Source organism: Anabrus simplex, chromosome 13 (genome assembly GCF_040414725.1).
Source record: "Anabrus simplex isolate iqAnaSimp1 chromosome 13, ASM4041472v1, whole genome shotgun sequence".
NCBI classification, from domain to species: Eukaryota; Metazoa; Arthropoda; class Insecta; order Orthoptera; family Tettigoniidae; genus Anabrus; species Anabrus simplex.
This window is the reverse complement of record NC_090277.1, coordinates 388,671-677,028: the sequence shown is the minus strand read 5'-3', so window position 1 is coordinate 677,028 and position 288,358 is coordinate 388,671. Positions and strand designations below refer to the sequence as shown.

The 288,358-nt window shown below is 39.9% G+C and overlaps 1 protein-coding gene across 1 annotated transcript; it reads right to left on the bottom strand.

Moving 5' to 3' along the window:
• Positions 1-69,192: 69,192 nt before the first annotated feature.
• On the bottom strand, positions 69,193-190,062 carry LOC136884840 (uncharacterized). Its single transcript, XM_068230149.1, has 6 exons — positions 189,948-190,062; positions 159,782-159,909; positions 143,084-143,155; positions 117,158-117,240; positions 88,913-89,150; positions 69,193-69,213 (listed from the first exon to the last, which is right to left on the bottom strand). Exons 2-6 carry the CDS (start codon positions 159,845-159,847, stop codon positions 69,193-69,195), a joined length of 480 nt encoding a protein of 159 aa, XP_068086250.1. The 5' UTR covers positions 159,848-159,909; positions 189,948-190,062.
• Between the last annotated feature and the right edge of the window lie 98,296 nt (positions 190,063-288,358).

Below are 288,358 nucleotides of genomic sequence, written 5' to 3'. Positions count from 1 at the left end.
CACGAACTATTGTTTTACAGCCGGATGCCCTTCCTGACGCAAAACTAAGATTTTAAATCGCAAGAATTTGTTGAGTTACCCTTCCTGACGTAAAACTAGTAGTATCTAGCCTCTTACATCATACACTATTGTTTTCGAACGGTTGCCCTTCCTGACGTCAAAGAACTAGGATTAAGAATCTGTTTTACAACTTCTAACATGAGTATCGGGGATTTATGGCTAGATGCTCTTCTTAGATTTTAAATCACTGTATCACGAACTATTGTTTTACAGCCGGATGCCCTTCCTGACGCAAAACTGGCAGTATCTAGCCTCTTACATCATACTCTATTGTTTTCGACCGGTTGCCCTTCCTGACGTCAAAGAACTCGGATTAAGAATCTGTTTTACAACTTCTAACATGAGAATCGGGGATTTACAGCTTAAAGATGGCGGATGACAGCTGTCAGAAAAGCATATAGGTTTGTAAAGCATGTAGAATTTACCGCCACCACATAGAGGGCAGCACGGTGATTAAAGATGGCGGTTGACAGCTGTCAAAAAAAAAGCATGTTGATTTGTTTCCAAACAAGAGCACGTGGAATTTGCCGCCACCGGGCAGCACTGTTCTCTCTGGAATAAAGATGGCGGATGACAGCTGACAGAAAATCACATGGGTTTGTAAAGCACGTGGAATTTACCGCCACCACATAGAGGGCAGCACGGTGCTCAAAGATGGTTGCTATCAAAAAGCATTTTTCAAATTATCCGCCACCACAAAGAGGGCAGCACTGTGATTAAAGATGATGGATGACAGCTGCACGTGGCTTTGTTTACCTCACGCTAGTGAGGTTAAGTTGGTAGCACTAAGGTTTAGACCCGTCAAGATGGCAGCACTGCGGATGACAGGTGATGAATTTTACATCTAAAGAGGGCAGCACAGTGCTCTGTAGTTTAAAGATGGCGGATGACAGCTGTCAAAAAAGCACGTGGTTGTCAAAAAGCACGTGGCTTTGTTTACCACACGCTAGTGAGGTTAAGTTGGTACCACTAAGGTTTAGGCCCGTCAAGATGGCAGTACTGAGGTTAGCGATGCGTTGTTGTCGATGACAGCTGTCAAAAAGCACGTGGCTTTGTTTACAAATCTGTCGAAAAGCACGTGGCTGTCAAAAAACACGTGGCTTTGTTTACCTCACGCTAGTTAGGTTAAGTTGGCACTACCGAGGTTTAGGCCCGTCAAGATGGCAGTACTGAGGTTAGCGATGCGTTGTTGTCTGTCAAAAAGCACGTGGCTTTGTTTACAAATTCAAATTTCGCGCTAGTTAGGTTAAGTTGGCAGTACTGGAAGAGGCCTCTGGCTGAGGTGGAGGAGGCATCTGGGAGCCTGAGGTGGAGGTGGCGCTAGAACTGTCCAATTATACTACTCACCATAATCGAAGATGGGTAGAATTAAGCTCTGAATAAGTAACTTTCTCGTATTTAGAGGGAGGAGATCCCGTAAACGTTTAAGAGAGTGCAAAGAAAAGAATACTCGTTGGCATATTTTCGTCGTGTGCTCCGTCCAGCTTAAGTACTTGTCAAAAATGAGGCCAAGGTTTTTTACTGTTTCGTTTATTTGTATTGGTGTTGCGTGGAATAGGATTGGGGGAATTTTAACACTTTTCAGTTTGGTATGATTACTTTTGGATCCAATTATGATTGCTTGCGATTTGAATGGATTGACTTTAAGAGAATTATTTTTAGTCCAGTCTTTTATATTTTCCAGGTCATCGTTTAGTTTGTCAATGTCTAGTTGGATGTCTTTCGGGTTTGTTTGTATATAAAGTTGAATATCGTCTGCGAAGAAATGGTATTTACACGTTTTTATATGTTCTGGTAGGTCATTTAAGTACAGTGAAAATAGCAGTGGCGCTAGAACACTGCCCTGAACTACGCCAACTTCAGTTTGTTGCCATTGTGACACTTTCGTACCTGCTGAAACGCACTGCTGCCGCCCAATTAAATAAGAGTGCAGCCACGTCAGTGCGCTTGAAGAAAATTTTTGTGCTTGTAGTTTAGCTAATAATATTTCTCTGTCTACACAGTCAAATGCTTTACTTAGGTCTAAAAGTACAAGGATAGTCATTTGTCCGTTGTCCATGCCTACTTGAATGTCATTTGTAACTTTTAGTAGTGCTGTGGTTGTGCTGTGGTTAGGTCTAAATCCTGACTGGTATTTGTCGAGTAAATTGTGTTTGTTAATGTAATTTGTTATCTGCTTGTGAACGACCTTTTCTAATATTTTACTAAGACAAGGAAGTATGCAAATTGGTCGAAAGTCTTCGGGTTTTGTTGGATTATCGATTTTTCTTATCGGTCGTATTATGGCACTTTTCCATATATTGGGAAAGATTCCTGTCATGAGTGAGGTATTTATTATGTGTGTAATTGTTGGGAGAACAATTTCAGTGAGTCTTTTAATTAATGTCAAATTTATTCCGTCACATCCTGTAGCCTCTGACTTTATTTCATGAATTGCGTCTCTGGCGTCATTAAGAGTTACATGTGAAAAATAAAATTCTTCTCCATCGTGTTTTGTTTTCGTATGCAGTCTGTCGATTGTTTCCCTTTTAGTTCGTTCGTCTGTATGTGAATTTTGTGAGCAGAAAAATTGATTAAATTCGTCTAATGGCAAGTCAGTGTTGTTTTCGTCGGTTTTATTTTTTGTCAAACCAATGTTCCGAAGAATTTTCCAAACATTGCCAGAATGGTTATTTTTTAGGATTTCATGTGTGTGGCGTATCTTAGCATTCCTGATGGTCTGAGTTGTTGTGTTACGCAATTTTTTGTACTTTTCGAAATTTTCTGCGGTTGGATTTTTTGTATAATATTTGTAAGCTGCATTTCTTTCCTCCATTTTTAACCTTATGTCTTGCGTCAGCCAAGGTGATGGTTTTCGTTTCACTCGTGCAGTCCGTATGGGGGCGTGTTTGTCATACAGTCCTAAAAGTAGTTTGTTAAACAAGGTTATTTTATCGTTAATGTCTTGTACGAGTTGTATGTTGTGCCACGGTGTTTTGAGTGCGTCCTCAATGAACGCCTCTTCGTTTAGGCTTTTGAAGTCTCGATAGGAAATTAATTTAGGCTCATATTTGGGACATTTCAGTGAGTAAGTTGCGTAAATAAAGTCATGTTGGGAAAGTCCGGGAGCTGGTTGTTGTCCGTAAGTCTGTATTCTATCAGTATTGTTTGTAATAATTAAATCCAGTAGTGTATGGGAAGTAGCTGTGTGGTGTGTAGGATTTAGGGGAAGGATCGTCATATTGAGTGAGGTAAGCATGCTTTTGAGTTGTCTAGATTCAGCAGAGTCACATTTTATCATGTCAGAATTAAAGTCGCCCATTAAAATAGCATGCTCATACCTGGGTAATAGGTCCTGTAGTGCTTCCTCCAGGTCTTCGATACATCTCGTCTTCGGTGCACGATACACAACACCCAGTAAACACTTAACACTGCGAATTTGTAATTCAATAAATAGGAACTCCGGCCCGTTGTGAAATTCACTTGGTGTTTTGAGTAATTCTTTGAATTTCATATCTTTGCGCAGATATATCCCTACGCCTCCCCCACCTTTTCCTACTCTATCGTTTCTTATCAGCGCGTAACCATCCATATTTACTAGTGAAGACGGGATACTTGGTTTCAACCACGACTCTGATATTAATATGGCATGGAAGTTGTTGTTAGAGAATATGTCTGAGAATTCAGTGAAATGGGAAAGAAGGCTCTGTGTGTTCACGTGGCCCACCTGCAGAGAGCTTGGAGGTACAGAAGGAATGTTGCTGGGGCAGCCAGCAGTGGTTTGGGAAGGGGTGGTTGTAGTTTGACCGGTCTGCGTTTGGGGAGGGGAGGTTTGCAGGCTGTAATTAGAGACATTTGTTTCCTTTAACCTAAGAAAAGCCAACTTGACAGTTTCTAAATGCTAACTGAAGTAGTTTCCTGGAATTTAGTTAAACCTAATCTAAGTTATCAATTAAATTTAACAGATATTTACAAATCTAGGTATTCTCCTATTCAATTACAGTTATCGCCTAGTTTTAGCTTAGGCTCATGATTAACTAATGTTGTTTAGTTCTTGACGATTTGTGACCCGAATTTTCCTGTCACCTCGTTTCACTATCACTGTCCCGTCCTTCGACCACGTATTTTTTACGCCGTACTTTGAAATTGCCTCCTGGAAAAGCTGTAGTCTCAGGGGAGTGAGATCTTCTCGGATAGTTTTGTTTGTGCCCTTCAGTTTTTTCTTATTTGTGAACATTGCATTCCTTTTCCGATAGGACACAAACTTCACTATTATTGGTCTCGGACGACCGCCTTTCCTTTTGCCTACCCTGTGTGACCTATCAATGTCTTCTAGACTGAGATCGACCCCAGTTTCCTCAGCGATAATTAAAATTATGTTGTCCGTGTTCTCATTTGCGGACTCTGCTACACCGAACACTCGCAAGCACTGGCGCCTCGTGTACTGTTCCAGATCGTCGGTCTTCTCCTGTAACTGGGACTCTAGTCTCTTTATAATTTTGTCCCTATCTTCGAGAGCACTCCGCAAGTCTTCAATTACCTTAGTATTGAAGTCTATAGACTCCTGCAATTGTTCTACCACTACCTTTGTCACTTGCTCCTGTATTAGGTTGGCAAGCGTGTTCAAGATGTCCTTGCTACACAGCGCGTCCTGGACGGCTTGCTTCACCAAGTTCTCCATCGACACTTGCTTTACTTTACGCGGCATGATATTTTTGTCTGCTGGTAGATGTTGATCACACGTATCACGTCACTAACACTTCTGTATACGCACAACAATGGTAGGAACAAGTATTAGCGTCACAAATCGTTTACACTGCGAAAGTACACCTTCAAACTTAACGTTAATCAGGAGCCTTGCCTTGACCGACTATGCACTGTCCGCCATCTTAAGCAATACTGTTGAGGTTGTAAAGGCTGCTGTAATGAATTCATATTTGAAGTGAGATTAATCAAATCGGTTCGCATCGGCACAGTTTCTTCACGACCAATATTGGCATTGGATGAGGGATCCGCTGCCTCATCTCCTCCACTATCAGTATCCATCGCCAAAGCTTACACAGACACACACCCGCCAAACGCTCACACACTACTTGTCACCGCAAGCAAACACCAGACTGCAACCAAAGAACGATCCGTACGAGACACACGAACGGACTTCAAGTTATGGTCTTCTAGGTTATCAGAAGTTCTAAAAACAATACGGCAGTGTTGCCAACTGTACATCCTAAAACAGTAGCGGCGACTGGCAATTATTAGTGGGGCAACAACACCTAAGGTGGTGTTGAGTGGGGGGAAAACATATAGAGACAACAGAAAGTAGCCGGGTTGAAGGATATAGCGGCCAGGGGGGGGGGTATTTATACACATCAAAACTGAACCAAAAAGTTACAAAATGGTGTTTTTGATGCTCTTTGAGCGAATTTCGACCGAGAGGTAAAGGTTGACAGTTTACTAATTCAAGTGCAGCAATAATAGTTTTTGAGATTTTGAAATCAATACTGTACTTTCACCAAAGAAACTATATTACACACGTATTGCAATTAAATAGAAGTACGGCGTGATTATGAAATTAAAAATCATTTAGTAGGTTATTTGACTGCACTCTAAGAAACTAACAGCTGCCAGACTGACGAATGCACACGGCAAGCAGTGTCCACGACCTTGGAAAAAATATACCCCTGTTACCCTTTCTCATAGCATTTGCGAAGTCTCCAATACTTGCTGTGGCGCTATACAAATAATAATTTTCATAATTCCTATAAATCCTAGTTTCAGCCGGCTAAAATGGAATAAAAATATGTTTTCTCTACAAAGTGGGCGGGGGACTGCCCCACCCCCTCGCCCCCCTTAGTCCCCGCTACTGTCTTAAAATGTCGCTGAATTCGTTCATGAAAATCTCGAAAAATAGCCTTTTTTTGTCAAAGTCGCTAAGAAAAGTCGCTAAAATAAAATTACCAGTAAACATGAATGAAATGGACATACCTATCCTTAAAAAAATATTCCATCTTCATTGTCTTCCTTTTCCTCCTCAGCAAACGATGTAGCCTGTGAAATGGAAGGTTGCTGAGCTGTTGATGGAGCAGGTAATAGTTCAGCCGTTGTTGAATAAGCATTTTTAGTTCCTATCTTCCCGACGACCTCCTCTGGAATTTCGTAGGAATGGCAGGTTTTTCCTAGGCACTTAGGCGCATTCCTGATGTGCAAGATGGATGCTGCTGTTTCGACTTTCATTCTGTTTCTCACTTTAGATTTCACAATACCAAGTGTACTAAAGAGCCTTTCTACTTCGGCATTTGAATGCGGGAGAGCCAGAATTTTCATAGCAAATAAAGAGCCTTTCTACTTCCGTATTTGAATGCGGGAGAGCCAGAATTTTCATAGCAAATAAAGAGCCTTTCTACTTCCGTATTTGAATGCGGGAGAGCCAAAATTTTCATAGCAAAAGTAGCTAGTTCCCTGAAGGGATTTTGTCCTGACGAATCACTATACTGTAACACCTCTACCCAGAAATCTGTGGTATTTGAAACTTGACTCCATTTTATTGCGTTTAAATTACGCCACTGGTTCTCAATGTGATCTATATCTGAGACACTACAACACATATCTTCCGCTAACTCAAATACTGGGTTTTAGACAACATTCATACAGTTTGTATAGAAAAGAGAACCATTTTTCTTAGGTTTTGAAAATTGTTCGGTAGCCTACTTTTTAGTTCTGTAATTAGCTTTTTTGTGAAGTTAATACAGCGGCCCCTAACCACTTCTACCTTTTCTACTGATAGAGTTTCCGCCAGTTTTTCGAACTCGTAACCCAGAAAGGGTTTGGGCTCCACGTAACTATCAATCTCAGTTGATGGAGAAAACAGATCAAATCGAGCAGTTGGGTTTATTTATTTATTTATTTACTTATTTATTTATTTATTTATTTATTTATTTATTTATTGATGTCTATATTTGTGGCGAAGTTAGGGCTCTTGGCCCTCTCTTACACTTAACCACATTATGCAACTTAATACTGAATACAAACTTAATATTCAAACTTAACACACTGTATATAATATAATAATAATATAACTTAATATAGACTAAAACTAAAAGATTACATCCTAAGTCTAAAATTAGAAAAATAAATTCAATAACTACTCTAGGTGGAATTCATATAATATAACAGTAATTTAAGTAAACTTTTGGGAACTATGTGCTCCAGACATTCACTCACACATTCACACATAACTACATGATATTGAACCCTTGAACTTACCATTCCATCGTTGGTCGGCCACGGCTGCTACAGTAGAACAATCTAGAACTCTTAAATCATGGGTCGTTGCGGGAATAAATTCGGTCACGATCTTAACCAAACGATGGGGTTCAGAAGAGAGCCTAACTACTTGAAATGAGGAGCAAAATGTGCTTACTAACTTTTATTAAATTGAAATAGCACGATAACATTATTAATTTAATATGCATTGTTGACATAAAAAAATTATGAATTGTTGATTTTTGAATGTTTCAAACACAGTCACATTACATAGCGTTGATTTGTTTCTTACAATATCGAAGAGTTGCTTCGGAGAAGTTAATATATTAGTGGACAGCGAAACTGAAAAACTGAAAAAGGGGAAGACCTGAAAACCGGGCCCTATTATTCCAAACGAGAACTGAGAGTTAATCCACACGATCCGTGGAAAATCTGACTTTCAACAAGTAGAACGCCTGATTTTCTCTCAATTAAGGTTATCCACCAGTCGAATACCCTTAACGGATACGGAACACCCGCCGAATGGACCCTTAATCGAACCAAACTGACTATCAGTTGCTTTGGATAGGTTGCGAAATATTATGGGAAAGCATGGTGTTCACTACGAGTTAACAGCATCATTCACAATTGAAATAAAATTCCACCATGTATTTGTCATTCATGACACCCTTAAGTGATAAGGTAATCCCGATGCTAAATGTGCATCGCCCAAAACAGCTGTTCGGAAGGAACCAACAACAACATGATCCGTGAGGATCTTACGTTATGTCGTTCTAAAGGAACAAAACTGCGAAATGCAGGAAACACTTATCCATCATGCATTTAGAAGAAATGCCAAACACTGAAGTTAATTAAAAGTGGAAAGTCACTTGAAAAGTATTATTATCGAACCGATTTTCAGGTTAGAAATGGTTTTGTTACGCTAAATAAAATTACCAGTCCACGTTAAAAATTATTACAACTTTAAGGAATTCTTTCCCTTGAAAAACAATGCTACCAGTAGAGATCTATCTATTTATTGTCTGTCCCAACACACTACTATAAAGTGATTACTTAATTACATTTAACTATGAATAAAATGAAAGTACGACAAGATTGAAAATAAAATATTGTTACTGGCTGACGAATCGAAACCGCATTCGCAACTCAAGTCTCACACTAATACACTGAGTGTCAATATGCGCACTATCAAACGAAACAGACGTCAAAACGATAAAACAATTAATTCCGTAAAATAAATTAACATATCGAAGTTATTAAAGCTCAACACGCGCGGAGAATTACAGTAAAATATTTAATCTATATCGGGTCGATGTCCAACATTTGGGCAATCCTCACTCACTAGCGGTCCCGTTATCTCCAGGAGAGCTTCGCATTGACCCTCTTCATAAATCATATCATACTGTAGATGCTACCTTCGTCCAGGCCACTTCAACAAAAAACAAAAGAAACATCTAAACTGACTTGAGTGTGTACAGCTACCATCCCAGACCTATCGTCGGGCTCACTTGAAATCTGTACATCCTAACACTAATCACTATATACATGATACCTTCCAAATTCTATCGTCGGGCGTGAACTAGGACGTCTCATCATCAGTGACGCCAAGGATAACATGTGACGTCCTAAATCTATCGTCGGGCGTCAAAGTGGGTCGTACTACGCCTCCCTTAACATATCAGGCGAACTAGCGATTTCAAACAACTCCGACTTTCAATACTAAACCTGGTCAGACAAATACCACACGATGGAACCACGTCTCTTACTATCAAACGAATGCAAGTCAAAAATACAGTAAGTCTCTACCTCGTTACAATACGTGAACTCAAAAATAAATATGCGTGACGAACAAATCTCCACCTCAAACACAATCTCAGCCTGTGCACTGAAGTTTTAGGGAAGCAATGATAATTCCCAACACATGTTTACCATTTAGTGGATGCCTTCAAAATAATAATCATCACTACCGCATTCGAAACTCACAAATCGCCTATTGTCAATTCTAACATTTTATATCAATGACATATCCAGTGAACAAATTCAATACACCCCAATCATGGGTCCAAAACGCTCTTTTATCCTTGAGGTCGCACTATCTTGCTATTCATACGGGCTTTAAGTACCAAATCGCTGGACATTTACTACCAAGATTTTAACCTTTTACTAGAGTCGTTTTCACTTGTGATCTTACTATAAATCTACGGTGCTTCACACAGTAGTCGTCTCAAATTTCGGATTGGTAGCGGAAAACAATACAGCCTGCCTCAATACAGCCTGTTCCTAAATACTTCCTCTGCAAAATATAGCCTGCCTCAAACTCATTCTCCTCGCTTTATTCCAGAGGTATCACTTAAAATCCAGGCTTCATTTCATCCATCTCTCTCATCTCCACATACATATAAATTCGTCGCTCTCAATCCCTTTTTCTTATATTTCCAAGACCCTTTTTTCATAATTCAATCCCCTGGTGAAAACAACAACCACTGTAAAACACATCTCTTGCTTTAATGTTATTACGACTTTCAAACCTCGAGAATCCAAGAGCACACCGCGACTTTTCGTATCACTGATATACACGATGTCTCAAAATTTTCCTTCCCATTAACACCTTAAGTGCCACGTATGCAGTAAAAAAAATTCCATCCAGGCCATTCTTTCTTTTTTTTTACTATAGAGTATAAAATGGTGCACCTTATGACAGAAATTTACCTTTTAGTCACCTTGGGCCAAAATTGTAGTCATAACATTGTGTTGAAATTGTGGTGACACATTGGTCTCACGCGGCCACTGACACTACCTTCCAGCTGTATAGGCCGCGTGAGACCAATGTGTCACCACGTATCCTAGCACAGTTCTCACCTTCCTGACACACTGGTATACGTCTGTCTCATTTGCTCATGAACTACTAAAGAATAAAACTCTATCTTTGGAACACTGAAATCTAATCGGAAGTATAATCCAACCGATGTTACTAAAAGGAAGTTAGCAAGAGGAAAGACAAGAGCCCGGGAAAGTAACACTGATGTGGTTGTTCAGAAATGGCACGATAAAAGAGACGTCTTAATTTTGACAACTAAACACACTTGTGAGATGGTCACTATTCAGAGGAGGGATGGTGAAGAGAAAAAACCACGGAGTGTTATAGAGTATAACAAATACACACCGTACATTGATTTATCAGATCATAAAAAGAGCTATAGTACTCCCCCGAGACGGAGTAAAATGGTACAAAAAATAGCTATAGAGATATTGATCGGCACAAGTATAGTAAATGCCATCTATATTTCCAATCAACTTGGAAATGAGAGTATATCTGTTACCCACTTCAAAGAGGACATTGTTGAACAGTTAACAGGTACCGGTATCAAAAATTTTCACATTCCCCCACAAGCACCAAAGAAACAGGTATTACCCCACCGACTGGAGGATGTAGGCCGGCCGGGAAGACAGAGATGCAGTAAATGTTATGAAGAGATCCATCAGGAATCAAGAAGGCCATAAGCCATGAGGAAGACTCTACAGTCTAAGTTCAAATGACCAACCTGTGAAAATTTCTTCTGCTTGGACTGTTTCTTCAAAGTACACAGATTTGTAGTGTGATTGTGATTGTAAAACACAGTTTGAATCATATTTCTTCAGAAAGTCTCATTTGTTATACTTTGAATTCATATGCAAAAAGTGTACCAATTTTGTGATATGATTGCGAATGAGACAAAGTTACAAATATTTTTTCTAGAAAGTTCATGTATTTTTCTTGTCCTATGTTTTCAATTTGTCTATAGGCCTAGACCCTGATGTGAGATAATGAACAATGAGTACACTATACAGTACAATATTTTGTTTTTTGTACACATGACACGATCAGAAAACAATAAATAATGTCATAATTTATTTATTGTGGCTGATATATTACAGTGACGTACAGGCTACGTGGTGCCACATCGGACTCGCAAATGGATAGGCCAAGAAAAGATTCATGACGTACTGGTCACCTATTTTTATTTAACATACGTTTACATGTCAAATGTGATGACAGTATGGCACCACGGGGCCTGAGACTTTGAGAGTGCGCGTGTGTCCACAGTGGACTCACGCGGCCCGAATGGCATTAAGCTCTGTGAGTCAACGTTGGTCTCACGTGGAACTCAAGGTGTTAATAACTGTAACTCTATCAAATTTCACTGAAATTACCTAAATATGCCTGCGATCCTTGTAAAAATATACTGGTTAAATGCACTTTTAACATAGAAAAATTTCTTTATCCCGCGGTAGACATTATTATTATTATTATTATTATTATTATTATTATTATTATTATTATTATTATTGACAGACATTTCCGAATTCAACTGATATTTGAAATTTAGATATTCGTCACGACTAATTTACACTTATAACTTTCCAAAAATCCACGCTTTGGACAATATCTCATCGAACATTAACACCAAATTTTAAACGTCGCATTTTACCGTTTCTTGGCAGGAAATTTACACACTGAAATTTTCACACGCCGACCAAAAATTACAACACCTTTCGCCTGATAATTACAAATATCAACCCGACAATCATCTGGAAAAGTTTGTTGGGACAGAACAAATAAAACTAACTACAACATAATATAAAAATAGACAGACCTGCACAATGGTGACATTCCCAGCATTCTGGTTACATCGTAACCAGCTGACCTGGCTCCTTAGCCGTACATTTTCACAAAGAACATTATCATTTCCAACATCTCACTCTTACAAACACTACCCTTCTCACACACGATATTAAAATTACCACATAAATCGCGCACTTTTCTCTGTAATTGGCACCACGAACTTACCTCGTTCTGCAGTCCTCTACGACTGTCTGGATCGTTCCCAGAGTTGTCTCTCTCCGTTACTCCAATAAAACAGGTGTTCAACAGATAAAGGGAGCAGAACTACTCTGAATAGCTTCCCCAACCCTCTTCACTTTCAAACGTACATGAGATGATATAAATAAAATCTGCTGTGTATATTTAACCAACGCCTACACTTTCCTAGTTCGTCGGCAAACGTTCAGAACTTTTCCAATCACCTTCTCTTCTTAACCGAGTATGTGGACCCTAGCCACGGACATGTATTTAATTATTTGCCGATCAATCTGGCGCGAATTTCCAATGACGACGGGCACTAGCTCCCGCGGCTTCAAGTTCCAGATCGACACTGAAAAATATACGGTGGGGGGTTTCTTTTATAATCTCAGGAGGGACGCTATCCCCACTATGAGGCTTGATTGTGTAATCTGCCAATTTTGCGTCCAATAGACCGATTTTGATGAGACTTGTCCCAGAACTCCGGACAGGCTTGCACTTATTTTAGATGTTAATCTTATAATTTTACTACACTCACAACAGGGGAAATAAATTATTTCTGCCCGTGCGTTTCGCGCGTTTTCTTCATCCCCTGACCTTGGCACGTGTAGCTAGTTCACTGATCTGACGCTAACATGTACTTAGGCTTAACTGCATTTATGTTTTTCCCTGGGGGCTCTGTCTTCACGTAGGGTGTACGAATAATTTTACTTATTTATTTATTTATTTACTGTGTTGCCAAAATCCCTCGTTGTATAGAATTCTATGAATTTAAAGAATTGTCGGGCACTCGAGTTCCACCGAGGTGTCCCGGTATTTCACGAGCTTGCCGTGAATGAGATCCTTCCCACGCGACATCGGGGCTCTTAGGAGCGCAACATGGGTGCCCTCAAACATAAAAGTAGTTTCTTGATACCAAATAAATATTGAGAAAAAAAAATTATTTTCTTCACCGTAGAATTATGGGTTCAATATAGCCTACGTATTAAAGAGGAAATCTTTAGACTGTCTTTTGAAGGTAATTAATGAGGAACAATTTCTAATTTCAGGGGGTAAAGCATTCCATATTCTAGCACCCGACACAAGGAAAGAATTACCGAAGGCAGATGGATGATGTGGAGGTATTGCAATTGTTGACCCATATCGCGTGTCACGGTCATGAAAGGAAGATAGAAAACGGAAATTACTGGAGAGATATTCAGGTATGTTTTCAGTCAAGAGTCGATAGATAAGGGTTGATACATGGTAATTTCTCTGCTGCTCTACTTTTAACCAAAAAAGTTGTGCATAAAAAGGGGATACATGCGAGGCAAAATTCAATGAAAAAATAAATCTAATGCAGGAGTTTAATGCTCTCTGCAATTTCCTATTTTGTTCACTGGTAGCATCCAACAAAACATCACAATAGTTAAAAATTGGAAGTATCAATGTTTGAACCAGTTTTATTTTTAAGTTGATAGGTAATAAGGTCTGGTGAATCTAAAGGGGATGAAGTGATGAATGAACTTTCCTGCATACGTTAGTGACATGCTCATCCCAGTTTAAAGTTTCATTTATAGCGACTCCAAGCCTTTTTACTGACTTACAGATTGGGAAAACAACGCCATTTAATTGAATGACTGGAATTTGTAGACTGTGTAAATTGGCAAGCAGTTTTCTCTGCCCTAGTATGATAGCTTGTGTTTTCGTTGGGTTGATGGAGAGAGAGTTCTCGGCTGGATAACAGCTGATCTGCTCTAAGTTTCGGTTCATATTTTCAATAGCTGCATTGATGTCATTCACTTTTAAGTGGCAGTAAATTTGAAGGTCGTCGGCATAGAGATGGTAGTTGCAGTTTTTCAACTTAAAAGAGATGTCATTCAAATATAAAATAAATAACAGGGCGCCGAGTATAGAACCTTGTGGCACACTATTAACTTTGTACTTCCACTCCGTTGTCTCATCATTCATGACAACACACTGTCGTCGGTTATGGAGGTAGGAAGCGTACAAATTGAGAGCAGCGTGGCTAAGATGGGAGGAATGCAATTTCCCTATTAGTATGTCCGTACTGATAGTGTCAAAAGCACTGCTGAGTCTAGGAGAATGAGCACGATCACTTTACGTTCGTCCAGTGCTTTTCTTACGTCATCCGTCATTTTTAGAAGAGCAGTAGATGTACTATATCCTTTTTAAATCCAGATTGCAAGTGATCAAGTAACGAATGGTGCGTCAAATATTGGAGCAGTTGTTCATGCATGAGTTTTTCTAAGACTTTCGAAAGTGAAGAAAGTATACAGACAGGTCGATATGTAGATGGAGAATTTGCTAGAGATTTTTTTTGTACTGGGAAAATTAAAGCATCCTTCCAAACAGTTGGGAAGTAGCGTTCCGAAAGACATGGGTTACATATGTGGGTTAAAATTGGCAATACTACATCTATCAAGGTAACGACGAAGGATATCGGGATTTCGTCCACTCCGATTGCTTGTGATTTGATAGATGTTAGTTTTCTTCTTACATCATTTTCATTTACTTTACGAAATTTGAACAAAGGCCGTTGTGGTAACGGAGTAGATTGAAGAGAATTTATTGTTGTTTGAATAATATGAGGGTTGGTATTAACTATTTCTCTAGTAAAGGGGCATTTAATTCGTCTGGATTTATGTCATGCGTATTGGAGTTTGTAGTTTGCCTCCCAATACTTACGAATTTGAGTTGTCTCCGGGTACTTTTTGTGTTCAAGTTACTGGCTAATTTTTGGAAGTACGCATATTTATTGTTTCTGATTATTTGTTTAACTTTATTTCTAAGGACACGGTACTTTTCAAAATCTTCAGTTGATAATGTCTGTTTGTAACATCGGTGTGGTGCATCTCGTTCAGCCATTGCGGACTTAATGTCATTTGATAACCATGGAGCAACTTTGCGAGTCACCCTAGCAGTACGTTTAGGTACGTGTTTGTTATACAATCCCAACAATAATGTGTTAAACCTCTTTACTTTTTCGTCATTGTCAGTCAAGTGCAGTATTTCGTCCCACGGGCAGAGATTAGAATCTTGTATTAATTGTTGAGGATTTAACTTTTTCATGTCTGCATAGGTTATCCACTTCGGCTTTGTTTTGGAAACTTTCAAAGAATAAGCTAAATATATGAGATCGTGGTATGATATAGGCCTACCAGGTACAGAAGTTTGTCCGTGTTTTAGTATTTTCTGAGGATTGTTTGTAATAAGTAAATCTATTAGAGTGTGTGAGGATCCGTTAGCTGTGTGCACATGGTGAGTGGGGTTAAGTGGCAATACTGACATGTTACAAGAGATAAATATGTTCTGTAAACGATTTGCTTCAATGGAGTCTATTAACAGGTTTGTGTTAAAGTCACCAAATATGAGTACATGTTCGTGGGTAGGTACGAATCTTAGTAAATTTTCTTCGAAGTCGGTGAAGTTTCCTGCTTTTGGTGGTTTGTAAACAACCCCAATCAGTACTTTAGTCTTATCAACAGATAGTTCTACAAACATAAATTCAGTTAAGGTGTCAGTAGATAATGTCCAAGTTTCTATAATCTTCCCCGTAAAATTGTTTTTGTAGTATAGAGCTACTCCTCCTCCACGGCGCTTCGGTCTATTGTGAAAAAGTGCATTAAATCCTTCTATATTTACCGTGTTTAGAGGGACTGAGTCTTTCATCCAACTCTCACTAATTGCTACAACATTTACCATGCTTCCTTCAAAAATAGCTTTCAGCTCAGTGTGATGGGCAATTATAGACTGAGCATTGACATGGGCACACAGTAATCAGCGGGGAAAGGACGAGAATTCTCTCTCTAGGTGACTGCGGGCGAGATGAGAAGGAGTCAGGGAAAGAGAAGGGTTCAGTATCAAGGTGAAGGTTGTTTACCCTGCCCATGGAGAAAGCTACATTATTACCTGTGTTAGCCATAGTCAAAAATAAACAGAAGGCAACTTAAGTAGTATAATGGGACAGTTCTGCCGCCTCCTCCTCCGCCCGCGGCGCGGGAAATTTGAATTTTGGCGGGAAATTTGAATTTTGGCGGGAGATTTGAATTTTGGCGGGAGATTTGAATTTGTAAACAAAGCCACGTGCTTTTTGACAGCTGTCATCGACAACAACGCATCGCTAACTTCACTGCTGCCATCTTGACGGGCCTAAACCTCACTAGTGCCAACTTAACCTAACTAGCATGAGGTAAACAAAGCCACGTGTTTTTTGACAGCCACGTGCTTTTTGACAGACAACAACGCATCGCTAACCTCAGTACTGCCATCTTCACGGGCCTAAACCTCAGTAGTGCCAACTTAACATAACTAGCGCGAGATAAACAAAGCCACGTGCTTTTTGACAGCCACGTGCTTTTTTGACAGCTGTCACTTAACCTAACTAGCGCGAGGTAAACAAAGCCACGTGTTTTTCGACAGCCACGTGCTTTTTGACAGACAACAACGCATCGCTAACCTCAGTACTGCCATCTTGACGGGCCTAAACCTTAGTGGTACCAACTTAACCTAACCAGCGCGTGGTAAACAAAGCCACGTGCTTTTTGACAGCCCCGTGCAGCTGTCATCCGCCATCTTTAATCCAGAGAGCGCAGTGCTGCCCTCTTTAGCTACTTACCTTTGACAGCTGTCATCCGCCATCTTTAATCTAGAGAGAACAGTACTGCCCTCTATGTGGTGGCGGCAAATTCCACGTGCTCTTATTTGGAAACAAAGCCACGTGCAGCTGTCATCCACCATCTTTAATCACAGTGCTGCTCTCTTTAGCTACTTACCTTTGAAATGTGGTGGCGGATAATTTGAAAAATGCTTTCTGACAGCAGCCATCTTTGAGCACCGTGCTGCCCTCTTTAGCTATTTACCTTTGAAATGTGGTGGCGGTAAATTCCACGTGCTTTACAAACCTATATGCTTTTCTGACAGCTGTCAACCGCCATCTTTAATCACCGTGCTGCCCTCTTTAGCTACTTACCTTTGAAATGTGGTGGCGGTAAATTCCACGTGCTTTACAAACCTATATGCTTTTCTGACAGCTGTCATCCGCCATCTTTAATCCAGAGAGAACAGTGCTGCCCTCTATGTGGTGGCGGCAAATTCCACGTGCTTTACAAAGCCATGTGCTTTTTTTGACAGCTGTCATCCGCCATCTTTAATCAACAGAGCACCGTGCTGCGGGCAATTTCGTCAGTTGTCATCCGCCATCTTTAAACACCGTGCTGCCCTCTTTATGGCTACTACCTTAAGCACGTAGTAGCGGGCAATTTGAAAAGTTCTGTTAGCTATCATCCGCCATCTTTGAGCACCGTGCTGCCATCTTTAGCTAGACACCTTTGAAATGTGGCGGCGGATAATTTGAAAAAATGCTTTTTGACAGCGGTTATCTTTGAGCACCGTGCTACCCTCTATGTGGTGCCGGCAAATTCTACATGCTTTACAAACCCACGCGCTTTTTTTTGACAGCCATCTTTAAGCAACAGAGTACAGTGCTGCCCTCTTTGTTGTGGCGGCAAATTCCACGTGCTCTTATTTGGAAACAAAGCCACATGCTCTTTTGACAGCTGTCTCCCGCCATCTTTAACCAACAGAGCACTATGCTGCGGGCAATTTCGTTACCTGTCATCCGACATCTTTAATGAACAGAGCACCGTGCTGCCCTCATGCGGGGCAATTTCGTTAGCTGTCATCCGCCATCTTTTAATGAACAGAGCATCGTGCTGCTCTCTGTAGTAGCGGGTAATTTGAAAAGTTCTGTTAGCTGTCATCCGCCATCTTTGAGCACCGTGCTGCCCGGTGGCGGCAAATTCCACGTGCTTTACAAACTCACGCGCAGCTGTCATCCGCCATCTTACATCGCAAACCTCAGTGCTACACTCTATGTGGTGGCGGATAATTTTAAAAAGAAAAATTCTACAGCAGCCATCTCTCGACGCTAATTGCACAAGGTGGTGGCTATACATGACTCCTTAAAGGTGCTTATGCAAGATGATCGCTATACATAGACGCCCTTGGGATGCTTGCGCAAGGTGGCGGTTATACAAGGCTCCTTATGAGGGATGCTTGCGCGAGATGGTGGTTGCTCTTATGAGGCGGCTTAAGGATCCTTGGCTAGAGACGCCCTAAGGATGCTTGCGCAAGATGGCGGATGCAAGATGGCGGCTATACATAGCTCCTTATGAGACAGCCAGTACTCGATACAACATGTGATCAGAACATTGATTGATGTGTTCAGAACACAAAATAAGTAGAATCGAACACTGTACTCGATACAACATGTGATTAAAACATTGTCTGGTGTGTTCAGAACACTACATAAGTAGAATCGAACGCTGTACAACATGTTAGGGGATACCTTTGTTTAGATTGAAACATAACAAGACTAGAATTGAACACTGCACATTGATTGATGTGTTCAGAACACAAAATAAGTAGAATCGAACACTGTACTCGATGTCGTTAACTTCAACATGTGATTAAAACATTGGCTGGTGTGTTCAGAACACTACATAAGTAGAATCGAACGCTGTACAACATGTTAGGGGATACCTTTGTTCTAGGAAGATCAGATTGAAACATAACAAGACTAGAATTGAACACTGCACTCGATGTCGGAAGATCAGATTGAAACATAACAAGACTAGAATTGAACACTGCACATTGATTGATGTGTTCAGAACACAAAGTAAGTAGAATCGAACACTGTACTCGATGTCGTTAACTTCAACATGTGATTAAAACATTGTCTGGTGTGTTCAGAACACTACATAAGTAGATTCGAACGCTGTACAACATGTTAGGGGATACCTTTGTTTAGATTGAAACATAACAAGACTAGAATTGAACACTGCACTCGATGTCGTTACATGTGATCAGAACAATGATTGATGTGTTCAGATCACTAAACAAGTAGAACCGAACACTGTACAACATGTTTGGGGATACCTTTGTTCTAAGAAGATCAGATTGAAACATAACAAGACTAGAATTGAACACATCACTCGATACAACATGTAATCAGAACATTGATTGATGTGTTCAGATCACTAAACAAGTAGAACCGAACACTGTACCACATGTTAGGGGATACCTTTGTTCTAGGAAGATCAGCTTGAAACATAACAAGACTAGAATTGAACACTGCACTCGATACAACATGTAATCAGAACATTGATTGATGTGTTCAGATCACGAAACAAGTAGAACCGAACACTGTACAACATGTTAGGGGATACCTTTGTTTAGATTGAAACTAACAAGACTAGAATCGAACACTGCACTCGATGTCGTTACATGTGATCCGATACAACATGTTAGGGGATACCTTTATCCTAAGAACCGAACACTGTACAACATGTTAGGGGATACCTTTGTTTAGATTGAAACTAACAAGACTAGAATCGAACACTGCACTCGATGTCGTTACATGTGATCCGATACAACATGTTAGGGGATACCTTTGTTCTAAGAACCGAACACTGTACTACATGTTGGGGGATACCTTTGTTTAGATTGAAACTAACAAGACTAGAATTGAACACTGCACTCGATGTCGTTACATGTGATCCGATACAGCATGTTAGGGGATACCTTTGTTTAGATTGAAACATAGCAAGCCTAGAATCGAACATTGTTTGATGTGTTCAGTACAACTTCAATGATTTACACACACTGTGCACATATCGCATAGCTAAAAACACACTGTGCACATATCGCATACCTAACACTTCAAATGATTTGCTTAGTACGAAAATAAAAAATCTATACCGCGTAGCTAACTCGTTCATCACACTGCTAAGACGCTTAGTAATAGTGAATACACTCATACGAAAATCAAGAAAGCACACTGCGTAGCCAACTCGCTCGGCTCACTCGCATAGTAATTGCAACACTGATACACACACGGATAAGAATGTTCCGAGATACTTACATGTTTTTTAAGGGGGGGGGGGTGAAAGAACATAAATTATATGTACACATGTTGTCTCCTCCAAGTTGTAAGATGAAATAGACGCAGTACTGCGAGTTTCCGCTCTAGCTGGCGAACGGAAGTAGCATGATATCTCAGCAAAAAATAATACGCGTGAGCTTGCAAGCCAGACACAATGGTGGATACCGCGATTCAAACCCTGGCAACTTATGCCGTCGGGAAGGGCATCCGGCGAGCATCTAGCTGTAAATCCCCGATTCTCGAGTTGTAAAACAGATTCTTAATCCCAGTTCTTTGACGTCAGGAAGGGCAATCGGTCGAAAACAATAGTGTATGATGTAAGAGGCTAGATACTGCTAGTTTTGCGTCAGGAAGGGCAACTCAACAAATTCTTGCGATTTAAAATCTTAGTCAGGAAGGGCATCCGGCTGTAGTGATACAGCGATTTAAAATCTAAGAAAAGCATCTAGCTGTAAAACCCCGATTCTCGACAGATTCTTAATCCGAGTTCTTTGACGTCAGGAAGGGCAACCGGTTGAAAACAATAGTGTATGATGTAAGAGGTTAGATACTACTAGTTTTGTGTCAGGAAGGACAACTAGTCTTAAAACAAAACAGATTCTTAATCTGAGTTCTTTGACGTCAGGAAGGGCAACCGGTCGAAAACCATAGTGTATGATGTAAGAGGCTAGATACTGCCAGTTTTGCATCAGGAAGGGCCATTCAACAAATTCTTGCGATTTAAAATCTTAGTCAGGCAGGGCATCCGGCAGTAAAACAATAGTTCGTGATACAGCGATTTAAAATCTAAGAAAAAGAACTCGGATTAAGAATCTGTCGAGAATCGGGGGTTTTACAGCTAGATGCTCTTCTTAGATTTTAAATCGCTGTATCACTACTGCCGGATGCCCTTCCTGACTAAGATTTTAAATCGCAAGAATTTGTTTTAAGATTCAAGCCTTGTTATGTTTCTTTCGTAATCTGCAAGTCTAAAAATGCATATCGCTGCACACTCTTGCCTTCGCGATGCGTGTTCGATAATTGTTTTCAACCAGTTGCCCTTTCTGAAGTCAAAGTACTCGGATTAAGAATCTGTCGAGAATCGGGGGTTTTACAGCTAGATTTTAAATCGCAGTATCACGAACTATTGTTTTACTGCCGGATGCCCTTCCTGACTAATATTTTAAATCGCAAGAATTTGTTTTAAGACAAGTCTTGTTATGTTTCTTTCGTAATCTGCAAGTCTAAACATGCATATCGCTGCACACTCTCGCCTTCGCGATGCATGTTCGATAATTGTTTTCAACCGGTTGCCCTTCCTGACGTCAAAGAACTCGGATTAAGAATCTGTCGAGAATCGGGGGTTTTACAGCTAGATGCTCTTCTTAGATTTTAAATCGCTGTATCACGAACTATTGTTTTACTGCCGGATGCCCTTCCTGACTAAGATTTTAAATCGCAAGAATTTGTTTTAAGACTCAAGTCTTGTTATGTTTCTTTCGTAATCTGCAAGTCTAAACAAGCATATCGCTGCACACTCTTGCCTTCGCGATGCGTCTTCGATAATTGTTTTCGACCGGTTGCCCTTCCTGACGTCAAAGAAATCGGATTAAGAATCTGTCGAGAATCGGGGGTTTTACAGCTAGATTTTAAATCGCAGTATCACGAACTATTGTTTTACTACCGGATACCCTTCCTGACTAAGATTTTAAATCGCTAGAATTTGTTTTAAGACTCAAGTCTTGTTATGTTTCTTTCGTAATCTGCAAGTCTAAACATGCATATCGCTGCACACTCTTACGTTCGCGATGCGTGTTCGATAATTGTTTTCAAACAGTTGCCCTTCCTGACGTCAAAGAACTCGGATTAAGAATCTGTCGATAATCGGGGGTTTTACAGCTAGATTTTAAATCGCAGTATCACGAACTATTGTTTTACTACCGGATGCCCTTCCTGACTAAGATTTTAAATCGCAAGAATTTGTTTTAAGACTCAAGTCTTGTTATGTTTCTTTCGTAATCTGCAAGTCTAAACATGCATATCGCTGCACACTCTTGCCTTCGCGATGCGTGTTCGATAATTGTTTTCGACCGGTTGCCCTTCCTGACGTCAAAGAACTCGGATTATGAATCTGTCGAGAATCGGGGGTTTTACAGCTAGATTTTAAATCGCAGTATCACGAACTATTGTTCTACTGCCGGATGCCCTTCCTGACTAAGATTTTAAATCGCAAGAATTTGTTTTAAGACTCAAGTCTTGTTATGTTTCTTTCGTAATCTGCAAGTCTAAACATGCATATCGCTGCACACTCTCGCCTTCGCGATGCATGTTCGATAATTGTTTTCAACCGGTTGCCCTTCCTGACGTCAAAGAACTCGGCTTAAGAATCTGTCGAGAATCGGGGGTTTTACAGCTAGATGCTCTTCTTAGATTTTAAATCGCTGTATCACGAACTATTGTTTTACTGCCGGATGCCCTTCCTGACTAAGATTTTAAATCGCAAGAATTTGTTTTAAGACTCAAGTCTTGTTATGTTTCTTTCGTAATCTGCAAGTCTAAACAAGCATATCGCTGCACACTCTTGCCTTCGCGATGCGTGTTCGATAATTGTTTTCGACCGGTTGCCCTTCCTGACGTCAAAGAAATCGGATTAAGATTCTGTCGAGAATCGGGGGTTTTACAGCTAGATTTTAAATCGCAGTATCACGAACTATTGTTTTACTACCGGGTACCCTTCCTGACTAAGAATTTAAATCGCAAGAATTTGTTTTAAGACTCAAGACTTGTTATGTTTCTTTCGTAATCTGCAAGTCTAAACATGCATATCGCTGCACACTCTTACCTTCGCGATGCGTGTTCGATAATTGTTTTCAAACAGTTGCCCTTCCTGACGTCAAAGAACTCGGATTAAGAATCTGTCGATAATCGGGGGTTTTACAGCTAGATTTTAAATCGCAGTATCACGAACTATTGTTTTACTACCGGATGCCCTTCCTGACTAAGATTTTAAATCGCAAGAATTTGTTTTAAGACTCAAGTCTTGTTATGTTTCTTTCGTAATCTGCAAGTCTAAACAAGCATATCGCTGCACACTCTTGCCTTCGCGATGCGTGTTCGATAATTGTTTTCGACCGGTTGCCCTTCCTGACGTCAAAGTACTCGGATTAAGAATCTGTCGAGAATCGGGGGTTTTACAGCCAGATTTTAAATCGCAGTATCACGAACTATTGTTTTACTACCGGATACCCTTCCTGACTAAGATTTTAAATCGCAAGAATTTGTTTTAAGACTCAAGTCTTGTTATGTTTCTTTCGTAATCTGCAAGTCTAAACAAGCATATCGCTGCACACTCTTGCCTTCGCGATGCGTGTTCGATAATTGTTTTCGACCGGTTGCCCTTCCTGACGTCAAAGTACTCGGATTAAGAATCTGTCGAGAATCGGGGGTTTTACAGCCAGATTTTAAATCGCAGTATCACGAACTATTGTTTTACTACCGGATACCCTTCCTGACTAAGATTTTATATCGCAAGAATTTGTTTTAAGACTCAAGTCTTGTTATGTTTCCTTCGTAATCTGCAAGTCTAAACATGCATATCGCTGCACAATCTTACCTTCGCGATGCGTGTTCGATAATTGTTTTCAAACAGTTGCCCTTCCTGACGTCAAAGAACTCGGATTAAGAATCTGTCGATAATCGGGGGTTTTACAGCTAGATTTTAAATCGCAGTATCACGAACTATTGTTTTACTACCGGATGCCCTTCCTGACTAAGATTTTAAATCGCAAGAATTTGTTTTAAGACTCAAGTCTTGTTATGTTTCTTTCGTAATCTGCAAGTCTAAACAAGCATATCGCTGCACACTCTTGCCTTCGCGATGCGTGTTCTATAATTGTTTTCGACCGGTTGCCCTTCCTGACGTCAAAGAACTCGGATTAAGAATCTGTCGAGAATCGGGGGTTTTACAGCTAGATTTTAAATCGCAGTATCACGAACTATTGTTTTACTGTCGGATGCCCTTCCTGACTAAGATTTTAAATCGCAAGAATTTGTTTTAAGACTCAAGTCTTGTTATGTTTCTTTCGTAATCTGCAAGTCTAAACATGCATATCGCTGCACACTCTTGCCTTCGCGATGCGTGTTCGATAATTGTTTTCAACCGGTTGCCCTTCCTGACGTCAAAGAACTCGGATTAAGAATCTGTCGAGAATCGGGGGTTTTACAGCTAGATGCTCTTCTTAGATTTTAAATCGCTGTATCACGAACTATTGTTTTACTGCCGGATACCCTTCCTGACTAAGGTTTTAAATCGCAAGAATTTGTTGAGTTGCCCTTCCTGATGCAAAACTGGCAGTATCTAGCCTCTTACATCATACACTATGGTTTTCGACCGGTTGCCCTTCCTGACGTCAAAGAACTCAGATTAAGAATCTGTTTTGTTTTAAGACTAGTTGTCCTTCCTGACACAAAACTAGTAGTATCTAACCTCTTACATCATACACTATTGTTTTGCAACCGGTTGCCCTTCCTGACGTCAAAGAACTCGGATTAAGAATCTGTCGAGAATCGGGGTTTTACAGCTAGATGCTCTTCTTAGATTTTAAATCGCTGTATCACTACAGCCGATGCCCTTCCTGACTAAGATTTTAAATCGCAAGAATTTGTTGAGTTGCCCTTCCTGACGCAAAACTAGCAGTATCTAGCCTCTTACATCATACACTATTGTTTTCGACCGGTTGCCCTCCCTGACGTCAATGAACTGGGATTAAGAATCTATTTTACAACTCGAGAATCGGGGATTTACAGCTAGATGCTCGCCGGATGCCCTTCCCGACGGCATAAGTTGCCAGGATTTGAATCGCGGTATCCATCATTGTGTCTGACTTGCAAGCTCACGCGTATTATTTTTTGCTGAGATATCATGCTACTTCCGTTCGCCAGCTAGAGCGGAAACTCGCAGTACTGTGTCTATTTCATCTTACAACTTGGAGGAGACAACATGTGTACATATAATTTATGATCTTTCACCCCCCTTAAAAAACATGTAAGTATCTCGGAACATTCTTATCCGTGTGTGTATCAGTGTTGCAATTACTAAGCGAGTGAGCCGAGCGAGTTGGCTACGCAGTGTGCTTTCTTGATTTTCGTATGAGTGTATTCACAATTACTAAGCGTCTTAGCAGTGTGATGAACGATTTAGCTATGCGGTATAGATTTTTTTATTTTCGTACTAAGCAAATCATTTGGATGCCGTTATGCATCAGTAGACTAAGCGCCATTTGACGAAAATTGAGATTTTAGCACCATCTTGTAGAGGAAGGCTTGAACTATTTATAAAAAATTCCCCAATGCATTACAGGAGGCCGTTAGTCGTTAGTAAACAGAAAACCTAAGCGACAAGGCGGGAATCAGTAAAAATGTATATTGCATCAGTAGACTATGCGACGTTCCAGTTTGCATCATTGGACCAAGCGCCACATTCCTCACATTGCGCGCGGATGACAGCGAGGGAGCCCGCGTTTTCGATAGTGCTGACGTTTTTACGTGGTGATTCATTGAGTGGGTTATCAAGTGACGAACTTCAGCGATGTATCGAGTATATACCGGTACTTCCAAAAGTAAGGAAAAGGACAACGCTACTAATGCAGCTTCCTAAGAAGGTTGCGTCTGAGAATCATTCTCTAGAATTTGATGGTGAATCTCAGGAAGTAAATCTAAATAAGTCAAGACAGGGACGAACACGGGAAAGTAGAGTTCCCCTTCACCAGGCATTAATACCTTTTTGGCTAAAAGGAAAACGTATTATCTCTGAAGCCAAACTAAGAGACTTTGGTTCGCTGATGCACCTAATACCTGCAGATGCCAAACAATGTTACCAGAATCTTCAAGCAGATTCTGACATCGTGGATGACGTAGACAGGTTTAATGGAGATCCTGATTTTGAGACTGAATGAACTGAGAGCAACAATCGTATTACCTGGCCAGTGATTTGTGCGTATTTATGGCAGAAAATATCTTTAATCACATTTTCTGTCTCAAGCAAAACAAACCAAGGCTTAAAAATATCACGTCAATACTGTACTCTCAGAATATAATAGGCCTATCATGAAGGAAAATCCATTCAAAATTGTACAGACTACAATGGCTCATGTCTTACCAAAGTATTTGACTCAGATAAGTTGAAATTCCTCAAATCAGTAAGTCGTTATAGCAACGACTTTAGAGAATAGCTTCCCTTCTAGAATTTCTCCATCTAAAACTTGAATAATGTACCGGAGTTGTGGCGCGGCTCGTGGTGGATCAAGCACTTAGCGGGCCTTTTCAGACATTAGGAGATTCAGTTTTTAAACATGGCTGCCGCCACGTTCTATTTTTTGAAGTTTTACTCAGTAGATACTCAACAGTTGGGGGTTATTGGTGTAGCATGGTGATACATTATTCGCACTTGAGAAAAACCTTAAATTGCATCAGTAGACTAAGCGCCATTTCTTCAAGAAAATCTATGTAGTGCGAATATAAAAATGTTGAAATTTGGTGAGAAAGTACAATCTATTATCCTGCAACACCAGTAATACCATATTTAGCAAAATTATGTTCGCTCGAATTTACACATAGAACCAAATTTAAACGCGATTATCTCGCAACCAACTTTTGGCGCTTGGTCTAGTGATGCATAACGGCATCCATTTGAAGTGTTAGGTATGCGATATGTGCACAGTGTGTTTTTAGCTATGCGATATGTGCACAGTGTGTGTTAATCATTGAAGTTGTACTGAACACATCAAACAGTGTTCGATTCTAGGCTTGCTATGTTTCAATCTAAACAAAGGTATCCCCTAACATTCTGTATCGGATCACATGTAACGACATCGAGTGCAGTGTTCGATTCTAGTCTTGTTAGTTTCAATCTAAACAAAGGTATCCCCTAACATGTTGTACAGTGTTCGGTTCTACTTGTTTCGTGATCTGAACACATCAATCAATGTTCTGATTACATGTTGTATCGAGTGCAGTGTTCAATTCTAGTGTTGTTATGTTTCAATCTGATCTTCTTAGAACAAAGGTATCCCCCTAACATGTTGTACAGTGTTCGGTTCTACTTGTTTAGTGATCTGAACACATCAATCAATGTTCTGATTACATGTTGTATCGAGTGATGTGTTCAATTCTAGTCTTGTTATGTTTCAATCTGATCTTCTTAGAACAAAGGTATCCCCTAACATGTTGTACAGTGTTCGGTTCTACTTGTTTAGTGATCTGAACACATCAATCATTGTTCTGATCACATGTAACGACATCGAGTGCAGTGTTCAATTCTAGTCTTGTTATGTTTCAATCTAAACAAAGGTATCCCCTAACATGTTGTACAGCGTTCGATTCTACTTATGTAGTGTTCTGAACACACCAGACAATGTTTTAATCACATGTTGAAGTTAACGACATCGAGCACAGTGTTCGATTCTACTTATTTTGTGTTCTGAACACATCAATCAATGTGCAGTGTTCAATTCTAGTCTTGTTATGTTTCAATCTGATCTTCCGACATCAAGTGCAGTGTTCAATTCTATTCTTGTTATGTTTCAATCTGATCTTCTTAGAACAAAGGTATCCCCTAACATGTTGTACAGCGTTCGATTCTACTTATGTAGTGTTCTGAACACACCAGCCAATGTTTTAATCACATGTTGAAGTTAACGACATCGAGTACAGTGTTCGATTCTACTTATTTTGTGTTCTGAACACATCAATCAATGTGCAGTGTTCAATTCTAGTCTTGTTATGTTTCAATCTAAACAAAGGTATCCCCTAACATGTTGTACAGCGTTCGATTCTACTTATGTAGTGTTCTGAACACACCAGACAATGTTTTAATCACATGTTGTATCGAGTACAGTGTTCGATTCTACTTATTTTGGGTTCTGAACACATCAGTCAATGTTCTGATCACATGTTGTATCGAGTACTGGCTGTCTCATAAGGAGCTATGTACAGCCGCCATCTTGCATCCGCCATCTTGCGCAAGCATCCTTAGGGCGTCTCTAGCAAAGGATCCTTAAGCCGCCTCATAAGAGCAACCACCATCTCGCGCAAGCATCCCTCATAAGGAGCCTTGTATAAGCGCCATCTTGCGCAAGCATCCCAAGGGCGTCTATGTATAGCGATCATCTTGCATAAGCACCTTTAAGGAGTCATGTATAGCCACCACCTTGTGCAATTAGCGTCGAGAGATGGCTGCTGTAGAATTTTTCTTTTTAAAATTATCCGCCACCACATAGAGTGTAGCACTGAGGTTTGCGATGTAAGATGGCGGATGACAGCTGCGCGTGAGTTTGTAAAGCACGTGGAATTTGCCGCCACCGGGCAGCACGGTGCTCAAAGATGGCGGATGACAGCTAACAGAACTTTTCAAATTACCCGCTACTACAGAGAGCAGCACGGTGCTCTGTTCATTAAAAGATGGCGGATGACAGCTAACGAAATTGCCCCGCATGAGGGCAGCACGGTGCTCTGTTCATTAAAGATGTCGGATGACAGGTAACGAAATTGCCCGCAGCATAGTGCTCTGTTGGTTAAAGATGGCGGGTGACAGCTGTCAAAAAGCATGTGGCTTTGTTTCCAAACAAGAGCACGTGGAATTTGCCGCCACAACAAAGAGGGCAGCACTGTACTCTGTTGCTTAAAGATGGCTGTCAAAAAAAGCGCGTGGGTTTGTAAAACATGTAGAATTTGCCGCCACCACATAGAGGGTAGCACGGTGCTCAAAGATAACCGCTGTCAAAAAGCATTTTTTCAAATTATCCGCCGCCACATTTCAAAGGTGTCTAGCTAAAGATGGCAGCACGGTGCTCAAAGATGGCGGATGATAGCTAACAGAACTTTTCAAATTGCCCGCTACTACGTGCTTAAGGTAGTAGCCATAAAGAGGGCAGCACGGTGTTTAAAGATGGCGGATGACAACTGACGAAATTGCCCGCAGCACGGTGCTCTGTTGATTAAAGATGGCGGATGACAGCTGTCAAAAAAGCACATGGCTTTGTAAAGCACGTGGAATTTGCCGCCACCACATAGAGGGCAGCACTGTACTCTCTGGATTAAAGATGGCGGATGACAGCTGTCAGAAAAGCATATAGGTTTGTAAAGCACGTGGAATTTACCGCCACCACATTTCAAAGGTAAGTAGCTAAAGAGGGCAGCGCGGTGATTAAAGATGGCGGTTGACAGCTGTCAAAAAGGCATGTTGATTTGTTTCCAAACAAGAGCACGTGGAATTTGCCGCCACCACAAAGATTGCAGCACTGTTCTCTCTGGATTAAAGATGGCGGATGACAGCTGTCAGAAAAGCATATAGGTTTGTAAAGCACGTGGAATTTACCGCCACCACATTTCAAAGGTAAGTAGCTAAAGAGGGCAGCACGGTGCTCAAATATGGCTGCTGTTAAAAAGCATTTTTCAAATTATCCGCCACCGCATTGTAATGGAGTTGTATTACTCCATTACCTTAGAACTACATATATTGGATTCCATTTATATAGTTTAAAATTATGTTGTGCGTGTCCACGAATTAAGAGTTCGAGATACCATGGTCCCTTCTCGGATTTGCGCATGGGGAGCCATCTTGCGGTGGACTTGGTTATAGAAACACGAGGTGGCTAGTGTGTGCTGCGATCTGTCTGCGAAACGTGAAGTTTTCCTGGCGAGGCACCGTGCTCGACAATGATGTCTGATTGTTTTGGTTTTTTTAATTCTTGGAACTGAATTGAAGAGACGCTCTGAAGCTAAGCTCTTGGTTGTGGTTTAACGACAAGTTAATTATTCAAGAAAAGAAGATGTTGGTGAATTTCGATCCGGGTTAAAGGATTCCCACCTGAGCCTTAGGCTCGTAGTTTGGTTTGTCATTTGAAAAGATTATTCACTTCTAACTAGCCGACCTCGTAAGTAGATTCATATGTACTTCTGAACTGGGTTGATATCGCCGAAGAAACTACTAATCATGACGTTTGAAGACATGGAGAAAATTTATGGCTATGATATCTGAGAAATGGAATATTTAATGTTTCGGACATTTGTTTTGTGTATTTAAAGTGAAGGACTTTTCCTACTGGTCTGGTTATGAGCTTGTAAAATTCAATCTAGATTTGGGGTTTCAAGGTTCGATGGTAACTATATTAATTTTAACTTTGGTTCTGTTACTTAAGATTTCATGCGCATGAAGCAAGTTTTAATATTTGGGGAGCTCCTCGCTAAACTAAATATGTATGTAGTATCGATGCAACCTAATTCATTTTTCTTATTTCCCTTTTAATAATAATAATATAATTTTCTGATTACTAAATTTTTCAAACCTATTCGAGGGTGTTAGGTAATGTTTGAATATTGTTAAGATGAAAACTTTTCTTTGGGCTACTCGGTACTGGCGTAGCCATTTTGAATTACGGTGACTCTGTTTTGTTTCTGTACGATGTAATAGAATGCACACGTGGGTGGGCGTTGTCCTGTTGCCTGTGACAGGCGAGGATCTGAGTTGATTATTGACGGCTAGAACCGTGTGATGTAATGGTCTTGATTTTGTCGCCTTGTGGTGGCCCGGTTGCTGTTTGGTGATATTCATGTGATTTAAGTTTCGGTTTCTGATGTAATGTTCTCTTACTTAATCCTTCTTGTGGATTATGTAGCTTCATTTGGATTATTTCTTGAAGATTACTGAAGTAATATGGGTTGGTAGAGTATGACCGAGATTGTCATTGGAGAAGTTTTCATCTTCAAGACTGTAACTGAGAATTTATAGCTTTTAATTGTCATTTGATTCTCTTTAATTAATGCATCGACCTTGATGGTTTAATTTTCAGTTAATTTTCCCTTTTAATTGATCCAGTTGCAACATTTAAATTTTTAATCAATTGTAGTTTGAGAGGTCGGTTATTTTTCTTTTGAAGATTTTGTTAATTAAAGTTTTCTTTTCTTTCAAATTTATTCCGTAGTTATTATTCCAGCCTTTAGCTAATTTATTTGTTTTATTGATTCGCCTGGCCTCTTGGCCCTGTTGCTTCTACAAATTGCGACGACCTTCTATTGGGATTGCACGGTAAGTGATCTGGTTCCTATTATTCTTGTTTTCTTGGTACAATCCCTGGTCGTGCTATACGCTCTACCTTAGTATTTCTTGTTGTGAGAGCATTTCAAAGGTATGTAGCTAAAGAGAGCAGCACTGTGATTAAAGATGGCGGATGACAGCTGCACGTGGCTTTGTTTCCAAACAAGAGCACGTGGAATTTGCCGCCACTACATAGAGGGCAGTACTGTTCTCTCTAGATTAAAGATGGCGGATGACAGCTGTCAAAGGTAAGTAGCTAAAGAGGGCAGCACTGCGCTCTCTGGATTAAAGATGGCGGATGACAGCTGCACGGGGCTGTCAAAAAGCACGTGGCTTTGTTTACCACGCGCTAGTTAGGTTAAGTTGGTACCACTAAGGTTTAGGCCCGTCAAGATGGCAGTACTGAGGTTAGCGATGCGTTGTTGTCTGTCAAAAAGCACGTGGCTGTCGAAAAACACGTGGCTTTGTTTACCTCGCGCTAGTTAGGTTAAGTGACAGCTGTCAAAAAAGCACGTGGCTGTCAAAAAGCACGTGGCTTTGTTTATCTCGCGCTAGTTATGTTAAGTTGGCACTACTGAGGTTTAGGCCCGTCAAGATGGCAGTACTGAGGTTAGCGATGCGTTGTTGTCTGTCAAAAAGCACGTGGCTGTCAAAAAACACGTGGCTTTGTTTACCTCATGCTAGTTAGGTTAAGTTGGCACTAGTGAGGTTTAGGCCCGTCAAGATAGCAGCAGTGAGGTTAGCGATGCGTTGTTGTCGATGACAGCTGTCAAAAAGCACGTGGCTTTGTTTACAAATTCAAATCTCCCGCCAAAATTCAAATCTCCCGCCAAAATTCAAATCTCCTGCCAAAATTCAAATTTCCCGCGCCGCGGGCGGAGGAGGAGGCGGCAGAACTGTCCCATTATACTACTAACTTACCATGGTTTCCTCTTGCCTACGTAAGCCACTTGAATCATTTAAACATTCACTCACACTAAACTTATAATAAAACCACTTATAATTAAAACGTAAATCCATGACTCATGTACTCTACTAATCACCTAGCCCTGAAATAACAGCATTTAGTTCCGCTTTAGTGGTCACTGTAAATTTGTTTTTGTTTTTGCCTAGAACTATGATTCTTCCTTCCTGGGTCCAAACGTTATGCACTCCAAGCTGGTCTCGGGCTATATTTAACAGATCTTTTATTGTAGCAGTCAATGACTTCGTAATCAATAGTTTGGTGCCTTTGAAGAGATTCTTAGCGCGCCAGACACGATCGACAACATGAAACCCGACGAATTTAACTATAATCTGCCTGTTTCCCGAGGCCACAACTTCCGCAGCTGATCTGCGTAGAGGTCCCAATCTATGACAGCGATCGATGTCATCCATCGGTAAGTCCACTTGCAGGTTAGATTTTACTGTCTTTATCACTCTGGCATATATATTCTCAGACGGTTCTTCTTTCACCCAGTGTATGAGTAGACAGTTCCGTCTACTGTATTGTTCGGCTTCGTCAGCCCTGGCTTCGTGCTGGTCAAGACGCTGTTGCACAACTAATAACTCCTCCCGTACACAAGAAATTTCCGCCGAGATGTACTGGCGGAAGTCTTTGAACTCAGAACAGAGGGAAGACAGATTTTCATCGGCCCGGTCGTTAGTGTTGGCAGCCCTGCTGGGACTGGCTGATGTCAGCTGTTCCAAGCGAGCTTCGAACTCGTCCATCCGTTTAACAAACTTTGTTTCAAAGTCCGACACACGCTTATTTACACTTTTTACGGACATGTTTTTACTAGAACTAGATGTCAGTTGTCTGGTGTAATTATTGACACACACTCACCGGAACTGTCTGCTAATTATCTTGCTAATTCGGGCTGGTAACACGGAGCTCTCCTACACAACACACACAGCACGCGCCATCTTTATTTATTATGATTTTTCTTCCTAAAAATTGTATAGGATTCATGAGGTAAAGTAAACGAGTGGGGTATGCATTTTTAGATTCAAATATTTTAATTACTTTTTGGACCTCATGCAGAATACTTTTTAGATAAGTCATGAACAATCTGTTTGATAAATCAGAGTACATTTGGAATAACATCTCTGAAGTATACGGTAACACTTTTCTTGTGTGCTTACTATATCGAAGTGTTATTTGAGCTCATCCCACTATTCAACAATTCGCCGAACAGCAGGTTCAATGGATAACCATCTTGTTCCACAAACTTTTAGAAGTTTCAGAGGCTCTCCACTATTTATTGCATTGTAAAGTTGCTTGTAAATGCCCTGCATCTTGTTGGAATGAGCAAACCAAAGGTAACTTTCACGGACAATGAAGTCAACATTATGCGGCAAAGTGTCTTCCATAGCATGAGAAACAGCTAGCTGTATGGAGTGACACACGCACCTAATCATTTTCAAATGAGGAATATTAAACTCTTTTTTCTTAAGTTCATATACCCCATTGTTCAGCCCAGTGTTCACGGAAGCGTTGTCTACACCTATACCTAATAAATTAACAGGCTTCATTTGCAGTTGCTGCAAGAGTATTCCTATTGCGTTAACAATTGCTGTTGCTGTGCCATTTGGTAAGTCTAGCAAACCTAAAACTCTTGATACTATCATTTTCATACTGACGCTGAAGTAACGAATTAGGACACCGAACAACTTAGTAACGGATATATCTGTCGTCTCATCTATTATTATACTGTAACCCTGATCGCCAATATCAGAAACCATGTCCTCAATAAAATGTGGTGCTAGTACATGTTTTATTACTTCAGTACATTTTGTTCTGTGTAAACCTAGATCTGCTGCTTTAGAACCATCGCCAAAAGTTTTAACACACAGTTCTGACAAGTGATCTACAGCCAACAATGAGCAGTGCTCTGCAATAAACAATGCCAAACTTCCTTCAATCCTAGCAGTACTTATGTTTAATTTTTACTTTTCTGCAGTGGTCAGGTAAACGGCCCTGATCGCATTTTATGTTTCTGAGTTTCAGAATGTTTCTTTGAATCATTATATTTACGATACGGTTCAGTTCTGTTTTACATTAGATGCAGTAGGCTTTGGACTTATCAGAATCTACCGGTCTTAACCATTTAAACTGATGTTCCCAGTCTTTACGGTAGTTTTGCTGATACTTTGGCTTACCCATGGTGTTGAACAAAAAACAAAAACACAGTTCACAAACAAGAAAATACGAAAATGAATATTTGAAATCGCAGGTGTAAATTTGCGTAAATACGCCTAACAAACCATGAATGACTTCAAGAAAAAACACAGATCACAACAGAACTTATTGTTACACTGATACCTGCGAAGAGCGCGCGCCTGAATCACCTCCGTCCGCTGTGTAATGTTACGCGTAACTAAGAGGCAAAAATAAAAAATGGAATGACTGACTTATCTACTGCATTAATACTGTATTAACGCTGTCTGTGCAACTCCCAGCGCCTACACATGATGTCATCCAGCAGATAAGAAGAGGAATTGCCGAATGATGTCATAATGTGATTATAAAATCACATGAAATGATATACAAGGAAGTCCGGTCATAAACATTCAAAGCTGAGAAAATAAATTATTGTTATTATTGTTACCATTGATGCTTTCATGGTCCGTATTTATACATGATGCTGTATAGGCTTTTGGGCTTATGCCGTGTCAAGAAAATAAGGTGAAATTCTTTACAATGTTTAGGAAGCCTTTCTCGTGGACAGTCGAGATTTCTTCTGAGTTCTCTGCGAAACGTAAAGAATTTCACTTATTTTCTTGACATGGCATAAGCCCAAAAGCCTACATAGCATCAATTATTACTATTATTATTGTTACATCTATTAGGAAGGCTCGGCTTGTGCCGGTAACATACATAATGGGCTGATTCGGCCTAAGCAAGGAGTCACCCTCTTGTTTATGAAATTGTACAAATATCTACAAATATTTACAACAGAAAATTACTATATGTATATAATAAATGTCCCTAAACAACTTTTCATCTCACCGCTTTGGGAATATACCCTTCAGTAGCACCGGAACTGCGGCCTGGATCTAATTCATGCTACTTAGAGGGAAAGTCGTTTCAAGGAACTTTCTCACCATGTGGCAGGTGCTTAAGGAGGGTGACTTTCTGCAGTTCAACGTAATTGTTATGATGTAGGTTCAATGAGACCAGTGAGCTGTGATCATTATTACTATAATTATATGTTCGTAATTTTTCGACCAAGTGGAAATACCTAATTCAATACATCTGCAGTGAAACGGCGTTAATGACAGAACACGAATACAATTTAAGCGACAAAAGGAAGCAATGCACTGGGTAGGTTTTATCTGGCTCCTCCTAAAGCTTTGTATAATGTAGTAAGTTATGATATACTTCCTGCGCGAACCTAGGCCTTGGCGAATGCGTCCGCCATACACTGTGACGTGTACCAGTGTTGCCAACTTCAGCGACAAGTCGCGGGAATTCGGGAACCTTGTTAGCGACAAAATTTTATTTTTCCAATTTATTGCTTTACCTAAGAAATCAAACGCCAAAGAATGAAGGGACTACCGTACCATCAGTTTAATGAGCCATCTGCTAAATTTGTTTCATAAAATGGTACACAAACGGATACACAGTATTTGTGAAGAACAGATAGCGTCCAACCATTTCGGGTTTTGAAGGAGTTGGCATAAGAAAAGCAATATTTAGTGTACAGATAATGTTCCAAAGATGTAGGGATATCAACTGTAATGTATTTGCATGCCTCATTGATTATCAAAAGGCGTTTGATCGTGTGAATATGAACACATGATAGACGTACTCATGAAAACAGGAACTGATGGGAAAGATCTAAGAATAATAGCAAATTTATACTGGAACCAACCTGCAGTCATGAAAATAGATCAAGACCAATCTGAGCAAGTGAGAATACGCTGAGGGATAAGGCAAGGATGTATATCACCGATACTCTTCAACCTTTATTCTGAACACGTATTCAAAGATGCCGTATTTGATGTGGAAGCACGAATTTCAGTGAATGGCGTTAAACTCAACGATTTGCGCCATGTAGATACGATGGAAGGGCTAGAGGAGTTGATGAACAACATTTCTGACACAAGCAAGAGATATGGTCTGGACATCAACACTAATAAAACAAAATTTGTGATCATCGGTAAGAAGAACATCCGAGGCGTTAATCTGTTACTCAATGGAGCAAATATATAGAGAGTTTCACGGTATCCGTACCAGGGTACCATTATTAACGGAGCATGGGACAAATCGCAAGAGATAAAGTGTCGCATTGGAAAAGCGACGAGTGTTTTCAACTCAATGAGCTCAACATTCAAGAATCACGAACTTACCATGGATACCAAAATGTGGCTCCTTAGGTGCTATGTGTTTTCAGTTTTCTTTTATGGTGTGGAAACATGGACCATTACAAAAGCCACCACTGATAGACTGGAAGCATTTGAACTCTGGATATAAAGAAGAATTTTGAAAATACCATGGACTCGGAAAGTTACAGACGTTGAGGTTCTACGCCGAGCTAACAAGAGCCCAGAGCTGATCATCACAATCAAGTGCCGTAAACAACAATATATTGGACACATAATGAGGAATCATAAAATATATGAGCTGCTTCAACTTATCCTTCTAGTAGAAATAGAAGGAAAATGATCTCAAGTATGAAGAAGAATTTCCTGGGTCGACAACCTTAAAACCTGCTTCAACAAGACATCCGCAGGACAGTTCCGAATTGCAATGGATAAAGCCAGAATAGCCATCTTGATCGCCAACGTCCGAGGCGGACATGCAGGCTAAGCAGCAGCAGCAGCAGCAGCAGCAGCAGAAGAAGAAGAAAAGTGGGATTTTTGGGACTGAAAATAAGTGTCATTTTTCATTCGACTGTTTATCGTAACCCGACTTGAAAGCCAGAAGGTAAGTTGTAGGCATATACAATTGCGAAAGTATTTTTAAACCTAAGGCGAAGTATATGTCCTACTGCTCAAATACTTAATATTTTCACTATTCAGTTCACGAAATTTCAATTCCCGATACTTCGTGCAGTTACGACTACCGCAATAGATCCGAAAACATTTACACATTTCAGCTTTAAGCCGACAAAACGCGCGCCTGCTTGCCTTTAGATCGACAGCAGCGCTGCAGGTGGCGGAGTACGTTCTCGCCGCGCCTGTTAACACGTGATACTCAAAGGGTCGTCACACTAGGTATTTCTATTCGTCCTGGCCTTTGTGTAGTCCGGCCATGAATCGTAACTTTCCAGTAATCGATTACACTTCGCACGGATATTGTGAGAATTTTAAGAAGCAGTTATTTCGTCTGTAAAGTAACTCGCAAATTATTTGAAAGGTCACAAATCAATAACAACAATAGCGTAATGTGGTTATTGTATGAGAAACTGCGTGTTATTTTGTGAGTCACATTGTCCCTGAGACGAGGAAATTAACCATTCAAGTTTCAAAATGCCCAATCAGTTCGGGACCATTCAGCCAACCGGACATTGAAATTTATAGGATCTAGGGCTAATTTCAAATGTTGCAGTCTATCACGTTTGGTCTCACATGAGGAATATTGTTTCAAATCATATTAAGTGCACAGATTATAATTTTACAGGAAGTTAAAAAACATTTTACTTCCTAACCAAATAAGACATTTTGAAATTCTAATCGGTAAAATCTACGTATTGAGGTTATGCTCCCGAATCAGTCACGATTGAAATCATTTCCCAGTAAATGAAGGCGTCATTCTAATTATAAAATTTCACTTAATACGTTTTGAACCAATTCACTGAACAAAATACGTTTTGATACAGCCTTTTATTCACATAATACGATTTGAAACGTTCATTTCATTCCAAAGATTGTTATTGACTTTATTGTTAGCTACAGCGCATCATGTACAGTAAATTAACTTATTATTAACACGTTGTTAATGCTATATGGATGTTTACAGTCTTGAAAACAGTCACAGTCGTCATTATGAATCGGCCTACCAGTATCTGACGTTGAACCTATGTTTAGTGCTGAAACCTGTCGAACTCCTTCCAGTTGTCTCCAAATCTGGCTTTCCGCAGGTTCTCGACATACAGTTTTTGTCAGGTAATGCTCTCGGTTTATCGATTACGGGAGGTTCATATACCTGGCCCAGCCTTATGCCTCATCTCAGAAGGGTTACATATCGCTTTGAGGGATCAAACCTGTACGTCAGTTCCATCTTTACGTAACGTGGTACTGACCACTTTTCTCGCTTTTGTTCAGAACCGCCATCTTTGTTTCTTTAATCCCATTTAATTTGTTAAAATGCTTAGTGAAGATCTTGTAGACCCTTATAACCCATTCTTTTCCTAGATGTTTTACAGTTCCCACAGTCCGATAGATCTCTGGGTATTCCTCGAGAGTAACGATGTCAGAGCACTTACGAAGAAACATTTCTACAACACCAAAAACCCTGTCTGCGTGTAAAAAGGAATGTTTTATGACAGAAAAGATGACAACAATCATGGAAATGTTAGCGGGTGCAGTGGTTTGTAGCTATAAACTAGAGCATGGATAATATGCATGTTCTTGTTTTGGCCTCCACATCCGTCTGCGAACAGCTTGATACAAGTGATTGATTTATCGAAATGTACCTCATCTAAAAACGAAGTAACAACTGATGACACTTCGTTTGGCCCTCTTTCAGCCTCAGTCTCATTCCATACATAAAATTTTGGATTCTGAATACAGACATCGCTAACACACAGTGCATAACATGATATTTAGAGCGAATAGAACGCTTCGCCAATTGATCATTTAGGAATCAGTTGTACCTGTTGTAAATCAAAGCAGAAGAACATTGTGTTAGCAGATCGTTTCCTCATAAGTTTTCAAAAACCCTGTGAGCGAATTTTATCTGCTCCCACATCGGCTAGTAAACGGTTCTTTTTATCACTATCTTTTTCATATTTAATCTGAAAGAACATTCGAGCGCAGTAACTACGAGCATCCGTGGATGGTGTCCCAAACCCAGTGTTGAACTGTGTACGGAAAATATTCTGGAAGAATCACTTTTCACTTTCAGGTCCGTGGAAACACTCTCCTACGGGTAAGTAGCCCTCCATGGTGATAGAAAGTGAACGGGCATGCAAGCAATACCACAACGTGAAGATATAAAAATAGCGGGAACAAGCAAACAAAAGAGCGGGATAAATTCTGGCTGGGAAACATTATCGTGAACATAATATGTTCTGAACCGTTCGCCATGGTGCACTTAATACGATTTGTTCCAAATCATGTTTTTCAGTACTGAATTCCTATGGGAAAGAATACGAAATGACCCGATCTAACTCAGCAGCGTTAAAGACCATATCCTAATTGGCGGGAAACCGCATCAAAACATATTCTGACCTCGATTGCATTTAATACGTTTTGAAACAATGCTCCTCACATGTTAAAAGGGTAGTTATGACTGAATTTAAAAACTTGTGCAATTTACATGCTATTGGAACCAAATTTTATCTACACATGTATTGTAATACAGTTAGTCCCTGTACTAAATTTTATCTGTGTATGGACCTTGGTTCTGAAGTTATAATTTTTTTGTCATTTAAAATGCACTCGTGCGGAAAAGTCCCTTGCGATGAAGTTTTTATCTGATGAAACTAAAAATTTGCTGAAACGTAGCTCTTGCATCCAGAAACAGGTTATCCACGGTTTTATTATCAGAGTTATAGTTTTCCTTCCAGAAATTCTGAAATCTTCATTTAATTTTTTAATTCACAGCATGACCCAAATTCTAAATAATGAAAGCAATAGAAAAAAACCAGTCCATGTCCAAACCTATGATAACTTCCTATTCTAGCACATATAAAAGTAGACTACCAAGTTTTATTAATTTCAGGTCACAATTGTGTCGCAAGGAGCATTTTTAACACACAAATACATGAGAACACACAAATGTGAGAAAAATGCATAAGAAAATCAACTCACTTCAGAACTGTCCTGCAGCATACGTTGCACCTTCAGACCTCCTTGATCATTCTTCTGTTGATTTTTTTACCAGTTTGTGATGTTTTCTCTCCTTTTTGTGTTGTTCACTGCTCCTCTTCCTGCCCCGAGCCACACAACGGTTGTCTTGTGATTTACACAATGACTGGGTGGTTGAAGAAAAGTGAATTCCTGATGGCATGAAGGGTCTCAGCTGTCTTGTAGTGTCCCATGTTGAACTCTGAAACTGCCCTGCGTACTCATAGTTAAGTTTTGACTTGGAAACGAATACTTCCTTCGGACACTTAGACCAAACCATACTGTGAAGTGACTCGTTGGCATTCTGGGTCTTGCCAACTTAAAGAAGCACCAAGAATCGACACCTTTTCGGCATGTTATATGCTGAGGGTTGAGATCTGTTGACATGCAATGTCTAAGGGTAGAATAAATTTCCCTCTTCATTTTAGCCACATCTGGGATGTTGTTGACTGTGGCATGTCTGAAATATGCCCAAGCTTGGTCATGGTGGTTTCCGTCAAGCCGCCCTCTTTCCGCCCGCCTAGTGTTTCACCCTTTGCCTTCCAATCTCTAACAGAATTGCAAAGAGCAGTGCCAAGGCGTTTCGATGCATGATTAATGCACTCTTCCTTTACTATAGTGATACCTGGTCCATATACTTGAATCTGATTTAAATGAGCATGAGTCTTAGCATCTCCATCTGACAACATGGTAGTGAAGCGGAACCCCTTGCCAAGTGATCTCCTCCACAGAATCTCTCCAATATCTTTTCCATAGCATTGGTGGAGCCACAATAAATTAGAATTGTTATGACCTTCATACCATATATCAAATTCTGAACTGTTTCTCCAAGTCCCTTTCACCTACCTCACACTTCTGACAGCACAATACCAGTCTGAATGTCAATAGCAAACCCTCCTCAATAGTTGGATGTGTGACCATGTTTATGCCAGCTGACATCATATGATACACAAATATCTAATATTTCATTGTCATTAGCTCCATGAGCACTGCGTACAACTTGTGCAGCCATATTAAGTACTTCTTTCCTCATTAATTTTCCCGCATCAATCAAAAGTTTCAGATGAGCTGAAAAAGCCTAGGTCCTAAATTGTTCATGCTCATACCAACTGAGAGTTTTTCCAACCCTTGTTGACCCTTACCTAGAGTGCTCAATCTCTCAACCATATCACTGTTCACATGGAAAGCAGGCCTCTGTGAATAATTATTTTTCACTGTTGGAGAACTATATACATTTGCAGAAACATAATCACAAGTTCTGCATTTAACAATAATTTTAGAGGAAAAATCATGGCTTTCTCTAAATTGAATGAAAATTGATTTGGTTCGACACTCACCACATAGTAGTTCTTTCACAAGTTCACTCCACACATCACTATCTACTAAGGTGTAATTTACAGGCGCAATATTAGAACATTTAGAGGTAGGGTAAGAATCAGAAAATGAGTCGATTTTTCTTTCTGAAATAGTAATAATTGGAGGTGGTAAAGTACTAGAATCAGGAATCTCCTCACAAGGCCCAAATGGAGCTGTACCTGGCTTTACCTCCGGACATTTCCTTGCTGAATATCTCAATTTTGCAGCCAGACTTCTCCTAGAAGGGCGTTTCTTTCCTGACCTATAAGAAGTTCTGGGCCCTTTATCCATCATAACACAGGATATTTGCCTAACCTAACAATGTATATAACTACCAATATACTCGAAACAAAGCACTATCCCGTTATATACACTGAATTTAAAATATTCACACTATATATACACAGTAAAATGAACTTTTTAGGGTACTGCTTTTCACTGGATAAATAATTTTATCACTCAGGAATAAGATTTCTCGTGCAAAATGTATACAAATTAAAACAGGTACATGCTTCCACAACCCAACGTAAATAAATACTAAGTAAAATATGAAAATAAGATAGAAGAGAAAATATGCAACCTTGAAAATGCACTTGTTTTGCAACACATTTTAGTTCCCTTTGTTGGACTAGTAAATTACTTCTCTTATTTTAGTATTTATTTTGACTACGTAGTAAACAAATGAAAGGAGACTGCGTAGCTGAGTGTCTGTCGTCCTCGGAGGGAAATTGTTCGGAGTTTTGAATATTGCGCGAAACAACATTTCAACAACAACGAAGACTGTGGCGTCTCAGTAGAAAGAGGGCGTGGACCAGACATTAAATCCCACGCGCTCTCCCTTTAAATAGCCGCTGGGAGGTTTTAAAATGGCGCTGGAAAGAAATTTATAACATTTTCTGACAGAGAAAAGATGGAGCTATTTTTTAAACACAAAACGCGATTTTTCGACCCAAATTCCACAAATTTCAGTCATAAGCCCTTAATGATCTCTATGCTAAGAATAATATATTTTCCTTTGCGAACTTTGGAATTATTACAGCCCCATTCAGGAGCGTTCTATAAAGTAATTGTACCTGACTAAGACATTTCTCAGATAACTGTAATTCAGCCCGATTACTGACTCTATTGAACCCGCTCTCTTTACACTTTACATACACTGATTACCATTCTTACTCTTGTAAATATGATTAAATATTTGTTTCTTGAGTTTGGCATATCCATCCTCATCATGTGACCAAAGAAGTTAATTCTCCTCTTACTGATCATATCAGACATTCTTTCAGTTCCTTTAATTTTGTAGAGGTGCTTCATTCTTCCTGTGTCGTAATGCCGCGTTTTCAGTCTTTAATGTGCCCCAGATTTGTTTAGAATCTTTCGTACCTTTTTCTCCAGCTCTTTTATTTCTGCTACTTTCATGAAGAGCACACTCTCTGCTTTAATTACCGTCTTGTAATGCCCGATTTTAGTTTTGATGGAGAGACCCTTCATAATATGTATGTATTACACTGGATTTATTGAACCATACAGGCCTTCGCCCAATACAGAGCCTAAGCAAACAGAACCATATAAAAATTGAAAACAAATTGATATGAATTGAGGATAAATGGCCAACGGTCGACGCGCCAGAGGAGTCCCGTTGTCCCTGTGCAACAATCTAATCTACCGCTATAAATACTGTACAGGCTATTGTCAGTGTAAATGGACTCCTCACGCAGTGACCACCGCCCGGCGAGGCCCGATACGGTGAGGCTGCTCACCGTAACAGAGTGGGTCCACTGCTAACTAGATGTACGCTGATTGCCAGGGCTCGCGAGGAGGCTCACGAGCCTATAATAATTATGGACTAAAAAGGATAGTATTGATAACTCCTCCCAGCAGTGCTGACGACTGGGGAAGCCTGGTGGTGACCAGTTAACAGGAAAATGTTACGCAGCCTGCTTAGGTTATGTAACATATGGATATAAAACTGCACTCAGGTGCTTGGCTACTGCAGGCGACACCCGACCTTGTCCCAGATTTATTTTGCTTGGGTATGCCACGGTGGCAATACAATACCACTCCTAGCAAACCCTGGCAAGATCACGTTTCCCACTGAGTGCACTGACTTAACTGCTTATTCAGGACAGTCCTCTTACCATTTAAATTATGTTCCATTAACATATTACCTTCACATAAAGTCTTCACTACACTTACTCAATCTGCTGAGCTGTGCCTACTTTTCTTACTGTTCTACTTAAAGTTCCAACTCCACACTCACTTACGCAATAAGAAAAAACACGCACTACACAATTCACATTCTCCTCCTACTCACCAATTAAATACTTTTCGATACAACTTCACCTCCACACTAAAATTCTACTACTTGCCCTCTCACTTTACTATTATATTTAACATAAAGACACGTTCACCTAAATACTATATCCTTCTCTTGACCGTATCAAATCCTCACCTCCACTGTAACTTCTTAATTCTACACACTGTTCTACTTTAAGCTCCAACTAAACACTCCAATTTCACCCCATTTTCATCCTCTCTCTAACCATTACCAAGTAGTATTTCACAATCGCTATGCATTTCGGTTGCAGTATCTATAATAATTAAACACACTGCATGCCAATTACAACTTACTCAAAATTAACCTTTACCCTAAAATTGTACTAATTTCTCTCAAACATACCACCGCAACACACTTAACCATAAACACACCCCCAAAACACACTTCACCATTAAATTCACTATACAAACACATACCACCATGAACCAACAACTCCACCTTATTCTCATCTTCATTCTAACCTCTACCAAGTAATATCTTACAATCGTGATACATTTCAGCTACAGCATCAATAATAAATAAACACACTTCATTAACTATCATTACACCACTAATTCACTTTTCTCTACCTTATTCGTCATAACTCTGACAGCTACTAACTTTCTTTACTTAGCTTCCTACTTCTCGTTATTACACCCTCTTCCTTCCTGTTCTTCTTACCCCACAGCTATTTTAAATTCATTCTTCTCCCTTTCCTCAAAGTTTCTCCTTGGCCACGTGTCACTTTTAGCTCCTTGCTTTCGCGGTACTTCGTCATTCCGCATTCATCACCGAAAACGCCTCCTTATATGCTTCCTGAGAGCTGTCCTCGGCGACATATTCATCGCCCTATCTTTATCGCTGTTTCCGTCCACTCCATCACTGTCAACATCTGCCTTTCTTACCTCCTCACTCGTCACCTCCGGAGCATTAACTGCGATCTCATTGGACATTGATACTTCCCTTCCGTCATTCCTTGCCTCACCAGGAGTGTTGCCCTCATCGTGCATTTCTCCCGCACTCATCTCCGTATCTTCCTCCTGTTTCATCTTTTCTTCTAGATTCAATAGTTTGGTCGCAGCCCAAATTCTTCTCCACCTTCATTTGACACTACTAATTGCTGACCCCCGATAAAGGCTCTCAAAGCTTGGTGTATACCCCTTACCAAATGTTTTATAGGAATTTTAGCTTTCTTGATCCCTTCACTTCCAGTGTGTCTCTTAATCCATATTTTTTCACTCCGTATGTTACCCGCATTTTTAATCACTATTTTAACCATCAAAGTGAATAACAGTTTCACTTCAATAGGCCTATTTCCTTTTAGTTTACCTATTCTCTCCACATCGTCTGTATCTACTTCGCTAAAATTAATTTTCATTTTCGCCTGGATTAGCTCCACCACTTTGTGAATTGGAAGCACTTCGTCCTCCCTCTTCTCCTCTGGCACACCATATATAAATAGGCATTTCTTTCTACAATTTTGACTACTGGGTTCTACTTCTGCTTTAAGCTTCAACACTTCCTCTTCTAATCATCTTATTTTCTCCCTTAATGATGCAGCTTCTTCGGCGTTGTTTCTCACTTTGATGTTGTGTTGTCTGCCTATTTCTGGAATCATTACTTCATTTTTTCGAACTCCTTCGTTTGCTCTTCTATCATGTTTTTCAGTTGCTCAAATGGGCATTCTTCTTCAATCACCTCTTTTACTACCCTTCTGATTACTTCCACGTCTTCCCAACTCATGCTTCCACTGGAGATCGGCCCGGGATTCAGTTCAACTCCCCCGATCCATAGCATTACTATAATCACCGCCACTGTCAGCATCGTCTCTCCCCTCATTCCCAATTCCATTCTGCTTCCTACCACTTACACTTGTTGTAAAGTTCATGGTATTTTTATGCAGTATGTCATTTGGTGAATTCTAACAATCGCAGAACATCTGAAGGGAATCATAGAAGATGCCTCAACCTCCACCAAAGCTGTGGTGTGAAGTAACTCAAGATTTTATTAGAAAATTCATTGTTTACCAAGGAAAAAATATGATAGATCAGCAGTGAGGAAGGAAATTGATGACTACTCTCGTGCGTATTTTCCTTTGTTAATAAGTACATACATGATAGTACTCAAATTTTTGGAAAGGGTGCCAATGTCGCAGTGATTTGGCAGCAGCGCGTGTTTCTCTACCCACTTCCTGTAGTAAGGCCTGACATGTACAAATTGGGGATTTAAATGAGACTATGGAGTAGGTACGTGGGAACCTGCGAGTGAAATTTCTAGATCCTAATGGGTGGGTAGGAGATAGGGATCTGCGCTCAGATGGCCTCCACATAAACCACAGTGGTAGGTATAAGTTAGGATATTTGTTTGGAAGGGTGATAGGGAGGTACATTCAGGGAAACGGGGTTGTCTAGGGAGCGATGATAAGGGTACAGAGATCTGGAAGTCAAGTAGGGACGACATAAAAATGTTAGTGTTGAACTGTAGAAGTACCGTAAAGAAAGGAATCGAATTAAGTAATTTAATAGACATATATTTACCAGATATTATAATAGGAGTTGAATCATTGCTGAGAAATGATATAATGGATGCAGAAATTTTCTCACGGAACTAAAGGGTGTATCGCAGAGGTAGGATAGGAATGGTGGGAGGGGGAGTATTCATTCCGGTGAAAGAAGAATTTGTAAGCTACGAAACAGTTACAGATGTGAAACATGAAATTCTAGGTGTAAGGGTCATTTCTAAAGATAATTGACAATTTGATGTCTTTGGAGAGTACAGACCAGGAAAGGGTAGCTCTGACACGGATTCAGAATTATTTGATAAGATAATCAGCTATGTGGGAAACGACATGGAAAGGAATGTGATTGTAGTGGGAGATCTGAATTTACCAAATGTCAGTTGGGAGGGAAATGCGAACGACAGGAAGCATGACCAACAAATGGCAAATAAGCTAATATGGGAAGGAGAGCTGATTCAGAAAGTGACGGAACCACCTAGAGGGAAAAAATATCCTGGACGTGGTGTTGATAAAACCAGATGAGCTCTAAAGAGAAACCGAAGTAATAGTTGGTATTAGTGATCACGAAGCTGTTTTTGTCGTAGTTAAAAATAAATGTGATAGAAAGGAAGGTTTTATAGAGCTGACAGCGGAGAAATGGCGTGGAATTGCATTAGTAGATGAATAAGTTTGAGTGGCGTCTTTAAATGTAGGAAAGATCACAATATGAAGGTAATGTTGGAATTCAAGAGGACAAATTGGGACAAATATTCATTTATAGGAAGGGGAGTTAGGTATTGGAATAACTTACCAAGGGAGATGTTCAATAAATTTCCTATTTCTTTGTAATCATTTAAGAAAAGGCTGGGAAAACAACAGACAGGGAATCTGCCACCTGGGCGACTGCCCTAAATGCAGATCAGTAGTGATTGCTTGACAGTGGCAGGAGGCTGCGGGAAAGCAGCCGATAATAAAATGCCACCCCTGACAGAAGTAAGTAAGCCATTATTATTATTATTATTATTATTATTATTATTATTATTATTATTATTATTATTATTATTATTAACCCGTCTTATGACCAAGATCGTTAAGGCGTCAAATCTGTATGGTCTGACACGGTTCGAGTCCCGTTGGTCGAAAGAAATTCACATTCAGAATATTGGCCAGCAGGGTAGGAGAGGTGGTGGTATTGCGTGCCTAAAGTCTGGATTAGTTTCAAACCTCTCTGCAGTGTTCATATGGAATGTTGGGCGATACTTCTCGACCTGTGTTATTTCAGTGATATCTAAAACTCACGGGTAACGACTCTTAATTTCTACCCTGTCACTGTAATCAGCCGTGTGCTGACGTAACGGTATTCAATGGAAGGCAGGAGCATCACCATGGTTGCCAACAGCATGGATTGAAACAAATTATTGTAAGTATAACTTTCGTGCACATTGATTCCGAACAGAAATATAACATACACCTCGTCATCGCTAGTGTTAACAATTTTAGGATATTTTCATGCTGAGCAGCAGTGATTCCTACTAGGCATAAACTGGAAAATGTCTCAAACACATACAAGCACGAAAACACTACCAAATATTTTCATAATACAAGCACGAACACACTACCAAATATTTTCATAATAGGTTCAAGGCACTCTCAAGATCAGAAGCAGCACGAGCGGTCCACTGGTTGTGATCGCGTCACGGTTAAAAATCACTAACGTAAGAAAATCACAGTAGCTTAGAGCAGTAGGCATATGACGCTCTTGATCATGGCCACCAAATGAGGCGGATGAGGAAAAGTGCGCCGTCGGCAGATGTGGGAACAGCGAGAGTCTAATATTTCAAAGTCAAGTTCGTCCAACTTTTTTCGTCCATGCAACTGCAGCGCTCCGTGTGGCCAGCAAGCGTGTAGTAATTATGTTAGAGATGAATGGTTTTCTGTTGATGTAAATTAACTTGGTATTTAAGTGGAGTGTAGTATTACATGGAGACGAAACATGGACATTACGAAAGAAACAAAATATCGGGAAAGTTTGATATATGGTTGTGGGGAAAAATGGAAAAAGTGAAGTGGACTGATAAAGTGAGAAATAAAGTGCTAAGACAAGTGGGAGTGAAGAAACACCTAACGAAAAATATAAGGAAGAGGAAAATATACTTCTTGGGTCACATACTACGTAGAAATTGTCTTCAACAGAGGGTGCTTGAGGGAAAATAGATGAAAGGAAAAGAAGAGAGAGAAGAAAGTTTGGAATGTTAACAGATGTCGAACAAGGGAGAAGCTATGAACAACTGAAGCACGATGCTCAGAACTGAGAGTCATGGAGGCTGTCCAGTTGATACCTGTCTCAAGACAGATTCAGAGAAAAGAAGGTATTTAAGAAAGGATGAGTGTGTAGTGCAATACATTGCAAAACTGCAATAAGGCATAAAAAGGGAATCATTCCTTAGGTTTCCTAAAGATCCTGAAGAGTAAAGCTGGGACTACTGTGTTCGTTTCAGATACCGTAATAGAACAACTGCAAAAGTGTTGAAATGTAACTTAAAACAAGTACGTGTTTCGTTTGTCGAAGATCCAGAAATTTAACTCAGTGGAAAATGTTACTAATTATAAAATTAGACAATGTTTTAACGCAATAGTTACATCTAACACGTAGCAGTGTTCTAGTTTTCAAGGTGTAGAAAAGGACTTGTAATTACTAGAACTTTAACACAGCAGAGAAGAAGAAATTAGTACGGAATGCGATTCCATTTCAAATAAACCTCCTCGGATATCTTCAAAACGAAAGATCAACCCATGTCAAAGGAGCAGAAGTTGTCTTGAAGGAAGTCGAGAAGCATTGCGAGAACAGGGGCTGTTGTTAGTAGGTACCAGTATGTTTAAGGAGAAGCTCGCAGGTTTGGATATGGTGCGCTGTTAAAACACAAATGAAAATACCGGACTTATCCGCATGAATTCTGTGACGGTACTAAGTCATTACTGTTGAATTTTTTTGGGAAAGATTATAATATATTGTCAAATTATGCAATGAAATTTATCAGTACCATAGGAAAGAAACACGAAGTACCGTACTTAAAGATCAGGCATTTCATTCCTGAGATTTTTTAAGATTATTTGGATTGCTTTAGTTCATTCCTTTTCTGCTTTGTGTGAAATTACCAATTTCTGTCCAATGGCTAAGACAATGGAGTGATCAGTTTAGTCGTTCTTTCGAAAAATAAACTATTGCCGTTCTCCTTCGGTATTGTTACCATACTGTTCTCTTAAGGCAATACTTTGTTAATAGTGTGTTTTTTACAGGTATGCTGTAGTGTAATATTTATATTGGACTGATGCGTTCGATGACTGAAAAGCATTGAAGTTCCTTTTAAAGCTTTAATTGAAATAAAACATCATTATCTCTTGTATGTTGTATTTTTTAAAGAAAGTACTTATTACTCTGTAGTTTCTAGTTGATTTTAAGGACCTAATACCGCATCTTTGGGGTAAGAAAACATGTGGGGAGAGTGTGTGAAGGAAATGGAACCAGGGTAGAGTGTTATCCGCGAATTACGCTAGGCATATGTTGAGGAAAGTAGAATAGAAAGAGGAAGGTAAGGAGGAGGTGGCAGTATCAGACTCCTGCAGCCAGACCCACCGCGCAGCACTTCGAACTCACGGGCTCCGGCAGCCCAGCTCGTGCAGTGCCTTTCTCTTTCTTACGCGGCAGCGTACTGGCCCACAGCACTGGGCTCATACGGCCCACCGCAGTCCACCGCACTAGGCGGGCTCCGTGGAATAACCTTGAGTACTTCTCCACAATAACATGTGCGCTGAGCACAACGAAATGTTAACGTCACACTACTATTCGGATCATTCACTCTACGAATTCCGTACGCTACTAACATATTGCAAAGTAGGCTAATCGCATTTTGAAATTAAACGGTAGATATTTCTCCTGCACTATAATAATAATAATAATAATAATAATAATAATAATAATAATAATAATAATAATAATAATAATAATAATAATAATAATAATAAATATAATAATAATAATAATTGTAATAATAATAATAATTGAAAAAAACAGAAACTTTATTATAAACTAATATTCGTTTGCAATTGACACCAAGTTAACTGAAAATGAATCTAAATAACACGAAGCATATTCATAGGACTTCATTCGCGTTTACCTCAAAATAAAATATAAACAGAAATGACGTGCAATTTGCCAACAACAAAAACAATCCTGAACATCCCTTTTACTTAGTGTGAGTAGTTTATTGGTCATTGTTAATGTGGTGGAATGGAATTACTGTGAATGAAAAGAGCATCAGCATTGTCGTGCGTTGATAATGAAGCCCGCTGAACTGCAATTTATCTCTGAAGCTGAACATGATGCTTGCATACATATTACTTTCTTAGCGATCTGGTGAAATTTTGGATAGTTTTGTCCATTTGTTCTCCAATAGGATGCTATATCTATCTTCTTGCATTCCACAATTTTGCTTTAAATATCTTTCCAGCTCATCTGTTGGAATAGGAGCATCATGAACGTCAGTCCACGAAGAAGATTTCATTACTTTGGCAGGTTGTGGCATAGTCGTGGAGTCTGATGAAATGGCGTATGGCTTCTAGTGCCGGGAGTGTCCGAGGACATGTTCGGCTCGCCAGATGCAGGTCTTTTGATTTGACTCCTCTAGGCGACCTGCGCATCATAATGAGGATGGAATGATGATGAAGACGACACATGCACCCAGCCCCCGTGCCAGCGAAATTAACCAATTAAGGTTAAAATTCCCGAACCTACCGGGAATCGAACCCGGGTCCCCTGTGACCAAAGGCCAGCACGCTAACCATTTAGCCATGGAGTCGGACACGGAAACATTAGAATGCTCGTCATTCAAGCACAACTCGTTCATCGTTTTTTATCTAATCATAAAAAGACAAAATCAGTCCGACTCCTTTAATCTACACTAACATAATAAAGAGAGAGCGCGAATTTTGTTAGTTTGTGTATATCTGGAGGGTAATCTCAGAAACTACTGGACCGATTCTAAAAATCCTTTTACTAATGTAAATATACATTATCCCTGAGGGACATGGGCTGTATTTTATTTTCTAAACAATTCGAGGTGGAGGCGACAGGGAAGGCATAAAAATAATAGGCTAATATAGGCGAAATATCGAATTTGTCGTGCAAGGACAACATTAAGATCATTTTAAGCCCCTTGACCCAAAGAACAAATCTCTGTAAGCCCTATGGGCCCGAGAACTACGTTTTACGGCCCTGAAACCGACCGTTATGGAGATATTGGCACCACACTACCCCTGCTCTCGGAATCGGATAAGGAAATGAACTGCCGTAACCATCGCAACGCCAGCTCCAGGGTTCTACAGCAGCGCGATTATGTGTGTACGTTTGGGCATAGCTGCCAACCAAAATTTCTATACATAATCCCTGAGCATATCTACAATATATCTCCAAAAATTAACATGTTACAGATGTGAAGTGTTATATATAATCTCTTTTAAAAATAAAGGGACATGTTTCTCTTTTTGGAAAATCCACGTAGGAGGGGGTGGAGGAAGGGCTGATAAAGGGGTTGAATTCTTTTTATGAAGATACTTATATCTCAAAACCTGAAGATGTTACAGATGTGGAAATACGTATTTGTAATCTCCTTTTAAAATAAAGAAACGTGTTTTTTTTTTACTTGAGAGAAGACGTTCTCACGTGTAGAGTTCTATGTCGTATGGTCAACTCAGTCCCAAAAGGCAATACGACAAACTTTGTTTACAAAGAGTTTCTGGGGTAAATTAAACTCAATTTTTCAGTGAGGTTTTATATTTCAGGGATTTTCAGATAATGTCTTAGTACAGTACCAAGGAACGATTACTTTTATCAAATTACGAAATCCACGCGAAAAGCCGCGAGTAACTGCTAGTGTGTACATAGAGTTCACCGCAGATCGTACAGCACACAAAATTAACGTCTTTCCCATCACCGTCAACTGCAGGCTTGAATACCAACCAAATACGACTTTTAAGTTTAGGATCCGGTTCGGAAGTCTTGTATTGTGCGGTTTTTAGTTCGTTTGTTGCTTCTTTTTTTACTTCACGATTTTTTGCCACGGTTTCTTTTCTTTTGGAATTACAGTCCACATTCGTTTCCGATAACAGGATAGACGGAGAAGTCAACCTGAAAACCACAGCATACTTGATCGGCTCCACTCGACCGTATTGCAACGCACTCCGGTGACACGCAGTACACTGTACACATTGAAGCAGTCATCCCATAGAACTACCACAGCGCTGTCCTTTGCTCACCGCGTACGAATGACAGAGCGGTGGCCCAGACCGGCCCGTGCGATGACGTCACGGGCTTCCTTTGTTCGAGCCTTTCAAAGCCCATTGCAGTGTACTGCTGAAGCAGCTCATGGGCTGGGCCTCGCTGCAGGACTCTGGACAGTATTTCACGTTTGGAAAGGTAATAGGGAGGTACATTAAAGGAAACGGAGTGGCCTAGGGAGCGGTGATAAAGGAACAGGGAACTGGAAATCAAGTAGGGACGACATAAAATTGTTAGTGTTGAACTGTAGAAGTATTGTAAAGAAAGGAATAGAATTAAGTAATTTAATATATATATTTACCAGATATTGTAATAGGAGTTGAATCATGGCTGAGAAATGATATAATGGATGCAGACATTTTCTCACGGCACTGGAGTGTGTATCGTAGAGATAGGATAGGAATGGTGGGAGGGGGAGTATTCATTCTGGTGAAAGAAGAATTTGTAAGCTACGAAAAAGTTAAAGATGAGACACATGAAATTCTAGGTGTAAGCTAGGTGTAAGGCTAATTTCTAAAGATAATAGGCAACTTGATATATTTGGAGAGTACAGACCGGGAAAGAGTACCACTGACGAGGATTTGGAAATATTTGATAGGATAGTCGGCTATGTGCGAAACGACATGGAAATAAATGTGATTGTAGCGGGAGATCTGGATTTACCAGATGTCAATTGGGAAGGAAATGCGAACGACAGGAAGCATGACCAACAAATGGCAAATAAGCTAATATGGGAAGGACAGCTGATTCAGAAAGTGATGAAACCAACCAGAGGGGAAAAAAATATATCCTGGATAAAACCAGAGGAGCTCTATAGGGAAACTAAAGTAATAGATGGTATTAATGCTCATTAAGCTGTTTTTGTCGTAGTTAAAAATAAATGTATCGTCGCCATAAGACCTATCTGTCTCGGTGCGACGTAAAGCCCCTAGCAAAAAAAAAATAAATAAAAAAATGTGATAGAAAGGAAGGTCTTAAAAGTAGGACTATTAGGCAGTACCATATGGCTGATAAAGCAGGCATGAGGCAGTTTCTAAAAAGTAACTATGATCGGTGGAAAACGGTATTTAAAAATGTAAACAGACTCTGGGATGGGTTTAAAGAAATTGTTGAGGAATGCGAAGACAGGTTTGTACCTTTAAGGGTGGTAAGGAATGGTACAGACCCACCTTATTATAATAGAGAAATAAAGAGACTAAGAAAGAGGTGCAGACTGAAAAGAAATAGAGTTAGAAATGGCTGTGGAAGTAAAGAGAAACTGAAGGAAATTACTAGAAAATTAAATCTAGCAAAGAAGTCAGCTAAGGATAACATGATGGCAAGCATAATTAGCAGTCATACACATTTTAGTGAAAAATGGAAGGGTATGTATAGGTATTTTAAGGCAAAAACAGGTTCCAAGAAGGACATTCCAGTAATAATTACTGAACGAGGGGAGAGTGTATGTGAGGATCTTCAAAAGGCAGAATTATTCAGTCAGCAGTATGTAAAGATTGTTGGTTACAAGGATAATGTTGAGATAGAGGAGGAGACTAAGGCCAAAGAAGTATTATAATTTACATATGATAACAATGACATTTACAATAAGATACAAAAGTTGAAAACTAGAAAAGCAGCTGGAATTGATCAGATTTCTGGGGAGATACTAAAGACTATGGGTTGGGATATAGTCCCATATCTGAAGTACTTATTTGATTATTGTTTGGTCGGAGGAGCTATACCAGATTAATAGAGAGTTGCTATAGTAGCCCCTGTGTATAAAGGAAAGGGTGATAGACATAAAGCTGAAAATTACAGGCCAGTAAGTTTGACATGCATTGTATGTAAGCTTTGGGAAGGCATTCTTTCTGATTATATTAGACATGTTTGTGAAATTAATAACTGGTTCGATAGAAGGCAGTTCGGTTTTAGGAAAGGTTATTCCACTGAAGCTCAACTTGTAGGATTTCAGCAAGATATAGCAGATATCTTGGATTCTGGAGGTCAAATGGACTGTATCGCGATTGACCTGTCTAAAGCATTTGATAGGGTGGATCATGGGAGACTACTGGCAAAAATGAGTACAATTGGACTAGACAAAAGAGTGACTGAATGGGTTGCTATATTTCTAGAAAATAGATCTCAGAAAATTAGAGTAGGCGAAGCTTTATCTGACCCTGTAATATTTAAGAGGGGAATTCCTCAAGGCAGTATTATCGGATCTTTATGTTTTCTTATATATATAAATGATATGAGTAAAGGAGTGGAATCGGAGGTAAGGCTTTTTGCGGATAATGTTATTCTCTATAGAGTGATAAATAAGTTACAAGATTGTGAGCAACTGCAACGTGACCTCGAAAATGTTGTGAGATGGACAGCAGGCAATGGTATGTTGATAAACGGGGTTAAAAGTCAGGTTGTGAGTTTCACAAATAGGGAAAGTCCTCTCAGTTTTAATTACTGCGTTGAGGGGGTGAAGGTTCCTTTTGGGGATCGTTGTAAGTATCTAGGTGTTAATATAAGGAAAGATCTTCATTGGGGTAATCACATAAATGGGATTGTAAATAAAGGGTACAGATCTCTGCACATGGTTATGAGGGTGTTTAGGGGTTGTAGTAAGGATGTAAAGGAGAGGGCATATAAGTCTCTGGTAAGACCCCAACTAGAGTATGGTTTCAGTGTATGGGACCCTCACCAGGATTACCTGATTCAAGAACTGGAAAAATCCAAAGAAAAGCAGCTCGGTTTGTTCTGGGTGATTACCGACAAAAGAGTAGTGTTACAAAAATGTTGCAAAAATTTGGGTTGGGAAGAATTGAGAGAAAGGAGGAGAGCTGCTCAACTAAGTGGTATGTTCCGAGCTGTCAGCGGAGAGATGGCGTGGAATGATATTAGTAGACGAATAAGTTTGAATGGCGTTTATAAAAGTAGGAAATATCACAATATGAAGATAAAGTTGGAATTCAAGAGCACAAACTGAGGCAAATATTCATTTATAGGAAGGGGAGTTAGGGACTGGAATAACTTACCAAGGGAGACGTTCAATAAATTTCCAATTTCTTTGAAATCATTTAGGAAAAGGCTAGGAAAACAACAGGTAGGGAATCTGCCACCTGGGCGACTGCCCTAAATGCAGATCAGTATTGACTGATTGATTGATACCAACAATGTAAGGCAAGCAGGTATAAGTACCGACATAGTTGGGGATGTGTGAGATCGGTTAAATGCAGCACGGGTCAAGTTCAAGGAAGTGGGGATGGTTATCAGTTGAATACTGTGTAGGAGGTATACTGACTGGAATGTGATAGGGTATTTGGAGAGGGTATTTGGGAAACTGGGAGTGAGATTTCTAGATCGTAATGGGTAGGTAGGAAATCGGGATCTGTGCTCAGATGGCCTTCACTTTAAGCCGCAATGTTGCGTATAAATTAGGAAATTTGTTTAGAAGGGTCATAGGAAGATACATTAAGGGAAATGGGGTAGTGTAGGGAGTGGCGATAAGGGTATATGGATCTGGAAGTCAAGTAGGGATGATATAAAAATGTTAGCGTTGAACTGTAAAAGTATTGTAAAGAAACGAATAGAATTAGGTAATTAATATACATATTATTTACAGATGCAACATACAAACTCGTGTCCTCGTCCCGAGGTGGTGCAGCTATTTTCAGGTACACTCCCAATAGAGGAGAACTGCATGTTCCATTTCAGCTACATAACAGCCCTCCTGCCATTCTTACATTTCTGGCAGTACCGGGAATCGAACCCAGGCCCCTGAGGATGGCAGCTATTAACACTAACCTTTACGCTTACAGATAAATTAACGGGAGTTGAATAATGGCTGAGAAATGATATAGAGGATGTAGAAATTTTCTCCCGGGACTGTAGTGTATACCGTAGAGTAGGATAGGAATGGTAGGAGGGGGTATTCATTCTGGTGGATGAAGAATATGTAAGCTACGAAGAAGCTTAAGTTAACATACTGTACATAAAATTCTAGGTGTGTGGCTCATTTCAAAAGATAATCGGCAACTTGTTGTCTTTGAAGTGTACAGACCGGAAAAGGGTTGCGCTGTAGCTGATTGAGAATTATTTGATAAGATAATCAGCTATGTGGGAAACGATATGGAAAGGAACGTGATTGTAGCCGGAGATCTCAGTTAACCAAATGTCAATTGGAAAGGTAATGTGGACGACAGGAAGCATGAATAACAAATAATAAATAAGTTAATATTGGAAGGGCAGCTGAAGCAAAAAGTGATAGAACAAGTCGAGGGAAGAATATTCTGGACGTGGTGCATTTAAAAACCGGATGAGCTCTATAGAAAAACCGAAGTAGTGATCACGAAGCTCTTTTTGTCGTAGTTAAAATTAATTGTGATATAAAGGAAGGTCTTAATAGTAGGACTACTAGACAGTACCGTATGGCTAATAAAAGAGTCATGGGCGAGATTTTAAAAATTAACTATGATCAGTGGAAAACGGCAAACAAAAGTGTTAATATAATCTTGGGTGGTTTTAAAGCAATTGTTGAGAAATGTGAAAACAGGTTTGTTAAAGGTGGTTTGTAATGGTAAAGACCCACTATATTGTAACAGAGAAGTAAAGAGAGTGAGAAGTAGGTGCAGAATGGAAAGAAATGGAGTTAGAAATGGCTGTGGAAGTAAGGAGAAATTGAAAGAACTTACTAGTAAATTCAATCTAGCAGGCAGAAACTTTAAGGCAGAAACAGGTTCCAAGAAGAACATTCCAGGAATCATTAATGAACAAGGGGAGTGTGTATGTGAGGATCTTCAAAAGGAAGAGGTATTCAGTCAGCAGTATGTAGAGATTGTTGGTTACAAGATAAAGTACAGAAATAGGAGGTGACTAATCCTAAAGAAGTATTAAAATTTTCATACAATAAAGACTACATAAAAAATAAGATGCAAGAGTTGAAAACTATAAAAGCGGCTGGAATTGATAAGATATCTGGGGATATACTAAAGACAATGGGTTGGGATATAGTACCATATCTGAAGTAATGTTTGATTATTGTTTGCATGAAGGAGCTATACCAAATGAATGAAGAGTTGCTATAAGTAGTAGAGCTAAGGCAGTTCAACTCCATAGCGTCAGCACTTTTCTGCTGTGTCAGCAGGTTCACAAACTGTGATGTCACAGCTGAGTTAGTAGAGGGGCAATGAACGTTTCCAGGTGAGTTCATTGCCCCTAGTTGAGTAGCAGGGCAATGTATTGCCCCATTATTCCCGGTCGGCTCAGCCGGAGAGCGAGAGTCCCAGCTGTGGACCATCCGCTGTCAGGCTTTGCTTATTTTAAAAGGGCAAGTAAGACTTAAGGACTAACGACAATTGAAAAACAAGCATTTAAAACAATAGGTTTAACATTTATTACAACTAGCACTTCATATAACAGAAATAACAAAATTTAACAATTTAATTTTGCTGATATTATTTCTGATTTCTTCTCCAAAGGTTGTCTGATACACTACAACTTCATTCTCCAAACTTAACGCAGCCTTCATTTTACTGCAATGTAAATAAAATAACAATTAACCCACATAAGAAAAACAATAGATGTCGGAGAACCTCTTCCTAACACTGGTTGGATTATCAGCAAATTACAAACTTTCACAACAATAATTTATCACATGTTATCTGTCCTACGCTATCGCGATAGCATTTACGATTACACAAGAAAAATCATAAATTCTAAATAAATGAAGAAAATTAATTGATAATGGCGTCATTAAACTTTGCAAATATTATTAGAAATATTATATTATTATCTTTCTTCTTCCTGGATAAATTCCATTAATATTATTTCATCATTGTGGTGTAAATTCCACTGAACTATACTACTGAAAATATTTTCATTAACGTAATTTTACTTAATCGTATCTATTCAAGACATTACAAAATGAATTACGTCGACAAGAATTATTATTTCCACGAAAATTCTTCTAAACTGCTTTGAATAATGTATAACATTAATTAATTTATGTTACTCGACGCCTAGCAAAAGTTTATCAAGATTTACAATTTTGGTACTTTGCCCATACGATTTTGACATAATACGCACCTATTCGTTTTTGAATGGTACGTTAATGTCAACTTCCCCTAAAATACAAATTAAATTTACTAAAGGTATTAATCCTATCAAAATAAGTCACCACAAACGAAGCTGAAATAACCTCGGCCCAACATGATGAACACGTGGCCAGGTCAAAACCACACTTTAAAAAATCACAGAAAAATATCACTAACTACAGCACACATCCTCACATGTTTTAAATCGGATTCTGGAGTTTAGGTTTAAGTTATGATTTTTATTTCACTATCCCTGGAATATTTAGGCGACGGTATCGGATCTCTACACTCACAGAAATGTGATTGAATCTGGGCAATCGCTTGGAAAGAAGATAGCAGATTTATCACAACGCTGATCATCTAGAAAATCAGCGATAAACATTCAGAAGAATTGGTCGACAAACACCACGCAGCTAAATATTGGTTAAACGTGAATATCATCGGACATGTGGTTCCTAAATATCCACGTTATTCAACATGTGCTCCAAATTCACAGAAGGTATGGTTCCCAAGACGTGCTTCTCCAAATTACAACTACAAAATTCATCACTCAGGGTCCGCCGTATTCCAGGCTCATAATCCACCAATAGAGCACATATCAAACATAACACAATAATAGCAAATAACATTTAACACTCATGGCCATTAAATTTCAGTTTAACCCGAAATTCAACTTTATTATTATTATTATTATTATTATTATTATTATTATTATTATTATTATTATTATTATTATTATTAATTCTGCCAAAAATCTGAATTCCTCACTGAAACTGATGACACTACCTTGTATAAATCCATTGAAATGAATAAGGTGAAATACACTCTGAAATTTAACATATCAGATACGACGTAATTTTATCCCTGCATCTAACTACATCTCTGACCAGAATTTGAAATTAATCTCACATAAAATTATTTTCATCGCAGGGGTCTAGGATTTTAAAATAGCATTCTAAGCATTCGGAGGGACATTTAGACTGTATTAGAAGACATTCGCTGACTGACTACGGTACACTAATAGAGTCCAACAAATCATCCACACACACAATGTAACAACACTACCATTACCCCTATAAAAAGAAGAATGGAAATACTTCCAAAAGGTCCTAATCCAATCTAAATACTACCATCAATTAATAGGATCGTACTACTTCTACATAGATGAACATAGAAAAACTTTATAAAAGGATACCTAAATTTTTTATGAAACTGGATCGCGCCGTCGTTGAAAGAATCTGCTCCCATGGTGACCTGCTTACTTGGTAATCTGCGTCCAGTCGTTATCTCCCCCATGTCAGACGGTGCCTACATTTAGTACTGCATGGCCACTGCTAAGTCCATTTCGAGATTCACGTAGATTGCTCCTTCAGAAGATGGGCGAAACATCCTGGTGGAAATAATTGAGAATGTAAAGGTCTTCTTCTTTCTTGCCTTGATGAGAGCTGAAACTGACACAAAATTTTTAGAATGTGATCACACACACGACCACGTGAAAATTATCTTAGAATAATACGTGACTTGTCCTCGAAAATCTGCCTCACTCGGAGAACGTTTAAATAGAAAGTCACGTCGAAGTTAACAACACGCCGAAGTAGCAGGGAAGCTCGTCGAAGTAAAACCAAAACAAGTCGAAGTAGCAGAGAAGCACGTCGAAGTGGAAGAGAGCGCTTTACACATTTACACTTGGAGGTGTGGCCTTATATTGCCTCGTAATTGGTTATCGTACTTTCACCTGACAGATTCTCATAATTCGAGAAAGTATAACTTCGAGAACACTTGCCACGTGCTATCAATTGCAATGGCCTTGAGAAATTCCTGGCTGGTCACATGACTACGACGAGCCGGTCAATTGAAAAATCAATACACCGTCCACGCTAACTGTTCAAACCGTTTCTTTGCGCGAAGACACGACTGGGTCAGAATAAAATGAAAGAATGATACCATCCATTTACCACTTTTAATAAAATATTCATTTTAGGCCAAATTTGAAAGGGACATCATCTCCCTTGGTTGGAAATGATTTAATTGGCAGGTTAATTCATAATTTACACTATTTCAACATAAGATGTTCCCTGAAAATTTTCATTCACTGACTAGGACTCGCAGTATTTCTTTCCTGTAGCAGAAGAACTTGTTCCGCACGTAGCCTGGTATTATCTACTTCAATAGCAACACATAGAAAATGGAGTTTCCCTACTAGAGTGGCATGTAGATCCTGACACTCCTTAAATGTTTCTTCAGGCATTTCCACTAGCGTTGATACATGATGTGAGCCGTATCTTCATTCTCCTCCCTCGAGGAATATTCTTGGTCACAGATGACGTTAACTTGAACAGCTATGGCCTGTCTCGGTTGATGAAATCATTCAAATTATAAGCGTTGTGAATTGCTTCAAAAGTCTTATCCAAAAACTGAATTTTGCAGGCGTAATTTCCAAAGTCTTCAATAACTTTATATGGCCCAACGAAAAGTGGTGCAAATTTTGCTTAGATCTTATTAGTGGGTTCAGATACAGCCGGTTCCTTAAGATGTACTCATGTAATCTAAACGGCCGATGAAATTTCTTATCCTTTACCCTTCTTTGACGTCTCTCAGCGTGTGATCCTGGAGTGACTTAGTAGCCTGCCCGATGTTTTCTCTCAAGGTGGGCCTAAGTGTCGCTAGACATTGAATAATATTGTCTCATGGTGTCACAGGGTATTTGTCAAAGTGAAGGACAGATGGAATTTCAGACGTGCCTTCATGAATAGTATTATTTGAGCAGTCCATATTAATAGGCCGGACGTCTACCCATTTCCAATGTCGTAAGTTATGATCTTCATTCCCGTGCTGACGTTCAACCAATAATGTAGAGTTTGAGGGATGTTCCACCACTCAACACATTGCAACATTTATTAAGAGCGGTTTCGACTCCCATGGAGTCATCATCAGTTCTCAGTGAAAATTAAATTAAGGGGAATCTGATAACAATCATCATAACGAAAAATCCATGTACCTATAGGTGGTTGCATGGAAACACATCATTGAGTTGACAGATATTACCTTGAAATGCAATATACACTTGGCAAGGAGAACTTGGAGCTTAGAAAGTTCCCAGTTCTGGCTCTAACAGTCTTGTGTTCATAGAACACGGAACACTGGAACTATATGTACTGGATTGAAAATATATACAAAACAAAATAAGGACACTTATAATGGTGTGGAAACTTGGCTCTCTAAGAGCATTCTTGGATTTGACAGTCCTGTTTCTTAAAGATAAAAATTTCATTGTTCCGTATTGAAAAGTATCACAGTTAAATTGAAATAATACATATGGTAGTTCAACCTATTCGATACAAGTAAATAATAGATGTAGAGATTACATTCTTAGTTAATTAAAAGTGGAAATGGTACCGGTTTCGACCCCAGTCTGGGTCATCATCAGCCGATTATAACTCGAAAAACAATGCATAAGTAAGAAAGAAGTTAACGGTCAAGTCCACACAATATCAGTTGAAGAGGCGATGTAAAAATGACGGGGGTAGGCACTGTAAAATTCAGACGAATTGGAATGTAAGTCACTTAAAAGATGTAATGCGTAATATTCCGAGCATCAGCACGGCACACGCAATGTTTGACACTGTCTCACAATGCTCACGAAAAGCAGAGAACAGTTAAATGAGCCAGACTGCATACACCGTCAGGCACAAAGTCACAACACAATCCAAATATGAAGATTTAAAATCATGAAGAAGCCGAAGACGAGCAGCCCAACCGAAGTAACTTCCAAGCTCCAGAAGATCGGCGCGGTGTTTACAACGTCAAGTGCTGTAGTTTCATACGCTGACGGAGATTGAAGGATAGATTAATGATCAAGTATTTGCTTAGTTCACGAAAATGTACCTATATATACTTATAATACGATTCAATATAATTGAATACGTAATTATGATCTTGAAGATTTTTAGAACAGTTGACGTGAAAAAACAATAGTGAATAGAAAAAATGGTAAAAAGCGCAATACCGCAAACAAATGAAAACGTGTATGCACAGTACGCTATTTCTTGAATATAAAAAAATTCAGGTCGTGATTGAAGTAGTCAAAGTGAAAATCCTCATCTATCTGGACGTTATATTCATGTACCGCTGACTAAATACTTTTGCTTTCCATAAATCGCAATATTTAAACCTCCTCGTATAATTGTGATTACTGGAGTATAATTCCTGGAACATTGTTTAATCTTGAGGTACCCATCTCTGTTTTTGCGTTTTAACTAAAATTCACTTGACTGCCAATTACGTCTGACTTTTTGTTGTACTTAGCAGATATGTTCGATAAATTTAATTTCCTGTTAAGTTCCTTCAATTTTATTTACTTCCCAACTATTCGTAACTCTTCTTTTTTCTAACAAGTTCACTTCTTTGTTATCAGATAGTGGATTTCTTCCATTCCTTATAACCATTCGCAAGTAAATACCTGTTATCATAGTCCTCAGCTCTTGCCTGAAACTCAACCCAATGGCTGTTTACCATTTTTCATTGATCGTAATTGATTTTTAAAAACTCCCACGGCTCTCTCTTAATAATCACATGGTATTGTCTCATTGTCTTTCTTTTAGACTCTTCCCTTCTATCGCATTTATTATTAGCAAAGAAAAAAACAAGTTCGTGATTACTTATACCATCCATCACTTCAGTTTCTTCTGGACTTTTCAGCACCACGTCTAGAATATTCTTCCCTACAGTTGGATCTCTCAACCCTTCCGGTGTCCGGGCCTCGTGAGGTTTCCCGTGTTCAGTCAATTTAAGCCGCAGGCTCTATTCCTTGTGGTTCCCTTCCGCCAATTCCTTTAAGTTTCAGCTTTGCAATCATACTTCCCAGGAACACGGAAGTTTTGCTTCCCCGGAAGCTGCCTACCGAGTCATCGGAGGAATATCGGCGTATCGCTAGCTGGCATCGTTTATGGTTAGAACTACGGCGGTATCTGATCACCTCTAATTTCCGTCCTTAATTAATGTAAACAAACTTGGCCAATGCGTTCGCTTCGGCGCGTCTTGCGACGCTCCAAGCATTTTACCTCTAACGTCTCAATACGAATGCCCCGCCTGTCCCTATTAACCATTACCTCGGGTTCCGAAAACAAAGTAGAACCGAGGCCCTATACCATTATTCAATGCAAACTACATACAAGGTCTAAATCAAGAAACCTCTGCCCTCCTGACAGATATCATGAACTATTTGAAGGAAACCTTATCAGCAATGTCACTATCACAATGGGAAACAAGTAATTTCTTACATTTCTGAAGTAAAACGGACACAGTGGTTAATGTTGATGGAAGAGATTGACATGGGTAGGAGTGTTCAAAAGGTGCGAAATTACATAGACGACTTAGTAGTAAACATAATAAAACTTCAAAACATTCCAATGTCACAGTAAACCAAATTAACCAGATTAACGAACGTTGGTAGGCGTGTTTATAGATCTGAAAAATGAAGTTGATTCACATTCCCCACAAATCGCATTAGCGTGGCCCTAGTAGCGGCCATATGACGTTGCACATCACGTTTGCTCTAAATAGAGGATGTACTGTGCGAGAGCGTCAGTTACCTATGAGATTGGACAGAGTGACTGTAAGTGGGTCAAGAATGCCTTTACGACGAAGAGGGCCAGTATGAACAGCTCACTGCGGTTGAAGGAGGCCGTATAATAGGGATACGTGATGGTGAATTTCCTTCCGAGCCATTGCAGGACGACTTGGCAGGAATTTCTCCACTGTGTATGCGTGATGGCAACATTGGGCACGAGAAGGTACGCTAACAAGAAGACAGAGCTCCGGACGTCCCTGTGACACCACTGCCGTATTTGGCGTTTGTCTGTGGTATAGCAGCAATTCCAGCGGCAGTTGGCACCACAGTAACGCCGCAGATATGTGGTGTTTATTCCACTTACCGCAAACTAGTAGTCTTCAAGATAAAGCCCGTTTCCTGGCTGCAAAGTGACCGTAGGAAACATCAAATGACAAGTTTTTATCCTAGCACCCAAGATGAAAGAGCGAGTGTTCATTTTATCCATTTTCACGAAACCGCTCATGTTGTTTCCTCCGACATCTCAGTACATTTCCACAAGTGCACAATAATAGAAATAGTAGAAAACTAGTAGAACGTGGTGCCTACAGGCATAGAAACAGGATCAAGGGAGACAAGCTCTCCACGTCTTGATAAACAAGCTTAACAACCGATTGCGTTTATAGAATGAAATCTCTTGCTGTTTTCAGAATTTAGCGTCAAAAACTTCATACTTGTTCCGTACTGAAAAAAGATTTACATTCAAAAACAGAGGTAAGGTTATCCACCTGTTCAGTACTACTTACAATGTGTTATCATTAAAATACCACATTTTATTATTCCATTTGGTGGGTACCGGTTTCGGCATTATATAATGCCATCATCAGCCCAAGATTTAAGCAAGCAAGGACACTTAATAAAATACATATATATATATATGTACACAGATGGCTAGCAATGGTAATCGCGTTACATCATAAAACATTTGACCACACAATATCTCTAAAAACATATTAAAATTCTGAAAATCTGGAATTCTAGATTTAAGATAAGTGTTTTTATATGTACAATTCAATATATTCTTATCACCCAATAATGTTGATTAATGATTTTCTATGTATAGAGCTACAATAGCTGCCAAGTTATGTAAGACCTTCTTTTTTTCCTTTTTTACCATCTACATAGTTAAATGACCATTATTCTATTGCTCTTGAACACCATATAGAGTCATTGAGAACATTCTATCGTGTGAGGCTAAATCCTATATACATAATTATCACATTTAGAGTATTACTGTACAGTATAAAATAGAGAGAAGACCATTGTACATTCAATGTAAATAAAAATAGTTCCTCTTAGTAAAACTCAGATAGCCATTGTAAACTGGTCAGATGTTTAGAGCAGGTGGACAGCTTGTTCTTAGTGTAATTGTTGTTGGAATCTTACTGATATGTCTTAACTTGATAAATCATATAACAATAGAGGCTAAAATTTCAGTAATATCTTCGAATATAGGTGGGTTGAGGCCGAAGGTTGACTTTTTTGAAACACGATGTTTTCAACGGTCAAACGTAACCTTATAGGATCTTAATTCAATCGGACCTAAAAGAAAATAATAGCTGTATAAGGATAACATACACGGATCAAGAAAGGTGTTAGGCAATTTTTGAAAAGAAAGAACAGAAACTCACCTCAAGCACCACACTATCGATGAAAGGTTAAAACAGGACTGGCGGGCACCACGGCCGAGCGGTATGTCAGACAACAAGCTGCATGCATCAACGGAGAAACGGGGCGTGCCTTGTAGGGGTAAGGGGAAGTGAGAAGACCTGAACAGGAGAGTAGGGGTCGGGAGGGCGTGGATTCCGGTAGTGATAATATGCCAGCATGTTGCGAACTGTTTTGTGTATTGGTTGATCTTTTGGAATTTTAAGCTTGCCAATTACTGAAATGAATAAATCAAATAAAATAGTAGGTTTTTCAGAAAGTTCATTAAGATTAAAATTTGAGTTGTAGTACTGGTCCAAAAGAATGAAGAATTGCTCTGTTAGATCTAAAAGAGGCCCCTTGTTTAATGTTTCAACTATGTCCAAATCGTTGTTAATGCCGTAAAAGTTATGTTTATATTCGTGCGTATGCTGCCCTATTGCCGAAAATCTTTTGTATTTAATGGCGTTTATATGTTCGTTGTATCTGACTTTGAAGGATCTACCAGTTTGCCCTATGTAGACACTGAAACAATCATTACAGTGGAATCTATACACTGCTGATTTTTCGAAAGGATTGGAGCAGTTGACCCGGCTAGAATTATGGAATGTATCCAGGTTTCTATTGTTAGTTTTGAAGGCGATTTTTGTGTTTTTCATTTTGAATATGTTGGTAACACGGTAAATATCCGGGTTAAATGTGAAGGTTGCAAATGCTACTGGTTTCATTTTTTCTTTCTGCAAATTGATCTTGGGTCGATGCTTAAACTTACGTGTTATGCGTTCTATGAAACCATGATTAAAACCATTGTGTATTGCAATGATACGTATAATATTAAGTTCTTTGTTCAGTTCTGCTTTTGACATAGGAACATTATAGGCACGATGCACTAAACTATTATAAGTAGCCCGCTTATGGCAAGAAGGGTGTAGGGAGTCATGCTGTATGGTTAAAGCTATATGCGTTGGTTTTCTATAGATTTTATGTTTAAAAGCAAGCGGGAGTCTGGTGATAGTTAGGTCTAAGAAATTGAGGGTATTATTATTTTCAAACTCTATTGTGAACTAAATGTTCGCGTCAATGTCATTGAGATGTGCTAAGGTGGTAGCTGCATCGGTGTCACGTTGATCCATGATATTAAATGTGTTATCTACATGTATCATCTTCTATTTTAGTGTACTCTGAGTGATCAAGGTATATGCTGGCTAGAATGCCTGATGCCGGCGAACCCATGGCCAATCCGTCCTGTTTGTATATTATCTTATTGAATGTGAAATAATTGTTACTAGTTAATAGTTTCATTATAGGCATGAGATCCGGTATTTCAAGTTGGCTGAGCTGACTATGAGAACGTAAGTTTTTAAAAAATAATTGGTGTAACTTTTTCTGGTTTGATATTTGCATACATGTTGGTAAAGTCAAAGGAATGTATAGTATGGTATGGTTGCAATTTAAATTTGTCTAGACGTTGGATTAATTCAAGAGTGTTTTTGACTGATTTGTTCGCCTTGAAAGTGTAGTGTTTGCTCAAAAGCTGTTGGATGAATTGAGCTGTTTTGTAAAGTGGACTAGGTCCGAAATATACTATCGGGCGTATAGGAATTCCGTCTTTATGAATCTTAGGTTGCGCTTTAACCGTTGGCAGGCCAGGTTTCATATTAATCCATTCATTCTTTTCACTATCCGTTAGTAGAAAATTTGTGTCTCTAAGTACCTGTTTTAATTGTCTTTGAATGATGTGAGTAGGACCTTTGTCCACAACTGTGAAAGATTTTTCTGTGAAGACATTTTTTGCTTTTCCGATATAGTCTGCTTGGTCCATTACGACAGTAGCGTTCCCTTTATCTGCTTTGGTGATAATGGTTTCTGAATTTCTGATTTTATCTTTAAGCTGAAGAATCTTTTTTCTGTTTGGAAGTTGTGTAGAAGGTAAGAGGTGTGTCGGTGTGCTGAAAATGTTGTTTATTTGTTTTTTTAGCCTCGTGTCTGGTTTCATCTTGAATATCGATGGGCAATTTATTAATGGCTGCTTTTGTCTCTATTACTAATCGTTTGGCCATGTTCGCTATGTTGTAATTAGGCCAATTATGTTTAGGTCCTTTCGCTAAGATGTCTATTTTTTCTTTGTCGAAATTTGTTTTGGATAGATTGATAAATGGCGGATGGAACTTGGGTAGGTGTTGGATTTGTGTATTAAGTGAATTTTTATGCGGCTTGTTGTCTGCATTGGCTTTGTTGAGAAGAACTTGAAGTTTATTATCTAGGGTGCACAGTTTTTGAAACAGATGTATACGTCCGTCCGTCTGGTGATTCGACCGGTTGTGCTGCCGATCGTGAACTGCATTCCCGGGGGTGTTTTCCATCAGGATAATGCACGCCGTCATGCTGCTGTTGGAACCCAACGTGCTCGACAGGATGTCGAGATGTTGCCTTGGACCGCTCGATCTCCCCATATGCCCCCAATCGAGCACGTATGAGATATCACTGGAGGACAACTTCAGCGTCATCGACAACCGGCATTAACCGTCCCTGTATTGATCGACCAAGTGCAAAAGGCATGAAACTCGATCACAAAAGCTGACATCCGGCACCTGTACGACACAATGCATGCCTGAATTCAACTGTCAGGCGATTACACCAATTAGTTTTGGACCAGCATGGAATACTTGCAATGGCTTTTCTCGCACGGATATTAGCAAGTAGTCTTGCACCTTTAATCAATTAAATACGTTACCTCGACAAATATATTGCCGAACTTTCCGTACGGTACATTCCTTATTTCACTGTGTTTGGATAATTTTTTTCGGCCAGTGTATTATTATTATTATCGCTATTATTATTATTAATGATATTAGATAAAATTAATCTCAACATTATCACATAATTCTGGACAAAGTATTAGTCATACATTTCTTTATTATCGAACCACTTACATTGAAGAGGCAGGGTACGTTCGTTTGTTTGTGGATTTCAATATGTCAGCACATTATTATAGATGCAAGAGGCAGACGAACATTAATGCTCAAAAATAGCACATCAGTTGATCTGAGTATGTAGCAAATGTGCAAGATCGATAAGACTGGACGTGACAGGTTTGATGGAGGAGTAAAATAGCAAAGCAGCAGTGCCAAACTGAGTCATTTGGTTCGAGAGACCTGCCGTCGTGTGTTTGTCCGAAATACGAAAGTTTTTAAACTCGAAGTTATTTCAATTATGTCATTTCTCAAAGTCAACAAACTGCACAATAACATAAAATTACACAATGAGTAGAACCTAGAGCCCACAGGCATAGAAATAGGATCAAGTGAGACAAGGTCTCCACGTTTTGATAAACAGGCTGAATAACCGATTGCGTTTACAGAATGAAATCTCTTGCTGTTTGCAGAATGTGTTAATTTTGAAACACACACACTATAACCTGCATCACACAACTTAATCTATTGGCTTATTTAGACAATCGAAATATCTGTACTGTCTGCAAAGAAGTAAATCTCTCTTTATGAAGAACTTTATCGTTCAGTAAAAAAGTATCACACGCTGTAGAGGTGCGTGATGAAACAGGGCCGAAATTACAATTTGCAAATCAAAAATGTCTGAACGCTAGGGTAATAATTTTAAAAATAGATATATTCTCTAAAGACTTTACGACTGGACGAAAACTCTTGTGGATAGCGATAATATGAGGCCTTCAAATTCGAGCAGCCATTTACCCAAATATATAAATAACTGAAAATGCAACCATTACTGTTGGAAAGGGAAAACTTGAACAACTAGTACCAAGAGATTCAAAACCTTAACACACAACGACAATATAAGGAGGGAATTGCTTTCTAGACAGCACTAATTGCATACTTGAATCTCAGTGTAAAAACTGGTCACACCGTAACTGCAAAGTGGCCTACGAAATATTCAGTGGCAAGTTTTTATCCTAACATCTAAGATGGAAAGAACGAGAGTACATTTTATCAATTCTCACGAAACCGCTCATATTCTTTCCTCCGACATCTGACTACATTTCCAGTAGCTGTCAGCTTGAAGGTTAAACACGACACTGAAAGTAGTATAACTGGAGAGTTCTGCGGCCACAGGATCTCGGAAGACAGCGCTGGCTAAGAGAGCGAGCCTAACCTCACATCCGCCATCTTGGATGGGCTTAACCTAACTTGTAACGCGTAAGAGAGCAAGCCTAACCTCATGGAGGGGCCTAACCTCAGTTTTACGGGCGGGTGCCCTTCCTCACGCCTAAGAGAGCGAACCTAACCTCAATCCGCTATCTTGGATGGGCTTAACCTAACTTTCGACGCGTAAGAGAGCAAGCCTAACCTCATGGAGGGGCCTAACCTCAGTTTAACGGCCGAATACCCTTCCTGACCCCTAAGAGTGAACCTAACCTCACATCCGCTAACTTCGATAGGCTTAACCTAACTTTTGACGCGAAGGAGAGCAAGCCTAACCTCATGGATGGGCCTAACCACAGTTTTACGGCCGGATGCCCTGACCGACGTCAACTGCACAAGATGGCGGCTATACATGGTTCCTTTGAGACGCCTTAAGGGCGCTGATGGTGGCCCCAAGATGGCTGCTATAAATAGACTCTTATGAGACGCCCTAGGGACGCTTGCGCAAGACGGCCACAAGATGCCGACTACGCATAGCTACTTATGAGGCGGCCTAGGGGTGCTTGCACAAACTGTCGTCTATACATAGCTTCTTATGAGACTCCGTAGGGATGCTTGCGCAAGATGGCGGCAATACATGAGCTCTTATGAAGAAAGCTGGCTTAGAGGCTACGGCACAAGATGACGGCTGCTGTTATGAAAATCCTCATGCATGCGGTGGAGGGCAATTTGAAATTCCACGTGCTCTTCAAAGCCACATGCTTTTTGACAGTGGCCATCTTTAATCAACAGAGCATCGTGCTGCCATCTTTAGCTACTACCTTTGAAATGTGGTGGCGGGCAATTTGAAAAATCTACGTGCTTTTGGACAGCTCCCATCTTTAGTCATCAGAGCATCGTGCTGCTATTTTTACGGCACTACATTTGAAATGTGATGGCTGACAATTTGAAAAGTTCTACGTGCTTTTTTGACAGCGGCCATCTTTAATCAACAGAGCATTGTGCTGCCATCTTTAGCTAATACCTTTCAAATGTAGTCCCGGGCTCGTGCTCTTTTTTTGTATACAAAGCCACGTGCTGTATGAAAGCTGTCAGCGGCCATCTTTAAACAACAGAGGACCGTGCTGCTATCTTTAGCTTCTACCTTAATTACGCGGTAGTGGGCAATTTGAAAAATTCCACGTGCTTTTTGGCAGCTCTCATCTTTAATCAACAGAGCATCATGCTGCTCTCTTTACGGCAGTAAACCTCATACCTTTGACATGTGGTGGCGGGCAAATTGAAAAAATTCCACGTTCTTTCTTGACAACTCCCATCTTTATTCAACAGAGCATCGTGCTGCTACCTTTACGTCACTAAACCTCATACCTTTGAAATGAGGTGGCGAGCAATATGAAAAATACGCCGTGCTTTTTTGACAGCTGTCTGCGGCTATCTTTAAACAAGACAGCATCGTGCTGCTATCTATACGGCACTAAACTTTATATCTACTTAGTAGTGGGTAATTTGAAAAAATCCACGTGATTTTTTGAAAAGCTGCCATCTTTAAACAACAGACGACCGCAAACTTCAGTGCTGGCATCTTGACGGTGCTAAATCCACATGCCTGCAACCTGAGGCATGTAGTAGCGGGCAATTTGAGAACATTCCACGTGCTTTTTGACAGTTGTCAGCCACCAACTTTAACTACATGTACATGACTTACTACTACTATCTTGACGGAGGTAAAACTTTATAGCGCGGGACTTAGCCACGCCGCAAGCAAACAAGCTGCCCCTCCTGCGATCATAATTATAAAGCAAGCTGTCCTTTTCAAAATACTATTAACTTAGTTTTTAAACTAAGATGCTGTTAGAGATGCCGGCCATGGGGCGATTACACAAGATGGTGGCTATACATGGGGTCCTATGAGACGACATTGGGGCGATTGCGCAAGATGGCTGCTATACATAGGCTCTTATGGAGAAAGCTAGCCTAGAGGCTACTGCACAAGATGGCGGCTACTGTTATGAAGAAAGCTAGCTTAGAGGCTACTGCACAAGATGGCGGCTATACATAGGCTGTTATGGCCTTCTCCTCTGTTAAGGCATGTCCCTATCGAACAAGTTTAAAAAGGCATCGCGAAGGCAAGAGTGTGCGCGTGTTGCAGCGGTGACGTCATCATAGTTGTGCATGTTTAGACTTGATCGTTTTGTCAAGAATGAGTAGGTGTAAGGAGCCAAAGGAATGCAATAAGTACAATTTGAATGCAATGAAATACTTATTTACAATGTACTACAACAGTTTTCGTTTTACTGCTGACAAGGTTAGTATGCTTCTTAACAACTTTCTGCGGCATGCGTCCGAAATTGTAATGCCTTCTGTAACATTGAAATTAAACAAAATATTCAAAAATATATTATGCTAAGTATGTTATGCTTTACAAAGAAGATAATGCACTTCTTACTTTGTTATTATTCATTGGGTTCGTTCCTTTTCTGAATCATCATCATCATTATGTACCAGGAAAAGTTCATCCATACACTGTGTGCAGTGTTCAATCCTCGGATTTGGTCCATCCCAATCATCATCAGTATTTCGACCTCGATGACTGTAATGACGTTGGCAGGTTCTACATAAAGCTAAATCGATTGACATCCTACTATGGAGAGGAAGGATGTCTCGAAAATTATTTATGAAAGGACCAGCGTACGTAGATAAAAATCCTACATCTAAAAGATCTGTCCATGGTAGCTGGTAGTATACATGAATTGTGTACGACTAATGGCAAGTAAATAATAATATCCGAGTGTATAATTTCTAATGCTCACTTATCTCAAGTTGGCTTCGCATTTGTGTTGCTTTCTCCTCATGAATGCCAATTCTCTAATATTTTGAATTCCGTTTACTGCAGTACGAGGGTATCTCGTCCCCTAAAATAAAATACCGGTAAAATATTAAATAAAAATTACCTGCTTGTGCCCCTGTGCCACCCCTCATGATATTATATTTCACAATTACTAACACTACACATTTAACAGATTTGAGGCTTAACAATTTGTAGACTATAGCACGGAGCACTATTATAGAGCATGTGCATAACAGTATTTTGGAGTGTCTCGAGCTCGAAGGGTGCAACTGTAGGTTGCTGAGCGGCAACAAAATTATTCTATGCATAAAAGAGAGCAAAGATCTACTTCCTGTGTTGTTTTCTCACAATTGCACTTTTAATGATATTTTCACAAATCGAACATCCAATCAGCCATACTCCATAGTAAGTAAATAGATCATTAAGGGGAACATTTTGGGCAAACAAACTTCGAGGCACAGCAAAAATCCACGACACTTCTCTAGAGAGAGATAAGAACGTTATGTAATAATAACAATAACGTTACTGAATCACACATCCCGGCTGTTGTTTAATGAAAGACCTCTTAGAAAAACGTGGCGCTCAACACATGACAAATGTGCGGCCTGACACGTGAGTTAATGGACTGGTGACATCCACGATTGTACCACTGAGAAAATTGACTACTGTACACATCACTATGGATGGGCGTTAGCCCAAACCATGTTAACCCTACAACAACAGGGTGAAAATCGTAACATAAACGAGCGGGCTTGTTGTGATAGACACAATATCGAAATAACGTTGAAACGTACCAAATAACAACACGGGCGATACCGATAGGGTCTAAGTACGTGTTCCTTGCGAGTGTACTAAAAACATGGGCGCCCGCAAGGGGGGGCACTTGCCCCCCCCTGGAATTCTAAAGATGTTGATGTTCAATTGCTTAATGTCATACCAGATTATTCCATAAACTGAAATTACTGACAGTCATCTAGCATATGTAATAACTGGAAGTTTCTGTAAACAATTTAATGTTGCTGACGTTATATTGGTTTTTATATTCAAGAAAATTGTTAATGTGCCCCCTCCTGGAAAAGATCCTGCGGGCGCCCATGACTAACAAAAAGAACAATGATACATAACATCAGTGTGGATGCTCACTAAGATGAGCTACTCCGAAAAGGAGTCTTGTGTGTAAACGTTTTTAAATCATTTATTAAAGTAGCTTGATCAACCTGCAGTGTTAGCGGGTGAGTTCTTCTTAAGGTAAGAGTTCTATGAATCCTACTACCGCACTTATTACACAGAAGCAGCTATTCTGGAGACTGAGTGAGCAGGTGTTTATAATAATTACCACACTCGTTACATGAGTAAGAGAGGTTCCACAAAATTCTTCAGAATAACGTAACCGTTATATACCACAGGTCAGAATACGTAGATTTATTGCACGCTGAGAAAATTTACCATCACATTGACATCAACAGTGTGATCGTAGCTTGGGATGACGCACCGGATGTTTTCGAGACAAGCCTCTTCACTAAAGCTTTTACCTCATTCGGAACAATAGTTGAGCATTTTCCGTTAAAAGTGACCTGGTGCATTCGAAGACTAGATTTATTGAATAACTTACCACCACGCTCTTTAAAATGTCGTAGGCACGTGTGTTTAAAGATTAGATATCAGGGGAAACGCTCACCACAAGTGTGTGGAAGCTCTACAATATCTGTAAGCAGTTGTTCATAAAGCGTGCACTTATCACGAAACCCTTTACGACATTAGTTACGGGAGTTTGGGCGAATAATGGTATGCGTGAACTGGCGTTCCCGAAAAATATATTTGCACAAAACGCACTATGACAGTCAAGAAAGGAGTGAATACAGGCGAAACGTTCACCACAAGAGTACGGAAGCTTACAAATGTCTTTTAGCAGGTGCCCATTGGGTGTGCTCTATTCACGAAATATTGACCACATTAAATACTAAAAATATATTGGCGGGCAAAGCACTATAACCTTCGACACGGGAGTGTGACCAATATCCAATGAGTGTGTGTGTTGTGACAGTACATATATCACACCCTTGCACTGTATCGGAAATAAGATATATTAGTAATGTCAGTTTTCAATGTATTGTTATTTTTATTCTTATCATTATTTAATTTGTGTATTTATTCCTAATATTTTAAACTGGAAGGTATCCTTATGTGATATGAGAAATTTGCTTACAACAAACGGATGGGAAACATGCTCATTTCAATTCGGAAATTTGTATGAGTCATGCGGATATCCCAGGGTCCCATGAGGTGGCCTTGTTGATGTTGTAGTCGGCAAGTTCCTATGAGTCATGTGAATAGCCCAGAGTTTGATGTGGTGGCCCTGTTGATGTCATGAGGTCCGGAAGAGGTTCAGGCCCTCCTCTTGACAGGGTCTCCTAGTCGTGATTGGATGGCCAGGATCAATCTAGACGTATCATGTAAGAAAAGGGGGAAGCTGAGGTATATATCATGTGATCAAACGACGAGAAGCATACTGGACTTGGCTTCATACTAGACGGGACTTCAAACTTTGATGGAGAAAACCTGACTTTAAACAGCGAAGGAGAGGAGATGTAACTATTGTAGAACCTGGTCTAATTGTGTTGGTGAAGTGTGGTAATAACCTACAACTGAGGAATGCTTAGGCACTTCGTATTCTATCACTTGTGGCGGCTTGGTATGATAAGTCCCTGAGAGCTATGGAGTGCTGTATTTCAGACTTTCCATCATTTATGTTCTGGAACGGCAAGCGTGTGTTGGTCGAGTGATGTATCTTTAAACCGTGTGTTAGAGTCAGTGAAGAGAGTATTATAAAAGTACAGTATCTGAGTGATATAACTATGCCAATAATAAGAATGTGCATGTTATGTTGATACACAGAGACAGTGAAGCGTACTTGTAGATATATATGTAGATATGATTTGTTCAACGGACTGACTGCAAATGGTAGCTGTGTCCTCGTTTTAGGTTTCCCCCTGTTTTTATTGTTGTTGATTATGACGTAAATGTGGATCTTTCAAGCGATATTTGCAAGTTTATTTTATGTACATTTTGGTGTGTTGATGAGGTGAACATTCACGGATTTTGTTCAGAATATAGTTAATGATTTTAGAATCAGTGGAGTTATGGACGAACCTAGGTGCAGTCCCTACCTATTTAGCCGTTTTCAGAAGGTTAAAGGCCTGCAGAATATGTAACAGTACGCAGCTGTGTGTAGGCGCCCTGGAAGAGAAAGTATTATCATGTTCTACCAAAATTCGAGGGATATATTCTGGTGAACTCTGAGGCCCATATCACGAACAGTTTGAAATATTATTTTATTAATTTATTTTGGTTAATTATGTTGGTATTTTATTCAGATGGATTTCATTTGATGCCCAAGCGGGAGGCGGTTAAGTATTTTAAACATATTTGATTTGATTTTAACCTATTGCAATGATTAATTATGAACCCGGCATTACTTGCCAGGTCTTTTCGCGCGTCGTTACTCTCTGGTGAGCGCAGCGCTCACCTTTATGTTCAGAGGCCAGAATATGCTCATACAAAGATGGAGGTATTTTCACTACGTCAATTTGGGACATGTCCGCCTCTGTGGTCCGGTGATTAGCGTGATTAGCTGGCACCTCCAGAGCCCCGGGTCCACTCAGCCTCGAAAGGTTAACTGATTAGAGGAGGGTTCGATTACCACCTCAGTTATCCTCGAAATGGTTTTCCGTGGTTTCCCACTTCTCCAGGCAAATGTCGGGATGGTACCTAACTTAAGGCCCCGGCCCCTTCCTTCCCTCATCCTTGTCTATCCCATCCCACACATGGCCCCTGTTCAGCATAGCTGGTGAGGCCGCCTGGGAGAGGTACTGGTCCTCCTCCCCAGTTGTATGACCCGACCCAATGTTTCATGATCCGGGGCACTGCCCTTGAGGCGGCAGAGGTGGGATCTCTCGCTGATTCCGAGGGAAAAGCCAACCATGGATGGTAAAGAGACTGAGAAAGAAAGAGGGAAAGAAAGAATGAAAGAAAGAAAAAATAATTTGAGACATTTATTTAGGAACACGAGAGAGCGGAGTGGCCGCATGTGTTAACGCGCTACGGCTATGGAGGCAATCTCTACGTTCGGGAGACGCGAGGGTTCGAACCCCATCACCGGCTGCCCTGAGAATGACTTCCTGCTGTTTCTCGTTTACACTTTCAGGCAAACGCCGGGACGGTTCCTATTTATAAGCCAAAACTGAATCCTTACACTTGCTTACCCAATTTCATTCGCTATCATTCTAGTCATCTTCATTAAAGCTCAACTCAGTTTGGCGTCAGGAACGGCGTCTAGCCGTAAAACATGCGACGCTATATCCCCGAGCTCTTGTCAAGAAATGGGACTAAGTGGTAGAAAAACAATTTATTTAGGAACAAGAATGCTTAAATTTAAACAAATTTGAAATAGGAGTATGAACTAATGCGAATATATAATCCAGCATAATACGAAACAAACATTTTACAGCATTCATCACTTCTGTTGCTTTCAGCATCATTCCTAGAACAAAGTTTGAAAATTTTGTTTCCGGGATCGAACATTTGTAGAGGGAGCATGGAGACCCCACTTGGTAATTCTATTCTTTCCTAAAACGATACAGCCTTCAATCAACGAAGTGCCTCTTCTTTCTTAGAACTTGCAGACACACTGTTTCAGAGTTAAAATCACGTTCGTAAACCTCATATGTTTCATTATTATCAATTTCGATGTTGAAATCCACTTCCTTCAACGTTTCACCCAACTACAAAAGTATCTGATCGGTGTGCCATTATAACTTAAATAACTTCACTAACAACAGCCACAAAATAAACATTTCACATTAACTGCAAGCATAAGACAAAGCTTGACTTATTACAATGCACGAAATGTGAGTAGCACTGTTACTCGGTATTGATCGTACCGCTCACCAAACATGCACTGCGCGCCTAATAATGGATTTGCGGTCTTGGTTTTCAAAGATAAACAAAATAACCGACACCTCCCCTTCTTAACAATCTGTTTGAAGGGTATATGGATTTTCAAAAGTAGAGGTGATGTAATAATCCAACAACAACCAATATACTACAGAGGTGAGTGCCTTGCTCAGCATGCGAGTAACCGCGGGTTAACATTATATTAATAATGGCTCCCAGTGTGAGGCGATTAAGTATTTTATTCATACTTGACTACTTAAATATATGGGAATGGTTATTAATGATTTTAATTGTTATTCACATATATTACAGTGTGTGTGTAAGATACTGTGTAAGATACTGTATGTCCAGTTTGCACTCTTCATGAAACTTCATACCACATCCATTTGGCACTATCCAATAATCGCTAATATGTGTTGTCGAATATTATACTTGGTTGAAATATTACCACACTGGACACAAGGATGTTAACGTGCCTTGTCAGGCAACTACGATGTATGTAAGCTAGTGCATAATCAACCGCACTTTTTACGAAAACTGTTATACACATCTTTCTCAACAAATTGGGGAAGCTGCAATATATCTTACCTTGTGTTTTCAAAGACCAGACCTGGTAAAATTAATTACTGCGTCGATCACAAGAAAATGAACGCACTGCATGATGGGTAACCATGTGATGTCGATGAACACTGAAGCGTTATTTTACTAAGTACGCTTGTTATGCGATCTACCTTGGACAATCTACTGTCTATGCAACATTTATTATATTGTATCCTTTACCCGCACTCATAATTTTGGGTGAATTATTGCTTTCTGCCATGGGCTTCGTGTTCCCGGCCTAACGACTGTGCGGAACTGTAATATTACCAACATTATATGAGACAATAATTCTACTCTATGTGAAGTATTGGATTAGTAAACCCTGTGTCTGGTAGAGCTCAGAAACTGTTAGCCTACTGGCGAATGTGACTTTACCTCACATAGTTGTTCTGTGTATTACTGCCGCTGAGGGTATAAGCATTCTGGTCTGCCACGCCGACTTACACGCCATCTATTAGTGCGCATAGCTACTGCAGAGTGGTTTTGGAGGGCGCCACCAGGGCGTGTAACTGGACTAGCGAGTGTCGCTCTTACCGGCGAACGCTGAAGGTGATATTCTGCGCGTGAAGGCGAGAGAGAGACCTTGGCGTTGTACTGATGGCGGGTTCGACCGTTGCTAAGACTGTGTGTGCCCGAAGTGGTATAGGGTGATTGCCCTGAAACATCACCACATCTAGAAATGGGATTTGTATTATTCGACACTCAATGAAGAGCACAGCGGTAGGATTTCATCGGGGTCCGCCTACGGCGCGCAAGAACCGCACGCGGATAACCACGGCGGCCGCGCGCTTTCGACTCACCACCACCGGCAGGACGTCCCTCGAACCATGTGAGTTAGACACCGACGAGCGACGAACCGACAGCGTGGGACACAAATCCAACTACGAGCTTTTTAACCGCAACAACTTTGATATACGCTATTGGAGCTGGAATTACCGCAGCTGCTGACACCAGACTTGCCTTCCAATGGATAATCGTTAAAGGATTTAAAGTGTACTCATTCCGATTACGGGGCCTCGGATGAGTCCCGTATCGTTATTTTTCGTCACTACCTCCCCGTGCCGGGAGTGGGTAATTTGTGCGCCTGCTGCCTTCTTTGGATGTGGTAGCCGTTTCTTAGGCTCCCTCTCCGGAATTGAACCCTGATTCCCCGTTACCCGTTAAATAGTAAAATTGGATGGTTCGGCGGCCACCACCACCACCGGGTCCCAGAGGCCTCCTCCACCACCACCACAGCCAGAGGCCTCCCAGGCGCCTCCTCCACCACAGCCAGAGGCCTCTTCCAGTGCTGCCAACTTAACCTAACTAGCGCGAAATTTGAATTGGTAAACAAAGCCACGTGCATTTTTTGACAGCCACGTGCTTTTTGACAGACAACAACGCATCGCTAACCTCAGCACTGCCATCTAGACGGGCCTAAACCTCATTGGTACCAACTTAACCTAACTAGCGCGAGACTTGAATAGGTAAACAAAGCCACGTGCTTTTTGACAGACAACAACGCATCGCTAACCTCAGTGCAGCCATCTTGACGGGCCTAAACCATAATGCTACAAACTTAAACACACTCGCGCGAGATTTGAATCGGTAAACAAATCCACGTGCTTTTTGACAGCTGTCATCCGCCATCCTCAATCCATAGAGCACAGTGCTGCCCTCTTTAGCTACTTACCTTTGAAATGTGGTGGCGGATAATTTGAAAAATGCTTTTTTACAGCAGCCATCTTTAATCCAGAGAGAACCGTGCTGCCCTCTTTAGCTAGATACCTTTGAATTCCACGTGACAGCAGCCATCTTTAATCAAGAGAGCACCGTGCTGCCCTCTTTGAGGCGGTGGCAAATTCCACGTGCTCTTGTTTGGAAACAAACTCACATGCTTTTTTCTGACAGCTGTCATCCGCCATCTTGCATCACAAACCCCAGTGCTGCACTCTTTAGCTAGATACCTTTGAAATGTGGTGGCGGCAATTCGAAAAATTCTATGTGCGCTTGTTTGGAAACAAAGCCACGTGCTTTTTGACAGCTGTCATCCACCATCTTTAATCAATAGAGCACTGTGCAGCTATCAAGCGGGCAATTTCGTCAGCTGTCATCGGCCACCTTTAATCTACAGAGCACCGTGCTGTCCTGTTGATGACATGTAGTAGCGGGGCAATTTGAAAAGTTCTGTTAGCTGTCATCCGCCATCTTTAATCAAGAGAGCACCGTGCTGTCATCTTTAGCTAGATACCTTTGAAATGTGGTGGCGGCAATTTGAAAAATTCTATGTGCTCTTGTTTAGTAAACAAAGCCACGTGCTTTTTTGACAGCTGTCATCCACCATCTTGAATCAATAGAGCACTGTGCTGCAATCATGCGGGCAATTTCGTCAGCTGTCATCCGCCATCTTTAATCTACAGAGCACCGTGCTGCCCTCTTTATGACATGTAGTAGCGGGCAATTTGAAAAGTTCTGTTAGCTTCATCCGCCATCTTTAATCAAGAGAGCACCGTACTGCCATCTTTAGCTAGATACCTTTGAAATGTGGTGGTGGCAAATTGAAAAATTCCACGTGCTCAAGTTTAGTAAACAAACTCACGCGCTTTTTGTCAGCTGTCATCCGCCATCTTAGATCGCAAACCTCAGTGTTACACTTGAAATATGGTGGCGGATAATAAAAAAATTCTACAGCAGCCATCTTTCGACGCTAATTGCACAAGATAGTGGCTATACATGACTCCTTAAAGTTGCTTATGCAAGATGGCCACTATACATAGGTTCTTATGAGACCCCCTTGGGATGCTTGCGCAAGATAGCGGTTATACAAGGCTCCTTATGAGACTCCCTAGAGATGCTTGCGCAAGATGGCGATTGCTCTTATGAGGCGGCGTAAGGGTCCTTGCACAAGATGGCTAGAGACGCCGTAAGGATGCTTGCGTAAGATGGCGGACGCAAGATGGCGGCTATACACGACTCCTTATGAGACGCCTTAAGGGTGCTTGCGCAAGATGACTGCTGCTCTTATGAAGAAAGCTAGCTTAGAGGCTAACGTGTCGTGCTAGTTCGATTCATTAAATTTGGGGCTTAAATGCAAAGCCACGTGCTCTTGTTTAGTAAACAAAGCCACGTGCTTTTTTGACAGCTGTCGGCTTGATGGCCCCTAACCTCACTTTAAAGGACAATAGAGCGTCGCTAACCTCACTGCTGCCATCTTGACGGCGGTAAACCTCAAGGCTGCCACCTTATGCATGTTATAGTGCGGAATTTAAAATCCAACAACAGAACATTGCTAACCTCACTCTTGCCATCTTGATGGGCTTAAACCTTACTGTTGCTACCTTGGTTATACGCTTTTGTGTTAGTTTACTGTTAATCGATAAGCTGTTCGCATCATCGAAGTAGAGAGTAACAAATGTCAAGTAGATTTAAAAGAGAATCTGTCAGCAGAAGATAAAAGTCCGTCATGGAAAAACCTATTTCTAGGTATATTTGCGAAGAGTGTGGAAACGCATTTTCCCGAAGCTATCACAAGAGACGTCATGAGATATCATGTAGGACAATTTTTCAATGCAAACATTGTACAAGAGAGTTCAAGAACGCATACAACGCTCAACGTCATGAAGCCGCGTGTAATGTAGCTTCATCGGGAACAAAATACAAAGACCATATTCAAGCGAACACTGATTTATGTTTAAAAAGTACACCTCTGCGAGAGATTTTTAATTCTCCCTTGTTGTCTATGCCTGCTACAAGTTCCGTTACTAAGCACAAACTTCAAGATAAAGAGAGGCAAGATCATGATTATGATAATAAGGATAATGATGTTGATCGAAACAGTAGTAAAGGGAAAGTAGAAGAAGAAGAAGATATTAATGTTTCATTGCCATTACAGCTTGATGATTTTACTTCATTTCCTAAGCCTACTACACGTTCTGTCGCAGTGCAATCATCTCAAGAAGAGATACAAGGTAAAGAAGAAGGAAATTTCAACGCTTCATCGCTATCGAAACAAGTTAAGTTTGTGCCTAGAAACGCTACTGCTGAAGCACGTATTACATCAAAACAAGTCCCTACACTTCAACTGTCTGCATATAGACTCAAAGTTCACAACAAACCTCTGTTACCCTATGGAGATATAAGATACTGTAAAGACCCCAACGTACTCGTAAAACGTTTACAACTGCTAAGAGCCTATCATGATGCTGGTTACACACAGTACAAAGAAGGTATTTTTGAAATAGAGCATGAATTACGTCGTGTAGGTATTATTAAGTAAGCGCTTACCCTCACCTAAGTCATCCATCTGTAGTATATAGTCGATCGAGTAGCTATATTCGTATAGATTATTTCCCAACATTCTCCCTTCCTTAGGGTGTTAACTCCACCTCTAGTTGTAGAGCCGGTCTCAAGCCCGGATAAAGAGAGGAGAGGCACCCTAGCCCCTTAGCCCTTTTGCCCATTAGCCCTTTAGCCTATTAGCCCTACAAGGAATGTGCGGTAATATAATCTTCTTAGAACAAAGGTACCCCTGACATGTTCTAAACACATGCTGTATCGAGTACAGTGTTCTGTTTTGGTCTTGATCACGTATTTAGTGTTTTAACATTTCAATCAATGTTCCGATCACATGATAAAGTTAACGGCATAGTGTGCAGTGTTCGATTCTAGTCTTGTTACGTTTCTTTTGTGATTTGCAAGTCTAAACATGCATAATGACGTCATCACTGCAGCACATGCTTACTCTAGCTATTCCGATGCAGGTTTAAACTTGTTCGATAGAGTTATGCCTTGACATAAGAGGAGGCCTTAACAGCTTATGTATAGCCGCTATTGTTTAAAGATAGCTGGTGTTAAGAAAAAGCACGTAGAATTTTTCAAATTACCCGCCACCATATTTCAAAGGTATGAGGTTTAGTGCTGTAAAGATACCAGCACGATGCAAAGTTAGATTTCTTCATCAGAGCAGCCACCATCTTGTGTGAGCACCTCTAGGCCGTATCATAAGGAGCTGTGTATAGTCACCGTCTTGTCGCTGCTACCTTGCGCAAACACCCCTAGGGCGTCTCATAAGAGCAGCAGCCATCTTGTGCAAGCGCTCTTAAGCTGTCTCATAAGAAGCTATGTATAGCCGCCATCTTGTAGAATTAGATAGCTGCCTAAGTATGAATCTATCCGTCGATCTCATCATTAGACTATGATTTTCTTATGCTATCATGTTCCTGATACTGCAAACCTAGGTATTGGGTGGAATTTTTTTGTCCGTTTTCGAGATATTTAACATTTTGTATTTAAGCCCCAAATTTAATGAATCGAACCTGCACGGCACGTTATACTCTCTACCATAGCTAGACCTGATCATGTCACGAAGACTTGCTTCAATACAAGCTAAAACAGAGCGAATGCCAAAGGGCTTAAGTAGGAACCGAACCGTTGATCTCATCAATAGACTATGTTTTTCTTCATGTTCCCCGTACTGCGAAACGAGGTATTGGGTAGAAAAATTTTGTCCGTTTTGCTCTACGACGCACCGTTTTCGAGATATTTAACATTTTGCATTTAAGCCCCAAATTTAACGAATCGAACTAGCACGACACGTTAGCCTCTAAGCTAGCTTTCTTCATAAGAGCAGCAGCCATCTTGCGTAAGCACTCTTAAGGCGTCTCATAAGGATTCGTGTATAGCCGCCATCTTGCGTCCGCCATCTTACGCAAGCATCCTTACGGCGTCTCTAGCCATCTTGTGCAAGGACCCTTACGCCGCCTCATAAGAGCAACCGCCATCTTGCGCAAGCATCTCTAGGGCGTCTCATAAGGTGCCTTGTATAACCGCTATCTTGCGCAAGCATCCCAAGGGGGTCTCATAAGAACCTATGTATAGTGGCCATCTTGCATAAGCACCTTTAAGGAGTCATGTATAGCCACCATCTTGTCCAATTAGCGTCGAGAGATGGCTGCTGTAGAATTTTTCTTTTTAAATTTTCCTCCATCATATTTCAAAGGTATGTACCTAAAGAGTGTAGCACTGCGGTTTGCGATCTAAGATGGCGGATGACAGCTGACAAAAAGCGCGTGAGTTTGTTTACTAAACAAGAGCACGTGGAATTTTTCAATTTGCCGCCACCACATTTCAAAGGTATCTAGCTAAAGATGGCAGCACGGTGCTCTCTTGATTAAAGATGGCGGATGACAGCTAACAGAACTTTTCAATTTGCCCGCTACTACATGTCATAAAGAGGGCAGCACGGTACTCTGTAGATTAAAGATGGCGGATGACAGCTGACGAAATTGCCCGCATGATAGCAGCACAGTGCTCTATTGATTAAGGATGGTGGATGACAGCTGTCAATTAAGTACGTGGCTTTGTTTAGTAAACCAGAACACATAGAATTTTTCAAATTGCCGCCACCACATTTCAAAGGTATCTAGCTAAAGATGGCAGCACGGTGCTCTCTTGATTAAAGATGGCGGATGACAGCTAACAGAACTTTTCAAATTGCCCGCTACTACATGTCATAAAGAGGGCAGCACGGTGCTCTATAGATTAAAGATGGCGGATGACAGCTGACGAAATTGCCCGCATGATAGCAGCACAGTGCTCTATTGATTAGAGATGGTGGATGACAGCTGTCAAAAAAGCACGTGGCTTTATTTCCAAACAAGAGCACATAGAATTTTTCAAATTGCCGCCACCACATTTCAAAGGTATCTAGCTAAAGAGTGCAGCACTGATATTTGTGATGTAAGATGGCGGATGACAGCTGTCAGAAGAAAGCACGAGAGTTTGTTTCCAAACAAGAGCACGTGGAATTTGCCATCGCCACAAAGAGGGCAGCACGGTGCTCTCTTGTTTAAAGATGGCTGCTGTCACGTGGAATTCAAAGGTATCTAGCTAAAGAGGGCAGCACGGTGCTCTCTGGATTAAAGATGGCTGCTGTAAAATAGCATTTTTCAAGTTAGTCGCCACCACATTTCAAAGGTAAGTAGCTAAAGAGGGCAGCACTGTACTCTATGGATTAAAGATGGCGGATGACAGCTGTCAAAAAGCACGTGGATTTGTTTACCGATTCAAATCTCGCGCTAGTGAGTTTAAGTTGGTAGCATTAAGGTTTAGGCCCGTCAAGATGGCAGCACTGAGGTTAGCGATGCGTTGTTGTCTGTCAAAAAGCACGTGGCTTTGTTTACCTATTCAAATCTCGCGCTAGTTCGGTTAAGTTGGTACCACTGAGGTTTAGGCCAGTCAAGATGGCAGTACTGATGTTAGCGATGCGTTGTTGTCTGTCAAAAAGCACGTGGCTGTGAAAAAATGCACGTGGCTTTGTTTACCAATTCAAATTTTGCGCTAGTTAAGTTAAGTTGGCAGCACTAGAAGAGGCCTCCGGCTGTGGTGGAGGAGGCCCCTGGGAGGCCTCGGGCTGTGGTGGTGGTGGAGAAGGCCTCTGGGACCCGGTGGTGGTGGTGGCCGCCGAACCATCCAATTATACTACTCCGTTACAACCATGGTAGGCGCAGAACCTACCATCGACAGTTGATAAAGCAGACATATGAAAGATGCGTCGCCGGTACGAGGACCGTGCGATCTGCCCAAAGTTATTCAGGGTCACCAAGGCAAACGGACCGGACGAGCCGGCCGATTGATTTTGATCTAATAAAAGCGTCCCTTCCACTTCTGGTCGGGACTCTTGTTTGCATGTATTAGCTCTAGAATTACCACAGTTATCCAAGTAAAGTGGTACGATCTAAGGAACCATTACTGATTTAATGAGCCATTCGCGGTTTCACCTTAATTCGGCTTGCACTGAGACATGCATGGCTTAATCTTTGAGACAAGCATATGACTACTGGCAGGATCAACCAGGGAGCTGGCTGGCTCGAGAGCCGAAACGGAGCGTCGTAGCCCGCCGCCGACGATTGCGACCTGCGGAACACAGACTTGCTTTGCTCCGTTGGCCCTATTATACATGTTATTCCTTTAGTGTATATTCGTAGTTAAGTAGGTTGTTTTATTTGATGTTAGTAAAGTGGTAGTATTTGCTCAACTACGTGTTAAGTTATCTTGGCACTCGACCTACTGGCAAATATGTTTAATTAGCTATTTCTGTTACTATTATTTTAATGTGTATATACTATATTCAAGCTGGGGTATGGATGTGATGGATATTTAAGTTTGGTGACACTGAGTTCTGGTTTTCAAGTGTGTGCGTAGTACGTAGAGGATGCTCATTATTGTGCTGAGATAATATTTGAAATTCTTCATTTCCTTGTTTCTTGAAGTTTGTGCTTCTTTTCTTCTGCCCTTATTATGGTGTATTTGCGAGTGATTTATTTCTTGGTGATACGATTTCATGCGTGTGCCATTCCCTGTGGAAATTCCATTTATTAATTTTTTTCTCCTCTTTCGTCTGTGTTTGGTAGGCACTTTTGGCCTACTCATGTTCATTTATGGTTTCTCTCTTACGCGTGTTTTGTGCCTCTTGGCGTACGTTTAGGCTTTCGTGTGCCCGTAATTGACCGAACACTACACTACAATTGTCTCTATTATTTTCTTTAAAAGTCTATTAATGTTGTTATTATTATTAGTAGTAACATTTTCGTAAGATGGTATTTGCTTTTATTTCCTAGTGAATACTTTATTGGAGTTTGGTTAGGTTATTTTTTCCCCTCTGGGGGACTTTTAAATATAATATTATTCTATTGTTTGTGTAATATCGCATTAATGTTATCTCACTTTCAACAATACAATTGTTAACGTTCAGTATGTCGAGGGTTTGGGCAGCCCTGGAGCGAAGGATATGGTGCCTGTATCGTATCTTATCTTGGGTTGTTGGGGTTGTTGTCTTTATCTATTCATGCTTGAGAGTTACATAATATTACTATTGGAGTGAGAGTGTGAATTGTCTCTGCCGCGATCTTGTGTATTGTTCTGTGAATACTACTATGAATTAATTTTCTTCTGAAACCGTTTGTGTGGGCTTCAGTCCTAGTGATGTGAAGTGATCTGCTTGTGCTATTTTAGAGATGTTACTGTGGCTTAATTGTCGCTCTTGTTTACCATGGTTTTGTGATTGTAAATTATTTGTACCTTGGGCAAAAAAATTTTCTTCTTCTCAAGCGCGATGCGAGTTTGGGGTTGTGACGTTATGTTCGTAATTGTGAGCTGATTTATTTTGTCATGTACGGTGGTGTGTCCTTCGTGTCTGGGTTTGTGGTGGACCATTTATTTCGACTGGGTGCTGTTGGAGTCCTCGATTTACAATTTAAGCTCTTCCTTTTTCTGGCTTAAATGTTAAAGTTTGATTTAATTTTAATATACTCCAAACATGTGCTTACCATGGCAATTATGAAATCTGATTGATGCATCAGTGTATAGTCCCTATATGTTATTGGGAAAAGAAAGGTACCTTTTCATAGGAAGGATTTTTTTCTATTTTATCTAATTAATTTATTTACTGGATATCCATTTTTCCTCTTTATGTTGTGTTAATTCTTCTGAGTTGATTTAATTTTTATTTTGAAAGGTTTGAATTGTAGTGTATAGAATGATTCATTTATTATATGTTATTTTAAATTTTTGAAAATCTTGGTGGGTCTGCTACGCAATTTCCTGGATCTCCACCTCTATTCTTTAAATGGGTAGCTTTCAGCACCCTTCTCCTCGTCCGGATCCTTGATGTGTCTTTCTGATTTATTGTTTGGGGCGTTGCAACATCTTTCTTGGAAAATTACTTCGCAGCACCATCAGCAGAGTGTGGACGCACACAGGTATTCCTAAGCACGTGTTGCCGAAGTCCCTTCATCCGAGAAAACTTACTACCACACTGGCCACAGGAATGTGGACGCTCACCAGTATGTGTACGAAGGTGACTCTGAAGGCTCGACTTGTGAGAAAACCTACTACCACATTGGTCACAAGAATGTGGACGCTCACCAGTATGTGTACGAAGGTGACTCCTAAGACTCGACTGGAGAGAAAACTTACTACCACATTGGTCACAGGTATGTGTACGCTCACCAGTATGTATCACCATGTGTTGCCGAAGACTCGACTTCCGAGTAAACCTACTACCACATTGGTCACAAGAATATGGACGCTCACCAGTATGCGTAATAAGGTGTTTCTTAAGACTCGACTTGAGGGTAAACTTACTTCCACATTGGTCACATGAATGTGGACGCTCTCCGGTATGTAAAAGCAGATGTTGCCGAAGACCTGTTTCTCGAGAAAATTTACCATTACATTGATCACAAGAATGCAGACGCTTACCAGTATGTTTAAGGAGGTGTCTCCGTAGACTCGACTTCTGAGAAAACCTAGTTTCACATAGATCACAAAAATGTGGACGCTCACCAGTATGTGTAAGCAGGTGTTGCCGAAGGATCGACTTCCGAGAAAACTGACCATCACAATGCTTACAAGAATGAAGACGCACTCCGGAATGTACAAGTAGGTGTTCCCGAAGATGCGACTTCTGAGAAAATGTATTACTACATGCATTACAGCAGAGTGGCCATTGTGTAATGGGATGGACTGGCCTGTGTTCAGAGTCTGAGATCACGTGTAGGTTCCATTCATTATGAGTGGGCAAAATGCACATTACCTCACTTCCCTCTTCCAATATTTTGCAGCTACTGTTACATGTACCCACTGGACTTCCGGTCAACATTGCAATGTTCCCAAATCTAGAAAACAAAAAGTTATTACATTTTATGTTTAAGATAAAAAATCAAGTACAATATCCAAAAACAAAAAAACCAATATTGCTTCTACACTACATAGCACTAATTTCCGTTAAAGGCTCTAAACGATAAGGCCATATAGTTTCCAATTGCCAAATAAATTAGATTATAAGTTTGTACTTCACCACAGCACATCTAAACAATTCACGAAAATCCAATTTGGAAGCAATGATTGTGAGAATGCTTCTCTTAGTAATTTCCTTACGTGCATTCTTCAAAGTTTATTTGTAAGAGAAACTCGTCATACTTAGTATGCCAATAATATCTAACGTTTTAAGAGCTTCATTTTAGTGAGGTTACACCTTGACCAGACTTCTCCATCATCTACGGGCTTCTGGATAATTTGACGTCCAATTTCTGAGATACACACGTGTACTATAAAGTCAGGAAGACATTTTTGACTGAAGTTCCTCGGCTACTTCAACTGAGCTAGTACCTCTCAACATGTCAATGTAAAAACAAGAAGATGCAATAGGGTGAGATTCTGTGTGTTCGTCAGCAGGCTGAACTAGAAATCTCGGAGCAAGAAATGGGGCAGATCCTGTAACAGGATAAGGTAGTAGTCCTTGGTATCTTCATCAGAGGATTCACGTCACGCAATATTCTGAAGACTCCTGTGGTTGGGAGGAATTAACACAAATTAGTACATCCTAGAAACATCAGCTGAAAGAGTAACAAGGTAAGTTCTGAACCGTAAAACAACAGAAAGGAAGTCAGGCTGAAATTCAGGGTCACCCATTTGCACAAAGTTCAAAGCTATCCCATTACAAGATTCACAGCATCTGTCAAACTCAAATCTTGGCTTGGTTGTCATGGTATAATCACTGAGCACATAATTGTGCGGCATGTAAAAGCTTGATGAGTTAGAAATCTCAAGGGCTGAAATTTCCATGCGTCCCATTTCACTGTATTCACGCATGAAATTTAAATACAGCTGTATCATGTCTGGAAATGTAGCAAGCTTATTTTCATTGTGTGTGAGAGTTCTAACAGCATTATGCTTGGACTGAGCTACAGGTGACGCTTCAGGACAAATACGAAATCTGCAACAAACCTGCCAGAATCATGCATTTGATCATTATTCAAGAACATGTTCTTCACATGCCATTTCTTCACGAGTAAGAAATGGTTGAGGGAGTTCTTCAAGCTTCCAAAACCTTCCCAAGTTTGTGTAAAGAGAATCAAGATTTACAAGCCCGGCACATCGATCCTTGCCGTTACACTTAACACAAACTCAGGGATGGTGCCTGTAAAATCCGCAACTATATTTGGTCATCTAACAAGGTAGGATAACCTTTCTTATGCAGATATTAGGAAACAAAATTTCATAGTAGACCAGCTCTTAGCAAGGTGTAAATAACAGAATGCTGCCTAAATATACCAACACCTAAAATGACGTCATGAACTATATACCAACTGCAACAATCCATCAATCCATTTGCTGTGTAAGAAGTTGGCTTGTGGTTGTATTCATGACTGCACACTTCAATTCAATGTATAATTGACCCATCAGAGAATGAAACAAGGTTGCATGTGGACCTCCCGTGCGATACATCAGTATCACCTATAACAAATACAGGTAGGCAGCAAATATTAGTACAAATGCCAACCTTCGTGACAAGACTACAAGACACCAAGGATAAATGACTCCGCCAGTCCAAAAAATATTTAACTAGTACAATCCGTCCTGAACTGTTCTTCACTGCTACACATGCTGTGCTTAGCTGAATATTTGAGTGGGTGACACAACTGTAGAACTTCTAACATTTATATCATTATTGGGAATTGTTTGATCTTCACAAACCTATAAGGTGCTGGGTCCATTTTAACGTGGACACTTGTGTCGCTTACACTGTTTAGATGTATGAGAAGCAAAAAACATAGTTACAAAGGTTATCTTAGCTCAAAAACTTGCAGCGATAATCAGTGTTTGTTTGTCTATTTGAACTTTCCACAATCAGAATTGCTATCATTATCAAGTTTGCAACACTTACAGTTAAAGGAAGTGTTCTTGTTTGCATTGTGACGTAAAATATGAAATGAATGACAATGAAAAACGAACATGAATCCAAAACAAACAGTGGATCTAATTCACAATGCTTTATCTTCAGAGATAATGCTTGTTGTCCATAAGGGTCCAAATCCATGTCACTGCCCCATGCAATAGTACTAATTACTGGTAAAGCAGAACCATGGCCATCCTGCTATAGTGGTACTAATTACAGGTATCATACTCATGGCATTCCTTGCATGGTGGTACTAACCACAGGTAATATAGACACATGGCATGTCACACACAATGGCACCACTCACAGGAAACAAAGACCAATGGTGTTACCCACATTAGGGTACTACTCATAAGAAATTCAGACCAATGCTTTTCCCACATTAGGCTACTAATCACAAGCAATGCAGACCGATGGTGTTCCTCACATAGTGGGGCTAAACACGGTCACCGACTAGATCAATGATGATGCTTCTTGTTTAAAGGAGCCTACCCGCTAGGTAAACAGACCCTTTTGTACGAGGTGCAACAACATTAAATGATACTTAAAACTTCAACACCGGGCGAGTTGGCCGTGCGCGTAGAGGCGCGTGGCTGTGAGCTTGCATCCGGGAGATAGTAGGTTCGAATCCCACTATCGGCAACCCTGAAGATGGTTTTCCGTGGTTTCCCATTTTCACACCAGGCAAATGCTGGGGCTGTACCTGAATTAAGGCCACGGCCGCTTCCTTCCAACTCCAAGGCCTTTCCCTTCCCATCGTCGCCATAAGACCTATCTGTGTCGGTGCGACGTAAAGCCCTAGCAAAAAAAAACTTCAACATGTATTAATTGACAAGCATCTAAAGTGAATGATGATGACAAATTAGCATGAATTCAGTGGATCTGACTGACAACGCTTTAGTTACGTCACTATGCAGAGTAAGATTAGAAATAATTTCAGGATAAAACATACAAATTAGCTTGGAGTCCCAACGCTCAGCCTGTTTGCATTCCGGAGTCGGCGTACTTTCCTCCTCTATAGAGCAAGTTTGCTACATGGTTTTTAGGTCATATAGCCAAGAACGTCCACTCGAGGGACGGTAGGTTCGAATCCGCAGCTCAGAAGATAGTTTTACAGTGGTTTCACAAGTTCATACCAAGCTGCTTAACATAACGTCACTGTAGTGTGAAACTCCTCCTCAAAGACTTCGTAGCGCTTGACGTCCTCCTAATGAACACAGTAGTGCATGACCTCTTCCTACTCGGTACTCATTTCCGTTACAAGGTTGAGTAAACCTCAGATATCTCTCGGACCTCTTAACAGGCAATCAAACGTGCATAATAGGCCTAAATGAATTGCTGTTAAAATTATACTTCCTCCATTCAGATGAAGATAAATGCCTTCTTCAACACCACCATTGAGAAACAAACCCTGAATGAATGAGTTTCGAGATAGAGATTTGAACCCTATGAACTGCAAATTCCATAGCAGATAAATGTGTTAACACTCGTATTCACTTAGCAAATTGGTATTCATGTAATATTTTGACAGAGAATCGGTTCAACACGAGGTTCGACTATTGAGCAGTATCACTATCATAATTAAACTTATATTTTAATGGTCCACCAATTCCATCCTATATTATCCAATGTGCATAGACTATATCGTATAGAAAATGTGGACAATTAAAACGTAAGTTTAATTATTATTGTGATCACAATTCAATACACAATTCAATACGGATCAAAACCATGAAGTCTATATCCTATAATATAGAGTAAAATGACAAGGAAACTATGACCTGCGACATAACAACTTCAACAAAAACCAACAGAGAGCATCATCAGTAAGAAATATACCACCTGCGGGAAAACCTTAATCCATGGTGCCAGGAAATTCTACACCACCATGAGGACAACAAAGTGTGATGGAGGAGAAGCAGGCTAAAAGGCTGAAAGACAGTGATTTTCCAATCCCAACCTCTTACTCATAGCTTGCTATTGCTCCACAAGAATAGATCCCACTTGCATTGACTGGCAGAACACACACACCATTCTCAATCAGGCGGCACATCACCTCTCAACATAAGAATAATATTCTAGCAAGTTCCATTTACCAGTTGCGAACCGTTCGTTGGTATTTACGCCATTAACTATCAGGAGTTAAGCAGAGGAAGCAAAAACCGCACACTGCTCACACAAAGTACAACAAAGCAGTGGCACAGCAACGAACACCAGTCTTCCTGCCCCAATCTACATACTGAAGATGAGAAATCTGAACCCGGATATCAAACACTCGCTTACAATCTACAATACAATCACCAAGTTTCTGCCCAATGCAACACGGGATTATTTTCTAGAAATTCAGTAGAGCAAAGATGGCCACGCCATCAAAACTTCTAGAAATTTTTACACAGTCCCAGTCAACAAATCAGGACAGGCGCATTTTGGACACATCCTGCAGCACAGAACCAGGCTCAACAATGCGGTGCAACTAACCACCATTGTGTCCAGCCTCCACCTGGTCAGTAGTGGAACATGGGGTTGATAGCAGCTACACGGAGGAAGTTATCGCAGGCAATCTGCAGAAACAGGGACATGAAATATTCCGGGCCATTCGGAGCCGGAATTCTAACAGACACACCCCGCTGATGCGTATCCTGTCCTGGAACACGGCAACAATGAACCAGGTTCTAAGGGATGGTTTGCTGATCTACGTGAATTGACATCATGTGGAAGCCTCTTGGTCATCTTGACCACAGCGCGGACACTGCGATCGCTGCCAATTCTATGATCATCCTACTATTGCTTTCTTCAAAATGCATGTGCGACTTGTAGTGTTCAACACACCTGAAGTGCTTGTACGAAAAAGGGATCACTCAAATGCAACACCTACAGTTAAGATCATCCACGTTTCTAAGTTAAATGCAAGGGTAACCGTCAACTTTCTCCCACTCAGCCGAAAAAGTGTCACCTACCTACCCCACCCTCCCCTTCCACTCTCTCCCTCCTTCCTTTGAGAACATTCTGCAAATCATCATTATGGAGCTCCAGAATATTCTCCTTTTTTAACGTCCTGATGTTCTGCATCAGCTCGAGATAGCGTCGTGATGATCTTCCAGATTCACTTTGGCGGAACGTTCTCTGGGGCATAAATGCACTGTGCATTATTCATCCTTGATCCTAGTCCACTGTTGTAGTAAATGAAAGTATATTACGATAACGTGTGTACTTAAAGGGTCAAATGACGGCTGCCCAAACAGATGTCGTGGAGTGGTAGCAATTACTAACCATAAATCCATCTCTTCAGAACAAAAATATCATTCATTAAATGTATATCTATCTGAAAACTTAAAAATGGAAATACAATTGGAAATTCAATAATAGCTTTAGCAACAATTTATATACCTCTTGTCTATTCCCCACCCCTGATATTTGTAGAATATATTGATCGCTAATACAGTACTTTAATCACGATCACAGATTTTAATATAACGTCATATACACAACAGCAACAAGCTATGTACGATCAACTATTACATGATATCCAGCGTGTTGACTTAAAGTTCCCTTCCCGCAACCCGCTCTACATCAGGTAAGAGCCCTGAGTTTCCAATCCACAGCCCTAATCTAGCAACGAACTGTGACATCACCATGCTACCTTCAATGGGACATGACCATGTCTCTGCCCTACTAACAATAACAAATGTACTAACAAACCCGAAGCAAAATAACCAACGTCCCCCAACAGTCATACGGTATGTGCGAAACTACTGGGTAGCATACAAACAATATTAGCCACAATATGCAATAATGAACCACCTACTTCACGGCAGGAATTGCAAGATAAAGTTAAAAAATTAGAATCCCCACTGACTATTGTCAACCGACTCCATATTCCTCACCACACCTCCCATCCTTACAAACCTCCCCTCCCACACTAAGCACTCCAAATATTAACATATTCCCATGAACATCACAAGGTACCTTCGAACCTGTGACTGAAATATTCAGAAATACTCTTGGAGATGCTTCATCATTCATCAAGCCTATTAAAAAAGCGTGGGCAAATGCTCTGAATTATCCAACACAACTGACACTCGTAAATACCGGAACAAGTTAAAACAACTGACAAACATAAAGCAGTCCTACTCCTATTAATACATATAAATCTGCACTCAGTGATAATACAACAATGACTGTCATCTTTCTAGATCATTATAAAGTAATTTTCACACCATCTTCCAATCCCAATACCTACCACTTTGACCACGATATAATAACGGAATATTAGGGTATCACACAAAGTCCTCCTTGCCCTGACTTTTGAATACCCTCCTGTTCTTGACTCTCAACATCCCCCAAATGCTCCTATTACAGTCTATGATATCAAAGACGCACTCAGGACTAAAAATTACACTGCCACTGGACTAGATCAAATTACTTAAAATTACTTACCGCCAAATAAAACAAGCCCCACATCCCTTCCTTCAATTCCAAAATAAGGTGTACACTATATTTCTACATACTAGATTCTTCCCTCCCCTCCCCCAAATTCAGTACATACCAAATCTTGTTATTTTGGAAACCCCAAGAACTACCATCCCAATTAAATACATATTGTTCCATAAGTCTTCTAACGGATTGTTCTAAAATCTTAGCTCCGTGTATTTACACCTATCTCGACTCCCTCTATCTCATACGTTAGTATCACGCCAGTTTCTCTCTTAGCACTCCATACATGACCATGTCTTTCATGTTTCTGTATCCATCACAAAATGTTTACCTACAAAAATATGCGCAGCACTTACCAGTCTTGATGGTCAGAATGCCTCACCTTCCAGTTCCAATGACCATCACCCATTTCCTAGCCAAAATTAGTATCCATAACACATTTTCCTACACTTTTCCAATATAAGTAGGAGTACCACCATGGTTTCCCTCTGTCAAAACTTTTGTAAGTCCGGTTTTGTACCAATATTACCCAACCCATACACCCACCTTGATTGTGTCAGTTTGCTGAACACACAGCAATACTGCCTGTTGAATCCAATAACCAATACTTGAAATTCCACCTCCAAATCAATTTCAAATAACTCGAACAATGACTCAACCTCTGACAAATCAAAATTAATGTAAGCAAAAAAATTATAATTTTTCCTAATCATAAATGTAGATGCCGCCCGATTAAGACTCTTTCTACCCTTAAATAATCTACCCTCCGCTGTAATGACCACACTGGCATAACGTTTCAAAATCATCTTCAATCGAATGTACATTTGGACCAAACGTATAAAAAGGCATCCCACAGGTTTCACCTCCTCCCCTGGCTGTTGAGTCAAACCTGGGGATTAAAAGCCATGCAAATCACACCTCCTACCAAGCACCACTTCCCAGTTCCGAGTCAGACCATAGATAAATTTAAACTCAATACAGAATTATGAACATGTAGAGATCACATATCTCTGCTCGAGATTCTTCTTGTTATTTTTATTACCCTCAGAAATTATAACAACTTGGCTTATTCACATGGAGAGGAATTGATTAATAAATCTATGTCATCGATTGTATACTTACACTTAAAATATATATGAATGTATCCAAGTAAAAGTATATATTTAACATTGTTTCACTATGAGAGAAACAACGTTTTCTGTTCTGTTATTATGTTTGTAGTGATTCAATACTTTAACAAGAAAACGATTTTTATGTCTGACAATGGGTTTTACAAGAGCAAAAGAAAAGATTTTTAATCTACAAACGAAAAACCTGTGAAATTAGCACACAACCATAACTAAAATAAATATCTGTTTGTTGGAAGAATTCTCTGTTTTAACTGCTGACTTGGGATGTGCTAAAAATTTCTCCTTTTCCATTGAACTCAAAGATGATACCCCGTTAGATCCACTCCATTCGGTTGCTCGCCCCCAAAACTGTCGGCAATGAGAGGATGTGTTAACGACCTGTTACAAAAGAGAGTAATCAGACCCTCCGAGTCTCCTTTCAGTAGCCCCGCCTTCCGAGTCCCTAAAAGGACGGTAGATTCGGATTTATTATAGATTATCGTAAGGTGAATAAAACATAGCCTTCGACAGCTTCCCCTTGCCCACCATTGAAAGTGCTTTTCAACATTTTCATGGCGCTAAATTTCTTCACCGTTTTCGACTTTAATTCAGCCTATTACCAAGTTCCGTTGGACACCAAAAGCCGCCCTTGCACTGCGTAGCCAATCCTTTTGGATTGTTTGAATTGAATAAAGTACCGATGGGCATCTCCATTGGTGGGCAAGCCCTCAACCGCGTGATGGACTCGATCTTCGGAGATTTGAAACTTTCCTATGAGTTCAATTTTCTGGAAGACCTTACTTTTTCGTCGAGCTTTGAGGAGCAGCTGGCTCATCTTCGCGAAATCTTAGTCGCCTGCGCAAGCACGGTTTCACAATAAATCCCAAGAAGGTGCCTCTCCGTTCCAAACGCTTAAATTTCCTTGGTCACATCATTTCTGATTCCGGAATTGCTGTAAACCCCGACAGGGTCAAATGCATCAAAGAGTTTCCTCGGCCCAAGAATGTCCGTGGTGTGAGAAAGTTTCTTGGTATGGTTGGCTTTTACAGTCGTTTCATCAAAGAATTTTCGGAAATTTAGGCCCCCTTAAACCTTTTAAAAAGGAAAAACTGCCCTTTCGTTTGGGGCGAAGATCAAGGCCGTGCCTTCGATCGGCTGAAAAATGCCCTTTGTCAAGCCTCTGTGTTACAGTCCTGATTTATCCCGTGACTTTGCCCTACATTGTGATTCCAGTGAACTAGCCGTTTCTGCCGTACTTAACCAATCCGATGAGGAAGGGAAACTGGTCCCTATCGCTTATTATAGTAACCTGTTGCATGGAGCTGAGTTACGTTATTCTATTTACGAGAAGGAATCCCTGGTCGTAGTTTTAGGTGTTGAGAAATTCCGTTCCTATCTGGAGCACCGTCATTTCTTCGTCCATACGGACAATCAAGCTCTATCATGGATGAGCGCCAATGTCAAGCGACTTGGTGGATCAGCCAGGTGGATACTACGTTTGTAAGCCTACAAATTTACGGTTGTGCATGTTCGTGGAAAGCAGAATGTTGTGGCCGACTGTCTGTCACGTATGTTCGACGGGGTAAAATAGTCTGAGTTTGAACCCGAGGAAAACTGTGATCACATTGAAAGTATTGAAGGTATAAATATCCTGCAAAATTATCCTTGGTCTTTCACGGATATTTCTGAGCACCAAAAAGATGACAGTGAGTGTCAGGAATTGTTGAAAAGAGTCGCGGAAGGGTCTCTTCGAGACAAGTAGCTTAGTGTCAAAAGAGGGTTGCTGGTTCATCGTAGACGTAAGAATGGTAAAGACAAAATTTACGTTCCCCTCAAACTAAGGTCGATGTTGCACTACTATCATGACTCATACCTGGGCTCATTTAGGTCAGTTCAAACCTTGCATCGAATCTCTCGTGATTTCGTTTGGCCTAATCTTAAAAAGGACGTATTAGAGTACGTGAAAAGTTGCGATGTATGCCAAAGGTGTAAACCGGCGCAATCTTCTCAAATAGGACTCCACTCCGCCGACGTCGCGTCGCACCCAGGGGATTCGTTGATTATTTTGGTCCCCTCATGAAGTCTAAAAATGGCAACGTTGGAATACTGTCCGTTGTCGATGCATTTTCTAAATTCGTATGGTTGTTCCCAGTCCGTAAAATTAACTCGAACAGCGCCGTTCTCCTTTTAACCCGGCATATTTTTGGAGTACATGGCCCACCGAAAGTCCTAGTCACTGATAATGCATCTACCTTCAGTTGCCGTAAATTCCGTCACCTGTGTGTTGGGTGGGGAGTTAAGCATGTTTTCCTGAGCAGCCGCAACCCTAAGCCTTCTCACGTTGAAAGATTTCACCGCAAACGTAAATCTTGTCCAACTGCGTTCAACAGCGCTGATCAGCGCAGGTGGGACGAAAATGTGTCATTTTTTGCTATAGCCTTCAACAATGCTCAGTACGAGTCTCATCGACATACTCCAGTGGAACTGTTTATAGGACCAGCCCTTGCTGACACACTGCAATTGAAATGGGACACTGAGTATCTGTCCAAGCCATCGAGGACCATGGATATTAACTAGAAATTGAAGGAAGCTGTCGCGCACTTGGTCAGTGCCCGAGACCGGGTGGCTAAAAGTTGCAACCGAGAAGGGAGAAACGTCACACTGGAAGTTGGAGACCTGGTGGTGGTAAAGATGCTTCCCATAAGCTCGGCAGCAAACCAGATCACGGCCAAGCTGTGTTGTAAGTGTCCAGGTCCCAAGAGAATAGTGAGGTTCCTGGGATCGGTTACTCTAGAGTTAGAAGATCTTGTTAATAAGATATTATCCTGGTATCGCTGGTAAAGCCTTACCATCAACGGTGCTCGTAAAACCTTGTGTATAGTGCACAACATTTTGGTTGTAACATGATTATTCTGTTTGTTATACGACTGCCCTATTCTAAAGTCCTTTTTCTTTCAGGGAAATCTGATGGAGAGGAAAAAAGGGAGAATCAAAGGAAATATCGGTGACACTGTTTGTAGACGAGATGAAATAAGTTAAAAAACCATTGGAAATGTATGAATGATACGTAATTAGGACTTCCCCTTTTTTATCTGACGCCGACTGAAGGAAGTGTTAAACGAATTACTTGATATAGACTGACTGATTCAGCGTAATATTGTTTATGAAAGTAATGAACCTCAAACCGAGGTGGACTGCATTCATTTATGCACTGGTGCAATTCCTTTGTAATTATGCATATTGTATGTTTTACTAGTTTTAGTTTTGATTTTAAGGTCTCTTAGTATGTAGCAGATTTAAGAATTGAAACCTCATTTTAAAACGTGTCTCCTTGTTTGATCAACAAGAACAGACACACTTGAAAACGGGGTCAGTCTGAAGATGAAACATGCTAATATGGCATGTTCATTAAGTTGATGTTTTCTATATTGCAAAGAACGTGTGTCAGCCCCACCTCAACTGACTTACGTATTTCCATTATTGTACCCTAGAGGGCAGCTCCCTCGGTCGTGTGCATGGAGGATATTTCTTTCGGCGAGACCTTTGTCTTATCTCTTTGCAGTTGATTCTTTGCATTGTTATGGGTGCTGAATTTAAAGATGGAGCCCTCGCAGATTGGAGCGGTTTTCTTACGTTATAAATGGGTTCATAACAGATTTAAACATGACCCATACTACCTTGCTTCTTATAATTTAAATTACTGATATGCCAGGTACGTTAATCTTTATTTTAACCATGCTTTTACGGTGTTTGTAAGACATTCCCATAGCTGATTGATATGTGTCCTCGCACTCAGAGCGAGAATGGGTTGTGTGTCTGTTATTGACGTGATAGCATTGTGTTCGCGGCTGGGTCTCTGATTGATTTATTTGGTGCACTGCATTATGAAATATCTTGCCATCGTATGAATGATTGTCCTGACTCTCGGCTCGGAGATCCATTTCGAGTCGTACGGTGTGCATAAGTGATGGGATTATGCGTGACCGTTAGGTCACTAATATGTTGCTGCTAATTGCCTGAGCCGTGCACGCTATCCCTAACATATGTAAGACCCCATATTTGTGATCAGGTGAGTCACATTATACGAGATTGTGTTGAACTTATTTACTGTGCGACTGCTCGTGTCATTTGCCGATGCTGGCAATTTGTATGTGTTTGTTTGAGTGTGTGGGCGTGTGAAAGGAGAGTAAGGATGACGTATCGATCAGTTTATTAAATATTTTAATATATTTCTGGACCTCATGTCTGTCGTAGGTACGGCTATTCTTGTTTTCCCTTGGTGTCTGTCCTGGCCGTTTGTTATCCTGGAGGCCGCCATGTTGTTGTTTTTTCATTCGGGCTGTACGAATGCCTGTGCTTCTCGTTGGTTTTTGAATTTTAATTCTTTGGTCCAGAGATGCTGCTCTCTGTGTAAGATGTGATCTTGCGTGTTTCTTTATGTTTCTCTGGGTTTATTGTTAATTATTCTTTTCTGCTCCTCGCTGCGTTGGGAAATGATGATGTGTAATAATTGTTGAGACGATGTGGAAATAATGAGACGTGTGGGCTTGGAATTTCATTATGCTCGCTGAAAGAATGATTGAATTAATCCGTGTGGATTGTAATTGCTTCACGGTATTATGTAGCGAGACTACAGTTGAAAAGGTGAGAGCGTTATATTAATAATTTCAACCTAGTGTTTTAAAAAGAAAAGATGTGGTCACACATCAATGATATGATTTTCAGTTGGATGGGTATTGAACAAGTATATATTGCCTCTTTATGATTGGTGGCTTCAATTCTTATTTGTATTTTTTTAATTTTTCTAATTACTTTCAATTAACCCTCATTTGAATTTGTTATTTACTGTTAGTAGTCGTAGGGTTTATCCCTTACCGCATCGAAATGAGGGACATTTCCAGTTCAGGGCTGTGTCATTAGCCTTTCCTAGTCGAGGTCCAGCCTCGACTCTCCCGTTGTGCGTATCATTATATGTCTGATATCTAAAAAAGGGGGGTTGGTTCATGAGTAAACACCCGAGGTCATTGACCCCAGCCTAGGTCACTGACTCTACGACGTCAAGACCACGGAACCGTGACGTCACATTGTACACTAAGCCACGTGCTTCTGACAGCTGTCATCTTGACGGACCACAACCTCACTTTTTAAGCCCGTAAGCACTGCTAACCTCAGTGCTGCCATCTTAACCAGGCTAAACATCATTGCTGCCAACTTATGCACGTGGTGGCGCGGAATTTAAAAGCCAGGTGTTTTTGACAGCTGTTAAGGTCCTAACCACGAGGGTATTGCTAACCTCACTGCTGATATCTTGACAGGTCCTAAACTCATTGTTGCGAACGCGGAATTTAAAATCCAAGTGATCTTTGACAGTTGTCAGGGAGTAACCACGTGAACAAGTGATCGCATCTAACCTCACTGCTGCCATCTTAACAGACCCTAAACTCATTGTTGCCACCTGAATCACTTAGGGAAGCGGAATTTTAAATCCATGTGCTTTGTGACAGCTGTCAGGGAGTAACCACGTGCACTGGTTTTGCCGCGGAGTTTTAACAAGTTAACATGGCTAACCTCACTACTGCCATCTTAACAGACCCAAACCTCACTGCTGCTATCTTAACAACATAAGGGGGCGCGGAATTTAAAATCCACGTGCTTTTTGACAGCTGTCAAGTCGTTTGAGCATGTGCACGCGGAATTTAAACAAATGAACCTGGTTAACCTCAATTCTACCATCTTTACAGTGCCAAACCTCACTGCTACCATCTCAACCATGTAGGGAGCAAGCAATTTAAATGATCTTGACAGGATTTAGCCAGGCTGCGAATTTTTCTTGAACGATGCTAAAGCCAGGGGTTCTAACCTCAGAGTTTTACGGCTAGCTTCCTTTCTCGACATACCCCTTCCCGTTACCATCTTGGAGGGGCCTAAGTTTTAAGGCAGTCGGCCTTTCTCGACATGAACCTTCACGACATAGTTTTCATGCAAGATGCCCTTCTCGATATGAACCTTCCGACATAGTTTTCGTGCAAGTTACCCTTTTCGACAAGACCCTTCCCGACAGTTTTTTGCTATTTGTTTTACGTCGCACCGACATAGATATGTCTTAAGGCGACGATGGGATAGGAAAGGCCTAGGAATGGGAAGGAATCGGTCGTGGCGTTGATGAGGGTATAGCCCCAGCACTTGCCTTGTGTGAAAATGGGAAACCACGGAAAATCATCTTCAGGGCTGTCGACAGTGAGGTTCGAACCCACTATCTCCCGGATGCAAGTTCATAGCTACGCGCTCCTAACCACACGGCCAACTCGCCCCGTCGACACAGTTTCAAGGCAAGCTGCCCTTTTCGACATGACACTATATTAGAGGGGCTGGATTAAGGCTAGCTGACCTTCTCGACATCCCCCTTCGCCAACAGCATTTTAGAGGTCTAACCTTAGTAGATTATACTTTTAAGGCTAGCTGCCCTTCCCGACACCATCTTCGAGAGGGCCTAACGCCAGAGGATTAAGGCTAGCTGCCCTTCTCGACATGACAACATCTTGGAAGGTTCTAACCTTACTGGGTCATAGTTTTATAGTAGGATGCTCTTCTCGACACCATATCAGAATAGCGACCTAAGGTCTCTCGGCTAGCTGCCCTTCTCGAGGATGTAACGTTACGGAGGTCAGGTAAATACATCCTCTTCCGACGGAACAGAGTTGCGTTCCTCCTCCTCCTCTTCCGACGGGACATAGCCGTGTTCCTCCTCCTCCTCCGACGGGGCTTAGCCATCCTCCTCCTCATCCTCCGACGGGGCAAAGCCGCATTCTTCCTCCTCCGATGGGACATAGCCTCGTTCCTCCTCCTCCTCCTCGTTACAGTTACTCAGGTTAGCTCAATCCCTCCTACTCTTCCCAGTTATGGAGGTCAGCTCAATCCCCCTTCTTCCTTAACAGCGATGACGTCAACGTAGTTATGCATGTTTAGTCCTGTTCGTTATCAAGGTTACCCTCTAGTAAACTCATGCCTTTACGAACGGTGTAAAGGGAATACAATAAGTAGAATTTTTAAAGTTTAATAAAATATTTATTTACAAACTACTACTATTACTTGTTTATCCTATTTCTACATGTAATGTTACAATGATATCTTTGTTGTAACTAATGTGCGCCTTTACACAATAATACGCCTACGATATAATTCGTCTTCTATTTCTTTAATCTCTCGTTCATACACTGTGTATCCAGCATTTTGATAAGCTCTTAGGAGTTTTAATCGTTCAACGAGTAAGTTAATATCTTAACAGTGTCTTACATCTGCATAGGGTAACAGAGATTTGCTAATACGTGTAGAGAGTTCATGCGTAGGAAACGGAAGAACTTGTTTTGATGTAGTATGTGCTTCCGCAATGTTATCAGTAGATAAACACTTAACACGGTTTGATTGAAAATGAGCGGTAAAATCTTTATTTTTCTTCTACTACATCTTGCTTCTCTTCTTATGTTGATTGCACTGCAACAGAACGTGTAGTCGGCTTAGAAAATAAAGTAGAATGAAAAGCTCCGATGGAAAAGAATGCTGAGTTCGTCTTTTTTTCTTATGCATTTCCTCTTTATCTCGCTGTGTAAGGTTAGTAACAGAACTTGTACTAAGCTGAGACGATGTCAGATCGTTTCGATCACGCTTCTTTATATCGCGCTTTCGACATTTAGTCAATGTTCCTATGCGTTCTACTGGTAGATTACTTAAACAAATGTGTTCAGAATTTACATGTCGTGTAGGATTATCACGTCTGTTGAATATAGCAGTACACTGTTTGCATGCATATGTTCCGAAGTTATGCTTTACAGCTTTATGTAGTTGCAGATTGTCAAGTCTTGAAAAACTCACACTACAAAGATCACACATAAACATAATATATGTTTTACAGGTAGATATGATGTATAGTTTTAGACTACAACCGGCAAATAAAAACTGTCTATCTGTAAAATTGTACCAAATAAGGAGGATGAGGGAAAGGGTATCTGATAATAAAACTAGATAAGGAAGAGGCATAGCCACGTTCCTCCTATTCATCTGCTACACTTTTACGGTTAGATGCTCCTTCCCTCCTCCCCCTTCTTATTAGTCTCAGGTTTACGGATAGGTGTCCCTTCCCTACTCCTCATCTGCTGTAGTTTTATGGTCAGATATCCCTTCCTCCTCCTTATATGCCCTAGTTTTACGGACAGATGCACCTTCCCTCCTCCTCTAGCTAATGCTAGGAAGCTTTCAACTTACGAACGAATGCATGTGACCGGGTTCAATACTAAAAACCACATAGTACTTTACCAAAATTACGAGGTGTCATGTGGGCAGCACAAAGAACGCAGGACGCCAACGAGTAGCGCAACAGCCCCCAGAAGGGTGCCTTGTCCTACCAAGCAACCGCTGTTCAGCCGGGTGACCTGCGGTATTATATCCTCTTGCCACATAGCAACAAGTCCCCTCCTGCTAAGGGACCTAAGTAGGTGCGATCCTAGCTTAGTCCAGTAGTATTTAAACGTGATCAAATATAACCGAATTCCGGCACCTCGGCATCCACCGAAATGCGTTAAAAGTAGATAGTAGAATGAAAAGCCGAAAACGTTATTGTTAAATAACTCGGAATATCTCATTTACATGTTCGTTGTGCTAATTACATAGCCAGGTACAAAAGCCCCATCTAACAGCAAAGATAAGAATTGTGCTGTTCTAGCAACGATCGGATAGGAGATAAAGGCAAGCGACCATGCTCATAATTAAGGTATAGCCCCTAGTATTTGCAGTGGCTCAGACGATGGCGGCCTCCATACTCATCCCTCCATATGACTGGTGTGATAATAGGAAACTATCTTCAGGGATGAGATAAAGAGCACCAGTCTACGAGCTAAACTTAGAACCCACGGCCCTCTGAATCACAGATCAGTACGCTTACCAAAGCTGCTTCCATACTCATCCCCAGCAATTGCCTGGTTTGATAATAGGAAACCATCTTCAGGGATGAGATAAAAATATGCAGTTCCTGAGCGAAGAGAATTAAAATTTTCGATCTGATAAAATCCTCGGTCCTCTAAATCACAGACCAGTACGCTTAACAAAGCAGCCTCTTAGCCATGAATGAAACTAATCTCTTTAGGTTCAGTCCTGTTACAGAGGACATGGAACATACTCTTGTTATCTTGCAGTAAAGATTTCAGTCGACGCTTACAACAGGTGCTTAGAACACTGAATGTTTGATTGTAACATCTGAAGTTTATAGATTTGATCACTAGAGACATTTAATTGCCTACGGTAATGTTCACATCTCTAGAATCAAACTGTAAACATTGTATGACCGGCTGCTCTTCCTAGATGTATTCAATATTGCGTGTACGAACACAAGTGCAATGAGTTTACAAAACTTAGTCTCCGAGCTAAACACAGAACCCGCAACCCTCCGAATCGCAGATCAATACGCCTACCAAAGCAGCTTTCATGCTCATACCAGCATTGTCTGGTGTGATAATAAGAAATCATTTTCAGGGATCACATCAGATTGAGTATAGAGGCTGCTTTGGTAAACATACTGGTCTGTAATTCGGACGGTCCCGGTTAGTAGGCCAAGACCATTCGGGGCTTGAGCCAGGACGAACCCCACGGTCGGCAGCCCTGATGATGGGTTTCCGTGGTTGCTCATTTTTACACCAGGCAAATGCTTGGGCTGTATCTTAATCATGACCACGGTCGATTCTACTGTGCGGCTTAAGTCACGCAGCATTCGGATATAGCGGATTCGAATCCCACTGTCGCCAGCCTTGAAGATAGAACCCGCGGCCCTCTGAATCACAGACTAGTACGCTTACTAAAGCCGCTTCCATACTCATCCCTGCATTTGCCTGGTCTATGTGACCCGTGGTCGCCAACTGCATGCCTTTAGGGCACTGTATCCGGAGGCTAACACAATCGTATCCACAGAAACAGGAATCATAATAATAATAAGCGAGAGTATTGATCACATCAGATTGAGCATAGAGGGTGCTTCGGATAAATAGTAAGCGTCCTAGTCTGTAATTCGGAGGGTCCCGGTTGGTAGGCCAAGACCCTTCGGGGCTTGAACCAAAATCATCTTCCGATAACCTGCGAAGGAATCGAACTCGGCCTTACAAACTATCCCATTCCAGTAGAATGCCAGTGATCACTAACCTTAATCTCTGGGAATGTAATTAGCTGTTTACATTAATCATATCATTCAATGTAATTTCAACTGTAACTGGATGTGATAAGCGCCTTACTTGTGTGTCCCGACAAGGTCACGGACTACCCGAGTATTTGCTGTGCTGTTACTTTCGCTCACGTTAGCGAACAATGTAATGGCAGGATCTCGCAGTATGTGTTTCGTTCATTTGCTCTTATGACTTCATGCAGACTATACACCCGCGAACAAGAAATCTTTAAAAAATGTATTTCATCTTTTCCCCAATTTTACATGTAAGTATCTCAGGCAATCAAAATTATACTAAAATTGCAATTACTGTATCTGTGTGTGGAGTGAATTGAAACTTGTGTGTAAGAGGCTCGCTCACAGCATTTGCTTGTCGTACAATCAATTCCGTATTTTTGCGTGTGTGCTGTTCTCAGATAATCAGAATGTAAATGGTAAAATAAAGTGTGTGCTACCTCACAGCATTTGCTTGTCTTATTTTTGCGTGTGTTCGGTTTTACGACAGAGTGTGATATGTGTACGTATTACATTATGTATCTTACACATCGGAGAGTATCAGTGTACAATTCTATGTAATTCCTTTACGGTATCTTTGTCGACAGCACATAAAATAAGGAATGAGGTATTTTTATTCACGGTCTCAGCTATGTGCCCCGTAGTACCGTCGTCTATGTAAGTACTGATAACCTCAGGTAATGTGTATACGTGTGTTTTACTATGCAGAGTAATAGTTGTGATTATTATGATAAACAACTCCCGTGTAAAAATCTTCCAACACCTCAACGTCTTCGTGAACCGTGTAGGAACGTAAAGCCGACGTTTTCTTAACGCGATTGCAAGTAGAAATTCGACCGTCACCAACCCATTATGCAGTTTTCTTAAACTGTAAAATGTAAAACTACGGGCGACTTTGGCTACCAAGCGACTGCTGCTCAGCCTACAAAGGCCTGCAGAGTACGAGGTAATGTGTGGTCAGCGTACATCTCTCCTCATCCGACACGCCACACGTACCCGGCGAGTTGGCCATGCGGTTAGGAGCTTACAGATTGCATTCGGAAAATAGTAGGTCCGAATCCCACTGTCGCCATAGTCCTTATCCAGGAGACAGTAGAAGATGGTTACATGATGTTCGATACGCTGGGCTGGAGGTTTTGACGTGGCAGTAAATCTACCGACATGAAGCTGTCATATTTTACCACCTTTAAATACCACCGGACTGAGCCACAATCGAACCTGTCAAGACCACATGCTCCTGTTTTTATACTTACGTTATCTAATGCGAAAATGCGGAACGACGAAAAACTATATTGTTAGTTCGCAACATAGCGTTACTTCTAAAATCCACAGCCTGTTTCTTGTCATTCAGGGATAGAATAAATAAAGCCCCTATCTAGTGGCGAGGATACGAAATGTGTCGACTGTCGAAGTCTGTTGTACTCCTCTAAATAACTCAAAGATAAAATATTACCCCGAAGACCTGCAACAACTACACAGGGCTAAGTTTTACAAACAGACGCCTTTCTCGTCGTCATTTTGGAGGTGCCCTAAAATAAGGTATTTAGTGTCCTAGTAAATTTCTGGTTATCGGTCTGTAGATGGCTTTGCCACGGTTAAATCGGAACGTTCGGGGCGTCAGTTTAGTTAATCCCAGGTTTGAGCATGGTAGGCCAAGGTCCTTCAGGTAGTCTTCTTTTATCCTTAACCTCGCAAATGTAATACTGTTATTATTATTAATACTTGCAGCCTCTGCCAAATTTCGAACCCGTTACCTTCGGGCTGAGTGGCGGTCAGTTGGTAGGCCAAGGTCCTTCTTACACGGTTAGAGTGTCGAATGGCGACATACAACATTTTCTTCTCCTTCAATCGATTCCACACCTATACTGAGTGAATTGGCTACGCGAAGGGATCAAAATTCGAATCGCATGATTTTTTATTCTGTTATGGTAACTATCGTGTTTGCGTTATAAATAAGGTAAGATTCTCTGTTCAGAACACTATAGGGAATGTATGCTACCCATTCAAATCTTTACTATAAAACAGTATGTTCCATGTCCTCTGTAACAGCAATAAACCTGCTTACACTTTTTGTCTTGTCGGATGGGGATATACAGCATTTGCTTGTCATAAAATCAATTCTATATTTTTGCGTCTAGAAAATTTCACAGCGTGGCTAAGTCCCGTTAAGATCGTTTACATTCCTCGCCCACGTGCTCAAAGAACTTAACAGCTGTCAGAAAAGCACGTAGATATAAGTTTTATTCTGTTACGGTAACTGTTGTGTTTGCGTTATAAAGTTATGAGAACATTGAATCCATGATTTTTTATATTATGTTACGATAACTAAATCAGAGTTCGAAATCTACATCTGTAATAGAGATTATTTTCTCTTTCATGTGTCAGTGTTCGAATCTCGCAAATCCATCTCCTTAACACAATACGATGCAGACTTATAGGTAGGAAAAAGATGTATTTTTCATGGTATCTCCTGCTAAGTAGTAAAATCATTTTATCTTCATGGCGATAGTGATTATTGTTTTAAGAGAAAGTACAACTAAACACTTCTATGTCTCTCCCCCTTTTCATGACTGAAGTTATAAAATCCTATCAATTAACAAGATACAGCGCGTCCTCCTTCTGTCATATAATCAAGGTAAGTTTTCTGTTCAGAACATGATAGGGAATGCATGCATCCTATTCAAATCTTTACTGTAAGATAACAACAGTATGTTCCATGTCCTCTGTAACAGAATTGAACTTGTTAACAAGTTTTGTTTTGTCGGATGGAGGCATACAGCATTTCCTTGTTCTTCAAACAATTCCGCACCCATACCGAGCGAATTGGCTACGCGAAGGGATCAGAGTTCGAATCGCATAACTTTTTTATTCTGTTACGGTAAGTATTGTGTTAGCATTATAATGAAGGTAAGTTTCTCTGTTCAGAACAGGATAGGGAATGTATGCTACCTATTCAAATCTTTACTGTAAGATAACCACAGTATGTTCCATGTCCTCTGTAACAGGAATGAACGTGTCAACATGTTTTGCCTTGTCGGATAGTGACATACAGCATTTGCGTGTCCTACAATCAATTCTAAATTTTTGAGTGTAGAAAATTCCACAGCGTGGCTATGTGCCTTCAATATCGTAAAAATTTAGTGCCGCTTGCTCTAGGAAACTAACAGTTATCAAAACAGCAGGTAGATTTTAAATTCTGTGCCCCTAGATGACAACAGTGAGGTTTGGATCTGTTAAGACGGTAGCAGTAAGTTTACATGTTTAAGAACCGCGGCAAAACAAGTACACGTGGTTAGGACCTGTCAGCTGTCACTTTCTTCAAATTCCGCGACTCCCTAGTGGGTTAGGATGGCAGCAGTGACGTTAGGCGCTTTTAAGATGGTAGCGGTAAGGTTAGTCACGTTTGCTTGTTTAAATTCAGTACCCACGTGGTTAGGGCCTGACAGAAGTCAAAAGCACGTGCCACATTCAAAATTCCGCGCCTGCACGAGGCTAAGTCCTGCCATGATGACAGCAGTGAGGCTAGGGTTCATTCAATATTCCACGCCTGCACATAGCTAAGTTCCGTCAAGATAACAGCAATACAGTGCCGTTCTCTTTTTCAAAATTCCGCGCCACGTACCTGTTAAAAGCATTTCATGTCTGGCTATGTCCCGTCAAGATGCGCACGCATACGAGATGAGCTTACATTATCTTTTACCAGAGTGCGCAACTGTCGTTAATCGGTGCATGCACATCGACAATCGAAAAATTTCAAAATGAGCTTATATTTTCTTTTACAAGAGTGTGCAACTATCGCCAGCCAATGTGCATGCATCGACAATCGAAAAGTATCGAGATGAGTTTTTCTTTTCTTTTACCAGAATGTGCAACTATCGCCAGCCGATGTGCATGAATCGACAATCGAAAATTATCGAGATGAGTTTATATTTTATTTTAGTAGAGTGTGCAACAATCGCCCCATAATCCGCGCGCACTGCATGTTGATCTGTGCATACCCCACCCGCTCAACGTTGGTATAAATACAACTGCAAGTCGTAGTTTTACTCGCTTGCAACGTAAGAGGCGGCCGTGCCCTGGCAACTTAGCCGGGGCAATATTTTTTGTAGAGGACACAACGCTATGGCGGTGAACCTCTATGGAGAGAGTGTGCACATCTCCCACTCACCAATCCCTATTTTGGTAAGGGGAGATGGGTAAAGAGGACTACCTGTCTAACCTCCGCCCCGAATTAAACAATGCACAAAAATTATCTGAGGTTAGCCTTGCACACTTGCGCGCCTCACCTAGCAGGTAACTCCCGTCTATGAGGTTAGCCTTGCCTACGTTTCCAATTCCGCGCCCCCTGCGTGCCTAAGGTGGCAAAAATAAGGTTTAGTCCTGTTAAGATGGCAGCAGTGAAGATAGCTACGTTCATTTGTTTAAATTTCATGCCCCACGTGGTTACGACCTTTCAAAATGACAGCAGTCAAAAGCACGTGGATTTCAAATTCCACACGCCCACGTGCATAAGGAGGCAACAACGAGGTTAGGCCCTGTTAAGAATGCAGCAGCTAGGTTAGCGATAGTCACTTGTCCGAAAAAGTGAGGTTAGGGTCCGTCAAGATGTCAGCTGTCAAAAACCACGTGGCCTTGTTTACAAACAATGTGACGTCACGGTCATGTGGTCATGACGTCATGGGGTCAATGACCTTGGCCGGGGTCTATGACACGAGGTGCTGACTCAGCAGGAAAAATGCTGACGCCAGTGATTTAGAACTGCCAAAGCTCTAATACTCAAAGTCTCCTTCATTGTCTAGATTTACAACAAGCTCTGTTCCTATGCTCACATCTCAAGAGGAAGAAAAGCAAGATAAATAAGAGGAAGAGAAAGAAATTCTCAATGGTATTTACCATTTTATTCCACTGCCTAAGGCTATTGCAATATGCATCGCCATGCAAACACCCAAGGAAGGAGAGAAGCAAGATGAGGTACATAATCAAGAAGGCAATGATAAAAGCAGACAGCCAACAAAAGCAGGTTAAATAAAGTTTTCTACATATCAACTGTCTGCACTTAGTCCGAAATGTGAACAACAAGCCTCTGCTACCGTATGTGGACGTAGGAACCCAACCTACTCGCAGAATGCTCGTACCAGATAGGAGCCGATCAAGATTGTCGTTACACAAAGTATTAAGCAGAGATTTTAGAAATGGAGCAAGAATGACACTGTCTGGGTATTATTGAGTAATAGCTTTTACAGTACAGTCAGTACAGTACCTTTCTTTTTTTTTCTGTAGCATACAGTACACTAAAATGTTGCAGAATCTTCCATAATCTACATCTCTTAGAGTGTTATATCCAACTCTATCCGTAGAGCAGGTCTCAAGCCTGGATAAAGCAAGAGAGACACCCGAAAGAGTAGCATACCTAAAATAGTATCAAGGGGGAAGTATAAAATTTAATTCTTGTATAACAGCGTTAGCAGACGTTCTATCGAAAAATGCTGCATAACTGAAGATGTAAAACATAACATTTCCAATCATTTTTGGCCGAACTTGAGTTTTCGAGTTGTTATACAGCCTATATTACCACAAATATTCATGAATATAAACTCGAATGAGTTGTAAGAAAATGGTTGCATAAAATGTAAAAAAAAACCTTGCAATGCACACCTCATTAATCCACACATATTAGTCACTGCTCATTAGCCTGCACTCATCAGTAACTGCTAATAATCCCTTGTTCCATGGCCCCCTATCATTTGCAATTATTTATTAGACCCTGCTCATTAACTCATGCTTAACTCTGACACTTGCTCATTAGCGCCTGCACATTGCTGATGACCACACATTTTTCAAGTCTTACTCCTCACCTAGGCAGTTTACTAAACTTGGAAGATGGATTGGTGTTTGTACCATATTTGGAATTAATAATAATAATAATAATAATAATAATAATAATAATAATAATAATAATAATGTTATTGGCTTTACATCCCACTAACTACCCTTTTACGGTTTTTGGAGACGCCGAGGTGCCGGAATTTAGTTCCGCAGGAGTTCATTCGCATGCCTGTAAATTTACTGGCAAAAGGCTGACGTATCTGAGCACCTTCAAATACCACCGGACTGATCCAGGATCGAATATGCCAAGTTGGGGTCAGAAGGCGAGCGCCTCAACCATCTTAAACACTCAGTATTTAGAATTAGATTGCATCTTTTATGCCTTAGTTAGTCTACATAAACTTGATATTCCACTAAGTTTTTAAGTACAACTCTGACTATCATTCCTAAATCAGCCTTTTAGGTTGATGGCAGTGCAATTTTCAAGACTCGAAAAGCTAGCATTCAACTCCTAAGTTAGTTTTAGTAAGTCTACACAGACTTGATAGCTATCTTTCACCATATTTTGAAGTTCAGAACCCAAATCATTAATCCCTAAGTGATGTAAAAATTATGGTATGCAATTAGAATTCTCTAAAGTTCACATCTATAAGCTCAAAAAGTTAAAATCAACAAGTGAGTGTCTCCGTGGCCGCTCAGCTCAGAGACCCTGAGATCGACCTACATTACGTCCATGTAAGCAATTCAAATTTTTAGGCCATACATCACCTCTCTAGTCCCATATAAAAATATATACTCACTACCTTGTACAGAACTACAAGTTCAACTCCCAGTTCCTCAAGTTGTCTTCCATTACTCCCCTATCAGTATTAAATTGTACACCATCTCCATAGTCCCATTAGCAAAATGTGTATACACCATCTTGTTCCAAGTCCTGAAGATCACCCTCCAATATTTCCCCTCTATGAGTAAATCATAGTATTAAGCCTTACGCCAAGACCCTAGTCTCACTAGTAAAATGTTTAGCCGCCATTAAGTTCCATGCTCCATTAATGCTCCTGCACATTGCTCAAATGTAATTGGAGTATAGTTCTGAAGGTCGAAAGCAGCATGTGGTCGAGTATTTTGTAGCCACTTAATTACCCCGATATCTGTGAAGTAAAGGATGCAGAAGGAGAGTGGTAATGGCTCAGCTGTGTTTGCGTACATATTTGTACTTTTCCCTGGCTCATTATTGCCCTCTTTAAATTTCTCACTGAACGTTGAGGCAATGGCCTTAGGGGTGGCAACTATTGTCATTAGTGTAGAATGCACTTTGTGTTGATTTGCCGTGTGTGCTATTAAGGTATTAACACATGTCTTCGCTGTTGTTACTTGTTTATGTAGTGTTTGTATGCTTCATGGGTGAGTTTCGTGGCGGTAATCCTCATCCATTTATATTTGTCCCACATAAGATTGCTTGTATCATCTTTCCGTTTCCTGTAAAGCATATTCCGTTTGCATATCATATTGACTATTCTTTTGTGATCTACGGAGAGTTTTTCTTGGTAACGATGGGTAGATGGCTCCATAGAAGTTATGATAGCAGTACCCAGCCAGTTTTCCTGTAGTAATAGACTTCTACATTATATTTTTACTGCTGGTTTCTTGTATTTTATGATAGCTGTAACTGCTAGGTGTTTCGAGGAACAGGGGGTTACTTCTGTTTTCAGTACTGAGGACTGAGTGTTAGTAAGGACAAGAGTTTTCATTATACGGGTTGGTTCAGTAATTAACTGTTCAAGGAACACATTGTAGAGTTTTACAACAGAAGTTGCTGCTAATGGACTGATGGGAAGAGGCAAGAAGTGAGGACGATCACGCTGCTAGAACATTTTCACAATAAAAACACCAGCCATCCAGGTGCTTTTAAATCAATGTTGTATATTTTGCACATGGCTTAGAGACAGTGTCATTGATGTCACCGGAAGGAGTTCAGAGCTTGGTGCTTGGAACCCGAAAGGAACTTGCTTCCAGCGCACATGAATTCCACCCAAAGAAATTCTACCTTTGTTTGCAGCTGCCCAAAGTGCACAGGGTTGAATTAGGGTTTCATGGCAATAAGTGTTCCTCCCCCTGAGTTTTCCTAAATACTGTGTATGACTGAGGTACAACTTCTGTCATAAATTGACAAATTTAACCTGGATCCACTAACACACAAAATTGGTGGGTCTAAAGCAACAAGAGTGGCTAGAGCTCCCTGTTTGCGGTTCACATATTTCAGGCTGCAAGCATTAAATCAAAACACAGTAACTATCCTATTATGTGTAGTCCAATATTAGGAGTTGCCAACATCACTATTTACACTGCATGATGTCATGTTAAAAAATAATTCTGAGATTGAGGAGAACTACATTTCCAACATGACCATGTCTGCACCCCCAAGTTAATTTCCTACAGTAGAGATGTATTAATCATTGCACATGTTCTCTGGACTGGTGAGTAAAAAATGTACACGTCATAAATAGCTGATTCACATGGTGTTTAGAATTACACACATTACATAGGCATTTGAATGAGACACCTGCGTTTGGTCCTGGGTTCAATTCCACATCACCGCTAAGTACAACTGAACACATCACAAGGTGTGGAAATGATACGGGATGTTTGGCAACTTTGCACCATTGAGCAACCCTCCAATCACCCAGATGTCCGATACCCTGTGGTGGACTGTAGACACCCACTTCAACACCACGCCCAAGAATTAATCTCACATTTAGATACTACTAATAAGTTCTTATTAATTTCTTTTCAAGCAGTACTTTGATACTATTTTTGCAGATGTTATTACACTTTTTACCATTAAAACACGACACAAACTCGGAGAACTCGTATCACCATGGAGCTGCTTGCCACCATCATGAACTATTTTCTGGTTATTTTCTTGTGATGAGCTGTAGATTTTAATATTCGAAAATAACATTTTTGCAGAACCAAACATTTGATTCCTTCACTTTTATGCAACACAGCCAGACAAGAGGCAATGTTGCCAACATTTATATCACAGAATACACTTTCCACCTGCCTGAACACTGAGGATGCCGAGGCCAAACTCTCGCTCTGAAACTATCCCCAATTTTGCTCTTGTTTACTCACTTAATTTAACTGTACCAGGATGAATTTCTCAAATAGGTTGCTTACCTGTTACTCATGACTGTATTTCATTTTCATTGATATGATAGTTCTTGGAATATTGTGATGAGTGAGTGAGTGGTGTTATGAATTTCTACCATACATTACCTGTGATCACCAGACTGTGCAGAATTCAGCTACTACTTAAGTATGAGATGTGAGAACAATGATTGTGAAAGAGCAACAGGCCAAGTTAAATATCACAGAGCAATGCAGACTTGACGCTTACACAATTAAGTACCTCCAAACTGCATGGAGCAGTATTTACAATGAGGTGCTGGAGGTGAAGAAGAATAAACAAAGTATAGATGATGTAATATAAAACACCAGCCTCTGTGGATCATTGCTGGATTTTCAGCCACTGGATCCAGGATCAAATTTTCAAAGGTCAGGAAAAATTTTGAGTATGGAAGGCAATTGAGTACACGGTCATCCAACTGCAAATAATTAGGCCTTGAAATATAATAAAGATTCCAGGCAGGTGTCCGATGTTATTCTTCCATCTGAAACAACATTTAAAAATATGTACCTAACAACACCAAGATAAAAATCTACAATGCCAACATACGAGCCAGTGTATTCTATGGCTTTGAAACTTAACAAGCCACTGAAAGTGACAGTAGATATATTGATATCACAGGATGAATTTTCTAAGTGTCACTAATAAAAGAAATTGGGGTTTTGATAGACGAATGCAAATATGTACAGAGGTATAAAAGGAGACAGAATCAAGTGCCTAATTCACAGCAGGTTGATTCTCTGGACTGGGCATGTCACAAGAATGGCGAACAGCAAGGTCATGGTAAAACAAACACCCCAGGAACACCTATTACAATATGGAGAAAAGTACTGGGATGGTAATATTAATAATCATTGTACTGGCTCAGATACCGTGTGGTGCCAACTAGGCTGCCTGCTGATCACTAGATCCTAGAGGCTGACTTATTTTAATTTTGTGGAATTTTCTCATGAGCGACGATCAAACCAACAAGTTTGGACCATGAGTGAAGTACAGAATTCGGGAATGATCTGGATGGACCTGTGCTCGCCTTGAACCCAGCATATTGGGATATCGATGACTTCACTCCACCTCCTGTCTGCATAGGGAGCTACTGAACACATAAATAGCAAATTCCATATTGTGGAGGGTTAGAGGTGTAAAATCTAATAAAGCTAAACAGTACTTACTTGTCTTCTTCTTTGAAACAAGTGACCAAGTGACCAACTGTTTGTTTGTCTACGCATATTTCATCCTTAATATCGGTGGAGGGCTATAAAAACAAATATGCAAAACAAAGTAAGAAATGTAGAGAGTATGCAGATAACTAGAGTGAAGGTTTATAAATAGACATGACACAGCTGACAAAGTAAACTGCAGAGTAGCACAATAAATATATCGATTTATTTTCCAAATGTAAAAATGAAACAAACAAGTGTCAAGTCAAAATTACGTGAAAAACAGGAACAAGAAAAGGCATTCACAATAGGATAAAGAGTATTGCATTGGAAGAGGGAGCAAAAGAAGAAGAAAACCTGAAGGACAACAATAAACTCTGCAATTTTTCTACAACTTCCTACAACTTTCTGTCATTGTGTTCATCCTATTATGTGTTCTTAAATGACTGGTCACTTGTTTGTTTCTTGTGTTCCTACAGATGACTCTCATTATCAAAGAGACATACATTGGATCTTAACCAGAGAAAGGTCAATCTCTTACCTACCATGTTCAAGTTTGTACAACAAATAGTACTTTGTTGGACTTTTCATTGACTCTAGACAACATGAAGGCTTTATCAATATAAACATATGTACATATATACAACATTTACATTCAGATCTTAAAGGACAATGCTGGCTGAATTTTCTGCGGATAGCAAGTACACCACATTCCCGGAAGGCCCGGACCTGATTCTCGAACAAGTTAGAAATTATCACCAGACTCGGACAGCTAGTTGCTGGTCCAGTCAGTTTATATGAGAACAATGAAGGTGTTAATTGATAGCGAGGTAGAATCCTTAGTCTAAAAAGCCAAGAATAATGGCCAAGAAAAGTTGTTGTGCTCACCAAACATCAACTTGTAAACTGCATGCCATCAGGCTGAGCAGAGGTCGCTTGGCAGGGTAATACTCACCACAGCCGTAGGGTCACGGATTTTGGTTTGGTCTTAAAATGACTCTGTTCAGAGAGTTCAAAATTACCTAATATATTTCCTAGACATGAGCAGAACTGCCAAACATTTTAAAAAATTATCTTTCAACTGACGTAGACTACACTTGACATAGTATGCAATGTTAGATTAATGTTATCTCTCGGGTTTTTTGAAAGAGAGAAACCTTACACTTTTCTTCCTCACAAGTGAACATTCCACTGTTCTAAGAAAAGTGAAGGGATTCAATTTAGTTAACTGTCAATGTGCATTTCATAAATAGAGCAATATTCAAATGAATTCATTAATCTAAACCTTACTAATGAAAGTTGAAAGACCATAACCAACGTCGTATTTTTGAAAGCAGCAGCCAGCAAAAGAGAAGAAACTCCCATTGTCTTGTGTAGCAAATGCTGCAAAAGGAAATAAAGGATCCTAAGTACATGTGTAACACTGCCCTGGAAAATCTCAAGGCTCATTTCTTCTCAGATGAATCTCTTCAGGATCGGCTGCATCTTTGTGTTTGCCACGTAGCACATGTAGAATTATATTGACTTTAGTGTAAAATTTTATACCGGAAAGGCAACTCCACTTGTTCACGACAACAAAGCTTTAAACAACAATCTATATTAACTTCAAGAGAAGGAACATGCTTGAAACAGGCGATTCTCCATATTGTCCCATTTCACTGTTACCTAAAGATATGACCGGAACAAAAATGGAGTCCGAACTGTCAAGAACGACGAATATTTAAACGTCAGACACTACCACAAGCCATGATGGTAATATTTTCGTCAAGCGCTTGGAAAAGGATCCAAACATAGAAGGCAGTGGAAAAAGGAACGAAGTAAGGAGATTGTTATAAGCTATTATTAGAAAAAAAATTGAAAAAAAAAACTACTTTCACTTAACTTGCGTACAAGAGAAGCAACATAGTTGATCGCCAAAGGAAGATATCAGCGTATCAGTATATCATACTAAAGACAAGAGGAAAGCTTCATTGACAGCTACACACCACAATTTTAGCAAGAAATATTATTTCGCTCCGCGAAATTAAAGAACTCCAAAAATAAATACAGAAGTTGCAACGGTGATACGTCACGATATTCCTTAGACGACGTATTAGCCGATACTTCCAATTTTAGATAACTAAAGGATTGTAATTTCGACAAGAATATTGAGAAGGGATATATAAAACACAATTTGCACATTTTGAGTATAATAATCAATTTCACCTATCCCAGACTGTTAATTATCTCTAGCATCAACTCTACCAAGAAAGACGTTCATTCTACATAAACAGGCAATAAAAGAACATAGCCCTAAGATGACGATGTTCACTAAAAATCACATTTTATTCTGTTCCATTTGCTCAAGCCATGATCAAGATGTTCTAAGAAGACGGAAGGCAAGACTACCCAGATGAACGCACCATAGGATGACGTTGCCAGCCCCAGGATGACCAGAAACCAGATGAGACATTCCCGAGCATTCCCTAGCGAAACGAAAGGAGATATGTCTGCATGTCCAGTCACCCGGACATGAGTTGACTACAGGAGATAAGTCTGTTTTAAATTCAATGTACAAGTAAGAAATTATTCATTTTTCCTTTCATTAAAGTGCTAAACTAACTAATACCTACAAGTGCAATGACGAAATATGAGCAGTGGATTACAAGTTAGGTTAAAGGATGTTAGGTAATCTTCAGACCTGAAACGTCAAATCCATATGTAGGAAACAGTCATTCAGTGATAAGAAAGCCTTCGTTCGTAACGCTGTGAATATATAGTGTGAGAGAAGGTTAGTTTTTTAATATATTGGTGAGTTTCATACGACGTCAGAATGGAAGTTAGGCATGTGTGAGAAGTTATATGACTAAAGAATTGTACGACAGACATCGTATATATGAAGTGCTTGCTATATAAATAAATGTGGTAGTATTATTTTTGGAATTATGAAGGAATCAAAGCTATAACTGAATAAGTAAGTTCACGAACCATGATAAAGGTAAGAGATACGTCGAATTAGAATATGGTGAGATATATATGGTAATTTGAAGTGTGATATTTATTTTAAATGTGAAATAATGATTATTTCATGAAAGTGATGATGTGAGATTGGTAATTAACGTTGGTAGTAGTTGTTATTCTTCGCGAATATAATCATGGTCATGTTGTTGTGGACATAACATTACAGGTTGAGCACTATGAAGTGATTAGTGGACTTATTCTGTTTTCGTTTGATTATTTACCCATTAGTAAGCGCAGAGTAGGTTAGAATGCGATCGAATATGTTGACATTTATGCGTAAAATCACCAAATGATTTCTAACAAAGAGGATGAATTTGAACTAGCTGACACCTTCATATATATCTTCCAATTATAAGATTCTTCTCATGTGTTAGGTGAACTTTGAAGTTATTTCTAAGGCATTATCTTGTATCACTGATGACTGACTGCAGGAATATGAGTTTCTATTTTTGAGGTAGAGTCTTCGCACAAGAGAGACCATGTAAGCAACGTATATTTTGATGGAGTTATGATAATATACACTTGGTAATATAGTATAATAGCATGGATATGCACTTGAATTTATGGATATGCTCAAGTTAAGAGAGTAATGTACCTAATATTCTAAATATGATGTTTGATCATTTGTTTTGAGAGTATACATTAATTTAATCGGGACTTATTGATGTTTATGCAACCGAATGTGTCAAGAAATATGAACATTACGTGCAATACAACACCTATCAAATGCTATAAATAATACGAGAATATTTTCCAGGTTAATCTGATTGTGTATTTAAACACAAAGAAGTAGAAGGAAGGAAAATTAATTAATTTCTGAAGATCATCGTAAATAAGATCAGAAAACAGAACAGTTAATTTCAATGTTGTGAGATTTCATGTAGAAAAGATGCGATTCCAATTTCGTAAAAGGATTTAATGCTAGATACAAACCAGCGTCCTGTATATTTTGAAACCACCCTCAATCTACGACACTGTATATATTATGTTGTACTGTAAATATGATTTTCCTTCATTAGATGCATCTAATATCTTACCTAGTCAATATTTTAATCATCGAATGTTTTAATTATCTAATATTCTACTTAATCAATATTTCAATCAGCGAATATTTTAATTATCTAATGTTTTACTTGTTCAACATTTTTATCATTTAGTACTTCAAATATCGGACATGTTAATTACTTAAGGTTATCATTACCCAATATTTATTTGTCCGATACCGTCATTCATTTTAGTTTCTTTCTTTTCCAAAAGGATACATTCCAGACAAGTTGTTTGTGGTTGAGATCTTTTAAGATTGTAAATAGGTATTTTTTCAAGCATCTTAACTGAACACGACACTTTATTTCTTTCGAGAACTTTAATTTAATTTTATCAAAAATGAACTTTTGAATAAGGGTATAGCCCACGAGTCTTCACTATTATCCCCAAAGATGAAATCATGATATCCTTTCTATGGAATGAATTGAGTTTGTAATAAAATGTAGTATGTTAAGAAATCAACCTTTCTTTTAATAACTTTGTACAGCAGTGACTTAGTCATAAGCACCTATATTCATGGCAATCTGGTAAACCATAGGGAATTCTAGGTAGTAAGCGAGTAGGAGACGTCCTTCTACGTGAGTTAGAGGTTTCCTCAAGCATAATTCGGTATTCTTTCTTTTCAACCGGAATCCATAGCCCGTAAATAACAAAATAGCGACAAGTATTATTGTAGTTTAAGCTAGCCTGGATGTTGTGCATCCTTACCTGGACGCGGGAACGGTGCAATATATATCCTTAAAATATTTTTAATGGACTGGTCTTATAGAAGATTAAGTAGGCCACAGGTGGATGAAAAGAAAAATGATGTTGAATTAACTCTAGAATATGAAGGTGAACTGAAGAATGGGAAATAAGACGGTTGGAAATTGAATAGTGACAACACTGCTGCACAGACGCTATGCAATGGAATCTAATAATGCCACTGACAGCACACGCTAGTTGCATACCTACCTTACCTCAGATCATACCTTCTCACATCACATGCGTGTAAACTGCCATAATGAACACAGACTTGGTTTAGCTGGCAATCTAAGACAGTGTTGTCACAATGTTTTTGAAACAGGAACAATGGAAATGAATGAAGTTTGAATGTGCCAGAGGTCGTACAGCACGGCAGTGTCCTCGAGGTCTTCAACAAGCTTGCAGCGAAACTGCATAGCCTTACAGGACAATGGCACGGTGGGTAATAGCCTTGAACGAGGGACGCCAATAAGTGGCAGACGTGTATCAGCCAGGTCATCCTAGTGTCAGTGAACGAGAAGTGCATGCACTTGCCATGTTAATGGACACTGGTCGATGTCGTATGATAAGTGAGCTGGCTCATGAAAATGTTTTAGCAAATACGACTGTGCTTCATTCTAGAAGGAACATATGGGCATGAGAAAAATTTAATCAAAATGGGTTCAGCATGATTGAACGGAATGCAGAAATGATTACGATACGATGATGCTCGTAACCATTTGGAGTACTGTAAGTACAAAGAAGAGGCTTTCTTATGCCATATCAAAGACCGAAGTGGCGAGACTGCTTTACGAGATGGATCTTCAACATGTAATTGGTCAAACATTTCCAATACACCGAAAACAATTCCATTCACTGGCGTTTCTGGTCTCAGTGCCGTTGTTTTGAGAAGACTGTGTATTACATGTGTGTTCAGTATTTCTTGGGGATGAGTTCTGGGAAATGACTGCGATAGGAACCAATGACTATGCTGCTTTCCAGGCGAATAATTTGATGAGAAAAAAATCTGAAATGTGACAGTAAATGCTATCCTTGCACGTTCCATGAGATAAAAGCATATTTTTGCTGATGATTCTCATGAGTCGGGCAAGAAGACCTAAATTCATGTTGTGTTAGTCTAAGAGAAAGGTTCAGAAAGTAAAATATTTCCAGAGATGATGATATTTGAACTATTCTGTCAAATTTCACGATTTTTGCACTTCTCTGACATGTTTACAGATCCTAATGACCGTCTAAGAAAAATTAGACCAGTTATATCATATTTGCAAGAAAAGTTGCAGAATATCTACAATCTTCAGAGAGATGTAGGTATCGATGACAGTGTTACAAAATTTCTAGTTAGGAACCCCCTTGGGAAATACAATCTTTCCAAGAAAGCTAGCTTTGATATTAAAATGCATAAGCTCTGTGAATGTGCTTCTGGATACTGTTCCAGTTCATAATTTATACCAGACAAGGCAAACAGGTTGTTATTCCAGGAGTGTTGGAACTAATGGAAGCAAACTTGAACCTAGGTCATATATTATATCTTGATAACTGGTATGTATCTGCTGAACTTTCTTAAACCTTGTTGGAGAATGGAACAAATGCTTTGGGTACCTTATGCGCTAACAGGATGAACGTGCCTCCAGAGTTCTGCACAGTAAAACTGACGAAATGTGAGGCTATTAGTATGACAGCTAATAATATTCTCACCATAAAATGAAAAGACAGAAAGGATGTCCATTTACTTCTAAATGTTTACAAGGACTTGGAACTTGATGCGAAAATTCAAAGAAAACGAGGTGAAGGATAGGAAGTAGTGAAAAGCCCCAAGGGTATTGGAAGGTACAACCGGAAAATGAATGCAGTATCTCATCAAGACCAAGTCCTTGCATGTTTCCCCATAATGCAACAGACTATCAAGGGTTATAAAAAGGTAATGCTGTACCTATTGGATATGGCTATCTTCAATTCATACGTTGTGTTCATGAAGGCAGGCGACTGCATTATACAGAATTCCTCACAGCCTTTGCCGAGTGATTGTTGTAGAGTGTTGCTCTCCCACCTACGACAACAAATGGAAGAACGCCAAGTCAATACAGCTACCTGGGGCTTCAGGTAAATGTAGGGGGTCATTTCCTAGTGCCTATTACTCCAAAAGAAAAGCAGAAACATGCTCCTACGCCCTGCAAAGTTTGCAAGGGTCATAAAATAAGGCCCGAAGTGAAGTGGCTACGTGAAAAATGTGGTGTTCCACTCCATCTGGAGAGCTAATTCAAAAAATATCACACAATGATCCACTACCAAAGACTGAGAAATAGTTAATGAACAGTTAGGCATTGACCTGTGATGTAAATAGCTTAGGAAAAAAACGCCACATTTTTTACCAATCTTCAATAAACAAAATCAAAGGATAATTTTCGAAAATAAATAGAGTTTTCTGTCCCTGCAGGTTAGACTATTAGTCAGGTTCCAATGGGTTAATTAATGTATAGTTTCAGAATCTGTCTGGTTTAAAAGTGAGAAACCACAGAAAACCATGTATGGAAGAATAGCTGAAAAAGAAGTGCAAGGATGTTCAAGGCGTTATGGTCCTAGGAAAGGTAGAAACCGCACGCAGGAAAATCTAGGAAGCCTTTGGAGAAAGGAAAACTGGGTAAGAAAGAGTACTGATGTGTGCTATGACAGTGCCCATGAATTGGATATGGAGGAATACAGTCAACAGCTTGCTGATAATCCTATGAAACTGCAGTTTTGGGCTCATTTCATAAGTGCATCTTTCCCACTGTATCCAAGCAAATCCCCTCAACAACAGCTCAGATGGAAAAAAACTTCTAGGGAAAAAAGACAAAGCAGAAATATAGCAGGAACATATCCAACAGCAGTACTGAGGTAAAGAAGTATATGATAGATTTGTGGAAAAATAAGAGGCTGTTAATGCTGATGAAATGGGAGTCCCAATTTTGAGGTCAGAATTCGAGAAAGTTTTGAAAGGCCTAAGTATAAACAAGGCACCAGGAATTGATGACATACCCCCAGAATTATTGACCGCCTTAAGATAAACTAGCATGGTGAGATTATTTCCTTTATCGTGCAAGATGCATTAAGAAGGAGAATTGCCATACGATTTTTGACAGAGTGATGTTACGTCTATTTCCATGAAAGCCGGTGCTGACAATTGTGAAAACTATCGCACTATTAGTTCAGTATGGAAAGGCAATTTGAAACCGAGTTGGAGGACATCAGTTTGGCTACAGAAGAAATGTAAGAACACATGAAGCAATCCTGACTTTACGTCTGATCTTAAGAGGATTGAACTGAGAAGGACAAGCAGCAGTATTCCGTAAGGGAGTGGGGCAGGACTGCAGGTCCTTCCTCCTTCACAATGTCCATATAGAAGAAAGAGGCTGTAAAGAAAATCAAAGAGGAATTTGGAAAGGGTATCACAATCAAAGGAGAGGAAATTAAAACTCTGAAGTTTGCTGATGATATTGTTATTTTATCTCAGTCTGCAGAAGATCTGGAGAAAATGTTGAATGGTATAGACAGAGTCTTGGGGGAAGGAGTACAAGATGAAAATAAATAAATCCAAGACAAATGTAATGGAGTGCAGTAGAACAAAGTGAGCTGAGCAGGAAATATTAGATCAGGAAATTAACTTCTAAAGGTAGTAGATGTATATTGTTACTTGGGTAGTAAAAACTAATGACAGCAGATGTAACAAGGACATAAAATGCAGACTGTAGGCTAGCAAAACCAAGGAAGGCCTTTATTCATAAAACAAATTCGCAACTTTCAAAGAATGATAAATGGATTACTTAGATGTGTTTGAACACATTTGTCTGGAGCATGGTGTTGTAGACGATAACTAGCTCAGGAGGGTAGAAGGTTCTGAAATATAGTGTTTAAGATGAATGGTGAAGGTGAGTTGGTTTTTGAGGGAAATGTAGTCGGTAAGAATAGTAGGGGTAGACAATGATGTGAATATGACAAGCAGATCAAAGATGATGTAGGATGTAGTAGTTATCTAGGAATGAAAATGATACCACAGGATAGGGTTGCATGAAGGGCTGCATCAAACCAGTCTTTGGACTGATGACTCAAACAATAGTAAGTGAGAAATTGTGTCCTGATTAACAGAGACTGAAATTCCTTTCCAAGAGGACATGCTGAGAACCCGGTTATATTCATTAATCAAGATGAAAATGCCAGTACAGTGCAGTTGTAAAAAATACTGTATTACACCTTCCTTCATATCACCCATAATTGAATGCCATTAAGCTGATAAGGGCAAGTGTCAAGAATGGCATTTCTGAATATAATGTGATGTTCAGAATGGAAGCATTACTATAATTTATGGTGAAAAACTTGATTCTATTACAAATGACGGGCAGGAAGTAAAATTTGTGAGCACGTAAAGAAATTTGAAGATCAGTAATTTTAATTGAAGGTTTATTGGATCATGATAAACATAAATGTGGGAAGTGAAATGGACAGAAATAGTGACAGTGATGGAAGCAATACTGAAACCGCAAGTGATAATAACACGAGACACTACCAGCGGAAGTGAAATAGACATGGATATGATGAAACAGCGGGAGAGGCATTTTCTAAGAGATTTACTATGCCCAGCAATAGAGACAGTAAATGATCCATAGTCTTCAATTAAGTGATTAACATACTGAGTTATGCAAAACGTGCAGATATGTGCGTAATTCTGGAAGGATTTCTGAAAGTTTTCTTAACTGGAATACTACAATTCATGATAAGATTGTATGTTTCATAAGGCATGCATTGTACACTATCCTCACTTATACGCTCCTATGTATGCTCGAACCTAGTCCTTGTCACCTTCCAGTACAGCGCTCTTCCTGTCATGCACTTAAATGAGTGCTTTCCACAATTAGCACAAGCTGTACCCATAGATTGTGACTTTGTCCTCAACACAACAAAAGCAATGTGAAAAAGAAACCTACACTGCCGGATATCTTTCTGATGTACAACATACAGGCAGACAGTGTAAAAAAGGTATATCTAGGGAGTAACATAGGACCATTCTGCTAAAATCAAACGCTGGATAGAGAAATCAGAGTCCGTCTACATTAGCATGTGTCATCTCTTATCCTGAAACGATCCCAGAATAAAGCTCAAAAAGATAATAACGAAGTGTTGTGTCCTCTCCACTCTACTAAATACTACTGTGCCCTACATACTTTGTTTCCCACAGAAAAGAGAACCCAAACTTTCAATGTATGTATATATATATATCAAATGGCAAATTTTATAATACCTGTGGGTCATGTTTTGGCGACAATGGGATAGGAAAGGGCTAGGAGTGGAAAGGAAGTGACCGTGGTCTTAATTAACCCTCACTTGACCTTGTGTGGTCCTTGGGACCTGTGACGTTTGTTATATCTCTGTGAGTGGAATGCTTTGTCACCGATTTACTCCCCCCACCCAGTACCTTTCTACAGTCGCGCCAGTCAGACTGTGGTGAGAAGACGTGCACATGTGGTTGCTTGGTAGATGAGTATTTAGATACCTGTGGTCCGTGGGACCACACAAGGTCAGTTACGTGACTTTCATTATATTGTACTTATTTTATTCTTAGTGTAACGTGATATATTGGACCATTCCAAACCTGGCCCCAGCTGGATAAAAGTACGAGCCCCAGATTTCGAGATTGTTGTTGCTGACTGGCTGCAAGCGGATGATGAAATCCAACAAAATGTGTCGGACTCCGAAGAACAGATAGGTACCCACATGCAACATGCTTCAGAAGAAGATTTTTCAGACCAAGATGATGCCGATTACATTCCCAGTGATCATGAAACAGCTACTGAAGTGTTTCAGAAAATGAAGGCACAGAGACTAAAGATAGTGATGTGGCAAGTGAAGAACGTAACCCAAGAGGACAGTGTTTCTATTATGGTAAGGAGAGGTTCAAGCGGGCTCAAACTGAACCAACTAGATATGTTAGGACTCCATTGCATAATACTTTGAGACTACCGACTATTCAAAGTTAAGCACGGCTTCTTTTGTGACCTGACTTTTGATGAGTGTATGCTTACAATCATTATGACAGCGACAAATATAAATCTCGATCTGATGCGACAAAAATTTCATAGCGATCATAAAGGTCATATGAGTAAAGTACGACCTCTCACTTTTCTTGGCCCTCTAATTTTTAGCTCTGCTTTCAAATCAAACCTTGAAAGCATTCTGTCCTTATTCACCACGGAAGGCACGGGCAGAGAGGTATTCAGAATGACGTTATCAGCGAAGAGATTGTATTTACTGCTGTTGGTTTTGCGACTTTATGACTTTGAGACTCGTCACTTGCGTAAACAAGCAGATCCAGGTTGTGCTAACTCTGAAATTTTGAACTTGTTTAACGAAAACTCAGAATCATTACTCTATAGGAGGGAATACCGCAGTTGACGAAATGCTCATCACCTTCCGTGGATGCTGTAAATTCAAAATGTTTGTACCCAATAAACCAGCCAAATACGGCTTGAAACTTCAGTGCCTAGCAGATGCTAAGACTTACTACATGCTCAGCGTCTACTTGTACACGGAGAAGGGTTTTGATGGGATGACCCTTTCTAAAGATGAAAAGAAGTATTCTGCACCAACTCAAGCGGCTCTTCTATTATGCAATCAAATTTACTATTGAAATCAAAATGTCACTTTGGACAATTGGTACTGTTCGATGGAGCTACGGGAGGTACTAAAATCTAAATGGCTCATAATCCTTGGCGCATTGCGGAAAACAAAGAGGAATTTCCCAAGGATAATTTGCCTGACAATAAGAGACCTGTCTTCGGTTTTACCACAGACGCGACGCTAGTAAGCCATGTACCAAAAAAGAACCGAGCCGACATTCTACTCTCATCTATGCATCATAATAAGGACATAGATCCTGTTACTGAGAAGCCTATTATGATCATGGACTACATCAACACCAAAGGAGGAGTTGACTCAGTAGACCAGAAAACATCTATATACAGCAGCAATCGACACATAAGAAGATGGCCGATGGCTGTGTGGAACCGAGTGCTGGACTTTAGTGCTGTCAATGGTTTTGTGATATACCAAAGCCAAGCAAGAATGAAAAATCTGTCACGCCTTGATTTTCTTAAGCATTTAGCTAAAGACTTATGCAAGCTACAATTGAAAGAGAGAATGTACAACAAATGGCTGCCAAGAGAAACACGCCTAACGATTGCCCGTAATCTAAAACTAAATCTAGATCCCGACAATGAGGCATCAGAGGAAAACCTGGTTAGCAACAAATGTAAATGCTGCTCAGTTTGTCCGGCGAAGAAGAGAACGAAAACGCTTAACTGTCTTACAAATGTAAGTTACAAATCTGCTTAGTGCCCAGCAAGAAAGTTTGCAATGGCTGCATCACTGAAAAGAATTAGGACATACTAAACTTTTGCAGGATTCTTTTCTTTGTGTCTGATATAATTTGATATTTTAATGACATTTAGATCATACATTTTTGTGTTAAGATGCATTACTTTAAATGACCAAACATGAAAGATTGTATCTTTTTTAAAGCAAAGACTGAAACCTCACAATTTTATTAATATTTGGATTTTGTGCCATTAGCAGCTTGAATAATGTATACTGCAATAATATGGATGTATTTACAATGTTATTTAAATCAATAAAAATAAAACTACATCGTTTTTGAAATACATACTTTTTTCATTTTCCTGGTCCATGGGACTACACGAGGTTACTAGTGTGAGTATTTTCCACAAGGCTAATCAAGGGTTAAGGTACAGCCCTAGCATTTGCCTGGCGTGAAAACAGCAATACACAGAAAACCATCTTCAGGGCAGCAAACAGTGGGTTCGGCCCACTATTTAACAAATACAAGCTCACAGTTGTATGACCCCAACCGCATGGCCACTTGCTCAATACAGATATATTGTCCACTGTGATTGGACTTCATATGTATTGAGAAAGAAAAGGTCAGATTGTTGTCTCAAGAATGCCAGCCCTATGTTCAGCATATGGCTGCAGTCATCAGTGCAACTAGTCCAAGGATACATTTTGTTTCAACTAAGTGTTACTGAATTATATCTGACATTGCTCCTATAATCCCTGTTTGTAATTATACCCATTTTAAAGTTTACACAGAGAAAGTACTGTGAGACACAGTTATTATTTAATTATGTTCCTGATTTCCTTTTTAAAGACCAAGCAATTAACTCAACATTGGATTGTGAGGCTGAAAAGGGACAAATTGTATCTCACCCAATACAGTCACTTATGCTCTCCAAACTTTGAAGATATGTTCATGTATCTAATGACAAGAGGCGATTACTGCGAAATGCGGTTCTAACCATACATTATTTTCCCTCACATCTGCAAACAAAGAAAACAGAGTGTTCACTGCCAATAAAACATAACGAAGAAACCCACCGGAAGCAATTGATGAGGAACATCTTGTCCAGATCAAAGTATATAAAGCGGGGACTATTAAATAGTTCCAAATTATTTATTCATAATCACTTGCTACTCTTATTTATTGTGCAATATAAAATTGTAGTGATCTGGATGCCATTGTTTTAAATTAATTTATATTTATCCTTTAAATTACCAAACCAATGACCTAAACTACAGCTTTTAACCCAGCCCTCAGAAAATAAAGCAGCAATTGGTGCAGGCTACCAGGAAAATAAAACAGTTGAAGTCATGGCAGAGCAAATAAAGAGGAACAGGAGGAAGGTCTTCCATCAGCAATAAATCACTAAAGATTGTCATAAGAAACTTGATGATTCATGTCTCAATGTTTTGGGAAGCTATTTCAAAGAGGTGATCCAAGACCTCGTCAGGCTTCAGGCCAACCCAACTTTGCATCAATATCCCCAGTATCCCTACTGTTACATCAAGAATAGTTTTACAATACCACATCTTCAAAATCTTTGTCACTGGGCAACATCTAATGATGACAGTCCAGGTTTTACAGAGGGGAGTTTTTAAAAGAAAAAAATAGTTAGGGCTATTTCAGAACCAATCCTCAGAACTTAGATGTTTGATGAAATGGCTGTGAAGAAGGTCTTAGTGCGGGAAAATAAACAGTTTGGTGTGTACGTTGACTTAGGTCAGGGATATTTAGACACTGGCGAGTATCAAGTGGCTAAGAAAGCATTAGACTTTATGGTGGCAGCACTGAATAGGAGCTAAAAAATACCAGTGGGTGGAGGGCCCCAAGAAGTGAAGTAAACTTTGGTGAAAGAGTATTTCAGAAAACAGCAAGACACAAGTACAAAAAATCATACTGTCAACAGTGGTATAGTTGGGGACAAAACATGACGACCTCAGTTCTTGGAAGCGACCTGGAAGCCAGCTGTAAATCCTACCCTGCACCCTGCTGAGTTAATGAGCTCACTGTGATCCTTGCTTGGTATGGAGAGGTTGCCAAACCACTCTCTTCAGTCTTGACTCTTTCTTCATGCAGAGTGCAGTGCAGTGATCTCGTGAGCATTATTAATAGTAAGATATGAAATAATTGATATGTGTAATATTTATAACTTATCAGTTTAGCACAAGAGCAGTAATATGCCGGTATTCTTCCGGCCGTGGGTAAATCAAGAATCACGGTGTAATGAAGCAGAATTAAATAAGCTGTCTGAATCTTCTTCTTCTCCTTCTTCAACAAGAACTCCAACTAAAAGTGACAAAAATGTGATTGACAGAGGTGTTAAATTATGAAAACAAACAGTGGTTTGGTGAGGAACATTAAAAATTCCTACGAGGTGTTTTAGGAAATGGCGGTGTTATAAGTGGTAAAAATTTAAATAATTTAGCATCAGGCGCAACAGGAATCTGTGTTACTCCAGTGAAATGAAATGAAATGAAATGTTGTATGGCTTTTAGTGCCGGGATATCCCAGAACGGGTTCGGCTCGCCAGGTGCAGGTCTTTCTATTTGACACCTGTAGGCGACCTGCGCATCATGATGAGGATGAAATGATGATGAAGACAACACATACACCTAGCCCCCGTGCCACTGAAATTAACCAATTAAGGTTAAAATCCCCAACCAGGCCCGGAATCGAACCCGGGACCCTCTGAACCGAAGGCCAGTATGCTGACCATTCAGCCAACGAGTCAGACCATGTTACTACAGTGAAGAGAAGATACTACGACACTTAGAAGGACCATCTATAATAGTTATAGATAATGCCTCCTAAAACAGCCATGTATTTAACCCTAAACCCAATCAATCCTGGAAAAAAGATCGAATCCTTAAATATATGATCGATAAAAATATTCCTGTCCCTCATCCTGTTCATATTATTCAAGTACTCCTCAAAATTATTATGGGGAACACGCCTATTGGAGAAAGAAAAAAGAAGTATGTTGTAGACGAATTGACAGCCAGTTAATAATAATAATATTAACAATAATAATAAAATAATAATAATAATAATAATAATAATAATAATAATAACTGTTACGGAGTTACCCGTGGAAGGCAGAGGTGAAAGAAGGTGCGGGCTGGAACGGGTCTAACTACAAGACCGAAAGATGAATTAACATTTCAATAAAGGTTATATTTTCTAACGTAACAAGATTTAACAATTTTTACATAGAATTCCGAAACTTAACAAATACAACAAGTCAAAAACTATCCAATAATCAGGTACAAGGGATAATTTTACGAACGAAAGCACAAGTTTCGAGGTCTTAACAAGTTCTGGGCTTCGAGCCCCAATTCTACAATCCTTGAGCTACTAGCCCAACTTTACCAAGACACACATTTTATCCAAAGGGCAGAAAACCCCTTCATTCAAGGAGCCTTTGCTCCAAAAACCATATCGGGCCTCCTAGAGGCACTTTTACCATATATGAAAGAGCTAACCCGCTCTCAATTTTCTGAGCCTATCAAAGGCCATAACAAACTTTACCAACAACTGCCCTCAAGGCACACTTACAAAGAAACAGGGGTATCTTGTACCCAACCTAAAGGGCCTTCGTTGAAAAAGAATAGGTTAAGTTAATGGCCCAAAATACAAAAGAATGGAGGCGTGAATTAGCACTCCTACATACATATTTTAAAACCTAAGAGGCACTAGGCCGAAGACACAGGGGCTATTCCCAAACTAGGTAGGTGACTAGTATAATAAAAATTTACCACATTAAGGAAGAGTAGAAAAATGGTTATGAAAACGTAGTCACCTCAAATCCAAAAATGAAGGGGAGCTCGAGAGGGTAAGGCACTCTCTATCCCCGATTTACAATGAAAGATATATGAAGTTTTACAGAAACCTAAATGCTTCAGTGATAGGTTACATGGTAAAGGTTTCGGACCTTTCTCGCGGGTTAAACTGCTGAGCTAGCAAGAAGTAAAGATGTTAAACGGCCATTACCTTATTGAAGAGCTGCTGCTGGATGAAAGAGGCGCTTCCCGCCTCCTGCTACACTTCCATATACTAAGCTAGATGTTGTTCGAGTGACCCAGAGACAAGAAAATCAGCAGTTTTTATACCCTCGGGGAAAATTCGAGACCTTTCGTGAATAAAGCAGCCACACCCACAGGCGTTTATTGGCTACAGTCCACAGCTACACACAAAATTGTACAAGAAAGACACGATTGGTCAAAAATTAATTACAGAAATTATTGATTGGCTAAATTCAAAACTGGCAGAAAGAAAACATTAATACTGCCATCCCACAAAAGAAAGAATGAAATTTAGTAATAAGACAACTAATGAATACAAAATTTCTTCAAAAAAAGTTCCTTCACTTCGCACCAGGGTGCATGATCATAGTTTTCTTGTAGAGACTTCTATGAGACAATGTCCACACTTCTTGATAATTAGTAAACAATAAAAGTTCAAAATTAACACAGTGACATCTTCTGAGAACCTGATGAGTTGATTCAGTTTTTAAGGTTCAGAGTTTCTCCTGTAGGAGAGTTCCAATTGGCACAACATTTAAATTTGGGGCGTAGAGGTGTACCAGCCGGTACAATAATAATAATAATAATAATAATAATCATAATAATAATAATAATTCAGTTTACATCGAAATGCCAAATAGATTCCATAAACTGGTTTTATGCCTGCTCTGACTTGTTTGGTGCTAATGAGGTAGACGATTTGGCAACTCTGACTACGGCAGACGTAGTAAATCATATTAGCCCCTAATAGACACTGGGTTGCCGCTGGAGGGTAGTGGTGTGAGGCGATGTCGTCATGTTTTGTCCCCAACTATAAAGTGAAATGGCGTATGGCTTTTAGTGCCAGTAGTGTCCGAGGACAAGTTCGGCTCGCAAGATGCAGGTCTTTTGATTTAACTCCGTAGGTAACCTGCACGTCGTGATGAGGGCAAGAGGGCCATCCCAGCATGAAATCACGCCAGCTACTTAATATAGGCTTCGATCAAAACACAAGACACAGGACTGGAAAACGATGTAATCTGGGCAGAACCAAAGGTTAAAAGAAACTCATCAGAGGGTAAATCCAGGGGAATAGGATAGAGCAATTCATGTGAAATACCATAAAATACTAAATTGTTGCAACCACATTAAAATTTAATAAATAATAATATTTAAAAGAGGAGAGTAACACCCACAAGTAATTCATTACATTTAAAAAACAGTGACATTAAAATAAATAAAATTAAGAATGAGAAGAAATCAATTCATTCACCAATTTTAAATCACAAATATTTTAATATTACTCAAAATATTTTGCACGCGAACTGCAGTTTTTTTTTTTTAAACTTTTAAATCGATGGTCATATGACTGTACCAGTGTGAGAGCTATCAATAACGATTTGTAAAAAAGAATGGGGTACCCCTTTTTGTGGACAAAATTTTCTACTAGAATACTGAAGTGCATAATAATAACTCCATTTAAAGGTCACACAAGAAATAAAATAATATAAAGAACTAGAAGGGAAGGTGAAACATCCCAACCAAGAAATTCAAAATACCATGAATGACAGAAGGCGAAGTCGGAAACAAGAAAAATTTACAAATTCGCAACATGTCTAAACACAATATATTCACACCAAAAATAATAAATTTCACCAAATCACATCACAAATTAAACCAAAGAAATATCGTAGACATCACATTCCTTAAATCACCTCAACTATGTTACTTAATAAGAGGTACAATTAACCACAGTCATCAATCAAAGACTTGACCTCTACACCACACAAGCGTCTGACCCACAACGCTTCCCGAAAGACAATGAACTCACAAAGGTGACGCAATGCATATCTTATCAATACCCATCATCTTGACACAACAATGACATAACCATTGAAAGATGATGCAACAACAACAATAGCAAGAATAAAAGTTATGAGAAACAGAATAAAACCATAGCAGAAAGAATGTAAAGCTCCAAAAGGATGATAATAGCAACTTCAATATTCTATAAAAAATAAATGAGTTAGCTACCAAGAAAACCTATTAAAAATAATTTAAAAAATTAAAGTAGAACACATCTGATAAAGACAAATTTAAATTTTAAATGATAATAATATTCTATGAGACCTTAGCCGCTCAGAAAAGTCTTTGGATATAATACTAGAAACTAACACTTAATTACGGAGACCACAGATTTGATATTGCTTTAAAGCCATCAAAGTACATACTGAATATCACCCTGGAATTCAGGGTAGAACACTTTTGAACTATTTCAAATATTATTTCAACTGATGAACTCAAAATTTGAGTAATTTTCACTCAATACCACAGGAATTATCAACGCATCGCCTTTGCACTGTATAGCCAATAATTCAGTCGGACATGTTTAAACTCGTGGGAACTCCTTGCGCCAACACAGTCATGGTAGGCGAGATACCTTCACCGATGTATGAAGTTTACAAAAATTACCGACGAAGAGGTCCATAAATAATCTTTTCAGGAACATTTTATAAAATAATATTACAACACAGTTAGGTTACAGAAAGAATTTTAATTACACTGTACCAGTACTACTCAGCCACTTTAAGAGTAAATTAAAACAACCAAATAACTTATCACCGAAGGTTCTAATAAGAAAAAGCCTCCACAGCTACTTCAGTCCCTTAACTAGGGTGGAAAATAATCATTTCATTTAGCCATAATGGCTAAACAGAGCGTCGCTCCAAATACAGCCATTTTGGAGATGACCAGCTGCAATCTCGCAGTTCACAGAGTAGGTCCCCAAGACAATGCACATCGAAAATTGACTATCGCACAGCGGAGTCAAGGAATAAAAGCCATAGGAATTACTCCACGTCATCCAATCAAGATATTAGATGCACCACAATTAATAAATTACAGCCAATTGCTGTCTAGCAGTTCACGGTGCATTGTTGAATGATACACTTTAAATACCACACACACTAAAAGTCATAGATGGCAGCTGTTACAAAAATCCCCTTTAAATTATACCACCACTAAATTCATGCCATCCTAAGGGTAAGGGAACCAAGGCTGCAAACAGATATTCCAACAAGACCAAAATCGGTACTGATATTGAAAAATGCATAAGTAATCTTAATAATATTAGGCTAACTGATGATTCACCGCTCTGTAACTCTAAGAAAATAACTGCAATGAATGGAATCATTCCTTCCCACTATACTCCAACATTTCAGGTCTAATTTCATCTATTCCTGCTGCTTTATTACAATGGACTTTATTTACCATCCTTTCCACTTCCTAAGAGTAATTTCACAAACATCATTGTCCTCTTGACACAGGAGTTGAGAAACAATAGGTATTACTAGTAATATATGGCACATGGATGTTGCAGAAAAAAGACTATGTTCTATGACTGAGAAAATTATTTGTGAGAGTCAATTTGAAGAGCAAGATGCTGTACTGCAAGAATGGGCTAAAGATGGTATTGCTGAAGAGAGATATTATGAAGGGGCTAGAGGCAAAATATACATTCTACATCATCGGCGTGTATTTAATGACAGTGCAACTATGCAAATGAGACCCATATTCGCTGTATCCAGTAAAAGAAAGAGGGAGTTGTCACTGAATGACTGTATGTACAAAGGTCCGAAATTAATCAAAATTTTTCTCTCTCAGGTTTAGACAGATGTCAACAGGTGTGATCTCGGATATAAGAAAGGTGTTCCTACAAGTGTCAGTAAAGAAGGTTGATCGACTTCTCTGGTAGGATTATCATACTCATATGAGCTCCAAGGATTTCCATCGTTGCCAAGTGGATGGGAAAGTAGCATGCTTTTTTTAGGCACAGAAGACTCGGTCTCTCCAGTACTGGGGATGCTAGGTCTTTTCACTAAAAATTGCAAAATTCATAATGAACCTGTAAAAAGAGTAAAGGTTTCTCTATCTTTGTCTTTGTCCCCATTGGTTTCCCCTGTCCTGTGACTGATGCCAAAGATTCTGTTGCAAGAGAGTTTGAAGAGGAGAATTAGTTGCGACAACAGACTTCTTCATAAAATGGAATAAACAATTACCTCAATTAGCTTGTACCACTATTCTGAGTCAATTTACCTTGGCTGACTGTAAGGAAATCTTAAAACTTCTTACATACTGTGATGCCAGTAAATATGCTTATGCTCCAGTTATATTGTTGAGAAGAAAGCATCACGATGAAATCAGTCTGCAGATAATATTCACAAAAGGGAGGATAGCACCATTTAAGAGAACTATAACACCATGACTAGAATTACTTTTCTGCTGTACTGGTATTTGAATGTTAACGACTGTAAGAGACAATCTCAGGCCCATTGATGTGCAATCCTATTTTGGACACTGCATTGATATAGATAAAGAAGAGTGTCTTTGTAGGAAACAGAGTGAAGGAAATATTGACTTTCTCCCACAGAGCAGAGTTGCGGCATTTACAAAGAAGAATGAATCCAGCTGATTTGCCTTCACGAGGTTGTAACATGCATGAGATTTAAAAGAATCCAAGTGGTGGGAAGGCTCTGTTTTGGTGAAGATGGGAGATGAAAAGTGGCCTTGTTTTGAAGGTGCCATGCAAGAAGAGGGAGTCGATCGTGAAAGAGATAAGGTAAATGTGACTTATGCTGCCCTCTGTGCCTGATGTTGAAGATATCGCGCTGATCACCGGGAGCTGGCAAGTTACTTCAACAGATCTACTCATCTTCAACTCCGGCACGATTATGCATCTTCGTATGTGATTATGTTACGACTTTGTGCCTGACAGTGTTTAAAAGCTAACTCATTTAACTGTTCTCCGCTATTCATAAACATTATAAGACTTTGCCTAACACTGCGTGTGCCATTCTGCCACTCAGAAAATTACGCACCGTTTCTTTTAAGTGACTTACATTTTACTTCTTCTGAATTTTACAGTGTCTACCCCTGTTCATTTTTATATCACCTCTTCTACTGATCCGGAGTGTACTTGATCTTTTATTTTATTTTCCTATGCATTGTTTCATGTTTTAATCGGCTGATGATGACCTGGACGAAGGTCGAAACTGGTACCACTTCTACTTATTATTAAATAAGAATGAAATCACTGCATTTCTTATTCTTTTGTATTGAATAGTTTGAACCTCTTTATCAATTATTTCAATTTAACTGTAATACTTTTCAATAAGAAACAATGAAATTTTTAACTTTAAATACACGCACTCTTTACTTGCGAATTTAGAGCAGGAACTCACAACAAGGTGAATAAAAACCACCAGTCGGTAGCAGTCACTCACAGCAGCCCTGTGACCTTGAGAACAAACTCCAGTCGCTTTAGTTGCAGAGTGGGCACTCCAGAATTCTGGTGAATAAAGATAAAGCAGGTACTCTTTCCAGTAAGCATCTATTCATGTTTCCTTGAGCGAATTCAGTAGGTGACTCCAAATGATAGTGTCAAGTTCAACAGCACAGCAGAGTTCTTGGTGGTGGTTAATCGGAAAAGGAAAATTATATAAATTTCACAGAAAATCATCTCAACTTGATTACAAAGTGTTATATAGGTCCAGTAAGGAGCATGCTGAATGGTTAGCGGAGCATTTCCTTGGGAACTCCAAAGAAACAAGAGGTGGTGCACTAACAAACTAAGACAAAATGAAAATCCTTGTTGCGTTATATTCGTGACCCTGGATTACAGAGTGGAGTTGGTGGAGTCATCTTGGAGCACTCTGTCAAAAACATTTTCGCAGGTTTTGACATGAATACAAATGAAAGCAGATTATTGGATAAAATTCCAACAAATGTTGCTTGGATGCAGGAAGCAAAAGTTAAGAGACAAGAATGTTTTAACTTCCCTTATGCTGTCGGAGCTGTAGACTGTACTCATGTACAAATTCAGAAGCCACATGTTCATGGGAATTACTGCATTTACTGAAAAGACGTCCCTAGCATTAATGTACAGGCCACTTGGAACTGAAAGGAAGAGTTCAACCACGGCCTGGCTCTGTCCATGACTCCCGAATCTGGAGGAATTCCGATGTCTTCAGAGTTATGATGCCTCTGTTGAAAGTCGAAGAGATGTCAACTCCTGCAGATCTGGCTCCTCAAAAAATAAATTCAATTGTCAATATACCATTTTCATCATAATTAGCTTTTGTTATTTACATTATACCATTGTCCTCAATTTATTAATGTCTTCATTTTCAGGCTATATTTTCCTACCTTTCAGACGGCCGATGGTAGGATTATTCTCCCCCTGCATTAAATTCATCAGCCACTTATCCCATTATTATAACAATATGGGTTTGTTTCCAATATGCTTTAATTCTATTTTATATTCCAGTCTTGTGTTCATGTTCTGTGAATTTTTACCAACAGTTGTTGGACCGAAATATTTACAGTAAATTTAGCAAGAAGTTCACACTGAACTGCATTTATTGCACTTATTTTCTTGTCTTTCTTATCCGGTAACTGCATTTATTGCACTTGATTCCCTGTGCTTCTTATCAGGTAAATGCAGGGTTCCCAAGCGTCCCAGATTTTACGGGACAGTCTCATATTCATTCTAAATATCCCACGCCCCGAACGGTTATTATCCGAGACGGTTGTTGTCTCGTATTTTCAAGCATTTTGTAACTCGAGAGAAATGAGTGCGTTTTCACATCTCTGGAATAATATTTCCTTCAAAATTCTCTCTTTTCTTTTTTCTGTCTGATGTTTTCATTGCAAAGCAAACTTACTCTGGTATATTTGTTCGCAAAGACCGAAGAAACTCTTTGGTTCACTGCTTACAATTTTGGCGAGTTTTGGGATGGCCAGCGTGGTGGATATAATGGGTAAGAATGAACAACTGCCGTCACGGCCGCATGCACCGTGCTCTTTCCATTTGCAATATTTTTGACTCTAGCAAAAGAGATATACTTCTATGATGTTAGTGCCCTTATTTGTAAGTTAAACATACAGAATGTGATTTTTTTACAATTGGCTTAACATCACACCAACACAGATCGATCTTATGACATCAATGCGAGAGGAAAGACCTAGGACTGGGAAGGAAGTGGCTGAGGCCTTAATTACGGTACAGCCCCAGCATTTGCCTAGTATGAAAATGGGACACAGCCGAAAACCATATTCAGGGCTGCCAACAGTGGGGCTCAAACCCACTATCTCCCAGATCCAAACTCACAGCTGCGTGCCCCTAAACGGATGCCTAACTCACCCGGTAGAAGATGTAGATAAAGTATATGAGGGGTATTCAGTTATAAGACCCTATTTATCAGTGATACAAGCAGATAGTAATTTGCCTGTAAGTGAAAAGTGGATATAAATATCCCAAAGTGTAGGGGCATATGAAGTAACAAACTTTGTGAAAATGGTTTCTTTTTGTTTGAACATACTTGCCTCAAATTCTTTGGTCGGGAGGGTTATTTTCACCTATGAATGCAAAATGTTCGGATGTGAGAAACAGATGTTCTGTGTAAATTTTTTTCAGTTTCATGCAAAGACTATTTATTACAATCTGTCCAAAAATATGCTGAATGACATAGTATCGGCACGGAAATAAAATGTTAGTTTCAGTATGTGTAATATTATTTATTAATAAACAGCCCTGTGATGGCATTTCACTTCTGTAAAATTAGAAGTTCACTAGTTGTCGATTATGTCACGCACTGATATCCTTGAAAACACACCTGTCCCTTAATTTATTTGCAAGAATCTGGCAATCTGGGTAATGTGACTTTGAAAACAGAATCTATGTTCCTTTAAAATGGAGATAAAAGCGGATGGGAATTCCACATTGTCTTCTGCCATGGTGAGCACTGAACTATCCGGAAGTCATTGAAGTGTTATCTACATGGCACGTGCCCGACCTTGATCAGTGAGACTGAGTGGCTGCTCCAGACACTCGAGTTTACGCTGTGCTTCCGCTCTATATTATTATTCACCGCAAATGCAGAGAGGAAGCTCATCGGCAGGGAGACACTCAGACACTCAGCGAGCACACGCTCACTCGCTTAGACTCATTTTTATTCACACCACCCTATACCATGTTGGGAAAAGAGCTGGTCAACAATTTTGTCCTTAACTGCTTTTTAAATTCAGTATAAGGTTACTTTTCACTTAACTATCTCATTATTCACATGAGCCCTGTAAATTCCTCACCCCAACAGGGAATAAGAATAGCACTCTTCTAGATTTATCTATCTGTGCAATCTCAAAAGCAAAGGTGTAGGAAGCCTTAAGAGTATTGGGACAGTTATGTCTTATCCTGAAGCATTTCAGTTATAGTTATTATAATTCTGCTAATTTCAAAGTTCCGACAAGTTGGGACTCCATCTTATCGATGAATAGAAGTCATACTGCTACCTGGATGAGTAACACTCAGGCCGCTGGATTGGACTCAGTAATGAGAATGACCTGGTGGTGTTTACATATCCTTGTAGGCTGCATCACTTTTTTGTTGTGGGGACATATTTAAGGCATTCTTTAAGTACCACTACTGGGTATTTACAATTGCAAGGACACTAATTTTACGAACTCCCCCAACTGCTCCATCTAGGAGTGCCGTCAGCATTGCTAGTATGCTGTCACCATCCTAAGCAAGGCATACATTGTTCAAGTAGAGGAGTATAAATAATCATAATCCCTCTTCCATAACTCTCTCACAGCTTTGATCTTCAGTGGCTTCCATGATGTTTGATGTTCTGGTTGTTTCTCATGAATACAATTCATAAAAACTCAACAGAATAGTTCATAGTAAGGTTAATGTAGCTCTGACCTTAGAGACGGCTGCACAAACTTTAAAATCAGTAGTAAACAATTTCATAAATAAATTATTGATACCAATCAAAAAGCAGAATATAAATTAAGTAGAAGCAGATGGAACACAGCATGAGAAATTGTACAAAAACAACTAAAATCTTGAAAACATCACAATAAAAATTTCCCTCCATGATCACACAGGCCCTTTATATAATGAATTGGAAAATATAATTATCAAAGTTGACCATCAATGTTATGACATCTATTCGATCAGGAGAAAAGATGAGTAAAAATCAATAATTAGCAAACTCCCCATACACATATTAATATAAATCTGTTGGTGAAAACGCGAATAATATAAAAAAATCAATACTGCAATAATGAACTTGATCCTCTCATGATGGTAGGCAAAAAGGACCTGACCAGTCACAATCAGTTATTTCTTCATGACAGCAACCTAAATGTCACTATAGTAGTTTCACCAAATGAAGAAAAAGTACACAGCACTGACAGGATCCCTAATCAACTCTAGGATTCAGGTACTGATATCGCAAACTCACTGGGAATCTTACTGGGACCTTGCAGGTAAGATGAAGGTGCTCGTTACCTGCAGAATAGGACCTGCTCACTTAATTTACACTGAATATTATCAGTGTCATATAGCCAACCATTAAACAATCCATGGATGAAAACAAAAAATATAAGGTTCCAATGTCAACAACTATCCACAACTTCCAATAACAATGAATGACATCCAGCACCCCAGCACCACTCATCTGATGGCCACTGACAGCCACAACATACAGCACACCACCAGACTAACACCTAGATATGTCATGCTATGAAAGTAGAACAAAATGAAACATCTGACAAGGTACATTTTCAAAGTTGGTGAGTTTCTGCCTCTTGTTAGGCACTAAACATTATTCCAGGTAAAACACTTTGTAACTAATAGCTCTGAAATGTTTTAAATATCACTTAAATTCTGATCACTATTAAGTAATCAGAAATGATACTTACAAAGGATGTACTTGCTGTGCCTTCAAGCCAAACAGGTTCCTCCTTGATCTCTATTTCCTTGCCCATTTCACACTGCAACAGAAGTCATTATATGAAAATGAGCCAAAAATTACTTCCACTGACATTTTACTGAAAGAAAGGTACTGGAAGTATATATTTATATTATCATCATTAGGGTCATAGTTTACTGACCAATGAAGTAGCAGGCAGCTCTCCAATATTATCAATATTTATATCACAGTCATGTAGCCTCTAGTCTTCCATGCAAATCAAATCACAGGTACAAGGCTTTGATTTCAAACACCCCACATGCACTGGCTGAGATTCACTTTTAGCAGTACATATTTTTGAAAATCAAGAATTCACTTCTCCTTTAGCAGGTTAGCAATCCCTATTTGCTAACACTGCGGGACCACACAGTTGGTTGGCCACTGCTAAGCAGTGTCTTGGAGGGGCATGCCAATCCAACTGATGAACCCAAGTGGCATGTCTGGGCGAAACTCTCCAAATGTACATGGCCTAACCACCCAAAAGCTGGTTCTATTCCCGAGATTTTAAATTCTCCCCAACTCAATTGTGACTGGCATAAGGAAATATTTCTTTATATTGAAAACTCCCCATCTCTATTGTTAATGGCAACTGGCAAGTGAGTTAGCCATTATGGTAAAAACCCCTGAACTCTATTCTGAATGGTGGTAGGAAATGTGGCCTGCCATTATCATCAAAACTCTGCAACACCCACCTTACATTGGAAACAGTTCCTCCATGTTTTGTTTCTCACATAGCGCAAAGGGACAAATAATTTAATATAACCTTACTCACTGTGTGTACAGTAATTTACACAGAAATCCATATAAAATGTAGAATACTGTAGTGAAGCATGGGTACATTAGCTAGTTTGTAATATTTCTTCACGGAATGCTTGGGATTATGAAACCACATGTGTAATTGTATGCCACATGCAATTTTTTGGAGCTACTTAATTCCACTTTTTGTCATTAATATCACTGTTTCCTTCCTTTATTTTTTTATTTAATGTTTAATGTATAACTTGTATTATTATCAAAGCAATATTTTATTAACCAGACATCAGAGAGTGCTGATACAATCCCTAAATTCTTGATTTTGTTGCAGTGAACAATTAGTTTGCACCCCTGTCTCTCCTTCTAGGTATTCCAAGTTTCTTATCTTCTGCATCACTCCGCGACTGTTGGCATGTTGCTGATGATTCGTTACTTCTGTTTGTAGTGTGTTGTTGTATCCTTGCAGTTCAGTCAGATTTTCCCTCACCTTGCAGTTTGTTACATTAGTATTTCCGGAATTGTTGAATAATGTAAATATATTGACTATATTTGAAAATATTGAAGTATGGTTGTTGAGAATGCACAGAAACTGTTACAATGGATAGATCAAGTGGAAAATTAGATGAACAGGAAGGAAGAAGCAGGTGATGATATAGATTATGTAATTGACATTTGCTGTTATAATGTTGAACATATTAAACAAAATTTTCTGGAATTGAAACTGAACATGTTGTTACAAATTCTGACCAAGTGGTACAAAACAGACCCTATACACAGGGAAAGATGGAGTAACCACATAAGAAGTATACTTCAGAAACACGACACATAATACTACAATAATAATTAAACTTATGTTTTAATGGTTCACCTTTTCAATACCATATTATGCAATGTTTATATTACATTTAAACCTTGTTTGGAACTAGTTGCGGCCTTGGCTGCCATCATCAGCCATAATATAAAACAGTACAAATACATCTAATAACTAAAACAAATGCACAAAGAGAAATAACATTAAAAGGTAATGAAAGGATGAACTATGTGCAAAACACATAAAATATGAAATTAAAATAAGACTCTAAATTCCTTGGATGCATTGCATCACATTAAAATTTTAGCACTTTTAGTTAAAATATCTTGAAAAGTGCTAATAGAGATTGTCAAAAATGGCACACGAAGATATGATTAATAGGTGGTAGTTCATAGAATGCAGTTGGTGGAAATTCACTATTCAATGCAGCATCCATGAAGTTGACCTAAATAAATGATAGTCAAAATTAATGAACTAAAAGGAAAGAGAGTGCAAATTAAATGGCATAAGTTATACGAGTCTTACAGTACAGCATGTGGTGTGTTGCCTACTGTGTGCCTCAGTAATGGGGAGGAGTAAAGATAGGATCATGAGACTCAAAGGAAACACAGAAAAGGAAAGAGTGGGCCATGGTGAGAGGAGAGGGCTGGGAAAGGAAGGGACGGGGAAAGGAAAGGGGTTTATGGCTGGGCCGAAGGATGTGGGAAAACAGGTGGCTGCTGAGGGAAGGTGCTGTGAATACAATAACTTAAATTATGAATTTTAGGCTTGATGTTTCTAAAAATATGAATTAGAAGGCCGAGCAGGATATTTTGCTTTTCAGAAATGTCATTAAGGATATAATTTGGGTTAAAATATTGATCTATGTGTATGAAGCAGCTTTCTTTAATGTTAAGGAGGGGTCTTTTTTTCATGACTGAGAATTTCCATACCTTGTTTTTAGTCTGTGACTTTGTGATTACAGTTGTGCATATGATGATCCATAGCCAAAAATCTATTGTATTTAAGGGCATGAACGTATTCTGAGTATCAGTCTAGCTTGAGCGGTCGAGGAGAGAGGTCGTGTAGAGTAGTGCGTGCGGTGAATATGGTTGGCATCGAGCAATACCGGGCCGCTATTGGCAAATGGCAGGTGAAACGGAAGAAGGAGAACAAGAATGGATTGGTGATAAGTAAGGATGGATTAAAAATGAGTGAAACGGTGCTGGTAGTGGCAGTGGTAGCGGTGCTACTGGTTATTGGGGGGGTGGAATTAAACCCAGGCCCAAATACCAGGGGAAAATATAACACAGAGGATTTCGCCGCACTCAGGGTGGTTGTGAGTGAAGTCATGCAGGAGAAATGCCAGTGGGAGAAAGTGCAGGAAATAAAGGACATGATGGAGGAGCAGAGAAAGGAGATAGGCAACATGAAGAAATGGCTGGAAACGAGGACGGAGGAATCAAGCAGAAGAGTAGATAATAATGAGAAATAAATCGAGTTATTGAGAGGGCAAGTGAAATATTTGAAAGAGGAGATGATGAGGATGAAGAAAGAAGGGGAGGAGTACAAGCAGGAGAGATGGAAGAAAGCCATATTTATATATGGAGTTGAGGAAGATGTGAGGGAGGACAAGGTGGAACTGATAGGCAAGGTGATCGAAGTTATACGTGATACATACATACATACATACATACATACATACATTATCATTATAGACTGTTATGCCTTTCAGCGTTCAGTCTGCAAGCCTCTGAGAATTTACTAAACGTCGCCACAATCCTCGATTTGCAACTAGTGTTGTGGCCTCATTTAGTTCTATGCCTCTTATCTTTAAATCGTTAGAACCGAGTCTAACCATCGTCGTCTTGGTCTCCCTCTACTTCTCTTACCCTCCATAACAGAGTCCATTATTCTCCTAGGTAACCTATCCTCCTCCATTCGCCTCACATGACCCCACCACCGAAGCCGGTTTATGCGTACAGCTTCATTCATCGAGTTCATTCCTAAATTAGCCTTTATCTCCTCGTTCCGAGTACCCTCCTGCCATTGTTCCCACCTGTTTGTACCAACAATCATTCTTGCTACTTTCATGTCTGTTACTTCTAACTTATGAATAAGATATCCTGAGTCCACCCAGCTTTCGCTCCCGTAAAGTTAGTCTGAAAACAGACCGATGTAAAGATAGTTTTGTCTGGGAGCTGACTTCCTTCTTACAGAATACTGCTGATCGCAACTGCGAGCTCACTGCATTAGCTTTACTACACCTTGATTCAATCTCACTTACTATATTACCATCCTGGGAGAACACACAACCCAAATACTTGAAATTATCGACCTGTTCTAGCTTTGTATCACCAATCTGACATTCAATTCTGTTGAATTTCTTACCTACTGACATCAATTTAGTCTTCGAGAGGCTAATTTTCATACCATACTCATTGCACCTATTTTCAAGTTCCAAGATATTAGACTGCTGGCTTTCGGCACAGTCTGCCATTAAGACCAAGTCGTCAGCATAGGCCAAACTGCTTACTACATTTCCACCTAACTGAATCCCTCCCTGCCATTTTATACCTTTCAGCAGATGATCCATGTAAACTACGAACAGCAAAGGTGAAAGATTACAGCCTTGTCTAACTCCTGTAAGTACCCTGAACCATGAACTCATTCTACCATCAATTCTCACTGAAGCCCAATTGTCAACATAAATGCCTGTGATTGATTTTAATAATCTACCTTTAATTCCATAGTCCCCCAGTATGGCAAACATCTTTTCCCTCGGTACCCTGTCATATGCTTTCTCTAGATCTACGAAACATAAACACAACTTCCTATTCCTCTCATAGCATTTTTCAATTACCTGGCGCATACTGAAAATCTGATCCTGACAACCTCTCTGTGGTCTGAAACCACACTGGTTTTCATCCAACTTCCTCTCAACCACTGATCGCACCCTCCCTTCCAAGATGCCAGTGAATACTTTGCCTGGTATACTAATCAATGAGATATCTCGATAGTTGTTGCAATCCTTCCTGTTCCCTTGCTTATAGATAGGTGCAATTACTGCTTTTGTCCAATCTGAAGGTACCTTACCAACACTCCACGCTAATTTTACTACTCTATGAAGCCATTGCATACCTGTCTTCCCACTATACTTCACAATTTCAGGTCTAATTTCATCTATTCCTGCTGCCTTATGACAATGGAGTTTATTTACTATCCTTTCCACTTCTTCAAGCATAATTTCACCAACATAATTTTCCTCCTCCCCATGAGCTTTGCCGTTTGCAACACCACCATGATGATTTCCTTTTACATTGAGAAGATGTTCAAAATCTTCCCTCCACCTCTCCAGTGATTCCCTGGGATCTATTATGAGTTCACCTGAATTACTCAAAACACTGTTAATTTCCTTTTTCCCTCCCTTCCTAAGATTCTTTATTACTGTCCAGAAAGGTTTCCCTGCTGCTTGACCTAGCCTTTCCAGGTTATTACCAAAATCTTCCCATGACTTCTTTTTGGATTCAACAACTATTTGTTTCGCTCGGTTTCTTTCATCTATGTACAAATCCCTGTCTGCCTCGGCCCTTGTTTGGAGCCATTTCTGATAAGCCTTCTTTTTACGTTTATAGGCTGCTCTCACTTCATCATTCCACCAAGATGTTCGCCTTTTCCCACCTTTACACACAGTTGTTCCTAGGCATTCCCTTGCTGTTTCTACTACAGCATCCCTGTATGCCACCCATTCACTTTCTATATCCTGAACCTGCCTACTGTCTACTGTTCGAAACTTCTCACTAATCATATCCATGTACTTCTGTCTAATTTCCTCGTCCTGGAGATTTTCTACCCTTATTCGTTTGCAGACAGATGTCACTTTCTCTACCCTAGGCCTAGAGATACTTAGTTCACTACAGATCAGATAGTGGTCTGTATCATCGAAAAATCCGCGAAAAATTCGTACATTCCTAACAGATTTCCTGAATTCGAAGTCTGTTAAGATATAGTCTATTATGGATCTGGTGCCCCTAGCCTCCCATGTGTAGCGGTGAATAGCCTTATGCTTGAAGAATGTATTCATAACAGCTAAACCCATACTAGCACAGAAGTCCAGCAAACACTTCCCATTCCCATTAGCTTCCATATCTTCCCCACATTTACCAATCACCCTTTCGTATCCTTCAGTTCTATTCCCAACTCTCGCATTGAAATCGCCCATGAGCACTATTCTATCCTTGCTGTTGACCCTGACCACGATGTCACTCAATGCTTCATAAAACTTGTCAACTTCATCCTCATCTGCACCCTCACATGGTGAATACACGGACACAATTCTTGTAATAAATCCTCCTACTGACAAATCTACCCACATCATTCGCTCATTTACGTGCCTAACGGAAACTATGTTGCGTGCAATGGTATTCCTGATAAAGAGCCCTACCCCGGACTCTGCCCTTCCCTTTCTAACACCCGTCAAGTACACTTTATAATATCCTATCTCTTCCTCGTTATCTCCCCTTACCCGAATATCACTTACTCCTAGCACATCCAGATGCATCCTCTTTGCTGACTCAGCCAGTTCTACCTTCTTTCTTCCATAAGCCCCATTAATATTGATAGCTCCCCATCGAATTCCATTTCATTCGCCAAGTTGTTTCCAAGGAGTCCCTCGCCTGTCAAATGGGAGTGGGACTCCATTACTCCCATAGGTCCGAGGCTTGCTTAAAGTGTTCTGAGCTCGGTTAATTCATGAAGCAGGATGCTGCCCTACTTGCACATAGTCCAAGTGAGGATCTCTCCTCTAACGGGTTATGGACCACCGGTGAATTGTATAGTCCTAGCCGCCTGAGCACAAGGAGGGCCAGGACTCAGAATACGTCCGAGATGCCCACTCCCATTCCATAGCAATTGGTATCCCGACTCTCAGGACCACTTACTAGGCCACTCAGCCGTTGCCCATGGTTCACGAACTAGGACGTGACTACAGTAACCCACAAACATGAACCACTTATACGTGATACAATGAAGATAAATTTCAGTAGTGTTGACATAGGCGATGTAGAGAGAATTGGTAAAACTAAAGGTCAGAGGCCAATTAGGGTAAAATTTTTATCTACCCTAATGGCAGAAATTGTGGTAGGTAACAGTAAGAATTTACAGGGTCAGAAAACAAGGGTGAAAAGAGACATGGGAAGAGAAGGAAGTGAAAATATGAGGATCTTGAATAGGCACCTATGGAGAGCAAGGAACCAGGCGCTAAAGGCCCGAATAAGAGGTCTGAGGTTGGAGGTGACAAACGGGCGATGGGTTAGAGTACATTCAGTGACGAAGCTAAAGGAGATGGACGAAAACGACAGGGTTGAGGGTGGTGAGATGACAAGGCAAGATGGGAGGAAGAAAGAAGAAAAGAAGAGGAGGAGAGACGTGGCAGGAGAGGAGAGCATCTCAGAAGAGAATGGGCAGTGCAGACGGGAGACAGAAGATCAAGATAGTGAAGTGGACGGTGAGAGTGAGCAGCAAGAAACTGGAAGAGTAGAGTGTAGTGTTGCAGTGAGCAAGAATGGACAAGGGAAGGTGGATTCAGAAGTCCAGAATAGTGAGGGGGTGAGTGGGGGTGAGCAGCAAGAATCAGTGAGAGCAAGGTGCAGTGGTGTAGTGAACAAGAAAGGACAAGAGGAGACAGATCGACAGGAAGGTAAAAAAAATATGAGTAAAGTCAGAAGTAGGAGCTTAAAAGACATATGGGGAAAAGTACGTAAAGGGATGGAAGATACAGAGGACATGGAACGGTATAGGTTGGTTAAAGAAGGAGGAATGGAGATGAAGGATGAGAGGTCGATAACTACTAGAAGTAAGAATAGAGGGGGAGACCTAGAAGGGAGGGAGGGAAAGTTATAACTATATTGGAAAATAGGATGTGTGAATATTGAGGGACTAAGGAACAAATTAGGAAACAAGAAAGTTCGGGAAGTAATTGAAAGTTTTGATTTGTGGCACTCTTGGAGACGTGGCTGGAAACAGGGAGGGAGATTTAATGGAAGGGGTTTGTGATAAAATATAAATATAGAAGAAAAGAGAGGAATAAGGGACGAGCACCAGGAGGGATGATAGTTTTAATTAGGGAAGAAATTAGTGAAAGAGTAGAGGATATAGAGACCGATATGATGGAAACCATATGGTTGAGATTGAATATAGGAGGGGGTGAGGGAAGGAGGAAGAAAATAAATCTAGCTTTTGTTTACTGCCACCCTAGTAATTCAGCATATGCAAATAAATATTTTTTTGAAGAGTTATTGGTAGATATTGGTAGGATAAGGGGAATGTTTCCAGGTGAAGAGGATATGTTGTTATTCGGGAATTGGAATGCGAGAATAGGGGAACAGAGCCCAGTTTATAGCAGGGAGGATGGAATGTGTTTGTTGGAAAGTAGAAGGAGTGAGGACAAAATTACAAATAGTTATGGAGAGAAGCTCCTAGTGATGTGTGCTGTGGGAAATTTGTATATTCTAAATGGGTGGATAGAGGGTGACAGGACGGGGAAATTGACATATGTTACTGAGAAGGGTGGTAGTGTGATAGATATGGTTTAAAGTTCGGAAGGGATGATTGAGGAAGTTGTAAGAATGGAAATAAGAGACTGGATTGAATCACACCATTTCCCGGTGAGGGTTATGTTGAAAAGGGGGGAAGAGAAGTGTACAATGAAGGAAGATGAGACAAATGATAAACGAGGGAGTGCTTATAATAAGTATAAATGGACAGAGAAGGTGGGCCGGGATTGGAATAGGGTAGTAAAAGAGGAGTTACAACTTCTGAAATATGGGTGGGAAGGGGCGTTAGAAGAGAATAATAGTGATAAAGCCTTGGAATTGCTGCTACATCCAATAAAGATAATAGCGCAGAAGGCGAAAGCTAGAAAGGGAAATAAGAAAGAGGGAGAAGAATGGTTTAATAGGGAGTGTAAAGGAATGCGGAGGAAGGTGATGGACGCGTTAGGAGAATATAGAAGGAAAGGTGGGAGCCAGGAAAGGGAGTTTTTCTGTAGATTGAGGAAGGAGTATAAAAAGAAAATTTGTGAGACAAAAAAGACGTGGTTAGAGGAACAAATGGAAGCCATAAATAATGACTGCAAGACAAATAATTTTGAGAAAGTTTGGGATAAGATTAATAAAATTATTAAGGGTGGAAGGAATATAGAGAAAATGAGTATTGAGGAAGTGCAATGGGTCAGACACTTTGATGAATTACTAGGGAAAAAGGGGGATGAAAGATGGAGAGGTTCGGGAGAAGAAGTAATTTGGAGGAATAGGAGAGTGGCAATTTATGACCTGGATAAAGAAATCACAAGGGAGGAAATCCTGAGAGTGATAAGCAGAGCCAGAGCGAAGTCGGCCAGGGGGTGTAATGGTATAAATAACAAGTTTTGGAAGGAAATTAGCAAAAATGAGATAATGATAGAGGGCATGGTTAAACTATTCAATAGGATATTTCAGGGAGGTAATTACCCTAAGGAATGGGAAACAGGAATTATATGCCCTATATACAAGGGGAAGGGTAGTAGGAACAATGTGAACAGTTATAGAGGTATATCTCTGTTAGATTCTTTGAGTAAAATATATACTGGGGTGTTAGCGAACAGAATAAGCGGGTGGGTGGAAGAAAATGAAATTTTGACAGATTACCAAGGGGGATTTAGGAAAAAGAAAAGAACAGTGGATAATATAATGATAGTAAAGACTATTCTAGAAAAGTATAAGAATATGGCTAGAAGTACGGTTTATGTAGCAGCAATAGATTTTGAGAAAGCTTTTGACAAGGTGAATAGAGAGGCCCTATTAGAGAAATTAGGCAGGCTAGGGATTTTGGAGAAGATGTTGAGGGCAGTGGAAGGAATATATAGGGTTGTCAGGTTTTGTGTAAAATTGGGAGAAGGGAGACTGAGTGGACCATTAGAGTCCAAGGTGGGTTTAAAACAAGGATGCAAGTTATCGCCAATACTGTTTATTTTATTTATCAACGATATTTTAGAGGGGTTTGGGGCAGAAAATTGGGCTGTGCCAGTAATTAATGGTTTAGAAGTACCTGGACTGATATTTGCGGATGATGTGTTATTGATGACGCTAACTTCAGGGGCGATGAATAGTGCCTTAAAGTCAGTGACGCTATTTGCGAGGAAATGGGGATTGAGAATTAATGGAAATAAGTCTAAAATATTAGTAGTCCAGGTGGACAAAAGAAGAAAGATAGAAGGTAATTGGGTAATTCAGGGAGAAAGATTGGAACAGGTAAGGAAGTTGGAATATCTAGGAGTTATTTTTAATGATAAAGGAACTTGGAGTGACCAGATCAAAAGGGTGAAATATAGAGGATTGGCAGCCTTAGCCTCAGTCAGAAATTTGCTAGTCAAATACCCGGGGATCAGTTATAAAACACTGAGGCTAGTGTTCAGGTCGGTAATCTTTGGGAGGTTATTATACGGCGCAGAAGTTTGGGGGCTGGATGAGAAAAGAGAGGAACTAAGAAGGATTGTTAGTAGTTTTGCTAAGTTAGTAATGGGCTTACCGAGGTGTACAGCAAATGTAGGGGCGGAATTAATGTGTGGGGAGGATTTGGAATCAGAGGGTGTGAAAAGAATAGTTAGATACTGGATGAATTTAAAAAGACAGGAAGGTGGGAGGGTATTACAGGCAGCGTATGCACAGCAATGTAAGAGCATGTATAAGGGTGGATGGTTAGAAAAAATAAAGGGATATTTGGAGAGGATAGGATTAGGACACCTGTGGGGGGAGGTTTGGTTGAAGACAGAAGTGAGAGGGATGAATATACTGGAAAGGAGAATTAGAGATATCCATAGGCAGAAATTATTGGGGGAAAGCAGACTAAGAAACTCGCTGACTATTTTGACGAAAATAGAGGAGATAGCAGGGTTGAATATTAGATATGTCGATAGGTCAAAACGGTATGGGATGATGTGGTCTCTTTTAGGTTTGCAAAGGAATACAGGGTGGATACAGGGGAGGGATAAGACAAGGTGTGTACTTTGCGGAGATGTGAATGATGATTTTCACTTGCTAAGAGACTGTGAGGTAACGAGGGGGTTAAGACATGGATTATTGAGTGCCGAGCATCGGGAAATATTGGGGAGAGGGGATGAGAAAGCAATCCTGAGATGGATTATTAAACAATGGGAAAAAGGGGGTGAATTGAACAGGTATTTATGTGCGACAAAAAAGGCCTGCGAGAGTAAAATGAAGGAGAGTGAGTTAGAGGGTGGGCAGGGGAATAGGCGGATGGAATAGTTATCTATATAAGGGAAGGGGATAGTATGATAAAATTCTAATGGATTAGGGAATATAGGGACCGAGTACTTAGTTATGTGGAGTTGGGTAATGATACAGGATTGCATGGTCTGTTTGTTTTAAAGTTAGCTGGAATGCAAGTGCTGAAATGCTGAGTGTTGTTGTTTGATTTATTGATTAGGTGTAGGTCAGGAACAATAATGTGACGCAAGTACAGAGCACAGTAAGGACACTGGATGAATATGTTTGAACATTGAGTGAGTGACTGCTACAGCTAATGACTGCTAGAAGAATACTATACTATTCTTATTATTATTATCCTTATCATTATCATTATTATTATTATTATTATTATTATTATTATTATTATTATTATTATTATTATTATTATTATTATTATTATTATTATTATTATTCTTTATTATTTATTTTACTGTGCATGTGAACATGTATAGGGGCGAAGTCGCCTGTTATGTTCAATAAATGTATGAATATGTATGAATAAGTATTCTGAGTATCTTATATTATAGCTCCTTCCAGTCTGTCCAACATAAGAAAAATTACAACAGTACTATACAGAGGAATCTTGTGAGACATCTACCAAGTGCCAGATGGAAAGCACTAAATGAAAATTCCACAAAGGAAGCATGGCCTTTATTTCTCACTGCAGACACTACAAAGTTAATTGTGCATTATAGCAACCTCAAATTTTTCAGATGCATAAAAGAGTCACCCATGAAAGAGATGTTCATGATACTGATTAAACGATGTAGAATTCCCTACATTTGTAATTAAAATAGTGCAATAATTCTTATGAAAATAAATACAGAAAGCTTTAATTAACCAATTAGATCTGGAAATGTACTATAAAGGTTACATTCCATTTATTTTGTGCGTGAGTTAAGTTTCTACCATGTGCCCACTTCTGTCCCTAGTGAACTGATTCCCTGTACCAGCTTAAGTAATAAAATTATATATTAAGTTAATAAATTCCATGTAATGCTTTTCAGTCATCCTGAATCTCCAATAACACTATGTTCTTATGATTTTCTTGAATTCAGCTTATGCTCCTCCTTATCATGTCCGCCCTTCTTTTCTTTGGGGGCTGTATTTAATATGTATCTGTCTTCCCAATGTTATTGTATACTATCTTCTTGAGTTTGTTGTGTAGATTGCCTTTTGTTTACTGGAAATACATTGTTAATAGGAACTGATGTGTCTGTGATGGTGGGCATAAATTTATTTCCTTAGCTGTGGGAAATGTTGGAAGTTTTTTTGCAGGATTTAGATATTATGAGCTTCTCTTCATGATATTATTCAATTATAAATATTTTTTCTACTAAATAACATTTTTATTTATTTGTTCCTTTTTTCTTGATTTCAGCGACTTGGGAGCTTAATAAGGATTCTCTGACATTTTAATATTCATCAGATTATGTTAAAATCCAACTGTCTTCAACTATATTTTATCAAGGGATCCCTAATCATTATCTTAATTTAAAGGAAATTCATTATTTTCATCATACTTATCAACTTGTCATTAATCATGTCATATTTTGCTATTTCAAATGTACTATTGTAGTTATTTTAATTTATAAAATCTATTTTTAAGGGTAATGGGTGATCTCAAATCTTCCATTCAGGCAATGATACAGAACTTATTACAATTCATTTTGTGTTCTTGTTCACACCCTCTTTATTCTCCAGGGAATGGGTCTGTTTTGACCATCACTTCAGTTAGGTATTTCTGGAGTTTGGATGCCTTCAAAAGGTACGTCTGTTATATGATGTTCCTTGTACTAGTGAGTTTTCTTGTTTTCATGTTTATCATGTGATGAATTTCTTACGTTTTGATGTGCTCTGTTTTGCTTGTCCTGCATTGTACTGCCTCTAAATATGTTCTTGACACACAGAAGCAGTGAGGGGTAACATCATAGCACGTAGTGCAGGGGTGTTGCAAAATAATGCTTTAGCATAAGGGGTGATACTGTGTGAAATTAATAAATGAAGGAAGAATATAATAAATCAATTATAACTTCTTGCTGTGAAATAGAAAAAGTAATTATGCCTGTTTTCTTCCTTTATTACCAAGAAAATATTTTGCTCCTAGATGGTTTCTTGAGGAAAAGTTCAATGTATCAAAATAAAAAATGAAAAGATATAGTAAATCTACTGACACAAGGCCGACGCCTTCAAGTACCACTAGACTGGGCCAGAATAGAAACTGAGTTAATTAGCCTGACATTTCTCTCGCACTTTTTCCTCCATACCCATACCTCTAGTGCCTCCAATCTTCTCTCATCTCCCTTTCTCAATGTCCAAGTCTCTGAACCATACTGGACTGTCATTATGTTCATCCTATTATGAGTTCATTTTCACATAACTATTGCACCTTTTGTGTTTGTCCCGTGTTTCTAAAAACTTGCCTCCTCTATTTTATCTTTCCTCCCTATTTATCTTGCTTCCTGCTTTAAGACAGATCTGCCAAGATAGCACCTGAATGAGTGTTCATGCCCTCCTTCACGCTGAAGCAGGGAAGGAGAACTCGTCGGGGACAGAGAAGACATGGATGTAGAAGAACTGGGATTGATAAACTCTCCTATCATGTGTTCCCCTGTCTCCATCTCTGCCTTTATGAGTTGATTTGATAATTGTTTTTTTTTTCTTTCCAATGCTTATTCATCCATCTTTGATTGCCATAGATTAGATTCAAGACAAACCAACAAGTGACTGCTCCCACTATCCCTGTGGACTCCCAAGCAGCCTTAAGTGTGATCTCAAACAGACCCAGAATGCATCTGCTTGCCCTTGCAATCAGTAATAAAACCATTCATGTAAATAACCTCAATAACATTCACTGGCTTAAAGGGCAAGAGGAACTTTGAGGGAATGAAAGAGCAGACATCAAAGCTAAACCTGCACCCAGCTATCTACACACCATTTCTGATAGTACAATACCAATGACAAGATGCAGGAAGTTACTGAAACAAGGAAAATCCATAGCCTGTTGCCAGTCATTCAACTGGGTCACAAATGAAATGAATGATGCTGGCATCTAGTGGCAAAGATAGCGACTGGGCTGGCTGCCAAAGCCTGTTGCCCTCCTTTGGGGCAATTATCAACGACTGACAGATGAAATGAAATGATATTGGAGTGAAAGATTACAGGAAAAGCCAGAGTACTGAGAGAAGTGCCTGTCCAGTAAAAATCTTGTATGGATTGACTGGGATTGGTAGCACAGAACCCTGCTGTGAGAGGCCAGCATGCTGCTGCGTGAGCCATAGAGGCTTTTACTGAAAAAATATTACACCAAATCTAGACTGAAACATTTATCAACCCACAGAATGCTCTGCACACAAAACTATTCATTCCAAGTATCTCCCATAGACATTCTGTATATTTCATGCCTAATTATGTCCACATGCAATTCTTTATAAACCAAGGCTGCTTTAGGTCACCGCTTCACAGAATAAACATAATTACTTAACCAGTGTGTGACAGCCCAAAGAAAACAAAACAAATGTCTCACCACATCATGAAAGAATGAACCCTCTTTGCAAGGGAATATCCTACTCTACCATAGTCTCTTCACCTATCTCATTAGCAAACATCACATTAAAACTCCCACCATTTCAAGCTTCACCATATCAATCTTTTGTAAGATTCAAAAATAATATGACTGCACTCTAATATACAACTATGTAAATACCACTGGTATATCAACACGTGGTATACTTTACATGTGCTAAATTAAACAGTAAAAAAACAAGACCTGTCATGTTTCCATCTCCTGCCAATATAACATCATTACAATACTAAACTATTAGCAATATCACATTTACAATATAGCAGGTCAAGTTGTTATCATTATCAAAGGGTATAGAAAGGTCCACCATCTATTCAATACTATTAGATTAATATTATATCTTATATAATTGGTACTTGTTTTGACCTTGCTACATTAGGTCATCTTCAGCCTTAACCCTTTCCACTCGAATTATTTGTAAGTCCTGATTTCTCCCAACTTGTATTTATTTCTGTCAGCATTCTTCATATTTTAAAACCTGATATTAAGTACTGGTTGTAACAATATATACAGGAAGGAAATAAAAAATTAATAAATGTATGGCATTTACAGGACACAAAATCATGTTTTTTGCTTTCTTAATGGTATGTCTTGGGTGCATGGAAGCATTCAAAGTAAATGCCTGGATGGAGCCCTGCTTGCTTATCCAACCAGTCTTCACTAAAATAATCCTACATTTCTGCCTTATTGTTCATATCCATGTTGATAATTATACCTATAAATGCCTTTAGCTCTTCTAATGTCACAGCGTTCTGAAAAAGTGGAGTATTTTGCTGTATTTTCACTTCGGCAAATTTGTTTGTCTCATGGACAATAGAGGTTATCAACTAATCACTAAAAAATAGCTACCAGTACTCTAGTTCTATTTTAGGTCTATTGCCACAACTTACGAATCCTCTGACTAATCTGCATACCAATAAAAAATTGCATATTGGTATGTCTTAAGTAAAACCTAAATCTACAACAGTGATGAAATGTCTGACTACACACTTAAAATAGAAACTAAAATAACACATTAAAACTGTTGAGACTGGTGCTGGACTATGCCAATATCCTTATAATAACCAAGTATTCTTGAGTCTTGACTTGATGTTGGAGCTGATATCCATTGTCTCTATAATAGACACATTTGATCTACAATTCATGAGTAACAATTTATATTTATTTTGTCTTAACACTTGCTTTACGTCACACAGACACAGATATGTCTTACGGCGAGGATGAATAGGAAAGGCCTAGGAGTGGGAAGAGAGCAGCTGTGGCCTTAACAAACATACAGCCCCAGCATTTGCCTGGTGTGAAAACAAGAAACCAAGGAAAACCACCTTTAGGGTAGCTGAGAGTGGGGTTTGAACCCACTATCTCCCAGATGCAAGCTCATGGCTATGCACCCCTAACCACATGACCAACTCACTCAGTAAACAGTTTATTTATAGCTTTGAGAGGGACATTCACAACCTGAATAAGTGGCCTTTCCATCAGATGTAACGATCTATTGTTTTAATACAGTGTGAAGTGAATGCCCCATGTTCCTAGTAACTTATGTGCACTCAGAACCAACATCTGACTGGCTGCCAAGAGGGAGCAGAGGCATATCTACCTTTAATATTATTAATCTAATGGTATCACTATTTACCCTTTGATAGTGATCAATTGTCAATACGGACCTTAATGAAATTCGTAACTTATAAGTTGATATCATCATTGATTCCATGTCATGCAAACTAGCTGTATGGATTTTGAAACACTAAGATGACAGAAATTGTTTATGCAAGAGGCTCATATATTTGAGCACCTTTAATATCATCAGGGTGAAAGAGGATTTAATATGACACCTTGAAACCAGAAGGCAAGCCCTCCACAACCTGAGCCACTCAGACTGCCATTTTTCCCGACAAGAGTTACAAAGCAAAGGGAGATGAAGAGAAACCCACTTCTTCCTCAAGACCTAATGAATGAATTCAGCTTTCAGACATGCTGTGCAAAATAAAAGATGCATACTTTAAATTCTGTATTTATGTAATAATTAAAAAAATATTTAGTCAATCTGAGATTAGTATACAAATATATATATATATATGCCTTAACAAAAGACAGCAAGATAATCATTCACTTCCTGATCAACAGATAAAAGTAGAGTTATGTAATCAGTCAAACTCAGATGACAGCTAAGGGTTTAATTGTAATCACTATTAAGTTATCTGGAATGATACTTACACATGAAGTATTTGAGGTTTCCTCAAAGCAGATTGGTTCCTCTTTGATTTTTCCTACCAAGTCCATTTTATATAGTGTGTGATGGTAGACACGGTTTTGGAATGTAGATTGCTTCCACAGTCCTTGCACTGAAACATAAGCAACCAACACTATTATTGCTGTTTTGCAGTCAAACCTGTAGTTTTAAGTGACTATTGATATTGTGCACAGGACCTCCCATTTTACCTGGAAATTCAACTCCAGGGGTAAACAATTTTACTGAAAGAACATCCCACACCCAAAGATTGGGACCAATTTGCACACCCCTTGTGAAAATCCTGTGACTATGGAACTTACATATCACACACTACACTGGGATTCTAATGACTGGATTGATGTACTTTTCATATAATCCTATCCTGTGCTCCACTGTAGATGTACTCTAATTTGTTCATTATATCTTGTCCTCTACACCACAAATGACTTTTTTTATTTAGAGTTTCTTTTACATCACTCTGGCACAGATAGGACTTCAGGCATTATTGCTAAGAGTGGGAAGGAAGTGACCGTGGCCTTGAGTAAGGTACAGCCCCAGGACTTGCCCCACTTCTAGCCTTTTCCTATCCCATTATTACTGTTCCGAGGTTACTGTGGAACAGCAGAGGTGAAAGAAGGTGCGGGCTGGAATAGGTCTCAACTACAGAATTAAAGTTAATTTAAAACTTTAACAAAGGTTATATTTTCTTTTCAAAATCAACAAATAACTGATAACAACAGTCAACAATCCCACTAGGTGAAATAACAACGTAAGGCAGGTACAAAATAATTTTTCCAGTTTCAGGGTTTTTTTTACCAGGTTTTGGGCTTCGAGCCCCACACTCACAATCTTTTAGCGATTAGCTCAACTTTACCAAGTTACCAAATGTACAAAGGGGTAGAAAATCCCATCATGCAAAGGAGCAGTAGCTCCTACTTACAATGTTAAGGAAAAGAGCATACCAGCTCTCAATTTTACAAGCCTCTCAAAGGCTACAACAAATTTCACATTCAACTGCCCTTAAGGCATCCTTATAAATTAACAGGGGTAACTAGTACACAACCTACCGGGTCCTTCGCAAAGAAAAAAAAACAACAGGTTAAGTTACTGGCCCAAAGTACAGAGAGGACTGGAGGCGTGAAACAGCACTCCTAAATACATTTCTTTTTTAAAACCTAAGTGACTCTAGGTCGATATACAGGGGCTAATCCCAAGCTAGGGAGGTGACACATATGAGAAAACTTTAATGCATAAGGAAGAGAAGAAACGGTTATGAAAACGTAGTCACCCCAATTTCAAAATGAAGGGGAGTTCGAGAGGGTGAAGCACTCTCTATCCCCGCTTTACAGTAAAAGAGATTTGAAGTTTTTACATACACAGAAAAGTTAATTTACATTTTAGAGGAATAGGTTACATATTAAAAGTTTTGAACCCTCCCTGAGAGTAAACTGCTGAGCTAGCAAGAAATGAAGATGTTAACAGGCCATTACCTTGTAGATGAACTGCTGCTTGAAGAAAGAGGCGCTTCCTGCCCCCTGCTGCATACTCATACACTGAGAAAGATGTTACTGAAGTGGCAGCGAGACAAGAAAATCAGAAGTTTATATATCCTCGTGGAACATTCGAGATCTTTCATGAATGATAACAACCCGCCCACAAACTTTTATTGGCTAACAGCAAAAACTAATACACAAGACGATGAAGAAACACCTTATTGGTGGGAAATTAATTACAGAAATTTATGATTGGCTAATTTCAAAACTGGCGGAAGGAAAGGATTTATACTGCCAACCCTCAAACCACAGAACAAAATTTAGTAAAGACAAAACTTATGAATACATAATTTCTTCAAGAAAGTCATTCCATTGCACCAGAGTGCTTACTCATAGTTTTTAGTAGAGACATCAGGTAGAGAACGCCCACACTTCTTGATCCATTATAAACAAAAACACATCAAAATTCACACGGAGCCCTCCTCGGAGAAAGTGCTGAATTAATACAGTTTTTAAAGTTCAGTTTTTCTCCTGTAGAGGAGTTTCAATTGGCGCACAATTTAAATTTGCGGGGTCGGGGTGTACCAACCGGTACAGACCTCCCCCCCCCAAAAAAAAGACCTTCCAAGGGTGACACAGAAAACAGTTGAAGAAAATTATTTTCCAAAGCGAAGTCCCAGATGGTTGTAGATAATCTGACATCAATTAAATTTCAGCCGCATTTGAAATAGATATGTATAAGAATTTTGGAGGAGACCTTAGGAATTTTCTAAGTCTTTAGCAGAATTTAAGCAAAAACCTTTTAAAGTATCTAAAACTCCTTTTTTTTCTTGTTTGAAGTAATTAGTCAGGAGTTAGTTGAACTCCGGTTTGAGAGTGTCTCTGTTGTAGTTATTCAAATTTTCAAAGTGGTAGTATGCCGAAACAAAAAACATTAATTCTTACAAGGGATCTACTGTGAGTCCATCATGGTTGGTCTGCAGCCGAAATGCGTTAAATGCAGATATAAAATGTCCCAGTAACTGTTACATGCTGCTTGATCTTGACGGCAAGTCCTGCCGCCGCTGCCGATGTATCACTGAGGCCGACGGACCCCTCAAATACGCAGTGATACGCCTCTCCCGCTACTATGAGAGGGGTAGTCGTGGCGAAGCACGCCGCACACGCGACGATTGTTTACAGTCCTCGAGCAGTTTGCAGGTGGTGCGCCGCACATCAGCCTCGGCCGGGAGGAGGACTCCGGCTCGCCGTATACAGGTTGACCTCACTGGAGTGGAGTGGGCCCATACCCCACCTCAGTGGTGGTACGGCGCCACACGGCTGCGGGGGCACTGAAACATTAAGATCTCGGCGACAGAATTTTTGTAGAAGTATAATGTTTTAGGGTACGGTCTTGGAGTTGAGGCTGAGGGGCCAGCGGCATGGAACTTTTATTTCATTATGCCACTAGTGTGGTTTAGCAGGAGACGGGAGCGTGGTAATGGCCGGATGGAGAGGACAGCAGAGTAACCTTTGAGGGGGTTTTACAAAATTGATACAAGGCAGATTCAACCAAATGAAAAAATATATAAGGGGCATAAGGCCTTAAAATGAAACCAAAAATATAACCTTCAGAATTCTTACAACATTATAAAGACAAGGTTAGCCCGGAAATTGCACAGGTTTCACCTGCGACAGGTGAACCCTAAATATCCTCTCGGTGTCTGGATTGCTTAGTAACAACGTCACCGGGGTAAGGAAATCTAAAATGATGCACGGCCCATGAAAACTGGGGGCAAGCTTGCCCGCGGGAACAAAATTCTTGACCATAACCTGGTCGCCTACCTTCAAATGGGTGGGTCTCCGTCCACGATCATATCTTTCCCTAACCTTTTCATGAGAAACTTTAAGATTGCCTTAGCCTTCTTCCAAAGATCTCTAATATTATTTGGATCTATTGTCTCCGGCAGAATGTCACTAAGAGACCAAAGGTTAGAGAGCGGCGTGTTGGGTACAAACTTAAACATCAAGGAAGCTGGAGTAAACTTATGAGATTCATGAACCGCCGAATTCAAGGCGAAAGCTAACCAATGCAGGGACGAGTCCCACCTAGAATGATCATGATGATAGGCAATAAGAGTCGACCTGAGATTACGATTGACCCTTTCAGCTAGAGATGGTTGAGGATAGTACGCAGAAGTAGTTACATGCGAGATGGCTAGATCAAAACAAAATTTACGGAAAAGATTCGAAGTGAAAGCTTTAGCGTTGTCGGACACGATATACTGACAAGGACCAAAAGAAGCAAAGATAGAATTTAAACAGGAAATGGTGGACTGAGCAGTAGCTAGCTTAGTCGGATATAACCATGAGAATCTAGTGAAGCCAACTACACACACAAGAATGAACTTGTTGGCATTCCCCATTGACTGGGGGAAGGGTCCGACGTAGTCGATATACAGACGTTCCATTGGGCGCGATGCTTGATGAGAAGACAATAGGCCTACGTTGGTGGACATGGTGGGTTTACTAAGCAAGCAAGATTTACAAGCCTTTACTAGTTCACGAATTTCACCGTGCATAAACATTTCACGGATCTTTTCACGAGTTTTGAAGATGCCTAAATGCCCCCCCAATGGGGTCTCATGATAGTACTTGAAGATCATGGGCACACGAACGGCTGGAACCACCACTTTTATCTTATTATCATGCCGCGACGGGCAACATAAAACACCATTCCTCAGTACATAAGGGACGACATGTTCCCCAGAAGAAAGGGTTTCCATGATAGGGGCCAGCGTTGGATCTTCACGTTGATATTTTTCGAGATCCCTAAACGACATGGGAGCATCTGTTAGAATGGCATTAACCACAGGTAGTATGGACTCGGGAGGTGAAGAACTATCAACCTGATCGGAGGTCTCTACATCATTAGAAAACATACGGCTTAGTCCGTCAGCAACCACGTTTTCAGTTCCTCTAATATGCCTAACGTCAAACTGGAAGGCAGAAATTCGGATGGCCCACCGGGCTATACGACCAGTACGACGCGGCCTAGCTAGGACCCAGCTTAAGGCTTGGTTATCCGTTTCCAAGTCGAACTTGACATGTTCCAGATACAGGCGGAAATTTTCTAGAGCAAACAAGACAGCCAAACCCTCAAGTTCATAGATGGAATACTTGGCTTCTTGAGCCAAAAGTGTCCTAGATGCGTAGGCGATGGGTCGCCTCCCTAGTTCAGTCCCTTGAAGAAGGACTGCTGCCACCGCCGACGACGACGCGTCGGTTTGGACGATGAATTTCTTAGAGAAATCGGGCATAGCGAGGACAGGGGCATTACAGAGAGCTAATTTGAGGTCTTCGAAAGCGGCTTGTTGAGAAGGCCCCCACTCAAATTTGACGCCTTTCCTACGAAGAAGGTTCAAGGGCGCCGCTCTGTTAGCGAAGTTAGGAATAAATTTCCTGAAGAAATTCACCATGCCAATGAATCTGGCAATACCTTTGATGTCCTTAGGAGGTTTGAAATCACGGATGGCCTGTGTTCTAGAATGATCCACTGCGACGCCATCGGGCGATACAATATGCCCTAGAAATGACATGGAAGGCTTAGCGAAGGCGACCTTGGACAACTTCACAGTTAACCCAGCCTAACGAAGGCGATTGAGAACTTCTTTCAGATGATCTAGGTGTTCTTCGAAGGTCTCCGAGAATACGACGACATCATCAAGATAGTGGTACACGTACTCAAACTTAATGTCGGAGAAGACCCTGTCTAGTAGCCTCGTAAGCACAGCTGCTCCCGTGGGGATCCCGAAAGGCAAACGGTTGTACTAATAAGTAGTATAATTGGATGGTTCTGGCGCCTCCTCCCGCAGGAAATTTGAATTCTGGCGGGAAATTTGAATTTTGGCAGGAAATTTGAATTTTGGCGCGAGATTTGAATTCGTAAACAAAGCCACGTGCTTCTTGACAGCTGTCATCCACAACAACGCATCGCTAACCTCACTGCTGCCATCTTGACGGGCCTAAACCTCAGTGGTACCAACTTAACTAGCGCGAGGTAAACAAAGCCACGTGTTTTTTTGACAGCCATGTGCTTTTTGGCAGACAACAACGCATCGCTAACCTCAGTACTGCCATCTTGACGGGCCTAAACCTCAGTAGTACCAACTTAACCTAACTAGCGCGAGGTAAACAAATCCACGTGTTTTTTGACAGCCACGTGCTTTTTGACAGACAACAACGCATCGCTAACCTCAGTACTGACATCTTGACGGACCTAAACCTTAGTGGTACCAACTTAACCTAACTAGCGCGTGGTAAACAAAGCCACGTGCTTTTTGAGAGCCACGTGCTTTTTGAGAGCCACGTGCTTTTTTGACAGCTGTCATCCGCCATCTTTCAACTACAGAGCACTGTGCTGCCCTCTTTATCGTAGTAGACGAAAATTCGTCACCTGTCATCGGCAGTGCTGCCATCTTGGCGGGCCTAAACCTTAGTGCTACCAACTTAACCTCACTAGCGTGAGATAAACAAATCCACGTGCAGCTGTCATCGGCCATCTTTAATCCAGAAAGCACAGTGCTGCCCTCATAGCTACTTACCTTTGAAATGTGGTACGTCACAGCTGTCATCCGCCATCTTGCATCTGAAACCTCAGTGCTGCACTCTTTAGCTAAATACCTTTGAAATGTAGCGGCGGCAATTTGAAAAATTCTTTATGCTCTTGTTTGGAAACAAACCTATGCGCTTTTGTTTGTCAGCTATCATCCGCCATCTTTAATCCAGAGAGCGCCGTGCTGCCCTCTATGTGGTGGTGGTAAATTCTACACGCTTTACAAACCCATGTGCTTTTCTGACAGCTGTCAACCGCCAGAGAGCACCGTGCTGCCCTCTTTGTGCCGGTGACAAATTCCACGTGCTTTTTGACAGCTGTCATCCGCCATCTTGCATCACAAACCTCAGTGCTGTACTCTTTAGCTAGATACCTTTGAAATGTGGTGACGGCAAATTCCACGTGCTCTTGTTTAGTAAACAAAGCCACGTGATTTTTTGACAGCTGTCGTCCGCCATCTTTAATCAATAGAGCACTGTGCTGCGGGTAATTTCGTCAGCTGTCATCCGCCATCTTTAATCCACAGAGCACCGTGCTGCTCTCTGTAGTAGCGGGTAATTTGAAAAGTTCTGTTAGCTGTCATCCGCCATCTTTAATCAAGAGAGCACCGTGCTGCCATCTTTAGCTAGATACTTTTGAACTGTGGTGGCGGCGAATTCCACGTGCTCTTGTTTAGTAAACAAACTCACGCGCTTTTTGTCAGCTGCCATCCGCCATCTTACATCGCAAACCTCAGTGCTACACTCTTTAGTTGAAAAATGGTGGCGGATAATTTAAAAAGAAAAATTCTACAGCAGCCATCTCTCGACGCTAATTGCACAAGATGGTGGCTATACATGACTCCTTAAAGGTGCTTATGCGAGATGATCGCTATACATAGTTTCTTAAGAGACGCCCTTGGGATACTTGCACAAGATGGCTAGAGACGCCCCCCACCCCTGAGGATGCTTGCGCAAGATGGCGGACGCAAGATGGCGGCTATACATAGCTCTTTATGAGACAGCCAGTACTCGATACAACATGTGATCACAACATAGTTTGATGTGTTCAGAACACAAAATAAGTGATCAAGACTAGAATCGAACACTGTACTCGATGTCGTTAACTTCAACATGTGATTAAAACATTGTTTGGTGTGTTCATAATACTACATAAGTAGAATCGAACGCTGTACAACATGTTAGGGGATACCTTTGTTCTAAGAAGATCAGATTGAAACATAACAAGACTAGAATTGAACACTGCACTCGATGTCGTTAACCTTAACATGTGAACAGAACATTGATTGATGTGTTCAGATCACTAAACAAGTAGAACCGAACACTGTACAACATGTTAGGGGATACCTTTGTTCTAAGAAAATTAGATTGAAACATAACAAGACTAGAATCGAACATTGCACTCGATGTCGTTAACCTTAACATGTGATCAGAACATTGATTGATGTGTTCAGATCACTAAACAAGTAGAACCGAACACTGTACAACATGTTAGGGGATATCTTTGTTCTAAGAAGATCAGATTGAAACATAACAAGACTAGAATTCAACACAGCACTCGATGTCGTTAACCTTAACATGTGATCAGAACATTGATTGATGTGTTCAGATCACTAAACAAGTAGAACCGAACACTGTACAACATGTTAGGGGATACCTTTGTCCTAAGAAGATCAGATTGAAACATAACAAGACTAGAATTGAACACTGCACTCGATACAACATGTAATCAGAACATTGATTGATGTGTTCAGATCACTAAACAAGTAGAACCGAACACTGTACAACATGTTAGGTGATACCTTTGTTCTAAGAAAATTAGATTGAAACTAACAAGACTAGAATCGAACACTGCACTCGATGTCGTTAACTTTAACATGTGATCCGATACAACATGTTAAGGGATACTTTGTCCTAAGAAAATTAGATTGAAACATAGCAAGACTAGAATCGAACACTGTAAGAACATTGTTTGATGTGTTCAGAGCAAAAGTACAACCTCAATGATTTACCTAGTGTAAAAATCAAAAACACACACTGTGCACATATCGCATAGCTATCTCGCCTATCACTTGCCTAGTATGAAAATCAAAAACACACTGTGCACATATCGCATACCTAACTCGGCAACACTTCAAATGATTTGCTTAGTACGAAAATAAAAAATCTATACCGCGTAGCTAACTCGTTCATCGCACTGCTAAGACGCTTAGTAATTGCGAATACACTGATATATCTCATACGAAAATCAAGAAAGCACACTGCGTAGCCAACTCGCTCGGTCACTCTATTAGTATTTGCAACACGACTAGAACACTGATATACACACGGATAAGAATGTTGCGAGATACTACATACTTACATGTTTTTTTTTTTAAATATTGGGGGTGAAAGATCATAAATTATATGTACACATGTTGTCTCCTCCAAGTTGTAAGACGAAATAGACGCAGTACTGCGAGTTTCCGCTATAGCTGGCGAACGGAAGTAGCATGATATCTCAGCAAAAAAATACGCGTGAGCTTGCATACACGCAAGTCAGACACAATGATGGATACCGCGATTCAAATCCTGGCAACTTACGCCGTCAGGAAGGGCATCCGGCGAGCATCTAGCTGTAACACCCCGATTCTCATGTTAGAAAGAGCAACTTGTTGTAAAACATTCTTAATCCCAGTTCTTTGACGTCAGGAAGGGCAACCGGTCGAAAACAATAGTGAATGATGTAAGAGGCTAGATACTGCCAGTTTTGCGTCAGGAAGGGCAACTTGTCTTAAAACAAATTCTTCTGATTTAAAATCTTAGCTTTGCGTCAGGAAGGGCATCCGGCTGTAAAACAATAGTTCATGATACAGCGATTTAAAATCTTAGTTCCTGCACTAAGAAGAGCATCTAGCTGTAAATCCCCGATTCTCGTGTTAAAAAGAGCATCTAGTTGTAAAACAGATTCTTAATCCGAGTTCTTTGACGTCAGGAAGGGCAACCGGTCGAAAACAATAGTGTATGATGTAAGAGGCTAGATACTGCCAGTTTTGCGTCAGGAAGGGCAACTAGTCTTAAAACAAATTCTTGCGATTTATAATCTTAGTTTTGCGTCAGGAAGGGCATCCGGCTGTAAAACAATAGTTCGTGATACAGCGGTTTAAAATCTAAGAAGTGCATCTAGCTGTAAAACCCCGATTCTCGTGTTAAAAAGAGCATCTAGTTGTAAAACAGATTCTTAATCCCAGTTCTTTGACGTCAGGAAGGACAACAGGTACAAAACAATACTGTATGATGTAAGAGGCTAGATACTGCAAGTTTTGCGTCAGGAAGGGCAACTAGTCTTAAAACAAATTCTTGTGACTTAAAATCTTAGTTTTGCGTCTGAAAGGGCATCCGGCTGTAAAACAATAGTTCGTGATACAGCGATTTAAAATCTAAGAAGTGCATCTAGCTGTAAAACCCCGATTCTCATGTTAAAAAGAGCATCTAGTTGTAAAACAGATTCTTAATCCCAGTTCTTTGACGTCAGGAAGGGCAACCGGTCGAAAACAATAGTGTATGATGTAAGAGGTTAGATACTGCCAGTTTTGCGTCAGGAAGGGCAACTAGTCTTAAAACAAATTCTTGCGATTTAAAATCTTAGTTTTGCGTCAGGAAGGGCATCCGGCTGTAAAACAATAGTTCGTGATACAGCGATTTAAAATCTAAGAAGAGCATCTAGCTGTAAATGCCCGATTCTCGTGTTAAAAAGAGCAACTTGTTGTAAAACAGATTCTTAATCCCAGTTCTTTGACGTCAGGAAGGGTAACCGGTCGAAAACAATAGTGTATGATGTAAGAGGCTAGACACTGCCAGTTTTGCGTCAGGAAGGGCAACTAGTCTTAAAACAAATTCTTGCGATTTAAATATTACTTTTGCGTCAGGAAGGGCATCCGGCTGTAAAACAATAGTTCGTGATACAGCGATTTAAAATCTAAGAAGTGCATCTAGCTGTAAAACCCGTGTTTAGGGTGATTCATTTGTCGGATGGAGGTGATCCTACTGTTGCATATTACATTCTCAGGTAGTTTCGAGGGCGTGCAAAGAGCCAGCATTAAGTAAGGGCTGTTGATGGGGACGTTAAACCTTGTGCAGACTCCTTCGAAAATGATTGTGAGTACAAGATCTTGATAGTGATTCATCTGTCGGATGGAGGTGATAAGCTGTGTGCAGGCTGAGGGCGTGCAAGAAGCCAGCATTAAGTAAGGGCTGTTGATGGGGGTGTTAAACCTTGTGCAGGCTTCCCAGAAACTGATTGTGAGTACAAGAGTGTTGAGGGTGATTCATTTGTCGGATGGAGGCGTTAAGCTGTGTGCAGGCTTCATAGGTAGGAGTAGGCTATGTGCCGGTACCGGGTTTTACCCTCTCCCTACTATAGTATATTACATTCTTGGGTAGTTTCGAGGGCGTGCAAAAAGCCAGCATTAAGTAAGGGCTGTTGATGGAGGGGTGTTAAAACTTGTACAGGCTCCTTCAACAGGAGTAGCCTAGATGCCGGCGCCGTGCAGGCTCTTTCGATAGGAGTGGGCTATATGCTGGCACTGTGTTTTAACCTCTCTGTACAATCATGATATTTTATGTTAGGAGCTTACACGGGCTGAATGCTACTCAGCTAAGAAGACGTTCCGAGAGTTACAAGTAGCTTATCACCACGCAGTGTCTTCGTTCAAGGTTACTACAGCCGGAAGATGTGTGTACAATTTCAGCTAACACATGCATTCAGCAGCTCGCTCTGAATGACTGCGCCGATACAACTTCAAAGATAGTGTTCTATGCAGTAGAACAAAAAATGTAACCAATAACCCGTTCCTAAAGCTTAAAACTGTAAATGTTTGAAGCTCCTGTTTTTACAGCTAGATGTGGTTCCTAACGTAGCAGGGCCGGGATTAAAAATATGTTTTAAAGCAGAGTGCCTCCTCCTAACGCAAGAGTTTAAATCGAAAGAATTTGTTTTACGACCGGTTGCCCTTCCTGACGCGAGATTTTAAATCACAAGCATCCGTTTTACAACATGATGCCCTTCTAGGATTTTAAAAAGCAGTATCTAGCCTCTTACATCATACAGTATTGTTTTCTATCGGTTGCCCTTCCTGACGTCAAAGAACTGGGATTAAGAATCTGTTTTACAACTAGATGCTCTTTTTAACACGAGAATCGGGGTTTTACAGCTAGATGCACTTCTTAGATTTTAAATCGCTGTATCACGAACTATTGTTTTACAGCCGGATGCCCTTCCTGACGCAAAACTAAGATTTTAAATCGCAAGAATTTGTTTTAAGACTAGTTGCCCTTCCTGACGCAAAACTGGCAGTATCTAACCTCTTACATCATACACTATTGTTTTCGACCGGTTGCCCATTCTGACGTCAAAGAACTCGGATTAAGAATCTGTTTTACAACAAGTTGCTCTTTTTAACACGAGTTTCGGGGATTTACAGCTCGATGCTCTTCTTAGATTTTAAATCGCTGTATCACGAACTATTGTTTTACAGCCGGATGCCCTTCCTGACGCAAAACTAAGATTTCAAATCGCAAGAATTTGTTTTAAGACTAGTTGCCCTTCCTGACGCAAAACTGGCAGTATCTAGCCTCTTACATCATACACTATTGTTTTCGACCGGTTGCCCTTCCTGACGTCAAAGAACTCGGATTAAGAATCTGTTTTACAACTAGATGCTCTTTTTAACACGAGAATCGGGGATTTACAGCTAGATGCTCTTCTTAGTGCAGGAACTAAGATTTTAAATCGCTGTATCATGAACTATTCTTTTACAGCCGGATGCCCTTCCTGACGCAATACTAAGATTTTAAATCGCAAGAAATTGTTTTCAGACTAGTTGCCCTTCCTGACGCAAAACTGGCAGTATCTAGCCTCTTACATCATACACTATTGTTTTCGACCGGTTGCCCTTCCTGACGTCAAAAAACTGGGATTAAGAATCTGTTTTACAACTAGATGCTCTTTTTAACACGAGAATCGGGGATTTACAGCTAGATGCTCTTCTTAGATTTTAAATCGCTGTATCACGAACTATTGTTTTACAGCCGGATGCCCTTCCTGACGCAAAACTAAGATTATGAATCGCAAGAATTTTTTAAGACTAGTTGCCCTTCCTGACGCAAAACTGGCAGTATCTAGCCTCTTACATCATACACTATTGTTTTCGACCGGTTGCCCTTCCTGACGTCAAAGAACTCGGATTAAGAATCTGTTTTACAACTAGATGCTCTTTTTAACACGAGAATCGGGGATTTACAGCTAGATGCTCTTCTTAGTGCAGGAACTAAGATTTTAAATCGCTGTATCATGAACTATTGTTTTACAGCCGGATGCCCTTCCTGACGCAAAACTAAGATTTCAAATCGCAAGAATTTGTTTTCAGACTAGTTGCCCTTCCTGACGCAAAACTGGCAGTATCTAGCCTCTTACATCATACACTGTTGTTTTCGACCGGTGCCCTTCCTGACGTCAATGAACTGGGATTAAGAATGTTTTACAATAAGTTGCTCTTTCTAACATGAGAATCGGGAATTTACAGCTAGATGCTCGCCGGATGCCCTTCCTGACGGCATAAGTTGCCAGGATTTGAATCGCGGTATCCATCATTGTGTCTGACTTGCGTGTATGCAGGCTCACGCGTATTTTTTTGCTGAGATATCATGCTACTTCCGTTCGCCAGCTATAGCGGAAACTCGCAGTACTGCGTCTATTTCGTCTTACAACTTGGAGGAGACAACATGTGTACATATAATTTATGATCTTTCACCCCCAATATTGTTTTAAAGAAACATGTACGTATGTAGTATCTCGCAACATTCTTATCCGTGTGTGTATCAGTGTTCTAGTCGTGTTGCAATTAGTAAGCGAGTGACCGAGCGAGTTGGCTACGCAGTGTGCTTTCTTGATTTTCGTATGAGATATATCAGTGTATTCGCAATTACTAAGCGTCTTAGCAGTGCGATGAACGAGTTAGCTACGCGGTATAGATTTTTTTATTTTCGTACTAAACAAATCATTTGAAGTGTTGCCGAGTTAGTTATGCGATATGTGCACAGTGTGTTTTTGATTTTCATACTAGGCAAGTGATAGGCGAGATAGCTATGCGATATGTGCACAGTGTGTGTTTTTGATTTTTACACTAGGTAAATCATTGAAGTTGTACTTATGCTCTGAACACATCAAACAATGTTCTTACAGTGTTCGATTCTAGTCTTGCTATGTTTCAATCCAATTTTCTTAGGACAAATGTATCCCCTAACATGTTGTACCGGATCACATGTTAAAGTTAACGACATCGAGTGCAGTGTTCGATTCTAGTCTTGTTAGTTTCAATCTAATTTTCTTAGAACACAGGTATCCCCTAACATGTTGTACAGTGTTCGGTTCTACTTGTTTAGTGATCTGACCACATCAAACAATGTTCTGATTACATGTTGTATCGAGTGCAGTGTTCAATTCTAGTCTTGTTATGTTTCAATCTGATCTTCTTAGAACAAAGGTATCCCCTAACATGTTGTACAGTGTTCGGTTCTACTTGTTTAGTGATCTGAACACATCAATCAATGTTCTGATCACATGTTAAGGTTAACGACATCGAGTGCTGTGTTGAATTCTAGTCTTGTTATGTTTCAATCTGATCTTCTTAGAACAAAGGTATCCCCTAACATGTTGTACAGTGTTCGGTTCTACTTGTTTAGTGATCTGAACACATCAATCAATGTTCTGTTCACATGTTAAGGTTAACGACATCGAGTGCAGTATTCAATTCTAGTCTTGTTATGTTTCAATCTGATCTTCTTAGAACAAAGGTATCCCCTAACATGTTGTACAGCGTTCGATTCTACTTATGTAGTGTTATGAACACACCAAACAATGTTTTAATCACATGTTGAAGTTATCGACATCGAGTACAGTGTTCGATTCTAGTCTTAATCACTTATTTTGTGTTCTGAACACATCAAACTATGTTCTGATCACATGTTGTATCGAGTACTGGCTGTCTCATAAGGAGCTATGTATAGCCGCCATCTTGCGTCCGCCATCTTGCGCAAGCATCCTTAGTGGTGGGGGGCGTCTCTAGCCATCTTGTGCAAGGATCCCAAGGGCGTCTCATAAGAAACTATGTATAGCGATCATCTCGCATAAGCACCTTTAAGGAGTCATGTATAGCCACCATCTTGTGCAATTAGCGTCGAGAGATGGCTGCTGTAGAATTTATCTTTTTAAATTATCCGCCACCATTTTTCAGCTAAAGAGTGTAGCACTGAGGTTGCGATGTAAGATGGCGGATGACAGCTGACAAAAAGCGCGTGAGTTTGTTTACTAAACAAGAGCACGTGGAATTTGCCGCCACCACATTTCAAAGGTATCTAGCTAAAGATGGCAGCACGGTGCTCTCTTGATTAAAGATGGCGGATGACAGCTAACAGAACTTTTCAAATTACCCGCTACTACAGAGAGCAGCACGGTGCTCTGTGGATTAAAGATGGCGGATGACAGCTGACGAAATTACCCGCAGCACAGTGCTCTATTGATTAAAGATGGCGGACGACAGCTGTCAAAAAAGCACGTGGCTTTGTTTACTAAACAAGAGCACGTGGAATTTGCCGCCACCACATTTCAAAGGTATCTAGCTAAAGAGTACAGCACTGAGGTTTGTGATGCAAGATGGCGGATGACAGCTGTCAAAAAGCACGTGGAATTTGTCACCGGCACAAAGAGGGCAGCACGGTGCTCTCTGGCGGTTGACAGCTGTCAGAAAAGCACATGGGTTTGTAAAGCGTGTAGAATTTACCACCACCACATAGAGGGCAGCACGTCGCTCTCTGGATTAAAGATGGCGGATGATAGCTGACAAAAAAAGCGCATTTTTGTTTCCAAACAAGACCATATAGAATTTTTCAAATTGCCGCCACTACATCTCAAAGGTATTTAGCTAAAAAGTTCAGCACTGAGGTTTGCGATGCAAGATGGCGGATGACAGCTGTGATGTACCACATTTCAAAGGTAAGTAGCTAAAGAGGGCAGCGCGGTGCTCTCTGGATTAAAGATGGCGGATGACAACTGCACGTGGCTTTGTTTCGAAACAGGAGCACGTGGAATTTTCCGCCACTACATTTCAAAGGTATCTTGCTAAAGAGTGCAGCATTGAGGTTTGCGATGCAAGATGGCGGATGACAGCTGTGACGTACCACATTTCAAATGTAAGTAGCTAAATAGGGCAGCACTGTGCTCTCTAGATTAAAGATGGCGGATGACAGCTGCACGTGGCTTTGTTTCCAAACAAGAGCATAAAGAATTAGCCGCCACTACATTTCAGCTAAAGAGTGCAGCACTGAGGTTTCGGATGCAAGATGGCGGATGACAGCTGTGACGTACCACATTTCAAAGGTAAGTAGCTAAAGAGGGCAGCACTGTGCTCTCTGGATTAAAGATGGCGGATGACAGCTGCACGTGGATTTGTTTATCTCACGCTAGTGAGGTTAAGTTGGTAGCACTAAGGTTTAGGCCCGCCAAGATGGCAGCACTGCCGATGACAGGTGACGAATTTTCATCTACTACGATAAAGAGGGCAGCACAGTGCTCTGTGGTTTAAAGATGGCGGATGACAGCTGTCAAAAAAGCACGTGGCTGTCAAAAAGCACGTGGCTTTGTTTACCACGCGCTAGTTAGGTTAAGTTGGTACCACTAAGGTTTAGGTCCGTCAAGATGGCAGTACTGAGTTTAGCGATGCGTTGTTGTCTGTCAAAAAGCACGTGGCTGTCAAAAAACACGTGGATTTTTTTACCTCGCGCTAGTTAGGTTAAGTTGGTACTACTGAGGTTTAGGCACGTCAAGATGGCAGTACTGAGGTTAGCGATGCGTTGTTGTCTGTCAAAAAGCACGTGGCTGTCAAAAAAACACGTGGCTTTGTTTACCTCGCGCTAGTTAGGTTAGGTTGGTACCACTGAAGTTTAGGCCCATCAAGATGGCAGCAGTGAGGTTAGCGATGCGTTGTTGTCGATGACAGCTGTCAAAAAGCACGTGGCTTTGTTTACAAATTAAAATCTCGCGCCAAAATTGAAATTTCCCGCCAAAATTCAAATTTCCCGCGGGAGGAGGCGCCAGAACCATCCAATTATACTACTCTAATACAAGTTCCAATCCGTGGCAAAAGCTGTCAGATGTTTGGATTCTTCAGCTAGAGGGATCTGATTATACGCCTGATTGAGGTCCAAGATGGTGAAGAACTTATCTTTACGAAACCATGAAAAACAAGAATGAAGGTCGGGAAGGGGCACAGATTGTAACACCACCTTCCGATTGAGAGCCCTATAATCAATCACAGGCCTGAAGCCACCTTGGGGTTTCGGGACTAGAAAAATGGGCGAAGAATACGCCGACCTAGAGGGCCGAATAATACCATCCTTCAACATCTGATCTATGATTTCCTTCAAAGCTTTCATTTTAGGTGGAGACAGCCTATAAGGCAGAAACCGGACTGGAATCGAATCCGTAACCTCAATCTTGTATTCAATAAGGTCAGTAACACAAAGAGTATCAGAGAACACCTCTGGAAACGACTGACACAACTTACGAATACTATCAGCCTGCTCCTCAGGTAGATGTCTAAGATCTAACAACATCTCATCCTGGGTAGGTGAAATAGATGAACATGACACGGAACTACATTTCAATAAGGGGATTTTACAATTCGAAGCAAATTTGAACGTGCACGACTTGCTCTGAAGATCGAGCACTAGACCAGTGTGAGACATGAAGTCTGCTCCCAATATGATGGGACAAGACAAGTGCTTAGCCACAAACAGTTTAAATTTCCAAGTAAATTTAGATATACGAAGTTTGGCATACAGAAAACCTAAAATTTCTAATGGAGAGGAATTTGCCGAAACATATTGAACCGAGGTCGAACAAAAATCAGGAAGTTTACAAGTAGATTTTAATTTGGAATACCATTCAGCCGAAATAATGGAACAAACACTGCCTGAATCTAATAGAGCTGTTACAGGTTCATTATTCAATTCAATTTTTAGAAATGGGACAGGTGCGGGAGTATCCGCCGCAATTCTAAGACATTCTTTGGGACATTCAGATGGTAATGTCGAATAGTTCTGACCTTTTTCTGTATTTTCGTCAAGTTTAACCGGGGCTGAGCCTTGTGAAGAGGGGTTAGCCGACTCAGCCGAAGCCACTAGTCACTTATGATTGTTGGTGGAAGTTGCACCCGAAGTTGAGCAGGAGGGGGTGCTGTTAGCATTAGGGCAGTTCTTAGCAATATGTGAAAACGCGCCGCATTTAAAACAGCCTTGGGATGACCCTGCTCCATTCCTTATCCCACTAGATTTAATTAATGGACACTTGTTCCGAAGATGGTCAGGCGACCCACAAGCGAAACATTTACGGGGAGTGACTGGTCGGCGAGGTGGAGGCCGAGGATTACTGAAAGAAGGAGGGGGCTCCCTCGCCACACGTAGTGTGTCGGCATATCTAACTCCTTCGGGTGAGACAGCCATAGCCTCTAACTCGGCGAAAGTTTGCGGACGCGACGCAAAACACAAGTATGATCGGTATGATGGAGAAATACCTTCCACAATAGCCTGTACAATATGATCTTCAGGGAAGTGAAGAGCAAACACCCTAGTATAGAATTTGATGTCTTGTATGAAAACGGCAAGATTTTCATCTAAGCGCTGTACTCTGTAATAATACTTTTGAATTAGAGATGACCTAGCCCTAGCCGGAATGAAGTTTGCTAATAAATGGGCGTGGAAGTCTTCTATGGATGATTGTTCAGCAATTGCCCTAACTATCTTGTCTGAGAGGACACCAATGGAATAGGGGTAAATGATTTGAAGGATTTGACTCGGAGAAAGAGAAAAAACAAGTGCATGATCCTGAAACTCAACGAAAAATCTTAGAAATGAAATTACGTCACTGGTAGAGTTAACAGAAAACTTAGAAATACCTCTGAGTAACATTGCTAAAGGATGGGGCAAACTGCTGAAACCCGGTGACGTAGTACGAAGGGGCCTAAGTGGCGAAGAAGCAGATTCAGAAGGTGCATTATTTAACACGAAGGGTGGAATGGACGTGCGACGATCGGACTCAGTTTCTAATGTGGCAGATGTTCGTTGGGTAGCCTCCGCAGTACTACTTCCTTCCTCTTTAGAGGAATCCTCCCCACTTACAATATTTACTACCATAGGCTGGTCGATTTTTGGAATAGCAGATCCAGATAACAAATGGCTAACTTTACTAGACATCTTAGACAAGTTTTCGGCAACGGCACTAGCTTCCTTCCCCTGAAGGTCATTTAACTTCAGGGACAATAGACCCTATTATAGACACCCTATTATAAAAGTGGTACAACCTGGCCTGTACTCTTTTGAGTTGATTAGGAGATGGATCACTTACTTCAAAAAAACTAACTACAGATGCTAGCTCAGTAGTATTGTCAGTGGTCGTGAAGAGAGCATCGTCAATCTCTTTCTCTCCCAAAGTGGGGATGGAAATGGGCAAATCAAGGGACTCTTTAAGCTTATTGGTATCTACTGCAACCGTGCCTCCAGATTGCACATTTCTAATTGTTAATTCATACATCAATTCCTCCTTGCGCAAATAGCCGGGATGGAGGACGTCGCGAGGGCCGGACATGATGACAGAATAATTTTAGAAAAATCCAGCAACTGAGAAAATTGTTAGAGTTCGAATCGAGACCAATGTTTAGCCATCAAAAGGGGCTAAATTGAGACCCATTCAACCACGCTCTGCTACCACTTTTATCGAGGTTACTGTGGAACAGCAGAGGTGAAAGAAGGTGCGGGCTGGAATAGGTCTCAACTACAGAATTAAAGTTAATTTAAAACTTTAACAAAGGTTATATTTTCTTTTCAAAATCATCAAATAACAGATAACAACAGTCAACAATTTCCACTAGGTGAAATAATAACGTAAGGCAGGTACAAAATAATTTTTCCGGTTTCAGGGTTTTTTTACCAGGTTTTGGGCTTCGAGCCCCACACTCACAATCTTTTAGCGATTAGCTCAACGTTACCAAGTTACCAAATGTACAAAGGGGTAGAAAATCCTATCGTGCAAAGGAGCAGTAGCTCCTACTTACAATGTTAAGGAAAAGAGCATACCAGCTCTCAATTTTACAAGCCTCTCAAAGGCTACAACAAATTTCACATTCAACTGCCCTTAAGGCATCCTTATAAATTAACAGGGGTAACTAGTACACAACCTACCGGGTCCTTCGCAAAGAAAAAAAAAACAACAGGTTAAGTTACTGGCCCAAGGTACAGAGAGGACTGGAGGCGTGAAACAGCACTCCTAAATACATTTCTTTTTAAAACCTAAGTGGCTCTAGGCCGATGTACAGGGGCTAATCCCAAGCTAGGGAGGTGACACATATGAGAAAACTTTAATGCATAAGGAAGAGAAGAAGCGGTTATGAAAACGTAGTCACCTCAATTTCAAAATCAAGGGGAGTTCGAGAGGGTGAAGCACTCTCTATCCCCGCTTTACAGTAAAAGAGATTTGAAGTTTTTACATACACAGAAAAGTTAATTTACATTTTAGAGGAATAGGTTACATATTAAAAGTTTCGAACCCTCCCTGAGAGTAAACTGCTGAGCTAGCAAGAAATGAAGATGTTAACAGGCCATTACCTTGTAGATGAACTGCTGCTTGAAGAAAGAGGCGCTTCCCGCCCCCTGCTACATATTCATACACTGAGAAAGATGTTACTGAAGTGGCAGCGAGACAAGAAAATCAGCAGTTTATATATCCTCGTGGAACATTCGAGACTTTTCATGAATGATAACAACCCGCCCACAAACTTTTATTGGCTAACAGCAAAAACTAATACACAAGACGATGAAGAAACACCTTATTGGTGGGAAATTAATTACAGAAATTTATGATTGGCTAATTTCAAAACTGGCGGAAGGAAAGGATTTATATTTCCAACCCTCAAACCACAGAACAAAATTTAGTAAAGACAAAACTTATGAATACAACATTTCTTCAAGAAAGTTCATTCCATTGCACCAGAGTGCGTACTCATAGTTTTTAGTAGAGACATCAGGTAGAGAACGCCCACACTTCTTGATCCATCAAAATTCACACAGAGCCCTCCTCGGAGAAACTGCTGAATTAATACAGTTTTTAAAGTTCAGTTTTCTCCTGTAGAGGAGTTTCAATTGGCGCACAATTTAAATTTGCGGGGTCGGGGTGTACCAACCGGTACAATTACCATACATCTTACTTGCATCAGTATGATGTAAAGCCAATAGTACCAATAAAAAAAAGAAATTCTACAACCAAACCTTCAAAACTATTCATTTCTTGCTCAACTTGCAGACCAAATGATCTGCTTCTAACCAGCGTGAAGACACAACTCTCCAACCTGTCTCTCCGCTAGCTCTATAGGGTATGAACATTCTGTACTGCTCAATATAAACTTCACTGTCTTCAGACTAGAGTCCAGAGGTGATTCAGTTACAATATACATTTGAATGTCACTATTAGGTATGTTTTGATATAGTTCATACTGTTTTGTTTCCAATCCACAATCATCCGGATAGTAAATGGAGAGCCCAGTCTTATTCATCACTTTCAAATTATGTAAATCATCCTGGCTATTAATGACAACTGTGTACAAACCCTGTGCCTTGTGTATTTTAATAAGCATAGTTGTTCTCTCAACGCACAAGCCTCACCTGGGCCAACAGCCCCTTTAAGAGGTACCACACAATATGTTGAATTCAGTAGCAGCATAGCCAGATTCCTTACTGATGAAACAAATTATTTGATAAGAGCCAGCCAGGTACTCACTGGTAACTTTATCCAAAAAGTTAAAACCATTATTGATTACGTTACAATATATACTGTATGTCTGCCATGCGGTTAGGGGCGTGTGGCTGCGAGCTTGCATCTGGAATATAGTGGGTACGAATCCCGCTGTTGGCAACCCTGAAGATGGTTTTCGATGGTTTCCCATTTTCACACCAGGCAAATGCTGGGGCTGTACCTTAATTAAGGCCACGATCACTTTCTTCCAACTCCTAGTCCTATCCTATCCCATCGTCGCCATAAGACCTATCTCTGTTGGTGCAACGTAAAGGCACTAGCAAAAAAACAGTTCCGAACTGGCTAGGAGCTCATTTGTTTCAACAAACAGTTCTGAACTGGTTATGAGCTCCTACGTTACAACAAGCAGTTCTGAGCTGGCTATGAACTCCTTTGTTACAACAAATAGTTCCGAACTGGTTATGAGCACCTTCGTTACAACAAACAAATCCAAACCTACTATATGCCACTTTGTTAAAAAAATACAGTTCTGAACTACCTATGAACTACTTTCTTACAGCAAATACTTCTGAACTGGTTATAAACTACTTTATTACAACAAACAGTTCCCAACTGGTAATGAGATCCTTCGTTACAAAACAAAACAGTTCCAAACTGGCTATAAACTACTTCATTCCAAGAGTTCTGAACTGGGTGTGAAATTCCTTCAAAATTATCTTAATGAGCATATGAAAATCAGAATGCTTCTAGAACTGATTGTTAATAATGGTTTGTTGGAATATAGTAAATGGCAATTGTGAACCCTGCCAACACGATCTATGAATTGTTAAAAAACCTTTAATGACGGATCATAGACGAGCTCACAATTCAGATGAGAAGTACTGTATGTATTCACATCGCTAACTGGTTGAATTATAAGTGCATGTATATTTAATGTTAAAAATTTCATAACCGGTCCGTATTGAAAAAAGATTTACAATTAAGAGATGAAAGTATATGATTTTCCACCTGTTCAATACAAATGCAAATGTGGTATACACTGAAATGTCACATTTTATTCATAAATATTAGGGACCGGTTTCGGCATATTTATGCCATCATCAGCCTAAAGTTAGATACACAAGGATATAAGTAGATTACATACGTCATGTCATTACACAAATAAACTTTCTACCATATTGGCAATTCATAATAGCGTTGATATATACAAAATTTTGAATGTATAAAAACTCTCAAATATACCTCTTATAAAATTTACGATAAAGGTAAAACGATATATTTACAGTTCTGTGGTATCTATTGTCTAGTGATGTTTTGTGTTACAATTGTGTGTGAATTACAAAAGACGCCTTTTAAAATATTCCTGCCTGAACAGCTTATACATCTAATAAAATCTGGAGTATTGACATTCTTATAGTATTAAAATTTTAGACGTTCTATCGCGTAAAAATACTCATGTAAATAAAATTAGTAACAGTGTCCAGTATTGTTATATTGTAAAAGAGAACAGCTGTTCGTTTTTTAAAGTTTGTTAAAAATAGTTCCTCATTCGAATATAGGCGGTAAGCCAAGTTAAACTGGTCGGCTTCAAGAATCAAATAAATCTTGTTTGAGATATAGCGGTAGCTTAGTTGTCAGGTTGCCAGATGATTTTAAGTTGCTAAATCTCAGAAGTAAAGGACATGTGAGTGGCTGAGGCCGTTGTTTGACGAGTATGAGTTCACGAAACATTATGTCATTAGGTGGTGAAATGGAATTCTAGAGATCTTGATTCAAAACGGACCTAAAAAAGATTGAAAACTGTATCAAAATAACGTAAAAGGACGCGAAAGAAAATAAACAGTTTTTGAAATAGAAACTCACCTCATGCACCACATATCGGCAGAAGGCTAAAGAGGAACTAGTGCGGGATACTGGCGAGCGATGTGTCAGGCAGTAAGCCGCAAGTACTAGCGGGGAATCGGGGCGTGTCATGTATGTGGAGGGGGAGAAGTTGCAGGCAGAGGCGAGTAGGGGTCGGGAGGGTGTGGATTTCGGTAGGGGTAATACGCTAACATGTTGCACACTGTTTTATAAAATAGCTGACTTTAGGCATTTTGAGCTTATTAATAATTGATATAAGTACGTCGAATAAAATGGTCGGTTTTTCAGATATCTCATTGAGATTGAAATTAGGGTTGTAATATTGGTCCAAATGAATAAAACACTGCTCTGTAAGGTCTAAAAGAAGCCCTTTATTAATAACTTCGATGAGATCTAAATCGTTGTCAATTCCGTAGAAGCTGTGTTTGTAATCGTGCGTATGCTGTCCTATGGCTGAAAATTTTTTGTATTTGATGGTATTAACATGTTCGTTGTACCTAATTTTGAAGGATCTCCCTGTCTGTCCCAGATAACTGCTGGAACAGTCGTTGCAGTGATATCTGTATACGCCTGACCTATCGAAAGGGTTAAGAAAGTTAACACGGCTGGAGTTGTGGAATATATCAAGATTCCTGTTATTGGTTTTAAAGGCGATATACACGTCCTTCTTTTTGAATAGGTTAGTTACACGGTGAATATCGGGGTTAAATGTAAAAGTTGCATATATTACTGGTTTCGTTTTTTTTCTTTCTGTAGGCAAGTTTTGGGTCGGTCTTTAAATTTACGTATTATGCGTTCTATGAAACCGTGATTAAAACCATTATGCAATGCAATATTATGTATAATATTAAGTTCTTTGTTAAGATCTGCTTTGGACATGGGGATATTATAGGCACGGTGTACTAGACTATTATAGGTGGCACATTTATGGCAAGGGGGATGTGAGGAATCTTGTTGAATGGTTGTAGCTGTATGCGTAGGTTTTCTATAGATTTTATATTTAAAGGTGGTTGGGAATCTGGTAATAGTTAAATCTAATAAGTTGAGGGTCTTATTGGTTTCGGATTCTATAGTGAACTTAGTATTCGTATCAATGTCATTGAGGTGTGTTAAGGTGGTAATTGTATCGGTGTTGCGTTGATCCATTATGATAAGTGTATCATCGACAAATCTGGACCAAAAGACTATATTGTTGAATTTCTTACCCTTTTCTCTTTTTGTGTACTCAAGGAAATCCAGGTATATATTGGCAAGAATACCAGATGCCGGCGAACCCATGGCTAGTCCGTCCTGTTTGTATATTACTTTGTTAAACGTGAAATAATTTTTGTTAGTTATAAATTTCAGTAAAGAAATGAAATTTGCTATTTCAAGTTGGCTGAGCTGGCTATGAGATCGTAAATTTCTTGAAATAATTGATATAACTTTCTCCGGTTTAATATTTGTGTACATGTTGGTAATGTCAAATGAATGCATGGTATGGTATGGTATGGTTGTAGTTCAAAATTGTTCAAACGTTGGATTAATTCAAGGGTATTTTTAATGGATTTATTTGCCTGGAAAGTGTAGTGTTTGCTTAAAAACTGTTGGATAAACTGAGCTGTTTTGTAGAGTGGGCTCGGTCTGAAATTCACTATGGGGTGTATGGGGATTCCATCTTTGTGAATTTTGGGCTGTGCTTTAACAGTTGGCAAACCAGGATTCATGTTGATCAATTTGTTCTTTTCGCTGTCTGTTAGTAAAAAATTTTGTTTTTAAGTATCTGTTTTAATTGTCTTTGAATGGACTGGGTAGGATCTTTGTCAATAATTGTAAAGGATTCGTCTGTGAAAAAGGCTTTTGTCTTTTCGATGTAGTCTGCTTGATTCATTACAACAGTGGTGTTACCTTTATCTGCTTTAGTGATAATGATTTCTGAGTTTATAATTTTGTCCTTGAGTTGAAGAATCTTTTTTCTATCTGTAAGTTGTGTGGGATTTATAAGCCGTGTTGGTGTACTGAAAATGTTATTTATTTGCTTTTTAGTTTCATGTCTGGTTTCATCTTGGATGTCAATGGGCATTTTATTGATTGCTGCTCCTGCTTCTATTGTCAATGTTTTGGCTATGTTTGCTACATTAAAGTTGGGCCAATTGTGTTTGGGTCCTTTCATTAGAATGTCGATTTCTTCTTTGTCAAAGTTGGTTTCGGACAGGTTAATGAATGGTGGCTGGAACTGGGATAAGTGTTGAGTTTGCGTATTATCCTTGCGCGGGTTGTTGTCTGCATTAGCTTTATTAAGAAGTGTTTGAAATTTATTGTTAAAGGTGCGCTGCGTTTGGGAAAGGATTGTGGTTAGCCTGTTGTGAACATTATCTTGGAAAATGTTCCATTGTGCTGTTGATAGCATTGTGGTGACTTCGAGACGGGATTCATATAGGCGATTATTAAGAAATGATTTCTTCTTATGTAAAAATTTAAGCTCGTTCAGAAGCCAGAGCTTATTGGTTCTTAGATGTACCTTTCTCTGATGTTCTAGAATGTTCCATTTTCAGTTTTTTTTAAAATTAGGAGTCAATTCATTGGTAATACATTGCTTAATAAATTTTATGTCCTTGCCTAACTTCCCTATCTTGACACATAAGTTCATATAAAGATGAGCTTTGTTTTTTGCCTGGTAGGCTTCCTTATTTAATGTTAAAAATTTCATAACTGGTCCGTATTGAAAAGAGATTTACAATTAAGAGATAAAAGTATATGTTTTTCCACCTGTTCAATACAAATTCAAATGTGATATACACTGAAATGTCACATTTTATTCATAAATATTAGAGACCGGTTTCAGCATATTTATGCCATCATCAGCCTAAAGTTAGATACACAAGGACATAAGTAAATTACATACATGTCATTACACAAATAAACTTTCTACCATATTGGCAATTCATAATAGCGTTGATATATACAAAATTTTGAACGTATAAAAACTCTCAAATATACTTATTATAAAAATTACGAAATGAAATTTTTAACATTAAATAAGGAAGCCTACCAGGCATAAAACAAAGCTCATCTTAATATGAACTTACGTATCAAGATAGGGAAGTTAGGCAAGGACATAAAATTTATTAAGCAATGTATTACCAATGAATTGACTCCTATTTAAAAAAAAAACAGAAAACGGAACATTCTAGAACATCAGAGAAAGGTACATCTAAGAACCAATAAGCTCTGGCTTCAGAACGAGCTTAAATTTTTACATAAGAAGAAATCATTTCTTAATAATCGCCTATATGAATCCCGTCTCGAAGTCGCTACAATGCTATCAACAGCACAATGGAACATTTTCCAAGATAATGTTCACAACAGGCTAACCACAATCCTTTCCCAAACGCAGCGCACCTCGGACAATAAATTTCAAACACTTCTCAATAAAGCTAATGCAGACGACAAGCCGCGCAAGGATAATACGCAAACTCAACACTTATCCGAGTTACAGCCACCATTCATTACCCTGTCCGAAACCAACTCTGACAAAGAAGAAATCGACATTCTAACGAAAGGACCCAAACACAATTGGCCCAACTTTAATGCAGCAAACATAGCCAAAACATTGACAATAGAGGCAGAAGCAGCTATCAATAAAATGCCTATTGACATCCAAGATGAAACCAGACATGAAACTAAAAAGCAAATAAATAACATTTTCAGTACACCAACACGGCTTATAAATCCCACACAACTTACAGATAGAAAAATGATTCTTCAACTCAAGGGAAAAATTAAAAACTCAGAAATCATTATCACTAAAGCAGATAAAGGTAACACCACTGTTGTAATGAATCAAGCATATTACATCGAAAAGACAAAAGCTTTTTTTACAGACGAATCCTTTACAGTTATTGACAAAGATCCTACCCAGTCCATTCAAAGACAATTAAAACAGATACTTAAAAACAAATTTTTTTTACTAACAGACAGCGAAAAGAACAAATTGATCAACATGAATCCTGGTTTGCCAACTGTTAAAAGCACAGCCCAAAATTCATAAAGATGGAATCCCCATACGCCCCATAGTGAATTTCAGACCGAGCCCACTCTACAAAACTACACTACACTACACTACACTACACTTTCCAGGCAAATAAATCCATTAAAAATACCCTTGAATTAATCCAACGTTTGAACAATTTTAAACTACAACCATACCATACCATGCATTCATTTGACATTACCAACATGTACACAAATATCAAACCGGAGAAAGTTATATCAATTATTTCAAGAAATTTACGATCTCATAGCCAGCTCAGCCAACTTGAAATAGCAGATTTCATGCCTTTACTGAAATTTTTAACTAACAATAATTATTTCACGTTTAACAAAGTAATATACAAACAGGACGGACTAGCCATAGGTTCGCCGGCATCAGGTATTCTTGCCAATATATACCTGGATTTCCTGGAGTACACAAAAAGAGAAAAGGGTAAGAAATTCAACAATATAGTCTTTTGGTCCATATTTGTCGATGATACACTTATCATAATGGATCAACGCAACACCGATACAATTACCACCTTAACACACCTCAATGACATTGATACGAATATTAAGTTCACTATTGAATCCGAAACCAATAAGACCCTCAACTTATTACATTTAACTATTACCCGATTCCCAACCACCTTTAAATATAAAATCTATAGAAAACCGACGCATACAGCTACAACCATTCAACAAGATTCCTCACATCCCCCTTGCCATAAACGTGCCACCTATAATAGTCTAGTACACCGTGCCTATAATATCCCCATGTCCAAAGCAGATCTTAACAAAGAACTTAATATTATACATAATATTGCACTGCATAATGGTTTTAATCACGTTTTCATAGAACGCATAATACGTAAATTTAAAGACCGACCCAAAACTTGTCTACAGAAAGAAAAAAAACGAAACCAGTAATATATGCAACTTTTACATTTAACCCCGATATTCACCGTGTAACTAACCTATTCAAAAAGAAGGACGTGTATATCGCCTTTAAAGCCAATAACAGGAATCTTGATATATTCCACAACTCCAGCCGTGTTAACTTTCTTAACCCTTTCGACAGGTCAGGCGTATACAGATATCACTGCAACGACTGTTCCAGCAGTTATCTGGGACAGACAGGGAGATCCTTCAAAATTAGGTACAACGAACATGTTAATGCCATCAAATACAAAAGATTTTCAGCCATAGGACAGCATACGCACGATTACAAACGCAGCTTCTACGGAATTCACAACGATTTAGATCTCATCGAAGTTATTAATAAAGGGCTTCTTTTAGACCTTACAGAGAAGTGCTTTATTCATTTGGACCAATATTACAACCCTAATTTCAATCTCAATGAGATATCTGAAAAACCGACCATTTTATTCGACGTACTTATATCAATTATTAATAAGCTCAAAATGCCTAAAGTCAGCCATTTTATAAAACAGTGTGCAACATGTTAGCGTATTACCCCTACCGAAATCCACACCCTCCCGACCCCTACTCGCCTCTGCCTGCAACTTCTCCCCCTCCACATACATGACACGCCCCGATTCCCCGCTAGTACTTGCGGCTTACTGCCTGACACATCGCTCGCCAGTATCCCGCACTAGTTCCTCTTTAGCCTTCTGCCGATATGTGGTGCATGAGGTGAGTTTCTATTTCAAAAACTGTTTATTTTCTTTCGCGTCCTTTTACGTTATTTTGATACAGTTTTCAATCTTTTTTAGGTCCGTTTTGAATCAAGATCTCTAGAATTCCATTTCACCATCTAATGACATAATGTTTCGTGAACTCATACTCGTCAAACTACGGCCTCAGCCACTCACATGTCCTTTACTTCTGAGATTTAGCAACTTAAAATCATCTGGCAACCTGACAACTAAGCTACCGCTATATCTCAAACAAGATTTATTTGATTCTTGAAGCCGACCAGTTTAACTTGGCTTACCGCCTATATTCGAATGAGGAACTATTTTTAACAAACTTTAAAAAACGAACAGCTGTTCTCTTTTACAATATAACAATACTGGACACTGTTACTAATTTTATTTACATGAGTATTTTTACGTGATAGAACGTCTAAAATTTTAATACTATAAGAATGTCAATACTCCAGATTTTATTAGATGTATAAGCTGTTCAGGCAGGAATATTTTAAAAGGCGTCTTTTGTAATTCGCACACAATTTTAACACAAAACATCACTAGATAATAGATACCACAGAACTGTAAATATATCGTTTTACCTTTATCGTAAATTTTATAAGAGGTATATTTGAGAGTTTTTATACATTCAAAATTTTGTATATATCAACGCTATTATGAATTGCCAATATGGTAGAAAGTTTATTTGTGTAATGACATGACGTATGTAATTTACTTATATCCTTGTGTATCTAACTTTAGGCTGATGATGGCATAAATATGCCGAAACCGGTCCCTAATATTTATGAATAAAATGTGACATTTCAGTGTATATCACATTTGAATTTGTATTGAACAAGTGGAAAATCATATACTTTCATCTCTTAATTGTAAGTGCATGTATAGGAAATGCAGCCTCTGGTATTGAATGAGAACTGCTGGCATTGGCTCCGAAATGGTTCTAAATGTACTTAGAACAGCATGAATTCGGAACTCACAGTTCAGAACCAGTTCTGAATTTCTGTTGGAACAGCATGTATACTATTTTGCATGCGCATTCTGTTCAGAATCAATTCGGTACCATGTTGGAACAAACTTGCACGTAATTTTACTACGAACGGTACCGGTAGGTGGGTAATATTGAATGTAATCAGCCTACAGTAGGCTGAAAAACAGAATTACCTGCACCTGTTCTTGGTGTGTTTAAATCCGAACTGAACAATAAAGCTTCCCTTATTTCTTGTCACGTGCCTACGCTATTACGTTCCTTGTGGAGAAGTAGAAGACTGAGACTCCAAATGTATTAGCAATATGTCCAAAGGTTTAGACACAGTGTAAAACTTAAGAAATTGCAGCTACCTGACAAAGAAAATCTTAAGAGAAACAGCACAATCCACAGACCAAATCTACACAATCTGCTGCAGTATGTCCGAGATGCACAATACAAAACAAATGAATACGGACATTAAATAGCAAGTCAACCACTTCAAAAGTAAACCACAAATAGCTAATAACGCTACTCGCAAATTTATAACCAGTGCGTTGTTCCTCGGCTGTATACATACAAATCCGGTATAATTCACTTATCTCCAATTAATTACTATACATTGATAGAAGTCATATGTCATATGGGAAAACCAAGACGAACTATTATACTCAGATCACAGGACAGAAAATATGTGGCGTGCGTACTTACCGGGAGACGGGAGGCAAATGGGAATCAGAAGCGTACCCCGGAAATTACTTCTTCCTCTTCTACTTCAATATTGAGTGGACTCGTTCCTTATTTCGCCCTTAGGTTAGCCTTTTTTCACTTGTAATATCAGTTACGTTAGGAACATAGTCGCACAACTCACTGTATGAATTACGGTAAATACTTCTTCTTCATCTTCCTGGCGGATATGGGATTCTATAATTTTGCTCGGCGAAAAATTGGATTTCATTTACTCCAGAATCTCTTTGTAAACCATGTTTGTGGCATTTTGGGGGGGGGGGGGGGGCTAAGATGACCAAGATACTGGCAGAGCTAAATCTGGAACGTACGACATGGAACTCTACATATGAGAAACAGTCCTCTTTTAAGTCGGAAAAAAAAAAGAGAGAAAGTTTTTTCATTTCTGAAGGAGATTCCATGTACAGTCCTCTTTTAAGTCGAAAAAAAAAAGAGAAAGTTTTTTCATTTCTGAAGGAGATTCCATGTACCAATTTTCACGTCTGTAACATCTTAGTTTTTGAGATATAAGTATCTTCTTAAAGAGAATTCGACTCCTTCACTTATTTTTGACCCCAGCTTATAGTAAGTTGATTTTCCGAAAAGAAAAGAAAGTTTTTCTTTATTTTTAAAGGAGATTACATATACCAATTATCACGTCTGTAACATGTTAAGTTTACGAGATATACTGTAGATGTACTCGTTTTAAAAACAGCCCCACTCCTTAGCTAAGTGGTCAGCGTTGAGGCCTTCGGTTCACAGGGTTCCGGGTTCGATTCCGGGCTGAGCTCGGGAATCAAATAGCCTGTGATTAATTCTTCTGGCTCGGGGAAAGGTTATTTGGGTTTTTCCTAACACTTTCCTCTTCATATTCACTCAACACGCCACTTTACCAACTACAACAGGAACACGCAATAGTAATTACATCCCTACACATTGGGTTAGCGTCAGGAAGGGCATCCAACCGTAAAACAGGGTCAAATCCACATTTGCGACACAGTTCGCACACGCGACCCCACTGGTGTGGGAAAAGCGGTAGAGTAAGAAGATCCTCATTTTAAAAATTCACCATTAGCGAGCTCGATAGCTGCAGTCGCTTAAGTGCGGCCAGTATCCAGTATTCGGGAGATAGTAGGTTCGAACCCCACTGTCGGCAGCCCAGAAGATGGTTTTCCGTGGTTTCCCATTTTCATACCAGGCAAATGCTGGGGCTGTACCTTAATTAAGGCCACGACCGCTTCCTTCTCACTCCAAGCCCTTTCCTTTTCCATCGTCGCCGTAAGACCTATCTGTGTCGGTGCGACGTAAAACAACTAGCAAAAAAAAATTAAAAATTCACCCGCATTTTTTATTATTTCACCCCCTTAAGTGGTTCTTCCAAAAAAAAGTGTACATACATTACATACATTATCATTATAGACTTTTATGCCTTTCAGCGTTCAGTCTGCAAGCCTCTGTGAATTTACTAAACGTCGCCACAATCTTCGATTTGCAACTAGTGTTGTGGCCTCATTTAGTTCTATACCTCTTATCTTTAAATCGTTAGAAACCGAGTCTAACCATCGTCGTCTTGCTCTACATCTACTTCTCTTACCTTCCATAGCAGAGTTCATTAGTCTCCTGGGTACCTATCCTTCTCCATTCGCCTCACATGACCCCACCACCGAAGCCGGTTTATGCGTACAGCTTCATCCATCGAGTTCATTCTTAAATTAGCCTTGACCCGCGATGTAGATCATACACAATTCTCTACGTTCACGGCAGTAATTAGACAAGGAAGAGGTAAAATTAGCAGATACTCAATGAGCCAGATAAAGCAACACAAACAGGAAGCGTAACATACGTTCATAAAATATCAAATAAGGAAAAGGAAAAGACTTACCAGAAATGTGGAAGGGTGTCAGGAAATTCCAACAAGAATAAATTTACCTGGTATCAATTAATTTAAGAAAGAACAACAAATTCAGGGGGAAATTTAAATCAATTAGGTTTATTCAGTAACTAATAATAATGAAAATCTTTAAAATATCAGGGAAGAAATCAACAACGTGGGGAAACTTAACAATAAAAATTAACTTGGATAAACATATTAAGTAAAACGAAAAATAAAATTAATACTGGTCGGCCAGAGGAAAAATTAAAATTAAATTTCATAACCTACTTAGGCTTCAACACACCAATGAAAATGAAGATTAAAACTAGTTTCAGTTCGCCATGAACGCATCTAAGAGCCTTTCCGAATCACCGAGTTCTCACCAAGGGATTAGATGATGGGCAGTCGAGATACAAGAAGCACAACGAACGACATGCCCAGGCACAAGGGGAAAAATAACAGGAAAATTAAAAAAAATATCTCCAAACAGGACTGCAAGGTTTTCAAAAATTAAGAACAATCAATTAGAAATTAAATTCATCCCAAAGGACGGAGACAGTCCACAAATCAACAAACAATATCAACGGTCGGGAGAAGAAAAAAACAACACGTTAACAATCACCAAACAAAACGTTGTCATGGAGACATACAGACGCCATGTATCAAGCATGGCAGCATGAAACCACGGAAGCAAAGGCCCGTCCAAAAATGGAAACGAAAATATAACCCGAGGACAAAAAACGAAGGAAGAAAAATTAAAACAATACAGCGAAAGATAAATAAGTAACTATCCCCTTGGTTCGAACTCAAGTGATTTAAAATTGACTCCCATGGGGTGTTCAGATAACCTAGAACAATTTAACATTACAAGGGGCACTAACAAAATTTCCACAAAGCATAAAACATACAAACATCACCCCAATACGTTATTAAATATCATAAATTTCTTTTAACAACATGTAAGTTACAATATTAAATGTCTATGATGATAATAATAATAATGTTTTAATAATCCATTTAAAAAGCCGAGATCTAGTTTTGTCAGAAATTTAGAGTTCTCAAACACATAACGGATATTCAACCAAGTCGAACCAGAAGAGGATAAGTTTCTTAAAAGAAATGCCGAAATCTTCGCTGGCTTGAAGTGACGCCAAAAACGCCATATTAAATTCAGTACTCACATGCTGGTTGAAGAAGCCAAGTCATCAATTATAGTAAACATACAACCTAGAGCGGTTCCCACGTTGATAATAGCTTTAAAATTATTACGGGGGCAAGGGAGAAGGCCCCCTTACACTTTTCTTCAAGTTATGTCCATGTTGCCTAGGAAAATGCACTCGCAGCAGAGGAACGACAAGCGTGGGTCCATCTCAGTCTACTTCCCGCTCGCTACCGGTACTACCGCTCTCGCCCAGCGTAATAATCGACGAGTGTCTAGACCAAAGAGGATAGAATAGAATAGAGATGAAACTCAATGATAAATTTCGGTTCCAAGCCACTTGGCGCTAGTAGTTTTAGTCTCTTTTCCGAGATAGCGCCACAGTGTGCATTCTGGTGCAATACCTTAGTATTATTATCAACAGATAGCGCGGAGATTTAACATCCGGCGCAGTGACACGTGACGCACATCCGGGTATGCTTACGGCTCCTCCCCCTCCTTTCCCTGCCCCGCGCCACCCCTCCAAAGCGGCGATAATAATGCAGTTCTACTACTTCCATGCCCAATACATTGTAATTCATATATTTTTATTTCCAAATACTTACTACGTTGTAATAATGATCTGTTACCCCTAGTTCGTATGGCATACTATGGTATTGAGAACATAACCACACACCTCAAAGCAGCTTTAACTTCAAATGAATGATTGACACATTAACACAAAGCTGATATTATAACTTTGGCTTGCGCATGCAAATCGTCAAGCAAAACGTAGCGTGTGTGGCCGCCTTAAGAAATCCCTTCAAAAGCAAGACAACAGAGCACACCATATGCAAGACAATGGGGTATCACATCAATATCCAAGTACCACATGAAAATAAAAATAACAGAATTAAATGCACTGAGACAGGAAATATATAGAACTACATTAATAGAACCATTCAGCTTTCAGCCCCTGATGTGTACTCAAACAGGAAATACAGGATTTCACGAGGACTGCCGAAGATATATTTCAAATAAACAAGCACATGAGCACATGGAATTCAAACAACACAAATACTGTAGCATCATGGGAACTATCGATTAAAATCGATATAAGTTCGAACAAGGTTAATCGATAGGGTGAAGTCGAATTCGATGCAATTCAGCGATATTATCTCCACAATGCTTGACGTTTTATGACTAATTAATTTGTGAGAAGTGCCCACTGATTGAGGTTAGACTTGAAATACATTAAATACTTCATTTCGAGACAAACTGCTTTTAATTATTAACAACGCTCATTTCATGCTTACTTCCGTGCCATCTACAGAACGTGTAAATAACTATTTGCACGTTATGAATGACCTCCAGCGCCATCTAGAAAAAGAGACTGAAACTACCTGAAACTAGCTACAGATTGGAACCAAAAGCCCTATTAGAGTTTCACCCCCCTGGTCTAGACCCTGACAGACATTTCGCTCCTTCGCTCCGATCCTGATTTGGCGCATGCGCGTAGCTATTTACTATTTCCCTTCCCCTCTTCCCCCTTTCAGGAGCCAAACATTGAACAAAACAACAAAATATTGTGCAGGCTACAGTGTGCATGCATTAAAACAAAGTTATTAATTTACTCTCCATAACTGCTGTCTTCCAGGAGCCTACCACTGAACAGAACAACAAAATACCGTGTAAGGTACACTGTGCATGCATTAAAACAAAGTTATTAATTAACTCACCACAACTGCTGTCTGCTGAAGACGACTCCCGGACACTTTCACAAAGACCTGAAGGTGGATTACTGTCCATACACACCATCTAACACGCTATAGTCTATAGTCTACAGTTTAGCATAAACGTCACATTTATTTAAAGTCAAACTTTATTAACACGAATTCTATTGTCCGTGTGTCTCTAATTTTGTGTGCGTGGTTTATCACAGAAGTTAAGGCTAGGCTCATGTCACAATTACACATTAAATAAATAATTGTAATATTACGCTACCTTCTTTCTCATTGAATAACTAGCGATTGAGAACTTTGAACACAACGGTCAACCGTCTCTCTGTTTGCTCTCAATTACCATTGACAACGAAACCAGTTTCTTTTTTTCGGGGTCCATACGTCGAAAGCTTCTAGACAATTTAGGAGTAGATTTCTTAGTGGAGAAAAATCGTCTTTGTTGATCCACATTTTTATTCCCTGGTACATTTCTGGAGGCTGAGGAAAATATTCCAATTTTTGAACGGACTGCTGAAATATTCGGGTTTATTTTTGCAACTATTTCATCTATTGCGTCCATTTCTTCCAGAGAACATACAGAGGATATCACTTCCTGAAGCATATTCAAAGTTTTACTTTTCCTCGCTTCTAGGGTTAAAGTTGCACTCTTACTTCAGTCTCATTTTGCTTTAGTTGATTATCGTTAATGTTGTCGATAATCAAGTCAGGAGCAGAGCTGACGTCGGTGCTAGTAGAATTAACGTTCTCGATCGAATCTGAAGGCCTCCTGGTTGTGTTCTTTATAGCATTGTACCTACATATGACATGAATATGCTTACACATATTCCATCGTATACTATTATCTATACAGGTACAATTAAACTCGTGGATACATGTGTCACATTAAGAACATTTAAGATGACAGCTTTCACATTTAATTTCGGTTTTCCCAACCTTATAAAAATCCATATTGTCTTTTTCTAAGGGGATTAGCCAACCATCTTCATATTCGAATACATTTTCAGGGGAAATGCTCAAACTTCTTTTATGTCTAGCTCGAAGATCTTTGAGTTTTGACGTGACTTTTCCCTTTTCTAAGGTGATGATACGCTCAAATATCTTGTCTCTAATGAAACGCATCATGGCATGTATTGCCTTGTCAAGACGTATCACTCTCTTGCCGGATAAGTAGAAATACTTTAGAGTTTTGTGGACAGACTCTAAATGCATGTTGGTGTTTTTTTTTTCAATCAATCAATCAATACTGATCTGCATTTAGGGCAGTCGCCCAGGTAGCAGATTCCCTATCTGTTGCTTTCCTAGCCTTTTCCGAAATGATTTCAAAGAAATTGGAAATTTACCGAACATCTCCCTTGGTAAGTTATTCCAATCCCTAACTCCCCTTCATATAAATGAATATTTGCCCCAGTTTGTCCTCTTGAATTCCAACTTTATCTTCATATTGTGATCTTTCCTACTTTTATAGACGCCATTCAAACCTATTCGTCTACTAATGTCATTCCACGCCATCTCTCCGCTGACAGCTCGGAACATACCACTTAGTCGAGCAGCTCTTCTTCTTTCTCTCAGTTCTTCCCAACCCAAATATTGCAACATTTTTGTAACGCTACTCTTTTGTCGGAAATCACCCAGAACAAATCGAGCTGCTTTTCTTTGGATTTTTTCCAGTTCTTGAATCAGGTAATCCTGGTGAGGGTCCCATACACTGGAACCATACTCTAGTTGGGGTCTTACCAGAGGCTTATATGCACTCTCCTTTACATCCTTACTACAACCCCTAAACACCCTCATAACCATGTGCAGAGATCGGTACCCTTTATTTACAATCCCATTTATGTGATTACCCCAGTGAAGATCTTTCCTTATATTAACACCTAGATACTTACAATGATCCCCAAAAGGAACTTTCACCCCATCAACGCAGTAATTAAAACTGAGAGGACTTTTCCTATTTGTGAAACTCACAACCTGACTTTTAGCCCCGTTTATCAACATACCATTGCCTGCTGTCCATCTCACAATATTTTTGAGGTCACGTTGCAGTTGCTCACAATCTTGTAACTTATTTATCACTCTATACAGAATAACATCATCCGCAAAAAGCCTTACCTCCGATTCCACTCCTTTACTCATATCATTTTTATATATATATATATATATATAAGAAAACATAAAGGTCCGATAACACTGCCCTGAGGAACTCCCCTCTAAACTATTACAGGGTCAGACAAAGCTTCAACTACTTTAACTCTCTGAGATCTATTTTCTAGAAATATAGCAACCCATTCAGTCACCCTTTTGTCTAGTCCAATTGTACTCATTTTTGCCAGTAGTCTCCCATGATCTACCCTATCAAATGCTTTAGACATGTCAATCACGATACAGTCCATTTGACCTCCAGAATCCAAGATTTCTGCTATATCTTGCTGGAATCCTACAAGTTGAGCTTCAGTGGAATAACCTTTCCTAAAACCAAATTGCCTTCTATCGAACCAGTTATTAATTTCACAAACATGTCTAATATAATCAGAAAGAATGCCTTCCCAAAGCTTACATACAATGCATGTCAAACTTACTGGCCTGTAATTTTCAGCTTTATGTCTATCACCCTTTCCTTTATACACAGGGGCTACTATAGCAACTCTCCATTCATCTGGTATAGCTCCTTCGGCCAAACAATAATCAAATAAGTACTTCAGATATGGTACTATATCCCAACCCATTGTCTTTAGTATATCCCCAGAAATCTGATCAATTCCAGCCGCTTTTCTAGTTTTCAACTTTTGTATCTTATTGTAAATGTCATTGTTATCATATGTAAATTTTATTACTTCTTTGGCCTTAGTCTCTTCCTCTATCTCGACATTATCCTTGTAACCAACAATCTTTACATACTGCTGTCTGAATACTTCTGCCTTTTGAAGATCCTCACATACACACTCCCCTTGTTCATTAATTATTCCTGGAATGTCCTTCTTGGAACCTGTTTCTGCCTTAAAATACCTATACATACCCTTCCATTTTTCACTAAAATTTGTATGACTGCCAATTATGCTTGCCATCATGTTATCCTTAGCTGCCTTCTTTGCTAGATTCAATTTTCTAGTAAGTTCCTTCAATTTCTCCTTACTTCCACAGCCATTTCTAACTCTATTTCTTTCCAGTCTGCACCTCCTTCTTAGTCTCTTTATTTCTCTATTATAATAAGGTGGGTCTTTACCATTCCTTACCACCCTTAAAGGTACAAACCTGTTTTCGCATTCCTCAACAATTTCTTTAAACCCATCCCAGAGTCTGTTTACATTTTTATTTACCGTTTTCCACCGATCATAGTTACGTTTTAGAAACTGCCTCATACATGCTTTATCAGCCATATGGTACTGCCTAACAGTCCTACTTTTAAGACCTTCCTTTCTATCACATTTATTTTTAACTACCACAAAAACAGCTTCATGATCACTAATACCATCTATTACTTCAGTTTCCCTATAGAGCTCATCTGGTTTCATCAGCACCACATCCAAAATATTTTTCCCTCTGGTTGGTTCCATCACTTTCTGAATCAGCTGTCCTTCCCATATTAACTTATTTGCCATTTGTTGGTCATGCTTCCTGTCGTTCGCATTTCCTTCCCAATTGACATCTGGCAAATTCAGATCTCCCGCTACAATCACATTTCTTTCCATGTCGTTTCCAACATAGCTCACTATCCTATCAAATAATTTCGAATCCGCATCAGTGCTACCCTTTCCCGATCTGTACACTCCATATATATCAAGTTGCCTATTATGTTTAGAAATGAGCCTTACACCTAGAATTTCATGTGTCTCATCTTTAATTTTTTCGTAGCTTACAAATTCTTCTCTCACCAGAATGAAAACTCCCCCTCCCACCTTTCCTATCCTATCTCTACGATACACACTCCAGTGCCGTGAGAAAATTTCTGCATCCATTATATCATTTCTCAGCCATGATTCAACTCCTATTACAATATCTGGTAAATATATATCTATTAAATTGCTTAATTCTATTCCTTTCTTTACAATACTTCTACAGTTCAACACTAACAAGACAGAGAGGTATCGTTATGCTCACTTCCGGGCACACGGAACGAAATGTCTGTCAGGGTCTAGACGCTCGTTAATAATCGGCGATTAGCTTACTTTCTCGGAGCGAGCTCCTATTGGTCAAGATGCTGAGCTATGAAGTTCGAACACGCTGCGCAGATGGCAGTGCGTACAAGGAGCCTACTTTCAGTCCCTAGATTAGAGCGCCGACTCAGAGAAGCAGTGAAAAATAAAACTTTAAAGTACGAAGGAACAGAATAGACGAAAGTACCACCAAGATATGGTAGGTTTGACACAATCTCTAGGCCGTCTTTAGGCCACATCCAAAACGTAGAGAGGAGGGGAAAGAAAAACAATGACATTACCATGTCAGCCTTTATCTCCTCATTCCGAGTACCCTCCTGTCATTCTTCCCACCTGTTTGTGTGTTCATTTATTTTTATAGGAGATTCCAAGTACGAATTTTAATGTCTGTAACATCTTCAGTTTCTGAGATACCGGTACATGTATCCGGATATAAATAATTCAAATCCTTCGTCCCTTCAATTCACCTCAGCCCTCCCCCCCCATCTCCTCGTAAGTGGACTTTCTGGAAACAAAATTTTTGTTCTTTAATTTTTAAAGGAGATTCTAAATACCATTTTTCATGTCTGTAACATGTTAGGTTTTTGTGATATATTGTAGATTATTTCGCTGCTGTAGAATCCTGGAGCTGACGTTGCCACGGTTACGGCAGTTCATTACTTTATCCGATTCCTAGAGCAGGGGTAATGTGGTGCCAATATCTCCGTAACGGTTACCGAGTTTTCTTCTTTGCGTCAAGGGGATTAAATTGGGCTTTGTCTCGTCCTTGTACGACAAATTAGATATTTTGCCAACATTAGCCTAATTTTACATTTCCCTCCCCCCTCCCCCGTGTCCCCCACCATGAATTGTTTTTTGTAAATAAAATACAGCCCATGTTACTCACTGGCAATGTATCTTTCTACAGGTGAAGTAAATTTTAAAATCGGTTCAGTAGTTTTTGAGTCTATTCGTTACAAACAAACATACACGTTTTTCCTCTTTATAATATTAGTATAAATACACTCGCGATGCGACAAAACCACATTCTACACAACACCTGTTAACTTTTGCATTCACACACCTGTAGCATGTCAATGTATGTTTGGAAAAATCAGTCGAGGCGAATACACTGTAACACCAGTGGAGGTAGGAGTATAATGTTTACGTAATAGGTATGACAGTACGTTGTGTTATAATGCAAGTTTAGAATCATCAAGAAACAGAGTGATCGCGTCAATCGGATCAGCGGTAGGATTACGGTACGGTAGGTATGCAACAAACAGGAAACACTGGTAGGGAAAGGATGTTTAAAACGCCCAAGACTGCGGAGAAGCTTCTGACGTGCAGACAGGGTTAAAGGACATTGAAAAATCAAGTGATCCGCATCTCCATCTCTGTCATCACACGTACAGTTAGGCAAATTAGCCAGATGAAATCGGAATTTATAATGGGGAGTAAGAGCATGATTACAGCGCAAACGAATGATATTAGTAATATGTCGTCATCAGTATGACCCTCTCGTGAACCAGGATTTCTGTGGAATGCGTGGTTGTAAATGATAAAAAAGCGACCTTTGACTTGAGCAGTATGTTGCCATTCCTCTTGCCAATCATTATGGAGAGTGTCTTTTATCATGGGAATGTAATCTGTGGGGGAATTCGCTACACTAAGTTGAGGAGTCGAAAACCTATGTGACTTAACAGTGATCTGTTCTTTCTATTTAATAATGTGACATGTTAAAATTCATAATTACAAGATTAGCTGACCCTGGTCAAGAAAATGTGTAATTAAATTAATTATTTCGTTAGTAGGTTGTTATAATAAATAAGAGATACAGTAACTTACTTCATGGAAATAGAATATGTAATTGAATTAATTTCCGAATAAACTTTCTACGGGGTAGTTTATAAAATTTACATTGAAAAAAGTATGATTTTCGTCACCCTCGCGATCACCACACACACACACACACACACACACACACACACACACACACACACACACACACACACACACACACACACACACACACACATACACACACACACACACACACACGCACACACACACACACACACACACACACGAAGGGGAGTCTTGAATATGATCTGGAAGTTTGTTCTTAGGAGTTAGAGCATGATAAAACGTTAAACGTATAACATTAGTCATACGTCTTCTTGTGCATACAATTTTCTTCCAAGTAGCACGGTTTCGTACAGTTATTGAATTGAATATTATAGTACCTGTAATATTTTCCTTTGGTTCTGGAGGATGATATCCAATAATCATTCCACTGCTGATGACTGTGTTTTTTAATAAACTTAAAGGTTAACTTAGCTTAATAGGGGTTGAGATATCACGGTAATTAAAGTTTCATCACCTGAAGCAGCTTCCTTCGCTAGTTGGTCTGATTTCATATTTCCTATTATACCGGTATGGCCGGATATCCACACTAGTGTAATGTATTGAGACTTCATTTCTAAATCATATAATATTTTTTAACGTTGTAAACATAGCAATTTGTGGATTCATTGATTGAAACTTGCGACTGCAGTGCGCTTAACGAGTCAGTGAAAATTGTTACCTACCTTAATCTGATTGGCGTCGTTAATGCATAGAAGTGCCTGACTAATGGAAAAAATTTCTGCCGTAAACATTGACAATGAGGAGGGTAGTGTAAACTTATGTGTTGTTGTTGTTGTTGGAGAGGTTATGGGCTCTATTATTTCACCCAGCCACTACACTTATTATCGTGATATTACACTTATAATGCGAAATCACACGCAATTACTCACACTACGAAGGTCGCACGCAATGAATCTCACTACGAAGGTCACAAGAATAGAGTTGAGCAGCAGGTCTATGTACACATCTTAAGTAGCGCGTAACATAACAAAGGAAGTGCGTAGAAGCAAAAAACAGTGGAAGCAGGAGTATGTAACCGTGCGAACAATAAAAAGACAGTAATTTACAAATGAATGTGAGAGTCATCCAAATATTGATTGATAGCATGTATTATAGCAGGAGACATATCAGTAAGCAAACAGGAGACATTGGTGGGGAAACATATGTGAAGTGGTGAGTTTGGTAATACAGAAGGCAGATACGCGGCCGACTGGATCCCTCGCTCCGCTCCTTATACCGGCCTTGACAATCGCTTGTGAAGCCCAGTATAAAGCTGCAATTGGAAAGTTTCACCATAATGCCGCTGGAGTGCTGGACTCCTAAGTCACCGACAGGAATCTCAGTACCGCAAATTACCACATTTCCAGTTTCATTTACATAGTTTTGCTGTTGTAAGTGTTGGTAATGTGTTCGCAATGAGGTGTTTGTTGCTTGTTACTGAGAGCAGACAGTTATGGGTTAAATAGTATATTTTTTATTGTATGCAGTGGTGATTTGATTTTTTAAATTGTGTTTACAGTAGTATAATTGGAGAGTTCTGCGGCCACCGCCACCGCGGGCTCCCAGAGGCAACCTCCACCACCACCACAGCCAGAGGCCTCCTAGAGGCCTCCTCCACCACCACCACCACAGCCACAGGCCTCCCAGAGGTCTCCTCCACCACCCGCGGAAAGTTGAATTTGTAAACAAAGCCACGTGCTTTTTGATAGCTATCATCGACAACAACGCATCGCTAACCTCAGTACTGCCATCTTGACGGGCCTAAACCTCAGTGGTACCAACTTAACCTAACTAGCGCGAGATAAACAAATCCACGTGTTTCTTGACAGCCACGTGCTTTTCGACAGACAACAACGCATCGCTAACCTCAGTACTGCCATCTTGACGGGCCTAAACCTCAGTAGTACCAACTTAACCTAACTAGCGCGAGATAAACAAATCCACGTGTTTTTTGACAGCCACGTGCTTTTTTGACAGCTGTCATCCGCCATCTTTAAACCACAGAGCACTGTGCTGCCCTCTTTATCGCAGTAGCTGCAAATTCGTCACCTGTCATCCGCAGTGCTGCCATCTTGGCGGGCCTAAACCTTAGTGCTACCAACTTAACCTCACTAGCGTGAGATAAACAAATCCACGTGCAGCTGACATCCGCCATCTTTAATCTATAGAGCACAGTGCTGCCCCCTATAGCAACTTACCTTTGAAATGTGGTGGCGGATAATTTGAAAAATGCTTTTTGACAGCAGCCATCTTGCATCGCAAACCTCAGTGCTGCCCTCTTTAGCTAGATACCTTTGAAATGTGGTGGTAGACAATTCCACGTGACAGCAGCCATCTTTGAGCACAGTGCTGCCCTCTTTGTGGTGGCGGCAAATTCCACGTACTCTACATACTCACGTTCTTTTTTCTGACAGCTGTTATCCGCCAACTTGCATCACAAACCTCAGTGCTGCACTCTTTAGCTAGATACCTTTGAAATGTGGTGGCGGCAATTAGAAAAATTCTACATTCTCTTGTTTGGAAACAAACCTATGCGCTGTCATCCACCATCTTTAAACCACAGAACACCGTGCTGCCCTCTTGCGTCAGCTGTCATCCGCCATCTTTAAACTACAGAGCACCGTGCCGCACTCTTGCGTCAGATGTCATCCGCCATCATTAAACTACAGAGCATCGTACCGCACTCTTGCGGGCAATTCCGTCAGCTGTCATTCGCCATCTTTAATCAAGAGAGCGCAGTGCCGCACTCTATGTGGTGGTGACAAATTCCACATTCGCCATCTTTAATCTACAGAGCGCCGCGCTGCACTCTGGGGTGGCGGACAATTTGAAAAGCTGCCAAGAGAGCATCGTGCTGGTAGCTTTATTCTTTGACATGTGGGCAGTAGCTGCAAATTCGTCACCTGTCATCCGCAGTGCTGCCATCTTAACGGGCCTAAACCTTAGTGCTACCAACTTAACCTCACTAGCGTGAGATAAACAAAGCCACGTGAATTTTTTTTGACAGCTGTCACCAGCCATTTTAAATCTATAGAGCGCAGTGCTGTCCTCTTTAGTGGCGGTAAATTCCACGTGCTTTACAAACCTATATGCTTTTCTGACAGCTGTCATCCTCCATCTTTAATCTAGAGAGAGCAGTGCTGCAATCTTTAGTTTGAAATGTGGTGGCGGCAAATTCCACGTGCTCTTGTTTGGAAACAAATCAACATGCTTTTTTGACAGCTGTCATCCGCCATCTTTAATCACCGTGCTGTCCTCTTTAGCTACTTACCCTTGAAATGTGGTGGTGGTAAATTCCACGTGCTTTACAAACCTATATGCTTTTCTGACAGCTGTCATCCGCCATCTTTAATCTAGAGAGAACAGTGCTGCAATCTTTAGTTTGAAATGTGGTGGCGGCACATTCTACGTGCTCTTGTTTGGAAACAAATCAACATGCTTTTTTGACACAGATTCTTGCGATTTAAACTCTTGCGTCAGGAGGGGAGGGCACTCGGCTGTAAAACATATTTTTAATCCCAAGAGAATCGAACCCGAGACTGACGGGTGAGAGGCAAGCACACTAAACCAAACCGTAGGAGCCAGCAATTCTCTTTCTATATAATAATTTCGTGTGGCTATTTCTAGTCAAGTGCAGTCTAAAAATAAATCCTAGAGTTGTTGTATCAGGAATGGTAACTGGCTAAATCCTGGTCTTTCAGCGTCAGGAAGGGCAATCGGCCGTAAAACAGATTCTTGCGATTTAAACTCTTGCGTCAGGAGGGGGCACTCGGCTGTAAAACATATTATTAATCCCAAGAGAATCGAACCCGAGACTACTGGGTGAGAGGCAAGCACACTAAACCAAACTGTAGGAGCTGGTAATTCTCTTTCTATATAATAATTTCGTGTGGTTATTTCTAGCCAAGTGCAGTCTAAAAAATAAATCCTAGTCTTGTTACATCAGGAAGGGTAACTAGCTAAATCCTAGTCTTTCAGCGTCAGGAAGGGCAAACGGCTGTAAAACAGATTCTCGCGTCAGGAAGGGCATCTATCCGTAAAATAGGTTCTTAAAATTTAAAATCTCATGTAAAAACAGGAGGAGAGCAGCGGCTAGCTGCTTCCTAGCGCATTTCAGGTGTTATGCCTTACGAGTAGCTATGTACTAGCACCGGATGTAGAATAAGCAGACTCTAGAACGAGAAAAAATATCTCGGATGTGTTTTTGAAGCATGCCTACACACACGCGCGCACGCAAGCTGCATCCGGCTAGCCAGCTCCTACCTGGAATGCGTTTGCCTCAGCAGGGTACGAAGTCCGCTACACGCGTACAGTTCACATTAAAATTATTAGCAGCTTCTCGAGCTGAGCTCAAACCTTCCCGTTTAATCATAGTACAAATACGTCTGCTTGTAGGACTTGTATATTTCGGTACCTCAGCGTTTCGTGTTGTTGCTAACAGGTAGGGGGTACTGTGGATGTAGACTTAGTTTAACTCACGACAATGTCCGACCTCAGTAGGTTGAAACTGGGTTTCTTCCGAACATCATTACATTTAGCTAATTTCTATTGATGACGAGGTCCTTAGTTTTGTCCTGGCATTGCTTCTACTTACTTGTACCAGGATCCTCACTTTCACATATCTACTCTAGGATTAGAAGGTGTAGACATGGCAGAGGTTAATCTTGTAACTTCAAACTTGCAGCAATGTCTGACCTCTATATGTTGAAACTTAGTTTTTCCCTCAAACATTGCAATCACGTGCTAACTTTCCAAGGCTCGATCCATTGCAGAACTCTTAAATTCTAACACCTCATCATCAACAGCAGGTTCGATCCCGGCTTAAATACGTCAAGCTGCAGAACTCAGCGTAAGGCACTCAGGAGAGCTCTTGTTGCATAAACATTTCGTTCCGACTGTACCGCAAACGTCTGCAATTCTTGATATCCGCTTGGTAACAAGAAGCATATTTACTCACTGCAGTCTGCGTGAAGCGCTCACAGTTCTCTGTATGCGATTATTACGTACACATCTCCCGTCTAAGTACTGTCTGCTGTGAATATTATTCTTCAGCCTTTATCTTAAGGTAAGCTAGAACTGTTAGTTACTGTTTGCAAAGCGACTTCTACGCTAGGTAATAGACATCTACATTCATATATGTTTGTTCTTTTCTTTTTAGGTACAACTAGAATATTATCATTCGAGTTACAGGCTTGAAAGTACGCATTTTATTCATCCGAGTAACAGTCTGCAGCACGTGCATTTTTAAGGTATGTTTTCGAACTTTGAGTTGTAAAGATAGTTAGGTTAGCTGATGTACCCTACACTACATTCATATATGTTTGTTCTTTCTTTTTAGGTACGACCAGAATATTATCATTCGAGTTTCAGGCTTGAACGTACGCATTTTATTTATCCGAGTAACAGTCTGCAGCACGTGCATTTTTAAGGTATGTTTTCGAACTTTGAGTTGTAAAGATAGCTAGGTTAGCTGATGTACCCTACACTACATTCATATATGTTTCTTCTTTTTTAGGTACGACAAGAATATTATCATTCGAGTTTCAGGCTTGAACGCACGCATTTTATTCATCCGAGTAACAGTTTGCAGCGCGAAGATTTTAAGGAATGTCTGACTTCAACAGGCTGAAACTTGGTTTTTTCTAAAACATCGTAACTTTAGTCTATTGATAAATAGTCGTTCTCTTCAATCCTCATGCTATAGACGAGGTTAATTTTATAATTTCAAACACACACATAGCTATGTCTGTCCTCAACAGGCTGAAACATGGTTTCTTCCGAACATCGTAACCTTAGTCTATTGATAAATAGTCGTTCTCTTCAATCCTCATGCTATAGACGAGGTTAATTTTATAATTTCAAACACACACATAGCTATGTCTGACCTCAACAGGCTGAAACTTGGTTTCTTCTAAAACATCGTAACTTTAGACTATTGATAAATAGTCGTTCTCTTCAATCCTCATGCTATAGACGAGGTTAATTTTATAACTTCAAACACACACATAGCTATGTCTGACCTCAACAGGCTGAAACTTGGTTTCTTTTAAAACATCGTAACTTTAGACTATTGATAAATAGTCGTTCTCTTCAATCCTCATGCCATAGACTAGGTTAATTTTATAATTTCAAGCACACATAGCTATGTCTGACCTCAACAGGCTGAAACTTGGTTTCTTCTAAAACATCGTAACTTTAGTCTATTGATAAATAGTCGTTCTCTTCAATCCTCATGCTATAGATGAGGTTAATTTTATAATTTCAAACACACACATAGCTATGTCTGACCTCAACAGGCTGAAACTTGGTTTCTTCTAAAACATCGTAACTTTAGTCTATTGATAAATAGTCGTTCTCTTCAATCCTCATGCTATAGACGAGGTTAATTTTGTAATTTCAAACACACACATAGCTATGTCTGACCTCAACAGGCTGAAACTTGGTTTCTTCTAAAACATCGTAACTTTAGTCTATTGATAAATAGTCGTTCTCTTCAATCCTCATGCTATAGACGAGGTTAATTTTATAATTTCAAACACACACATAGCTATGTCTGTCCTCAACAGGCTGAAACTTGGTTTCTTCTAAAACATCGTAACTTTAGTCTATTGATAAATAGTCGTTATCTTCAATCCTCATGCTATAGACGAAGTTAATTTTATAATTTCAAACACACATAGCTATGTCTGACCTCAACAGGCTGAAACTTGGTTTCTTCAGAACATCGTAACTTTAGTCTATTGATAAATAGTCGTTCTCTTCAATCCTCATGCTATAGACGAGGTTAATTTTATAATTTCAAGCACACATAGCTATGTCTGACCTCAACAGGCTGAAACTTGGTTTCTTCTAAAACTTCGTAACTTTAGTCTATTGATAAATAGTCGTTCTCCTCAATCCTCATGCTATAGACGAGGTTAATTTTATAATTTCAAACACACACATAGCTATGTCTGTCCTCAACTGCTGAAACTTGGTTTCTTCTAAAACATCGTAACTTTAGTCTATTGATAAATAGTCGTTCTCTTCAATCCTCATGCTATAGACGAGGTTAAGTTTATAATTTCAAACTCACAGCAATGTCCGACCTCAACAGGCTGAAACTTGGTTTCTTCCGAACATCTTAACTTTAAGCTAATCATAAATAGTTGTTCTCTTCAATCCTCATGCTATAGACGAGGTTAATCTTATAATTTCAAACACACACACAGCTATGTCTGACCTCAACAGGCTGAAACTTGGTTTCTTCGAAAACATCGTAACCTTGGTCTATTGATAAATAGTCGTTCTCTTCAATCCTCATTTTATTGACGAGGTTAATTTTATAATTTCAAACACACACATAGCTATGTATGACCTCAACAGGCTGAAACTTGGTTTCTTCTAAAATATCGTAACTTTAGTCTATTGATAAATAGTCGTTGTCTTCAATCCTCATGCTATAGACGAGGTTAATTTTATAATTTCAAACACACACATAGCTATGTCTGACCTCAACAGGCTGAAACTTGGTTTCTTCTAAAACATCGTAACTTTAGTCTATTGATAAATAGTCGTTCTCTTCAATCCTCATGCTATAGACGAGGTTAAGTTTATAATTTCAAACTCACAGCAATGTCCGACCTCAACAGGCTGAAACTTGGTTTCTTCCGAACATCTTAACTTTAAGCTAATCATAAATAGTTGTTCTCTTCAATCCTTATGCTATAGACGAGGTTAATCTTATAATTTCAAACACACACACAGCTATGTCTACCTCAACAGGCTGAAACTTGGTTTCTTCGAAAACATCGTAACCTTGGTGTATTGATAAATAGTCGTTCTCTTCAATCCTCATTCTATTGACGAGGTTAATTTTATAATTTCAAACACACACATAGCTATGTATGACCTCAACAGGCTGAAACTTGGTTTCTTCTAAAACATCGTAACTTTAGTCTATTGATAAATAGTCGTTCTCTTCAATCCTTATGCTATAGACGAGTTTAATCTTATAATTTCAAACTGACAGTCATGTCCGACCTCAACAGGCTGAAACTTGGTTTCTTCCAAAACATCGTAACTTTAGTCTATTGATAAATAGTTATTTTCTTTAATCCGCATGCTATAGAAGAGGTTAATCGTATAATTTCAAACTCACAGTCATGTCCGACCTCTATAGGTTGAACATCGCAACTTTAGGCTAATCTCTATTGGTTGTTCTCTTTTCAGATGTTTCCCTGCTCGCAGTGCGATGTAACTTTTACAAGACGAGATGCCATTACGCGTCATGTAAAATCGAAACATCGTGAGGCGTCTGATACGTTCTCCTGCGAGCAGTGTGAGGCGACGTTTTGAGGGTAGATACCCTTACGCGTCATGTTAAATCAAAACATCCTAGCATAACATCCGCTTTATGTGATGTTTGCGGGCTGTACTTCGCTAATGTAGAGCAATATCAGGCTCACTTAGCAGAGGTACATCAAATATCTACTTGCCCTCAGGTAGTAGGGAAAAAGCGTGCAGCTACTGATGTAGCTGTAGAAAGTACTAGTAGTAAAAAACCTAGGAAAAATGACCTTCAAACTATTCACTGCGAGCACTGTAACACTGATGTACCATCTTTACATTTTCAGGGACACTTACAGAGTAATGCACATAAAAATAATGCGTGTAGAAGTGGTAGTAACGCAAACATCGAGGAAATTAATACAGCATTTAAAAGTAGGATTTCTAGTTACAGAATTCGCATTAGTCAAAAGTTTCAGAGCACTTCATACTTTTTAAATTGTGTTCAACCGGATGTACAACAGCATCTTGCTAAATTTTGTCCAATCATAATTTACACAGACTGACAGGGCAAATGCAACACCAAGAAGGAGTGGTTAGAACTTTATGCCAATTGCAGGGTAGACTGAAGTCACTGAGGTATGCTCATGATGAGAAATGCGCCGCTGTGCTGCGCACGTAGCGAACGATAAATGGGACACGGCGTTGGCGAATGGCCCACTTCGTACCGTGATTTCTCAGCCGACAGTCATTGTAGAACGTGTTGTCGTGTGCCACAGGACACGTGTATAGCTAAGAATGCCAGGCCGCCGTCAACGGAGGCATTTCCAGCAGACAGACAACTTTACGAGGGGTATGGTGATCGGGCTGAGAAGTGCAGGTTGGTCGCTTCGTCAAATCGCAGCCGATACCCATAGGGATGTGTCCACGGTGCAGCGCCTGTGGCGAAGATGGTTGGCGCAGGGACATGTGGCACGTGCGAGGGGTCCAGGCGCAGCCCGAGTGACGTCAGCACGCGAGGATCGGCGCATCCGCCGCCAAGCGGTGGCAGCCCCGCACGCCACGTCAACCGCCATTCTTCAGCATGTGCAAGACACCCTGGCTGTTCCAATATCGACCAGAACAATTTCCCGTCGATTGGTTGAAGGAGGCCTGCACTCCCGGCGTCCGCTCAGAAGACTACCATTGACTCCACAGCATAGACGTGCACGCCTGGCATGGTGCCGGGCTAGAGCGACTTGGATGAGGGAATGGCGGAACGTCGTGTTCTCCGATGAGTCACGCTTCTGTTCTGTCAGTGATAGTCACCGCAGACGAGTGTGGCGTCGGCGTGGAGAAAGGTCAAATCCGGCAGTAACTGTGGAGCGCCCTACCGCTAGACAACGCGGCATCATGGTTTGGGGCGCTATTGGGTATGATTCCACGTCACCTCTAGTGCGTATTCAAGGCACGTTAAATGCCCACCGCTACGTGCAGCATGTGCTGCGGCCGGTGGCACTCCCGTACCTTCAGGGGCTGACCAATGCTCTGTTTCAGCAGGATAATGCCCGCCCACACACTGCTCGCATCTCCCAACAGGCTCTACGAGGTGTACAGATGCTTCCGTGGCCAGCGTACTCTCCGGATCTCTCACCAATCGAACACGTGTGGGATCTCATTGGACGCCGTTTGCAAACTCTGCCCCAGCCTCATACGGACGACCAACTGTGGCAAATGGTTGACAGAGAATGGAGAACCATCCCTCAGGACACCATCCGCACTCTTATTGACTCTGTACCTCGACGTGTTTCTGCGTGCATCGCCGCTCGCGGTGGTCCTACATCCTACTGAGTCGATGCCGTGCGCATTGTGTAACCTGCATATCGGTTTGAAATAAACATCAATTATTCATCCGTGCCGTCTCTGTTTTCCCCAACTTTCTTCCCTTTCGAACCACTCCTCCTTGGTGTTGCATTGTCACTGTCAGTCAGTGTATTTAAAGTTAATTTTGAACTTTTCGCCTTGTACATTAAAAGCACGGATGAATCCGAAATAACGGACATTAAATCATTTAATACGAAGAATTTTGTCATAAGTGAGTCGACTAATTTTGGTGATGTACTTAGGGATGTCTCTAACATTATTTCAACTAAGAGCGAGGAATTTCAGGAAAAGGAATCAGGGTGGGCTTTAGTTGAAGTAATGTATCTAGAAGTTAACATCAATAAGTACAATCCTATGCGTGGATCTTCGCACATCGAGCTGCCGACATGGATTCAGCAAAGAAAAGCTGTTGTAAACATCCAAAACAATGACGAAGCATGTTTTGCATGGGCGGTGATGTCGGCTTTAAATCCTGCGAAATCAGACGTAGCTAAGAGAATATCATCGTATCCACACTATTCAACGCAACTAAATTTCGATAGTATAGAATTTCCTATGCAGTTAAAGGATATTAAGCGCTTTGAGGAACTAAATAACATTAGCATTAATGTGTATGGTGTAGAGAAAAAGTCTGTAGTAGGTCCTCTGTATTATACATGTCATAAGAAGAGTATTCATGTTAACTTACTCTATATTGAAAACAGTGAGAATAGCCACTTTTGCTGGATTAAAAATCTGAGTAGACTTGTTGGTAGTCAGTTGTCAAAAATGATGGTAAAAAGTGGCTACGTGATGGATGCTTGCAGTATTTTAGAACTGAAGATCAGTTAACGAAGCATTCCAAGAATGACTGCAATCATGTACGTACAGAGATACCTACTACAGGCAATAATGTTTTAAAATTTACAAATATTCACAAGCAGATGTGGGTACCGTTCGTGATTTATGCAGACTTTGAAGCCATCCTCACGCCATGCAACACATGCTTACCTAATCCTGAGAACTCTTTCACTAATACTACGCACATGCATGTCCCGTATAGCTTCGCGTATTACATCAAGTGTAGTTATGATAGTACGCTTAACAAGTTAGAGCTGTATCGAGGACGTGATGCTGCTGAAGTATTTTTAGAAAGACTTGAAAGTGATGCAGTTCGTCTTGGTCGTTTCTATATAGTAATATTCCTATGAAGCCACTCACCGAAATTCAGTTAAATGATCATGAACGTGCTACAAAGTGTAGCATTTGTGATGGGGAATTTTCCGAAAATGACCCTAAAGTTTTTGATCATGATCATTTAACTGGTTTCTGCAGATGTGCCGCTCATTTTAGCTGTAATCTTAAGTATAGAGTTCCTAAATTTATCCCTGTATTTTTTCATAACTTATCTGGTTACGACTCTCATTTCATCATTTCACAATTTGGAGCTTCAGATGAAAAAGTAGATATAATCCCTCAGAATAAAGAGCGGTACATTGCGTTTGCAAAGTCTGTAAAAGTAGATGCGGAGCATTCTATAAAACTGAGATTCCTTGACTCGTTTCGCTTTATGGCGAGTAGCCTCGATAAACTTTCTAGTCATTTACAGCCAAAACAATTTACGGAAATTCGATGCTTTTTTCCTGAAGAAGCGCAGTTTAATTTACTTCTGCGTAAGGGTGTTTTTTGTTATGAATATCTTGACTGCTTAGAACGCCTCGAAGAACGTGCCTTACCATCGAAACAATCCTTTTACAGCTCGCTGAATTCAGCAGATATTAGTGATGATGACTATTTACATGCACAACATACCTGGGAGCAGTTCCACATTCAAACGCTGGGTGAATACTCCGATTTATATTTAAAGACGGATGTACTTTTGTTAGGTGATGTTTTTGAAAATTTTCGCTGTGTTTGTAAGAAAACCTACAGCCTTGACCCATGTCAGTATTTTACTGCGCCTGGGTTAAGTTGGGATGCGATGTTAAAATACACGCAGGTGAATTTGGAACTGCTAACTGATATTGATATGGTGCACTTTATAAAATCATATATTCGAGGCGGTCTAAGTCAGTGCAGCGGGCGGTATTCTAAAGCAAATAATAAGTACATGCCGAGTTTCGATTCTAGTCAGGAATCTCAGTATATCGTTTATCTCGATGCTAATAATCAGTATGGGTGGGCGATGAGTCAGCATCTACCGGTGAGTGGTTTCCGCTGGCTAACGCAGTGCGAAATTGATGCTTTACAGCTGCACGCCCTAGGCGATGAAGCTGATAAAGACTATTTCCTCGAAGTTGACTTACAGTATCCTAATGAGTTACACACTTCTCATAATGACTTACCGTTCTGCCCTGAAAATATGAAGTCCCCGTACATCGCATCAACGACGAAAATGCTAATTGCTAATTTGTGTGATAAATCTAAGTATATCATTCATTACCGAAATTTAAAACAGTGTTTGCAGCATGGTTTGAAGTTATCCAAAATTCATCGCGTACTAGAATTTAATCAGTCAGCGTGGCTAAAGCCATATATCGATCTGAACAATAATTTAAGAACGAATGCGGTTAACGAGTTTGAAAAAGATTTCTACAAGTTCATGAATAACAGCGTGTTTGGTAAGACTATGGAAAATGTTGACAAACGCGTTGATGTAAAATTGATTACAAACTGGGAAAATATTAAGATAAGGTATGGTGCTAACTATTTAATAAGTACCGTAAACCATTTTTCCACAGCTGCACAATCATACATGAGAATTTAGTTATTATACAGATGAATCGTGTCAAGGTTAAGTATGACAAACCTACCTACGTCGGCTTCGCAGTACTTGAATTGGCTAAAACACTCATGTATGAATTCCATTACGATTATATGATGAAGAAGTACGCGCATAATGCGCAATTGCTCTACACAGATACCGATTCGTTTATTTATCAAATCAAAACTGATGACTATTACAATGATATAAAGCCAGACTTGGGTAGGTTTGATACAAGTAACTATCCTGCAAATAATCAATATCATCTACCGCTAGTGAACAAAAAGGTTCTAGGTAAAATGAAAGATGAATGTGCTGGGAATATTATCGATTCATTTGTAGGTACTAAATCCAAGTCATATTGCATAAAACTCTTAAATGAATTACAAATAAAGAGATTGAAGGGGGTTAAAAAGAATGTCGTTCAGAATCAGCTAAGTTTTGAAAACTATAACAGTTGCATTAAAAGTAATCCACCTGTTTTGCATAAGCAAATGTCTGTCATTAGAAGCAAGAAGCACCAGTTGTACACTCATTTAATTAGTAAGGTAGCCCTTAATAATGTTGATTGCAAACGGTTTGTCATTCCAAATTCTACCAACACTCTAGCCTGGGGGCATAGTAGTATTGATCGGTACTACTTTACATAAAGCAGATGTGTGTAAACATTATGCTAGAGGTGTGTACTTTGTAATATATACGTTACGCTGTCTTACATCACAATTCACTGTACATATTGTATAAAGATAGGGAGAGGTACGCTGAGAGTATAGAACAGCAAATAATTCAAGTTTAAACTTGTACATACAAGAATTGTGTTGAGAAGGGAGAAGTACGCAAACATCACTAGGGTAAAATGATTCGAGATAAAACTTGTACATACAGGATGTAAATAAATAATGTAGAATTGGCATATTCTTTTATTTTAGGTTAGGTATTACCTTCCTCCCTCTCCTTATTTGCAAGATGGAGTTTTTGTTTATTACTCATAGAAGAAAAGCAAGAAAGAAGGCGATGAGCAGATTCGTAAGTATGTTATTGTCTAGCTCATGTCGAGAACAGAATTTTTTTTCCTCAAAAGTGTTTGATTCTAGTCTTGCAATGCAGTGTTCTACAACATCGAACTATGAACAGCAGTATGTGTTCAAGTATAAACATGCAGGTACGCGATATGTGCACTGCCTTATGCACAAGATTGCGTTGTGTGTTCGATAAAGCTATGCCTTAGCAAAGTAAAGGAAGTTATAAGAGTTGCTATCTTACGTAAGCTGTTCAAAATTTTAGTCTTACTTTTTCTCTTAGAACAAAGGTATACACCAGATATGTTGTGAACACATCAACCGATGTTCTAATCATATGTTGTATCGAGTACCGTGTTCGATTATATTCTTAATCACTTCTCTTGTAATATCTTCTTAGAACAAAGGTATTCCTTGACATGTTCTTTTAAATTGTCTACCGCTACCACAAAGAGTGCACAGCACGGTGCTCTGTTGATTGATGATAGCTGCTGTCAAAAAGCATTTTTCAAATTATCCGCCACCACATGTCAAAGAATAAAGATACCAGCACGATGCTCTCTTGGCAGCTTTTCAAATTGTCCGCCACCACCGAGTGCTGCGCGGCGCTCTGTAGATTAAAGATGGCGAATGTGGAATTTGTCACCACCACATAGAGTGCGGCACTGCGCTCTCTTGATTAAAGATTGCGGATGACAGCTGACGGAATTGCCCGCAAGAGTGCGGTACGGTGCTCTGTAGTTTAATGATGGCGGATGACAGCTGACGCAAGAGTGCGGCACGGTGCTCTGTAGTTTAAAGATGGCGGATGACAGCTGACGCAAGAGGGCAGCACGGTGTTCTGTGGTTTAAAGATGGTGGATGACAGCGCATAGGTTTGTTTCCAAACAAGAGAATGTAGAATTTTTCAAATTGCCGCCACCACATTTCAAAGGTATCTAGCTAAAGAGTGCAGCACTGAGGTTTGTGATGCAAGATGGTGGATGACAGCTGTCAGACAAAAGCACGTGAGTTTGTAGAGTACGTGGAATTTGCCGCCACCACAAAGAGGGCAGCACTGTGCTCAAAGATGGCTGCTGTCACGTGGAATTGTCTACCACCACGTTTTAAAGGTACCTAGCTAAAGAGGGCAGCACTGAGGTTTGCGATGCAAGATGGCTGCTGTCAAAAAGCATTTTTCAAATTATCCGCCACCACATTTCAAAGGTAAGTTGCTAAAGAGGGCAGCACTGTGCTCTATAGATTAAAGATGGCGGATGTCAGCTGCACGTGGATTTGTTTATCTCACGCTAGTGAGGTTAAGTTGGCAGCACTAAGGTTTAGGCCCGCCAAGATGGCAGCACTGCGGATGACAGGTGACGAATTTGCAGCTACTGCGATAAAGAGGGCAGCACAGTGCTCTGTGGTTTAAAGATGGCGGATGACAGCTGTCAAAAAAGCACGTGGCTGTCAAAAACACGTAGATTTGTTTATCTCGCGCTAGTTAGGTTAAGTTGGTACTACTGAGGTTTAGGCCCATCAAGATGGCAGTACTGAGGTTAGCTATGCGTTGTTGTGTGTCATAAAGCACGTGGCTGTCAAAAAACACGTGGATTTGTTTATCTCGCGCTAGTTAGGTTAAGTTGGTACCACTGAGGTTTAGGCCCGTCAAGATGGCAGTACTGAGGTTAGCGATGCGTTGTTGTCGATGATAGCTGTCAAAAAGCACGTGGCTTTGTTTACAAATTCAAATTTTCCGCGGGTGGTGGAGGAGACCTCTGGGAGGCCCCTGGCTTTGGTGGTGGTGGAGGAGGCCTCTAGGAGGCCTCTGGCTGTGGTGGTGGTGGAGGTGGCCTCTAGGAGCCCGCGGTGGCGGTGGCCGCAGAACTGTCCAATTATACTACTGTTTACAAATCTTGGAGTATGCGATATTGTTGTGCGCTTTTTGTACTTCGAACAGAAATTTTCTGCAAACAAGAAAAATTGTAATGAGTGGTTCAAAGTGGTTTCTCGCCGTTACATCGTCCTAAATAAGAACTCTAGTTTATGCGCAAATTTTTCTTCTTTTTATTGTGCAGTAGAGTTATTTGTTTTTATTTAAGTTTGTTTGGAAATATTCGAACATGTATCGCTGTGTGCCTTTTTGTACTTCGAACACGAAAAACAGCAAATGAACACTATCATTTCACAAATTCCCTGTAGACCAGGACAAAACAAAGGAGAGTCTCAAGGCAATTTCTAGGGATAACTTTGTCCCTAACACTAATTCTGCTTCTTCTATTGTTTGTAGCCTTCATTTCAGAAAATCACTTCAATGTTTTTGCATTTTTCAGAAATTACTTACTGCCTTCCAATACAACAAGCTGACGCAAAGCTGAAAACATTACGTTGAAATCTATGAAAAAATAATATGATGAATTCTGATATTGTTGAGATTTATTCACAAACTCATTTTCAAGTGTCAGTTTCACTGTAGAGTAACTAGCGCAAAGTGGAGATATGCCTGAAGCCGGAATGACATTAAAAATACAAGCTCCCAACAACCACCCTTGAATTAGAACTGTCATCTTACTTTTCCGTTTCTTTTTTCGGGTATTTATTACCCCTGAAAATGTCCTTGAGGTGGAGTCATATTGCCACATGACAGCAACACAACACATGTTTTCCAATGTAACCTGAACATTAACATTTAAAGACTGGCAAGTAAGAACCATTACTGTTACGACAGTAAGGCCAACGTATGAAGCCAAGTGTTGCCTGTGCAATGAACAGTTTGCCAAGAATTTCTTCAAATTACATTTCTTTCATTGAATTCTTATTGAAAATTCTAGTGCAAGGTATAAGAGAATTGTAATCTCAAACTGTATATATTGAAAATTAAATTTAAACACATTTAAGTCAAAATATTTATGTTATCCATACACCGAATACTTAAGTAGGAAAAGATAAGACTTTTATATTTGGACCACGCCCCTTCCTGACATCAGCAATTGAAGAATTTTAAAACTCTAATTGAACAATGAGAGCCTCCGTGGCTCAGGTGGCAGCGCGCCGGCCTCTCGCCGCTGGATCCCGTGGTTCAAATCCCGTGGTTCAAATCCCGTTCACTCAATGTGAGATTTGTGCTGGACAAAGCGTAGGTTGGACAGGTTTTCCTCCGGGTACTCCAGTTTTCCCTGTCATCCTCAATTCCAGCAACACTTTCCTCGATCATTTCATTTCATCTGTCAGTCATTAATCATTGCCCCAGAGGAGTGCGACAGGCCTCGGCAGCCGGCACAATTCGTACCCTCGCCGCAAGTTGGGGGCTTCATTCATCCCATCCCTGACCCAGTCATAGACTGGAAAACAGGTTGTAGGACTTCGTAGCTTTTAATTCAATTGAACAATGTAATGTTGATCCCAAGATTAAATCAGAAGACAAAAGTAAGTTCTGGTATGTATCTACAATCTAAGGACAATAAAAGCAATTACTATTAATCCACACAGATAAGGAACGTCAGTTCGACTGCTCCATCTTTCAGTAGTTTCATTTCACGGTGTTATTTTGGCAGATATCAACGAATATAACCTTCACGGTTAATCATTTTAACAGTATTAGTCAATGTAAAATAGCCCTTCTTTCCTCTAAATTAAGATAAATCGGAAATCAAAGTCAATGTGAGAACGTCAGCTGGAATACACCACCTCTCCGCAGTTTCATTTCACGACATTATTTTGACATATATCAACGAAAATATTTTTTAGGATTAATAATTTTAACAGTATTAACCCATGAAACATTCTCCATACCTTTAAAGTACGATAAATCGGCAATGATAGTCAATATCCATCCACGGAGGAGAATGCATTTCTAGCGCAAAAACGTAAGTCGAAAGCGCCACGTGCCGAGCTATGAAACTACTCCGATTACAGTGCGTGGACCCGATTGTCAAAGCCAGTAAGGAGCTAGCTAGAGTGACGCATCAGGTCGGCCTGTCAGATCCTAATCCACGCCTATTTTTGAGTCATCTGTATAAATATCAATACCAATATCTATATGAGACAAACGAACATGTTTAAAGGTGCTATGACAGAATTATTTTATTGATAATGTACCGGAGGTACATCCGCCCGTGCATTTAACTAAGCGCCTTTTAGAAAGCCATCTGTAACTTGAACTTCAAACTATGTGGTAGAAGTAGTTTGAACGTTCTTCGACAGAGGTCTCTACCTAGGTACTCCCTCTGTTGAGAGGATGCAGAATTATTTTTTCAGAGAAATTTTGTAAACAATATTTGCTAAAATTGAATTGTTTGTAAATTGTTCCTTGCGTTCTAAAGTCACCACCAACTTAATATTGTACTCAATAGGGAATTCGTACATTTATTTGATTCACTATGAGAAAATTTCAATATTTATTTGATTGTCCAATAAAAATTGGGGGTGTGTAAGGGCTTCGGCCCAGAGAAATCTGGAACTTTCCTCTCCCCCTATATAATCTGGGAACGTTCCGGCCATGTTGTCATTAATCGCTCCAGTCCAGCAGTAGAGTGTGTTAGTACAGGAGGCAGGAGAGGGCTTGCCTCGTCCAACTCCGGGAGGTCCATCAGCTCGAGGTAAAGGTAGACTGCGTCTAACCATGTATCCGTTTTTGAAAGATAACTCGAGGGGAAGGTTGCAAATTCCTTCGTAGTGTACCATTTATTTTCTCAGTGTAAGTTCTCAAACAAGTCTAAAGAACATGACGTCACCTAAGGATTTAAGAGTGGGAACCCTCTTGTATTTCCCTTCAACTTGGCATTGAAGTGACTAATATTTTTAACCTTTAAAATCTATCTCGTAATTAAAAGAATTTCTTTCATCTAGTCACCACCGCAGTGTAGGCTTAGCCTCTGTAACATCGGGCCATAAGCCCACATAGGGTCTTAAGTATTTTCATGTAAATTTCAAGGAGTGCAAGAGTTCGCCTCCTAAAATTTTGATTTTCGGCCAGGAACTTTAACCTTTTGTTTTTAACTGAGGTCAGGTAGAATGGGCACTTATTGCCCCTGTTAATGTTCACTATTGCCTTTCTATTTCCTATTTAAATTCGACTGTTGAGCAAATAAGACAAAGTCCACTGTTTGTGACTTTTGTGCCTTCAAGAGGCGTAGACTTGAAAAGTTTGGAGAATAGTCTCCTAGAGAACAATTGTACGGATCAAAGACACTCTTTCTACTATTGTTCATTTTGGACCGTTGAATATTCGTCCCCAATAATTGGTTCAGTTGTAGGAAGATGTTGTTGATCTCAGTTTGCAGATGTTGCTTTGAAATGAGGGATGTTGCACCGTTTTTGTGGTTGAGCATTTGTAAGGTAAGATGTGGGAGAGATGTTATTGCCATGTAGCACTTCATTGATATGGGAAGCAGTTGAAAGGGAAGTCTATTTATTTGGATTGGGTGTACGAATAGGATTGAGATAGCACTCACGACCGTATCCTGGCAAGGGTGATTGACGAGGTTCTCTAACTGTGAAAGTTGTGAACTTCCTTTTTTCGGGGGTTTCAGTTGGTGAATGAGGAGAATTCGTTGGAAGCGGGGGTGGGGGAATGTTGGGGAGGTAGTTGGGGATTATATTTAGGAGGTTTTAATTTAAATGTAACAAAGGTTTTTCAATCTGTCAAACACACAGCAAATATAATGTAAATTAAAACGCTATAAACATACCTGTAAAAAACATACTAACATAACAAAGAATGACATGTTTCGTTCTACAAGAACATCTTCAGATTCTATCAAATCAATTTTATAAAACAATCTTATATATGTACAGTATTGTTTACGTAGCGTAAACTTGTCAACTCTCTAACATTGAGGAGGTTTTGTCCCGGCAGGGACGATATGCTTTACTAGCATGCGTGACAAATCTTACAATGTTTTACTGATCATGTGACAATAAAATATTATGTCTTCATCATAAACACAATTGTGGCGTTGACATTGCCTTTTAAAAACTTCTAGACGAAACTCACCTAGTAACCTTGTGTTTGAAAACTTTCAATGTGATCTGGCTAATTGTATTGATTCAATATTCTCGAACTGTATAATTGTCATAGAACCATCAACGTATGTTTAGTGATTTTATGAAGCTGATAATAGCCGCTATTATCAACCATTGTCGTATTCCCAATATTACTGGACTAACACAAGGACAATATGTATTGGCTAAAAATCCAAATGTTTGTCATTACATGAGTCTTGTTATTCATAAATGAACTTGTTAGTAAAATGTTAACGTTCAATGTAATGTAGCATTTGAATGATCACCACAGTTTTTGAATTGAGCTTGTTGATATAACTGTAAATAAATCATATGTATAAGACTTCAACTATAAGTCTGTATAAACTTCCTAGTAAGAGAATTATCATTTACCCTTCATTCTGCTCCGTAGTTGACTAGTCTTACTCACAACTTCGTGATAACTGCTTGTTGTTCCGTTAATGCTCCTTGTATTTTATGAGTGAGTGTGAGTGAGCTTGTGTTCTGGCGGGGAGTGGGAAGGTGAAACGAAGGTAGGCAGTGCATTGAAAGCTAATGTAGATGTGGAGGGGACTGCCTAGGGGTAGTAAGGGGAGAAGTTGAATTTGTTTGCGTTAATGAGTTACTAACATTTGTTGGATTAAAATGATTATATAATTTATTTATATCAGACTTAATTATTTGTATTAATTTCGGTAATTATTCTAAGAGGGGGTTCTTTATTTCAATGTCATGATTTAGGTTCTTACATATTTTCCAATTCTGTCATTTCTATTCCCTCTTCTATCCTTCTTAAAATTCTTAAATCCCTTTCAGTTGTGAAACAGTGTCCAGTTTCATGCATGTGTGCACTCACTACAGAATTTTTCTTGTGTTTCCCTGCGTTTACATGTTCAAGTTATCTTATAAGAAATCTTCTACCAGTTTGGCAAACAAACGAATAATTGCATTCTGTACACGCAAGCCTATAGATTCATGACCCTTGTTATTGATAGCTATTTATAGTAACATTATTATGATTGAAAATATTATTTCGGTTCGTGTTTTGGGTTTTGAAGGCGATATTAACACGGAATTAGTAACCTGGTATAGGGCTGGGTTAGTGAATGTAAAATTTGCAAATTTGGATTTATGATTTTTATCTGGAATGAGGTTATGGCAAATTTTAATTTCACTTTGTTAATGATCTTCTTAATTATCTCAATTTTATAACCATTATTGAGCGCTAGGTCCTTTAAAAAATTAAATTCTTTCTTTTTACTATTGTTTTCAAGTGAAAGTTTTAGGGCTCTCTATACCAACCGTAAAGAAAGCTGCTTATTTGTGAGATTTGGGGTGGAGTTTTTCGTCCTTAATCTTTATTGGGGCAAAAGTCGGTTTTATATAAATTTGAAAGTCAAGTCAAGGATCAGAAATCTATAGGCTTGAGTGTACAGAGCACAATTTGAAAGTCAAACCCCTTGTGTTTGCAGCTTCGATATGTAGATATTATGATTCATCGTATTTGGAATATTTCTTTCTTTGTATAACATGAACGTTCTTCCATCTGTCGGAAGACTTAAGAACCATGGGTCGCGGTATCACGTAGTTGCGAGTAGGAAGCCTATGTGTTACATTTATGTGATACTTCTCAATCCGTGTCTCTTGCTTCACCCAGAGATATGATGGCAATTATCAATAGCTTCATCTTTCAATCTTTCACTTTACGAATGCAGAGCACCTCTAAATTACTTCATCTCTTCCACGAAATCTGAAAAGTAGTACGAGAATTGGAACGGAATCTACTAAGCCTCGCGAGGTCATTTGAGTAGACGGGGTTCTATTCCCAACTCAGCCATCCTCGAAGTGGTTTTCCATGGTTTACCACTTTGTTTCAAGGCCACGGTCGCTTCCTTTCACCTTCCTTGCTTATCCCTTCCCATCCCCCACAAGGCCCCAGGTCACCATAGCAGGATGGCCGCCTCCTTCCCAGTCAGGAACTATCGGGGGGAGCATTATTAACATGAACATAGACATGTGAAATGATGAATAACTATTAATTCAAACATTCCTATATAATAACAATATTCACAAACTAAGAGAAAAACAGGCCAATGGTAGAACTTGTTCTTCAAATATAATTTTTGAACGAATCTTTTGTACAGAATTTTCAATAATATTTACAAGTAATCAGAAAAATAGAACTTGGTTCATAAATACATACCAACAATGTCTTCAGGTCTGCACACACCAACGCGGGACGTGGGAAGCTGAGTGAAATATATAATCCCGCGGTCACTGAGAAGTTCGTCCTTGTCTTTACACCGAAGCGGGAAACAGTAGCGTCTGATGAGTGAGTGCTTCTGTTTCTAGCAGTTGCTGAAGATGATGACCGCAGGTTCGTATTATTATTAATTACTACTACTTTCTTTAGTTTATCCCAGTTATTTCTGTGACCCTGGGAAGTCCAGCAATAGAACTGCTTTAATAGGCAGACTAGGCAGACTTAGACAGTATCAGCTGAAGGATATTAGAGAATATGACAATTCCAAACTGTACTGGTATTATCGATGAAAAGCGCGTTACTACAAAATGTCCGAGGAACAGTGGATCAAATTACATTTGTTACCCGAAGAAATACTCTATTGTGCTTTTATCAGTTGCTGGTCCAGATTACAGGTTCCTATGTGTGGGTATCGGACGGTACGGAAAACAGTGATGGTGGTACTTTCCAGAACTCTAATGGGACAACGGCTAGAAGCGGGTGCTCTTGGTGTTCCGAAACACAAACCTCTTCCTGTACAAAATGTGGCTGCGCCTTATTTCATAATCGGCGACTAAGCGTTTCCCCTGAAAGGGAACTTAATGAGATCGATTCCATACAGGGAAGCGAAAGGAGGCAAGAGCAAGGAAAGTTACAACTCTCAACTCTGTAGAGCAATAAGGGACGCAGAAAATGCCTTCGACATTCTAGCCCAGAAATGGAGGATATTTTACATGCACACGGGTTCATTTTGTCCATCACTAATCTTGCATGGAGTGATCAGTGTTTCAACCACCAGAGCAATGGTGAGAGGACGAAGTTCTACCAACTGCGTCACGATGGTATCTTGGAGAATCTTAAATAATTTAAAATCTTTAAAATGAAAATGCAGATCCATTTTAATTAAATTTTGTCCTATATACTACAATTGATCTATTTTTAATACTTTGTTTACATCACACTGACACAGATAGGACTTATGGTGTTATGGCTAGGAGTAGGACGGAAGTGACCTTGGCCTTGAGTAAGGAAGAGTCCCAGCATTTGCCTGGTGAGAAGGAATCGTACGTTAAGAGCTGCTACAAGAGGAAATAATGACGATGCATGAGTAACTGCAGTGTCTGAGACAGGCTGGCCAGCAGTGAGAAATTAAACCTCAAGGTATATTTGACACACGAGTGGACAAAACCATGCTATAGCAATAGCAATGAAATAAATAAATAAATAAATAAATAAATAAATAAATAAATAAATAAATAAATAAATAAATAAATAAATAAATAAATAAATAAATAAATAATATCATACCCATAGCCCCTCAAAATTCTTCAAAAAATTATTATCCCCCTAAAATCCGCACTGACTCTTTTATCCACCCGACTTGTCCTCTAGGACGATGCAATCCCCTAAATTTAGGGCATAACCCCCTAAGTTGGCACGACTGACGTTCACCGCCAGTTACCGCTATGCTCATAGGCTGTCTTGCATACAAGTTGGCCGTTACGCTTCCTTATTGTTGTCAAACTTGTATTTGCATTTTCGATATGTAGACATAGATTTTCAATCAATCAATCAATCAATCAATCAATCAATCAATCAATCAATCAATCAATCAATCAATCAATCAATCAATCAATCAATCAATCAATCAATCAATCAATCAATCAATCAATCAATCAATCAATCAATCAATCAATCAATCAATCAATCAACCAATCAATCAATCAATCAATCAATCAATCACTACTGATCTGCAGTGAGGGTAGTCGTCCTGGTGACAGATTCCCTATCTGTTGTTTTCCATGCCTTTTCTTAAATGATTGCAAAGAAATTGGAAATTTATTGAATATCTCCCTTGGTAAGATTTCCAATCCCTAACTCCGCCCCAATTTGTCCTCTTGAATTCCAACTTTATCTTTCCAACTTTTAAGGACACAACTCAAACCTTTGTCATTCCACGCCATCTCTCCAGTGACCCACCACTTAGTCCAGCAGCTCGTCTCCTTTCCCCCAAGTCTTCCCAGCCCAAACTTTGCAGCATTGTATATTGTGATTGATATTATGATTTTGCCATTGATGCTTTCACGGCCCGTAATAACAGACATCAAATCAAATCAAATCAAATCAAATCAAATCAAATCAAATCAAATCAAATCAAATCAAATCAAATCAAATCAAATCAAATCAAATCAAATCAAATCAAATCAAATCAAATCAAATCAAATCAAATCAAATCAAATCAAATCAAATCAAATCAAATCAAATCAAATCAAATCAAATCAAATCAAATCAAATCAAATCAAATCAAATCAAATCAAATCAAATCAAATCAAATCAAATCAAATCAAATCAAATCAAATCAAATCAAATCAAATCAAATCAAATCAAATCAAATCAAATCAAATCAAATCAAATCAAATCAAATCAAATCAAATCAAATCAAATCAAATCAAAACAAATCAAATCAAATCAAATCAAATCAAATCAAATCAAATCAAATCAAATCAAATCAAATCAAATCAAATCAAATCAAATCAAATCAAATCAAATCAAATCAAATCAAATCAAATCAAATCAAATCAAATCAAAACAAATCAATTTATTTGCAAATAAGGTGTCTACCTCGGTGGTAAATTGTACACTAAAATGCATTATTGTCAAGCACTAAATTTTAAATTAAAAGGAGAAGACATTTTCCTAGAATACAACATTATACAATTTACACCAACAATTTTTTCTATTAGACACACAGCTCATCCTTGATCAATTTATATTGTTTACAAAATTCTACTTGTAATATCTCCTGTAATTACAAACGTATACAGTATGCGGAATTACTTCAAATAATACTATACATCTACTATAGGATTCAAATTTACACTGCATTTATTTATTTATTTTCCATTTTGGGACCTAAGTAGCATATCGATCTGCTGCGCCTTAACTAGAGTCCATTTTGCTATCGCTTTTCAGAGGACCTTCACAGCTACATGATATACGTTTTAGGGCTTATGCCTTATTTTCTTGACACGGCATAAGCCCAAAGTCTATGTCATGTCGGTATTATAATTGATGATCATTGAAAGACTTATTTCTGTGAAGAACCTTATCTTCCTTCCATTTGATGGCAGACTTACAAATCGTAGGTAAAGCTATCGCGTAGTTGCGTTCGGAAGCCTGTGTGTTACATTTATGTGACACTCCTCAATTCGGGTCCATTGCTGCGCCCAGGCATGTGATGGCATCATCTTACACTTGACGAATGCAGTACACCTCTAAATTACTTCACCTCGAATATTCATTTGTCCGCCTCTGTGTTGTAATTAGCTGCCACCCCCGAAGGCCCGGATGTTCCACGAAATTTGAAAATTGGTACGGGAACTGGAACGAGATCCACTCAGCCTCGGGAGGTTATTTCAATAGAGAGGGTTCGATTCCCACCTCATCCTTCCTCGAAGTTGTTTCCCGTGGTTTCCCACTTCGTCTGAAAATCACGGCCGCTTCTTTCCCTCTCCCTTGCCATTCTCTTCCCATACCCCACAAGGCCCCTGATCAGCATATCAGGATGGCCGCCTACTCCCCAGTTAGGCCCGCCGACTTCCGGTAACAATTGGAATGGGGGTAGCATGATTAACTTGACTACAGGCAAGTGGAATGATGAATAACTATTAATGCAAACATTCCTATATAATAACAGTATTCACAAACTAAGAGGAAACAGACCAATAATAGCAATCGTTCCCCAAATAGATTTTTTGATCGAATCTTATGTTTTCAGTAATATTCACAACAAAACAGAAACAGTTTACTTGGTCCATAAATACATACTAATAATGTATTAAGTAGGTCCGGAACTATCAAAAAAATCATAAGTAGGCAGAGTACCTAGAACTTGCTTTAGAAATTTTTAATTTCATAATATGAAGTGTTTAAATGTCTATCACCAGATGTGACGTAGGCTACTATCTTAACCGTCTCCATTGGGAAACGCAGTTCTCTAAGAATGTTCGCTTTCTGACCTCATTTCTTGATATAAAATCATCCGCCATTTTCTCCGCGCCTGACCCCTTAGCATTCTCGTTGCGTATATGCAGAAGGCCCAATGATAATAATATCTTCTTTTCATTCGTTGTACGCAAAGAGGCCTGCAGAGTGCGAAATGAGTAAAAAGCGGTGGGGGATAAGGATCATAGGGCTTAGCTACTAGTGTTTATTTCACGCAGTGTCGGGCGGGGCAGGGGTATTTAATTCCTTGTAAGTAAATTACCTACTCTCCCAGGAAAATGTACATTTCAAGTCTGTTTTACTTGAATTCTGTTTTTATAACAAGAATTAGAATTATTGGAAGGTTGTTACTTGTGGGCAATTAATTTTTTTCCGTTAGTCATTACACAGTTCAGTAAAAATACTAGCAACAACTAGGCACTTCGAACTAGGTGGAATTTCATTGAATCACTACGCGTATTCGATGGAAAAGTCTATGTGAATTTCGGAAGTCTAGGCAAACATCTCTCTCTCTCCCTTGAGTACGGCTTTTGGCAGACCTTAGGAGTTACAATGTTGAGCAATAATATATCCGCAACAGATGCTGGATCGTTGCACATATTGTGACCATGGAATCTTATAGCTACAAAGGGAGTAGAACTGTAAGCAAAATTTTAAAAGATACAATTTATAAACATATAGTGTACTAAATATTGGACAGTCCATCATTTTTGTCCTATCTTTGTACCACATCCCCAAGGTACGAAATATGCCCCCAGAAGATTTTTTCTGAATGAAGTCCTGCTAACTACCAGTGCATTAATTTGAAAAATCATAAGTGAAAAAGTAAAAAAGTGAATTAATGAAGCACGTAAGTGACACTGAGGAAATAAAATGTGCCAACTGGTGTGGCCTATTGCACTCCTCTGGACAATGATTAATGAATGAAAAATGAAGAGATTGTGGAAAGTGTTGCCGGGATTAGAGATGACAGGAGAAACCTGAATGAAGTTGTTGCTGCTCCGCTTTGTGAAAATCGGAAAGCAAGAATCAAACTGTCTTTAGAGCTGCCACAGCCACTTAAATCCCACTCCCAGCCCTTTTCGTATCCCACGCTAACCAAAAGTCCTATCAGTGTTAGTGCGATAAAAAATCATTATTAAAAATAAATCTACAACCAAACCTTCAAAACTATTAATTTTCTAGTTCAACTTGCATGGCAAATGATCTGCATTTAACCACTGTAAAAACACAACCTCCCCGCCCTGTCCCTCCACTAAGTATATTGGCTATGCACATACTGTACTGTCTTTACGCGAGAGTCCAGTTGTGATTCAGTTACAATATAAATTTGAAAGTCACTATTAGGAATGTTCTGATATAGTTCATTCGGTTTTGTTTTAAATCCACAAACACTTGGACAGTAATTTTTTCATCACACTTATAAATTATGTAAATCATCCTGGATGTTAATAGCAATTGTATCTAAGCCCGTGCCTTACATATTATAATAAACCCATTTCTTAAACAGATATAGGCATAGTTTTTCTCTCAACGCACAGTCCTCACCTGGGCTAGCAGCCCCTTTAACAGCTACCATGCACTATGTTGAATTCAGTAACATTTTAACCAGATTCCTGTCAGGTAGTTGTACAGAATGAACGTGCATTTGTTTGTTATTAAAATTGGCATCACATTGCACTGAAACAGATAGGATTTATGGTAACGATGGGACAGGATAGGGCTAGTAGTGGGAATGAAGTCGCAGCCCTAAAGGCAGTTCATTTCGAGTATTATTAAAGCCTAGAACACTTTAATTTTTGACGAAAGACTGTTTGCGTATCGTCATAACAGACTGTACCATTTGAAACAACCCGTGTGGTTAGACTGTATAATGAACTTCGTAATTCAGTGATATTGTGAAGTATACGACTCGTGCGTGAGTACTTGTAGAACTGTGATAGTGAGAAGGAACATTACGAGATACTACGAGAGAGAGCTATTTATTTCTTTGTTGTGAAAGTGAGCCTTGATAAACTGTGCTTCGAATGAAAGTTATTTTTGACAATACGATCAGTGTGCAGTAAGTGTCAAGATATACTGTGCAGGGAAGTGTATTTTCTCATTATCGTAATTTACGATAATAAACAGTGCTCCGACATATTTCTCATCCAGTGTATGGTGATTATTTATGAGACAGTGATCATCAGTTGTAACAGTGCAAAATCAAATGGTGCACATTTTCAACCTAGTCAGTTGGACTTTCATGTGTTAAATCCACTCTTTTAGTAACATGAGAAATCCTCACTCGAGATCGACGGAGATTTGATGCAGATCAACGTGGACTTGGTACTACGAGGGACAGTTTCAGGGACGTGGTACTATGGAACATCGTGACGTTTGCTGTTAGCTGAGTTCCAGATGTCTGCTTGCAGAGCAGTATTCAACTGTTCGAGCTCAACAAGAAGGTGTATGTCAGGTGATATCAGTGCTTTTTCCATTCAAAAACATAATTATGACCTTTTAACAGAACTTCTACAAACAGTGTCATTACTGACAAAGAACATCGAAAGCTCACTTCCTTAATATTTCATGGAAAATTTACGGCACTCAAAGTAAAGACAGACTTTCAAATAACAGTGTGCTCTCGTATTGTCATATTTTCTCACTTATTGTAACTTTAGGATTTCAACTGTGTGCTTCATTCATAGTATTATTATTAAGCGTATGGAATTTAGAGAATGGACAAGTATATACAAAAATATACAAAAGAAAAACCTGCAAAGAATACATGGTACTAAGTAGGGAACAATTACACATGAATATCTAAATTGTTTATCCACTGCACTAGGGATACTGAGACATCAGCAAAGTCTTTTCGGTCTCCACCATAAGCACGCAGAGGGCATTCGTCCATTATATGATGCATGGTCTGGACTAAAGCACCACAATCACATGCCGGAGAGTCCCTGAAGCCCCACTGGTGAAGGGAGAATGCAGATCTTCCACAATTTGTGCGAAACCTGTTTAGTGATGCCCACGTTCTTCTAGGCAAATTGAAACCAGCTGGGGCGTGGTTTGGATTAAAGAGGCTTGGCCACTCCGGAGCTGTACGAATCCATTGCTCTTTCCATTCCTCTTTTAAATTGAAACCAGCATCCATTACATTCTTAGCTGTTTTCATTGGTGACTTACGGGATTTCAGCCTTTGTCTCCAGAGATCTGCAACATCTCTATGGATAGGTAGAGTTGGATTGGACATGATCTTATTATATTCTTGAACAAGGGATCTTGAACGTCGCAGGCTTGGTGGAGCAATGTGGGACAGGACTGGCAGCCAGTGCGTTGCAGTAGGCTTCAGAGTATCAGAGATGATACGCATGGTGGTGTTATGTTGTACATCGACTTTCTTCACGTGGCAACTGTTGAGCCATACTGAAGAGCAGTATTCAGCTGCAGAATACACGAGGCCAAGCGCAGTACGTCGTAATGTGTCCTCTGAAGCACCCACTGAAGTTCCACACAATTTAAACAGAATATTATTACGTGATCTCAACTTAGATCCGAGGTTTTCAAGATGCTTTCTATAAGATAGGGTTCGGTCAAGCGTTACCCCGAGGTACTTTGGATTAGGTTCATTCATAGTGAAAGTGTACCATAAACTCTCAATTTACAATATTTTCATAAAGGGTGCAATAATTTACAAAAGAGTAGGACGATAATCAGAACTTTATACCAGAAGTTCAGATTTAATTTCAGGATTTCATATTTGAGTTTTATGTGTTTACAAGAAGGGATTACAGATTTTACTTTATTTAATTTATGTAGAAAGCGTAATCTGAAATCGCAAGTGCCAATAGAAAAGACTTTAGGATTTCTTATTTACTTACAACATGCTTTATTATTAATTTCTGCCATGAAAGTTATAATGGACATAACCGTTTGAGAAAGACATTATTCAGTTGAATTTTACTTGATTAACGTGATTTTTCGATATTCTGTTGTTGAAATTGGGATTTATTTTCTATTAAATATCTATGATTCGGCGATATAATAGGGTGACCATCCAAAGATTGAATAAAAGAAAGAAAGATATAATATCTATTATTTCGCCTTGTGATCCTCCCTCTCTGTACCATCTCCTAAGGACTAGGCACCCCTCAGAAAGACCTCATGCTCTTGAAATCAACTTTTCCTGGTACAATATGTTCGCGTGTTGCTTGGTTTAGTAAGTTACAGATATGGAAACAATAAATTTAGGCTATTTATATGACAGGCTAGAGACCCAACTGCGAGCTTTAGAAACATTAGAAGTAACAAGAGATAAATATGCTGCCATGCTATATCCGTTAGTGGAATCAGCCTTATCTGAGGACATTTTAAGAAAATGGGAAAGAGCACGAACTGCCACTAGAGCTTAAATGTAAGATCTTAGAGGTGCTTTATCTAATTTACTGCAGTTGTTGAATTTGAGAGCGAAGAGCGCCTGCAGTTAGCTCGCAATGGTATCTGGCAATGACTGTATCAGTGTTAGGTACGAAAGTGTTACAGGGAAAATGTACTTCTAGCAGCATGTACCTTTTCTGATGATCCTAAGCAGCATGCTGTTAAATGTTTATGGGGCGACAAGACTTCACGTGATGCGGAAGACTGTTTTAAAACTAGAACTATGTTACATGATCAGGGAAAGGTTTTACTTAAGAATAAAAATTGTTGTTTCACATATATAAATTCCGGTCATAGTGCCAAGAGATGTAGGAATTATGATAAATGCCTTGTCCGTCTTAAACGGCATTTAACTATCATGTGCCCAGAAACACCAATGCAGTCAAAAACCCAAAGTGTTGAAACAGTTAAACAAAAGAGTCAAGAGTCTCAATCACTCTTGGCTCAGAAATCTGACGTCACCTTCTCACAGACAGTAATGGTTAAGATTGTGCATAACGGTGAAGTTAAGGAAGTACGTGCCTTTTATGACAGTGGAGCAGAATGGTCTTATATTTCCAACTGATGTTGTTGAACAGCTAGATATTAAACCTTCTGGGAAGGAGATTTAAGCCAGAGTCTTTTTGAGGAGTTGAAACCAACGAACAACAGCACAACGTGCATGGTATAATTGTCCGAAGTATGGGTGGTAAATTTCAAGGATCTGTAATTGTTTTGGATCGGGCGAAAAGATGTGGCTATGTACCTAGGGTGCAAATTCAAGGGCTGTATCCTAAGCTCACAGAGAAAAACATTACTTTCTCTTACATGAGGAAGAATCCAAGGGCATTTTAGGACTGTTCGTGACCGGTTCCTGCGTGCAATTGGACGGAACATAGGTATCGATTGAGACAATGATGGGCTGGACCTTACAAGGACCAGAGAATAATTCGAATAACCTGCTGACTGACTTAACCTACAGCTGCAAATTTGATTTGTCAGACTGACGGTTACATGTTATAGGTATTAGTGAAGTAGAAGCTATGAAGTTTAAATGGGATTCAGTTACCGATACCATTTTGTTTTTCAATGAAACTATGAGAATCATTACAAGTTATCAGCTTTAACAGCTTCATTTCAAGTAATACTAATCCCGTATAGACTATAATCAATCAATGAATATTCAAGATAAACTTAAATATTATATTTGAGCGGTCCGCCTATTCAATACAATATATAATTTATTAATATCTAGGACATGTTTCGTCCCCTAAGGTACATCACCAGCTAATAATAAATTAATATTAATATATCAGAAATAAATATTAAAATTGAGAAGACACATTACAATTTTTGACAATTTAAAATAAGTTCTTCAAATTTGGTTAAAATTGTAAGTCATAAGACAGGTAAAACAGTCAAATTGTCCATATTTCTCTTGTTGATGTTCTTGGAAAATACCAGTTTTGCTTATAAAATCTTAAAATATCATTTGTTGTAAAAAGCACACTTGATTTGTATTCCTTGGTGAAAGATTTGTTAAAACTTGATAAGCATCCCTTAGATGGTATACTAATATTTAAATGCTTCAGAATTTAAAGTCAGATCGGGGCCGTGATGGTAAAGTTCTGTGTGGTAATGGATATAATTTTATCTGAAATAAAATGAAAAATAAAAAATAATATACGTGTAAGTAACGTGAAATGGAAGATGAAATAAATACAATGTAATGTAATAAAATCGTATTACTTACTCCTTATTATTGGCCCCGATGTGCGGAGAAGGACTCACTTCTACCGAGGTAAGTGTGCATCTGCTTTAAAACAAGTACCGGTAGTTTCTACGCTGAGCAAGGAGTGTGGAGGGGAAGTAGGAGAGTGTGTCCTAAGTTGAACAACCTGAGTGTCACCGAGCGTGTGACGTGTTAGAGTCTGGCGTTTTTTCCTAACTTTCGCTTTTAATAGTTCTTCATATAAAATGTTATACTTCTCAGAAAGCTCATTGATATTATTTGTTGGATTGTTTCTCTGGTCCAGATAAATTTATTAAACATATATATGAGGAAATCTACATTTATACGAATATTAATTACTTATATTTTGTCTTTGTCAAATAAACTGGTGTAGGGTTATGTAAGTTGGTCGAATACTTGTTTCGATTTTGGAATACCATTTTAAACCGTTTCCTGTTTTCTAACTATGGAAACATTATTTACATTCCATATACTAATTCTTCTTTACGAATATTATAATGTTATCAGCGTTAGTTACATTATTAGGAATTAATGCTTAGCTGCGACCCAAAGCAGACATTGAGACCAATGTTTCTGCCATGTTGGATTCTGCACTAAGGTCTGAGAGGTTGTAGCTGGTCTTGGATAAACACCTCCTCTTTACTCTCCACCAATTAGGTGTCTCCCTTACATTGGTCTGGGTCTCCAGTCATATCGGTGTATATGGTAAAGAACAAGCAGACATTTCTTTTGCCAAACAAGTTACTTACTTAGCAACACCTCCACTTCGAATATCCGTTCCTCCCACAGATTACTATCTCATTCGTGAGGATAGAGCTCTTGTACCGGTACTTGGTAGGAAGATTTGAACATTTCTGCCTCGTATAAAGGTAAATTTTATTATAATCTACAGCCATCAATTCCTTCTAAACCATTGTTTATGAAAGGCTCGTATTCTCGCTGTCTCATCAGCAATATTATTAGTTTACGTTTCAACCATGCGCTAACACACCGATACAAATACAGATTCCGTCTTACCAACCTACCTACATGCATAATGCGGCGCATGAGAGGGGGATGCCAATCACTAATTATTTCAATGTCCTTCATGTGCTTCCGCTCGCCTACTTTTTTACGTCGTCTCATACGTTTACAGTCTCCCTTTCCAACCAGCATCTCCTGTTTACTACACAATCCCACTCCCACCGTAATTGCAGTGATCAATAAATTCCTGGATGATGCTAAGATTGTTTTATAAGCTTTAGTGTTCTGTTCTCAGGTATCGTACGGTACGTGATAGGAAATAAGGTGAGCTTTGTTGTTCAGTTCGTATTTAAACGCAAAAGAACAGCGGCAGATAATTCGGTTTTTCATCAGAATGTCGGCTGTTTTACATTAAATATTACCCAGCTGCTATTCTCAGTGATAATGCATGCATGCATGTTTGTTTCAATATGGTACCAGACTGATTCTGAATGGCATGCTCATGCACAGTAGTATACATGCTGTTCCAACAGAACTTCAGAACTGGTTCTGAACTGTGAGTTCTGAATTCATGCTGTTATAACTACATTCAGAACCATTTTGTAGCCAAGTAGGAAGCAGTTCTCACTCAATACGAGGGAATGCGTGTTCTATACATGCAGATCTAATTCGACCAGTAAGTGGTGCAACTACAGAGTACTTCTCATTGGAATAGTGAGGTCCCCTATCATCCATTAAGGGTCTTCTAACAATACGTAGTTGGCGTTGATACAGTTCAAAATTGCCATTTAGTAATTCCAACAAACCATTATTGAAAATCAGTTCTGGAAGCATTCCGCTTTGCGGATGCTCATTAAGATAATTTTGATGGAGTCCATAGCCAGTTTGAAATGTTTGTTGTAACAATGCAGTTTATAGCCAGTCTCGGAACTGTCTGTTGTAACAAAGTACTTCATAGCCAGATCGGAAATATTTGATATAACAAAGTAGATTGTAGCCAGTTTAGATTGGTTTGTATTAATGAAGGAGCTCATAACCAGTTGGGAACTGTTTGTTGTAACAAAGGAGCTTTTAAGCAGTATGGAACTTTTGTAACAAAGGAGTTAATTGCCAGTTAAGTACTGTTTGTAGTAACAAGGGATCTCATAACCACTTCGGAACTGTTTGTTTTGTAACAAAGGGGTTAATGGCCAGTCCAGAACTGTTTGTTGTAACAAACATATAGTATGTATTGTAACATAATCAGTAAAGATTGTCAATTTTTTGGATAAAATTGCCAATGGATACCTATCAGATAATTGTTTCATCAATAAGGAATCTGGCTAAAATGTTACTGAATTCAACATAGCGCATGGTAGCTGTTAAAGGGGCTGCTAGCCCAGGTGAGGACTGTGCGTTGAGAGAAAAACTATGCCTTTATCTGTTTAAGAAATGGGTTTATTATAATATGTAAGGCACGGGCTTAGATACAATTGCTATTAACATCCAGGATGATTTACATAATTTATAAGTGTGATGAAAAAATTACTGTCCAAGTGTTTGTGGATTTAAAACAAAACTGAATGAACTATATCAGAACATTCCTAATAGTGACTTTCAAATTTATATTGTAACTGAATCACAACTGGACTCTCGCGTAAAGACAGTACAGTATGTGCATAGCCAATATACTTAGTGGAGGGACAGGGTGGGGAGGTTGTGTTTTTACAGTGGTTAAATGCAGATCATTTGCCATGCAAGTTGAACTAGAAAATTAATAGTTTTGAAGGTTTGGTTGTAGATTTATTTTTAATAATGATTTTTTATCGCACTAACACTGATAGGACTTTTGGTTAGCGTGGGATACGAAAAGGGCTGGGAGTGGGATTTAAGTGGCTGTGGCAGCTCTAAAGACAGTTTGATTCTTGCTTTCCGATTTTCACAAAGCGGAGCAGCAACAACTTCATTCAGGTTTCTCCTGTCATCTCTAATCCCGGCAACACTTTCCACAATCTCTTCATTTTTCATTCATTAATCATTGTCCAGAGGAGTGCAATAGGCCACACCAGTTGGCACATTTTATTTCCTCAGTGTCACTTACGTGCTTCATTAATTCACTTTTTTACTTTTTCACTTATGATTTTTCAAATTAATGCACTGGTAGTTAGCAGGACTTCATTCAGAAGAAATCTTCTGGGGGCATATTTCGTACCTTGGGGACGTGGTACAAAGATAGGACAAAAATGATGGACTGTCCAATATTTAGTACACTCTATGTTTATAAATTGTATCTTTTAAAATTTTGCTTACAGTTCTACTCCCTTTGTAGCTATAAGATTCCATGGTCACAATATGTGCAACGATCCAGCATCTGTTGCGGATATATTATTGCTCAACATTGTAACTCCTAAGGTCGGCCAAAAGCCGTACTCAAGGGAGAGAGAGAGATGTTTGCCTAGACTTCCGAAATTCACATAGACTTTTCCATCGAATACGCGTAGTGATTCAATGAAATTCCACCTAGTTCGAAGTGCCTAGTTGTTGCTAGTATTTTTACTGAACTGTGTAATGACTAACGGAAAAAAATTAATTGCCCACAAGTAACAACCTTCCAATAATTCTAATTCTTGTTATAAAAACAGAATTCAAGTAAAAACAGACTTGAAATGTACATTTTCCTGGGAGAGTAGGTAATTTACTTACAAGGAATTAAATACCCCTGCCCCGCCCGACACTGCGTGAAATAAACACTAGTAGCTAAGCCCTATGATCCTTATCCCCCACCGCTTTTTACTCATTTCGCACTCTGCAGGCCTCTTTGCGTACAACGAATGAAAAGAAGATATTATTATCATTGGGCCTTCTGCATATACGCAACGAGAATGCTAAGGGGTCAGGCGCGGAGAAAATGGCGGATGATTTTATATCAAGAAATGAGGTCAGAAAGCGAACATTCTTAGAGAACTGCGTTTCCCAATGGAGACGGTTAAGATAGTAGCCTACGTCACATCTGGTGATAGACATTTAAACACTTCATATTATGAAATTAAAAATTTCTAAAGCAAGTTCTAGGTACTCTGCCTACTTATGATTTTTTTGATAGTTCCGGACCTACTTAATACATTATTAGTATGTATTTATGGACCAAGTAAACTGTTTCTGTTTTGTTGTGAATATTACTGAAAACATAAGATTCGATCAAAAAATCTATTTGGGGAACGATTGCTATTATTGGTCTGTTTCCTCTTAGTTTGTGAATACTGTTATTATATAGGAATGTTTGCATTAATAGTTATTCATCATTCCACTTGCCTGTAGTCAAGTTAATCATGCTACCCCCATTCCAATTGTTACCGGAAGTCGGCGGGCCTAACTGGGGAGTAGGCGGCCATCCTGATATGCTGATCAGGGGCCTTGTGGGGTATGGGAAGAGAATGGCAAGGGAGAGGGAAAGAAGCGGCCGTGATTTTCAGACGAAGTGGGAAACCACGGGAAACAACTTCGAGGAAGGATGAGGTGGGAATCGAACCCTCTCTATTGAAATAACCTCCCGAGGCTGAGTGGATCTCGTTCCAGTTCCCGTACCAATTTTCAAATTTCGTGGAACATCCGGGCCTTCGGGGGTGGCAGCTAATTACAACACAGAGGCGGACAAATGAATATTCGAGGTGAAGTAATTTAGAGGTGTACTGCATTCGTCAAGTGTAAGATGATGCCATCACATGCCTGGGCGCAGCAATGGACCCGAATTGAGGAGTGTCACATAAATGTAACACACAGGCTTCCGAACGCAACTACGCGATAGCTTTACCTACGATTTGTAAGTCTGCCATCAAATGGAAGGAAGATAAGGTTCTTCACAGAAATAAGTCTTTCAATGATCATCAATTATAATACCGACATGACATAGACTTTGGGCTTATGCCGTGTCAAGAAAATAAGGCATAAGCCCTAAAACGTATATCATGTAGCTGTGAAGGTCCTCTGAAAAGCGATAGCAAAATGGACTCTAGTTAAGGCGCAGCAGATCGATATGCTACTTAGGTCCCAAAATGGAAAATAAATAAATAAATGCAGTGTAAATTTGAATCCTATAGTAGATGTATAGTATTATTTGAAGTAATTCCGCATACTGTATACGTTTGTAATTACAGGAGATATTACAAATAGAATTTTGTAAACAATATAAATTGATCAAGGATGAGCTGTGTGTCTAATAGAAAAAATTGTTGGTGTAAATTGTATAATGTTGTATTCTAGGAAAATGTCTTCTTCTCCTTTTAATTTAAAATTTAGTGCTTGACAATAATGCATTTTAGTGTACAATTTACCACCGAGGTAGACACCTTATTTGCAAATAAATTGATTTTGATTTGATTTGATTTGATTTGATTTGATTTGATTTGATTTGATTTGATTTGATTTGATTTGATTTGATTTGATTTGATTTGATTTGATTTGATTTGATTTGATTTGATTTGATTTGATTTGATTTGATTTGATTTGATTTGATTTGATTTGATTTGATTTGATTTGATTTGATTTGATTTGATTTGATTTGATTTGATTTGATTTGATTTGATTTGCTTTGATTTGATTTGATTTGATTTGCTTTGCTTTGATTTGATTTGATTTGATTTGATTTGATTTGATTTGATTTGATTTGATTTGATTTGATTTGATTTGATTTGATTTGATTTGATTTGATTTGATTTGATTTGATTTGATTTGATTTGATTTGATTTGATTTGATTTGATTTGATTTGATTTGATTTGATTTGATTTGATTTGATTTGATTTGATTTGATTTGATTTGATTTGATTTGATTTGATTTGATTTGATTTGATTTGATGTCTGTTATTACGGGCCGTGAAAGCATCAATGGCAAAATCATAATATCAATCACAATATACAATGCTGCAAAGTTTGGGCTGGGAAGACTTGGGGGAAAGGAGACGAGCTGCTGGACTAAGTGGTGGGTCACTGGAGAGATGGCGTGGAATGACAAAGGTTTGAGTTGTGTCCTTAAAAGTTGGAAAGATAAAGTTGGAATTCAAGAGGACAAATTGGGGCGGAGTTAGGGATTGGAAAAACTTACCAAGGGAGATATTCAATAAATTTCCAATTTCTTTGCAATCATTTAAGAAAAGGCATGGAAAACAACAGATAGGGAATCTGTCACCAGGACGACTACCCTCACTGCAGATCAGTAGTGATTGATTGATTGATTGATTGATTGATTGATTGATTGATTGATTGATTGATTGATTGATTGATTGAATGATTGATTGATTGATTGATTGATTGATTGATTGATTGATTGATTGATTGATTGATTGATTGATTGATTGATTGATTGATTGATTGATTGATTGATTGATTGATTGATTGATTGATTGATTGAAAATCTATGTCTACATATCGAAAATGCAAATACAAGTTTGACAACAATAAGGAAGCGTAACGGCCAACTTGTATGCAAGACAGCCTATGAGCATAGCGGTAACTGGCGGTGATCGTCAGTCGTGCCAACTTAGGGGGTTATGCCCTAAATTTAGGGGATTTCATCGTCCTAGAGGACAAGTCGGGTGGATAAAAGAGTCAGTGCGGATTTTAGGGGGAAAATAATTTTTTGAAGAATTTTGATGGGATATGGGTATGATATTATTTATTTATTTATTTATTTATTTATTTATTTATTTATTTATTTATTTATTTATTTATTTATTTATTTATTTATTTATTTTTATATTTATTTATTTATTTATTTATTTATTTATTTCATTGCTATTGCTATAGCATGGTTTTGTCCGCTCGTGTGTCAAATTTACCTTGAGGTTTAATTTCTCACTGCTGGCCAGCCTGTCTCAGACACTGGAGCTAATCAGGCATCGTCATTATTTCCTCTTCTAGCAGCTCTTAACGTACGATTCCTTCACGTGCCTTGGGATTCCCTCTTTTCGTCTCTTTTATGAACCCAGCAGCCGCCTTATTCTTTGAATTTTCATTGAATACCAGCGGATAGGTGTCTTTATATAAAATCTGCTTACTGTTTTCAATTAATAAGAACTACAAACTACTGATACATCAGAACATTACAGGTACCGTATGCATGTCTCTCACTTTATTTCTCTCTGTATCTCCTTCAGGGTAACCGCAGCAGCATGTATTGCTGTTGGTACATATTGTGGGGAATAACAGACTTCGGGTCTCGCACATAGTACATTGGTCCGTTTTGTACAGTAAACGTCTGGTAGGAGGAAAATCCCCACAGCACGTGAATGTAGCAGCCTGATAGCGTAACTCGGAGCAGTTTTCACTGTGACTGTGCAGTTCATGTAGTGTAAGATTATTTGCGTGATGTGCTAATAATTCTGTGGAGGGATTTCTCATTTTTGGTGAATGTGTACCGGTGTAATATACAGTAATCTTATCCAAAGAGAATAAGAAATACGTATAGGAGTTTACAATGACGTGGGAAACAGATCCCGTATTGAAAGGTAAGTTATCTATGAAATTTATGTAGGATAGAAAGTTAACGTATTTCAGCAATTTGAGTAAATTTAAAAATTGTTAATTACCGCGTTACAAAATGCCCTCGTGGGACATTTATTTTGTTATCATCTCAAACAGAAAAATTTAAAAATACGGTACGATATTGCTAGAAATGATGTTTCTAACAAGGAGAAACTCACAATTTATTTTACTACGGTCCTTAGAGATTAGGTCATTATAAACGGCTATTTAGAGATTTTTGTAGGTAGGCCTACTTCTGTAAATCATTCATCAGTACACGGATACAGTGGGTCAGTTTTGTTGTTACGGTTAGGTTAAAAACATGTTCTTTTTCATCTTTGATAATTAGTGAGTAACAAATTTTTTTTTTTTTTTTCACTTTTCAGACTGGTTAGCACCCAACCTATCTGGCTATGACTCCAAAGCATTCTGCACATATTGCGATGCTAGTCTCAAAGCTCATAAGAAGAATTTATTACATCATGCAAAATCGAAAAAGCATTGCAATAAAGCTCAGATGGAGAGGGTCGCAAAATCATGCCAAAAGACCAAACCTGTAGAAATTGGCAGCACTGTTAAACAGGCAGAACTTAAAATCGCTGTTTATATGGCTCAGCATTCTTCCATTAGGGGTGTTGATCATCTGGGAGAACTTCTTTCTCTGTTAGAGTGTTCTACGTCTTTTACCACTTTAAAAAGTATAAAGATCTACATAACAAAGTGAACCGTGCTTATTAAGAACATTACAGGCCCTTCGCTGCAAGAGGATATGGTTCTCGAAATAAGAAATTCCCTTTAATCTATTATTATTGATGAAAGTACTGATCTTATAACTCAAAAGCCTTTTTGCGTTATGTTACGGTGCATTTATGTTGTTAAAAACATTGTTTCTACATTTTATTGTGTTTTGGAACTCACTAGTTGCGATGCGGCAACTATTTACAGTTCACTGAAAGGAAAGTTTGAAAGTGATGGCATTGGAGTGGATGGTGTAGGCGTAGCTCGTCTGAAACGTGCTATCCTTCACCTTATCGTCATGAAGTGCGTGTGTCGTTCTCCCCAACTTTGTGCCGAAAAAGGTACTGAAGCTTTTCCTCGTCAGTTGGAGTTTCTAATTAGGGAAACCCACAACAGACTAGGCCAATACAAACAACCGTTTGGAACAATGAATAACAATCGCAACCCCAGAAGAAATCAAGGACTTCGTGGCGCCCGGTGGCTCGCGAGATATGCTGCCATTGAATCAATTCTGGAACAATGGGAAGAACTGAAATTGGTATTTTTCTTAGCCAAAACTGGGGACAAATCTATCTATATAAAAGCAAGTCGGTCTGGAGCGATGTATATATCAATACACTGACTGACAGAGCAAATGCAACACCAAGAAGGAGTGGTCAGAACTTTATGCCAATTGCAGGGTAGACTGACATCACTGAGGTATGCTCATGATGTGAAATGCGCCGCTGTGCTGCGCACGTAGCGAACGATAAATGGGACTCGGCGTTGGCGAATGGCCCACTTCGTACCGTGATTTCTCAGCCGACAGTCATTGTAGAACGTGTTGTCGTGTGCCACAGGACACGTGTATAGCTAAGAATGCCAGGCCGCCGTCAACGGAGGCATTACCAGCAGACAGACGACTTTACGAGGGGTATGGTGATCGGGCTGAGAAGGGCAGGTTGGTCGCTTCGTCAAATCGCAGCCGATACCCATAGGGATGTGTCCACGGTGCAGCGCCTGTGGCGAAGATGGTTGGCGCAGGGACATGTGGCACGTGCGAGGGGTCCAGGCGCAGCCCGAGTGACGTCAGCACGCGAGGATCGGCGCATCCGCCGCCAAGCGGTGGCAGCCCCGCACGCCACGTCAACCGCCATTCTTCAGCATGTGCAAGACACCCTGGCTGTTCCAATATCGACCAGAACAATTTCCCGTCGATTGGTTGAAGGAGGCCTGCACTCCCGGCGTCCGCTCACAAGACTACGATTGGCTCCACAGCATAGACGTGCACGCCTGGCATGGTGCCGGGCTAGAGCGACTTGGATGAGGGAATGGCGGAACGTCGTGTTCTCCGATGAGTCACGCTTCTGTTCTGTCAGTGATAGTCACCGCAGACGAGTGTGGCGTCGGCGTGGAGAAAGGTCAAATCCGGCAGTAACTGTGGAGCGCCCTACCGCTAGACAACGCGGCATCATGGTTTGGGGCGCTATTGCGTATGGTTCCACGTCACCTCTAGTGCGTATTCAAGGCACGTTAAATGCCCACCTCTACGTGCAGCATGTGCTGCGGCCAGTGGCACTCCCGTACCTTCAGGGGCTAACCAATGCTCTGTTTCAGCAGGATAATGCCCGCCCACACACTGCTCGCATCTCCCAACAGGCTCTACGAGGTGTACAGATGCTTACGTGGCCAGCGTACTCTCCGGATCTCTCACCAATCGAACACGTGTGGGATCTCATTGGACGCCGTTTGCAAACTCTGCCCCAGCCTCGTACGGACGACCAACTGTGGCAAATGGTTGACAGAGAATGGAGAACCATCCCTCAAGACACCATCCGCACTCTTATTGACTCTGTACCTCGACGTGTTTCTGCGTGCATCGCCGCTCGCGGTGGTCCTACATCCTACTGAGTCGATGCCGTGCGCATTGTGTAACCTGCATATCGTTTTGAAATAAACATCATTTATTCGTCCGTGCCGTCTCTGTTTTTTGCCCAACTTTCATCCCTTTCGAACCACTCCTTCTTGGTGTTGCATTTGCTCTGTCAGTCAGTGTATTTAAAAATGAAAAAAAGACGTGAAATCTCAGAAATTTGAAACTTGGTTTAGGAGAAGGTGATGACCCCAGGATCCCTAGAAAAATCGAAAATTCTCATAATTCCCTGAAGAGGGCACGCTAGGGGCCTCAAATTTTGGGCTCAGCATAAGAACGCAGTCGTATAATTTATTGAAAACGACAACCTATAGGTTTCGTGAGCTTAAAAATTTTCGGGAATTTCCTAATTTTTATCCCCCATCCCCCCAAATCAAGATGGCGGCACAACCTGCCAGACGAGGTAGAAAATTGAAATTTGGTGACATTATAGCTTTTGGTCTCTAACCGACAGAAAAATTCCAAGATGTTCAAATTTTTCACTTTTTACCCCGAAAGATATCGAAATATGGAGGCAATTTTAATGACTGTGCAGACATTCCTTTGAGCTATTTGTTAGCTAAACGGTAAGTCGTATCACAAAACGGATGGCACAACCTCATTCAATTCGGAGTGATCTACAACTTTGGCCCTATGACATTTTGTCGTATCTCTCTCCCTTATACGTTAGATTTGGCCGTATTTCTGGATAGTTCGTAAATTTGGTGATTTTTACAAGTATATTTCATTGTTTGACACACTTATGAGAATGATAGGATCATCAAGTTGGGTGCGCACATTGGCACCATCAAGGGCCATATGTGGACCAAATTTCATGATTCTAGCTTATACATAAGTAGGCAAGAAGTAATGTAAGACGTTAAAAATGTACCCAAATTTCACCCTATTCAAATTTTGAACTCAATTTACCCCTAAATATGGGAAATACGACCAAATGGTTCAGAAAAAACATATAGGGCGATAAATGAGGCGTCTGATGGCGCAACCCGTTTGTTAATATCTTGCACCGTTTAGGAGTTATGCATCTCGAAGTGGAAGTCTGCACTTTCCAACGTGCTCATGCTTATCCGTCATCTATATAAATAAAGTTGTAGGGGGTCCGCTGTCTGTAATTTCTTTTGTATTGCCAACTTTTCAGATATTTATCCGTTTTAGGTCAACTCAAGACCGAATCGGTGGTTCTTACTTTTCGTGTCTGTTTGTTTGTCTGTCTGTTTGTCTGTTTGTTCCACCATCACGTCGAAACGGCTCGATATATCTCAACCAAACTTCACATTTAGAGTATACTCATCCCTGGGAAGGTTTCGATATGCATATCATTTGAAAATCTTTGAATAGACGGGGGGTTTATAGGAAAACCACAACGGTTTTCCTCCATTTTCTCGTATATTATTGATTTCCTGTAAACTCCGTGGACCGTAAGTGAAAGGTCTCTTCATTATAAAGAACTTTCCTTATATTCATAATTTACCTTACTCTTCACATGACGGAGAAATTTGCTATTTTCTGCGGGTATCATGCTCTGCGTTGAGTGACCAACAGACCGACAACGAACCTACAGGTAATCATGGCAACGTCTCTGACTGCTTGCCAGCAGGGAAGTAGCGTATTACCATTTTCCTCATAATGCTTTTAAATTCGTGGTTGTTCGTTGGGTAGAAGGCAAGAGAGGCGTCAATTGTCCTGTCTGCGGGATATTGGCGGAATATCGTTGGAGGTTATAACCGCCCTAGAATAGATTAAGTAATAACACCATTACTCATCTGTTTACTTAAGAATCACTGCGCCTAAATTTCTCCTCTGTTACCGCTTCATTATATCCATAACTCACACCAGCATAATTTATTGAGGGGCATTTGATTTTCCAATACATTCACTTGGCATTTACATATTTGTCGTTATCCGGCTGTCCTCATTTATAATCAATTTTCTATTAATTTCAACTTTCTCAACTGTATTATTTTCTTCCTTAATTACTCCGTATATGCGCGAGTGCTAGAATCTACTGGATATATTTCCACCAAACATCATATTTAGAATCCACATGTCCTTGGGTAGGTTTTAGGGCAAATATTGTTTCTAAAGCCCTGAACAGACTGGGGGTTTATACGAAACCGAAACAGTGATTTTGCACTCCCACAAAATATACTGTACACAACCAAACTTGCCTTAATGGAAATTAATTTCTAAACCTTTTTTCTCATGTGCATCATTCCGATACGAGGATTAATAAGGGAGATATCATTAACGGACCGTTTCTCGGTACAAGTCCCATCGGACTTAACTCAAGAGCGGGTTCGTGTAAAGCGTATTTCCTACAACTTGAAAACTACTGAAGATATTCGAACCAAACTTTATATTTAGCATCCACCTGTCCAAAGGTAGGTTTTAAAGATCAATAACATTTCATGTTCCCGGAATGGACTGGCGGTTTATAGGGAACCAAAGTGGTGATTTTACACTTCTATAATATATACAGTACAAGAACAACCTGACTGGAAATCGACCAAACGTGATGGAATTCCATCTCTAAAACTTTTTTTTTCATGTGCAGTTTTGTTTAAAACTCTCCTACCCGATTCTGTTTGGCAATAGGCAAGGGTACCCGCCATTATAAACAAATGTCCTCATCTAAAATGTGACTGGCATTTGGCATAGTGGCCTGCTATATTGATGAAAACTCACCAACTGGCAGTAAGCTGGCTGGCAGTAGGAAAAGGGGCCTGACATTATAATGATAATTGCATAACTCAATTTCGACTGATAGTAGGGTATTTGCCTGCTATTATAATAAAAACTCCTCAACTGTTATCTGTGGAAGTAGGAAAGGGGGGCTGCCATTGTAACAAAAACTCCCCATATCGATTTTCACCGCGCAGTAGGCAATGGGGCCTGTAATTATCATGTAAACTTCCCAACTCGATTGTGAATGGCATTAGGCAAGCGAGCCTGCCGTTATACCACAAATCCGTAACAAACACTTCACATTGGAAACAACGTAGGGGACCTCCCCATGCTGTTTCTCGGATAACGCTAAGGGGCATGCAATTTTAAAACAATCTTATTTACTGCATGTACAGTATTTAATTCGATATTCGAATACAATGTAGAATACCGTAGCGAAGCACGGGTACATTTGCTGGTGTTTAATGGCTAACAGCTTTATAATATAATGGACTGCTCTGCGTATAATGACCTTCTGGTGTCCCTCAAAACTGAGTTAAAACTATGTGCAGGATTAATATGACATTTCAAAGTGAGCGAGTGGAAGCAGGGAAAGCACTGGAGGATGTCTTTCTACTCTTTTAATAAGTACTGAAAAAAATGATGTTCCCAGTCAGTTGGAAAACCAGAAGAATGTAGATCTCCCATACTTTGACTTTGAGAAGTACGTGATGAATATTTCAGGTAGGTATTTAGGATATGATTCTGAATGTTTGACGCAAACTCTGAAACCTGATGAACGCAACGACCTTAATCAAAGATGTAAGAAGTTCTTAACTGAATTGTGCAAGGAACTAGAGGAAAGATTACCAGAAAATATAGTAACTTTACGGACGATGGGAGTGCTACATCCTTCTACAGGAACATCACAGAAGAAACCTGAATTACTTCAACTCTTCGCCAATTTCAGTGGTTGATAATATAGATGACATTGTCTCAGAGTGGAACAATCTCCAAGATAAACAATGGTACAACGCATCGAGTACCACGGCTTTCTGGACTGATGTTCTTCACGATAAAGATGCTGCTGGAAATGATCGTTTGTTCAGTATTGGTAACTTTGCAATTAGGCTGCTAACGTTACTAGTATCAAATGCTACAATGGAGCGCGCATTTTCAGTCTTTTTTATTATTAAAATAAATTAAGGAACAGGTTATCACTGGAACTATTAAATTCTCTACTTGCAACTAGATATTATTTAATTAGGGAAGACATATATGTTGTATTCGTTTCTAACCATCCCCTCAAATGATGAAAAAGTTCAATGCGTCTACGTAGCATCACAAAAACTTTGATATAAGTGAAGAAGAACAGGAGTTGCTAAAGGATCTCAGCAAATTTTAAGACTTATGCAGGATCATTCAGCACAAATAAAAGAAATAAAAAGCTTGTAAATAGTTTTCTCCTAAACAGTAGCATGCAGGGTTTCTAATAATTTTCTTGTATGTTTCTAATCATCACTTTGTGTACCGTAGTATTTCTGTAGATTTTCGAAAATATTGTGTTTGATCAATATGATGACGACGAAAATAATAATTATTATTTTGGGTTTTTTGTCTCATTTAGAGGGATTTTAGAAGTGATTTGAGTATCCAGTATTCGGGAGATAGTAGGTTCGAACCCCACCGTCGGCAGCCCTGAAAATGGTTTTCCGTGGTTTCCCATTTTCACACCAGGCAAATGCTGGGGCTGTACCTTAATTAAGGCCACGGCCGTTTCCTTCCCACTCCTAGCCCTTTCCTCTCCCATCGTCGTCATAAGACCTATCTGCGTCGGTGCGACGTAAAGCAACTAGTAAAAAAAAAAAAAAAGAAGTGATTTGGGGGAATTTGGACTTAGGAGTTGGCAATTCTGGTGTACGCTCTTGATTCCGATCGTTGCCTACGAGATATACAAGGCTGGGAAGTGCACCGATAGAAATGAGGGTCGCAAGTAATTTTACGAACGTCCGCTAGAGGTCTCAACATTGTGCTCTGTTGTTCGCGCGAAATACATTCAATTAATAGTGCATGTTGATTTTAAAGACGTAAAAAATACAAATAATGAAGTTAGGACCACATAAATGTAATTTAGAGTGATTGGATATAAAGTAGAGCACATTTAAGCGATATTTGGAATAATTTTAGGCGAAGTCAAGTGCAATGAATAAAAAAGCAATACATTAAAATGACTTACCATGATCGCTGCTCGTATTACTCACATTTTTAACATCTTCCAACTTAAATGCTTTGTCCTAAAGTTATTTTCCAAGTCAAGAGCATCTACAATTTTATGAGTTTCATTCTCGAGTATTCGTTTTAAATGTTTTGTAATGAGAGTTATAATGAGTACTCTCTGATCACACTCGTCACATGTGAATGCCTCAATGAACATTGGAACTACAAAAACGTTAAGGTTTTTAAACTAAATTCGTATTGCCGAGATAACGTAATGAGTGACGCGTAAAATTCAACGTATTTTGCAGAAATTAAACAAATTTTCTTGAGGGGTAGCTTAATGCTCAACTATTTTTCATCCTAATGAGGCACATCAGTGGACTGTCAGTAGTGGCCGAGGATATCTGTCCCCAGCATAATTCACAATTGGAATTTTCTTCCGCAACTCCAAGAAGATAACCGCCTATCCTGGCCAACGAAGACAACCACAGAGTGACAGGTTTCTCCGAAAAGTCACGGTGTCATTCTTAATATCAATAGCGTCTAAGATAAAATAAAACTTGCAGACATTTGAGGCCTATTAAAAATAATACATCTGAAAAAAAATACAATAATCGAGCGTCTCATCAAGTAATTCCAAAACTGTTGTTGTTCAAGATTACTCTGGGCTTGATAGCCATTTCATCTATGATAAGGGATCCTAATGTTTCCTCCACGCATGTCAAGTTCATGGCTTCGTATTGGAGCCTTTTTTATAATGAGGGATGTTATTCCAGTTTCTCCATTCGGAAAGCCAAAATAATTCTTAAGTGTCTTTTGATGCGGAAGTCGGGGGCCGTGAAGTGATCTAATGAATCTGTAGCCCTTAAACTGAAGTCTCAATATTAAAAATGTAAATGACAGACTCTGGATGACATCCCAGGCGACCAAAGCTAACCTAATTTGCCCCCCCACCCAGTCTGGATATAGCAATTCTCCACTTCTACTTTAAAACTGGATAGCGAGGAAACGACTGAAAACTCTATGTGTTCTCTTTTCTTTGACGAATTTGACTTACAGTATGATATACCATATTTTATAGTGTATATGAAAACTACTTGCAGTTCATTTGAACACTAACGATAAGTGAAACCTATAAGTAAACGTATTAAAAACACTTTTCTTCATACGTTAATACACTACAGCAAATGCAAAACTATAGGACGATATCGAGACATCTGGCGGCGGCAAATACCGTACGGACAATACGCGACACTTACGGATTTAGCCTTGTTGAAGTGGGAGACAATTCGACGGTGGCGCTTCTAGTGACTTCACCTGAAAAGTCGCGCTTAATTCAAATATCAATGGAAATGCATGTACGAAAATGGATAAATAAATTACGTCTAGAAATAAAGTATTATCGAGATATTAACTTCGAAGTTGCTAAAGCAACTCTGGATAAATGAATGAAGAATTATTTAAAATGTTATTATTTAAAGACCAAAATTAGACATATAAACAATGTGAAATGGACTGCTGTTAAATGGGTTCATCTTTCATTTATGCATTACTTTTTTTGCTTTAGCATTCCTGCCTGAACTTTTGCGGTTAGATTTTCCTTTTTTCTCATTTAAAAAACATTGTATCATCACATTAAGACACTTGTCAACAAAAAATCGGCACATTCCTTACACACATGATGCAATGAATTAACATTTAAAAGCTGGACAATATTCCTCTTAACATGAAGCCTACTAACAGAAAGAAAGTCTATAAAATCCCGGCTTTAATCTGGGAAGAGGGATAAAAGAAAGAAAAGTATGAAAATGTTGTCGATAGTGATGCTTTGAGGAATATTTACGTACAATTAGAGTAAAAAATGTTAAAATACACTTGACTGTAAAGTCGAGGATTTTTAAAGTCGCTGGCCTGAAATGATCTGCACAGATCTTATAATCTTGTCTTATAAATAAAGTTGTAGGGGGTCCGCTGTCTGTAATTTCGTTTGTTTTGCCAATTTTTCAGATATTTATCCGTTTTAGGTCAACTCAAGACCGAATCGGTGGTTTTTACTTTTCGTGTCTGTTTGTCTGTTTGTTTGTTCCACCATCACGGCAAAACGGCTGGATAGATTTCAACCAAACTTCATATTTGGAGTATACTCACCCCGAGGAAGGTTTCTACATGCATTTCATTTTAAAATCTTTGATTAGACGGGGATTTATAGGAAAACCAGAACGGTTTTCCTCCATTTTCTCTTATACTATTGATTTCCTGTAAACTCCGTGGACCGTATGTGAAACGTCTCTTCATTATAAACAACTTTTGTTGTATTCATAATTTACCTTACTATTCAAATGACGGAGAAATTTACTATTGTCTGCGGGTATCATGGTCTGCGTGTGTGACCGACAGACAGACAACGAACGTACAGGTTGCCATGGCAACGTCTCTGACTGCTTGCCAGCAGGGAAGTAACGTATTGCCATTTTCCTCATCATACCTTTAAATTCATGGTTGTTCCTTGTGTAGAAGGTACGAGTGGGCGTCAATCGGCCATTCTGCGGGATATTGGCGGAATATCGTTGGAGTTTATAACCGTCCTCGAATAGCTTGTGTAATAACACCATTAGTCATCTTATCTGTTGACCTAAGAATGCCTGCGCCTAAATTTCTCCTCTGTTACCTCTTTCTTATATCCATAACTCACACCAGCATGTTTTATCGAGGGGCATTTGATTTTCCAATACATTCACTTGGTATTTACATATTTGTCTTCATCCGGCTGTCCTCAGTTTTAATCCATTTTCTATTAATTTAAACTATCTTTACTGAATTATTTTCTTCCTTAATTACACCGTATGTATGCGAGTGCTAATCCCGAAAGCTTGACACTCTTTCCTTTCAGGAAATATTCTAAGCTATGCAAATGTATAACTTTCGGCCCCGGAAAATATCGAAATATGGATTCAATTTTAACGACGGTGCACACGTTCGTTTCGGGATAATTGGTGGCTAATCTGTAAGTCTTATCACAAATCAGAAAGCACAATCGCCTTTCATTTTGGAGAGATCTACAACTTTGGTCCTATGACTTTTTATCGTATTTCTATTCCTTATACGTTAAATAGAGCTGTATTTCTCGATTTCAAGTTAATTTTGTACTTTCACACGTATATGTTAACATTAATTTGGCACACTTATAGGAAAGGTAGAATCATGACATTCGGCACGCACATTGGCATGACCAGTGGCAATGTGATAGCCAAATTTTATGATTCTATCTGTCACATGAGTATCACAAATACAAAGTAGTATGTGAAAACTGTACAAAATTTGACACCCAATGATTCTAACTCATTCTAACACATAAATATAGGAGATACGAGAAGATGTCATGGGACCAACCATGTAGAACACTGAAAGAGGCGTCTGATGGTGAGGTCCATTTGCAGATATGTCGCAGAGTTTCAAAGCAGTAACTCTCGAAATAAAGGTCTGCACTTCTAGAGTGTGCCTGTACATTGACTATTTTGGCTTCATTTCTGTACAGTTATCCGTTTCAGGTGTAATAATGACCATTTGTATACTTTTAGCTTTGGTGTCTCTTTTTCTGTTTGTATGTTTGTCTATAACTTGTAAACTACTAGATATGTTTCCACCAAAATTCATATTTAGAATCCACCTGTCCTTGGGTAGGTTTCAGGGCAAACTTTTTTCTAAATCTATGAAATGACTGGGGGGTTTATACGAAACCGAAACCATGATTTTGCACTCCCACAAAATGTACACAACCAAACTTAATAGAAATCTACCTGCCTTAAAGGAAATTAATTTTTAAACCTTTTTTTCTCATGTGCATCATTTCGGTAAGAGGATTTATAAGGGAGATATCATTAACCGGACTTAACTTAAGAACGGGCGCGTGTTGAGCGTATTTCTTACAACTTGAAAACTATTGAAGATATTTGAACCAAACTTTATACTTAGCATTCACCTTTCCAAAGATAGATTTTAAAGGTCAATAACATTTCCTGTTCCTGGAATGGACTGGCGGTTTATAGGGAAGCGAAATGGTGAATATACTCTTCCACAATATATACAGTACATGACCAACCTGACTGGAAATCGACCAAATTTGTTGGAAATCCATTTCTAAAACTTTTTTCATGTGTATTTTCTCGACAGAAAGATTAATAAGGGAGATATCATGAATGGTCGGTTTTGCAGGGTAAGTCCAGCAGACATAGACCAAAAGGTGTTGTACGTGGAGCAGATTCTTTATTTATCTATATAAGTAAAATCCTAACGACTGTGTGCCTGTACATTGAGTATTTTGGCGAAATGTTCGCACAGCTACGCGTTTAAGGGGTAATAATAAGTAGTATAATCGGACAGTTCGGCGGCCACCACCTCCTCCGGGCTCCCAGGGCTCCCTCCACCACCCGCGGGAAATTTGAATTTTGGCGGGAAATTTGAATTTTGGCGGGATATTTGAATTTTGGAGGTAGATTTGAATTTGTAAACAAAGCCACGTGCTTTTTGACAGCTGTCATCGACAACAACGCATCGCTAACCTCACTGCTGCCATCTTGACGGGCCTAAACCTCAGTAGTACCAACTTAACATAACTAGCGCGAGGTAAACAAATCCTCGTATTTTTTGACAGCCACGTGCTTTTTGACAGACAACAACGCATCGCTAACCTCAGTACTGCCATATTGACGGGCTAAACCTCAGTAGTACCAACTTAACCTACTAGCGCGAGGTAAACAAATCCACGTGTTTTTTGACAGCCACGTGCTTTTTGACAGACAACAACGCATCGCTAACCTCAGTACTGCCATCTTGACGGGCCTAAATCTCCGTGGTACCAACTTAACCTAACTAGCGCGAGATAAACATAACTACGTGCTTTTTGACAGCCAAGTGCTTTTTGACAGACAACAACGCATCGCTAACATCAGTACTGCCATCTTGACGGGCCTAAACCTCAGTAGTTCCAATTTAACCTAACTAGCGTGAGATAAACAAAGCCACGTGCTTTTTGACAGCTGTCATCCGCCATCTTTAAACTACAGAGCACTGTGCTGCCCTCTTTATCACAGTAGCTGCAAATTCGTCACCTGTCATCGGCAGTGCTGCCATCTTGGCGGGCCTAAACCTTAGTGCTACCAACTTAACCTCACTAGTGTGAGATAAACAAATCTACGTGCTTTTTTGACAGCTGTCATCCACCATCTTAAAACGACAGAGCACTGTGCTGCCCTCTTTATCGCAGTAGCTGCAAATTCGTCACCTGTCATCGGCAGTGCTGCCATCTTGGTGGACCTAAACCTTAGTGCTACCAACTTAACCTCACTAGCGTGAGATAAACAAATCCACGTGCTTTTTGACAGCTGTCATCCGCCATCTTTAAACCACAGAGCACTGTGCTGCCCTCTTTATCGCAGTAGCTGCAAATTCGTCACCTGTCATCGGCAGTGCTACCATCTTGGCGGGCCTAAACTTTAGTGCTACCAACTTAACCTCACTAGCGTGAGATAAACAAATCCGCGTGCTTTTTTGACAGCTGTCATCCGCCATCTTTAAACCACAGAGCACTGTGTTGCCCTCTTTATCGCAGTAGCTGCAAATTCGTCACCTGTCATCGGCAGTGCTGCCATCTTGGTGGACCTAAACCTTAGTGCTACCAACTTAACCTCACTAGCGTGAGATAAACAAATCTACGTGCTTTTTTGACAGCTGTCATCCGCCATCTTTAATCCAGAGAGCATCGTGCTGCCCTCTTTATCGCAGTAGCTGCAAATTCGTCACGTGTCATCGGCAATGCTACCATCTTGGCGGGCCTAAACCTTAGTGCTACCAAATTAACCTCACTAGCGTGAGATAAACAAATCCACGTGCTTTTTTGACAGCTGTCATCCGCAATCTTTAAACCACAGAGCACTGTGCTGCCCTCTTTATCGCAGTAGCTGCAAATTCGTCACCTGTCACCCGCAGTGCTGCCATCTTAACGGGCCTAAACCTTAGTGCTACCAACTTAACCTCACTAGCGCGAGATTAGAATCGGTAAACAAATCCACGTGCTTTTTTGACAGCTGTCATCCGCCATCTTTAATCTATAGAGCACAGTGCTGCCCTCTTTAGCTACTTACCTTTGAAATGTGGTGGCGGATAATTTGAAAAATGCTTTTTGATAGCAGCCATCTTTGAGCACCGTGCTGCCCTGTTTAGCTAGATACCTTTGAAATGTGGTGGCAGGCAATTCCACATGACAGCAGCCATCTTTGAGCACCGTGCTGCCCTCTATGTGGTGGCGGCAAATTCTACATGCTCTTGTTTGGAAACAAATCCACGTGCTTTTTTGACAGCTGTCATCCGCCATCTTTAATCTATAGAGCACAGTGCTCCCCTCTTTAGCTAGATACCTTTGAAATGCGGTGGCGGCAAATTCCACGTGCTCTTGTTTGGAAACAAAGCTACGTGCTTTTTTGTCAGCTGTCATCCGCCATCTTTAATGAACAGAGCTCCGTGCTGCCCTCATGCGGGACAATTTCGCTAGCTGTCATCCACCATCTTTTAAGGAACAGAGCACCGTGCTACCCTCATGCGGGGCAATTTCGTTAGCTGTCATCCGCCATCTTTTAATGAACAAAGCACCGCGCTACCCTCATGCGGGGGGGGGGGGGAATTTCGTTAGCTGTCATCCGCCATCTTTTAATGAACAGTGCACCATGCTGCTGACATGTAGTGCCAGCAAGTTCTACATCCTCAATCTGAGAGCACCGTGACGTACTCTTCGTTGTGGCGGACAATTTAAAAAAAACATCGAACACGCATTGCTGTAAAACATATTTTTAATCCCAAGAGAATCGAACCCGAGACTGCCGGGTGAGAGGCAAGCACACTAAACCAAACCGTAGGAGCTGGCAATTCTCTTTCTATGTAATAATATCGTGTGGCTATTTCTAGTCAATTGCAGTCTAAAAATAAATCCTGGAGTTGTTGTATCAGGAAGGGTAACTGGCTAAATCCTGGTCTTTTAGCGTCAGGAAGGGTAACCGGCCGTGAAACAGATTCTTGCGATTTAAACTATTGCGTAAGGAAGGGCAATCGGCTGTAAAACATATTTTTAATCCCAAGAGAATCGAACCCGAGACTGCCGGGTGAAAGGCAAGCACACTAAACCAAACCGTAGGAGCTGGCAATTCTCTTTCTATATAATAATTTCGTGTGGCTATTTCTAGGCAAGTGCAGTCTAAAAATATAAATCCTAGAGTTGTTGTATCAGGAAGGGTAACTAGCTAAATCCTGGTCTTTCAGCATCAGGAAGGGCAATCGGCCGTAAAACGGATTCTTGCGATTTAAACTCTTGCGTCAGGAGGGGAGGGCACTCGGCTATAAAACATATTTTTAATCCCAAGAGAATCGAACCCGAGACTGACGGGTGAGAGGCAAGCACACTAAACCAAACCGTAGGAGCCACCAATTCTCTTTCTATATAATAATTTTGTGTGGCTATTTCTAGTCAAGTGCAGTCTAAAAATAAATCCTAGAGTTGTTGTATCAGGAATGGTAACTGGCTAAATCCTGGTCTTTCAGCGTCAGGAAGGGCAATCGGCCGTAAACAGATTCTTGCGATTTAAACTCTTGCGTCAGGAGGGGGCACTCGGCTGTAAAACATATTATTAATCCCAAGAGAATCGAACCCGAGACTACTGGGTGAGAGGCAAGCACACTAAACCAAACTGTAGGAGCTGGTAATTCTCTTTCTATATAATATTTCGTGTGGCTATTTCTAGCCAAGTGCAGTCTAAAAATATAAATCCTAGAGTTGTTGTATCAGGAAGGGTAACTAGCTAAATCCTGGTCTTTCAGCGTCAGGAAGGGCAATCGTCCGTAAAACGGATTCTTGCGATTTAAACTCTTGCGTCAGGAGGGGAGGGCACTCGGCTGTAAAACATATTTTTAATCCCAAGAGAATCCAACCCGAGACTGCCGGGTGAGAGGCAAGCACACTAAACCAAACTGTAGGAGCCGGTAATTCTCTTTCTATATAATAATTTCGTGTGGCTATTTCTAACTAAGTGCAGTCTGAAAAAAATAAATCCTAGTCTTGTTACATCAGGAAGAGTAACTGGCTAAACACCGGATTTAGAATAAGCAGATTCTAGAATGAGAAAAAATATCTGGGATATGTTTTTGAAGCATGCCTACACACACGCGCGCACGCAAGCTGCATCCAGCTAGCCAGCTCCTACCTGGAATGCGTTTGCCTCAGCAGGGTACGAAGTCCGCTACACGCGTACAGTTCGCATTAAAATTACCAGCAGCTTCTCGAGCTGAGCTCAAACCTTCCCGTTTAATCATAGTACAAATACGTCAGCTTGTAGAACTTATATATTTCGGTACCTCAGCGTTTCGTGTTGTTGCTAACAGGTAGGGGGTACTGTGGATGTAGACTTAGGTTAGTAAAACTCACGACAATGTCCGACCTCAGTAGGTTGAAAATTGGTTTCTACCGAACATTGCAACTTTAGTGTATTGATAAATAGTTGTTCTCTTCAATCCTCATGCTATAGATGAGGTCAATCTTATAATTTCAAACTTACAACTATGACTGATCTCTTTATGTTGAAACTTAGTTTTTCCCCCCTAAAATTGCGATCGCGCGCTAACTTTCCAAGCCTCGATCCGCTGCAGAACTCTTAAATTCTAACACCTCGGCATCAACAGCAGGTTCGATGCCGGCTTAAATATGTCAGCCTGCGGGACTCAGTGTAAGACCTTCAGGAGAGCTCTTGTTGCATAAACATTTCGTTCGGACTGTACAGCAAACGTCTGCAATTTTTGATATCCGCTTGGTGATAAGGAGCATATTTACTCGCTACAGTCTGCGTGAAGTGCTCCTCACAGTTCTCAGTATGCGTTTATTACATGCACAACCTCGTCTAAGTACTGTCTGCTGCGAATATTATTCTTCAGCCTTCAGCTTAAGGTAAGCTCGAACTGTTAGTTACTCTTTGCAAAGCAACTTCTACCCTAGGTAATAAACATCTACATTCATATATGATTGTTCTTTTCTTTCTAAGGTACCGTTCGAGTAACAAGCTTGAAAGTATGCATTGTATTCACCCGAGTAACAGTTTGCTGCGCGTGCATTTTAAGGTATGTTTCGAACTTTTTCTATCGATCTTATATGTTTACGTCCTTTTTAGCATTATAAGATAGGGGAATTAGAAGGTGTAGACAAGGAGGTAGTTAATCTTGTAATTTCAAACTTACTACAATGTCTGACCTTAATAGGCTGAAACTTGGTTTCTTCTGCACGTTGCAACTCTAGGTTAGCTGACTTGTCCTTTCGATATCCTATTATCACATTTGCTTTTACGCTAGGCAGTAAAGGTCTTTAAGTTAAAGATAGCTAGGTTACCTGCTAACAAACCAAAGATCTTTTGTAACCTTCATTGTTTTTAGCATTTTACGATTAGAGGATTAGAAGGTGTAGACAAGGAGGTAGTTATTCTTGTAACTTCAAACTCACGACCATGTCTGAACTTAATAGGCTGAAACTTGGTTTCTTCCCAGCATCGCGAATTTAGTCTAATCTCTATTGATGAATAGTTGCTCTCTTTAATCTCACATGCTGGTTAATCGTTAGTAATTAAATTTTCGTTTCTTCTTTGCGACTAGAGGAAAGGATATTGAGTTACTATATTTTTTAACAACAAGAGTGCTTCGACTTTGTTAGGTATAGAACATTTATCTCTTTCTGTTTGCTTTTAAAAACTCACGACCATGTCTGACCTTAATAGGCTGAAACTTGGTTTCTTTTGCACGGTGCAACTCTAGGCTAGCTGTCTTATCCTTTCGATATCCTATTATCACATTTGCTTTTACGCTAGGCAGTAAAGGTCTTTAAGTTAAAGATAGCTAGGTTACCTGCTAACAAACCAAAGATCTTTTGTAACCTTCATTGTTTTTAGCATTTTACGATTAGAGGATTAGAAGGTGTAGACAAGGAGGTAGTTATTCTTGTAACTTCAAACTCACGACCATGTCTGACCTTAATAGGCTGAAACTTGGTTTCTTCCCAGCATCGCGAATTTAGTCTAATCTCTATTGATGAATAGTTGCTCTCTTTAATCTTACATGCTGGTTAATCGATAGTAATTAAATTTTCGTTTTTTTTTGTGACTAGAGGAAAGGATATTGAGTTACTATATTTTTTAACAACAAGAGTGCTTCGACTTTGTTAGGTATAGAACATTTATCTCTTTCTGTTTGCTTTTAAAAACTCACGACCATGTCTGACCTTAATAGGCTGAAACTTGGTTTCTTCTGCACGTTGCAACTCTAGGTTAGCTGACTTATCCTTTCGATATCCTATTATCACATTTGCTTTTACGCTAGGCAGTAAAGGTCTTTAAGTTAAAGATAGCTAGGTTACCTGCTAACAAACCAAGTATCTTTTGTAACCTTCATTGTTTTTAGCATTTTACGATTAGAGGATTAGAAGGTGTAGACAAGGAGGTAGTTATTCTTGTAACTTCAAACTCACGACCATGTCTGACCTTAATAGGCTGAAACTTGGTTTCTTCCCAGCATCGCGAATTTAGTCTAATCTCTATTGATGAATAGTTGCTCTCTTTAATCTCACATGCTGGTTAATCGTTAGTAATTAAATTTTCGTTTTTTCTTTGCGACTAGAGGAAAGGATATTGAGTTACTATATTTTTTAACAAGAGTGCTTCGACGTTGTTAGGTATAGAACATTTATCTCTTTCTGTTTGCTTTTAAAACTCACGACCATGTCTGACCTTAATAGGCTGAAACTTGGTTTCTTCTGCACGTTGCAACTTTAGGTTAGCTGACTTATCCTTTCGATATTATTATCACATTTGCTTTTACGCTAGGCAGTATAGGTCTTTAAGTTAAAGATAGCTAGGTTACCTGCTAACAAACCAAGTATCTTTTGTAACCTTCATTGTTTTTAGCATTTTACGATTAGAGGATTAGAAGGTGTAGACAAGGAGGTAGTTATTCTTGTAACTTCAAACTCACGACCATGTCTGACCTTAATAGGCTGAAACTTGGTTTCTTCCCAGCATCGCGAATTTAGTCTAATCTCTATTGATGAATAGTTGCTCTCTTTAATCGTACATGCTGGTTAATCGATAGTAATTAAATTTTCGTTTTTTTCTTTGTGACTAGAGGAAAGGATATTGAGTTACTATATTTTTTAACAACAAGAGTGCTTCGACTTTGTTACGTATAGAACATTTATCTCTTTCTGTTTGCTTTTAAAAACTCACGACCATGTCTGTTCTTGTAACTTCAACCTCACGACCATGACTGACCTTAATAGGCCGAAACTCGGTTTCTTCCGAGCATCGCGAATTTAGTCTAATCTCTATTGATGAATAGTTGCTCTCTTTAATCTCACATGCTGGTTAATCGTTAGTAATTAAATTTTCGTTTTTTCTTTGCGACTAGAGGAAAGATATTGAGTTACTATATTTTTTAACAATAAGAGTGCTTCGACTTTGTTAGGTATAGAACATTTATCTCTTTCTGTTTGCTTTTAAAAACTCACGACCATGTCTGACCTTAATAGGCTGAAACTTGGTTTCTTCTGCACGTTGCAACTCTAGGTTAGCTGACTTATCCTTTTGATATCCTATTATCACATTTGCTTTTACGCTAGGCAGTAAAGGTCTTTAAGTTGAAGATAGCTAGGTTACCTGCTAACAAACCAAGTATCTTTTGTAACTTTCATTGTTTTTAGCATTTTACGATTAGAGGATTAGAAGGTGTAGACAAGGAGGTAGTTATTCTTGTAACTTCAAACTCACGACCATGTCTGACCTTAATAGGCTGAAACTTGGTTTCTTCCCAGCATCGCGAATTTAGTCTAATCTCTATTGATGAATAGTTGCTCTCTTTAATCGTACATGCTGGTTAATCGATAGTAATTAAATTTTCGTTTTTTTCTTTGTGACTAGAGGAAAGGATATTGAGTTACTATATTTTTTAACAACAAGAGTGCTTCGACTTTGTTAGGTATAGAACATTTATCTCTTTCTGTTTGCTTTTAAAAACTCACGACCATGTCTGTTCTTGTAACTTCAACCTCACGACCATGACTGACCTTAATAGGCCGAAACTCGGTTTCTTCCGAGCATCGCGAATTTAGTCTAATCTCTATTGATGAATAGTTGCTCTCTTTAATCTCACATGCTGGTTAATCGTTAGTAATTAAATTTTCGTTTTTTCTTTGCGACTAGAGGAAAGATATTGAGTTACTATATTTTTTAACAATAAGAGTGCTTCGACTTTGTTAGGTATAGAACATTTATCTCTTTCTGTTTGCTTTTAAAAACTCACGACCATGTCTGACCTTAATAGGCTGAAACTTGGTTTCTTCTGCACGTTGCAACTCTAGGTTAGCTGACTTATCCTTTTGATATCCTATTATCACATTTGTTTTTACGCTAGGCAGTAAAGGTCTTTAAGTTGAAGATAGCTAGGTTACCTGCTAACAAACCAAGTATCTTTTGTAACTTTCATTGTTTTTAGCATTTTACGATTAGAGGATTAGAAGGTGTAGACAAGGAGGTAGTTATTCTTGTAACTTCAAACTCACGACCATGTCTGACCTTAATAGGCTGAAACTTGGTTTCTTCCCAGCATCGCGAATTTAGTCTAATCTCTATTGATGAATAGTTGCTCTCTTTAATCTTACATGCTGGTTAATCGATAGTAATTAAATTTTCGTTTTTTCTTTGCGACTAGAGGAAAGGATATTGAGTTACTATATTTTTTAACAACAAGAGTGCTTCGACTTTGTTAGGTTTAGAACATTTATCTCTTTCTGTTTGCTTTTAAAAACTCACGACCATGTCTGACCTTAATAGGCTGAAACTTGGTTTCTTCTGCACGTTGCAACTCTAGGTTAGCTGACTTATCCTTTCGATATCCTATTATCACATTTGCTTTTACGCTAGGCAGTAAAGGTCTTTAAGTTAAAGATAGTTAGGTTACCTGTTAGCAAACTAACTTACCTTTCTATATCCTATCATCACAAGTACTTCCACGCTACATCTATATATTTTCGTTCTTTTTTAGGCACATCGACATCTCAAGAAGTAGAGTATTATACTGTTGCAATGTCCGATATGAAGATCAACAAGACCTAAGAAGGGCTCTAAAATTAGTTGTAGTAAATAGTATAAAATAAATAATGTAGAATTAACATATTCTTTTATTTTAGTTTAGGTATTACATTCTCCTCCTCCTACTCCTTCCTCTCGAAGAAGAAATAAGAGTAGGTGTTGATTAAATTCGTAAGTATGTTATTGTCTAGCTTATGTTCAGAAGAGAATTTTTTTTCTAAACAGTGTTTGATTGCAATGCAGTGTTCTACAACATCGCACTATAAACTGTAGTATGTATTCAAGTCTAAACCTAATTTTTTCTTAGAACAAAGGTATACCCCAGACATGTTGTAAACAGATCCACCGATGTTCTGATCATATGTAGTATCGAGTACAGTGTTCGAATCTAGTCTTGATCACTTATCTAGTGTTTTGAACACATCAATTATTGTTCTGATTACATGTTAAGGATAACAACATCGAGTGCAGTGTTCGATTCTAGTTTAGGTATTACATCCTCCTCCTCCTACTCCTTCCTCTCGAAGAAGAAATAAGAGTAGGTGTTGATTAAATTCGTAAGTATGTTATTGTCTAGCTCATGTTCAGAAGAGAATTTTTTTCTTTTTCTAAACAGTGTTTGATTGCAATGCAGTGTTCAACAACATCGTACTATAAACAGTAGTATGTATTCAAGTCTAAACCTAATTTTTTTCTTAGAACAAAGGTATACCCCAGACATGTTGTAAACACATCCACCGATGTTCTGATCATATGTAGTATCGAGTACAGTGTTCGAATCTAGTTTAGGTATCACATTCTCCTCCTCCTACTCCTTCCTCTCGAAGAAGAAATAAGAGTAGGTGTTGATTAAATTTGAAAGTATGTTATCATCTAGTTCGGTAAGTATGTTGAGAACAGAATTTTTTTTCCCAAAAGTGTTTGATTGCAATGCAGTGTTCTACAACATCGTACTATAAACAGTAGTATGTATTCAAGTCTAAACCTAATTTTTTTCTTAGAACAAAGGTATACCCCAGACATGTTGTAAACACATCTACCGATGTTCTGATCATATGTAGTATCGAGTACAGTGTTCGAATTTAGTCTTGATCACTTATCTAGTGTTTTGAACACATCAATTAATGTTCTGATTACATGTTAAGGATAACAACATCGAGTGCGGTGTTCGATTCTAGTTTAGGTATCACATTCTCCTCCTCCTACTCCTTCCTCTCGAAGAAGAAATAAGAGTAGGTGTTGATTAAATTCGTAAGTATGTTATTGTCTAGCTCATGTTCAGAAAGAATTTTTTTCTTTTTCTAAACAGTGTTTGATTGCAATGCAGTGTTCTACAACATCGTACTATGAACAGTAGTATGTATACAAGTCTAAACCTAATTTATTTCTTAGAACAAAGGTATACCCCAGACATGTTGTAAACACATCTACTGATATTCTGATCATATGTAGTATCGAGTACAGTGTTCGAATCTAGTCTTGATCACTTATCTAGTGTTTTGAACACATCAATTCATGTTCTGATTACATGTTAAGGATAACAACATCGAGTGCAGTGTTCGATTCTAGTTTAGGTATTACATTCTTCTCCTCCTACTCCTTCCTCTCGAAGAAGAAATAAGAGTAGGTGTTGATTAAATTTGAAAGTATGTTATCATCTAGTTCGGTAAGTATGTTGAGAACAGAATTTTTTTTCCCAAAAGTGTTTGATTCTAGTCTTGCAATGCAGTGTTCTACAACATCGTACAATAAACAGTAGTATGTATTCAAGTCTAAACCTGAACACTCTCGCTTTAGCGATGCATGTTCGATAAAGATGTACCTTCGCAGAGTAAGGAAGAGTTGCTATCTTGCGCAAGCTGTTCAAAATTCTACTCTAATGTTTTCTTAGAACAAAGGTATACCCCAGACATGTTGTAAACACATCCACCGATGTTCTGATCATATGTAGTATCAAGTGCAGTGTTCGATTCTAGTTTTGATCACTTATCTAGTGTTTTGAAAACATCAATTAATCTTTTGATCATATGTTAAGGTTAACATCATCGAGTGCAGTGTTCGATTCTAGTCTTGCTATGTTTTAATCTGATTTTCTTAGAACAAAGGTATGATGCAAGAGTTTAAAACGCAAGAATCTGTGTCAAAAAAGCATGTTGATTTGTTTCCAAACAATAGCACGTGGAATTTGCCGCCACCACACTTCAACTAAAGATTGCAGCACTGTTCTCTCCGGATTAAATATGGCGGATGACAGCTGTCAGAAAAGCATATAGGTTTGTAAAGCACGTTGAATTTACCGCCACCACATTTCAAAGGTAAGTAGCTAAAGAGGGCAGCACGGTGCTCAAAGATGGCTGCTGTCAAAAAGCATTTTTCAAATTATCCGCCACCACATTTCAAAGGTAAGTAGCTAAAGAGGGCACCACTGTGCTCTATGGATTAAAGATGGCTGGTGACAGCTGTCAAAAAATTCACGTGGCTTTGTTTATCTCACACTAATGAGGTTAAGTTGGTAGCACTAAGGTTTAGGCCCACCAAGATGGCAGCACTGCCGGTGACAGGTGACGAATTTGCAGCTACTGTGATAAAGAGGGCAGCACAGTGCTCTGTAGTTTAAAGATGGCGGATGACAGCTGTCAAAAAGCACGTGGCTGTCAAAAAGCACGTAGTGTTGTTTATCTCGCGCTAGTTAGGTTAAGTTGGTACCACTGAGATTTAGGCCCATCAAGATGGCAGTACTGAGGTTAGCGATGCGTTGTTGTCTGTCAAAAAGCACGTGGCTGTCAAAAAACACGTGGATTTGTTTACCTCGCGCTAGTTAGGTTAAGTTGGCACCACTGAGGTTTAGGCCCGTCAAGATGGCAGTACTGAGGTTAGCGATGCGTTGTTGTCTGTCAAAAAGCACGTGGCTGTCAAAAAACACGTGGATTTGTTTACCTCGCGCTAGTTAGGTTAAGTTGGTACTACTGAGGTTTAGGCCCGTCAAGATGGCAGCAGTGAGGTTAGCGATGCGTTGTTGTCGATGACAGCTGTCAAAAAGCACGTGGCTTTGTTTACAAATTCAAATCTCCCGCCAAAATTCAAATTTCCCGCGGGTGGTGGAGGGAGCCCTGGGAGCCCGGAGGAGGTGGTGGCCGCCGAACTGTCCAATTATACTACTATAATAACAACCATCTGCATAATTTTTTGGTTTAATTTCCTGAAAGTCCTAATTTTAACCCTCCTCGCCCAAAATCCAAATTGCGGCATAATCTGCCAGACGAACAAGAAAACAGAGATTTGGCAAAATTGTACGTTTTAGCCTGTAACGGAGAGAACATTTCCAGGAGTTTTAAATTTTTCACTTTTTCCCCGAAGAATATCGAAATATGGAGGCAATTTTAATGATGGTGCAGATCTTCGCGAAGTCCTATAACATAAGGGAAGGCACAATCTCCGTTCAATTTGGAGTGATCTACAACCTTGGTCTTATGACTTTTTGTTGTATCTGTATCCCTTTTACGTTTGATTTTTGTCTATTTCTCGATGTTAAGTAAATTTGGACTTTTCACATGCATAATTCATACTTTCAATCACTTATAAGAAAGATAGAATCATCAAACCCTACAAGAAAATTGGCCCACCCAGTAGCCATATTGAGTCAAATGCTATGAATGTAGCTCTCACATAATTATCTGAAAAGTAATGCAATGTGAGATAATCTTACAAAACTTTTACCCTATTCAACGTTTCTAACTCAATCTGACACATGAATAGATCAGATATCATACCACAAGCCATTTAGGCCGCTAAATCTGACGTCTTATGGTACAATACTTTGTCGATATGACGTACCGTTTTGCAGCAATCAATCTGTAAATGAAGGTCTGCAATATTTTAAGCATGCACATACTTTCGTATGTCGACCTATATATATATTCACCGATGTCGTGTTGTAGCGATCGAGAAAGGATGTGTCTGCTATTGTAATCAGTACTCCCCACACCGACTTTGATTGGCAGTAGGAATGGGGTCCTTCTCCAACACCTGTGTAACTGGCATTAGTAAGGAAGGCCTACCATTGTAGTGAATAATTCACTTCTCGATTTGACTTGCAGAAGGCAAGGGAGCATGTATTATTGTTCAAAAGACCCCTACCCGATTGTGTTTGGCTGTAGGCTTGGGTACCCGCCCTTATAAACAAATGTATCCATCAAAAATGTGACTGGTATTAGGCATAGTGGACTGCTATTTTGATGGAAACTCACCAACTTGGTGTGACTGGTAGTAAGCTGGCTGCCTGTAGGAAAAGGGGCCTGTCATTATAATTATAACTGCACAACTCAATTTCGAGTGGTAGTAGGGAAGTTGCCAAACATTCTAATTAAAACTGTAATCTGTCTGGAAGTAGGAAAGGGGGCCTGCCATTGTAACGAAAACTCCCAAATCGATTGTGACAGCGCAGTAGGCGATGGGGCCTGCAATTATAATGAAAACTTCCACACTCGATTGTGAATGGCAGTAGGCAAGTGAGCCTGCCGTTATCATCACAAATCCGTAACAAGCACTTTACATTGGAAACACCGTATTGGGAACCTCCCTACGCTGTTTCTCGGATAACGCTAAGAGACATACCATTTTAAAACAATCTGATTTACTGTATGTACAGTATTTACTTCGATATTCGAATACAATATAGAATACCGTGGCGAAGCACGGGTACATTTGCTAGTTCGCATATAAGCGGAACGTCCCTTCTTTCTTATACACCTTATCCAAATCACTTCTGTGACATTTTAAAACCCACAGATCACACCTACAACAACACTTCGGTATTGAAGGTTAACTGCTGCGCTATACAATAAAATATGCGTATTATATTTTAAGCCAGTTAAAATATGGGTCGAGCAGGTCAGAAGATTATGAAGTACTATAAAAATATCTTTGTCACTGGAAGAATGTATATGCAAGCACAATATTACTTACATTCTCTTGTCACGAGGGTAGCGAAGAAAGACCGCGCATTCTTCTCTACTTCATAGTTACTGCAGCCAAACACAGCACATACCTTTCCCCTCATGTTGAGAGGAGATATCAGGGAATGACACACGCTACTATTTAATTATGTCAACTCACTGAAAACACATAAATAACACCCACAACTTCACACACAAATACACGTGCTCTTATGGCAGAATCAGTAGTTCTCAGGTCTACACACTAGAGAGAGCTCTAATAGCTGTCCCTCGATATCTCACCGAGTGTCGCGTATTGTCTCTACGGTATTTGGTGCCGGTACTTCGAACCTGTTTGGGGACGGCTTTTATGCTCAGAGCTAGAGCAAACTTCCCGGTCTTGTCTATCCACAGTCTAATATATACAGTCGCGAAGCTCTGATGATATTTTTCATCCGATGTGACTACAGCGCTCCAAGCGGCGAGGTAGAGGCAACTTGCTAGCAGACAACAGGGAACGAATTACCACTACAGTCTAAAATGGTCATAACTTCTGAACCATTCATGCAAATAATGTCCTGACAAGGTTATTGTAATCCTTATGAAATAGTGGAGGAGGTCAAATAATTTATTTCGATGAGAAGTTCGAGGATAATATCGAAACATTTATTTCATCTTAAAGAGTTATTTTACTTTACCGCGGACTATAACATAAAATCGCTTCAAGAGGGCAACCGGTTCGAAATAGGTATATACCATCCCGGACTTCTTTTGTAGAAGTTTCTATGCTCTACAATTCTTACGCTTACACTTGGGGTCTATCGTTGACGGTTCACGCAGCGTAAGCCAAGAAAGCAAGTGACCGACCGACCGACCGACATCGAACCTGCCAAGTTGGGCTAAGAAGGCCAGCGCTCTACCATGGTCGGTCGCTTGCTTTCTTGGCTTACGCTGTCTGAACCGTCAATGATAGACCCCAAGTGTAAGCGTACGAATTGTAGAGCATAAAAACCTCTACAAGAAAGTCCGCGATGGTATATATCTATTTCGAACCGGCTAGCCTCTAGAAGCGATTTTATGTTCTAGTCCGCGGTAAAAAAACATAACTCCTTAAGATTAAATAAATATTTCGATATTATCCTCGAACTCCTCGTCGAAATACATTGTTTGACCTCCTCCACTATTTCATAAGGATTACAATTACCTTGTCAGGACATCATTTGCATGAATGGTTCAGAAGTTATGACCATTTTAGACTGTAGTGGTAATTCGGCCCTGTTGTCTGCTAGCAAGTTGCCCCTACCTCGCCGCTAGAGGTGCTAGTGTCGTTCATCAAGTGGATGAACCTTCCCCATATTAGAGCTTCGCGACTGTATATATTAGACTGTGATATCTCGTAGGCAACTTTCCCATTAGGGATGGGTCCAGTTAGTTCATTTGCTCGAACCAGTTCATTAGATACCGTTCATAGCCTTGAGTCGTTCAAAGGAACTAATTCAAATGAACGAGGTAGTTCATGACGTGATATAGGCCTAGAAAGAGCCCTCGCGGCACTTCGTTCAAATGAACGAGTTTATTAGGAGCACGAACAGGAAACAGCTACACAATGCATCCGCCTGCCAGCCTAAGTAGAGAAAAGGTATCTAAGAGACGGAGAGACATATAAGCTTTCTAATTTTGTATAACTCTTTCTCCCCCATTTGAGAAGTGTGAGTGATGTACTGTCACGTGACCATTAACACGTCACGCCATTGGCCATTTTTCTGCAAGTTGATTTGTCGTTCAATTGAACGAGGTAGATTATTATGAGCATCTTAGTAACAGCATAACGGTGCGAGTTAGTACGTATATTTTACAATAGCTGGTGCTTGCTTATGTCTCAATATGAACGACAAACCATATAGCCTTCAACCGCACCGCACCTCTTACGCTATTTAAAGCTCGGCGGTTCGAGGGGCGTATGAATCTGCTGCTTGAGATAGAAGAAGCGATTTAAATGTTTTTTCCACTGGAAAACATTTCTCTAAGATGATAATTGTCCTTTTTAGCTATTAAAGAGCTGGGAAAGACGAATCCTGAGGAAACGTCCTGAATAACTAAATAATATTACTATGTTAGATATAAGTCTATACATGTATTTAATCTATGAAACCAGAGTTTTTCCTTATGACTGACACTGCACTCATCAGAGTGGGATGTGTCAGGCCTTACCTACTAAGGGTAGGATGTATGCATGTGTTTTATCAGAAGCCCGTTAACTTTTTATATGCTCTGTCGGTATGTAAAATCTAATTCCCTTAATATTTTCATTAATATTGCATAGGGCTGGGAACGGTAGGAGCGCAGCACTTGTTTTCGCTCGTCCTCCGGAGACCTCCGGTAGTCCTCCGATTGAATTCACTGGCGGAAAATTCAAATGCTTTAATGTGGGCAATGTTGTAACGGTGATCTTAGGAGGAATTATAATTTAGATTTCATTACTAATTCCACAGATGCATGTGTTCCCATACGCTTGTCGTTTCAAGATCGCCGTATTATTTGTTACGCTATGATTTTGATCAGCTGACATTCAGTTTGTAATAGGTACAGGAGGCGTTAAGCCTAGTGCAGGCTTCATTGGAAGGAGTAGGCTATGTACCGGCACCGGGTTTTACTCTCACCCTACTGTTGTATATTACATTCTTAGGCAGTTTCGAATAACCAGAGGGTGTGCAAAAAGCCAGCATTAAGTAAGGACATATAACGCTGTTGATGGGGACGTTAAACCTTGTGCAGGCTTCTCCGAAACTGATTGCGGGTACAACATCTTGATGGTGATTCATCTGTCGGATGGAGGTGTTAAGCCTTGTGCAGTCTCTTTCGGCAGGAGTAGGCTATGTGCCGGCACCGGGTTTTACCCTCTCCCTACTGTAGTATATTACATTCTTAGGCAATTTCGAATAACCAGAGGGTGTGCAAAAAGCCAGCATTAAGTAAGGACATATAACGCTGTTGATGGGGATGTTAAACCTTGTGCAGGCTTCTCCGAAACTGATTGCGGGTACAAGATGTTGATGGTGATTCATCTGTCGGATGGAGGTGTTAAGCCTTGTGCAGGCTCTTTCGGCAGGAGTAGGCTATGTGCCGGCACCGGGTTTTACTCTCACCCTACTGTTGTATATTACATTCTTAGGCAGTTTCGAATAACCAGAGGGTGTGCAAAAAGCCTGCATTAAGTAAGGGTATATAACGCTGTTGATGGGGCGTTAAACCTTGTACAGGCACCTTCAACAGGAGTAGCCTATGTGCCAGCGCCGTGCAAGCTCTTTCGATAGGAGTAGGCTATGTGCTGGCACTGTGTTTTAACCTCTCCGTACAATCATAATATTTTATCTTAGGAACTTACACTAGAAGGAATTGCCTACGCGATTAGGAAAATGTTCCGTGAGTTACAAGTAGCTTATCAGCACGCAATGTCCTCGTTCAAGGTTTCTACACCTAGAAGACGAGTGTACAATTTCAGTCAACGCATGCATTCCTGACGTCACTCTGACTGACTACACAGGTGCAACTTCAAAGACAGTGTTCTAAGCGGTAGAACAAAAATGTAACCTGGTGTGAGCACATAGCCTGCTCATAAAGCTTAACACTATTTTACAGCTAGATGCGGTTCCTAACGTAACAGGAACGGGATTAAAAATATATTTTACAGCCGAGTGCCCCTTCCTACCATGAGATTTAAAATTGCAAGAATCTGTTTTACGCCCGGTTGCCCTTCCTGACGCGAGATTTTAAATCACAAGAATCTGTTTTACAACTGGATGCCCTTCTAGGATTTTAAATAGCAGTATCTAGCCTCTTACATCATACACTATTGTTTTACGGTCGGTTGCCCTTCCTGACGTCAAAGAACTGGGATTAAGAATCTGTTTTACAACAAGATGCTCTTTTTAACACGAGAATCGGGGTTTTACAGCTAGATGCTCTTCTTAGATTTTAAATCACAGTATCTAGTGTTACACTTCACGAACAATTGTTTCACGACTGGTTGCCCTTCCTGACAAAACTAGCAGTATCTAGCCTCTTACATCATACACTATTGTTTTACGGTCGGTTGCCCTTCCTGACGTCAAAGAACTGGGATTACGAATCTGTTTAACAACTAGATGCCCTTTTAACACGAGAATCGGGGTTTTACAGCTAGATGCACTTCTTAGATTTTAAATCGCATTTCTAGTGTTACACTTCACGAACTATTGTTTTATGACTGGTTGCCCTTCCTGACACAAAACTAGCAGTATCTAGCCTCTTATATCATACACCATAGTTTTACGGCTATTTACCCTCCTTGACGCGAGGACTAAGATTTTAACTCGCGAGAATCTGTTTTACTGCTGGATACCCTTCTTAAATCGAGAACTAAGATTTTAAATCGCAAGAATTAATTTTACAGCCGGGTGTTATTTTTGATGAGAGAAACAAGATTTTAAATTGCAGTATCTTGTGTCCCACACCACCACTATTGTTTACTAGCTAGATGCCCTTCTTGACGCATAAACTATTAGTATCTAGCCTCTTACATCATACACCATAGTTTTACGACCGGTTACCCTTCCTGACGTTAAAGGACTAGGAATTTAAATCGCAGTATACGCGACAAATCTGTTGTAGCGGGTTTTATAACTAGATGTCCCGGTACCGGTACATAGCCTACTCCTTCCGATGAAGCCTGCACAAGGCTTCACGCCTCCATCCGGCAGATGAATAACCATCAACGTCTTGTATCCGCAATCATTCTCGCTACTTCGGGAGATAGCGGGTTCAAACCCCTACTGTCGGTAGCCCTAAAAATAGCAAAAGCTAGGCGGGGACCTGCGCGTTCGTCACAACGTGTAATTACATGATCTAGCCGGATGCCCTTCCTGACGGCATAAGTTGCCAGGATTTGAATCGCGGTATCCATCATTGTGTCTGACTTGCGTGTATTCAAGCTCACGCGTATTTTTTGGCTGAGATATCATGCTACTTCCGTTCGGCAGCTATAGCGGAAACTCGCAGTACTGCGTCTATTTCGTCTTACAACTTGGAGGAGACAACATGTGTACATATAATTTATGATTTTTCACCCCCCTATTTTTTTAACATGTAAGTATGTAGTATCTCGCAACTTTCTTATCCGTGTGTGTGTGTTTCGAGAAAAGAATAGTAACGTGTATCAGTGTTCTAGTCGTGTTGCAATTACTAAGCGAGTGACCGAGCGAGTTGGCTACGCAGTGTGTTTTCTTGATTTTAGCATGACATATATCAGTGTATTTCCTATTACTAAGCGTCTTAGCAGTGCGGTGAACGAGTTAGCTACGCGGTATAGATTTTTTATTTTCGCACTAAGCAAATCATTTGAAGTTTTGCCGAGTTAGCTATGCGATATGTGCACAGTGTGTTTTTGATTTTCGTACTAGGCAAATCATTAAAGTTGTATCGTTTACTAAGCGAGATAGCTACGCGATATGTGTACAGTGTGTTTTTGATTTTTACACTAGGTAAATCATTGAAGTTGTACTTTTGCTCTGAACACATCAAACAATGTTCTAATCACATGTTGTATCGAGTACAGTGTTCGATTCTAGTCTTGCTATGTTTCAATCTAATGTTCTCAGAACAAAGGTACCCCCTAACATGTTGTATCGGATCACATGTTAAGGTTAACGACATCGAGTGTAGTGTTCGATTCTAGTCTTGTTATGTTTCAATCTAATTTTTTAGAACAAAGGTATCCCCTGACATGTTGTATCGAGTACAGTGTTCGATTCTAGTTGTTTAGTGATCTGAACACATCAATCAATGTTCTGAATCACATGTTAATGTTAACGACATCGAGTGCAGTGTTCGATTCTAGTCTTGTTATGTTTCAATTTGATCTTCTTAGAACAAAGTTATCCCCTGACGCGTTGTATTGAGTACAGTGTTCAATTCTAGTCTTGATCACTTATTTAGTGATCTGAACACATCAGACAATGTTCTAATCACATGTTGAAGTTAACAACATCGAGAACAGTGTTCGATTCTAGTTGTTTAGTGATCTGAACACATCAATCAATGTTCTGAATCACTTATGTAGTGTTCTGATCACATGTTAAGGTTAACGACATCGAGTGCAGTGTTCGATTCTAGTCTTGTTATGTTTCAATTTGATCTTCTTAGAACAAAGATATCCCCTGACGTGTTGTATTGAGTACAGTGTTCAATTCTAGTCTTGTTAGGTTTCAATCTGATCTTCTTAGAACAAAGGTATCCCCTAACATGTTGTATTAAGTACAGCGTTCGATTCTAGTCTTGATCATTTAAGTAGTGTTCTGAACACATCAAACAATGTTTTAATCACATGTTGAAGTTAACGACATCGAGTACAGTGTTCGATTCAAGTCTTGTTACGTTTCAATCTGATCTTCTTAGAACAAAGGTATCCCCTGGCATGTTGTATCGAGCACAGTGTTCGGTTTTACTTGTTTAGTGATCTGAACACATCAATTAATGTTCTGATCACATGTTGAGGTTAACAACATCGAGTGCAGTGTTCGATTCTAGCCTTGTTATGTTTCAATCTGATTTTAATCACATGTTGAAGTTAACGGCATCGATTTTAGTCTTGCTAGGTTTCAATCTGATCTTCTTAGAACAAAGGTGTCCCCTGACATGTTGTATCGAGTACCGTGTTCGATTCTAGTCTTGATCACTTGTTGAGCGATCTGAACACATCAATCAATGCTCTAGTTACATGTTGAAGCTAACGGCATCGATTCTAGTCTTGTTATGTTTCAATCTGATTTTCATAAAGCAAAGGTATCCCCTGGCATGTTGTATCGAGTACCGTGTTCGATTCTAGTCTTGATCACTTGTTTAGTGATCTGAACACATCAATCAATGTTCTAATCACAGGTTGAAGATAACAACATCGATTTTAGTCTTGTTATGTTTCTTTCGTAATCCGCAAGTCTAAACATGCTTAATAATGTTAACGCTGCACACTCCTGCCTTCGCGATGCGTGTTCGATAAAGCCATGCCTTTACAGAGGAGGAGGAGGCAGAGGTAGTATAGGAGGAGGAGGAAGAGCAGGAGGTAGAGGAGGTGTATAGTCTCCTTCAAGATAGTAGATGAGAGGTTAGGTTAGCGAATGCACTAATGTTTAATGATGATAGCTAACGGAGTTCAAAGGGATAGCAGCACGGTGGTCTCTTGATTAAAGATAGCATCTAGATAGAATTTCAAATTGCCGCCACCACATGTTAAATGTATGTAGCTAGAGATAGCAGCACGATGGTCTGTTGAATAAAGATGGCGGATGATAGCTTTACAAATTATCCCCCACCGCATGTTAAATGTATGTAGCCAAAGATAGCAGTACGATGCTTTGTTGATTAAAGATGTCAGATGACCGTAGACGGAATTACCCGCAAGATACCAGCACGGTTCTCTCATGATTAAGGATGGCGGATGTCAGCTGTCGATAAAGCATGTAGATTTTAAATTTCCCACCACCGTCACCACGATAAGGTTTAGTACCGTAAAGATAGCAGCACTGAGGTAAGCGATGCAAGATGGCAGATAACAGCTGACGGAATTTTTCAAATTATCCACTACCACATGTTAAATGTATGTACCTAAAGAGTGCAGCACGATGCTCTGTTGATCAAAGATGACAACTTGTCAAATAGAATTTTTAAAATTGCCGCCACCACATTTCAAAGGAAGTAGGTAAAGAGGGCAGCACGATGCTCTGTAGATTAAAGATGGCAACTTGTCAAATAGAATTGTTCGAATTGCCCTCCTCAAAGGTATGTAGCTAAAGAGGGCAGCACGGTGCTCTGTAGATTAAAGATGGCTGCTGTTTTCCCGCTACTACGATAAAGATAGCAGCACGGTGATCTGTTGATTAAAGGTGGCTGCTGGATAAAATTATTAATTGCCGCCACCACATTTCAAAGGTATTTAGCTAAAGGGTGCAGCACTGTGCTCTCTTGATTAAAGATGGCGGATGACAGCTGTCAGAAAAAAGCACGTGAGTTTGTTTCCAAACAAGAGCACGTGGAATTTACCACCGCCACAAAGAGGGCAGCACGGTCCTCTCTGGATTAAAGATGGCGGATGACAAAATCACGTGAGTTTGTAAAGCACTTCAAATTTGCCGCCACCACATAGAGTGCAGCACGGCGTTCTCTTGATTAAAGATGGCGGATGACAGCTGTCAAAAAATTCACGTGGCTTTGTTTATCTCATGCTAGTGAAGTTAAGTTGGTAGCACTAAGGTTTAGGCCCGTTAAGATAGCAGCACTGCGGATGACAGGTGACGAATTTGCAGCTACTGCTATAAAGAGGGCAGCACGGTGCTCTGTAGTTTAAAGATGGCGGATGACAGCTGTCAAAAAAGCACGTGGGTGTCAAAAAGCACGTGGATTTGTTTTCCGATTCAAATCACGCACTAGTTAGGTTAAGTTGGTACTACTGAGGTTTAGGCCCGTCCAGATGGCAGTACTGAGGTTAGCGATGCGTTGTTGTCGATGACAGCTGTCAAAAAGCACGTGGCTTTGTTTACAAATTCAAATTTCCCGCGGGAGGTGGAGGAGGCCCCTGGGAGGCCTCTGGGAGCCGATGTGGGTGGTGGCGGCAGAATCCCTGTATTATACTACTTACAATATTATTAATAGTAAAAAAGTTTAAGTAATAATTATATTCCATTGCATGTAAACATGCAGTATATACGATGCTCTTACATTAATTATAGTCGTAGCTGATTTATTACGGAAGAGTACGTCCGGCTCCATGGCTACATAGTTAGCGTGCTGGCCTTTGGTCACAGGGGTCCCGGGTTCGATTCCCGGCAGGGTCGGGAATTTTAACTTTAATTGGTTAATTTCGCTGGCTCTGGAGGTGGGTGTATCTGTCCTCTTCATCATCATTTCATCCTCATCACAACGCGCAGGTCGCCTACGGGAATCAAATCAAAAGACCTGCATCTGGTGAGCCGAACTTGTCCTTTGACACTCCCGGCACTAAAAGTCATACGCCATTTCAATTTTTACTGAAGAGTACGAACTGTTTGGAACTTGTTATATGCTGTACCGGGCTGAGTAGTTCAGTCGGTAGAGCCTTCTGAGCTCAAACTTGCGGTTTCAATTTCGACTTTGCTCGGCGGATCTTGAGGTGGTTACAAACGAGAGTCTCATGTCGGCAGGTGCACCGGCACATGAAGGAACTCCTGTGGGACAGAATGCCGGCATCTTAGCGTCACACAAAACCACAGAACTGGTTATGGGAGTACAATAATAATAATCATAATAATAATATTAATCATAATAATAATAATAATATTAATAATAATAATAATAATAATAATAATAATAATAATAATAATAATAATAATAATCTTTCTATCAATATACTCTCCATGGTTGGGTGTTCCTCGGACTCAGAGAGTTATCCCACCTACACCGCCTCAAGGACAGTGTACTGGAGTGTGAGACTTTGGGTCGGGGATACGTTGTTTGTTTTGTTTTACGTCGCACCGCCTCAGATAGGTCTGGGATAGGGAAAGCCTGGGAGTGGGTAGGAAGCGGCCGTGGCCCTCACTTAGGTACCATCCCGGCATTTGCCTGGAGGAGAAGTTGGAAGCCACGGGAAACCATTTTCAGAGCTGCCAACAGTGGGATTCGAACCCACTATCTCCCGGATGAAAGTGGGTTCAAATCCCTCTGTCGGAAGCTCCGAAGATGGTTTCACGTCGTTTTTCATTTTCACGCCTAGAAATTGCCCTCCTTAGCCGTCCCTATCACATCGTCGCCATAAGACGTAAAGCAAATTGTTACAAAAGTAATCGAGAAATGAAACGCGAACGATAAATGAGAATGTGTATTCGCCTTCGTCATACTTATAAAGCAGTATTTGTTATGTCGCTAGCACATCCGTTGCGCACCACGGATGAAACGGCAAGCGAGCACACATTCAGTACTGTTGCTCCGTTCTCCGCTCGCCCACCGAAAACACCCATTGGTTTCCAAGCAACAGTTTACTACCAGAGAATACCGGAGGGAGCGCTGCACTCGAACTACCGATTGCGATCATAGGAGCAATTGCTCCGTTTCCCAGCTCTATGTCCAATGACGAACCGACGTAATTTCAGATGAAACTGGAACATGACATAGCTAAGACGAAGACAAACTGCGTAGAACTGAGAACGGTAGGAGCGGAGTGGAGCAATTGTTTTCGCTCTTCCTCTGGAGACCTCCGGTAATACTCCGATTGAATTCACTAGCGGACTTTAATGCGGGCAATGTAGTGCCGGTGATCTTAGCTTTCAGTACTAAGTCCACAGGTGCTCCCTCATTACATGTTACGCTATGAATAATAGATTCAGTTTGCGTCCGCCTCTGTGGTGTAGTGGTTGTGTGATTAGCTACCACCCTGGCTCTGCCACGAAATTTGAAAAGTGGTACGAGGGCTGGAACGGGGTCCACTCAGCCACGGGAGGTCAACTGAGTAGAGGTGGGTTCGATTCCCCCTCAGCCATCCTGGACGTGATTTTCCGTGGTTTCCCAGTTCTCCTCCAGGCAAATGCCCGGATAGTACCTAACTTAAGGCCACGGCCGCATCCTTCCCTCTTCTTTGTCTATCCCTTCCAATCTTCCCATTCCCCCGCAAGGCCCCTGTCCAGCATAGTAGGTGAGGCCGCCTGCTGAGGTACTGAGCATTCTCCCCAGTTGTATCCCCAACCCAGAGTCTGAAGCTCCAGGTACTGCACTTGAGGTGGTAGAGGTGGGATCCCTCGCTGAGTCCGAGGGAAAAGCCGACTCTGGAATGTAAACAGATAAAAGCAGAAGAAGAATAAATTCAGTTTGCAATAGGTGCAGGTGGATAGAATAATGTAGACTGAACATTACCATATATTATGCCCTTGCAAATGCATTTACAATATTATAATAGTTAAATTGTTTAAGTAGTAATTAAATTCCATTGCATGTGAACAGGTGCTACATACGGTGCTCCTACATAAATTATACTCGTAGCTCATTCATTACTGTAGAGAAAGCACTGATGTGCTGTACCTAGCTGAGTAGTTCAGACGGTAGAGCGCTGGCTAGTGGAGCAATTGTTGTGGCGTCGTCACCCGGTTGTACCGAGTAAACTACCGACTGAATGTAATGTAGTGGCATGGCAGCGTAAAGGTATTTCACCCGTCTATTCAATGCCCTTTTCTCACAACATGACTGTTTCGCTTAATACAGCAATGTTGTTTCCTGCTGCTGAAGCCGACCTGCTCATTTCTTCCTTGTGATGCCTCTTGATATGATCCCACAAATTTGATGCACTATCACCCGACGCGTAAATGCGGCCGCAAAATTTACATTTTGCTGATGTTTATCATCAGCAATTTCAAAGAAATGCCATGCATCAGACGGTCTTCGTGGCATCTGTGGTACAAATTTCTGTAAAAATTTATTAAATTCTTTTAAATATTTTAAAACATGAATACCATCTAAAATGTGATTAAATATCAATCTTTTTTTTCTAGTTGCTTAACGTCGCACCGACACAGATAGGTCTTATGGCGACGATGGGACAAGGAAGGGCTAGGAGTGGGAAGGAAGCGGCCGTGGCCTTAATTAAGGTACATCCCCAGCATTTGCCTGGTGTGAAAATGGGAAACCACGGAAAACCATTTTCGGGGCTGCCGACAGTGGGGTTCGAACCTACTATCTCCCGAATACTGGATACTGGCCGCACTTAAGCGACTGCAGCTATCGAGCTCGGTAAATATCAAACTAATACCACAATTATTTTCTAATATACTTCGCATTATCTACAAAACACAACAAGCAGAGGAAATATAGACGCAAATTTAATAAGCACAGACTTCTTCTTGAGAAGTTTTTATCACGGACTACCTTCAAACTTTGTACACATTTAGTAGTCTATTAGGACAACATAATTTGCAAGTAGTAAGGCGTACTACTAAGGCGTTATCGAGAAAATCGCAAGAGAAATTTTCGCGTCGAATATATACCGGTAATAATAATAATAATAATAATAATAATAATAATAATAATAATAATAATAATAATATTGGAAGCACAAGTCGAACATCAAATAGGTGAATACCAAGGAGGGTTCAGAAAAGCTCGCTCACCAGCTGAACAGATCCAAAATCTGAAAACGATCATCAAATATTGTACACTAAGGTCCAAGCAGTATGTGTCTGTCTTTGTGGACTTTAAGAAAGCGTACGACTCCATTGACCGGGAAGTCCTGCTAAACATCTTAAATGAATTTGGAGTTGATTTGAAACTGCTGGCATTAATTAGAGCCACCCTGACCGATACAAAATCCAAGGTGAAGTTCCACGGATGTCTCTCGCATTCCTTTGACATCAAAACAGGAGTCCGACAAGGTGATGGGCTATCCCCGATACTCTTCAACTGTGTTCTTGAAAAGATCATCAGAACCTGGCGGGTGAGATTACAGGAAACCAACTACAGTCCATTGAGAATAGGAACCAAATCCAAGGGGATCGCAACAGACTGCTTAGCATTTGCCGATGATATTGCTGTTCTCTCAAACGACATATAAACCGCTAGAGCTCAAGTTGAAATTTTAAAGGAAATTGAAGAACAAACTGGTTTGCAGATATCGTTTGAGAAAACAGAAGTAATGACTAACATCAAAGAGGCTCCACCAAAACTCCATACAAAATACGGGGACATCACCCGAGTAGACAAATTCAAATACCTGGGTGAGATCATCATGAAAAATGGACTGGACAAAGAAGCACTTCAGGAGCGAGTACGCAAACTGGAAATAGCCTACCAAACATCCCGCACAATCTAGAACAAAAAATGCCTTTCCCAAAACACCAAGATACGTCACTATGAAACAGTTCTGAAGCCAGTAGTTCTATATGCAGCCGAAACCCTGTCTCTAAATGCCAACAAAGGACTCCTTGAAGAACTGGAGAAAAGAGAACGCAAAATTGTGAGAGGAATCTTGGGATCAAAGTACAAAAATGGAATCCATCAAAAGAGATCCAACAAGGAAGTCTACAGCAAAACAGAGAAAATTACCGACACAATCAGAAAAAGACGGGCACGATTTTACGGTCATCTGAAAAGAATGGACGGAAGAAAGTTAACTAAAGAAATCTTTCACTTTTTTGATTCAAACCCCAAAACCACAATTCCCTGGTTTAGAAATTCCAAAGAAGACCTGCAAATGCTACATATCTCAGCTGAAGACGCCCTTAACAGAAATCTCTTCCGCAAGAAAATATTGACGAACGGGCTAAACCGAGACGAGCAACCGAAGAGAAGACACGGTGCCCCTAGGACAGAGGAGCGTAAGCAGGACCACTCACAAAGAATGAGGGAAATTTCGGCTCTAAAGAAGGCCAAGTTCAGTGTCAAATGCAACAAGACTTAACGTGGTCCTTGATGGCCCCAGCGAATTATATATAATAATAATAATAATGATAATAATAATAATAATAATTGTACCGGGCGGTACACCTCCACGCCGCTAATTTAAAAAGTGCGCCAGTTGAAACTCCTCTGCTGGAGGAAGTCTGAACCTTATTGACGGTATAAACTTTCAAGTTTCTTAGAAGATGTCACTACCTGGAAATTTTGGAGTTTTTGAACTGTGTCATTTTCGACGTACTTTTGTTTTGCTTGTAGTAAGAAGTATGAACTTTCTCTTCTAGAGGACACTACTGAAGATCAACAATAGCGCACCCTAGTGCGGAGTGAAAGAACTATTTTTTTTGGAGAAATTTTTATTTCAAAAGTTTGTTTCTTGTTAAATTTCTTTCTGTTATTGTTTAAGTTGGCTGTATACCCCTCTCTTTCCCCTTGTTTTGTATTTAGCCAATCCCGAATTTCTTTTATTAATTTCTGACCAATCGGATGTATTTTCCCCCAACTTGAATATGTTGCTGTATCCTACCCAATAAAGTGCTTGTGGGAGGGTGTTTTCATTCCCCTAACGCCTCGAACCTTCCGCGAGAGTATATAAGCTGCTGATTTTAGGGTCTCCGGGCCACTTCTGTTCCATCTTTCAGTGTGTAAAGTACATAGCAGGGGGCGAGAAGCGCCTCTTTCTCCGGCAGCGGTCAACAACCAGGTAATGGCCGATTAATTACTTCTTTTCTTGCTTGCTCAGCAGTTTAACTCTCGGGGCGGGTCCGAAGTTTTTCCATTATGTAACCTTCCTTAAAATGTAAAGAAACTTGTATTTATTCTATCTTTTAAACTACATATTGGGATAGAGAGTGCTTAACCCTCTCGAGCTCCCACTCATATTGTTTTGAGGTGAACTTATTTTCTCAACCTATTCTTCTTTAACATTATGTAAATTTGTTTCTTTTCTAAAGTCACCTCCGTAGTATGGGATTAGCCCTTGCATCAGTGGCCTAGAGCCAAATTAGGTTTTGAAACAAATACATTAGGAGTGCAGATCGCCTCCTCTCAAATTGTTATTTTAGAGGTCATGTAATTACCCCTTTTTTTCATCTAATAGACCTCAGTAGGTTGGGTATTTTACCCCTGTGTCTATATCCAGAGAGGACAACTTGTAGGTGGAGTTTGGTGTGGCCTTTGAGAGGCTTAAAGTTGAGAGCGAGTGGCTCTTTTTCAAAAATTGAGTGTTGGATGCCTCGGGGAGGCTTTTCGGTGTAATTTGGAGCAAGTGCTCCTGAGCATGAATGGGGTTTTCTGCCCCTCTGTTAATACTTATTTTGAAGTAAAGTTGGGCTGATTGCCCAAGCATTGTAAAGTCAGGGCGCGAAGCCCGAATCCTGTAAATATTCTAACTACCTTTGTGACTTGCTACTCTGTACCTGCCATGCTTGTTATTTCTTTATTTTGAAAAAAAAAGACCTTGTTAAATTTTAAATTAATTTTACTATCGTAGCTTGAGACCTGTTCACCACCCCGCACCTTCTTTCACGCATAACTACCACAAAAACACGGTAACAAGTGGTAGCAGAGCGTGGTTGAATGGGTCTCATTTTAGCCCCTTTTGACGGCTAAACATTGTTTTGATCCGAACTCTAACCATTTTCTCAGTTGCTGGAATTTTTTGAGTTTTTCAAAATTGTTCTGTCATCATGCCCGGCCCTCGCGATGTTCTCCATCTTAACTATTTGCGCAAGGAGGAGTTGATCTATGAATTGACTATTAGAAATATGCAATCTGGAGGCACGGTTGCGGTAGACACAAACAAGCTTAGAGAGTCCCTTGATTTGCCCATTTCCATCCCCACCTTGGGAGAGAAAGAAATTGACGACTCTCTTTCCACGATCGTCGAGAATATTACTGGGCTAGCATCTGTAGTTAGTTTTTTTTGATGAAAATGATCCTTCTCCTAATCAAATTAAGCGTGTGCAAGCCAGGCTATATCATTTTTCAAATAGATTTAACGATCTGTTGTCTCTAAAGCTGAATGACGTTCAGAAGAAGGAAGCTAGTATGCTGCTTGAAAATATTTCTGAATTATCTAGCAAGGTCACTCAATTGTTAACTGGGGAAGTTCCTCCCAAAAGCGATCTACCCACCACAGTGAATGTAGGTAGCGAGGAAGAGCCTACTAAGGGAGAAGTAAATAGGAAAACCATCGCTGCTCAAACAACCTCTGCCCCATTGGACGAGTCTGAACGCCGTGCATCGTTGAATAATACACGTTCGGAATTAACTTCCTTGCCATTGAAACCTTTACCTACTATGTCACCAGGGTTTAGCAGCTTGCCTCATCCATTGGCAATGTTGCTCAGAGGTATCTCTAAGTTTTCCGTTAATACCACCTGTGACGTAATTTCATTTTTAAGATTTTTAGTCGAATTTCAGGATCATGCCCTTGTTTTTTCTCTTTCCCCATGTCAGATTTTGCAAATCATCTATCCCTATGCAATTGGTATTCTCTAAGACAAAATAGTAAGAGCCATAGCCGAACAGTCATCTATTGAAGATTTTCATGCACACTTGCTTGCAAATTTTATTCCCGCCCGCGCGAGGTCATCTCTGATTCAGAAGTACTATTATCGTGTACAGCGTTTGGATGAAAATTTGGCTGATTTCATACAAGACATTATATTCTATACTATGGTGTTTGCTCTTCATTTTCCTGAAGACCAGATTGTACAGGCTATTGTAGAAGGAATTTCACCATCCTATAGGTCATATTTGTGTTTCGCGGCGTGCCCGCAAACTTTCTCTGAACTTGAAGCGTTGGCCGTCTCAGCGGAAGGAGTGAGATACGCCGATTCCTTGCGTGTCGCGAAAGAACCCCCGCCTTCTTTGAGTAATACTCGGCCTCCACCTCGCCGATCAGTCACACCTCGTAAGTGTTATGCTTGCGGGTCGCCCGACCATCTTCGCAATAAGTGTCCACTGATCAAGTCTAGTAGGGCAAATAATGGAGCTGGTTCAGCACAAGGCTGTTTTAAATGTGGGGCTTTCTCACATATCGCCAAGAATTGCCCAAACTCAAATAGCACCCCCTCCTGCTCAACTTCTGGTGCAAATTCCACCAATGCCAATAATAAAATGTGACTAGCGGCTTCGGCTGAGTCGACTAATTCTGCTTCCCAAGGCTCAGCCCCTGGCAAAAAGGTCGTGAATTCAGGGAACGTTCAATTTGCAAATCCATCTTTCGAATGCCCCAAAGAATGTCTTAGGATTGCGGCGGATACCCCCGCACCTGTTCCTTTTCTTAAGATTGAGTTAAATAACGAGCCTATAACCGCTCTATTAGATTCAGGCAGTGTTGGTTCAATTATTTCGGACCAATGGTATTCAAAATTGAAGTCTGTTTGTAAATTACCTGACTATGACTCATCTCCTGTTCAATATGTTTCGGCTAATTCTTCCCCATTAGAAATTCTAGGTTCTGTAAATGCCAAAATTCGTATTTTTAAATTTACATGGAAAATCAAACTGTTTGTGGCTAAGCACTTGTCTTGCCCCATCATATTGGGAGCGGACTTCATTTCTCACACTGGTCTTGTGCTCGATCTCCAGAGTAGGTCGTGCACATTCAAATTTGCGTCCAATTGTAAAATTCCCTTGTTAAAGTGTAATTCTGTATCATGTTCATCTATTTCGCCTACCCAGGATGAGATGTTGTTAGACCTTAGACATCTACCTGAGGAGCAGGCGGATAGTATTCGTAAGTTGTGTCAGTCGTTTCCAGAGGTGTTCTCTGATACTCTTGGTGTTACTGACCTTATTGAATACAAAATTGAGGTCACGGATTCGATTCCTGTCCGTTTTCCACCATATAGGCTATCTCCACCTAAAATGAAGGCTCTGAAAGAAATCATCGATCAAATGTTGAAGGATGGTATTATTAGGCCCTCTAAGTCGGCGTATTCTTCGCCTATTTTTCTAGTCCCGAAACCCCAAGGAGGCTTCAGGCCTGTCATTGATTATAGGGCTCTCAATCGGAAGGTGGTGTTGCAATCCGTGCCCCTTCCTGACCTTCATTCTTGTTTTTCATGGTTTCGTAAGGCCAAGTTCTTTACTATCTTGGACTTCAATCAGGCCTATAATCAAATTCCCCTTGCCGAAGAGTCTAAACATCTTACAGCGTTTGCCACGGACTGGAATTTATACGAATACAACCGCGTGCCTTTCGGGCTCCCCACGGGAGCAGCTGTACTCACTAGGCTGCTAGATAGGGTCTTCTCCGACATCAAATTTGAGTACTTGTACCATTACTTGGATGATGTCGTCGTATTTTCAGAGACTTTTGAAGAACATCTAGATCATCTGCGAGAAGTTCTCGATCGCCTTCGTAAGGCTGGGTTAACTGTCAAGTTGTCCAAGGTTGCCTTTGCTAAGCCCTCTATGTCATTCCTAGGGCATATTGTGTCACCTGATGGTGTAGCAGTCGATCATTCTAGAACACAGGCCATCCGTGATTTTAAATCTCCCAAGGACATTAAAGGTATCGCTAGGTTCATTGGTATGGTGAATTTCTTCAGGAAGTTTATTCCTAACTTCGCTAATAGAGCGGCGCCCTTAAACCTTCTTCGTAGGAAAGGCATCAAGTTCGAGTGGGGACCTTCTCAACAAGCCGCTTTTGAAGATCTTAAATTAGCTCTCTGTAATGCCCCTGTACTTGCTATGCCTGATTTCTCAAAGAAATTCATCGTCCAAACCGACGCGTCGTCGTCAGCAGTAGCTGCAGTCCTTCTTCAAGAGACTGAACTAGGGAGGCGACCCATCGCCTATGCATCTAGGACTCTGTCGGCTCAAGAAGCCAAGTATTCCATCTATGAGCTCGAAGGTTTGGCAGTCTTATCTGCCTTAGAAAAGTTCCGTCTCTATCTGGAACATGTCAAATTCGACTTGGAGACAGATAATCAAGCCTTAAGCTGGGTTTAGGTAGGCCGCGTCGTACTGGTCGTATAGTCCGTTGGGCCATCCGTATTTCTGCCTTCCAATTCGATGTCAGGCATATCAGAGGGACCGAAAATGTTGTCGCTGATGGACTCAGCCGTATGTTTTCCAACGACGTCGAGACCCGTGAACCGGTCGACAGTTCATCACCTTACGAGTCCATACTATCTGATGTTAATGCCATCTTAACAGATGCTCCCATGCTCTTTAGGGATATCGAGAAATAGCAACGTGGAGATCCGACGCTGGCTCCGATAATGGAAACCCTTTCTTCTGGGGAACATGTTGTCCCTTATGTTCTGAGGAACGGTGTTCTATGTTGCACTTCGAAGCATGATAAGATGATGAAGGTTGTCGTTCCAGCTGTTCTTGTACCTATGATCTTCAAATATTATCATGAAACCCCATTAGGAGGGCATCTGGGTATCTTTAAAACTCGTGAGAAGATTCGTGAAATGTTCATCTGGAAAGGTATGGACGGTGAAATCCGTGAACTAGTAAAAGCTTGTAAATCTTGTTTGCTCAGTAAACCCACCATGTCCACCAAGGTAGGCCTTTTGTCCTCGCATCAAGCGTCGCGCCCCATGGAACGCCTGTAATATTGATTATGTAGGACCCTTCCCCCAGTCAAAGGGAAATGCCAACAAGTTCATCTTTGTATGCGTAGATGGCTTTACGAGATTTTCCTGGTTATTTCCGACTAAGCTGGCTACCGCGCAGTCCACCATTACTTGCCTAAATTCTATTTTTGCTTCTTTTGGTCCGTGCCAATATATTGTATCTGATAATGCTAAGGCTTTTACATCTAATTTATTTCGTAAATTCTGCTTTGACCTGTCCATCTCTCATGTGACAACTTCTGCTTATTACCCTCAACCATCTCTGGCTGAACGGGTTAATCGTAATCTCAGGTCCGCGCTTATTGCCTATCATCATGAAGATCATTCCAGGTGGGACACGTCCCTGCATTGGTTAGCTTTTGCTTTGAATTCGGCGGTTCATGAATCTCACAAGTTTACTCCAGCTTCTTTGATGTTCAAGTTCGTTCCCAACACGCCGCTCTCTAACCTCTGGTCTCTGAGTGACATTCTACCCGAGACAATAGATCCGGATAATATTAAAGATCTTTGGAAGAAGGCGAAAGCCAATCTTAAAGTTTCTCATGAAAAGGTTAGGGAAAGATATGATCGTGGACGGAGACCCACCCATTTGAAGGTAGGTGACCAGGTGATGGTCAAGAATTTTGTTCCCGCGGGCAAGCTTGCCCCCAGATTTCATGGGCCGTGTATCATTCTAGATTTCCTTACGCCGGTCACATTATTATTAAGCAATCCAGCCACCGAGAGGATATTTAGGGTTCACCTGTCACATGTGAAACCGGTGTAATTTCTGGGTTAACTTGCTTCATATAATCGTGAAAGGAATATGAAGGTTATATTTTTTTTTGAGTTTTCACGTTGAAGGCATTCTGCCCCTTCTATAATATTTTGTTTCATATGTAAGTTTTTGTAAACCTTCCCCGCGCGGTTAAACTGCTGTCCTATCCTTGCCACGGCCATTACCACGCTCCCGTCTCCTGCTCCACTCTACACAGTGGCTTTATTAATGCCATGGATATTTGCACGCCGCTGGCCCCTCAACCTCTCCACAAAGCCTGTGCCCTCAAAAAAAATGATGATGGTCCAACAATTCTGCCGCCTAGCTTTAATGTTTCAGTGCCCCCGCAGCCGCGCGGCGCCGTGCTGCGATTGGGTTAGAGGAACGGCCCCCTCTTCCCCAGCGAGGACCACATGTGCACGGCGAGCCGGAGCTCTCCTCCCGGCCAAGGCTGATGTGCGGCGCACGACCTGCTACTTGCCCGCAGCCTGTATATGTTGACCGCGGGCGAGGCGTGCTTCACCACCACTGCTCCCCTCATAGTGCGAGCGAGCGGTATCTCAGGGTACTTAAGGGGTCCGAGCGGCCTCCTCTGGACGCAAGCTGCAACGGCCGGTCTGGCCATCCAACTTAACCAACATCAACTACATGGACAGTTACTATCAGCAATTACTACACTTGGGTATTCAACAACAAAATCTGGTGGACAAAAAAAATTTTTCCTCAACTTTAAAACTAAAGTTTTTCTTCTCAATTCAACCTTCTACAAACATTAAGACAGTACTTCCGCTATTACTAAAAGAAATTTTGAAACTGAATCAAACTAAATTTCAGCCATTTCGATAAATGCTTCTGCAATCAATCTTCATATCCACATCATAACTTGGACCTTGTTTCAAACAGATTTCATGTGTCACCCCTGGAGGAACTTTTGGGGGGGGAGGTCTGTACCGGGCGGTACACCTCCACGCCGCTAATTTAAAAAGTGCGCCAGTTGAAACTCCTCTGCTGGAGGAAGTCTGAACCTTATTGACGGTATAAACTTTCAAGTTTCTTAGAAGATGTCACTACCTGGAAATTTTGGAGTTTTTGAACTGTGTCATTTTCGACGTATTTTTGTTTTGCTTGTAGTAAGAAGTATGAACTTTCTCTTCTAGAGGACACTACTGAAGATCAACAATAGCGCACCCTAGTGCGGAGTGAAAGAACTATTTTTTGGAGAAATTTTTATTTCAAAAGTTTGTTTCTTGTTAAATTTCTTTCTGTTATTGTTTAAGTTGGCTGTATACCCCTCTCTTTCCCCTTGTTTTGTATTTAGCCAATCCCGAATTTCTTTTATTAATTTCTGACCAATCGGATGTATTTTCCCCCAACTTGAATATGTTGCTGTATCCTACCCAATAAAGTGCTTGTGGGAGGGTGTTTTCATTCCCCTAACGCCTCGAATCTTCCGCGAGAGTATATAAGCTGCTGATTTTAGGGTCTCCGGGCCACTTCTGTTCCATCTTTCAGTGTGTAAAGTACATAGCAGGGGGCGGGAAGCGCCTCTTTCTCCGGCAGCGGTCAACAACCATGGCCGATTAATTACTTCTTTTCTTGCTTGCTCAGCAGTTTAACTCTCGGGGCGGGTCCGAAGTTTTTCCATTATGTAACCTTCCTTAAAATGTAAAGAAACTTGTATTTATTCTATCTTTTAAACTACATATTGGGATAGAGAGTGCTTAACCCTCTCGAGCTCCCACTCATATTGTTTTGAGGTGAACTTATTTTCTCAACCTATTCTTCTTTAACATTATGTAAATTTGTTTCTTTTCTAAAGTCACCTCCGTAGTATGGGATTAGCCCTTGCATCAGTGGCCTAGAGCCAAATTAGGTTTTGAAACAAATACATTAGGAGTGCAGATCGCCTCCTCTCAAATTGTTATTTTAGAGGTCATGTAATTACCCCTTTTTTTCATCTAATAGACCTCAGTAGGTTGGGTATTTTACCCCTGTGTCTATATCCAGAGAGGACAACTTGTAGGTGGAGTTTGGTGTGGCCTTTGAGAGGCTTAAAGTTGAGAGCGAGTGGCTCTTTTTCAAAAATTGAGTGTTGGATGCCTCGGGGAGGCTTTTCGGTGTAATTTGGAGCAAGTGCTCCTGAGCATGAATGGGGTTTTCTGCCCCTCTGTTAATACTTATTTTGAAGTAAGGTTGGGCTGATTGCCCAAGCATTGTAAAGTCAGGGCGCGAAGCCCGAATCCTGTAAATATTCTAACTACCTTTTGTGACTTGCTACTCTGTACCTGCCATGCTTGTTATTTCTTTATTTTGAAAAGAAAATATAACCTTGTTAAATTTTAAATTAATTTTACTTTCGTAGCTTGAGACCTGTTCACCACCCCGCACCTTCTTTCACGCATAACTACCACAAAACACGGTAACAATAATAATAATAATAATAAT

What these genes read in the sequence shown, in the direction of transcription:
- LOC136884840 (XM_068230149.1), bottom strand. Translation starts at nt 159,847, where the DNA reads ATGGACTTGGTAGGAAAAATCAAAGAGGAACCAATCTGCTTTGAGGAA. An exon ending in TGTTTCAAAGAAGAAGACAA is followed by an intron (nt 89,151 to 117,157) that starts GTAAGTACTGTT and finishes TTTGTTTTCTAG; the next exon opens with ATTTGGGAACATTGCAATGT. An exon ending in ATCTTCGGGAACACCTACTT is followed by an intron (nt 69,214 to 88,912) that starts GTACATTCCGGA and finishes GTTATTGTGCAG; the next exon opens with TTTGTTGACTTTGAGAAATG.